At 41.7% G+C, this 259101-nt stretch overlaps 7 protein-coding genes across 10 annotated transcripts in view; 5 read left to right on the plus strand and 2 right to left on the minus strand.

Annotated features, from left to right (window-relative positions):
• ACTR1B (actin related protein 1B) overlaps positions 1-174 on the plus strand; it is a 9304-nt gene extending 9130 nt beyond the window's left edge. For both annotated transcript variants that reach the window (XM_036752078.1, XM_036752079.1), the window contains one exon: positions 1-174. This exon is cut by the window's left edge and continues 923 nt beyond it. The gene's annotated coding sequence lies outside the window, so the exon portion shown is untranslated.
• A 3251-nt stretch (positions 175-3425) lies between these two features.
• LOC118843375 (cytochrome c oxidase subunit 5B, mitochondrial) lies at positions 3426-5368 on the minus strand. The gene is made up of 4 exons (XM_036750986.1): positions 5202-5368; positions 4516-4586; positions 4050-4149; positions 3426-3620 (listed from the first exon to the last, which is right to left on the minus strand). The coding sequence occupies exons 1-4, from the start codon at positions 5302-5304 to the stop codon at positions 3508-3510; spliced, it is 387 nt and encodes a 128-aa protein (XP_036606881.1). The 5' UTR covers positions 5305-5368; the 3' UTR covers positions 3426-3507.
• A 67847-nt stretch (positions 5369-73215) lies between these two features.
• Positions 73216-199036, plus strand: FAM178B (family with sequence similarity 178 member B). The gene is made up of 17 exons (XM_036752206.1): positions 73216-73329; positions 73763-73832; positions 74302-75068; positions 75791-75852; positions 78550-78675; positions 78793-78945; positions 89999-90104; positions 101385-101469; positions 134218-134350; positions 149102-149186; positions 149505-149681; positions 150136-150233; positions 160585-160672; positions 168553-168681; positions 196854-196931; positions 197778-197930; positions 199016-199036. The coding sequence occupies exons 1-17, from the start codon at positions 73216-73218 to the stop codon at positions 199034-199036; spliced, it is 2445 nt and encodes an 814-aa protein (XP_036608101.1).
• Positions 199037-206763: 7727 nt separating this feature from the next.
• Positions 206764-218871, plus strand: SEMA4C (semaphorin 4C). Of its 2 annotated transcripts, XR_005009987.1 has the most exons (16): positions 207262-207346; positions 209740-209891; positions 211890-212038; positions 212152-212214; positions 212445-212543; positions 212630-212726; positions 212835-212951; positions 213065-213216; positions 213399-213580; positions 214690-214834; positions 214987-215209; positions 216180-216292; positions 216585-216742; positions 216834-216901; positions 217078-218250; positions 218347-218469. XR_005009987.1 is itself a non-coding variant. In XM_036752950.1 (15 exons), the coding sequence occupies exons 2-15, from the start codon at positions 209783-209785 to the stop codon at positions 217905-217907; spliced, it is 2505 nt and encodes an 834-aa protein (XP_036608845.1). In that variant the 5' UTR covers positions 206764-207346; positions 209740-209782; the 3' UTR covers positions 217908-218871. The 2 variants fall into 2 exon arrangements, 1 of the variants encoding a protein (XP_036608845.1); XM_036752950.1 differs by having other exon boundaries at positions 206764-207346; positions 217078-218871.
• Positions 218872-221582: 2711 nt separating this feature from the next.
• On the plus strand, positions 221583-229254 carry ANKRD39 (ankyrin repeat domain 39). The gene is made up of 4 exons (XM_036750212.1): positions 221583-221757; positions 223382-223485; positions 226493-226696; positions 227314-229254. Exons 1-4 carry the CDS (start codon positions 221658-221660, stop codon positions 227455-227457), a joined length of 552 nt encoding a protein of 183 aa, XP_036606107.1. The 5' UTR covers positions 221583-221657; the 3' UTR covers positions 227458-229254.
• Positions 229255-229508: 254 nt separating this feature from the next.
• Positions 229509-235300, plus strand: ANKRD23 (ankyrin repeat domain 23). Of its 2 annotated transcripts, XM_036750211.1 has the most exons (9): positions 229509-229561; positions 231374-231520; positions 231737-231865; positions 232006-232131; positions 232269-232367; positions 232497-232595; positions 232805-232903; positions 233119-233217; positions 233317-235300. In XM_036750211.1, exons 1-9 carry the CDS (start codon positions 229535-229537, stop codon positions 233410-233412), a joined length of 921 nt encoding a protein of 306 aa, XP_036606106.1. In that variant the 5' UTR covers positions 229509-229534; the 3' UTR covers positions 233413-235300. The 2 variants fall into 2 exon arrangements, with proteins under 2 accessions (XP_036606106.1, XP_036606105.1); XM_036750210.1 differs by lacking the exon at positions 229509-229561 and having other exon boundaries at positions 229587-231520.
• Positions 235301-235452: 152 nt separating this feature from the next.
• On the minus strand, positions 235453-255768 carry CNNM3 (cyclin and CBS domain divalent metal cation transport mediator 3). Its single transcript, XM_036750209.1, has 8 exons — positions 254409-255768; positions 244626-244769; positions 243330-243482; positions 242597-242766; positions 242006-242102; positions 240740-240876; positions 240096-240234; positions 235453-237206 (listed from the first exon to the last, which is right to left on the minus strand). Exons 1-8 carry the CDS (start codon positions 255766-255768, stop codon positions 237142-237144), a joined length of 2265 nt encoding a protein of 754 aa, XP_036606104.1. The 3' UTR covers positions 235453-237141.
• Between the last annotated feature and the right edge of the window lie 3333 nt (positions 255769-259101).

A 259101-nucleotide genomic window follows, 5' to 3' on the forward strand; every position in this document is an offset into this window, starting at 1 on the left:
GCTGTGCCTGGTTGGTAGGGCATTTCCTTCCTCTCCCTTATTCCCCTAAACAAGGGGACCATGGCCAGGTCCCCATCCTCCACAGCCAGCCCTGCCCCCCAGACATGTACAATAATTTAACACAGTTGCCTGTATTTTTTTTGTAAATTCATTATAGTAATAATTATGAACAAAGTGTGGTGTGTGACTCTACTTTCTTCTAATTCTGTTTTGTTGATTTTTGCAGAAAGCATCCTATCCTTTCTTCCTTCTTCCTGGGGTAGATCTGTTTTGCAAACAGTTGCTATAGGCTGAGCAGATGCCGTGCATACCACTTGTATCTTCTCAACTGTCTCCAGGGTCTTTCAGAGACAGGCCTCCAAGGTAGCGCAGTGGGGCATGGATGCTCTCTCCAAAACAGGTAGAGTATTTTAGGGTTGTCAGAGCAACATGGAAGCCCCAAGAGATGAGGCCCCAATACTGTGGCAGAATCGCCCAGCTCCGTTATTCCCTTGTTAAATATCCTCGGGGATATAGAGAATTCACAAGCCTTATCAGCCCTTAACAGAATTTATTCCTGGAAGTGACCTTGAGTTGTGTTGTGACTCTTGGAGTGATCTATCATTAATTCTAATTGCTGGGCATCTTTTATGCGTAAGGCATTTATACAAAGACAGACAGGATCTGCCTTTGAAAAGCTAACAGTGTAGTTCAGGAGACATCATCCTGAAGCTCCCAAACTAGATCGTCTCCCTGACTTCATTTCTCTTAATGGCATTACCACACCCTCATTCACCTGTGCTTCAAATCTGTCATTTTTACCTTCTTCCTTTGTTGCCCAATCAACAAACATTAAATGCCTGTGTTCCAGACACTGTGTCAGGAATTCAAACAAAAAAGAAACAGCCACTGCCCTCAGAGGTTATATAGGGGATTATATATACACATGTATTTGTATGCAAAACATTCAAAATAAACACAAGATAGTTTGAAGGGGAGGAGAGACATTAGCAACAAAGACCTCATGTAGGTGGCTGAGCTATGCTCTGAAGAAAACTAGGGGTTCCAGGGGATGGAGGTATGGGACTGCACTTCTGGAATGCTGGACAGCCACTGCAGAGGCAATGGAAATGGGAGATGATGGTTCTTGTATGATAAACTGCAGGACTAGTTTGGCTTGACCAGAATGTATTGAGGGGAGTAATGCCTAAGTCAGGAAAAGTGAGCTGGAGACAGTTCTGTTGATTCTTCTTTGAAATTACATCTTATTTCCATACTTTCTTTCCATTCCCACTCACTGCCCTGAGGTCCTAGACTATTGCAATAGTCTCCAATTTTCTCTCCTTCCAATCCACAGGGCCAGATTAATCTTTCTCAAGCACAATAATCATTCTCCTGCTTAGAAACCTTCAGTTGATCCTCTTTGCCTACTTAATACAGGCCCAACTCCTTAGCCCGATATATTACCTTTGTATATTACTTTCACATATTTTTAAAGACCCTCTATAATTAGGACCCAATTTACCTTTTCAGCTCTATCTCCACTACTCTTTCCCTATGTATTCTACACTGATCAAACTAGAAACTCCTCGCCATTTTACATTTAGCTCATATTTTTCCTGTCTAGAATTTCATTCCTTGTAATTCTCATTTCCCACCCTGCTCCTCCAAAGCCCAGCTGAACCACTAGCCTATGAAACCTACCAGGATCACCGCAACTAGCAGTGATCCTGCCTTCAATAAGTCCTGCAGACCTTTCTGCTGCTTTTGTGACCCTTAATACGTATCTTCCTAGTTATTTGTAAATTTTAAGCTTCTCGATGGTCAAAACCATATTTTATTCATCTTTATATCGTATAGCGCCTAGCACATGCTAGGGGCAGCTAGGTGGTGCAGTGGATAGAGCACTGGCCCTGGAGTCAAGAGGACCTGAGTTCAAATTTGGCCTCAGATATTTGACACTTACTAGCTTTGTGACCCTGGGCAAGTCACTTAACCTGGATTGCCTCTCAAAAATTCACTTCTTAAAGAGGCCTATTCACTGAATGGGCATTACCTCATTCAAAGTAATAACCTGAAAAGACCTTAGCCTGAAAGGGCCCTGGGTCTCCTATTGCATCCTGGGCCATCTCCAGCTATCCTGGTGAATTATCAGGCTACTGGACCCAGATGGCTCTGGAGGAGAAGGTGAGGCTGGTGACCTTGCACAGCGCTCCCTCACTCAAATCAAAGTCAACTCCAAGTTATGTCATTTCCCTGAATGAAGGGCAAACACACAGCACATGCAAGTAAGCATTCAGATTTGTTGAACAAAAAGATAACATGAGAGCTGAGACTCATGCCCATGCTCTTCTTCCTCAGTAAAAATGGAATATTACTCCAGCCCATAAATAAACAAGGTGATTAAAATGGGGTTTAGCTCTAACAGGTAACATGGTTTAAGTCTTAAAAGGGGAGTGTGTGTGTGTGTGTGAAACTCATTTCCCTTTTTCTTAAGAACAGGTATTGTTTCTCACTATTCCTAGCATCTGAGACAAAGAATGACTTCATTAATATGGTTGAGATTAGGGGTGGAATGGGAAGCTCACTGGTTCAGAAGAGTGCTTTGGAGTCTTTCTCATAATTCATTTGAAGTTCTAATCTGTAGGGTCCACGTTGAAGTGAACTGGTTAATAAGGATTTACATCAGCAGGCCTTTCAAAATAATTCATTTAGAAACCCTGATATCCACGAAATGAAGAGAGAGAAGCAATGACAGGATAGAACTAAAAGATCTGTGGGACTTAAGTAAATCGCTAATAGTTTGCTTAAAAGCAATTTCTAGAGCAAGAATTCTTGACCTTATTGTGAGACCTCTTTGACAGTCTGGTGAAATAGACCACTTCTCAGAATATTTAAGACTACTAAATAAAGCAACTGTATTAAAAAACAATCATTGAAATACTTTCTGTAAAATGAGGGAAGTGAACTAAATTATCTTTATCACTTCTAGTTCTAAGTGATATGGAAACTATTCAGGACCTTTTCCATCAGCTGTTTTCCTTCTATTTGCTATCAGCATTCACTTTGTGCCTACCTTACAGCCCCACCAAAAAGTTAAGATTGTTGAGCTCTTTATTATGCCTTTTGGGGTTTGCTAGTTGCTAGTAAGTTTTTTAAAAACAAACATTTACTTAATTTTAACATTATGTAGACAAAATAGTTTGTCTTTCCAACTACAAAAAGGGTAGCTTACAAGAGGATAAAATACTGCAAAGTATAGAAAGTGGCAAGAAATTGTGTTCTTTTTTTAATACGGCAGCTACAATATTTATTCTAGTTCTCACACGCTAACAAGATTGCCTCAGAGGGTAGTAAAATTTATGGGGTTATATAAACAAAGCCTCACCCTAGGGAAATGGAAGCATTTTCCTGAAAAACCAACAAAAATATGAAACCAGTCACAATTATGGGAGAGCCAGGGAAATGGCTAGTCTTTTATTGGAGGGAAGAAAACATATCACATCTCAAGTAAACCAGTTCAGGGGCTCAGTGGCTAAACTGGTGGGGTACCAGCTTGTAATGGGTTCCACAGTTAGGGCAACGCTGTGTCTCGCCTTTATGAAGCCAGAACCAGATGACTGCACTGTTGTCCTCTTCACCTGCAGGAAAGAAAGATGAATCCACTGGAAGGGGAAACCCTGCACCTGAAAAACTGCTAGTACCATTTCAGAATCTCCTCTTTTCCCCTTTCAGCACCTCAACTTGAGGCAAGTGGATTTAACACTCATGTCCCCTAAGGTTGGGACCACCTCAAAATTCCAAACTGCCAAGGGTTCAAAGATGCAAGAAATAAGTGAATGCCTCCTCAACACCACTAGTATATACAACCTCCTACTTTTGCCCTCCAAGCCACAGACTAAAAGCGAAGCTCCACTTTACTTTAGAAATCTTTCCCTCTGGCTTTAAGATAAAGCAGTATTAGGATGACTTTAACTCTTTCTGAATGACACATTCTCTAACAGGAAAGATGATCTCCTTTCAAGAATATTTGTACTTTATGATAATATCTAGTTTTTAGAAATACTCACAGATACAGCCCACTATTCGCTTGTCATCAATGGAAGGGACCAGGTTGGGTTCCTCCTTAGTCCCTGGAGCTGCCTTTGGGGCTAGCATATTGTATGGATCCTGCAGGAACAATAATATTCAACAGTTGAGCTGACTAACCACTTCATGTAATGGAGAAAAATGCTAGATTTGAAGACCACCTATGTTCAAATTCTGCCTCTGTCACTACCTGTGTGACCTTGAGCAAGACACTATCATCACTTCAACTCTCAACTTTCCTGATCTGCAAAATGAGATTAGACTAGCTAGCATCTGAGGTCCCTTCCACCTCCAAATAGATGATCTTCATATATTTGGTCAGATAAGCTGTCTCTTTACCAAGACTTCACAGATGAAGTTGGGGTGGAGGTGAGAGTCTGCTATGACACCAACTCAAACACTCCCAACTATGGGGAATGAGAGATTCGGGTGTAATTTGAAACTCACCAAATCATTCCTTGAAGCGATCATAATCTCTCTCTCCAAGCCAGTAGCCTGCTCCTCATCAGAAGGGATACCTATAGGAAGACGCAACGAATGAGGGAGATTGTCTATAGAGCTGCTCTGCAGCAAGACTTAACAGCTCAGACTGCAAGTGACAGTAACGGTGAGCAACTTTCCAAAAGCCACCGACACACACAACAAGCTGCACCGAGACCGCCTTAAATCTGATGCCAATATGCAAAGACACGTCTCGAGGCAGACCCGACGCTCAGCCCTGGGCCCTTTCTCCAACAGCAATCGAGAGAGGGAGCAAAGGCAGCGGCCCCTAGGGGTCCCGACCCTTGGCAAAGTCACCCGGTGTCCCCACTTTCATGCCTCCGGAAAAAAATCCAACCCAAGAAGCACTTATCAGGCACCTACTCTGCGCCAAGAACGGTTTTAGGCGCCGGGGTCAAAGGGACAAAAAGCAAACCGGTTCCGGTCCTCACAGAGATTACGCTCCTTGCCGGGGGGCGCCGGCCGACGACGCTCGCGCTGGGGCCCAGCTCGCTCTGAGGACCTGCAGGGAGGGTCCACCGCGGCCAGAGGAAGCCCCCCCACCGTCTCCCTCCAGTCCCCGCCAAGGCCGGTGCGCCCCCCCGCAGAGGTCGCTGCGGAGAGGGTCACCTGGAGCCCAATGCCTCACGTACCTCCTCCGCTCGCCATGGAGCGAACGGCCACCCGAGCGGGGCCAGAGGCCCTCAAGGCCTGGACCGCCAGTGCCCCGGCTCCCCGCAGTAACCTTGAAGCCATCGCGTCTGAGACAACTGCGACCAGTTGTAACAGCGGCGCTTCCGGAATGAGGCCTCCGGGAAGGCGTGGCTTCCGCTGTCCTCGGCCACGTGATCTGGGACAGCCTATCCCGGCTCTTTCTCCTCCCCCTCCTGCATCCGAGCACCGGATTACGCGAGAGAGGAGCCCTCCCTTGCAGCAGGCGAGGGGAGGGGCTCACGCTGCCTGAGGGGAGGGGCCCGCGCTGCCGGAGGGGAGGTGAGGAGGCCGGCGGAGGCAGAGGCGCGTGCACGTGCTGCTTTGGCTAGGGCCTATGCTCGTGCTCCTTCTGGGTCAGAGGGTAGCGGTTTGGCCTCGTGCCTCTAACCCGCCCCCCACCCCACCCCGTCCCGCGGAGCGCTGAGCTGCGCGCTAAATAAAGCACCTTAAACTAATAAAGGGATCGGACTCTTTGACTCAAGCAGCTAGGTGGTAGTGTGCTTGGAGCGCTGGCCTTAGAGTCATGAAGATGTTCAAATCCAGCCTGGGACCCTTACAGGCTATGTGATGCCCTTGAAACGCTGTACGGTAAAATGGGGGTGGTGGTGATGATGAATGGAACAAGTGAAGACCTCTCATAAAAAGGACAAATTAAATAAATAGGAATAAGTAAGACAGTAAGGCCTCTCATGAAATCCAAACTTCAGCTTTCTACTTAAGTTTTTCTGCCTGTACAAGTTAGTGACCGTAAGGCCCCCCCCCCCCCAAGAATAAAAATAGGACACGGGATGCTCACATCCTGTGTATTTACCTAAGGGGGAGAGACCCAAAAGAAAGAAGGGTAGAGGCGAATAAGTCAGCAACCATAAAATCCTCTGAGAATAAGGATAGGGCACAGAATGCTCACCTCCTGTGTATTGACCCCAGGATAAGGGACACTTGGCTTAGAAGGAGAATGGATGAAAAGCCGGAAAGCCAGGTGCAATGTAGACGTGCAAGACCAGTTAGGTATAAAAATGATGAGAGACAAAATGTAAGGGTGCTAGGGGATATCTGTCACAGATGTAAGGGTGATAGGAGGCATCCGTTGCAGAAGCAAGGGTGGTGGGAAAGGCTAGTCTGCCACAGATGTGAAGATGAGGTAACCAACAACTGGCTTCTGCCTGTCACAGATAACCAAACCATTTGTTCATTGTCACCGAGGTAGATTTATCACTTAAGATGTAAGAATGGTGCATCACCTGCTTGTCAAAAATAACCATACTGTTTGTTCTTTGCCATTGTCAGCGGGTAGATTTATCGAGTCCAGATTGTACCCTCAAAGCTTGCATCTTCAAGCTGAAAGGAAGGAGGTCAGGAGGGGGAATTGCGGTTAGGGATCTATATAAACACCCAAATTTTCTGTGTCTAGTGCACTCTGACACTGAGAGGTGCCTGAGTTGCCCTTTCCTGCGGGATCATAATAAAATTTCCTTTCTACTTTCACCTTGAGATGACTCTGCTTTAATTCTTTAATTCATAAATCTGTGCCACACAATGATAATAGAAGTAGGACCTATTCCCTGGGTGGTTGGGATATCTGCAAAGCACCTGTCAGAATGCTTGGCGTATTTGTTGTTTAGTCATGTCCCACTCTTCCATGACCTCGTAGACTGTCCTCATACTGTCCATGCAGGTTTTCTTGGCAAAAATACTGCAGTGGTTTGCCATTTCCTGCTCCAGTGGATTGAGGCAAGCAGGGGTTAAGTGATTTGCCCAGGGTCACACAGCTAGTGAGCATCTGAGGTCAAATTTTAACCCAGGTCTTCCTGACTCCCGGCTCAGCATTCCACCCACTGAGCCATGTAGCTGCTTAGACTTAGTAGGGGCTTAATAAATGCATATTTCCTTCCTCAGGGTGGACCAAGAACGTTCACTTGCTTGGGAGTCTTAAACAAGCACCCTCATTTTTTCAGAAAAGTGAAGTTTGGGTGGTCATTGACTCATCCAAAGTCATTCAGCTAAGAGGGTCAGGTTTCAAATTCATGTTCTCTGAATGCAAATCCATCCCATTACTCTTCCACAGCACCAAGGCTGTTTCAACCTTCCTCTCATTGGGGAAACAGGACTGGGAGAGCCGACCTCTAGTTCCAATTCTGCCACTGACTAGTTATGACCTTGGGCAAGTCATAGCCCCTCTCTGTGCTGTTCTGCTCTCCTAGACTGCCCCCAGAGGCCACGAATATGTTCTGTCCAAACCACCCAGGGAAGGGAAGCAGTATTTCTGGAAAGGGTCTTCTACGTAGTGACCTGGGATTATGGGAATTAGGTGAGCTGAAGTCTTTGTGGAAATCCTCAGTCCTGGTCACCACCCTTTGACGTTTCAAGCTAACAGTTCTAATTGGAACAAAGCTCCAAGGGTGGATCGCTGGAGGAAGCATGAAGCCCAGGCCACTGGGACAGGGTTTAAATTAAAACGGCTGATTTTAAACTGTAGAATTTAAATAGACTTTGAACTCATCTGTCACACTCAACCCAGGCTACTTGTATGTTATGACTAATATCCTAACCTTAGCAACTGTCAAAATTCACCTTTTAAGTAATGACTTGGCTAATGTATAAACTATATTCAGGAATTCTTATGGCTCCAGAATGGTTGCTTTTTTCTGACCTTGAAAATTACAACAGGAGGAAAGTCCCCCCAGTTGTAATTGGAGCGCCTTGGCCGATCAACACTAATAGGCTCCCTTAAGCCAAGCAAATTCCTAAACAAAACTAGGGCTAGACCTAGAAAGATGCTCTTCTGTTCTGTCTCTGTCCTTCTAGTTAAATATCCCAATTCCTAATCTTTGCCTTAAATATTCATGACTTGGGGAACTCTTTCCTCTCCCTTTTCACTTCCCACTCTTGTTACTGTCTTCCTTACCTCTTCCCTTCAAAACCCATTTACTGTCACGTCTTTCCAGGCCTTTCCTTCCATTCAAGGGCCATCTTTTTTCTTCTCCACTTTTCCTTATAACTGGTGCCAGATTCCTTACTCGAGCATACTGATAAGACTCAACATTCAGATAGATGACCTACCTGACAATAGACAGTCTTTGCCTTATAACTGCTGTTTTATGGGGTCCTTTCTCATGAAAGTGAGTCACTAAAGATCCTAACCAAAATCTGAAAACACAAAATCAGGCAAAAAAGATATAGATGGAAACTAGGAACAAATAGGTGATAAAGAACTAGAAATGTGTTTAGTACAAGGCAGAAGATCTAAGAATAATCTACATCCTAACTCTAATCCTACCTTCTCTTCCTGATCCTGTGAAAATAGTGCCTTGCAGAACTAGAATTCCTGAATGCAGTTTATACATTAGCCAAGTCATTTCTTAGAAGGTGAATTTTAACATCAGTTAAGGCTAGAATATTAGACATAACATATTTACCTTTCATTTTTGTTATATCTTAAATTATATTTTGTTATAATATAACCGTATCATATACCAAATATATTCATTATTTAGAATAGATGCCATGCATATTTAGCCAGATCTTTCACATTCTAGAATGTTACCCAGTGTAACAATAATAACAGATCACATTTGCATAGTGCTTTCCTCACAACTCGGGGAAACTATTAAAGTTATTTTACAGATGTGGAAGCTAAGGCTCTGAAAGATTATGACTTGCTCATAGTTATATTGCTAGTGAGAATGTGAAGCCGGATTGGAATCCAGGTCTCTTGACCAAGAAGTGAGCATGCATTTTACATATAGGGTGAGGGACCAGAGAGGACCTACAGGTGGAAATAATGGAGAAGCAAATTTCATGCAGGAATTTTTTTTTTTTTTAGCAAATATAGCTGTCTGAAAATGAAATGCTACTGGAAGTGTTCAGTCAAATGCTGGATGACCAACTTATTCAGGGAACTGGGATAACTCAACTGGGGGAGCAGCTGACTTTTAATTAAGGGTTCAGATCTTTTTAAAAAACTTATCCAGTTTTTAAAAAATAGCAATAGGAAACATTTGCAAAGAAAGTTTAAAAATGATTGTAGACAAAAGATTGGCACACATTTGTGTAATAGCCCTTTGAGGTTTTCAAGCAGTTGTCACAAGCATTATCATAAAGGACCACTAGATGGCAGTGTGTACACTATATTAGATTACATCCTGAGTCATGAACACCGGAGTTCAAATCCTGCCTCAGGCTCTTGCTAACTAACCTGGGGGATATTCACTTAAGCTTTCTCGGCCTCAGGTTCCACATTTGTAAAATGTAGATAGCAATGGCACCTACCTACTAGGTGGTTGTAAAGATCAAATAAGAGAATATACTTTGAAGCACTACATACATATTAATTATGATTATTAAATGTTAGCTCTTGTTGAGGAACTTAATGTAGATCAACCCCACTAGACTCTCTCCTCTCTGGGGAGTGGTTTAATATTCTATTCCTAGTGTTCATGTCTGCAAAAAGATTTTAATTTATAATTATGATCAAATGATGATACTATGCAAATTAATTTACAGGTTTAGTACTATGCTAATCAAACCACCAAGGGGATATTTTATAGAGCCAGACAAAATAATAAAATTAATTTGGAGGGGGAAAAAAGATCTAGAATCTCAAGGGAAATAATGGGGAAAGGTAGGGAAAGAAGGGGAATGCTACATCCAGACTTGAAATTACCCTACAAAGCAGTAATCATCAATATTATTTGGCATTGGTTAAAAACAGAAGTTCAGAAGAACAGATTACACAAGGAAGAATCAGGAACAACTAGATTTAATAACCTAGTATTTAATAAATCTAAGAGCATGAATTACTTGGTGAAAAATTCCCTATTTGACAAGACTTGCTGCAAAAATGGAAAAGCAATTTGGCAGAAGTTAGATTTTTTTTAGACCAACACCTTACACCATATGCCACAATAAGCTCAAAGTGGATAAAGGACTTGAATATTAAATATCATACCATTAAAAAATCAGGAGAGAACCAGATCAGATACCTTTCACAAGTATGGGCTAGGGAAAAGATTTTAAAAAATATTTTAAGTATGAATTTTTAAATTAAATTAATTTTTTTCTTCACTTAAAAATCTGTTTCCTATCCTTAGCTCCCCCTTCACTGGAAAAAAGAAAAATAAAGCCCTTGTAACAAATATGTATGTGTAGGGGCAGCTAGGTGGTGCAGTGAATAGAGTACCAGCCCTGGAGTCAGGAAGACCTGAGTTCAAATCCCACCGCAGACACTTGACAAGCTTACTAGCTGTGTGACCTTGGGAAAGTCACTTAACCCCAATTGCCCTGCCTTCCCTTCCCTCCTCAAACAAACAAAAGAACCCAAATATGCCTATGTCAAACATCAGAAATTGGCCATGTCCAAAAACTGTGTATCTCAATCTGCATCCTGAGCCCATCTATCTGGAAGTGGGTAACATGCTTCATCTTTGGTCTTCTGGAATCATGATTGGTCATTGATTGCATTGATCAGAATTTTTAAGTCTTACAAAGTTGTTTGTCTTTAGAATGTTGTTATATGAATTGTTCTCCTGATTCTGCTCACTTCACTCCGTATCAAGTCATAGAAGTCTTTCCAGGTTTTTATTAAACTGTCCTTTTTATCATTTTTTAAAAATAGCACAATAGTATTCCATCAGATTAATATGCCATAATTTGTTCAACCATTACCCAACTGATGGACACCTCTCCTTATTTTCCAAGTTGTCACCACAGAAAAAGCTGCTATAAACATTTTTGTATATATGAGTCCTTTTCCTCTTTCTTTGAGGTATAGACCTAGTAGTGATATCACTGAGTCAAAAGGTATACATCATTTAGTAACTTTGGGAGCGTAGTTCAGGAGGAAGATTTTATACCAAACAATGGATAGATATGAACTCCAAAGGAAATAGATAATTTCAATTACATGAAATTGAAAGACTTTTGTAGGAACAAAATTGCAGTTGGTTTGGAAAAAAATCTTTTGTGTCAAATATTTCTGAAAAGGGTATGATGTTCAAGATCTCTATTATTAACAGAAATATATAAGACAAAAAGCCATTCTTCCATGGATGTATGGTCAAAGAGTATAAATAAACAGTTCTCAAAGGAATTGCAAACTATTAACAACTATATGAAAATTTGTTCCAAATCATTGATAGTAAGAGAAATAAAAATCAAAACAATTCTGAGGTTTCACCTCACACCTGTCAAATTAACAAAGATGACAAAAGAAATAGTCAATGATGGAGGGGATATGAAAAGATAGGTACATAGTACATTGTTGGTGGGGCTGTGAATAGGTCTAGTATTCTGGAAAGCAATTTTGAATTATGTAAAGAAAATTACTAAAATGTCAAATGACCTAGAGATTTACCTGCTAAGTATATACCCTAAGGAGAGTAATAACAAAAGTTTCCATATGTACCAAAATATTTAGTGTAAGGCTTTCTGTAGTAGCAAAGAACTAAAAACAAAAGAGATGCCCATTCATAGGAGAATGGTGAAAGAAATATTGATATATGAATGTAAAGGAATATTATTGCTTTATAAGACATGATGACTATAAAGAATACAGAGAAGCATATGAAGACCTTATATCAACTGATTCAAGGTTAAGTGCCTGGCAAATAGAAAGCATCTAATAAATGCTTGTTGATTTGAATATGGGAAGTAAGCCTAAGTAGAAAAACAGTATACATAGAACAAGAACAAGAAAATGACGCGGTAAAATGATGATGGCTAGACTTGGCCCCAAAGAATAGATTTTAAAATTCACATTTCTTCCTACTTTGCAAAAGTGGGGAGACTGTGGTTGGTTAATATTGCATATAATGCCACGTTCGATTTCGATTCATATATTGGTTTGGCTGAGCTGACTTTTTCTTTTTTTTTTTTATTCTTTGTTATATGGCAAGTATCTCTCTGTTCTAGGCTTATTTTCCCAGGGTGAGCTAGATCTCCCCCTCAGGATTCTAGGGGTATCCTGAGTGAACTGTTTTCTCTACTAGTCCTCACTTCAAGGCCCCTACATTTAGCTACCAGTAAGTAGCACCCTAGTTCCCCTTAATCACTTTATATCTGTAGAAAGTATCCTCCTGGCTCACTATCCCAGACCCAGGCTGCTATATGTTCCCCTCCAGGTTCTAGGAGTCCTTGAGAGGCGGAAAGTGCCCCTTCTTTATGCTATTGGCTTAAGCTCCAACCAATTGGCACCCACCGTTCGATGCTAGGAATTAGGTCCCAGTTCTATTTAACCAGCTTTTGTTCAGTCATTTTTCAATTGTGTCTGATTCTTCGCAATCCCACTTGGGTTTTTTGTGGGTTTTTTTTGGCAATTACTGGAGTGGTTTGTCATTTCCTTCTCCAGCTCATTTTACAGATGAGGAAATTGAGGCAAACAGGGTTAAGCGACTTGGCCAGGGTCACTTGCCCAGGTAAGTGTCTGAGGTTGGAATTGAATGCAAGTCCTCCTGAATCCAGTCCCAGCATTCTATCCACTTCACCACCTAGCTGTCCCTTCTATTTAACCATTTAACATAAATTATCTTTCACACAGGAATATTTGAGTTGAAGATATAGCAATAACAAAAGTACAAAATTTTTCCCCAATACCTTAGGGTAGACACTCCCCAATACTACCTTGGTCTCTGGAGAGACTTAGCACAATTTATAACTTTGGTTACCAAGTTCAGGTCTAAATGTGGCATGACTACTGTATAAACCCTTATTTTAGCAGCTCCTGAGCTGGATCCCAAAAGTCACCCCTGAAGGTCATTCCTTGTTCCTTGGTGCATCAGTGCTGGGCTGGCTACAAAACCCAGCATGGACTTGTATCCCTGGAATCCTGGGCCTCGGTGACTCCCAGACTCCTGGAAGCTGAATTTTCTGAACTTCAGAAACTGACAAGTTCAGGACCTTTCCATTAATCTCCTTCACCCCCCCAAAAATAAAAATAAAATGAAGAAGCAAAGGATAGAGGCCTGTTTTCACAGGGCCACTTGTCAGGCTTGGAACCACAGCAGCTGGTTCTCAAACTGAGCATCGTGGTGCCCGAGGGCACCAATGAGGGGGACACAGCAAAGCTCACATCTGCCAGACACCCATCAGCTCAAGGCAGTTCACAGTTTCAACATGAGATTGTGCTACATTCCTTTTGTTCATGTTCTCAGATGTTTGAGATGTTTTGGTTTACTCGTTCCTTCAGCCATGTCAGTAACTTTTCTCACTTACAATATCATATCTTTGAGAAACTGGGTTTTTGCTGTTGCTATGATTAAAAAGCAAGTACTGTGGGGAAATCACTGAAGAAAAGGAAATGAGGGAGGGTGGCAATATCTATTTGATTCCAAAGTTTGAGATGTTGTACAGTACCCATCATGCCGAGCACATACATCCCATTAACTAAGTAGTTGTGGTGATGTAGGAATACATAATAAATCATATATAATATTACATAATAAAATATATAAATACATATAATTTTTTTTTCAAACTGCTACTAAGTTGTTCTTATCTTCTAGAGGTACTGGGAACAAATTTCTGAGATATTAAGGGTGATATAAACTGAAAAAGTCTGGGAACCTCTCTCTGTCTTACAGCCTTGTCTCTCACTTGACATCACAAACAAAGGAGTCACATACACTAAGAGCAGAGATCCAAGAAGGAACAGTTGAAGAGAAAGATGGCGGCTCTGTTTGACTAACACTTTTGGGTTTTTTTTTTTTTGCTTTAAATTTTTATTTGTTTTATTTTTAACTTATGGAATAAAACAAATATTTCTATTACATAGTATGATAAGAAAAAGATTGCACATGAAACTGCAAATATATTATGTACAACTTGCTATTCCTTTAAAATATATAATAAAGTTATCATATAAAAATTTTCCCATTCTTTCTTCCCCCCTACCATTAGACACAAATACTTGTATATGTATGTGTGTGTGTATACACATGTATATACACACACATGTATATATTTCCATACATAGTTCTATTTATCAGTTCTTTCTCTGGATGCAGATAGCATCTTCTTTCATATATCTTTTATAGTTAGTTTGGGTATTTACAGTAGTTATTCACTCAAAGTTGTTCTTAAAACAATATTGTTGTTACTGTATACAGCATTCTCTTGGTTCTGCTCATTTTGCTCTTCATTATTTCATGCAAGCCTATCTATATTTTTCTAAGATCATTGAGCTTGTTATTTCTTATAGCACAGTAATATTCCATCACAAACATATACCACAACTTGTTCAGCCATTCCCCAGTTGATGGACATTCCTGAAATTTCCATTTTTTTTTTGCCACCACAAAGAGAGCTGCTATAAATATTTTAGAACATATAGATTCTTTTCCTTTTTCCCTAATCATCTCTGGAAATAGACCTAGTAGTGGTATTGCTGGGTCAAAAAGTATATAGGCAGTTTAATAACTCTTTGGACATAATTCCAGATTGCTCTCCAAAATGGTTGGATCAGTTCACAATTCCACCAACAATGAATTAGTGTCCCAATTTTTCCACATTCCTTCTAACATTTGTCATTTTCCCCTTTAATAATTTTAGCCAATCTGAGAGGTATAAAATGATACCTCAAGGTTGTTTTAATTTGCATTTAATTTGGCTAATGCTTTTGGAAGGCAGCTTCTATTCTAGCTATGCAGTTGGTTGAAAAGACTTTTTCTCACCACATAATTAGCAGACTGGAATTAGTTACAGAAGGTCTACATATTTCCAAAGTGTCTCCAAGGCATTTCCATTACCCGTCATCACAACTCTCCAGGAAGCCGGCTCCCCAGGCTCTTCCACATGGAGAATTTTGTGAACGCACTCTGGGCATGCATCACATGCATCAATCAATCCCTGTTATAGTTATAAGGGCTGGCTTTTCTTGGAGGGAGAGTAAAGAGGGATATATTGAGAAACATAGGTGATGTAAAAAAAATAACTACAAAGTAAAACAGATAATGCCTGTGTAGCCAACTTAGCTGACTGGCTATTGTAGGTTCCAAAAGACCTTGCCCATGAAGACTGTCCTTTTGAAGAAGAAAAGCCTGTCACAGTTGAAACTCTGAGGCTTGTTTTGCTGCTCTTATAAGAGCTAAAGCTTAAGCCGGGGTCTAAACTAAAAGAGAGATAACACAGGCTCTTTTCCACTAATGAGAATGAAATAGCACCTCAGGTGAGGACTCCGACTGAAATCAAAAGCAGAGAAGCTCCATGATATAATAGCTTGCTTCCCGGAGTCTTGCCTATTAGCCACCATTGAATGAATGGAGTATGTACATGAGACCAACAGGGATCCAGGCCCAATTACATGCTACACCCATTTGCCCAGCAGAGACTACCCAGTCCTTGAGACCAACAGAGAGTAGGCCCAGTGGGAAAAGCACAACTCTATCACCAGAAGAACATGAATAGTCCTGTTTTGTCTAAAGCATGATTTTCTCTTCCATGGACACAGCCCCTGCTATGTATTTGCAAAATTCCTGCCTCTCCCTATACATTCCTTAGGTGAGTCCACTATTCCACTGCATTTGTGAGAAAGTATACTCCAGTTTGGGGGGGGGGGGATACCCTACTGTACTGCTGCTTTTCTTACTTTACTTTTTTCTTCTAATTAATTGTGTACTTTTGCTGACAAACAAAAGTAAATATATTACTTGTAAGCCAAAGTTTTCTGTTAGAACTTGTAGACCCAAACAATGAATCTTGGCTTTCTATGGGCCTCATACACAAGGGGGTGCCCTGGTGTTTCACAAATAACGATAGGCACTGGAGCTTTTGAACTCCAGCCTCCTACAGGTTCACTCTTGATCTGGTCAGAAAGGAAGGACAGGAAGACAGCTTTGGAGGGGTTAATAATCTTACTTTATTCTAGTCTAGTCTTCTCAGTGGGTTGCTGATAATGGGAGCACCAACTCCTATAGCATTCTCTAATCACCCTTTCTGAAGGAGCTGACAAGAAGGCGGGGGGCAACCACCCCTAAGTCTCGAAGGGGTCAATCGAGACAGCATTCCAGCTTGTGCAGTTTCCTAAATCCCCTCAAGCCTCAGTGGAGGCCAGTTGAGGCAGGTACATGCATTCCTCTATGCATTACCCAAATCCCCATGGGTTCCCCGACTCATTGATCAGTGTCCACTTGCTTTACAGGACAACAGACAAAGCAGGCATCTTGCCAACATTAAGCTCACAGGTTAACTTTAGAAATATTGTCATTCTGCATAAGCATAGTAAATATTACATTAAGTCACCCCTATATCTCACTGTGCAGTCTCAGTAGGACTGCCTATCACTATGGTTGAGATTGAGATAAATCCAGGAACCCCAAGACTGGAGTTCCCAGAAAGGGTCATTGATGGGGGGTACCCCTCAAGGACCAGAGTACTGGAGAGGGTTGAGGCCGTCTGGAATGAATTCACAGACTCAAGCATTCTTTAAGTCAAAATGGCAAAGGTTTATTACACTTTTCAGAGGGCAAGAGTTCTTAGGGAACCTGCAACCTTACAGGGGTGCAGGTAAAGTTTACATAGGTTAAAATTTAGTAAGACATGTGCCAGATATGTTAATTAGGTGATTCAGGGAGGGATTAAGAAGTGGTTAAGGAGTGGTCAGTTCTTAAAGGAACATACACTTTTTGTATCTACTGTGCAGGTATTTCACCCAGAGTTCACTGGGAAATAGCCCAAGGTGGGGCTATGTGGAGGTGTGGTTTTGGGCACTAAGTCAACTAACGGTCAGGGCTGACTGGGAAATACCTAGAATGCTCCCATCAATGTCCTGTTAGACAAGATAAATGTAAGGGAGTATACATGTCTAGGTCCAGCATGCATATGATAGGTCAGTGAGTAGTGAATATCTCTATGACCCAGTACACAGCCAGTTTAGCCAGTACACAGCTGGTTCAAACTAATAAATTCTATAGGTGCAGCTGGGCCCTGTATTAGGAAGAGAGATAAATGTTTTGTAGGGTATGCTGTCCTGTTTTACTAGAGAGAAACTGCTAGGGACAATGTTTTGAGGCTAGGGAGAGATATGATTTTGGAACTGGGGGCCTCATACACAAGGGGGTGCCCCATCACTATGATTCTAGGAATTACTATCAAAGATCCTTGGGGCTATTCTGGGAGTTATTATCTGGATATTACCATGGCCATGAATCCTGAGAAACTAAAATCTAAAAAGGATAACAAAGTCCTCCTTACATACATCTGGCTACTAAAAAGAAACATTGACATGATGTACAAATAAAACTTGAGTTATTCATTATGTATGTCCCTGAAGAGCTGTACAGATTAGATTTTTGTGTATCAAATAATGTTTTGGGTGACTGTATGTATGGAGTTTGCTAGGGGACTTTGATACTTCAATTCTTTTTCATTCTTTTGCGATGCAAACAAACATCCCCTAATGTATTTGTTTTGCAACTTTGGATTTTCAAATATGGCATTCTTTTAGACCTAGCTTTGTGAGGCCTGCTGAGGCAGCTTTCTGCTTCAGAACCTGTTAGGTTAGAAACATGGAGATTCTCCCTGAAATTTTTGACTCTTTAGACCAGTTTGGTTGTCAACAAAATGATAACTACCACAATGCGTTCAATACTGTCCGGTTTGTAATTCCCCTTTTCATAATATATATAAAGATATTTGGGATTTTTGTAACTGCAAGTGCCATCCTACCTCTGTAAATAGAAATTGCTAAATTGAGGACTTTTCTCTGTAACTTTTTAAGATTCTGAAGTTCTCCCCCAACACAAGTAGCATTTATATGTTGTAAACTCTGCAGCAAAGGCTCTTATTGTTCTTTCTATAAGAGAGCTCAAGGCCATTAAACTTGGCAATGGAAAAATCTATTTAGATTAAAACAAAACTAAAAGCCAAAACCCTCCCAAGGATACTTTGATGGTGTTCCTACTTACCTTTGAAATTTATTGCAATTTCATTATTTTGCCCATATATCTCTAAACTGCTGGGAAAATCTCTCCATGTTGCTAAAGCTGTGATAATGCTGATCTCAGCCAAATTCCAGGGACTAGAAATGAACAGATTCTTGCATCTCTAGGGCAGATGAGAAAAGTTAGATCCCAAGCTCGCCCAGATCAACTAAACAATCACTGCCCCAGAATTCCTAAGAACTAGGAAATTCAGACATCACAGAGGAGCGTCAGAAGTGGCACTTTTTCTATATGTGACAGTGGTGGGTGGCATGAGACACTCTTTCCCAGCTCCTTCCTTCTGGGGTCCAGTGTGTATGACTTTTCCTAAGTCAATTCCCTCCCCTCCCCTCCCCTTGTTCCCCTCATCCAAGGGAACCTTCTGTAGTAGGACAATTGCTAGGAAGTCATGGGAGGCTCCTGCCACAGAGAAGAGACTCTAACTCTCTACTTACCAGACCTGTCACTGGAATATTGTAGGCTCAGGTTGGACCTGTTTCCTTTTGGTCTAGATAGATGTGACCTCTTCCCTGACATGGGGGAGTTATACTGATTTGTAATCAATAAAAATCCATTTGGTTTGTCTTGAACTCCCAGCTGATGAAAAATCCTAGCAATTAGAAAGGGAATTTTCTAGACAGCTAGGTGAAGCAGTGGTTAGATTGTAGGGCCTCGAGTCTGGAAGACCTGAGTTCAAATCCAGCCTTAGGCATTTATGATCTGGATGACTCTAAGGCAAGTCATTTAACCTCTATCTACCTCTCTTTCCTTGTTTGTAAAATGAGGATAATAACGGCATCTATCTCACAGGGTTGTTGAAAGGATCAAATGAGATAATATTCATAAAGTGCTTAGCATAGTGCCTAGTACATAGTAGTTACTTAATAAATGCTTATTCCCTTTCCTCTCTGTGTCCTAAGGTGACTATAGTCTTCTGCTCTGCACATAATTAAATCTTGCACACCCTAAATGATACCTTAGAAATACTGATTTTTTTTTTTGAGAATACCCAACCAAAACCGAAAGTGAACAGACTTAAAAAAATTTTTTTTAATTAAATAAGGAATGAGACATAGGCTCAGTGGAAGAGCCAGCAAGATGTAAGAGATGAGGAGGCAGGAGATTCATTATTGTCCATTCCTGGAAGAACAGGATCAGCTATAGTCTCTTCTCTTTTTATTTCGGGCATTCTCTTTCTGAAACTTTTAGCTCAGGGAGGTGATCACAAGAAGCTATGGTACTGACTAGTGGAGTGGCTGAGAGGGGATTGATTCCTAATCCTTTTTTCCCCTCTCTGAAGTCCCTCAGAGGGCCTCCTGTCCTCCCCCATCACACTGTTCATCTCTCACTGCCCTCAAGATTTCTGCTCTGTCCCTCCTTCAGGGTGAGCAGAGGAGACTCCCTTCTAGCAGGCATTCACAGTCCAAAACGATCTTTGGATCAGAACACACCGATTATTCCTGTGCTGTCCCTGCAGGTACCCATTTCAGTTATACTCTTGCTCCTAGGGTAAAGGATGCTGCATGGATAAAAAAGTAAAATCTAGCTAGTCTCCTTTGCTGATGGCACTGTTGCCCAAGTTTTGACACTATCTTTAGGGTTGCAAACCTCCCCTAACCCATCTGGGGAACCGTTACCTCCCCACAAGCTGATCTGAGACCACAGGCCTCAACACCATACAGATAGACTGGTAGAGCCCCTCCCAAAACCACATCACTCCCATTCTGTCTCCAGCCCTCCCAGCTTTTTGTGGGCCACAAAGACCAATGTTCAGTAAACTGCTTTCTCCCAGGGTGTGGTGCTCCCTTAATTTATAACAAATCTCACATTTTGAGGACAATTGCCACCAAGTGTAGGGAACAATATGGAATAGAGAATACATAAATTTCTGTTTTCAATTATTTTCTACTGACCTTTCAAAATAATCCTAACTTATTTGATCAAAGGAGTGGCCCATTAAATCAGGTGACAAATTTGAAAAAGGTAGTTGGAGCTGAACAGCCCCAGGACCACAGCCATGTAAGGCAGCTGCGGTCAGGTCCCCTGCTCTGGTCAGACTTTTTAAAAGAGATACACAGTCCTTTGAGTGGATACATTATCAGTCTTCCTAGCCGCATATACTTCCTAGCCAGAAAAGACCTTGAAATTGAAGTTATGCTATTATGCTATGCCACAGCCTTAGGGTTTGCCTCACAGGACCGGCCTGAACCAGCCTGCAGAGGTATCCAACCTAGCTAAGTCTCTACAACAGGGGTTCATTCCAGTGCTTAGTACCTGTGTACACAGTAGGTGCTCAATAAATGCTTGTTGTTGCTGTTCTTAAACTTTTTTTTTAAAAGGGGTATCATGAACTTCTTTGACTGTCTGGTAACCTTCTCCAAATAGTCAGTTAATAAACATTATTTAAGTTCTTACTATGAGCCAGGTACTGTGTTAAGCACTGGGGATACAAAGGCGAAAGACAATTCCTGCTCTCAAGTATCTCACAGTCTATAATGCATAAAATAAAATACACAGGATTACAAAGGAAACCAGTTGTGTTGAAATAGTTTTGTATATATGTATGTATAGTATATATGTGGATAAATCTACACATATGTGTATACATATACGTATATATATACATACATGCATATATGTGTATATATAATATATAATATATATATATTTAAAGTCACAGACCCCAGGTTAATACCTCCTGCCTAGAGATTCACCTAGGCAGTGGCACATTGCCACTGACAACAGATGGAGACACTGTGGGCTTGAGTCTGGTGAGCAGTTTTTCCCCTCTGAGAACCCAACCTGCAAACTCATGAGTGTAATTGCCAAGTTGGGGAGGTATTTTCAGAAAGGGTAGTAAAAGAGTAAAACAGAAAAGGAAAGATCATAAAGATTAGGCTAAAAATGAATAAGCCAAAGATAAACTAACATTTAAAATAATAAAACCAAGAGCTACTTTTTAAGACTAAAATTGACAAACAGGCAAATGTAATTTTCAAAAATAAAGAGCGGAAAAAGTGTGGTTATCGAAATCACAGATGAGAAAAGCGGAGATCACAAGAAATGTGAAAGAGATTGAGAAAATTGTCCGCGATAATTACACATAGCTTTATACTAATATTCTTGAAAACCTAAAAGAAAAGAACGACTATCTACAAAAATATCTATTTCCTGGCAAAACAGGATATAGGGAACAAAAATAGACCAATCTCTGAAAGAGAGGACAAATGAGCCATTATTGACCTCCTGCATAAAAGGCACTATGGCCACACTAATTTACAAATGAATTCTCCCAAACCTTCAAAGAACCAGTAGTCCCTATATATTTAGATTCTCTCTATAATTATAGAGGACAAAGGCATACTGATCAATTCTTTCAATGAGCCAACTACAGTTTTGATAACCAATTACGGCAGATGAATCTGAAAAAGGAAATTCCAACTTACATATAAATATGAATTCAAAATACTTAAATATTAACAAATGCGACACAACAATATGTAACAATTTCAGATATCTGTTATAACCAAGTAGCATTTATACCTGGAATGCAAGGTTGGTTTAATATTAGGCAACTAAGGAGTAAATACAATAAATCATATCAATAAGGAAAAGAATAAAATGAAATTACATAAAAGGTACAAAATGATCTTGGGTTGAAAATATAAGAATAAGTTCTGTCAAAAATATTTAAAAATAGAGGAAGAGGATCCTGTCTCCATAGGAAAAAAGAGTCTTATAAATCTGGCGCTTACAGTATTTGCAATGAAGGAACATTAGAGCCATTCATTAAAAAACAGATGCAAAGCAGGGTTAGGTATAGTGACAAGGAATGAAAAAAAAATTAGAGGAAAAAGACGTTGGAAATAAAGACGTCTTAACTGTCTATTTGCAGATGTCCTGATTATGCAGTAGAGAATCTGAGCAACTCCATAAAAGAACTAATGGAAGGAGGTGAAGTAGGCTGGATTTGGTTTCAAATCCCAGCTCTGGGTGCTTTTGGCAGGTCATTTCACCTCTTTCTGCCTCAGTTTCAAATGACCAGCTTTAAAATCTATGATTCTGTTAAGTAACAGCAAGATACTGAGATTCAATTCCATTCAATAAGCCTTACTAAGCATCTATTACATGGCAGCCCCTATGATAGGCATTAGAGAGAGAAAGGAAGCAAGCAAGGAAGGAAGGAAGGAAGGGAAGAAACAAAGGAAAGAAGGAAGGAAGGGAAGAAACAAAAGAAAGAAGGCAGGAAGGAAGGAAGGAAGGAAAGAAAAACAATCCCTGACCTGTAGGAACTTCCTTTACCTTCTACAGAGATAGGAATCAATATATACATAGATAGTGGCTGAACAACAACAATGAAGTATAAAATAAACCCATAAAATATTTACATTTCTACATACCACACTTGAAGGAGTTTAGATTAACTCAGAATACACTATCCAAATGAGTTATCAGGAGATATACGACTTAAACTATCAATTCAAGTCTTTTCAGCCACACTGGAGCAGGAGCAGGAGAGAGTCATTAAAAAAAAAAAAATACTAGGTCTGCCTATCTCATCCAGGCTGGAAGTACAGGAGCTGCTCATGGATGATCTCACCACTTAATGCAGAAGTTGACCTGCTCCATTTTTCAGGTCTGGCCTGATTCACCCCTCCTTAGTCAACCTGGTGTCCCCCCACTCCTACCAGCTAAGTATATTAGGGTGGACATAAGATTGATTGGTTTAGCCCACTGCAGGCTCAGATCCTCTGGGTTTAAAAGATATGCTAGCTCTTTAGTACCTGGGATTCCAGGTATAAACCACCATGCCCATCTGGCACTATAGCCACTTTTTTTTAAAGTCTTCAGTATCTCCCTCGGACACTTGAGGGAATTCTGCTGAAAATATCTGAGGTTCTCCACTGCTATAATAGCCACTCTTCACCTAGTAGGATTTTTTTTAACACCTAGCTGTCTGAATCCCAATTAGCCTAGGAATGAATGAGTTATATGAAACCTAGTATCTATAATTGACTTGTAGCCTCCACCCCTTTGGGGTATTTCATGCTCTCAAGTCACTTCCTATAGCATTCATAGATTCCTTCACTTCATATGTTGTGATTAAGGGTTTTTTCTGTTGCTACATCTTTTCTGGGGGGAGGCAGTTTTTAAAATCTTATTTTTATTGAAATCTTTTGTTTTTATATCACCATCATTTCTGGATATAGTCCTCCCTTACATGGCAAGAGATCCCCTGTAATTTTAAAAGAAAGAGAAAAAGGAGTTCATCAAAATTAGCCAATAACTCAACTGGATCATACAGTTCTTACTATCACGAAATTAAATAGAAAAGGAAAATACAAATCTTTCAATTGTACACCATTTTCTCCGATCTTTGGTGCTGATGGAAAACTCTAAGAACACACATTTGTAGTCAGCAAAAGAGAAATGAGTTAAGACCTGTTCACTCCCATGTCTTAGTCTCACCTATTAAAGGGATTCAGGGGAAATGAGGTTTTGCCTTAGTTCACCATCTGTTTGAATACAGGATTGGAAGTAGTTCACAATCCCCATCATTGGGGGAGGGGGGTGGTGGAGAGGAAGGGGTGAGGGTTAATAGCTGTGCCTCTAATCAGCACTCATTTCGGTTCAGTCCCAACTGTTCCTTTGTCCTGGTCATGCTCACTGCTCACACTTTTTGCTACCCATCTCAGTGACTGGTGCTGCTGTCTCAAAGGAAAAAGGAGGGGAGAGGAAAAAAGAGGACACAGAATAGATACTGTCTTTTTAGTCTTTTGCATTGGCTTCTGCTCCTTATGGAAAAAGAGAGTAAGCAAGATCCCAGATGGATGGGGGGAGGGGAAGGCAATCTTTCTCTGTGTTAGAATCCCAGAATTTGCTCTGCCAGCTTCTCTCTTTCTGTGAAACATTTCCCCAGAGACCAAAGGAAGAAAAATTCAAAGATATAAAAGGGCCAGGCAGATGCTCCTTGACTGCCTACATATGCCCGATACAAATCAGGAAAAAGTGAGAGAAGGGTAAATGCCATTTACTATAGTGACAAAAGGTATATTTGAGCACAATAATAATAATTTTATAATACACAGCTTTTACATAGCTCTTTTTGTCAAACTGCTTTAGCCTACAAGATTTCATTTCAGTGAGACAGCAGCTTTGTGAGGTGAATGCTACAGTTATTATTGTACTTTTGTTGATGATGAGACCAAGGTTGAGTGACTTACCCATAATCACATAGTAAGTCCCAGGAAAAAACTTGTCTTCAGAAGACCCTAGAACAATGTTTCCCAAACTAGATGAAGGACTGGTAAAAAATCTAAAATTTCTGTCCATGGACTGCTCTGGGGTTGGCAGCATCCACATGTCTTTTCTTATTATCTCAGAAACTAAGGAGAAAGATGGGACAGGAAGAAGGAAGAAGAAAGAGAAAGAGTCATCTTTTTAAGTATACAAGTTTAAGAAGTAAAGACCTTCTATACCCCCAAGAAATTTTTTTTAAATAGAGGAAAAGGACCCATGTGTACAAAAATTTTTACAGCAGTTCTTTTTGTGATGGCAAAGAATTGGAAACTGAGGAAATGTTCACTGTGTGGGATGAAAGACCCTCACCAATTAAAAGTTAATAAGGAGCCATCTCAGGGTGGGAAGAGAAATAAATTTTATTCAGTTCTCAAGAATTGGGCATCCCCCGCTAGAACGAATCCAGCAAGGGAGGCGCTTTACTAGAGGCAAGACACCCATAATTATACCTAACACAAGAGAATTCCTGCCCACCTCTGACCCTTCTCACCATTGGCTGGGAGGTGGGCTTACAATCTGAGCATGAAAGCTAGACAAAGAACCGAGAAATTGAGGCACAGAAACTCCAATTCCCATTTCCTTAGTTAATGATTACAACCGAGGTGACATCTACAAATCTAAAGAAGGAGAATAGGATAACGGGAGGGGGAGACCCTCTCCATTCTTTACAGTAGAGAAAAACAGGTCATTATGACCCTGTTCTTACTGAGCAAATCTTTAAACCAGAACCAGAAGAAAGAACAAAAAGTTTCAGGGCAAAAAAAAAGAAACTTTCCCAGAGGCTGACTGCTAAATAAACAGATTCTCACAGCCTCAGAGTCTTCCTCTTCCCTATATCTTGATTTTTAAACACTACTGTATATAGATATGAATAGATATGAATATTCTACACATCCTCCCCTGTGAAGTCTTCACATTTCATTTATTTACCTCGCAAATTCACCAATTGGGGACTGGCTGAATAAATTATGATATATATATATATATATATGTATACACACACACACACATACATATGGAATACTAGCAGGCTGTAAGAAATTAGAAGGACATAATTAAAGAGAAACATAGGAAGACTTGTATGAACTGAAGTGAACAGAACCAGGAGAACAATTTGTACAATAGCAGCAATATTGTAAAGACAAACAACTTTGAAAGACTTAGGGACTCTGATCAACACAACGGACAACCACAATCTCAGAAGACTCGAGATGAAATACGTTACTCACCTCCTGATTCAGAGGTGATGGACTCAGAGTATACAATAAGAATTTTTTGGGGGTGGGGGTGGGGAAACAACATGGCAATATGGAAATTTGTTTTGCTTGACCTATGTTCTTAACGGGGCTTTTGTTTTTCTTGCTTTCTCAGTTGATGGGAGGAGTGAGAAAATGTGGATTTGAAAATAATATCAAATTAATTTTTGAAAGTTTTTCAGACATTAAAATTGGACTTAGATTGCAGATGGGTTTTTGGAAAAGGCAATTCAAAGACTCGTTTGCTTTTCACCAGCAGTATACCAATTGTTCCTTTCCTGAGAACAATGTTCTCCAACCTGTGCTTCCTGCCTAGGAAATGAGATACTTTCTGAATTAAGAAAACTTCGCTATTGTATCTGGCAGTTTGGGTGCGGCAACTTTCCATGGAAGCAGGCACGTACTCTTTGGCAACATGGGGAGGGACATATTTTGTGACTCTTTGCTTTGCAAAGCACTTTACTAGTTAACCCATTTGATCCTCACAACAACCCTGTGGTAGGACTTTTGTCTGTACTTAATTTCTGCGACACTGCTTTCTGGTTTCCCAGTTTTTGTCAAATACTGGGTCTTTACCCCAATAGGTAGGCGTTTGGGCTTACTGACAACTGTTCTAATATCAAACTCTGGTTTAAAACATCTGGATAATTTTGTTGCGTGATTTCTTGAAATATGACGCCCAGGTTTTTTGTTTGGTCATGATTTTTAGGAAGTTTGATGGCTCATATCATCTATTCTCAACTTTTTTTCACATTAGTTGTTTTTTTAATGTAATTTAAATTTTCTTCTTTTAAAAATATTTTGACTTTGTTCTAATATTTATTGTCTCATGTTGTCATTGATTTCTGTTTTCTCTGTTCTGTTTTTCAAGGAGTACACTACTTGGGTAAGGTTTTCAGTCTGATGTTCTAGCCTATTTTATTCTTTTCAATTTTTTCCCCCAGAACTTTCAATTCATTTTTTATCTCTGACATCATTCATCCATTAGATCTGAGGGCAGGAACTGTTTTTTGCCTTTTATTGTATCCTCAGCACTTAACACAATGCTAGCATATAGTAGGCACTTAATAAATTTAATGAAGTTGAATTTCTTCTAACCATTCTTGTCCTTGTGGCCAAGCCATGAAAGTTCTGTTTGTAGTTGTTGTGGAGTTATTCCCTACTTCTGGATTTACCTCTTGGGCTTCTCTTAATCCACAATATTAGTATCTTCTTCTGTTTGGGATCAGTGTTTGAACTTTTGGATTGAGATTCTATATTCTGGCCAGTCACCCACTGCATCCTGGGCCATCACCAAGACTTATATCTTGCCTCTGGACTCTGGAGGAGAGATTAAAGCTCCTCTATTATTCTCTTAAATGAGTCAGTCAGGTAGGCGTTTTTGGTCCTCTGTAGTGTAGACTCTGCTGCTGCAATCTGTGTAGTGGCTATTATTAGGCCCTACCCAGTGCCTCAATCCTTGGCTTTTGTTCCAGTCACCTGGTAGGGCAGGTAGATGGTGCAGTGGATAGAATTAGAACTTATCCCTAAGGTCCAAGGGAAAGTACTAGTGCCACAGACAAATTCTAACAAACTGGGACAATTAACTCTTTTGTTTCCCACTGTTTTCATTTAAGATGTTTTGAAGTCTTTGAAAAAGCCCATTGTGATTCAAATGGAGCTACTTGACTATTGCCTTTAAACCCCAAACACTCAGGCTTTCATTGATTGGCCAATAATAGGTCCCAGTTCAATCCTCTCTCAAAGTTTGGGTTTTGATGGCTCAGAGTCCAAGGAGGAGCTTGATGGAACCCAGATGAGGTCAGACTCCAGGAACCAAGAGAATGGGATTAAGGCTGAAGACATGGATATTGGCAGTATCAAGGGTGGGAAGGAGCTGGAATGTAAGGCTTATGGCCTTAGGGGAAGGCCAGATCTAGTTGGAAGATTCAAGGAGAGTTCAAGGGGGCTCCCAGAGACTGTATTCCAGATTCAAGGGGCTTGTCAGAGACTGCGCCCTCATCAGTTATCTCCAGGGGGCCTTCAGCTCTTTTCCACCCTTAATCTCACTCCTGGAGCCTAACCTCTAGTCACCCCTGTCCCATCAAGATCATCACTTATACTCCTCCTCAAGACGCTCCCTAAACCCCTCCTCTAGTCACCCCAGACTACTTGACCACCCCCAGATCCCTCCCACAATCTTTCTGTATATAAGTCTCATCTCGCCTCCATGAAGGCACTCAGATTCAATCTAGCTCCTTTCAGATTAATCTGGCCTGCTGTCATTAGCATCATAAATGCTCAGGCTCCCCAAGAGTCTACCCAATATGATGAATCTTTAATAAATTTTGTTTTTTTCTTTCACTTGAGTTGAATTTATTCAGCAGGACTCGGTGCGTCGGTATTTTGGGGTTTCTAGTACCACTAGTAACACAAGGTTCCCTAACCTCATCATTTTCTTTAACCTCATCGTTAACCCTGTTTTGCCTTGGTTCCTCATTTGTAAAATGAGCTGGAGAAGGAAAAGGCAAACCACTCCAGTATCTTTGCCAAAAAAAACCCAGATGAGATCACAGAGAGTTGGATACAACTGAAACTCCTCAATAACAACAAAATGTGTGATTATGGGTCTTATGTGTTTTAGTAATTTTTTTTGTAGTGGAGGAAATAAATAACTGTCCCATAATTGAAATCTACTACTTTGTACAGTGAATACTTTTTATTTTTTAAATATATTTCATTATTTTGTTATATATTTCCTAATTATATGTAAAAATTTTTTTTGATGTATGGGACAGGATTTTTAAATAATAGGAGAGACATTCTTAGGAGAAACAAAGTAAATTTATTTCACAAACCTTGCAAGATTTGGGCACACTTCTGTAATGGAGGAGGCGAGGTAAAAGGGAACCTGCCTTAATTTATACTCTTAATGAAAAAGATCCCCACTCACCTCTATCCCTTCTCACCATTGGCTGGGAGGTGGGCTTACAGTCTAGGTGCAGAAACTACACAGAGGACCAATGTTGATCCAGTCCATTCAGGTTTTTCCCTATCAGAACTCAACTGCCAGGGTGACGTCTGAAAGTCTAGGAGAAGAAATGGGGTGGGGGGGAGGAGAGACCTTCCTGGAGCAGAGAACAGATAGCTCACAGGAAGTTCATTATCTTCTAACATCTGAGAGAGAGGGGGAAGGGGTGCCCACAGGCCCTGACCTTCCAAAATCACAAAGCCAAACCCCCAAACCTCTCCTACTCCCTTAGACATACCCTGTGAAGTCTTCACAATTATCCATCCCATTCATTGACATCAAAAAAAAATTAGAGTTCTGAGTTCTCTCCGTCTCTCCCATCCCTCCCACATCCCTTGAGAAGGCAAGCAATATTTTATAAATTACACATGTGAAGTCATGTAAAACATTTTCATGTTATCCATCTTGCAAAAGAAAGCACACACATGCACACACACACAAACACAAGAAAAATAAAGAAAGTTTTAAACAATATATGCTTCACTTTGTACTCAGAATTCATCATTTCTTTCTCTGGAAGAGGATTATATTTTTCATCATAGGTCCTTTGGGATTGTCTTGGATCATTGTCTTAATCAGAGTAGCTAAGTCTTCCACAATTGATCATCTTTACCATATTCCTGTTACAATGTATAATGTTTTTCTGGTTCTGCTCACTTTACTTTTTATCAGTTCATTTAAGTCTTTCCAGGTTTTTCTGAAACCATCCTGGTCATCACAATAACATTCCATCTAATTACATACCATGACTAGTTCATCCATTTCCCACTTGATGAGCATCTCCTCAATTTCCAGTTCTTTGCCACCATTAAAAGAACTGTAATAAACATTTTTTGTATAAATAGATTCTTTTCCCTTTTCTTTGATCTCTTTGGGATACAAACCTAGGAAGGGTCAGTGAATACATTTTTTTTTTTTTAGAAAAGACTTGTTAATACTTTTTTAGGAGAGATTCTAGAAAGGAGAGACTCCTAAATTTTATTGTTGAGATTTTCCCTAGGACTCCCAGATGTGGATACAATAAGCTAGAGAATGAGAGAAAAAAGTTTGATCTGTTCTTTTTTAGAGGTCAGGCTTCTCAAGGCCAATCTGAGCTCTGCAAGAGTCTAGAGCTAGGGCCCTTTGTGGGAGAGGAAACCTCCTTGCCCCCTGGCCATAGGTGATGTTAAAATAATACAAATTTTAAAAATACCCAAAAGGAAGCTAAACTTAACTCTGATCTGGAAAAAACAAATTTCCTAGAGAAAAAGATAATGAAATGTATTCCGTCCTCCCTCATGATCCTACTAGGACAGAGTATTATACATTTTCAGAAAAGGTTTTCTATGTTGGATATTTTTGCTTAATTTATCTTTTCTTTTTCATAAAGGATGGTTAATTTCTCAGGAGGTAAGAAGGAAAGGATTGTCATGTAAAGACAAAAGATGTCAATGAAATGTGGCTTTTTTTTTAGTAAAAAGAAAACTTTCTACTCAACAGTCTTACATAAACTTTATACCGCTCCATGACCTTCTCCCTGTGTTTCACACAGTACTTTGGGTTTTCAGAACAGCTTTAATAAGCATTTTAATGTTGTGTTACCAAGCTGAATTGACTCTTCTGTTGCATAGCCCCTAGAAAAGGGGGCTTTCTGAATATACCAAAATAATTCTTGAATTCAATGAAAAGAGAAAGGTCCTCAAGGTCACACACAAAAAAGAAGTCAAGGTCACACACAAAAAAGAAGTCTCAATCCTGGTCCACATCCTGAACATTAATGCTTTCCTCACAAAGCCTTTGCCATTGTAAGTACTTAAGAAATATTTGTGGAAATTAATTGAAGACTCATGCACAAGAATTTATACAAAATTTAGTTTTAGGCAACAGATGGTTAGTCTGTATAGCCATTTATTTAAATAAAAGGGAAGCAGGCAGACGGTAATTCCATTGAGCTAGTAGCTTGCAGTGCTCAAAGTCTCAGCCATCCATCCTTATTGCCCAGGCAAAAGAAATCCATATATCTCATGCAGATGGTCCATGGCTCCACGGTACTAACTCTGCCGAGAGAAGACATCCTCTGTTATGCTGTTTAGAAGGAGGGCACTAAATAGTCAAGGAATTGTTTGAACCCCCCTCTAACCCTAACAGGGTCCAGAATGAAAAAAAAATGCCCCATTGCAAGTCTGTTAAAGCAAAGATCCTCATAAAATTTGCTTGATTTGCACCAAATATTTTAAGGACTGTATTAGTGTCAGCAAGTGTGACAATACTCTTCTGATAATAAATCATTGACTGCTTCTGTGGTCACCAGATGACTGAGACAACAGCTCACACACAATTATCTATGGATACAACTTTTTCAACATTATTGATCAGTTGTGCTGGCATTTCTTTCCTCCACAAAAAAATGTTCTCAGAGAGGGGGAAGAGGAGGGATACATAGGATAGCATGATGATGTAAGAAGCAGAAAATATCAATAAAAACTTATTTTAAAACTTATCTATGGATACATTAAATACAGAGCTAGAACTAGGGTAGAGATGCTCAGGTTTTACCTTAGGATGATATCTATTCATTCATGTATAGGTTATTTATTTTTATTTTTTAATTTTCTTATTTTTAACATTCATTTTTAAAAAAATTTGAGTTCCAAATTTTCTCACTCCTGCCAGCCCCTCCTCCACCCACTGAGAAGGCAAGAAAGCAATATGATACCCATGTGAAGTCATGCAAAACATATTTCCATATTAGCCATGTGGGAAAAAAGCAAGAAAATAAAGTGAATAAACAATATGCTTCAATTTGCGCTCAGAAACCATCAGTTCTCCCTGGAAGCAATAGTATTTTTCAGCATGAGTTCTTTAGACTTTTTTTACATCATAGTTTGATCAAAGTAGCTAAGTCTTTTATTATTGATCTTTTTTTTACAACATTGTTGTTATTGTGCACAATGTTCTCCTGGTTCTCTTCACTTCACTTTGCATTGGTTCGCATAAATCTTTCCATATTTTTCTGAACTGATCTCCCTCATCATTTTTTATTGCACAATAGTATTCCATCATAGTCACATACCATAACTTGATTGATGGGCATCCCCTCAATTTCCAAATCTTTGCCACCACACACTATATAGGTCCTTTGGGGTACCTATGTGTACAAAAATATTTATAGAGCTGCTATAAATATTTTTGTACGTATAGGTCCTTTTCCTTTGATTTCTTTGGGATACAGACCTAATAATGGGTTTGCTGGGTCAAAGAGTATGCACAGCTTTACAGCTCTTTGGGCATAGTTCCAAACTGTTCTCTATTTCCTTTTCTGTCATGGTATCCAATCTGATAGGTGTGAGGTAGGACCTCAGAGTTATTTTGATTTGCATTTATCTAATAAATAATGATTTAGAACATTTGACGATAGCTTTGATTTCTTCTGAAAATTACCTGTTCATATCTTTTGATCATTTAACAGTTGGGGAATGGCTCTTATTTTTATAAATTTGACTCAGTTCCCTATATATTTGAGAGACGAGGTCTTTAAAAGAGAAACTTGCTGTAAAGTTTTCCCCTAGTTTCCTGCTTTCCTTCTAATTTTGGCTGCAAAACCTTTTTAATTTCATGAAATCAACATTATCCGTTTTACTTCCCATGATCCTCTCTGTTTATTGGTTATAAACTCTTCACTTATCCTTGCCCTATCCTGCCAACATGAATTTTGTCTTTTGGGGGATTCAATTTCTGTCTTTCTTATGGTTATTTGGGACAGCTGGGGCCTTGCATGCAAAATGTAGCAGAGTAGCTTAGAGCTACCCAGGGTGCTATGTCCACACAGGCCACCAGGTGGCGACAGAAGCTTGCTAAGCCAGCTCACTTCCACCTGCATGCATTGAAAGTATTGTCCGTAGCTGGATTGTCTTTCAGGTCTTCATGCAATTCACAAGTTTATACACACACACACACACACACACACGCACACACATAATATACATATACATATACACACATATAACACATAATACACATATACATATACATATATATTCACAAATCTCCCTCAGTTTATGTGTCACAATCTCAATTTCTTCTTCCTTCCTCAGTGTAGCCCCTGAAAGAATTCACTCAATTCATTTTAATGTGGGCTAAAATTAGATTTAATACAGTGAACACAAAAGTAAAGGACGAGAGTATCAATGGGTCATTCGCCCTGTAAAAGAGCCTGATTTTTATTTTTTTTTTATTTTTTTATTTTATTTTATTTTTTTTTAACTTCGCATTGAATTAATTTATGCTCTAGTCAAGTCGTGGAGAAGAATTTTGACCAATGGAATGAATCATGAGAAAGAAGAAACAGAACCAAAACAAACAAACAAACAAAAAAAAAACCCCAAAACCAAAAACAAAAGAGAAGCAGAAAAGGTGAGCATGTAGTGTGCCTCAGTCTGTATTCAAACTTCGCAGTTCTTTCTCTGAATGAAGATAGCATTCTCCATCGTGAGTCCCCTGGAGTTGTCCTTGCCCCTTTAGGTTGCTGAGAGAAGCGCAGTATGTCAGGGTTGGTCCTCACGGAATCCACATATCTGTGGCTGTGCACAACGTTCTCCTGGCTCTGCTCCGCTCACTCAGCATTATGTCGTGTAGGTTTTTCCAGGTTGTTATGAAGTCTGCATCATCCCCATTTCTTATGGCACAATAGTATTCCATCACCTTCATATACCACAGCTTGTTCAGCCATTCCCCAATTGATGGGCATCCCTTTGCTTTCCAATTCTTGGCTACCACAAAGAGAGCTGCTATAAATATTTATAGTACAAGAATATTTATAGAGCCTGATTTTTAAATGCTCCCCCCGCCTTTTGTGTTGTGCTCCAGCAGTCTCACAACAGCTTAGATGTACCTAGCAGTTATTTTACCAAAGTATTCTCAGTCACAAAGTCAAAGGAGTGGGAAAGAGGAAATTGCCTCACCACACCCCAGCTTATCCTATCTTGTTGTCCTTGTAGAAACTGAATTTAATGCAACTGGTAGCTAGGTGAATTCTCGGCTTGGCTTGCTGCCCTGGTAGGCTGTTTAATACTTCAGCAGGCTGGCCTGGGGAAACCCAAGCATGGTCACCTGGTACTGTCCTCACATGGTCAGCTTCTCTCTATCTCCTCAGAAGTGCGGCTGACAAAGTCAGAAGCTGAGGGTGTGGGCATGGGCTGGTTCCATGTTCCCCCTGAGGCTGCCTATGTGGTCAGATGCCTGAATTTTCTCCTGGTATCACTTGTCCAAGGACTAAGTCAGTGAGGATGAGCAAATGCCAGAAGAATGAATGTCCAAAGTAAATACCACAAAACGTTGAGTCTTTTTTGAAAAATCCTATGAGGGAAAGCAACTGGTATGATCTCTTGACAGTTGCCCTTAAGGATTGTCTCTGTTGGAGTGTATTTAGCTCCATATTTCTGTCTCTCTTTGGTGCCAAAAATCCTGAAAAATGTAGAAGAAACAGCCAGCCGCTGATTTGGTGCAGCCTTTCACAGCAAGCTTTACAGTTGTGTTTGGAGTTGACAACATTGTGTGACGAATCTTGGGTACTAGTCTGTGATTTCAGGGATACAGCATGTACAGTGGAAAAGATGCTGGATTTGGAGTCATAGGCCTTGGGTTCAAATGCTACATCTGCCACTTACTAAGTATGACCTTGGGCAAATCATTTTGTTTTCTCTGGGCTTCAGTTTCTCTGCCTGTAAAAATGAGGGACTGGAATGACATTGTAAAGATAACTTAGTTTTTTTTTTTTAGTGTTTATGATTTATTTTAAAATTTTTAATGAATTCATTTATTTTTAGTTTTCAATATTAATTTCCTTAAGATTTTTAGTTTAAAATTTTCTTCCCCTCCCTCCCCTTACCTCCTTGCCCACCCCACCCCCTCTCCAAGATGGCATGCAATCTGATATAGGCTCTACACATACACTCATATTAAACATATTTTCACATTAGCCATGTTGTAAAGAAGAATTAGAACCAATAAAGGGAACCACAAGAAAGAAGAAATAAATCAAAACAACCATTCAGACTCCAAAGTTCTTTCTCTGCATGTGGATGGCATTTTCCATTGTGAGTCTCTTGGAGTTAAAGGCAAACAACTTTGAAACAGCATCTGGGATGTGCAGTGATAATGCTGGGCCCGGAGTCAGAAAGACCTGAGTTCAAATCTCAGACACTTATTAGTTGTGTGCCCCTGGACAAGTCATTTCACCTCTGTTTGCCTCAGTTTCCTCATCTGTAAAATGGGGATAATAATAGTATCTACTTCCCAGGGTTGTTGTGAGGATCGAATGGGTTAATACTTATAAAGCGCTTAGCACATGGTAAAACCCAGTGCCTGGCATATAGTAGGTGCTATATCCATGTTAACTATTATTCTGTGTCTATGATCCGATGATTGTCCTGTGAATTTTTTCTACTCGTTGCTTGTTTTAGGCAATTTTGTGAAACTATCTTTCACGACTTGCTGGAATATATTGCTTAGGTCCCTTTGGTTTTCTAGGGATTCTGGGATGTCAGTAATCCTGAGACTATGGTATCATTTTCTAAAATTGTTTATCTAGTTGGCCTGCATTGCCTGCAATTCTATTTTCTGTGGTAGTTAACTTTGAGCCTACTGGTGATTTTAGGTTTTCTAGAACATTGCTCACTCATATCATCATTTTCTTCATTTTTGCTTCTCTAGCTTCTTCTGAGATTAAAAAAAAATTTTTTTAGAAACTCATCTTTTCTTTGGTTTTTGTGATTTCTCTTATCAATGTTAGTTCCTGCTCTATTTCTTTAAATTTTTCATCTATCCATTTGAGCATATCTCCTTTTTTCCACCAGTGTTCCTCTGGATACTTCAGCTGTTTCATTTGTTCTATAGTATTTTTTTTCCAAATTGCATCAGCACTTTGCTTTATTTCCTGTTTCAGCTGATTTCTGTTTGCTTGTTTCTTTTTTAGCTGGTTCTTTTTAGGTGTTTTTTTTCTTTAGAGGCAAGAGCATGGATTGCTTCAAATTACTGCAAACCACTCAACTGGCCCTCTTGCCTGGGAATTGAATGCCTGCCTTTAACCATATTCCCTGGGCCTGCTAGGCGCTCGTTGCCTACCTCACCCTGGCCTTCTGAGCTCCCGCTTGCTTCCCCTTGGCCAGCTAAATAGATTTGTCTTGCCATGCTCAGCTCCTGCCCCCGAATCAGACCTAATGAGTGAATAGTTGCCCCATCCCCCTAGCTTAGGCTGCAGAGTAATCTTTTCTCTTCTCATAGCCACCAGTCCTGCCCTCCTCTTGCTGAACACTCTCCTAGCCTTTCTCAGGCCTCCTGAATTCTGCCCCTGCCTCCTCCCTGTCCCCCATTCCCGCTCCTCCGATCCTCCCCATCCCTGGCCTTGAGTGTAACTTTTGTAATCAATCACCCAAGACCTTCCCTACAGAAGTGAACATCACAGGATGTCCCAAGGCTTATCTTGATGTGAATGAATGATGGTATTGCTAGGCTGTGACTGTGGGGAAACAGTTTGTATCAAGTTTTATTTTGGTGCAAACTAGCATTCCTCAACTAGAATTCACTGTAAGGGGGAGGAAAATACTGTGTCCTACCAACGCCCTTGGGAGAGTTGTCCGGCCTGTTGGATTTGCTTGGTTTGCTACATTGTTGCTGGCTGCTGGTTGCTCCTCCGTCACATAGTGACAAAAAGATCCAGGAATTCAGGAGACTGTCAGGATTCAAACCTGGTTCCAAACCCAGCTTCCTTTCTGTTCTGTGCTGCTCTCTGGACACCTCCAGAGAGTTGGTAGATCTTGGTTCCAGCCCTGCTGACTCTCCTGAAAATATTCTAGCCAGTGCTCTTAGATAAGTAATTTCCTTCTTCCTTTTAAATGCTTAAAAAAATTCTCTCCTTGTTTTTGTTAGTTAATGATGTCTTGGAAGACATGAATTTTTGGATTTCTCCATGGGAGGAAAGGTACAGTCCTCTGCATTCTTTCCAGTAGCTTCTTCTTCTCCAAGGTAGGAAATTTTCTCCAATTACATCTTCAAATATTACACTTAGGAATTTCTTTTTTGATGGGGGAAGTAGCCCCTGGGATCCCAATTATTCTAAGGCGGTAATCTCAAACTCAAATAGAAACAGATTCCTACTGCCACATGTTGATAAAGGAGGTTTTATCATGTCTAAAGGTACTTGGAAAACATACTTTAACATGATCTATATTATGCTGTATTGTTATTAATTTTGTTAAACATTTCTCAATTGCATTTTAATCTGGTTCAGGCCATATTACAGAGTTTTGTTGATGAGGTGAGTCTGATACCTCTACTAAGACGTATCTTTTGTATGCATCTTTTAAGTTGTTACTTTATCCTGCGTTTCTGTTGTTGACTGGTTGTTGTTTTTGACATCCTGCTACACTCTAGAGCTTTATTTTATTTTCATTATCCATATTAATGATAGAGTAGTAGACAAGAGATTTGACCTCAAAACCTGGAAGACCTGAGTTCAAGTCCTCCCTCTGACACAGACTGGCTGTGTGACCCTAGATAAGTCTCTTAACCTCTCAGTGCTCCTGACACCTCTCTAAGATTGTAAGTCGCAGAGAAAGTGCCAACCTGCATTGGTAGAGAGATTTCCTCATATCAAAGAAATCACAGGTCCACAGCCCCTATCTCTCACCTACACATATTAAAACCCTATTAAAAATTCTTACATTGAATTAGGATCCAGTGAATTTCATCTGGTACATAAGTTCCTCTTGTAATCAGGGCACAAAGAACAGGACAAAGTTCTGTCCATAATAACAGCTCTTGGTACTGAAATGCTGAGTCACAAACTGTTGTGACCTTGGTTCCCAAGTAGTTGAACATGTTTGTTTGGAAAGATGACTTTGTAAAGGAATGGGCTGTGTGAGAAAAATCAAGTGGTTCTTAAATGTACTGTAATCTGCATTTAGTACTTATTATTAGTGGTCATAGGATTTAAAATTGTAAAGGACTTTGGACATCACCATAAGTATTTATTAAGTGCCTAGCAGGCATAGCCAAACAGACCTTGCCTTCAAAGAACTTGTAGTCTATTTGGGAACAGCACCCATACTCATAAGGTACCCTGTACTTCTAGATGTACATGTTCCCCCCCCCCCCCCCTTCTCTGCTGCTGGACTGTATCCAGGTTCCTTGAGAGGAGGGCCTGTTTTTCACTTTTGCCTTTGTATTCCCCACTGTCCATTGCCACTCCTGGTATTGTGATTGAGTGACAGATCACCCCAATACAAAAAATAAATACAAGGTGATGTGTGAGGGGAGCACTAGCAATAAGAGAGGGCTCAGAAAGGCTTCAGGAAGAAGGTGGGGCTTGGTCTGACTTTCGAAGGAAACAAAGGATTCATAAGTAAGTAATGAGTGCATTCTGGGCATAGGGAAGGAAATTGGAGATGAGTGTCCTGTGAAAAAATAGTGTCATGAACGAAAAGTCCAAGAAACTTAATTTCTGGGTAATTAATAATCAATTCATTAATTATGGCTAATAATTAATAAAATGAGGTCAATGGCACTCTAGGAAACCAAAGACAAACATTCTCCCCAGACTTTAAATACCCTTGGAAGAGTTCCACAAAGTCAAAAATCAATTCTGGTTGGTTAACAATTAATGACAAAGAATACTATGATGAGAAGTGGGTTTATTCTAATGAGGTGCTGAGGACTTGACTTTGATTATGGACAAATATTGGACAAAGAGATTCACTTTTACACAGATCATTCCACCTCCAGCAATCTATACAAAAGGTTCGGTACTCCACCAAACCACTTATGTTAACTTGAACAATGGGCCAGAATTCACCTAGATAAGATGGTCTTAACCCTCTAATCTGAAGTAAGCTTTCCCACCCAACACTGAACCCAATCTCATCATCAGCCCTGTGCTTTGGAGGGTGCTCAGACCTAGTCATCCACATGAGAAAATAGAAAGGGGAAAAAACACTGAATTACCCCCAAATTAATAATCGGTTTTTAATAATTATGTTTCTAAATAGTACATGTATACATGTATTATGGATATAGTATTGTTTGCCTTCTTAATGAGGGGAGGATCTGAAGGAAAAAAAAAGGAACAGTAAGAAGGCCATTCTAGCTGGATCTCAGAGGGCCAGAGTTATTAATAACTCAGAGTTATAAATTACAAGGTTGGAAAGGTAGGTTTGGGTGAGGTTATGAAGGGCTTTAAAAGTGAAATGAAGGAGTTTGTTTATATTTGGTCGGAAAGGCATTATCAGAGTGCCACCAGAGTTTATTGAGTGGGATTAGACCTGCTTTAGGAAAATTACTTTTGCACTGTGTTAGATTAAGGTAAAAACTTAAGGTCTGGAGACCAATGTTGTCTCAATAGCACAGGTGAGAAGTAATGAGGTTCTGAACAAAGGTGGAAGTCACGTGGGTAGAGAGAAGAGGACTGGGGTTATTTATGTAGAAAAGACAAGATCAGGCCTCTGAGTGGATCTTTGGGGTAAGGGAGAATGAGGAGTAGATGATAAGGCCAAGGCTTCCAGGTCATACAGGTCGTAAATGGAAAGCAAAGATTCTGACCCAGGGCCTTGGACTCCAAATTCTGTCCCTTTACCCAACACTGTTGTCCCTGAAAAAGCAAAAATGGCCATCGTCCAAACTGTGCTAAACTGCGTGGTAGAAAGGCATCCGCAGCGGCCTAGGCCAACCATGAGAATTTTAACTGACATTTATAGAGCTTCCAGTAACTGACCTCATTTGAGCCTCCACATAATTCGGTGAGGTGGGTACAGCCGTTATTATTATCCCCGTTTTAAAGGTGAGGAGACTGAGACCGGTCCAGGTAATAATGAGACTTGTCCAGGGCTGCACTGCTAGGATCTTGGATTCCCCGCCTTCCAGACTCCACGTCTAGCCTTTAATCCAGTGCCGCACAAAGCCTGAATCACTCGTCTCTTTGTCTCCCAGTTGTTGAGACTTGGGCAGGCATTGGCTTTCCGGCAAAGGCCGGAGACCTACCAGTACAGCACGCGGAGGCGTCCGCGGGGTGCTACGGCTGGTCCACGAGGGAGGGGGTGGGGCGGACAGGTATCTGAGGCCCGAGCTCTGGAAGCTAGAAGGCATCATTTTCGAGGGTGGGGGTGGGGGTGGGGGGAGAAGGGTGCGCGTGGTGCGAGGGTGAGGAACGAGCTGTGGAACCTGGGGTTGCGGTAGCGGTCTGAGAGCGGGAGGTGGGGCCGGCCAGGCCAGAGCTGTGCCCCTAAAAGTAAGAAAGGACGTGTGTCTTTTTTGTATGGTCCTCTTCCTTTTGTTGACCTAGGCTTCCCCTCTCTTCAGTGATCCCATCCTTACCCCCACTCACCCTCCCAAACTCCTCCTCACCCTTCCTATCCTGCCTCCCTTCCCATTCCTCCCCTTCAACCTCCTTCCCTCCCATATCCCCAATTCCCATCCTACTCTCTCTACCTCCACTCCCTTCACATCGTGCCCACAGTGACTCCACCCTTCCCTTCCCACCTTTCTCAGCCTCTTTCCCTCTCTTGCCCCCCACTTCCCATCCTGCCCCTTCTACCTCCTTTCCCTTCTCATCTTGCCTCCTCTGTCTCCACTCCTCTCTTCCAACCCTCCCACTCATTCTCCTTCCTTCTCTTTACACTCCTCCCCTCAGCCTCCTTCTTTTCCTTCCCACTCCTCCACCTCAGTCTTCTAGCTTCCTTCCTTCTTCCCTTCTACCTCTTTCTCTCCATTCCCATCCTTAACCCTTTGCCTTCTGCTCTCTATTCCCATCTCCCCCTATCTGCCCCTTCACTCACTTCTACCCCACTTCTACCTCTTAAAATACTTTTTCATTTTAGGAATGTTTATTAAGCTGATATTATGTATAAAATATTGTACTAGGTTCTGGGGATAAAGACTAAGAAAACTGCACCTCTAAAAACAAGGGATTTCACTAATTGGTTTCATTTCCACTTAATTTCCAATCATTTAAAGCTCAGCTCAAATGCTTTTTGACAACCTGGGATCTATGAATTTTAAAAATAAGTATTTTGGTAACTGTATTTCAAAGTAATTTCCTTTGTAATCCCGTGTATTTTATGCATTTAAAAACATTTTAAGAAGAGATCCGTAGTCTTCATCAGACGAGCAGAGTGGCCTGTGACATTAAATAAAAGACTAAGAAGTGATACTTTAGGCATTTCCCCCATTTGAATTTCATCATGACATTGTTTTGTAACGCTAATGCAAGTAGGATCACAAATCTGAACTGAATAGACTTTAGGGTTTACTTTGTCCAATTCCCTCATATCACAGATGAGAAACAGATCTAGAGAGGTATGAAGTCAAAGATATAAAGAGATATAATTCCTGGCTTCTGAGAGTTTATATTCATAGGATAATAATAATAGTAACTAACATGTATAGAGGTTTAAGGTTTACCCTCCACAAAGTACTACTTCCTGGGTTTGGAGCCCAAACTCTCATAGGTTCTACCATTTTGAAAAGACTTCCAGTATGGTCCCAGTGAATAGCCAATGTGTTTTCTATTATGGCCACCTCTTAATGAATCATCTTTGGCTGTGACAACCCATGAAACAAAGAAAAAATTTTAAATGACTTTCAGTTTTGTGCTGGCCCTCTTATGCTGCTGTGGTGAAAGGGGCAGAGCTCTCCAAGGCACATAGTTTTTAGACTGTCACAAAACTTCAGTTTAATTGTTTCTAGTTTAAGTGTGAGATTCTTGTCCAGTAACCAATAAGCGAACCTATTGCTGAAGTTACTGAATCATAGCAATCTCGATATTCTTCCTATAAGTGAAACCAGGAGGAGAAAGTTGCTGCTTTCTACCTACTGATGGCTCATTAAATAGGCTTTGGAGGACAAAGAAAGATGTTGGGGAAAGGGATTTTTTCATCTGTCCAACAGCTTCTGTTTTGTGAGACATTTGGTTATCACATATGTAAATACTAATGATAGGTACTTACAAACTGTCCACCACAAAAATAAGGGCTTCAAATCTGGTCTCAGACACTGGCTATGTGACCCTCGGCAAGTCACTTAACCCTGTTTCCCTCAAATGTAAAACTGAGCTGGAAAAGGAAAAAGCAAACCACTCCAGTATCTCTGCCAAGAAAACCGCAAATCAGGTCACAAAGGGTTGGACATAACTGAAAGCAACCGAACAACAAAAATGCCTCTATATCATGAATACTCTCTTCAAAAGAATTAGTAGTTGCTGGTCATGGAGAACAGTAAATAATACTATAAAGAATGAGAAAGACTCCATTTGGACAGATAGAAAAGGTCTTATTAACATGGGAGTTTAACCTGAGTCAGCTGTCTGTGTACAGCCATTGATTTGTCAAAGCAAAGATCAGAATTTATAATGAAAAGAAAAAATAATAATTAATAATTATTAAGTTAAATAATATTTTTTACAAATATGGCATACAATGAAAATTTTAACACTGATTTATTTAAGCAAGGTATTAAAAAATGGGAAACAGACAACAGAAATAAAATTGACACTGACTAGTTAAACTAGTTAAACTAATGTAAACTAAAGTTAAACTAATGTAAATTAATTGCCGCAACAAGGAGACCAAAAGGGCCCAGCAAGTAACTTGGAAAACATTTGACTTATTTCCCAAATGGAAAAAGAAAAGATGGCTTCCAAGGACAATACCAAGATAGAATATAAACTTCTTTTTAAAATCTTAAAAAGAAGATTGATGGACAATTATGAGCAATAAAGCAACAGGAGGCAGGACAAGGTAAAATCAGTCTAAAGAAAGCCTGGCACAATATCCAACTAAGCAAAGTCAAGGGCATTCAAAGATAAAAGTGGAAAGAGGATTAGAACTAAAAGACAAATGGAAATGATTCGCAAAAAAACATTTCAACAAACCTTTCTTAATCAAGGATAGTGGAACCACCGTACTGGGACCCTACTATCACAGTTCCCAAGATACTTTAGAGGAGGTAGAAATGTCAGTAAAGAGAATAAAGGCTCAAAAAGCAGCTGGATTGGACCAAGCATATAGAAAGAAGATCTGTGATAGAGACCGTAAAATTGTGAGGGCATTGAAGGATGTGGGCATTTAGACACAAGGTAGCTGAAGGACAGAAAGATATCAAAAACATGGAGATAATCTCAAACTTTATTAATTCTGAAAAAAAGCTGACCAAGAGATCAATAACTATCACCCTATATGCCTACTTTCTCATGTATGCAAAATCTTTGTGAAGGTCATCTATACATGAATTGAGGTTTTCTTCAATGAGTGTATTAACAGAGATTGAAAATTTTCACGAGGTCTTTATCAACTTACAATAGATCAAAAGACGTAGAGAATAAAATATCATTGGGCTTATTGTTCATTGATTATGAAAAAGCATTTGACCCATTAAAACAGAATGCCACCTTACAGAATCTTTTACAACAAAATGTCTCTCTTATATTCAGATCAAAATTAAAGATTTCTTGGAGGATATAAAAACAGAAATAATCTTGCTTAACGACCCTCTGGTGCTAACATTAGGAGAGGCATAAAAAGAGGAAAATGTATGCTTTTCAAAATTATTCACCACCATGATGGAAGAGATTGGTTGAGGAGGGATTCCCTATGGATCCTTCAGATGCCCCTTTAGTGCATGGCTTTTTGTTGACTGAATCAAGCCCCAGGACATTTTAAAGCTTCCTGGAAGAGTTCTGCGATCACTCAAAGGAATTTGGCCTATCTACAGAGAAGACCAAGTTGATGAAGAATGTCTATTGCCAAGATTTCAATATGTTTTTCAATGACTAGAACTTAGCCATCAGTACACGAGAGACAGTGCCAGATGGGCATGTTGGGCCCAGAGCTGAAAAGGAGAGCAAGTTAGATTACTTTTGGGAAATTGCAGTTCTCTTACTGACTTTAAGCTTCCCATGAAAGCAAAGCTCCCTCGTTTTTATACAAATATTTTACTGGTGCTGCTACATATGAGTAAGACCTGGAATGCCATTGATTCTGCAGAAGTGAAAATGAGAGCACACCCAAGGCAATGGAAAAAAAGAATGGTAGGTTTGAGGAGACTGCCACATATAACCAATGAAGAACTCCAAAGAAGCAGAGGAGTAAAGCATGTCATCAAGGGATTATACAACATGAAGGGAAGATTGATTGGTCACATGACAAGGGCAAGAGTTGACAGGTAGACAGAGACCTCCACTGGTATCCTTGAGACGTTGGAAGAAAGCACTTTGGGTAGATGCCAAGTGGTGAACTTTTGGGAGAATCTGAATGAGCATTTTGTAGGATGCTGCACAGATATGGCTGTGTTGCAGTCTATATTTTAGAGAAAATTCCTGAATCAAGGAGATCATAGGTCCATTTGAATACTTGAATATTTTTAAAGTTTTCAAAGTCTCCCACTTTTCAGCTGGCGCTGGCATGTTTGATTCTCAAAGGGTGACAGACTACTTCTCCCTTCAGGGTTCTAGGGATAACCCTGAGGGGGATAAGGGTATCTAAAACTATCCCTCACAGGCCCTATCTGATGTGTTCCCCAATATTATTTAACCAGGTGGTATCTCCCTAATATCACTTAACCAACTAATATCAATTAGTTTTTACAAAGGACCATAGGGCAAAAATACCTTCCCCCCCAAAAAACCCCAAACCCAGGAAGTTTTCTCTATATACCCATTTAGTTATGGGGGAGAATATATTCAAATTTGAAGTTGATGCTAGAAAACATAATCCTTCCTTCCCCCCAATCTGGGTGGTATTTACTGATTTAGTCCTTTTTTCTCTAGAAGGAACTCCTGTCATTTGGGTGTGGTATAGCTGAAGGATCAATCACTCCTTTGCTAGGCTCCTTGCTGTTGCTCAGCTGCTTTGAGGTCTCTTTACCAGAGTCCTCACTAGATTTAGCTGCTGTGGGTCAGGACTCTAGTTGCTGGATCTCTGATGGGTCTTTCATTGGGTCTTTCCACCTTGTGAGCTCCTTTCAAAGATCACAAGTTTGTAAAGTGTTCTAGTCTATTTGGATATTTATTCACCAAAGATCAGGAAAGAAAAAACAAGAGAAAAAAGAAACAAAGTACCTGAGAATACCTGGCAGCTAGGTGGGAGGTAAGGCCCAATCTGCTCCTTCCTCTGCTCTCTAGGCACACAGCAATTCCTCCTTTTCACTTGAAAATCTTCCAGGAAAGAGAGAGTGAGAGATTGCCCTTTCTAACCCTTTGTGTGCACACTCAGTTCCTGCTCAGCAGACAATTAGAAAGGTTTTTTATCACCCTGTAGTAAGCTGACAGGAAATATTAGAGGATACTGGTCCTTGCTTTGAAGTCCAGGGCCACCCGAACATGTTGTATGCTTAAAAGCATGCTCATCTAGCCTCCAAGTGAGTTGCTACTAGGCTGGGCATGTTGCATAGGCTCTAAGGCCTGGGCCATCACTGGCCAGTCCTCCTGTTACACAGTCGATAATCTATTTAGGAACTGGAATGGACCTCAGATTTAGAGATCCCCTAGTTCAATTCCCTCTTTTTATTTTTTATTCTTTTGAAATGAGGGACTGAGACCCACAGAAGTAAAATAACTTGTTTGAGATCACAGCACATGGCAAAGCCAGAATTTGATCCCAGATTATGGCATCACTTTTTTTCACTGAAATACACAGCTTCCTGTAATATTGTGTATTATTGCCCGTGATAGACATCTTGTTCTTCTGAAATGTAAGCTCTTAAAACTTCTATCTGAGCCCTTCTTAGTACTTTGCACACAGTAGTAGATAATAAATGTTATTGATGCTGTATATAGATCTTTTTACCTATACTAATGACGTTAGCAAAGTCTCATAAATGGTCTCTAGACAATAATCCTGTAAATTCTCTGTCTTCATTTTCATGGGTATCTTATTCCTCCCCCTATTCTCATCCTGACTAGTTTTATAAGTTGAATTTCCAGGATTGTAGAATATCTTCATTTATTACATGGATAGAACTCATTTTGTTTTGTTTTTCAAAGAATCACACAGAGTGGAACAAATGGAAAGGTAATGATTTGCTATGTACCTATGGCAATGAAAACAACTTATTGTCTTTGACCTTAAATCACCCCCTTCTCTATATTTATCTATTTCTATTGAGGCTCTGTTTCTGAGGATTGCAACTTCAGAGGCATCCTCAATTCCTATTTCTCTCTCATCCCCCATATCCAAACAATCAACGAATCTTGTTGATTCTGCTTCTTCAGCATCTTTTGTCATCAGACTCTGCTCTTTCCTCACACAGCCAGGGCCCTCATCTCTCCCCTACTCTATTAATATGGCTTCCTAATCGCTCTCCTCTCTTCTAGTCTCTTTCCCTCTCTAACCCACTTTCCACAGGGCAGTTAAGATAATGTTCCTAAGCCACAGGTCCATCCATGTTACAGCCTATCTCAGGAAACCCTTATGTCTTCCTATTTCCTCTAGGATGGAACACAAATGACTCTGCTTGTCATTTAAGCCTTCCAAAGTCTGGTTCCAGCCTGCCTTCCAGTACTTACTTGACACTAGTCTCCTTTATGCACTCTATGCTCAATTCACATCACTTTAATGAGCCTTTATCTAGCACTTACTGTGCTAGGTACTGGGGCAAAATAAAACAGCCCCTGCCCTCAAGGAGCTGGTATTCTAGGTGGGGATGCAGATACGTAAATACAAAGTATGCACAAAGCAGATACAAAGTTCTATCTATGGAGAGCTACAACAAATAGGATGGTAGGTAGAGCATCAGCCAAAAGTCAGGAAGACTCATCTTCCTGAATTCAAATCCGACCTCAGACATTTGCTAGCTGTGTGACCCTGGGCAAGTCACTTAATCTTGTTTGCCTCAGTTTCCTCATCTGCAAAATGAGTTGGAGAAGGAAATGGCAAACCACTGCAGTATCTTTGCCAAGAAAATTCCTAATGGAGTCACAAAGAGTCAGACATGACTGAACAAGGAAAAGAAGAAGAAGAAGAAACAGATTAGGAAGGACCTTTTGGAGGAGGAGGAGGTGGTACCTGAGCTGAGCCTTGTGATTGTCAGAGGTGAGGAGGGAAAATATTCCAGGGATAAAGAGACAGACAGCCTTTGTAAAGAGAGTTTCAAAGGTGGGAGGGGTGGGGGGTGGGGATGGAATGTCATGCTGGAGAACAGTAAGTGGGGCAGTTTGGTTTAAATTTAGAGTTCATGAAGGGGAGTAATTTGAGTGACAAGCTTTAAGTGTCAAACAGGCAAGAACGTAGCTTACCTTAGGGGCAATAGGGAACCACTGAAGCTTCTTGAGTATGGCTGTGACCTGGTCAGATCTATGCTTTAGGGGTAGCAATTTGGCAGCTGTGTGGAGGCTGGATTGCAGAGGAGTGAGACTGTGAGGGGCACTTGCTGTGACCTGAACATGGCATTTCATGACCTAAATTGTGCTTTTGCACTAACTTTACATTTTTAGAAGGCCGTTTTCTGCCTGTTGACACTGCAGTTGGCATTCCACCTCCCACTTACCCTTTCAATCAGATGTTCCCCTATGCCTGGAATCCACTCCCTCCTCACTCTTGGAATCCCGAATGTTAGCTTCTCTGGGAAGTCTTTCCCTATACCCTTATATGTCCCTGCTTTCTTCCTACATCATTTGTAGAGATATTATGTACCCCCAAAGAACGTAAACCCTTTGGTGGCAAAGATTCTGTTGTCTTTATATCGGCAGTGCCTAACACAATCATTAAATGTGCGTTATAATGGGTAATGAATTGAATTGAATGAAAGCAGCAAAATAATATGCAATTTTTTCCCCTAGAGTTGCCCCCCAAATTTCACAGAACTGGAATTTTGAAGTTGAAAGAGACCTTAGTGATTTTCTAATCCAGATGTGCTTAACTTTTTAAAGCATCACGGACCACTCTGGCAATCTAGCAAGGCTTGTGGGTCCCTTTTTGGAATAATGTTCTTAAATGAATAAAATACATAGGTCTATAAAAATAAAAGACATAGGATTACAAACCAAATATGTTGAAATGTAATTATCAAAAATATTTTTTTAAAAACCCTACAATTTCATTGACCTTAGGCTAAGAATTTCTGATTTAGTCCCATCTTCATATTCCACAGATAAGAAAACTGAAGCCCAGAATGGTTTAATGGCTTGGTTTGCCAGCAAGTCAAAGGACTAAAATCCATTTCTCCTTATTATCATTTGAGTGTTCTTTTCCCTATACCACACTACTTCTCACATTCCATATTTTTTGGTAGTCCTCATAACAATACTTTAGTGGCAGCCAGGTGGCACAGTGGATAGATTGATAAGCCTGGAGTCAAAAAGACTCACTTTCTTGAGTTCAAATCCAGCCTCAGACATTGACTAGCTTTGTGACCTTGGGCAAGTCACTTAACCCTGTTCACCTCAATTTCCTCATCTATAAAATGTGCTGGAGAAGGAAATGACAAACCACCCCAGTATCTTTGCCAAGAAACCCAAAATGGGGTCATGAAGGGTCAGACATTACTAAAAAAAAAATGACTGAACAAAAATGGAAAGACAGACTGATATGTGATTTTTACAGGATGGACAGGCCTGGATGGGTTGTGGTATGCATTGTTGTAGGGAACTCTTGAACTTATTAGCTCACAGATCTATTTGAGCATTTGAATTAGGGAAACTGAGGCACAGGAAAGTTAACTGACTTGTCTAAGTCACAGGACAAAGCAGTGATAGAGCCAGGTTTAGAACTTAAATCTTTTCTCCCAAGCCAGTATTCTTTTATTAAACTTCACTGCGTCTTGGAAAATTGTTATTTTTTTCCCCTGAGGATGGAAAAACTATTTTTAACAGGTTACTTGACAGCCAGTTGTATCTTTAACCGTAGAGGTAAAAAAAAATATGGCATGTGTTGCTGGAGGATAGTTTAATAGCATTTTGGATTGCAGTGACAAGTAGACAAAAATGTTCACTTAAAGGAAGGTTCACATATAATAATAATAATCATAACAGTAATAATCAACATCCAATGTTTTAAGATTTTCACAACATCATACGTTATTTGATATTCATAAATTGGTATTTGATATTTAGAAACATCAAATTTCTGGGACCAATAAATCCTTCATTGGGTCCCTTAGTGAAGTTTATTGGGTGTTTTATTACCATTTGAGGGTTCTTGATAGAACTTTCCTGGGTAGCCATTCATTTACTTATTAAAGGCAAGACACTGTGATGGCACTGGAGGTAAGAAGAGTAAAAAAACAAAACAAAAATCCATCCACACCCAGAAATAGTTTACCTTTCCTTAGGGAGAATCCAACACTTGAGGAGGTAAGCATAATATAAGGTAGGGTGTAATGGAGACAAAAGAGAGAGCCAGAGAAAATACTGCAGAAAAATTTCATCTTTGGGAGGTCAAGACAGTCCTATTGATTTCAAATTGATAAGAGGCCTTGCAAGGTATCCCCTTTTATCTCAAGTTTGGAAAAAAAACCAAAACAATTCACTTCCCAAGGGTTAAGACCTGGAGCATTAAGTCAGAGCCCAAAATAACTTATTGAGGCTGAGTTTCTATTGTCAACAATAGAAATGTTGATGTGACCTAGAAACATGAAGTCCTTACTTACAGGAGTAGGAAAAAAAGAAGATTGTTAGGACTAAGGTTTTTTTTTTCTTTTTTTTACCCTCCATGCTTAGAATGGTGCTTGTCACCTAGTATATGCTTAATGAATGCTGGTTGACTGACTGAATCAGGTTCTTTGCTTAACAGTTCAGTTATGAGATTTTTAGAACAAATTACTTTAAAATTCCATCTTCGTCTAGCTTTTCCCCTCAGAGTTGTAATGTGAGAAAAATTGATTAAGTAAACATTTAGTAAGTGACTTCTATGCTCATTGTACTATAATAGGTACTGGGGATTCAGAGACCAACACACAGTCTCCGTCCTCAAGGAGTTTGCAATTGAATAGAGGGACTACTGCACATATATAAATAAGTTTGATACAAAGCAGAATGGGTTAAGGGCAAAAGAGATATTCAGAAAAACTGTTCTAAGAAAATTTGAGGAGGTAGGGTAAATTAGCCTTGAAGGAAGAGAAAGAGTTCCAGGCATGGTGGATAGCCTGCAGGCATACAATGGGAGAGTCCAGGATGAGATCCAGGAACAACCCTTTGGAAACTTAAGGATTAATATCCTTTTTATCCCTTCAGTAAATCAGTTAACACATACCAAATATCTGCTGTGTGCAAGGTACTTTTGTGGATGATACAAAGAAATATGACAACTCCTGTTGTCAAAGAATTTAAGATCTAATTAGAAAGAAGAGATAAATACCCAAAGGGCTAAATGACAATATGAAGCAAAAAGATAAGAATTGTCATAAGGCAAGGGTAAAATCATCAAATTAGTGATTTTATCTCCTGTCTTAATTTACCTTCAATCTAGGGGCCACATTATTTTACTTTAAAAGACACATTTAAAATGCTCTCAGGTCATTAAACATACTCTTTTTTTATTTCACGCATGCAGCTCAGAGCAGTGTGGGGAAAGGTAGAAGGCTTCAGGGCTGCACAATAATGTAACCCCAGACCTAGAATCATCAAAGTGTCTGGGTGGAAAAGAACTTAGATCATTGCCAGCTTTCTCTTTTATTTTTTTAAATAGCATTTTATTTTTTCCAATTATATGTAAAGATAATTTTTAACATTCATTTTTTAAAAAGTTTGAGTTCCAAATTTTTCTCCCTACCCCCTCTTCTCCCTAAGCAATTTGATATAGGTTTTATATGTGTAATCATGTAAAACATATTTCCACATTAGTCATGTTGTGAACAGCTTTCTCATTTTAGAGCTTAACTATATAGAGAGGTTAAGAGATTTGCTTAAGGCCATGTAGCTGATAAGTGACAGAATCAGGACTCAAACCCAGGGGTGGTCTCCTGACTCCATGGAAGTTGCAGTACTCTCTCATTGAACTGAGTGCATTTGTAAAATAGCTCCTTTTTGAAACTTTTGCTTAGAGCTAAGAATTGTAAATTAGGATGCTGCTGGTAACATGGTCCTGTGGTGCTTATAAGGGAACATATTTCACACCCCATGTGATAGATGCCATGGGTTATTGTAACAGTTAAATTAAGGTAAATTGAGGCACAAAGTTCCAAACATGATCACTTTATTAGTAAAGCATGAATTTATCAATAAATAGGATCTCAGCTTTCTCAGCCAAGCTAAGACCCCAAGTGAGGGGCATAGCTCTCTATTGTAGTTTTGGGAAGTGCAGAACAAAGAACAGGACTTCATAGGTAGGGAACAAGTTATGATTGGTTAAAAAAGCTCAACATCATGAATGATAAAATCAATATGATTGGTTACAGGGCTGAGATGTGGGGCACAATATGATTGGTTGGAAATTGGGAATGAGTAGTTAGCAATAGCCCCCTCCTTCCCTCCTATGACTAAGAAATGTTCATTGAGTTCACTCATAAGGTTAGAGATAGTGGACCAGATTTCTTTGGATAACAAACCAGATACACTTGAAAGACAGCTTGGTGGTGTAAAGATACTAGGACCAGACTTCCTGGGGTCCCCCCTTCTCCCTCAAGGATAGCAGATTTCCTTGAGGCAAGAATAGAATAGTGATTAAACAAGAGAACTAGATTTCTAAACTTAACTCATTATAGGCCAGATGAATTTCTGAACTAACTTCAGAGATAAAGAACCATGACTTAGGCATTTATAGGACAAAATCAATTAATTGTAAATAGGATCAATAACAAATGATACAGAATCAGTCTGATAATTTCATTATCATAATTCTGGTACTAACAAGGAAACCCTCAAGTCCAGTTGAATGTGTGTAGGTCTCTAGTGTTCCTAAAATGTTTTAGACTTGTCTCTTCTCAGCAATGCAAAGTTCTAAGTCAACTCCAAAAGACTCATGATGGAAAATGCTGTCCACATCCGGAGAAAGAACTATGGAGTCTGAAAGCAGAACGAAGCATGCTATTTGCTCTCTCTTTTTTTGTTTTCTTTGTTTCTTCTTTCTCGTGCTTCATTCCATTGGTTATAATTCTTCTTTGCAACATGACTAATGTGAAAATGTTTAATGTGAATATATATGTAGAGCCTATATTAGATTGCATGCTGTCTTGGGGGGGGGAGTGGGAAGGCAGGGAAGGGGAGAAAATTTGGAATTCAAAAGCTTGTGGAACTGAATGTTGTAAACTAGAAATAAATTAATTAATTAAAAAAAGAAAAGAAGTACAGAGATACAGCCACCAGTGTTCTGAGCTGCTTGGATAATGAAGACCCTATACGTCCCCAAACCAAAAGTAATTCTGAGGCAATCCTGGGAAGCAGAGCAAAAACTTGATAAGGAGCAAAGACATTTATATTTTGTTCCTGACTCTTCCATTAACTTGCTCTGCAGGGAAGTCACTTAGCCTCACCATGTTTCTATTTCTACATCTACGAAACTGTGATAATTTATCATTTTGTATTATGAGTTCACTAGATGGAAGGCATAGGTTTCCTCAATTCCAGTCTCCCCCAAAGGGTGGGAAAAGTCTGCTGATATCTTTGGGTGGCCCAAAATTTGAGTCTGTGAAACAAAAGATAGGCTTTTTCAATATGAATCACAAAATATATATTCTTTCAATTCAATAAGCATTTATGAAGTGCCAATTATGTGTGAGGTACTGTGTACTAGACTCTGAGGATACAAAGACTAACTAGAAAATAGTTTTTGCTCCCAAAGAGCTTATATTCTACAACATTCATTCAGATAAGTAAATACAAGGTAATTTGAGGAGGGAGACCAAACCAAGTTCTAGGGCAGAGCTTCTTTTTTTTTTTTTGAGGCAATGGTGTGAAGTGACTGGCTCAGAGTTACACCGCTACTAAGTGTCTGAGGCTAGATTTGAACTCTGGTCTTTCAGGACCAGTGCTCTATCCACTATACCATCTAGCTGCCCCCAGAACTTCTTAATCTTTTTATGTCATGCATACTTTGGCATTCTAGTGAAGTCCAGAAATCCCTTCTCAGAATCATTTCTCAAAAATAATGGAAGGAAATGCTAAGTTTCACCTAAAGGTTAATCAAAATAAAGATGTTAAATTTTCCCATCTTATAAAAAAGTACTGAGTGTTGAATTCATTTAAACAGTGTGAATGCTCTTAGAAAATTATTGATAGGAATTAGTAGACTAGGAAGCTATATCCATGGCATATTTTAGGTAGTATCAAGGATTTCTTGTGCTCTAATTGTAGTTACTTTTTGATATATTTATTCATTCAACAAGATTTTTTTATTTAGCATGAATTTGTAGTGGGCCAGGTCTGCAGAATTCTGTTACTTTTCTAGATAATCCACATCCAGGGACTATGAACAGTAAGTGTTCTTTCCCCTGAACTCCTGTTATTTATTGTCTATGGAAGAGTTTAATTCCAACCCTGGGACACAGGATGGCCTGAGTTTCAGGGATATATTTAGATAAATAAGATCTGGAACATCCCACTCCTTGTCTCCAAGGGAGATTGAAATTTTCCATCTTTGGGTGGAGCAGGAGGAGGCCTGTGGCTGAGTGCTTACTCCTCCACTCTCCTTTGTCCAAAAGGGCTAGAATTATAGCAGTCTCTTCGATCTCAGTTCTTTGCAGTCTGGACATATGATGCACTTTTTAAGCATTCAGGATAAAAGTCGTGCTCTCTGGTCTTTTTGTGTAGAAAGTAGCCCCACCTCAGACTGGGAAGGTAATCATTTAATTTCTACCAGCTTAGATTTCTTTCAACAAATACTTGTTAGAAAAAAACTATCTGCTCACAGATAGTAAGCAAACATTTGTATCCAATCCAACAGTAAAAAAAAGAAATCAGGGAGATAATACAGATTCATTTAGACCAGGGATTTTTTGGTATCATGGACCTCTCATATAGACACTTTACACAAAGGATTATAAAAGAGAACAATTTTATTGATGTAATTATCAAAATATTTTTTTTTTAATTTCACAGACCCTAGACTTAAAGCCCCTGGTTTAGATGATAGAACACCCAAGAATTAGGGATTTTTTGGCTTAGGAACAAGATAAAATCTCAGCTCAAACAGGAAGGGAATGACCTTACTTGAGAAGTCTGCCATTAGCAACTTCTGAGGGTACATACACTAGGAATCAAGGGATATAATGGGGGTCTGGGCCGGAGGCTAGTTTCCCTGCATGTCTGTGGCTCCAGAAAATTCTGCCGTTTCAAGTTCATGCCTAGCCACTGGCCCAGTCTCTCTCTTCCGCTTCTCTTCTCTCTTTCACGTATGCATCAGACACCCCTCAGACAATCTGTAGTCTTTTTTATCCACACATGTGTGTCCCAGAGTTAGGCTTTCAGGGAATTGCCCAAGCCTACTTGGGCAGAGCAATCTTTCTTTTGTCTGTTCGGTCATTTCAATGATGTCTGACTCTATATGACCCCATTTGGTGTTTTCCTGGCAAAGATATTAGAGTGGCTTGCCATTTACTTCTCCAGCTCATTTTACAGCTGAGTAAATGGAGACAAATAGGATTAAGTGTCTTGCCCAGGATCTGATCACACAGTGTCTGAGGTAGGATTTGAACTCAGGTCTTCCTAACTCCAGGCCTGGTTCTCTATCCACTGCGCCACATAGGTGCTCCTAGACATAGCAGAAACAAAGGAAAAGAGTCCATCTCCTCCTGTCCTCCATTCTACTGCTGTCAATTCTTCCCCTGCCTGCTTGTTATTTCCAAAAATTCCTTTAATTGTACACTGAATTTTCATTCCACAATTAGACGTAAAAGAAGTGCAAATTCTAACACCCAGTGTGCGTTAGCACATTAGTGTGAATCAATTTGTCTAAGTGTAAATGGTATTTAGATTCTCTCCTGTCTTGATAAAGGGAAGAGGTAAGAAAGCTTGAAGAAACTGGATACTTAAGGTTGGGAGTAAAAGGAAAAGGGAGCAGAAAGGCAAAATACCTTTGGTCTTAGCTGACAGATGGTAGTGTTTTTCAGCACTTGTGTGCAGCTAGATATAAGCCTTGAGCATTGGTTCTTCCTGTCTTGTGTGACCTGGATAATGGGCAACTCAGCTGCCTTGTGACATTCCTTCTGTTGTTTTCTATACTTACTTTTTTTTTTAAAGGAGGTACGAATAACTAAAAATACTTAGATATTTTTAAGTACTTAAAATACTTTAAGTAAAAATATGTAATTTAAAAAAACTTGAGTCATACTGAATCATATACTCAGGGCTAGTGTGATGGTAGTCTTTCATTTTCCTTTTATTCAATTTTATTATGCCATTCCTCTTGGAACATTTTAGTTAACTAAAGCCTGTTTTCTGTTAATATTAACCTCACATGGCTAAAAACAAAACAGAAATCAAATCAAAACAAAAACCCAGACTCACGGAATGATAGTATTAAGGGAAGACGTTTGATATTCCTGAGATAAGAAACCAAATGAGAGGAAGAAGGGAATATAGCATCTTTAAAATCCTCCCAAAAGATTTTGATTGTGGAAGAATTTCCTTGACCATACTTTTGGTTATTTATGTAACATGTAAATCTTCCCCTCTCAATTAGCCCGTTGTGACTTCTTTAAAATGTAGCCTTGTGATTTTGCAAATGTAGTATTTTGAAAACTCAATGTTTAAATCTGTAAGTTAGTCTGTTTACCAATTTCTTTTAACCTGGTTTGTTCAATCTGAAGTGAAGGAAGTGTGAGATAAAGAATCTGTTCAACTAGGCCTATATGACCTTTATAGCCAATGAGGCCTTAAAGATGGTCGATTCAATAAACTATGTGCCAGGCACCGTGCCGAGTGTTAGGGTTACAAAACTTACAGCAGAACAGGGGAAACAACATGTAAATAAGTGTATAAAAATAAGCTATATACAGAGTAAAGAGGAAATAATTAAAAGAAGGAAAGCACTGGAATGAAGAGGGGTTAGGGAAGACTTCCTATAGAAGGTGGAATTTTAATTGGGACTTAAAGAAAGTTAGAGAGGTCCGTAGTTACTGGCACAGAATGGGAAGAACATTCCAGACATGGGAAAAGCCAGAGAAAAAGTCCAAAGCTGAGAGATGGAGTGTCTTATTGTAGAACAGCCAGGAACCCAGTGTCACTGGATTGAAGAGTATGTGTTGGGAAGTAAGGTGTAAGATTGAAAAGGCAGGAGGAGGCTAGGTTATGAAGGGCTTTGAATGCCAGACAGTGCATTTTGTATTTTTCCTGGAGATAATAGGAAACCACTGGAGTTTATTGAGTGGGGAGGGATGGGTGACACGATCAGACATGAATTTTGGAAAATCATTTTAGTAGCTGAATGGATTGGAGTGGGGAGGGACTTGTTACGTATTTAAAAAAAATATTTCTCCATCTCTCTGGTATAATTTTCTCTATAAAAGTCTTGTCATAAACTCCAATCTTGGTTCAGGGTTATTTTTCTGAATCCTGAACCTGTGCTTAAGAATAATAAAACCTAGGTTTTTGCCTCTATAATTTCTTCATTGTGATAGATTTGTTTGGCAGCAATAACCCATTACATGAACTCAGAAAGATGTTTCTCCCATGATAAATTTGGCAGACCATGGGGGCACAGGCAGCAAAGTTGAAAAGACTGGGACTTCTACTTCTGAAGCTCTCCTGTTGCACACAAGGTTGTATTTATTTTGGAGGCTTTGAAAGGGAAGACCCAGTCAAGCCATAAGGATGCTTTCCTGCTAGTATAAAAATTGCAGAATTAGGTAATTCTGTCTTCTATGTATGTTTGATATGTTTTTTATCTCTTACATTTGAATAGTTTGTCCCAAAACTGAATTATAATATGGTTTCATTTAAAGTGAGATATGTTCTCCTATTAGGATAATTGTGATGTTTGATCCTCTATGTAGGTAGATCAGACATTAATGTAAAAATACACTGAATATTTGACATTAAGGAGATATGTTTAGAAATAACTTGAATAAAAATTAAAAGTGCAAGTGCTTCAAGATTACTCTGTATTGACCTCTGAATGCGTTTAGTATAAAATGCCAAGTTGATAGATAGATCCATTCTTTCTATGTAAGATGATTCGGAAATGCATTCAACTGAATTGATGTTATTTGACAATAAGTTTTGTTTCATTTTAAAATCCATAATATTGTTTGTTATTGTTCAGCTTCAAATTTTTCTTGTATTGTGTTTCTTGGGAAATCATTGTGTAAGAAATGTTGTGAATTTGAAAAAAAAATGATACCTAGAGGGTGACATAATCATATCTTTTTGTTTTGAGAGTTTTATAAACTATTATGATTTTTTTTCAAAATCTCTCTTATTGGATGTTATTATTTGGGGCTTAGGGTCATTCCTCCTGGAATGTTTAGTTAACTGAAGCCTGTTTTCTGTTAATATTAACCTCGCTAGCCTAAAACTTGACTCATGTAATAATAATACTTGAGGAAGACTTTTTGATATTCTTTGTACAAGAAGCCAAAAGGGAGTTTGAGCTCCCCAAAGTGATTTAGTTATTTGTGCAAAGATTCACCTAGCTAGCTATTTGTGGAAAGATTCCCCTAGCTAACTATTTATGGAAGAATTTCCCTGATTCAGAGCTTTTAGTTGTGTATGTGACATGTAAATAAATCCCTTTTCCCCAAATAGCCCTTTGGGAAGTCTTTAAAATATAATCATGTAATTGTTAGGATTTTGCAAACTCAGTGTTTAAATTTGTAACTTAGTCTGCTTACTAATTTGTTCTAACTTTGTTCAGTCTTAGTGACATTGAAGGAAGCATGGGCTTGTGAATTTGTCTTAACTTTTATAGCCTAAATGAGTGTACAAGATTGCAATGTGTAAAAGAATTTATTTCTCTCTCTGATGTAATTTCCTCTACAAAACCTTGTCGGAAAGTCCAATCCTGGTTCAAGGTTAATTTTCTACCTCTGGACCTGTGCTTAAGCATCACAAAATGTAGGTTTTTATCTCTAGAATTTCTTCATTGTAGTAGATTTATTCAGCAGCAGTAACGTACCACATGAACTCAAAGAGAAGATATTTCTCCCATAACTTAGAAAACTAATTCCTCTTTTAATCTGGATGCTGTTAAATTATGAATTAAGCTGCTAGAAAATATGGTCACAATGTTTAAAAACTGTTGAATATTTAATTTGGTATATTTTGCTTTAAAATTAATAATAACAATAACTTGCTGTTTGGGAAAAGTACAATAGACCTTTTACAAATTCTCCTTATCTGTGAAGTTCTTTGAGGACTTACCGGGTTCCTTGGGGTCTTCTATTTGGGCAAGGTCATAAAATCTTATTAGCCTTGCTGATAGCATGTTTTTTTAATGTATTTTATTTTTTCCAATTAAACATAAAGACAATTTTTTTTTAAATTTTGAGTTCTAAATTTTCTCTCTCCTCTTGCCTCTTCCCTTCCTAAGATGGTAAACAGTTTGATATAGGTTACAAATGTGCAATCACATAAAACATACTTCCATATTAGTCATGTTTTGAAAAAAGACATGAAAAAGATAAAGTGAAAATGGTATGATCTGCATCCAGACCTCTTCAGTTCTTTCTCTGGATGTGGATAGCATTTTCCATCATGAGTCTTTTGTAATTGTCTTAGATTATTGCATTGTTGAGGAGAGCTAAGTCATTTATAGTCAATCATAGTGCAATATTACTGTCACTGTGTACAATGTTCTTCTGGTTCTGCTCGCTTCTCTTTCTATCAGTTGATATGTCTTTCCAGGTTTTTCTGAAATCTTCCTGCTCATAATTTCTTATTTGCTGATAGCGTATTGTGAAACTCTAAAGTACTGAAATGGTTTAATAAGAAACTAGGAAGTCTCACAGCTGAAGTGAGGGGGCTTACAAGTTTGTTTCATAAGAAATTATTTTTATCTGATAGATTATTTGGTCACTGATTATGAAAATTATAGAATTGTACCTGGAATAGTATGTAGTGAAATTATACCTTTAAGCTAACTTAGTCTCAACAGACCTCAAATTTAAAGATTTCATATTTGCCTTGAGGGTTGATGTGCACCGATATCTGTCAGCATGGTTTCAGTGGTAAGCAGTTTTCTGGGTTTTCAGTGAACTATTACGTATTCCTTGTATGTATATAATTTGCAGAATATAGTTATTTTCTTAATTTCCTGTTTTGAAGTCTCTGTCTGATAATATTAAGAGATAGAAGGGCTCAATTTACAAGTTTGATCCTCATGGACACTTTTAAAGATTCTTCCTTTACCCTATTATTGTTGTTCAGTTATATTCAATTCTTTGTCCAAAGTGGTTTGCCATTTCCTTCTCCACCTCAATTTACAGATGAGGAAATTAAAGTAAACAGGGTTAAGTGACTTGCCCAGGGTCATACAGCTAGTCAGTGTCTGACACCACATTTGAATTCAGGAAAAGGAGTCTTCCTGACTCCGGGTTTGGCTCTCTATCCACTGAACCAACTACCTGAGTCAGCCTGTAGATAGCATTATACATATTGTGTACAGGGTTCACATAAAGACAGAAGGAGCAAGAAATACATAAAAACTGAAATTCTCTGAACTTTGAGGTGAATTATGGGTTCCTAATTTGATGTTCTTCTTATAGCTCTGTTGTTTATAAGGTTAGCTCCATAAGATTTGAACCGTTTTTCACCACATGAACTAGTTACTAGAAGAACCAAATTTAAGAGGTTATGTTATGCCTTACTAAATTGTATTAATTAGCAGTTTTAGCAACATTACCTAGGGTAATGCAGTTGACTTAGAACCAGGGAAATGGAAGGAACCAGGGAAGCTGGAAAGAACATCTCTCCAGAACTGCCGTGGGAATAAGTCCCATTGCAGAATTTCCAAGGGAAAATGTTTCCCAAGATCAGATGGTGAAGGGAAGAATTTATGACCAAACAAGAGATAGAGAGCATCACAAAATGCAAAATGGATAATTTTGATTATGTCAAATTGAAAAGTTTTTGTACAAACAAAGCAAATGCAATTAAGATTAGGAAGGAAGCAGAAAATTGGGAAAGAATTTTTACAATCAGTATCTCTGATAAAGGTCTCATCTCTAAAATACACAGGGAACTGAGTCAAATTTATAGAAATACAAGTCATTCCCCAATTGATAAATGGTCAAAGGATATGAACAGGCAGTTTTCAGAGGAAGAAATGAAAGGTATCTGTAGTCATACAAAAAAATGCTCTAAATCACTATTGATTAGAGAAATGCAAATCAAAACAACACTTAGGTACCACATCTCTCCTGTCAGATTGGCCAACATGACGAAACAGGAAAATCATAAATGCTGGAGAGAATGTTGGAAAATTGGGACACTGTTACATTGTTGGTGGAGTTGTGAATTGATCCAGCCATTTTGGAGATCAATTTGGATCTATGTCCAAAGTGATATAAAGATGTTCCTACCCTTTGACCCAGTAATACCACTTCTAGGGCTGTATCCCAAAGAGATCACAGAAGTGAGAAATGGACCTGTATGTACAAAAATATTTATAGCAGCTCTTTTTGTGGTGGCAAAGAATTGGAAATCGAGGGGATGCCCATCAATTAGGGAATGGCTAAACAAGTTGTGGTATATGAATGTAATGGAATACTATTGTGCTATAAGAAATGGGGAGCAGATGTACTTCATGATAACCTAGAAAGACCTACATGATCTGATGCTGAGTGAGGGGAGCAGAACCAGGAGAACATTATACGCTATTACAGACACATGATATCTGTGATGATTAACTTTGATAGACTTGGTTCTTCTCATCAATACAAGGTTCAAAGACAGCTCCAAAAGACCCATAATGGAAACAACTATCCACATCCAGAGAAAGAACTTTGGAATCTGAATGCAGATTGAGGCAAACTATTTGTTCTCTCTCTTTTTTTCTTTTTTCTTCTTTGTTGGTTTTGTTTCTTCTTTCTCATGATTCATTCCGCTGGTTACGATTCTTCTTTACAACTTAACTATTGTGTAAATAAGTTTAATGCCATGGCATATGTAGGACCTGTATCGGATTACTTGACATCTTTGGGGGGAGAGGGGAGGAGAGGAAGGGGGAGAACATTTGGAACTCAAAAACTTGTGGAACTGAGTGTTGAAAACTAAAAATAAATTTTAAAAAAAGATCAGACGGTGACCTAGGACAAATAAGACTCAAGATTAAATATGTTAATTAATTGGATATTTGGAGTGGATTACCAGGAACAAGTTTGATCAAAGAAATCTTATGTTATTAATGTTGACAATCATTATATTATTCTTGCTTTAGTGTTTCCTGGTGCTTATGTTTGCCTGCAGAGGCAGCCATGTATGCCCAAATTCTAATGTAGACACACCAATTTATAAGTGAGAAGTAGTGCAGACCTCTCTATGATCAAAATGGGCAAAACTGTGATAGGAATCTTTCATTTTCCTGCCATTCCTCCTGGAACATTTTGGTTAACTGATGCCTATTTTTTTGTTAATATTGAGCTTACCTGTCTAAAAACCAAAACAAAACAAAAAACCAAATCTAACTCTTGGACTGATAGTATTAAGGGAAGATTCCTGACATTCTTAGGAAAATAAAGAAAATGAGAGGAAGAAGAGAACACAGCATCTTTAAAACCTCCCCAAAAGATTTTAATTGTGGAAGAATTTCCCTAATCAAGCTTTTGGTTATCTTTGTGACATATAAATCTTCTCCTCTCAATTAGCCCATTGTGACTTCTTTAAAATGTAGCCTTGTAGTCTTCTAAAAGTAGTATTTTGCAAACTCAGCGTTTAAATCTATAACTTAGTCTGTTTGCCAATTTGTTCTATTTAGTTTGTTCAACCTTAATTGAAGGAAACAGGAGATAGTGAATCTGTTTGTGTATGCTTGTGAGACCTTGATGACTTAAGTGGCCATAAAAATTGTTCTTATATATTATATAATTATTGCTTACGATCCACAGCAATACCAAAGGACTCATGATGAAAATGTTATCTACCTCCAAATGGAGAACTGATGAACTCTGAGTGTAGATCAAAGCATATTTTCCTTCACTTTCTTTCTTTTTCTTTTTCTTGTTTTTTTTTTTTTTTTTGCAATATGGCTAATGTGGAAATATGTTTTACGTGACTTCATATGTGTAATGGGAATCATATTTCTTGCTTTCTCAATGGGTGGGGGAGAGTCTGGGTGGAGGGAGGGAGTTTAGAAGTAGAAATAAGTATTTAAAAAATATTTCTCAGTCTCTCTAATTTCTGCGTTGTAGTACATTTATTTGGCAGCAGCAAGCTGAACTGAAAGAGGAGATATTTCTCCCGCAACACTGGAAAGGACCATCTAGGTCAACACATTCACTTTACAGATTAGATAAAAACTTTTAGGTCCCAAAGAGATTAAATGACTTGGCCACAGTTGCACAGGCGGGAGAACCATAACTCAAACCCAGGCTCACTGATATGTGTGTGTCCTTCTTCTCCAAACAGATAATAAACTCCTAAGACTGGAAGAATGTTTATACTCCTTTATCTCCCATTGGGCTTACCAGACAAAGTAGGGGCAGTCAGTCAGCAAGCATTTACTAAGTGCTTACTGTTCTAGGCACTGTTATGCACATACACACATGTATACATGCATATGTATTTACATTATATATATATATTGACAGTGTACATAGCATTTATTTGTTTCTATTTAATTTTTTCAGTTAATAGGCATTTATTTTCTTTCCCTTCTACCCTCTCCCTCACCAAAAAGAAAAGAAACCTTTAAAACAAACATCCATAGTCAAGCAAAACTAGTTCCTGTATTGGCTGTGATCAAAGACATGTGCCTCATTCTGTAGATGTAGTCCATTTGTTAGGAGGTGGGAATCAGTCTAATAACAATGTTATCAGGGTATTACTAATTTTCCTGGTTCTGCTTGTCTTAGTCTGCATTAGTTCATGCAACTCTTCCCAGGTTCTCTGAAACTATCCCTTTCATCATTTATTACAGCATAATAGCATTCCATCCTATATACACGCCATATGCACCATAATTCATATGCCATAACTAGGGTTCAGCGAGTAGAGCACTGGCCCTGGAGTCAGGAGGACCTGAGTTCAAATGTGACCTCAGATACTTGACACACTTACTAGCTGTGTGATCTGGGGCAAATCACTTAACCTCAATTGCCCTGCCTTCCCGCCTCCAAAAACAAATTAAAAACAAAAAAAATATATACACCCCCATAATTTGTTCAGTCATTCCCCAATTGTTGGATACCCTCTTAGTTTCCAGTTCCTTGTTACTTCAAAGGAGAGCAGCTGTACATATTTTAGTCCATATGAGACCTTTGATCTCTTTGAGGGTATTGGCCTAGTAATAGTATGACTGGGTCAGTGGGTATACATAGTTTAGCAGCTTTGGGGGCATAGTTCCAAATTGCTTTCCAGAGGGGCTGGACTAATTCACAGCAAGACTAGCACTTCATCAATGTATCTATTTTCCAACAATTCCCTCAACAACTGTCATTTTCCCTTTTTGTCAACTTTGCCAGTCTGTTTCTATGAATATTGAATAAATAATGATGATGACAGCTCTCTCTCCATATATACATATGTACAGGTGTATACATATATGCATATATATATGTACACACACACACACACACACACACACACACACATATATATATATATATATATATATATATGTAGGTTCTTTGTGGGGGAGCTCAGAGAAGAAGCCAGACTAGGGTAGGGTGGTCACATAGAGAAAGAGAGAGAGCTTAGTGAGAATGGGGTTGATATAGGTAGGTAGGGATGAGGGTAGTATTAAAATGACTGACTGGGGAGTCGAGTCTAGCCAGACAGAACTAATGGACATGGGGAATTAGGAAGGTTTGAAAATTTTAGTTCTTGCTGAGGATAAAGTGTAGATTGAGTGGTTGAGGAGGAGAAGAGGTGAGAGCTAACAGATAAAGAAGTTGTGTTTGGAAGGAAAGACTGTAGTGTCTTCCCTGCCATTAAGATTCACATCCTGGAAGGATTCTTCCACTTCTCACTCTCTTTCACTCCAAAGACCCAATTGTTGCCCAGTTCTTGTCTTGTCCATTCTGTCATCTCTACATCTCTTTATACTAGACCCTTCTCTTCATTCACATGGGTTTCGTGTCTCATCACCTCTCACCTAGATTACTGAAATAGATTATTGAAATGACTTAATCGTTTTCCCTGGATCTAGGGACCCATCCTCTGCATAGATGCCAAAGTAAAATCCCTAAAGCCGGATTTGACCATGTTACTCCCCTCCTCAGTAGATCCCTCTAGCAGTACCCTGTTCCATTTAAGATCAAATACAAACTGCTCTCTAATATTTACAATGCTTTACAATCTGGCTCCAATCTCCCTGTCCAGAATGATTATTCTATTTTGCACACTCTTTGTTCCCTACAAACTCAGTTTCTTGACTTTCTTCACACTTAACAATCCATCTTCCATTCTGATTCTTTTGTGCCCTATGCTTAGAGAGTACTCTCTTTTTACCTCTGCCTCTTGTTCTCTCTCTCTCTCTTAAAACTCAGTTTAAATGCCACGAAGCCTTTCCTGATCTTACCTAGCTAGTTGTGCCTCACCTCTTCCATAACCTTGCATTATATATATTTACATGTATTCATGTTGTCTCTCCCTATAAAATATAAGCTCCTTGAGGGCAGGGGCTGTTTAATTTTTGTCTTTGTATCCTTGATTATAGTACCTGGCATATAATAGACATTTAATAAATGCCTATTAATTAATTCAGGCAGATGAAACCCAACACTAACATTTTTTTAAAAATTAGTATTTTTTGTTTTTACACAGCCTAAATTTTTCTCTGTATTCCTCTCTCAAGAGAACCATATCATGCAATAAGAATTTCTTTTAAAGAAGAGAAAAAGAAAAAAAAAACCCTGTAAAACCAATTAGTACATCAAAAAAAAAACCTTACAATATATGCAATATTCTATACTTGTGGATGCCTTACCTCTGCAGTCAGGCATCTTCTCATATCCTTGGGGCCATGGTTGTTTTTTGCAATTTTGCAGCATTCTTCTGTGATTATTTTGTGGTGGTGGTTCTTTCCATTTATATTGATGGAGTTATGTTTATTGTTTTCTTGACTTTGTTTGATTATTTACTTTGTGTGAGTTCACATAGGTATTTCCATGCTTCTATGTATTCATCATATTCATCGTTTCTTACAGCACCTGCCCTTCTGTTCATGTGTCTGAGACTGGCAGTTTGGAAGTTCAGAGGCATAATAGGCTAAGCCCAATTGGATGTCTGCACTAAGTCCTTCATCAGCATGGTGAGTTTGGGAAAGGTGGGGGTTGGGCAGAGGTTGTCTAGGGAAGGGTGAACCAATCTAGGTTGGAAATGGAGCAGGTCAGAGCTTATATGCCCATCAGTAGTGAGATTGGGCCTGCAAATAGTCCCTACATTTCCAGCTTTGGTGAGACAGGAAAATTTGGTCATTTTCATTTTTATTTTTTAATATTCTATTACATTCTTGTAATTTGGTTAGTCATTTCACAATTGATGGGAATCTTTTTTGTTTTTGTTTTGAGTTCATTGCTACCAAAAAAAGTGTTGCTATATTTTGGTGTATGTAGGGCCTTTCTTTTTATCAATGACTGCGCTTAGAGTCTGAGTCAAAGGATATGGACATTTTAGTCACTTTATTTACATAATAGCAAATTGCTTTTCAAGATGGTTGTACTAATTTACAGCTACCCCAACAATATATTCGTGTGACTGTTTTTCTGCAACCACCCATAACATTGACTGTCATCTTCATCTTTCATCATCTTTGTCAATTTGCTAGGTAAGGTGAAACCTCAAGGTTGATTTGAATTACATTTCTTGTGATTTGGAGCCTTCTTTCATATGGTCATCAAAACTCTTCTTTTAAAAACTGTGTGTATTATTTTGCGAATGGTTTTTGGCCTTATAAATTTCTACTAGTTTTCTGTGTATCTTGGATATCAAACTCTTTGGAATAAATTTGATACAAATATTCTTTCCTTCCTTCCTTCCTTTCTTTCTTTTCCTCCTCCTCCTCTTCCTCCTCCTCTTCCTCCTTCTCCTTCTTCTTCTTCTTCTCTTTCTTCTTCTCCTCCTCCTCCTCCTTCTTCTTCTTTTTCTTCTTCTTCACTATTTGAATTTTTCCCTTCTTATCTTGAATTGATTAATTTTTTGTGCAAAAACTTGTCAATTTCATGCAATCAAAATTATCTACTTTATCTTTTGTAATATTTCCATCCCTTGTTTGGTTAAGAATATATCACCTATCCACTATATGCATATATATATGTATATATACACATACACATACATATATATATATATATATGATCTGCCTCTCTTCTAATTTGTTAACAGTATAATCTTTTATTGGATATGCATTTTGCATTTATTGTGCTATATGGTATAAGGCCAACACCAGCATTTTAAATGGAATCTTGAAAACATAGTGACACCACAAATTTTAGTAGCACATCCAGTTTGTTGATCTGCTCATTCTCTCTTTTACTGATAATCAATCAGTCAATAAACACTTATTAAGCACCAGCTATGTGCCAAGCACTGTGCTAAGTGCTAGGGATACAAAAAGAGGCAAAATTCAGTCCCTACCCTCAAGAAGCTCACGATATAAAGAGGAGACAACACATAGACAGATATCTACCAACAAGCTATGTACGAGATAATGGGAAATAATTGGCAAAAGAAAGGCACCAGAATTAAGAGGGGTAGGAAAAGCCTTCCTGTAAAAGATGGGATTTTGGCTGGTTCTTAAAGAAAGCCAGGGAAAGCCAGTAAGTGGAGTGGAGGAGGCACAGCATTCCAGGAATGGAGGACAGCTAGAGAAAATGGCCAAAGCCAAGAGATGGAGTATCTATCTTGTTCATGGAACAGTAAGAAGGCCAGTATCACTGATCAAAGAATATGTGTTGGGGAGTAAGATGTAAGAAAACTGGACAGTTAAAAAGGGGTTAGGTTATAAAGGGCTTTGAATGCCAAATAAAGGTCCTAGAGGCAATAGCGAGCCACTGGAGTTTATTGAGTAGAGGGGGGAAAGGGTGACATGGTCTGACCTTGGTTTTAGGAAAATCACTTTAGTGGATAAATAGAAGATGAATTGGTGAGAGGAGAGAATTGAAGTAGGCAGACCCACCAGCACATTATTGCAGTATTCCAGGCATAAGATGATGAAGGCCTGCATCAGTCATGGCAGCGTTAGAGGAGAAGAAGGGGACATATTCGAGTGATTTTGCAAAGTGGAAATTGACAGGCCTTGGCAACAGATTGGATATGAGGGGTGAGAGATAGTGAAGAGTCAAGGATGTATCCTAGATTGTGAACCTGAGGAACTGTGGGGATAGTATTCCTTTCTATCAATAGAGAAGATTGGGGGAGTGGGGAAGGTTTAGGGTAAAAGATGAGTTTTATTTTGAACATGTTGAGTATAAAATGTCTACTGGCATCCAGTTTGAGATATCTGAAAGGTAGTTAGAGATGTGAGATTAGAGATCAGCAGAAAAGTTGGGGCAATAGCAGAGAATCCTCAGTATAGAAATGGTAATTAAATCCATGGGAGCTTAATGAGAACAGCAAGTGAAATATAGAAGGAGAAGAGAAGAGGTCCCAGGACAGAATCCTGTGGGATACGTATGCATATAGTGCATGATTTGAATGAGGATCCATCAAAGGAGAGTGGAAAAAAAAAAAGTGGTCATATAGCATGAGGAAGACCAAGAGAGAGCGGTGACCCATAGACCCAGAGAAAAGAGGAGAGAGTAATCAACAGTGTCAAAGGCTAGTGAGGTCAAGGAGAAAGAGCACTAAGAAAAGGCCATTGGATTTGGCAACTAAGAGATCATTGGTAACTTTGGAGAGAGAAGTTTCAGTAAAATGATGTCAGAAATCAGATTTTAAGGGGTCAAAAAGAGTGATAAATCAATTTAGAGATATAAAATTTCTTCTGATTACTGCTTTGACTGGATCCCACAAATTTTGCCATGTTGTCTCATCACTCTTATTACCTTTAGTGAAATTATTGTTTCCATAATTTGTCTTTGACCCACATGTTTTTTAGGACTAAGTTATTTAGTTTCCAACTAATTTTTAAGTTTTGCTTCACATGCTCTCCATTGAATGTAATTTTATTGCATTATGGTCAGTAAAAGGTGTATCTAATATATCTGCTTTTTTTGCATTTGTTTGTAAGGTTTTTATGCCCTAATACATGGTCAATTTTTGTGATTATGTCATACACTTCTAAGAAATAAGTGTACTCCTTTCTATTCCCACTCAGTATTCTCCAGAGATTTATCATATCTAACTTTTCTAAAATTCTGTTCAGTTCTTTAACTTCTTTGTTGTTTATTTTTTGGTTTGATTTATCTAAGTCTGAGAGGGATAAATTAAGGCTCCCCCACTATCATAGTTTTACCATCTAATTCTTCTCATAATTCATTTAACTTTTCCTTTAAGAATTTAGATGCTGTGCTATTAGGTGCATATATTTTTAAATATCTTATTTAATATTTTGTTTTTTCCCAGTTACATGTAAAAACAATTTTAACATTCTCATTTTTTTCAAATTTTGAGTTCTACTCCCTCCCTCCTCTCTCTCCCCCTCTCCTTAGAAGGCAGTGTAGTCAAGGTGCATATGTGTTTTGCATTAGTATTAATTAATTGCTATTAATTCATGGTCTATGGTATCTTTTAGCAAAATGTAGTTTTCTTGCCTATCTCTTTTTTTATTAGTTAATTTATTTATTTTTAGTTTTCGACATTCACTTCCATAAGTTTTTAAATTTTCTCTCCTCCTTCTTCCCTCCACAAGATGGAATGCAATCCGATACAGGCTTTACATATACTTCCCTATTACACATATTTTCACATTAGTCATGTTGTATAGAAGAATTATAATGAATGATAGAAACCATGAGAAAGAAAAAACAAAACCCCCAAAAAAGAAAATAGACTGCGTCGCTCTGCATTCCGACTCCATAGTTCTTTCCCTGGATGTGGATGGCATTTTCCGTCATGAGTCCTTTGGAATTGTTTTAGGTCCTTTCATTTGCCTATCTCTTTTAATTAGGTCTGTTTTTGCTTTTGATTTATCTGAGATCATAATTGCTTCCCCTTGCCTTTTTATTTCAGCTGAAGCATAGTAGATTCTGCTTATTTTAATTCTGTGTGTGTCTTTCTGTTTCTGTGTGTTTCTTGTAAACAATATATTGTGGGCAGGAGATCAATGTATGCTGTAACACCAATATTGAAACAATTATCATCTGTGAATGACTTAGCTACTCTGATCAATACAATGATCCAAGACAAATTCGAAGGACTTATGATGAAAAATGCTATCCACCTCCAAAGAGAGAACTGGTGAACTCTTAGTGCAAATTGAAGTATAATTTTTTCACTTTATTTTTCTTGGTTTTTTTTTAACATAGCTAATATGGAAATATGTTTCTGCATGATTTCATGCTTATAAATAATATATTGCCTGCCTTCTAAATGAATGGGGAAGGGAAGGAGAGAATTTGGAACTCAAAATATTTTTTAAAAGAACATTAAAAATAAATAATTTTTTAAAAAGATAGAATAAAAAAACCCAACATATTGTTGGATTGTGGTTTCTAATCTTTTCTGCTATCCTATTCCATTTTATGGATGAGTTAATCCTATTCACCTTCATAATTATAATTGCTAACTGTGTATTTTCTTCCATTCTAATTTTTTTACTTACCCTTCTTTTCCCCTGCCTCTTTAAGAGTCTGTTTTACTTCTGATTAATACTTTCCTTAAACTACCCTTTCTCTTATGTGTACATGTATTCTTTCCTCTTTTAACCAGTTCAAATGAGAACGAGGTTCAAGTGCTATCTGTCCCCTCCCCTTACTATACCCTCTTTGCCCACCCCATTTATGTGAGATAATTTCTCCCATTCTTTTTCTCCCTCCTACCATCTCCCATTTCATTCTTATTCCCTACCCATTTCGTTCTTTGGCTGAGATCATCTAAACACAACAGAATCATGCCTAGGCCCTCTATCTAATTAGACTCCCTCTATGACCTCCAGTGACGATAAAAGTTTGAGGGGTTACATGTATCATCTCCCCATATAAGCAAGTAAATATTTTAATATTTTTTAGTCCTTTATAATTTCTCACTAATGTTTACCTTTTTCTGCTTCTCTTGACTCGTATGTTTATGCATCAGATTTTCTACTCATCTCTGATCTGTTCAACAGGAATGCTTAGAAATTTCCTATTTTGTTAAAAATCCATTTTTTTAAAGAATTATACTCAGCTTTGCTGGGTAGGTTATTCTTGGTTGTAAGCCTAGATCCTTTGCCTTCTGGAATATCATATTCCAAGCTCTCTACTCCTTTATTGTGGTGGCTGCTAAATATTGTATGAACCTGATTGTGACTCCTTGGTACTTGAATTCTTTTTTCTAACTACCTGTAGTATTTTTTTGTTTGATCTGGCAGCTCTAGATTTTTACTACAATATTCCTGGGAGTATTCGTTTTGAGGTTTCTTTCACAATATGACACAATTTTTAAATTTCTACTTTTTCTCCTGGTTTTGAGATATCTGAGCAGTTTTTATTTAAGATTTCTTGAAATATGATGTCTAAGTTCTTTTTTTGCTCATGGCTTTCAGATTGTCAATGATTCTTAAATTATTTCCCTTTGATCTGTTTTCCAGGTAACTTGTTTTTCTGATGAGCTATTTTACATTTTATTCTTTTTTTTTTGGTCTTTTGATTTTATTATTTCTTGATGTCTCATGGAGTCATTAACTTTTATTTGTCTAATTCTAATTTTCAAGAAGTTATTTTCTTTAGTCAGTTTTTATAATCTCTTTTTCTATTCTTTTTTTCTTATCTTTCTCTTTTCCCTAGCTCTTTTTTCCTCTTTTCTCTATGGTTTTCAATTGGTTTTTAAAATAATTTTTTGGCTCCTTCTTTAATGCTTGCTTTAACTCTTCTATGAATTCTTATTGGATTTGTTTCCCAGCTGCATTTTTCCTTCAGGCTTTGCTTATAGATGTTTTTGAGTCATTCCCTTCTTTTGTGTCTGAGTCTTGACCTTCCCTGTCATCCTAATAGCTCTTTGTTGTTGAATTCTTTTTTTGTTTGTTTGGTCATTCTCCTAGTCTACTTCTTGATTTTGGACTTAATGTTGGGCTCCATGTCTGTGGGGGAGAGAATATCTGGCCTGGGCCTCTATCCTCTTGCATCCTTCTGTGGTTTTCAAGCTCCAGTTGGGGACCCTCAAGTTTCCAGTGCTCCCAAAGTGGTGTGATCCAGGGGGAGGTCTAGTCGCTGTATAGTTTCATTTTGGAAGGAGTACTTTAGAGCTTCATAGATCTGTTCTTGTCTCCCTGCCAACCTCACATTTTTTCAGTGACTTGGATCCAGGCATAGCTGCAAGCTTATCAGATATACAGATGACACAGAGTTAAGAGGGAGAACCAGTAGAATGGATGACAGAATCAGGACCTTAAAAAGTTATCATCAGCAGACTAGAATATTATTCTGAATCTAAAATGAAACTTCATACAAGGATAAATTTAAAATCCTACATTTGAGTTCAAAAAACAATTTTCACATATTCAAATTGAGGAAGCTATGGCTAGCAGCTAATTTGGAAAAGATCTGGGAGTTTTAATGTTTTGCAAGCTCAATATGGATCAGCCGTATGATGTGGCGTACAAAATAGTCTTAGCCTTCATTGAGAGGCATAATGTCCAGACCAAGGAAGATGATGGTCCCACAGTACTCTGCCCTGATCAGTCCACACATAGAGTATGTTATTCAGGTCTGGTCTCCACGTTTTAGGAAGGACGTTGATAAGCTGGAGAGCATCCACAGGAAGGCAAATCATACCACAAGAAGATTGGTTGAAGGAACTAGAGATGTTTAGCCTGGAGAAAAGAAGGCCTTAGGGGAAGATCAGAAATATGATCACTGTGTTCAGATATTTGAAGGTCATGTGGAAAAGGGATTAGATTTGTGCTGTGGTTTAGTTGGGCCTATCAATGCTGAGTGACTTTAACCTCAAAGGTCTCCGAGTAAGAGCAGCAGCTATTTTCTTGCTGTGTGTGGAGCTAACATATAACAATCTGCATCAGAGAAAGGCAGATGCTCAGTTGTTAGCACACCGATATCCAAAGCCCACCAATGTCCTAATCAACTTGGTATACAGATTTCTCCACAGTTCTCATGACATTGAAGGATCTCTGAACACAAGCATATTGCCAGGCTTCCCAGCAGGGTTGACCCTATAATAAAAACTCCAACCAAAAAAGGCTAGAAAGGTTGTCCAAATGGCTGAACCTCTGGGTGTCTGGCTTCATTTCTTCTGTACTAAGTCACAGTGCCCTGTTCTTCTGATTTGCAAGAATATTAGCCCACCTCAAAATACAGATAAGTATTAGATAAGTATTCTAGAGCTTTATTGTCACTGTGTTTGAATTATTTGTTTTGTCATCTTTAGGAGGGAAGTATTCTACTTGAAGTGGATACTGGTCATACCGCTGGCTTTACCTAGATATCTAAGTAGAGTCTCCCTCCAATGTTTGTTATGCTTGACCGCAGAGGGTAAGACTAAGAACAATGAGTGGAAGTTTGTTTGTTTGTTTACAATAGTTCACCCTTCATTTGAGGTCTTAGATGTTGCAGAGTGAATTATTGGTCAGATATAGGTGAGACCAGATGGTCCTTTCCATCTTTGAGTTTCTGTGATGAGGAATCAGGATTTCTGGATGCCATTTGTAAGTCTGCCATAAATTTAATTTATTTAGGCAAGACATCCTTTCTTTTTATAGTGACTTGCACCTTCATTGAATGAAGAATATCTTACTCTTCTAGTACAGTACAAAAAGGACTAATCTCTTAGTTCAAAAGGATTGGGCAAATATTGTGTTCTCCATCCTTGCAGGTGGCAAAGAAGATGATGTTCTCCATCCTCTAGTGAGAGAACCCATAAAACAAAGGCATTGGCTTTTGAGTGGAAAGTGGTTTATTTGGTTTTTAACCACTAAATGAATTCTGAGGCTCTGTCTGTACTTGAATGTCAGTCTCTGGCCTCCAACCAGGGAGCTAGAGTTGACTTCTCCTTCCTCAGAACAAGCAGGCAGTTCAGGCTCCTCATTTGAGAGCATACCCCATGCCCAAATCCCTGACCAAGATGGCTGATCCATCAGAGAGGTCTGCAGGGCCTTTGGAAGCTATCCATCCCACCTCAAGAAAGAAGCTGCAGGCTACCAGTAGCTTCCAAGTAGCAAAAAGATTGGGTTCTACTCATCAAGAACTCAGTCATCATCCAAAGAAGAAGCCATCAAGCAAAGCACTGGCTGATCCTTCAGAGATGGGAGAAAAGAGGCGCTGGTATCAGATCCCACTCTCTTCCCACCGGAAGCCTGTCTCAGGACTCTTTAGTAATAGATTTCAGTCAAGCCTGATGGCATACCAGCAACTACGGGAGTTGAAGAAGATGAAGGTTGGCAAGCCATTCTCTTGTTTCTCTGTCCCTGCTACTACCCAGAAACAATTCCAAGATGGTGACTGGGCAAGGGTGAGTGAAGGGAATAACCATTTCTCATATACATATATACATACACACATATGTATATGTATACATATATAAACATACATATACATGTATGTGTGTATGCATATATGTATATGTGCATAAATATATATACTTAGGAGTTGAGAGTTAAGAAGATTCTTATATTTATTCTTTGTTCTATCATCATCTTTTTGGGTGACATGGGACACTTTACCTCTGGTGCTTTTTTTTTCCCCTGGAAGCACCAAAATTGATTTTCCCTATTAACCTGACCCTGTTTTTGCAGTGGTTGGATATTTAATTAACTTAAGTTGAAACCCTAGAGAAGAAATTCCTTGATGGGGACAAAGGAAACAGATTCCTTTTCACAGAAGAATATGGACTCATTAAGGTATTCTATTTTCCTAAATTTCACTTAACAGTAAATTTCTTTCAGGATAAAACCACTAGGGGTTCAAGGACACCTAGGTGTAGGAAGAGCAAGACGGTTACTCCTCACCATGAAGGTAATATGTCATTTCTTTATTTCTTTCATTTGTTCGATGGGATTAGTTACATTCCTTGATAGGTTACAGATGTAAAGGGAATGAATACTGTTTTAGAATGAATTTGGATCTAAGGCAACAATGTCTGTTGTGGATTTAAAGACATCTAGGACCCAGAGTTGAGGTATTCATTTCTCATCTGTATAAAGTGTTAACAGATTCACTGAGCAGTACTTAGTAATTCAAGGAGTAGAGAACCTTTTTCTCCTTTGTTTTCTTCCCATATTAATTGCTTACTCTACTAGGTAATTTCTTCTCTTTTAATTTCTTCTATGCGCAAAAGCTAGAAGTTTAATAGATATTTGCGGAGTTGAAATGTTGGATCCTTATTTGTTATAGAACAGAAAAAATGTTTTGCATATAATCATAAGTGTTCACTGTGTCCCTGGTTCCATATAAACTTTTATTATTCTTATCTCTTGTCTTAAAGCTTCCCAGTTACATCCAAGAGCTCCGTCTAGTCAATTTCCTGACCAGCAACATGGATCCTATGGTGGCTTACTGACACAGTGCCTTGTCCATCGCTCGTGGGGCCAAGACAATCCGTTTTCTGAGGGGACCCAGGATCATCACAAGAAACTGAAGATAGACACTCCTAGTGCCTTTGATGAACATTCCCAGCAGGCCTCACAAACCAGCTGGCCCAGCCCCTCGAGGAATACCAGCATCTTTCCCTTGACTGATGAGGATTCTGGTGACTTATTTCCTGAAGATTGGAGCCCTCCACCAATTGAATTCCTGTACCAAAAGCCTCCCAACCCTAGTCCCTCACCACCCCCAAACCTCCCAGAAGCCTTAGAGAATAACACTGAGGAGGATGTAGCCCTTGCTATGGAAGAGCTGGAAGCAACTTTGGGACAGGACAGAGAAATGGATCAAGTGGTAGACTCCACAGAGTTGAGTCTATCTCCAAAGACAAAAATTGAAGAGCCTGAGAACCATAAGGCTTTGTCATATTCTCAGGAAACCCCATTCCAAACCCATTCTGGCAGCCACTTTTTAGAATGCTCAGATGATCTGAGTGAGGAGGCCCTGCAGCTGGACTCCGACCCCGAGGAAGCATTGGTGACCTTGGAGGAGCTGTTCCAAAACATGGCAGGCCCTGGTCAGCAGATGGCGACATCAGCATTTGAGTGCCATGACTCAGTAAGCATAGGGGACCCCTCTTTTCAGCCTCCAGGGTTATCTGCTGGGTCAGTTTTATAGTTCCCTAGATCTCATGGCAAGGCATTGCACATTCATATGTTTACTAAAATTCCTTTCTTGGCTTTATCCTGTAATTCCTTGGTTTGGCTATGATTCAAGGCCTTCATGTAGAAACACAAACTCCTTTTCAGTTTGGAGTCTTTTACAGCTGTGTACTAGACACACGGTGCCCTCGATGGGTTTTATAGACCTCACCCCCCGCCCCCCCTGCCTGCCCCCCAGAGACTTTCTGTGATTTGACTCTTTGAAAGTTGGGTTCTAAGAGGTCCCAGTTTCTGAATTTTGGACTCCAAGATTAGTCTGTGGAGGAATAATTTTTAAGGAAACAGAGAGATGAAGCAAGAAAAGTATTTGTAACAGGAAGCCTTATTTTAGGGCATAGAATATGGGTATATATGCCTTGGCACCAAGTTAGGTTCCAAGAATCCAGACTAATCCTAATCAATTGAATATAGAACTAATCTGAAACTATATGTCAGCCAAATTAGTCTTTATGAACGAAAAACAAAAACACAAAACCCCCACAAAAGCTAATAGTCTTAGAAAAACTGGTTGTATGTTTTAGGAAAGCTGCTTGTTAGAGCTTTCATCATTCTCTTCAGTATCTGCTAGCTCTGGAAAATGTCCCTTTTCATTTAAGGGCCATTCACTTGAACTGACATCTTACATTACTTTTCTCTCTCTCTTTTCTTTCTTGCTACCTTTTTCTCCAGCTTGACTCCGGGATTCCTGATGGATATGTCAATAGTTTAGATTACTTGCTACAGGAGAAGAAGTAAGTAGTAAGAAGAATAAAAATAAATCACACACATGTATATGTGTATATATGTATACATATTCATATACATATATACATATGTGTACATATGTGTGTATAGATATGTAAATACACACACATACTTTGTGGTTTACGAAGCTCTTTGTATATGGAACAGAAACTATCATTAAACTCTCATTATTGTGAAGCATTAAACCAGAACAGTTTCCTGGGATGGGCCTTTCCTTTGAAGGGCACATTGAGAAACTCTTTTTAAAATATTGTTGATGAAATAAAGTCCCCACATACACATACCCAATGGATATATGCCTGATTACTCATCTGTGCTAATTCATGGAGTTAGATATTCCCAAAGTGAATCTGGAGGATGGAGAATGAAAAGTAAAGTGTGGGGGAAATTTTCTCACAAATGTACTGTAAGTGCTTGATAAATTCTGACTAATAACAGACATATTTAACAGGTAAATAAACCAAACAGAGAAGAAAGGAATCAAAGCAGTGCTTCTCCATCTCCATCCTCCAGGCTTTTGTGTTCTTTGGGCTAAATCCTCAAGTGTATTTTCTCCTATTTTTTTTTCCTGTTGGTTTCATTGCTTCATTACGGATTGTTACACTCCCCATCCCACCTTGCTGCTGTGATACCACATTGATCAACCTGTGAAAAGTCAAATTCAGTCTGCCTGGTGAAAGCTTCTAAGGGCATTGCTGAACAGACCTTAAAACCACCAGACCCTCTTTTTCCAGTATTCCTTATTCCCAAGTATACTATCATTATTCCCCAGAGTGAACCTCCTGTAGTATGAACCTTAAAGTGAACCTCCTATCATACAATGAAGTGATGAGCACATCTTGTTTATCCTTGCCTCTACATCTTTGCCATACTATGCTCTCTACTTTGAATACCTTCCTTCTTCCTCTCTGTCTTTTCCATCTCTAAGAAACTTTCCCTTATCAAGCCATGCCATAGGGACCTCTTCTTCCTCTGCGTTCCTATAACATGTTATCTGTACCCAGTCCTCTTATGCTTAATCATGTATTGCCTTGTACAGTTACTTAATTGTTATTTCTCTATGACTGGTTCCTCTAGTTGTATTGCAAGCTCTTTGAGGGCTGGGTTCATGTCCATATTTTTCAGTCACCCAGGCTTGCACCTTCATCCTTTACTCTTAGCTTTCTCTTATCTCCCAAATCTAGGTGATCATGCTAATTCAGGCCCATTACTTTATATTTACTCATCCTGAACTATTGTAGTAGCCTCCTAATTGGTCTTGTCTCCAGTCTCTCCTCTGTCTAGACCCTTAAATTGACATCAGTGCCAAACTGATATTCCTAAAGCACAGATCTGACCATGTCATTTCTTTTTTCAAGAATCTTCATTGGTTCCCTGTTGCCAGTAAGATAAAATTCAAACGTCTCTGTTTAGCATTTAAAGCTCCCACCTCCCAGCATGAGTTAATGTTACTGCTATTCATATTCAGTGAATAGAGAGATGGGCCTGGAGTCAGGAAGACTCCTCTTCATGAGTTCAAATCTGGCCTTGGACGTTTAGCTAACTGTGTGATCCTGGGCAAGTCACTTCACCCTGTTTGCCTCATTTTCCTCATCTGTAAAATGAGCTGGAAAAGGAAATGGCAAACCACTCCAGTATCTTTGTCAAAAAAAAAAAAAAGGCAAACCCAAATGGAATTACAAAGAGTTGGACACGACTGAACCAATTCAGCAACCACAATAACTTCCAGTTTAAATGGCCTACTTGTTCCCTGTGCATGCCTTTTCATTTCCTGTCCCAATGACTTTGTACAATCTGTCCTTCCTTCCTGAAATGCTTCTTTGGAATGCTTTCCACCTTCACCTCTTGAAATCCCCAACTCGAGTTTCAAGCCATAGTCCACCTCCTTGCCCAAATCCTTTTTTGATCCCTCCCTCCCCCCAGATTTTAGTGGTTTCCCTCCCCAAGCTCTAGGAAATTGCTTTGTATATATTTTTTATTTACTTAGTTGTATTCATGTTGTCCTCCCTCCCCACCCCAAACCTCCCCACTCCAAACCCCAATAGAATGTAAGTTCTTCCATTTTCATTTTTGTATTCCTAATACCTTGCTTAAATAAGCGCTTGTTGAATTGAGTCTTATTTTGTACTTCTTTATTTCTACCCTGTTACCTAGAGCAACGCTCAGATTCTTTGGGATTTTGTGGGTGTAGGAAGTCCCTTCACTAAAGTCTATTTCATCTGTAATTTAGTAGATGTCTTAGAGAGTTGCCTCAGGCACCAAGAGATTAAATGACTTGAACATGGTCGCAGAGCTGATGTCAGAGGAGGGCTTTGTATCTAGGTCTTCCTGACTCTAGATCCAGCACTCTATCCATCAGGCTATCCTGCCTCTCTTTTAGGTATTATATAATGCCCAATAAGAGCTCAATAAGTATTTATTGAATGAGTGAATAAATGTTGGGGACCATGATGCTTAGTTATATTTGACAGTGCTTTGGTAAACTCTAGTGAGCCCTACTCTCCCAGAAAGTCACTTTAGGGGATTAGTTTTGGGATAACTCCTGAAAGAGGAATAGTATCTACATGAAATAGGAATGTGAGGTGTGGATTCGACTGTGGCTCTTGCCTGCTTGGAACTAACAGTAGTTGCCCCAGAGCAACCTCTAACAATTATTGCATGGTTTTTGTCTGTCTGCTCTGTAGGAATAAGACCCCAGGGAGAGATGAGTGGGAGGAACCACTTGTGGGAAGTGACCCTGGAGGTGACCCTAACCTTGCTTCTCTGGAGAACCCAGAAGATGACTATGGAATGCTTACTCGTGAGCATAGGTAGGAGAGGTACATGCTATAGCAGTTGGTGAAAACTATCCTGTGAATGCTAAGGTTTTGTTTGTTTGTCTTTAATCATAGATTCTTTCTTGGTTTTTTGTTTCATTGGCTTCCTAGGCTGCTAGTGGAGAAATTCTGTGTGAAGCTGCAAATGATCCCAACCCTTCATCCAGGTGAGGTTGTGTTTTTGTCCCAGAACCACCTCTTGTCCTGCACCCTGGACAGTACCAGTCTGGTACCTCGGAACGGTCTGGAGAAACTTTTCTTCAGGTAAGTATAAGGATTGGAGTTGAAAGTAAACCTGCCTTTGAGAGCTGTGGGGTAGGGGTAGGGGTGAATTTCAGTGCTGCCTTATACAGTAACTAACTAGTGGGAAACATTATTTGGCTTTTGAGAATATGCAGGATTAGGGAATCAGGTATAGCCAAAAGTAAACAGAAGGATTTCAAAGGTCAAATAAGTACTTTCTTTTTTTTCCTTTTTTTTCATGTGTCCTTATTTTGAGCTCTCCCATCAGCACAAGTATTTATTGAATAATCTGTGTGCATAGCAGGTGATTCAAAAGAAGAGTAGGGCATAATGCTTCCCCCTCCAGCTGTTTACAATCCTGTTGGGAAGTCATGACTTACATGTGTATTACCTACTTGATTGTGTTCAGGCTGTTACCTTTTCATTCTCCTGCACTGCCTCCATCCTGAAGACACTGAAAGGTTGGACAGTGCTTTGGCTTTTGTTGCCTCAGGGGATTAACCTAGCCAGAGTTGCCTAAAGTCATTTAATAGAGAGCTTCACCTAGACATTTAAGATAGTGGCTTGCTTTTTGGACAACAAGCCAGAAGATACCAGAGGAGGACAGAGAAAGCATGGACAGTGAGCTTGTGTGTATTGTCAGTGGCCTCTGGAAGAGTATTTCTTCTAACTTCAGAAGCTCTGGGAACCATCTTGCTGCTCATTAGACTATGCATTTCTCTTAGCAATTGGCCCAGCAGTGACTATCATAAGATAAGAAGTCACCTCCCCTACTTCTCACCTTCCAGCTGCTGATGATTCCATTTTCCAATTTTGTGGCTTTGATTTCAGGACTGTTTCTTGACCAAAGTCTGTGGGCTTAACTCCCTTTCACCTAGTAGAGTCAGGAGATGTAGAAGTGGGTGAAAGAGGTAACATGGACTGCTATATCATCAGAGCCTTATTTAAATTTATACTTTGGTAGTTTCAAATTCATTTAGTAAAGAGTTTAATTGATCTATGTATGTGAATAATACTTTTTTGGTTTATAGGAAGTTGAGGGGAAGAGCTATGTATATTATAGGAATGAGGGCATGAATGAGGCATGTGATAAATTATTAATTGTTAATTAGAGTCTTTATAGGAGCAACTAGGTGGCAAAGTGGATAGAATGCCAGGCCTGGAATCAGGAAGATCTGAGTTCAAATCCAACCTCAGGGACTTGCTAGATGTATGAAAAGTCATTTAACCCTGCTTGCCTCATCTGTGAAATGAGCTGGAGGAGGAAATAGCAAACCACTTTGCCAAGAAAACCCCAAATGGGGTCGTGAAGAGTCAGACCTAACTGAAAAATGGCTTTTTAAAAAAATCTTTATATTCCTCACATGGTGGTCTTCTGGTTGTGTGGCTCAACTGCTGCCTTCTTTAAGTGTCTCAAACAGCATATTATTGAAATATTTATCCATCTAAGTAGTGCAAAATTTGAATTGGCCAACAGGTAGCGCTACACTTGAGCATCTTCAGTTTTCCTCTGGCACATAACCAAAATAGCCCCATTTTTCTTAAAAGGCTACAGGAGCAGTCAGTCTAAAATCACTTAGGTGGCTCCCACACTACCATAAGCAGTTTGAATTAACCCTTCCCTGGCAGAATCTGAGATTAATCTAGGGAATGAAATAGAATATTGCTCCGAATATTAAAGTATGAAACTGATCTCTCTCGTCTGGGTTCCGCTGCCAGATCCCTGTCCACTGCATTCGTGAATGCAGATACTTAACGTGCCATGATCACATATTCTTTCATTTCATTGAATAAAGTGAAAAGGAAGATAGCAATAGCAGTGCTTTATATTTTGCATTACATATGTTACATATTACATATATTAACTCATTGAATCCTCCTGAAAGTCCTGTATAGACATTTGTTTCCAGTCATCTCCTAGCACTCTTCTTGATTGCCCTTCAAGATGATGATGATGAGGAGGAGGAGGAGGATGGTAATAGCTAGCATTTATATAGTGGTTTGCAGAGCATCTATAAACATCTTATTTTATCCTAACAACTACACTGAAAGGTAGGTGATATTATTGCCCTTATTTTGCAGATCAGGAAACTGAGGCAGACTGATTAAATAGCTTACCCAGGGTCATATAGCTATTAAGTATCTAAGGCCAGATCTGAATTCGGGTCTTCTTGACTCCAGGTTCAGTGTTCTGTCTACTGTGCCACGTAGCTGCCAGATATTTGGGTGCAGTTGGAGAGAATCCATGCCATATATCCTCATGGCTTGTGAAAGTAGTGTGGATAGAAGGGGGGAGGTTATGCTCCCCATCTTGGAATCATGGGTTAAAAACAAAATAAAGCAAGGAAGGTGGTGAAGGGCTTCAGATACATTGACTAACAAGGAAATCAGCTTTTCCAGTTCACTGGCACAAGATGAACGGTAGTCAGCTGTCTTAGTAACTATCAGGACCTCTCTTGACTGCTAACTGCATTGACCTCTGGTTTCTTTGCTTCCTACTACTCCAGCCTTGGATGCTGTCCTCATGCTTCTATAGCTTCTGTTGGCATAGGGCTAGGTGGCCATGCCTTCACATGCGATACCTTGCCATACCCTTCTGTCTGCTGAAATGACCAGATCTGCAATAGGAAGACAAGAAATGAAAAGAGAATATTGTAGCAAACAGATAACATTTCTTGATTTTATTGGTGCCTCCTGCCCCATTGCAAATGAGAGCTCACTAGGGTCCCTTGTGAGGGAGAGAGGCATCATCAGACCTCCCTGTTAGTCTCTCTCTCTCTCTCTCTCTCTCTCTCTCTCTCCTTGAATCTTTTCACTGGGACAAGGGGAAGACAATAATTCAGAGATGAAAGGACAAGAAGGGGAACAGTTTGAGAAAGAATTTGTAGCTTATATGACCTCAGACGAAGTCTGGAAGCTAAGGAACACAGGCAAATCCTGCCTTCGCATGTGAGAAGGACTGAAAGAGAGTCTGGTCAGTAGTTTCGGGTTTGGAGTAACATCTGGTGACTCAGGCAGAGACTGCACCAAGTAGCTCTTTACTGTCTCCTTCCTTAGGAGGCACATACATGTATGTCGCCTTCTTTTTACCCACTTGCCTTTTTTTCTGTGTAGCGCCTATGTGAAAAAGGTGTTCCTGTAGAAAGGAGACATCTCTTGTTGCATATATGAGCCTTTAAAGAATAAACTACAAATCTAATTAAGGGCCCAAAGATGTTGGATGGGCAACAAGTGCTATTAGGATATTAGGAGAGCTAGAGTTTTCCAGGAAGATTTTATGGAGGAAATGGTGCTTGAGATGAGTATGATTTGCTTAAATAAAAGAGTGGGAAATACATTCTAGATGTGAAGAGCAGCACCAACAAATACGTAAGTGGCACTTAATTTGTTTTCTCCTTTTGCTTGTCTTTTACTAACATCTTATTCGTTGACTGACATTCATATAGCCCATTAAAATCTATGAAGTACTTTACATATAAAAAGGGTAAGGATTCCCACATATGAGGCAGGTCTTCTCCCCATACAGGGGCAGCTACTTTACCTTGGTGCTAGGAGAGCTAGGCTGGAATAACTACGTGGGGTGATTTATAAGAACAAGCCACCAGGTGGCAATAAATCCTGACCTAACAGTTGGATCGGCTGTGCATGGGTGACCATCCCCACCATTTTCAGTTATGAACCACGAGCTCAATGTGTGTGTGCAAAATCAGGACTGCCATTTCTTTATCTCCCAACTTTTCCTTCCCAGTGCCTTTTCCAATCTCTAATCTAAGGTATGATTAATTTCCAATAATAATTCATAATTTATCAGTTGACTCTAGCCTCTTTTCTTTGAAGATCTTAATCTCCCATGTTGTCATGATCATAGAAAGATTACTTACTTATATCTAGATTAAGTAGAATCTCCTGAAGTGAAACAGAAAAATAAGAGATAACTGGGTTAAAACTTGCAACAAAGTAATCCATGGCCACCTGCTTATATTAGGAGCGAAATTTTCCAGATCTCCCCACCCAGTTTTTTCTACACCTGGTTTTGCACAGGCATACTCAAAGAAATTTATAGAGAAGCACTTGGAGCATCACCCCCATATCAAAGTTTCAGTGGAAGGAGCAATCATCCCACCACCTTGGATCTCACTTTGTCACAGGTCACCCAGGTGAATGTGTTGCATGATACCTTCATGAGAAGGTCACCAGAGGGCCCATGGTCAGGTATCCTCTCTGTGTCTCCTCCTAGGGTTGTTCTAAAGCCCTGAGGACTTCCGCAGGAGTCCCTGTCCTCAACTCAACACACAACTGCATGCTGTCTGTGCCTTCTCTCCCATGCCTCCATTGTCTCCTATCTCTTGCTCAAAGGATGGTGATTCTCCTCTTAAATATTCCACTAATAGCATGACATTAGGACAACTTTACTTACTTTAAATACCCAGAGGCCATCCCAAACCCAAATTTCCTTGTGTTTTTTGGGTTTTTTTTTTCTGGCACCTAAAAAATCCAGGAAATTGTAAGGGGGAAGGACTTGTTAAAACAGAAGATGCTTTAGGCAGAAGTTGTGCATGCACAAAGATCATTCTAGCTTCATGATAATCCCGTGAGGTAGGTATTACACGTATCATGACTGTCATTTTATAGATATGGAGGCTATGGCTCACAAAAGTTCAGTGATTTGCCCATAATTACATAGCTAGTATTTACTGGAGGCAGGATTTGGCCATGACACCTATTCAAGTAGATGACTGGAGAATCCAAGTCTGAACACCATGAAGAGTAACATTTGGGGGGAGATAGAATAAAGATGGGAAATTCTATTTTTTCTTCAAGCCAGACCAAGAATAGAACTCTTGAGCCTTGCTGTCTCAACAATACTTCCTAATTATTACATTAATAAAGACTTCAAGATATCTAAATCTTTTCTCAACCCTGGGGTAGTCATAGGGAAGGGAACAGATGTGGAACAAAATGTACTTGGAATGGAAGAATCCGTATGGTTGGTTGGGGCTGGGTAGAATGGGCCGTTGGATGGTATATGTGATTGACAAGTATAGCAGAGTGAACAGGAAAGAGGAGGATGGGATGAAGAAGAAGGGGGAATGAAAAGAAAGACAAGAAATGATGAGAAGAGAAGTGAGAGAGGAAATGATTCAATAAGACTTGAGCACTTGCTCTACAAACCTCTGTTCTACTTGGCAGAGTTTCATTCTGTCTAGTAGAATAGAAGGTTCAGGCCCAAATTCACTGTGCATTTATTTTACTCAAATGGAGCAAGAGAACCTGCTTTGGGGGCTGGGTAATAAGAGTGGAGATTACTTGCTACATTATTTATAGAACTTCCCATTCACACACACTGTGTGCATGGCAGTAGTCATACCTCTCTGCATAAATATCTTTGTGGGGGAGTATGAGTAAGTATATTTGTTCTATCAAATATTTGTGTGCCTAAGCCACTCTATGTGAATTGCTCAGTGCTTGCATGTGTGCAGGCTTGGGAGCCTGTCATGTCAGCACCTGTGGCCACCTGGGGCATTCCTTCATGAATATTTCAGTAGGCATGAGAAAGTAGATAGTCCGTTGTATAAAAACATCATTAATGTTAAACGGTGATTGAGAGCCATATCCCTTTGAGACCAAGCAGCCCCAGTTTCTGCATAACAATAAACTTCTTTTTCTTTCCATGGCTTCCTGAAACAGGTTTGAAATAAATTCAGTTATAGAGCACGGACAGCACTGAGCTTTCCCACCTGCTACAGTTACCTCTAAAAATAATCAAACAGCCCCAAAGAGAAGGAAGGCCTGGAGGATGACCAGGCTTATTTTACAGAATAATGAAGGCATTAGTCAAAGGAGTGTTCCTTCAGGATCATTAGGTTTCTGGCTCTTTGTGGTAATACTTATTATTTTTTTGTTTACCATTTTGTTTATCTTTTTCTTAAGAGAGAGAGAGAGAGAAAACATGAGCAGATATCATACAATTATAGAAGCTGAGCTGAAAGGGTCTACTAAGTCAGATATGACAGTATATATCCAACAAGTGGCCACCCAGCTTGAAGACCCCTAGTGAGGAAGAACCCACTACCTGAAGGAAAAGCTTTGGCTTACATTTATTTCTTTTCTAAGTGTTTTATTTAAACTTACACCTGACAAACCTTACAGGTGCACAGAAACAGGTGTTCTATCAACAACTGCATTGTGTGCCTATCCAGACCTTAATATTTGAGATTCCCAAAGCACTCTGGAGTTGTTACTCCCTGGGACAACTGTCTGCTTACACAGGAGAAGGGATAGGGAGGAGAGCCAACTTTCCTCAGGCCATATCAAAAATAGATACTAAGAATTCTTCTACATCACCATGAAGTCTAGGGTTTTACTCAAATGAATGAATGAATAGAAACATTTATTAAACACTTGCTCTGTGCAAAGCTCTGTGCTGGGAACCAGGGCTACAAGTAGAAAAGACAGTCTCTACTCTCAAAGGAGTTGACATTTTAATGTGGGAGATGACACATGTGGACAGTTTCAGCTGCCAATCAGATGAATCCCATGGTCCTTAGGGTTCCTGATTGGACCATAGAGGACTCAGGTCAGTCTTCTAGCATTTTTAGTTTATAGTTTATTCTTTCTCCATTTTTCTTTCCTTCACTAGTAGATTGTGCTGGCACAAGCAGTTTTTCATCTCTTGAGTGCCTGAGATAAAAAAGCCTCTCTTGAAAGGAATGATCAGACTTTGACAGCTGTTTTAGGCACTTGGCAAACTTCAGACAGGCCTGGAGATTGCCTCTGTTATCTGCTCTTAGTTGGAGGCACTATCCTCTCTGTTCCTATTCCTTCATCTTCAGACATGCTTGGAACAGCTTCTGGGCCTCATTCGAGCTTTCTTACCGGGATGGGGGTGGGGAGGCGAGGAAGGTTCTCACAGGGAAATGATCACATCATTTCAATCCAACATAAGTGTTGCAAATTTTAGGACCATTTCATATTCTAGGATGTGATGTGAATTTTGCTAATTTTATTGTGGCTTTCTCTACATGTACTCAACACTCCTAGTTCCTCCAAGGCTGGGCTGTCCATAGTTGTTTAGGGTTCTTTCTTTCCTTTGTCATAGTCAAATGAGATTCCTGGATTCAAGTTTTCTGCCCATAACTTTGTCTATGCCTGAATCTCTCTGTTGAACTCTCCTGAATAAAGTTAAATCATTCATAGTTCAGCTGAGGTGAAAGAAATCCGAGGTGGAAACCAATTAAGTGGACTTGGCTTGGCTTGAACCTGCAATGGAGATCACTTGTATCTCCTCCACCTCTAAACAAAGAATTCCTTGAAAGCCATTTCCTCCCAGGCAGGGCAACAGTAATACCATCTTCTTTCCCTCTATTGTTTCTGGCCTCATAGATTGCAGCTCAACTCAGCAGCTCTGAACCTGAGGGGAGAGAGCTAATTCTTCTAGCAAAAATTGCCCTCTAAGGCTGTTGTAGCAGAAGAGAAATGTGGCTGGAAGTGGGCTTTCTTTCTTACAGCATCAGTTGGAAATGTGTTGATCTGAGCCAACAGGGGTTCATCTAGTCAATTCCCCCATTGAGAAGCTGGCAGGGTGCCCTTTAGTCAGAATGCCATAGTGCTGAGCTCTTTGAGCTGAACTAAATAGTCTCAGAATCACTGTGTTTATTTCCTTTCCTGACCATATGCCCTCTGGCAGGGTCATTGCCAATTTGCATAGTCCTGCAGATGTGGCTGCCTTTTGTATATCAGTATCTATACATCTGGGCCTGTGTGCACCCTTAACTATGTCTCTCTGCATCACAATGTTTTTCTATATACATATTTCTGCACAGTATCTTCATGGTTAAGTTGTGAGCAAGAATATTGGTGCATATTTAAGGAGTAACCATTCTAACAGAAGAAAAGTTTTTCTTCAGAATTTTCAAGTGATTTAAGAGAAGAGTTTTTGCAAAATTGCTTGAACATACTCAGGGAGACAGCAGCTTGGCTCGAGGGAAAACTTCACTTTGGAGCATTATGTTCTCAGCCACTTAAAATACCTTGATTTTTTTTTTAAAATGAGACAAAGGGTATTTCTATGAAGGCCTTTTTCTTTAGGATCATGATTTTAAATGCTATTTGAAACTTTCCTTGGACTCATTTGGTCATAATAAGAAGTTAGAAGCATCACAACTTTTTGCAAAATTCATGTTAAATTATCTCAAGACAAGCTATATGGTACTGATATTATATAACAGGTATGTACATGTATAGAAGATGAAACTTTAAAGGGGGCAGCTGGGTGGTGCAGTAAGTAGAGTACCGGCTCTGGAGTCGGGAGTACCTGAGTTCAAATATGGCCTCAGACACTTGACACATTTACTAGCTGTGTGATCTTGGGCAAGTGACTTAACCCCAATTGCCATGCCTTCCACCCTGCAAAAAAAAAAAAAGATGAAACTTACTCAAAACCCATATAATCTCTAGAGAAAAATAACCCATTACCAAAGATGTGAATATATTGTTATTATTTACTTGCTCCCTATGTGACCTTGAAAAAGTCACTTAACTTTTCTGACCCTCAGTTTCCTCATCTGTAGAAGAAGGGAATTGGAATAAATAAGCACTTAAGTATCTTCCAGGTCTAAAATCTATGTTCTAGCCTGGTATTTTCTGCAAAATAAGCTATTAATATGTACTGTTGCCAAAAGAGAAGGGAGTCTGGCATAGTGGATAAAATGTTAGACTTGGAATCTGGAAGACTTGATTTGAACTCCAGCTTCTGGCATTTCACAGCTGTGTGTCGATGGACGATTCACTTACCCTCTCTGACCTTCGCTATAAATGCTAGATGGTTTTCAGTCTGCCGGAGTGGAAGAGGTTCTCAAACCAATGAAATGTTAGTAATAGTGAATATTAAATGATTTTCAGCAGAGAGTCCTAAAACACTTTTGCTGACATCGTATTGCAAAGATTTACCTGTTAAACTATACAGAGTGTTCCAAAAGTCGTCATGCAATTATAAGTTTTAATAGCTTTAAAACTGTTGGGATACCCTGTACTAAATTAAATATGTTTGTGTGTGTGTATATATATGAAGAATCTGCTATCGTTGCATAGTTCTGAGGAAATAAAAAGATAAAAATATATACATATGTATATACATATATGTGTGTATGCATATATATGTGTGTGTGTGTATATATATATATATATATATATATATATATATATATATATATGTATTACAGATGAATACACTGAGGTTCAGAAGAGGTTAAATGATTTGCCCATGGTCACATAGCTAGTAAGTGCCAGAATCAGAATTTGAACCCAGATCTTACTGATTTCAGGTCCAGCACGTTAGCCACTGTATCATGTTGCCTCATAGAACATATAGTTTGATATTTTATGTTACTTATAAAGATTCATTTTATAGAAAGGTATCTGGGATAGTTTCAAGTCAGCAACTGAAAAGGACTAGAATTCATAATTCTTAATTCTGTAGCTTTCCTAACTTCTCTCTGGCTAGCCTGCATATTTGTGGAAATTACTAAACATGTAATCAAAGAGGCTTTCTTCCTGTAGTAATCATTTTATTTTTGAGAGCATGTATTAGAAGGGAGAGACATGGTGAGAGGTCAAAAGGGAGAAGAGGCTTGTGCTTATAGCTATATATGGAGACTAGAATAACATTCTGAGCTGGCTTTGAGCCAACTGCTTTGACTATTCAATATTGAATCCTGTTTTGTTATTTCTTGCTCAAAATTCTCCCTGACTCTGGGCATCTTTGTGTCAGTTTCCCCATCTTCTTAGGTATCTCCTTTGCTTTGGAAAAATACAAATGCTATATAAATACCGTGTGAAACTAGATCCAGACATGCTGCTTGTGTTCACCACATCCTCTCATTTGCTAATTCTGTCCATTAAGAGTGTCTATGGCATAAAGCCCAGGATTGAGAGTTATGTGACTTCTAGATTCTCACTTCATTTCTGACACTCAAATCTTTTTTTTCAAACCTGCCAAAACATCTCAGTTTTTCTCATCTGTAAAATGGAGAGAAGAATGTTTATTGCTCAATATTGTGTGTAAGATATAATAAAATGTTTTAATAAAAAGCTATAATATAGGGCTCTGTCATCCTGTGTTTCCCTATATCACAAGCTCTGAAAACATTCTGCCAGTATTAATTATTGATAATCTTCAAAAGAGATATGGACTGGTGTAGTGGAGTCAGGCCTCAGAGTCAAGAAGACCAGCATTCAAAGTGCATAGTTTGACACATAGTAGGTCCAGTAACACTGAGAAAAATCACTTAATCTCTCAGTGCCCTAGGCTACTCTGTAAGACCTTAAGTCAGGAAACAGTTGCATATCTGCATTGATGGAGTGAGCTTCTTCTCATCTAGAGGTCCCTATGCTAATGAAATCACAGATTAAGACAAAAACCCAGAAACCTTCATAAACTTCCATTAAAGCCCTACCTTGCTACCTTGGTGTGGCATGGAGATGAATTTGGGTTCTTGTAGATCATCCCCACAGAGTGCAAGCTCTGGCAGCTCCTTCCCAACTGGAAAGGCTTCCAGTAAAAGGACCCATGAAAGGCAGTGACTGCTTGAGAACCATTCCAGCAAAGTTTGGAGAGGTTCATCACCAATTTGGCCACAAAGTGATGCATTCTTTGACCACTGTGACTCTTTAAAAAACTATCTTCTTGTAAAGGGTTTGTGACTTCTCTTGGTAGAGCAAAGACTGTCCTTCCCCGTGAAATCACAGATCTCTGAAATCGGTAATCCTCACAAAACCTAGTGAGGGGGGGAAATGAAAGAAATGTTTCAAGTATTACTGAGAGAACAGAGGCTCCCATTGAAGAAATGATTTGCTCAGATGTGCTCTATTCAAGAGAGAGGGCTCGAGAAAAAAACATTGTTCACCCAACCATCGGCCTTATTATTTCATAACCATTGGCTTTCTCTTCCTCGCTGACTGACCCTCTTGATAGAGGCAGGTTGAGATATTTTGAATGCTGGAAGTTTGGGTGGTGGTATCAGAAGGATTGGCATCCAAGCACTGAGTCTAATTCCTTTGTCCTTTGCCTCTCCAGCTTCACGCTTGCACAACAGGTATCCTTCCTACAAAGAGGGTTCCTTGGTTATCTCTATTTGCAAACTCCCGGCTGCCCTGTCCCAGTTCTCCAGTGGCTCTTCCAGGTAAGGATGGGGTAGAGTAGGATCATACACTGGCCACTAGGTGGCAAGAGTACTCCAACTGTGCATTAGGCAAAAGACTTGTCCATTAATTCATTCTTAACCTTTGTTGCTCTTCAATTAAGACAAGTGAATTCCAACAGGCTTTTAGTTAGTGTACTAAGATGCCTTTGGTTTCCTTTTGTTTTCCTTGAAGAATAAGAATATAGAGGTTATTCTGGCAGAAGTGTAACCTCCCAGGGACCATGTCTAATCCTTTGGGAGTCACTGCTCTCTACAAATATAAACATTTAACAATTTTAAATGTTGCCTAACAACTGTTTTCATTATTTCAAAACTTGTTTTTCTCCATTACTGACACTTAGTGTTCCTATGAGTTTACATATGTTCCTCAGTTTACATGTGAATTACATCTGTAATTGGAACTGCCTCCTTAGGCAGTCTGTTCCACATTTCTATAAGCTCCTGTAGGGCTACTCATGAACACCATAACTGTTCATGTGTTATAAAAATACTCATGAGTGATAAAGTATATGCACTTGTGTTTGTATGACCATTGGACTGTACACACTGATATTCAATCACTTGAGGTCAAATTAATCTCATTCCTATTGCTGTTAGAACAACCATTTATTCAGCATCTATAGGGATTCTTAAACCTGGGGTCCATGAACTTGTTTTTAAAATATGTATTTTGATAACCATATTTCAATATAATTGATCTCCTTTCTAATCTTATGGATTTAATTTTATTAATTTAAAAATATTCTGAGAAGGGATGATTAGGTGTCTTCAGACTGCCAGAGATGTCTATGACACAAATAAGGTGAAGAGCAATTGATCCACTATCTGTTTAGGGGGAAACAAATAATTTACCCTTATGTTTGTAGCCAAGGAGTGAAAATAAGGAAACCATGAGAAGTCAGTGGGCAGAGCCCTGATCTACAGTCATGAAGGGTATCAGGTTTGGCTAATGATACAGAGTTACAGTTTGCCTTGGGCTAAGGAGGCCTTATATTCCCCCAGACCAAGTTCCTGCTGATCTAATGTTTGTTAGTTGGTTGACAGTTTAATTCTTCTTAGTTAGATCCAAGTCCCAGCTGTAAATCACGTGTACTTTTCTATATGGATTGTTCAAGGAGATCTTCAACTTTTTACCTCTAGCTGTTAGCTCCATTAGTTCCTTTATCTTCCCCCCCCCCCCCCACCTCTGTAATCTGCCACATCGATACTGTGAAAGTCAAGAAATGCTATTGTCTACCCGTGGCCTTTATGTTATAAAGTCACCTTTCCATTCACTTTAACAAACATTAAACCCCTACTACATGTAAGATTCTCTGTTAGATTCTGACAAGAGACAAAAGTGAAAAATCCCTGCCTTTGAGGGCTTTGCATTTTACTAGGGGAGAAGGAAATGATATTACAGGTACACAGAAAAGTAAACAGCAGACGATTTGAAGAGGGAGAGAACATTTGGTGGGTGGGATGCATTAATGAAAATTTAACTGGAGAAGGAAGATAAAGGATTCTGAAGAGCAGAGATAAGGAGGGAATATGTCTGGTATATGTCTTGGAAACAGCTAGCAGTCCAGTTTGGCTAGAACTTAGAGTATGTTAGAGAAGGGTCATTTGAAATAAAGTTGGGAAGTTATGTTGCTTTAGGTTAAAAGATATTTCACCTTCTAGACCCCTTATTATCATGAAGTTAGTAACAGTTAAGGTTTGCAAAGTATTGTATATATATATTATATATATGTATGTATGTGTGTGTATGTACATATGTATATATATTATCTCATTTGGTCTTCCCAACAGGCCAGTGAAGTGGGTGCTGTTATTATCCCCATTCTGCAGTTGAGGCAACTGAAGCTGAAGGCATAGGAGGCAGGAAATGGTGTTGGTATTTTGTTTTGTCCCCACTTAAGAGATTTTCTTCTTTCCTCAAATATGACAAAGTGTACAGTCAGGCTTTGGAAAGCACGCATACAAAAAAAAAATCTATCTTGCAAATCACCCACATAGGGTCCTTTTGGCATCTCCATGACAACAGCTAGGCTGTATTGGTTCCACTGTCCTAGATGTCCTACGGTTTTCTCTTAGTTGGTCACCATATAGTTCTAATGGGGTGACACTTTACAGATGCATTCAGGAAGTTCTCCACGTACCTGTGTATTGACTGACTCCTCACCTTCTTGCTCTGTATTGATAGTCACCATTGGGGCTCTGCTTGTAGACTGGCCCATAATCTGCAAAGAATGATGTTAGCGGAGAAGTACCCACACACACTCTAGTCCAGTTCTGCCTGGTAGAAGCTAAACAGTGAAAGAAGTCTGAATGGTTTGGGGAGCTTTGTGGACAGGGATTCTGGGTGATTTTCAGCTCTGTAGAGGGCAAAATGGCATCTCAGAAATATTAAATGATTCAAGCTGGGGATAACTATTTGTCTGTCTTGTTTCTAATTCTTGTTACTTCTTTCTCATTTCCTTTGCTCCTTAACACTGGCTAGTGAGCCCAAGAAAAGGTTTGAAACACTTCATTCACACAGGGTTCATATAGTAATTTGCTGATCTTGGACAAATCCTAATCTGTCTGTCTATCTATCTATCTATCTATCTATCTATCTATATGCGTGTATAGATAGATAGATAGACAGACAGACAGACAGACTGATAGATAGATTTTTTTCAAACACAAAGAAATTGGTGTAATACTTCTTAAACTCTCAGGACTGCAATAAAGGAGAGAGATAGTGTGGAGAGAATAGATTCTAGAAGCAAGACAGAGAAAAGGAAAATAATCTGGAACCCATATTCCTTTTCTAATTCAACAAATGTTTATCCAGTATATGCTATATGTAAGGCATGATGCTGTATAGCTTCCCAATTTTATGCAGTGCTCCAGTTTTTTCATTTAAACAAAAATGCTATACCCTACACAGGTGGTACCAAACTTAAAAAGAAAAGCGGTCATGAAACCTTTTATAAGGATCCCTGTAGGCAAATTGACTTAAAAAAACCAAACATATGTTAACATTATGTTCTATTATATTTTTATTTACTTTGATAAAAATGTACTAATTACATTTTAGTCTGGTTAAGGCACTCAGCCCACCATCACTCTAGTACCCTGTGTTTGACATCTCTGCCCTATACTTTTCATAAAGTGATCTATGAAGCTGATTTCTTAACTCATATTTATTTAAATAAAATTAAGAATTATATTTTTATAACTATAGATATCAATCATATAGTAAAAGAATAGAATATATCACATTTATTGATTGATAAAATCCTAAGCAATTTTCATTTCTACAAGTATAAACTAATAGCCATAATAATATTATTAATTTGATAGATGGGCTCATTTTTCTGGCAAAAAATCTTTTAAATATGGTATCATTGATGATGCTGCTATTCACAATTCTTTTCCAACCATTAATTAAAGTCAGCATTTTGTATTGAAAAAAAGTAGAAAAGTCCATTCCCATGAAAATGGTACACTAATATAAAGAATAGCAAACTTTATGTTGCTTTGTTTAATCAACTAGAGAACCATTTATCTACCTGTAGCCAAAAGGAAATATGATTTTTCAGGTTAAAATGCTTGATTCGATATACTATTGCAAGACAAATCTATTAACTCTTCTTATTCAGATTGGAACAAGATCAAACGTATCCTATTTGACCTTGGCAATTTGTTTTCCTTAACCATTCATATTTAGAAATACCTAAGTTTTCAAATAAACTGAGAATTGCTTCGGTAAGGTGATTAAATGATGAACAAGCAGTTTTTCTATTTCATTTGCATTGCAGGTATGTTTTTATTGAGAAATCTATAAAAACATTATTTGTGAATTAGTTATGCATAACTCTAAACTTTTTGTAAATACAGTAATTTTATCTTCAGAGTATGAATTGGAGAACTCTACAGTGATTAATTTACTCAAATTCTTTTAAAAAAATCTGACAAATAAACAAGTTTCAAGAGGAAAGTTTTTATTATATAAAATGAATCTGCTTTATACTTCTTATTACCATAAAGAAAAATGTCCGTGTCTTCTTTTAGCTCAAATACCTTTTGAAGTACTTGGTCATGGGGAAGCCAAAAAATTTTACAGTAATATAAATGAAATTTAAAAAGTACCCTGTGTTCTATTCCTTTATTATCTCACAGTTTTGCAAAGAGCCTTTAATTTTAGTGGACTGTTTCTCTGTAAAGTTGATTTCTCTTGTAACAGTTTAAAAACTATGTGTAACAGGCCTGGAACACGTTCAGATTTGTCCTTCCTGGCAAATAGCATGGTGGATTTTACAGAATATGTGCAGATATTCTCTCCCCTGGTTCCAGTGGACCATATGGGGTCTTTGGGACTACGTTTGGCCCTGCATTAACTCGTTCCCCAGCTGCATGATTGTAGCAGGAGGACCGGCTGCCACATCTTCTAAGAGAAGAGATAGCTTCTGGTTGGCAGGACTCCAGTACAATTCTGGAGGTGGCAAGAAGTGATTATAGTAAGCGATGAGGGAGGACCAAGCCTTTGTCCTCAAGCATTGCTTCTATGTCTCCTCTTTCTTTCTCAGCTAAAATCCTTGAAAAAACTGTCTACACCTTGCTTCCTTCATTCCCTTTTCTCTCACACTCTGCTCAACCCTTTGCTGTCTGGCTTCCAGCCTCATCACTCAACTGAAACTGCTCTCTCCAGTTACCAATGATCTCTTACATTTAATGGCCTTTTTTCAGTTCTTATCCTTCTCAATTTATCAGCTAGGTTTGATGCTTTGACCACACTTCTGTGTAATCTGTTTCCTGTTGGCTTTTGTCACAGGTTTTCTTCATACCTGACCCCTTTGCTGGCTCATCATCCAAATCACATCCTCCAAATTTGGGTTTTCCCAAAGCTTCTGCCCAATGCTCTGTCTTCTCCATCTGTACTCCCCTGTTTGATGACCTCAGCTCCCATGAGTGAGTGACATATATAACTATATGTAACATATTGAGGCACATATGTAGGGAATATGTGGGGAATATGTAAGGAGCATGAAGGACATCTTGAAACTTCTCATCCAGGGAATCCTTTTCTCCCTTTGTGGAAGGGAGTTCATCACTTCTGGGTGTCCTGTTGGTGATGGGCAAATTCCTCCCTAGCTCAGCTATACTGGGTCCTCATCAGAGACTCCTGCTGCTGCTGCTGCTGCTCCCAGCTCCAGGGAGCTCTGCTACCAACTACAGTTGCCAGGAGGACCTCTGATGGATTTGATGAACCTCTCTCAACTTTCCTGGACATCCCCTCTTAGGATACTCATTCACCTAAGATGAGGAAAGAATAGATATAAAAGGAAACTTGGGTGACGTGCTCACAGACACATTGTAGCCAGGTGGGGGAATACAACTTGCCACTCCCCTACCAGGCAGTTCAGGGCAGCCTCCCTATGTACCAAGAAAGAAACCTGAAAAAAGACTGGGGGAGGAGTTGATCACCTCTTTGTATGCAAACTAAGTTCTGGCTTACTGCCTCCTGAGTCATCAGTACTTCTAGCCTTGGCCAATCAGGAGACTCTTCATTATCCTGTAGTACCAGACCCTCAGTCACTCATGGCCAGACATGAACTCACCAAACCTCCATGTGTTGGATTGGAATCAGGCAGGAAATATTGAACATGTTCCATATAAGCTACCAAGAAAGGCAAAACAAAGCATATTCTGAGGACTGGGCTATCATTGGCCAATTTCCCCATTAAACTTAAAATGTGTTCACATAGCATGAGCAACCAAATTTTTGACTTGCTTGTAGACCTGCTTTTCATCCTGACATCAATTGAACTCCATTAGTGCAGAGTCCCTTTCTTTCAAAAAATGTATGTTATATTATTAACTTTATGTACATATATATGTATACATATGTACAAATTGTCAGTTATCATGTTTAAATATGGCACAGTCAAAAGCTTTTCAAAGTAACAAGTCTTTAACATCAGTTTCAACCATATATTTTTTACAAATGTTATCAAATGAACATCTTTAACTACATCTGTTGTTTCATTCATTTTCAATGCAAAATAGGAAGATTTAGTTTCTCAATTGATCTGAGAATTTCAGATATTTATTTTGTTGTCTCTAAGTAATACCAGTTGAAGCTCCTCTGTATTTGATTTACCAAACATCATTTCTATCATATCAGTAGCTGTAGACATCACCATTTCTTATGCTAAAATAAGAATTTTATGTTCAAAAATTCCATAAGCAAGATTATATGAGGCAAACAGTCTTTTTGACATCACAGATTTTTTTTTAATTTGGGTTTTGCTTATAAAAACATTTAATTCTCTTTGGACAAGTTTTCCTGTGTTGCTAATTTATTCTGCATAAACACTTTCAATATCAGATAATTAGATTTTATGTTATCTAATTATCTGATTAGGGAGAAAATTGGGCTTTTACTTAGTATTTCTGTATTTCTGCTCTTGAAATATTTCTGTAATTTCCATTTTAGTTTTAGCTGGGTTTTCTCTTTAAACTGATTATGTATCTGTAGCAACAATTTGGCTAGCAGCTGCTGTTGGGATATAAGACCCAACAAGACTAGCAACAAGAGCTGCTAGCACAGGTTCTTTGATCTGCTTTACTAAGGAAAGTAACTTTAAGGGGTTAACAATCTCAGTTTAATCAAACATATATATCACTTAGTTCAGGAGGAAAAGCCAGCACCCTGAACCTTAAATACAAATAAATTACAGAGACAATATAAACACACCAAATCAGAATTCATAGTTACCAAAGAACCAATGGGTCTGGGTTAGCAAAGCAGGGTGGTGGTGGGGGGCAGTTACAACAGCTTGCCCAGAGTCCCACACCACTCTGCCAGTGAGAAAGAGCCCTCAAAAGTCAAACACCAACCCTGGATCTTATATACCAGTCTCAGGGCCCTGGGGCACTTAATTGCCTAAGTGCTAAGAAGCACTCAAACAAAGAACAGTAAAAAATCCCATTTTGCTGGCCCTTACGTTTGAAAGGCAAGACTCCTCAAAGGTACTTAATTAGCTCAGCATTCCAAAGGAGAAGACAACAAAAAGTCCTGCCCTGATTACCATTACATTGTCTTAGGGCTAAGAAACCTGCCTCATTCAAACAAAGGCCAGAATCATTAAAGGCACTTAAGAGAACAGCAAAAAGTCCCACCTTAATTACTGATACAGTATCTAACCATCAAAAATATATTATTTCACCTTAAAAATTAGACAAAATTTATTTAAGACTACATTTTAATTTAGTTGGTGAAAATTTCAAATAACTCCTGCAGTTCTTTAGTTATTTCATTTTTTTAAACCTACAGTTATGGGAGGGGTAGGGGAGGGCATGGAAAGTAGCTTATCACATTACATTTACCAAAATGAATGAATCTTTTGGTACTTTCAACTTTCACACAGATATCATTTAATTGAAACACACACACCTTATATTCAAATGCAAAAGTAACAAGTAACAAATGCAAAAGATTAATCCTGTTTGACACAGTCCAACTCAAATTGGTCTTCATTTCCACATACCATATAAATAATCTTTGCTGTACTGTTATTCACTATGACTCACTATGAGTGAATTCACCTTGTTAGTTTTGCTTTTGTTGACTTGTATTTGAAGTTTGTTTTCATTGAAAAAGTAGATATAAGAGCTATTGACTAATTATTTTGTCAATTGCTCTGTGTTCCCTCCTCAGATGATCAATAGGAACATGCTCCACAGTCTGTAGAACTCTTCTATAAGGAATAAAACAATATACAAAGTAGTTCCTGCCTTCTAGGATCTTACAGTTCTAGTGATGAGGTTAAAAAAATGATGATGGAAGGGAACCATAGGTTTTTAGGGGTGCTCGAGACCCCAAAACACTGACACACCGGGTCCTGCTGAATGAATTCGACTCAAGCCTTCTCAGCCAAGGAAAAAGACAGAGTTTATTAAGGATTGGCCACAATGGGTTGTCTTCAGAAATCTTACCCTTTGCCCAGAAAACCTGAAATGGGGTTATGAAGAGTGAACCTTAGTTAATAAGGGATGGGATATAAGATATGGGAAGGGTGGACATTCCAAGGAAGAGGGAATAGCAGAAGCAAAAACCCTGAGGTAGGAAAATACATTGCTTGTTTAGGGAGTGGCAAATAGTTTAGATTCCCTAAATTTTCCATACAACAATCTAGATTAGGGCCAAATGACAAAAGGCCTTGAATGTTAGTAATTCAGATTTTCTCATGTTAGAAATGGAAAGCCATTGAAAGTCAACTCAAGTTCTGGGAATACAGATATAAGCAGAAAGAACGACTATTCCAGCCCTGTAGGACAATAATGAAGACCTAGGGAGCCAGGGCATCTTCCTTAAAATGGAGGCTCTGGGAGAAACCAGCCAATTAGTGGAAGAGGTGATGCTGGAGGTAGCTATTGTTCAGTTGTTTTCAGCTGTGTCCCACTCATCATGATTCTGTTTGAGGTTTGCTTGGCAAAGATACTGGAGTGGTTTGCCAATTCCTTCTCCAGCTCATTTTACCAATTGAGGAAACTGAAGCAAACAGGGTTAAGTGACTTGCCTAGGGTCACATAGTATCTGAGTACAGATTCGAACCCAAGGAGATGAGTCTTCCTGACTTCAGGCTCAGTATTCTATCCACTGCCCCATCTAGCTGCCCCAAAAGGGCCCTTAAAGGTCATCTAATCCAACCTCCTCAAAAGTGTAAAAACTTGAGGAAACTGAGGCCCAAAGAAGTTAATCAATTTACCCAGTGTCACACAGTTAGTGGGTTGCAGAGCTGGTGTTCAAAACCTAGGTTTCTGATTCTAAAACCAGTGCCTTTTGAGTTGGTTTTACTGCCCTGCCTTGAAGTCTCCAGCTGGAGTCTTGTGGTCAGTTTGGAGCAATACACTTTAGGAAGGATGTTGTCAAACAGTCCGGAGGAAGATGATGAAAGATGGTGAAGAGTCTAGAAACCACAGTGGGTAGAGAATAATTGAAGGATTTGGGGGGCTATTCAGCTTGTGTCTGCCTTGCTGCTGGGGATAGAAAGAGTAAGTCCCAGTCCCAGAGGCTTTCACAAACGTGAAAACAGTTATATACAAACAAGTTCTATACAGGATAAATAGGAAATGATCAATAGAGGGAAGACACTAGCATTAAGGAGTGAGAAAGGCTGTAGAAGGTGGGGTTTTGTTAGTCCTGCTAAGCCAATGGAAAGGTACCTATATCACTACTTTGAAAAACTTAATTCTAATTTTCCCTTTTTCCCGATTAGAGGACCCTGATTTTTCTCCTTCTTCCAAATAGTGATAGAAAGTAGGACTAATGCAGGGACCACACTAATTCAGGCTCTCTTGACAGAACTGTTGTAATCAGATTCTAATTTGTCTCCTTCTTTCAAACCATCTCTTCTCATCCATCCTCCAAGTGACCGCCAAAATGATTTTCCTAAAGTCACCATGTCACACATATATTCCCCACCAGGTAAATTGCAGTGGTGGCCTTCAGGCATGTTAAATCCTCCCCTATCCTTAAACAGTTTTCGCTACACTCTACTGTTCTTTAAAGTTGTGGCCCTATATTTCTCCTTTTTTCCAGCCAAATTCCTCAGAAAGCTTGTTTTTACATTACTCCCCTTACGCTTCCAGCCTCATTACTCAGTTGAAAAAGCTTTCTACACATTTAACCAGTGCTCACTTAATTACCAGATCTGGGTTTTTTTTGTTCCCCTTTCCTTATACTTCTTGACCTATCTGCTGGATTTGACACTATTGACTAAACTCTTCTTTTGCATACTACTCTTTTTTCATCTTTCATTACACTACTGTGTCCTGATTCTCCTACCTGACTAATGTCTCCTTATCCAGTTCCTGCTCCTTATGTGTTGGTGTTCACCAAGGCTCTATCTTGGGACTCCTACTATTCTCTCTTTTGGGTTTATTATCATCTATATGCTGATGACTCCCAGATCTGTAAATCTAGTCCCAGTCCCTCCCTTTAAACTTCAAGCCTTCATCACCAATCCCTAATTGTGTATATCCAGCTGGCCAGAGAGATCTCAAATTCACCATGTCCAAAAAGAAATCATTATATTCCCCAGTCCTCCAAACTGCTAGGACGTTATCCTAAAAATGCAAAGAAAGGTAAAAGAAGACAAAAATATTAATATTTAATATAACAAAAAAATTCATAGCCCCCTTATTTATTGTAGTCAAAAGGCAGCAAGCATCCTATATGTCCAGTAAAATGAAGTATAGTATATAATTGAATACTAAAATACCAACTGATAAAAATGAAGAATACAAAGAAACAAGGGCATCTCTGGACAAAGTGATGCAAAGGGATACTAGCAGACTTGAATAGCATACACTTGACTACACCAATAAATGCGAAAACAAAGCCAAAGGTGGAACTTCAGATGAACTTGAAAGGACACATACAGCAAATGCATTTTTTTGTTTGCTCATTTGTTTGGTTTTACTTGTTAAAATGTGCTATACAATAGTAAAAGTTTTTGGCAGGATCTTATTCTTTGTTTTATATATTCTTTTCATTCTTTATTGATATCTCTTAAGCTAATAAGATTTTTTGAAAAACAATAACAGAATTTGCAAGTAAAAATAGAATTTAAGTAAAATTTAAAAATAATAATAGAATTCAATAATCATCTGTAGTGTAATAATAGAATTTGATATTCATAATTTCTTGGATTTCTTGGATGCCCATGGCTTAATTGAAGATAATCTGGACAGACTTGGTTTTGTGCCAGCTTATAAAACCATTTTTGTATTTTTCTATACTCAAAGTATGACTCACAGACTCAGGTAGCTTGTGGTTTAGGGTTCTTTAACTCAGATGTGTGGCACCTGAATGGTATCCACTATGTTTATGTAGCATCAGGGAGACCTCTCAGAGACATTTTGTCTCCTGTGGCAGTGGAAGAAGAGACTGACCTGAAAATCATTCAGTTAAATCCAATAACAATTTATTAAGTGCATGCTATGTGCCTGGCACTTGGCTAAGCGCTGGGGAAACGAATGAGAAAAAGAAAGACAGTCCCCTGCCCCCAGGGAGCTTACAGTCTAATGAGGGAAGACAACACACAAAAGAAAGCTGGAAGGGGTTGTGGGGATGTATTATTACTGCTTAACCATTAACTGTAGTTTGGAGTTCTCACTACATGCAACTAACATATACTTACTTGTCTGTAGGAAGAGACAAGAGGCCTGAAGTGGAATATCACATAGGAATGTCTCTGCTAACTTATTTTTTCCTCTTACAAGCTCCTGACATGGCCGTTAGAGACTTCGTCGGGAGCCTTCCAAATCCTGTGGGATCTCAGCATGCGTGGAATCTCCCAGCAAGTTGGTTAGTATTGGATGTGTATGTGTATTTCGTATATGAAAGACCTGTCAGCCCGAGCACATTGATTAATGTTACACAACTGATTCATCAGTTCATTTTAACAAAAGGTCTGCTAGATGCCATGCATTGTACTAGGATTAAGGATACTAAGACAAAAGTGACAATGCGTGTCTTCAAGGAGCTTACTTTCTATTAGAAAAAAACAACACATACCCATTTAAGTACATACAAACCAGATTTTGTATTATTTTGGCAGCTGTGAGGAGGATGAATTGAAGATGGGAGAAATCTGGAAGGCAGCTAGCTAGGAGGCAAAATGGACAGAGTGATGGGCTTGGACACAGGAAGAGCTTGAGTTCAGATCCAGCCTCAGATACTTACCAGGCATATGATCTTGGGCAAGTCACTCTCTTTTTTGCCTCAGTTTCCTTAATTTGTGATAAAAACATCACAGACTTCCCAAGAGGATCAAACCAGACAAAGTACTTACTTAGCGCAGTGACTAGCATGTAGTAGGTGCCATAGCTATGCTAGCTATTATTACTAAGGCAGGGATACTAATTAAGAGGCTGCTTCAATATCCAGGCAAGGGGTAATGAGGCCTGATCTAAGGTGGTGGCAGGATGAGCAGAGATATACAAGAGGGGACAGATAAAAGAGAGTATGAGAGATAAATTATTTTTGACTTCAGCTTTTTTGTAGTGAAAATCTGGTTTAGTAGCCTTGCGACTCAATGTGGATGCTGATTAGTGTCTTTAGGCTAGATCCCATAGGTTTCCAATCTCTCCAAATTTGTTCCCTGAAACTTGAATATAGATTGAAATGAAACTTTAGGGCTTTGGGTGATCTCCAGGTGTGTAGAAACTTATAGATGGATTATTGTACTTGATTTCAAGTTCTTCCTCCTGTAGCAGGGGGGCAGCAGAGGACCCTTGCTCAAGTGAGTCATCCTTCTCACCCTCCACCCCTACCCCCATCCACTAGATGAAATTACAGGATGTTAGGGGCTATAAAAGAGACTATGCAATGTAAGGGCTTGCCCTTTTCAGATTTTGAATGGGTGAATTTTCAGGTTGCAAGGGTGTGTCTCCTTCTTGGACTTCGGTAGAGTCAAATTGCTTATGAAAGGCTTAGGAAACTCAGCTGACTTTGGGCTGAGACTATGAGCCTTTCCCCTTTTTTCAAGCCTACTCTTGGTCTTAAGCAGAGGGGAGAGACTGAGCAATTAAAAACCTTGGAGGCTGCCAGGCTGGCATTGGCACTGGGGAGGTGTTCTGGGCCAGATGCCCACTGATCCCAAGCACAGGATTTGTGGAGATTGATTCAACAAGGCAAATGGCAAAAACAAAACAGCCTCTTTTATTAGACCGCAACAATAAGAATATGTCTTGTAGACACTTAATAAGGATACACAGGACTCCTTCAGGCCCAAAGACGATCCACTCCTTCATACCTATGGCTGGCTTTGAGGAGGTGCTAGCCTGGAGAGCCAACTTTCTTAGTGAGGTGGTAGTCACTGAGGGTGGGCACCAGTTCTACAAGGAAGTCAGTCCATTTGGCAAAGCCAGGAACCATCAAACAAAGATGGTGTTTGAGAATTCCATTCTAGTGCTCAGTGAAGGCTGTTGCCTGATGGCGATAGAGCAAATGAATGGACCCTGAGATTTGGCCCAATCCTGCATACCCCTGGATGTGAAATGGTTCCCCTGAGCAGAAGAAATAGAGGTGGAACAGATGTAAAGGTGGTTAGTTAATGCAGTTACAATTTCAAAGCATGCTATATAGATATGGCAGTGCTATTTATTCCTGAGATCAATGGCCAAAGTGGAAATAATGGCTGTTTGGCAAAAGTCACTTGCTTGTCCTGGGCCAATCAAGTCCTAAGGGACATATAACCATTGTGATGGAGGGAAAGCTGAGAAAGCTGGAAACCTAGATGGTCCAGGGTGGTGGCTGACACTTCAACATTGGATAAAGGAGTAAGACAGTCCCATGTCCACCAGAACAGGGCAGCTCTACCCCAAATGACTGAAATAGAGATGTATTTAGTTAGGAATGGCAGTGGCATTGAAGAGGTAAAAGGTTGAGGGGTGCTCGGCACCCTGAAATATTGACGCACCGGGTCCTGCCAAAAGAATTCGACTCAAGCCTTCTCAGCCAAGGGAAAAGACAAAGTTTATTAGGGATTCACCACAATGGGCTGTCTTAAGAAATCCCCCCCTGTGACACCTGTTTCCACAAGCGGGCCAGATTCAACCTACTGAATTAGATTGAATCTGAGCCCCTTCATGGAGGCAAGATGGAGATTATATACACAAAGACTGTAGGAGGGATTGAGGGGTGGTCTGGGGTGACTAGAGGAGGGGTTTAGGGAGGGTCTTGAGGGGAAGTCCAAGGAGGGCAAGGTGAGGTAATGGGATTAAGGGTGGGAAGTAGCTGAACAACAAAGGGCAAGGCTAGGTAGAGATTTGGGCCTAATGATAATGTGAGGCTTGTGGCTTTAGGGGAAGGCCAGATCCAGTTGGAAGATTCAAGGACAGTTCAAGGGGGCTCCCAGAGACTGCATTCCAGATTCAAGGGGGTTCCCGGAGGCTGGGCCCTCATCAGCATGGGTGACATTTTCCATAGCATTTTTCTATTCAGCTAAAGGAGTATCCAAGTGTGGGTGAATGCTGATGTGACCCACTTGAATGTGCAAGGGGCGGGGGTTGGGGGGTGTGTGTTGCATCAGCAAAATTCTGCCATTAGTTTTGCCCTGATAGGAAGGTCTCCTTTGATAGTCTAGCCATTGATTTTCTAGGCTTCTAACCACTTGGCAAAACTTACAGAGAGAGACTATGTAAAGGATAAATTGCTCCTTCTCCTCCCATAGCACAGTGTTACAGGCTATCTAGGCAGCCCAAAGCTAAACCCACTGAGAGCCCAGACCCCTTACCCTTCAGGGAATCACTGTTCTTAACCACTCCTCTTATATCAGGTTCCATATCAGCCACCTTGGAGGATATGGGAGTGATCACCTTATTCAATTCTCAGTAGTCCATTGTAAGACATGATTTTCCTATCTGCCTTCCTGGCCACACTGAATTGTTGTAAGGGGATTTGACACAGCAGAGAACCCCTATCTTTGCCATATCTACTATGAGGGTAGAAATTTCAGCAATGCTCCTGGGAATGTGGTACTGATTGATGTTAAAGATTTGGGATAGTTTGTGTAAATTGAGGTGCTTCCAGTGAACTTTTCCTGCTTTTAATAGACCACGCTGATCGAATAATAGCCCACACTGGGACCACTCTCCATGAACCCTACAAATCCATCACCACTATGCATTCAGGCTAATTTATAACTGTAACAGGAGCAAGTACCATACAGGTTGTACTGCCACGTCCATCCAGAAAGTAGGCTTTTGTGTCCCATGTAATGGTTCCCCTAAAACCTCCCATCTCCAGGGTTCCATGTCTGACCCACATGGGATCCCCAGAGGTAATGGATGCTTGATTTCCTCTGTAGGAAGCAGGCTGATGAAGATCTGAGCTTGGTCCCTTACCTAATAGTCTTTGAATTCCGTAAGGTCTAGATGTAGGAGAGTTGGTAGAGGCAGAGGAGGCACCCAAGCCTTTTAATGCCTTTTTTTTCCTGTATTTCCTTATTAGGTGTTTATAGTAAACTACTTTTGTTCACAGTTCTTGCCTATCCAATCTATCATGTAATTAAAGCACATTGCCAATGAAGTTATAGTTAAGGATTCACAGACATCCATCTGACTCCCAGGGGTCATTTATCATTGGCCTTCTACTGTTCACTACCTTTTCTTTCTTCCTTTCTTTTTAGTATTTAACATTCACTTTTATAAGAGTTTGAATTCTAAATTTTTCCCCATCCCTCCTCGCCCCTCAGTTCATTCTCTTTTCAAAGGGAACATGCAGAAATCGATGCACTTGTGGAGCTTTTAGTCCTAGAGAGGCAATTGTTACGCACAGGAAAATTATTATAAAACAAATTACACACTGATGCTGAAATGAAGTGCAAATAAAGTACTCCATGAAGTCAAGGGGGAAAGTTATTACTAACTAGGAACATTTTGGAAGGCTTCTTGGAGTGGGTATTTTAGTTGATCTTTAAAAAAATGGGTAGGAATTTAACAATAAAGAGCATACTAGGTATTGGGAATAGTATGAGCAGAGTCAAGGAAGCAGTAGAAGTACATAGGTCATTGCTGGGGGGATCATAGTAATGCACTTTGGCTACAGCAGAGATTATATGGAGAGAAGTAATCTGAGAAAACGTTGATAAATTAAGGTAGAACCAAATTGTGAAGGGCTTTGAATGGCTAGAGATTCTAAAAAGGGGAGGTGAGGAGGAAATATTGCATCCCTAATACATTAAGGGATTTACATTTTGCTCAGTAGGCAATAGAACACCACTTTGAAGTGAGGAATGATATGATCAGGCACATCCAAGAAGATAAACCTAGTAGTAGTATGGAGGTTGGCTGGAAAGAGAAGGGAGGCTTTTAAGGAAGCTATTGAAATGGAGCAGACGGCCTTCAGGGCCTATGTGAGGTCTGTGGTATGGCAGCGTTAGAATCCACAGGATTTTGCAACTGAATTGATATTAAAGGAAGAGGAGAAGAGAGGGAAGAGTCACATATCCTAAAGGTTTTGAACACTAGAGACTAGGTGATTGGTGTCAATTGCTGACAGAAATAGTAGTCAGAAGGAAAATCAAGTTTTAGGGAAAAGATAAGTTTGGTTTGGACAAATGTGTTTCAGTTGTTGGTGGGAAATTTAGGCAGAGATGCCCTGTTAGTTTTAGGAGTATCCTGGAGCATGGATCAAGGTTGCAGTTGTTGACTTGGTATCTATTTGTTTAAAAGGTAATAGTTGAAGCTGTAGAAGACAATGAGATTGAAGAGGGAAAGAGTGTAGAAAAAAAAAGAGAAAGGGGCCTAGGCTCTGGCAATTAGGGCCAGGACTTTATCTAAATTTTGATATCTACCTCTAAGGCCAGCCTGTGTTCCCAGAAGAGTATTAATGGCTATTGAATTGCATAGAAGAATTTGGTGATTAGGAGTTTGGTGACCTTTAGGAAGAGCAGTTTCTGTTGAAAGATAGGGTAGGTGAATGGGTGGTGAGGTTGTGGGGGCAGCTTTTTAACTAAGTCTGGATGTGAATGGGAGAAAGCAGAATGGAACACTGGCTGGTCAGCATGGAAGGGTCAAAGGAAAGGGGGCCTGGGAGATCTGAATTGGCATTTAGGCATATGGAAAGCAGACAGTGGAAGGGGAATTTCTCTCCTGTGAGAGGCAACGGGGCATGATGAGAAGAGCTCTGGACATGGTGTCATCAAGGAATCAGAGGTAGAAGGGATGTCAGAGGCCATGAGTTCAAACCCTCCCCGCTCACCCCCTCCCCCATTTTATGGATGGATGAGGAAAACTAAGGTCTAGGGAGATTAAGTAGCTTTCCCCAAAGTTACAGAATCAGCAAGTTCAGAGGCAAGATTTGAACCCAGGTCCTTTCTGATGTTGCAGCTTTCCACCATACCATGTTGTAGGCATGACAGCATAGTAGAAAGAGCACCAGGCTTGGTGCTGTGGGCCTGGGGCTTGGATGCCCACCTTGATGATTGCTCATTGTGTAACTTTGAGCAAATCATTGCCTTTTCTTGGCCTCACTTTCCTTTTCTTTCAAATGAGAGCGTTGAACTAGATGCCCTCTGAGGTCCTTTCTCCTATTCAGTCTTGTGACTCCTTCCACTTTTTACTTCACATGGCTGTGAGGAAAACATTTGTAAAATTGAAAGCACTTTATATATTCCAGTCATGTTTGATGATGCGTGAAAGAGATGGGATGATGCAAGACTAAGGTCCTGTTTATGGGGGCAATAGGAAGTCAGCAGGGCTAGCCTTAGCAACTAGTGAGCCGTGGAGGTGCTCAGAAGAGAAGAGTTGAAGTACCTGTTGGGTGGCCTCGAGTCTGCTAAGTTATTTGCTGCAAATATGAGTGGGAGAAATGATGTTGGGGAACTGAAGGAACATTTGGAACTATCTCTGCCCAGAAAGAGGTAGGAAGTCAATGAGTGTAGGATTACTGAAAAGGACTGAGAACCTGGTGTAGATTATGTGGCATAAATCATTTCCCCCTCTTGTCTTTCCTCTTTGGGGAAGGTAACTGTGTTGGGGAAATGGCCTGACCAGTAAAATACTCCGGTTTTCTCATCATCCCTCCCCCATTAGTCTGTTCTGTTCACTTCTGAATAGCAACAATCCCTGCATTCTCTCTGTTCATAACCCTTGCCCTCATAGCCCACACTGCCCTTTTCTGTCTGGCTGCCATCTCCTTTGCAGCATGCCTGCCCTTTTAAAGAACATAGAAGTTCCTTTTCTCCTTTGCTCATTTGCATTATCTTATGACTTTCCTCCAGCAGGATTAGAAGCAGCATCTTGCCTTTCTTTGCCTTTTCCATCAGCGACACAGTTGTTACTGGCTTGGTTTTTTTCTTTCTCTTAGCAGGGGAGAAAGTGCAAGACTTTTATGTTATTAGAAGACTTTGGCTCCATAGTTTTAGAGGATTGTAAATGGCCATTTTCTGGGACTTAATTATAATAAGAACTTGCCTTTATAGAGAGTTTTAAAGTTTGCAAAGCATTTTATACACGTGAGCTCATTGGATTATTAGAAAAACCCTGTGAAGTTGGTGCTATCATTAACCCCATTTTATAGTTGAAAAAATTGAGGCTCAGAGACCTAAGTAATTCACACAGTGTCAATCAATCACTTAACAAACATTTATTAAACATTTATGTGTTTCTGTGCTAGGTGACTTTAGGAGGAGATTGTGTGTGTGTGTGAGTGTGTGTGTGTGTGTGTGAGAGAGAGAGAGAGAGACAGGGACAGAGAGAGACAGAGAGACAAAGAGTGAGGAGAGACAGAGAGAGACAGAGAAAGATTTACAGCTCAGGGCACATGGACTCATATTCACATGGTTTCTGATCTCAAATAGGGGAATTGGGCTTTTCTGTCTTCAGCTCTTTGACCTACTAATTCTAGGGACCAACTCTGGGGAAACTTCTAAAAAAAAGTTTAGGTGTGGTTCATAACTAGGGTCTCAACAAAATGTGACTAACAGGTCCCTTTTAGAAAAGTATTCAGTATATAATGTAAGTGTCAGACATAAAATAAGTCTATTTCTTTCACCAGAGAAAGTGCTTAAGATCCAGAAGACTTGTAAGTGCTCATTAACATATATGAAAAGGATAACACATTCATTACACTGTCTGTTGGGGTAAAGAAACCTTGGTGGGGCTTCTAAACAGATATTCTGCATTAACATTCACTTTAACTTGCACTGTCCAAGCAGCTCATAGGTTCATTTCTCGTGACAATGAAGAACATGACTTTCTTCAGTCCTTTAGCTGAAGACTGCTCTTGATGGGGCAGTTCTCCCAGTTCAGGAAGTATACTCCTATAGAAATCCACCCACCCCCCATTGGACAACTGGAATCCGAATCAACAAGGTTAGGATTGAGTTTCTCTGGATGACTGGTTGCTGACCTGTGTTCAGGGAAGGAAACATAGCAGAAGGAAGTCAGGGATCCCAAGCCCACCTAGACAATCAGATCGATCAAGATTGACATGTACATCTCAAGCAGAGAGAGGGGAGAGAAATCCCTTTCCCTTGGCACGAAGTCCAAAGGAGATAAAGCCTTGGAAAACAAACCAAAAAGAGAAGGGTAGAATCATTTCTGCTGGTCTTAAAGAGCAGTAAGGAGGAGAAATTCTTACACAAGAATCTGTTCCCTGTGAAGCTTAGTCATTCACCAGTTTTTACACAATCTTCCCAGTTCAAGGGATCAGTCTGCATTTGGTTTGTGATCTCAGCAAAATCCATGTCTCTCAGCCCAGAGCCAGAGTAAATGTGTAGTTCCATGGGAGGTGCTTCTTTCTAACAAAGTTCCATGCCTTAAAATTTTATCAAGATGATTGGGGACATTTAATTAATCAGAGGCTCCCTGATCAACCTCCTTTCCCTGGATTCAAAATAAATATAAGGTAGTTGTTTGGGAGGCAGAGAGAAGGAACTAGAGCTATGAAGAATCAGGAAAGGCATCATGCAGATGGCGGGACCTAAACTGATTCTCGAAGGAAGCTGGGGATTCTTTGAGGCAAAGGGAACACATTCCGTGCGTGTGGGACGACCATTTGCTGAAGCATAGAGATTAGAGATGGAATATCATATGAGGAACATATGATGTGCTAGAGGGTGCCACAGTGCACAGAGCACCAGGCCTAGAGTCCAGGGAACTCATCTTCCTGAGTTCAAATCCAAACTCAGACACTTACTAGCTGTGTGACCCTGGGCAAGTCACTTAGCCCTTTTTGCCTCAGTTTCCTTATCTATAAAAGGAGCTAGAGAAGGAAATGGCAAATCACTGCAGTATCTTTGCCAAGAAAATCCCCAAATGGAATCACAAAGAGTGGGATACAAAACGGACGTTCCTTAAGCTCTTCTCATATGCTGTGGCTGGAAGGCTCTTCCCCATTTTCTTACTTCTCTTCAGTTTATTAATGTCCTTCCCAAAACAGAGAGCCTAGAGCTGATCACAGTACTTTGAATATTGTTGGGGGGAGGGCCTAAGAAGTATAGTAGGACTTTTTTCCTCCCTAGATCTGGATTCTCTGCTTTTTTTTTTTTTTTTTGAGATAATCAGGATTAAGTGACTTGCCCAGGGTCACAGAGCTAGTTACTGTCTGAGGCTGGATTTGAATTCAAATCCCCTTGATTCTAGTGCCAGTGCTCTATCCACTGCACCTCCTAGATATCCCTTTCTCTGCTTCTCTTAAGCAACTTCAGAATGCAGCAAATCAGTTGAAAAGCATTTATTCTGCACTTTCTAGTGCTAAATATGTGTCTGAGAATAAAAAGAAAGGCAGGAAACAATCTCTGCCCTCCAGTAGCTCATAATCTAAGGAAGAAGACAACATATAAATAGCTAAGAACACACAAGATATATACAGTTATTATTATACAGAGTAGATTGAAGGTAAGATCACATCACAAATGGCTAATCTAATCCACATATGTAAATTCTTAATACCCTAATAATTCAATTAATAAGCATTTATTATTTATTATATGTCTTACACTGTGCTGAGCACTAGGATATAAAGAAAAAAATTTAAATCTGGATATCTTATCTTTAGATTTTGTTCTCGTTTGGTTTCGTTTTGCCTCTTTTGAATCAATACTCATAATTTCTGAGAAAGTAGAATGGTCCCATTTTATAGCTGAAGGGCATTAGGGAATCTGGTGCTAAAGGAATTCTTCTTCTGATACTATCAATGTTAGTAAAAGCTCCCTAGGGAATTCACCTGCCTAACTGTTCCTTCCCTATCTTAATCCCTTATTTTAGCATTTGTAATAATCTCTAGAGCAGCCAGAAAGTGAGATTTTGGTGGGAGGTGAAGAAAAGGTGCAAAAATAACTAAATTACTAGAGTAAGTATTTTTTTGCACCAAAAAAAAGATCTACATTAAAAAAAAACCCTCAAGTGACCGAAAATTGGATTCCTTAAGAAAGGGGTGGGGGTGGGGGGGTTCAGACTCCGGTGAATGATCTTGCAATTTTACTTTCTGTCCTGGCCTTTGCTCCAGTCATCTCAGCATGGTAGTGTTGAGAGTTTTTGCCATATGAGAGACTCTTCGGTAGCAGCTGCTTCTCTTTTCCCTTCTGTGAGACGAGACTTATTGTTTCTTCTTCCTAAAGGAGGCCATTGATGTAAGCAGCCGCTCTCGGATGGTTTCCGAAGGGGTTTCAGAACCGTAGATTGACCAATTCTGTTCCTTCCCTTAGGTGTTCCACTCATAGGTGAAGCACTGGACGCACGTTCGCTGCCTACTAAGCGCTTCGGGATTGATTGATTGATAGATAGATGTTAGAGGAGGGATGGTCCAAGTCTGGGAGGGGTTGGGATGGGATGTTCTGGAGTTCTGTGGATCTGCACTGGAACGATAATGGACAGCTACAGATTTGAAAATAGAATAGAAAAGATCTCTTCTGGAAGAGTTAATGTTCCCTACACAGCTAATAAACAGCTTTGTAAGGACAGGGGGGGAAGTCTGTAATTCAGTTGGAAGTGGCAGGGTGGAAGGTGAATGTGGGGAGTTCCATGGAACTCTTCATGTCAGAGGGGAAATGAAAGAGGGAAAAACCATAGGGGCAGGCTCTCTCAAGAGGCATTAAATACTCCTGCCATGAACTCACTTGGTAATGTGAGTTTAATTGGTCATTTTATCCGTGACAGACTGTTTGCTTTTGCCTCCCCCAGTGCTTTTAGGGATAATTGTAACATATCCCAGGCTTGCTGTCCTTCAACCCCGTAGTATAGTATCAGGGATTAAATGGATCACCACTATTACCCTCACCCTAATGTTCTGCAACATGGTAGAAAAGAAACCAAGAAGCTTGTTAGAGAGAGGATGTCCTGGGTCTGTTTATCCTTCGAAGGAGCGCTCTGAAGTGCCATGGTTTTTATGGACAGGTTTTTCTATTTGAAGGCACCACCAAACAGCTACATCACTTAGAGCTTTTACCAATGTTTACCAAGTTGCCAAAGGCCCTTTTACAAGAAGGACTGTAACTTCGGGAGAGAGGGGAGCAGTTTTAGTTATAATAGCTGAACAGTTCCAGTGGCGGTAGCTGCAGGGTTTGGAAATGGTGGTTTGAGCAGTGGTTATAGCTTTGGCATGGGCCATAGTTCTGCAAATGTCATGTAAGACAGTGGGCCAGCCTGCATCATACACAATTTGGGAATGTGTCTGTTGTCCAAAGTGAAGTATAGCAGCGTTCTAAACTAGCCCAAACAAACCCCATATTTGGAAACAAAATAATTTCTAGAGCAGAGTGTTTGTTTCAAAGGAACTTCTATGAATGTTTTCAGAAACACTGTCTTACCAATACCCCAGGGAAGGGAGACAGTGCCAGCTACCGATAGGAAGGCCAGCAAGGGTGTTTGTACCCCCAGATCAACCAAATTCCTTGAGTGCTTTCATATCCCTTTTTGTCTAATAGGACTGATGATATTTACTACCTCTTTGCTGATTCCAGACCTGGAAATTATGATGATACCTTTCACTGAAGGATTACATACCAGCACAGATCATAGTGTACATCGTAGGGACTTTTGTTTGGCTCATTCAGTATGTTCCATTACTTTGTGTACTCTGTCTTTTATATAGAATGGGAAGCAGCAGTGGTGTAATATCATGGCCACATTTCACCTCAAGGATCTCAAAACACTTTTAAAAAGATAATAAGGAAGCTCCCTGTTTGACGTCTTTTTTTTTGACAGATCATTAATATTTGTTTGATGGACATTTGTGAACAATGGCACAACTAGAGATCTATGCATCAATAACAATTTTCAAGAATTTCCACTGAATTGTAGAGCAGAAATGATTTCCCCTACAGAAAGTGGTTTAGAACTTGCTTCCCTGCTTGACTGAACAATACCTGTTGCCTCTGCCCCACTGTGGGGGTGGGAGAGACACTCTACAACTGGAGTTTTTATCCTTTTTTCTTTCATGAACACTTTTTATAACCTAATGAAGGCTAAAGATTTTTTAATCAGAAAATATTTTAATGCATAAAATAAAATTAATAAGATTACAGAGTAACCCAATTACATTGAAATTTAGTTATTAAATTTCTTTTAAAAAGTTCAGACTTCTAGTTGAGAATCCCTGCCCTAAAGACCTATTTTTGTTACTTGTTTGGAATTATTCTAGAAATCAATGGAACAGTGTGGTGTAGTGGATAGAGTCTTGGATTTGGAGTAGGGAGGATCTGGATTCAAATCCTACCTCTAGCTGTGAAACTCTGGACAAGTCACATAACCCCTCTAAGCCCTGCTCTAATCTGTAAAACTAAGTTACAGAAAGACAATGCATTATAGATATGGAGGGAATTGTACCATCAGTGAACTTCCAGATGCTTAACTTATTGACTATTCCAAAGATTAGTAATGAACCTTGTGACTCAACTTAAAATCCATATCTTGATGAGAACTTGGGCCCACTATTCTAAGTTATCACTGGGAGGCTTTCTAGTTTAGTCTGATATCTCCCGAGCACTTTTGATTCTTTCTAAACCTGGAAGGGACGGTTCACTCTTCCCTCCCCCAGACAAAATTCTGGCTTTACACAGAACTCATTGATTTCTCCAAAGACAGCCCCAAGAAAAGCAACAGAAATGTAAGGCAGGGTGAGGGTGGGTGTTGTCTAAAGGAATTGGATATGTTTGACACAGCAAAGAGGGGCCTAGAGAATAGTCTGCAAATCCCCTTAGGGGGAGTTTGTGAGTGGAAAGCAAGGAGTGGTTCCACTGGATTGTACAATGCAACTTTATTCTACACACTGAAGGCCCTGAAATGCTGTTTGGTGTTAAGTGACACCAGGCAGTGGTGTGAATTACAGAAGACAGGGGAGAGGAGAGGTGACCTGGGGAATGCATTACAGTGTGAAAAAAAAAACAGGTACCCTGTAACATGTAGAGAAGAAGGTATGAAAGGGGGAGGCCTGTGGAGATTGGGTAAAAGATGAGACGGCAAGGTTGACAGGGCTACAAGAGGAAAGGCTTTATTACCTGTGGCATGAAGGCAGGGGCTTGAAAATAAAGGAGAGCCAACAGGAGCAACACAGGAGCAAAGAAGGGAGAAATGATATAAGATAACCTGCAAGAGTTAAGGAGTTGATCCAAAGGCAGGAAATGATGAAAGTCTGAACACTGTTTTCTTCAAGTATGTGTTTCTGTTAGGACATGGGCCAAATTTGAACCTCCATAGCAAGAGATCTTAACCTGGGCTCCACACATCGCCAAGGGATCTGTGGATAGATTTCAGGGGGTTCATGAACTTGGATGGGAACAAAAAAAATGACCTCTTTATTTTCACTGACTCTAATTGAAACTTTGCATTTCCTTCAATTATTTAAATTCTGAGAAGGGTCTCATAGGCTTCATCAGACTGCCAAAAGGTTAAGAACATCTTTCCCTTCTAGAGACTACTAGTCATTTAGTCAGTCAACAAGCATTTATTAAGTGCCTACTATGTACCAGGCACTCTGTGCTAAGCTCTGGGGATACAAATAAAGGTTTAAAAAAACAAAAGATAGTCCCTGTGCTCAGGAAGCTTACATTCTAATGGAGAGGGAGGAAACATACCAATAACTCTACATTTTATACACACACATATATATATATATATAGTAAATGGAAGTTATTCTTAGAGGGAAAGCCCTGGGTAGAAGTTGGGGTGGGAAAAACCTCTTGCAGAAGGTGGGACTGTTGTGGTTTGGGGTGCTGGGAACCCTTAAATGCAAGGGTGGGGGGGTCTGCCTTGAAAGAATTTGACCACTCAAGCCTTGCAGTCAAAGTACTGAGATTTTATAAACCAGTTAGGCAGTCAAGATTCCTAGTAAATCTGCAGTATTGTGATGCCAGTAGGAGTTCCTAGAGAGACTTCCAATTTGATGAGGATGGGACCAATACTTTTATATAAAAAAAGACTGTGAGAAGATCTGGGTGGGATTAAGGAGCTGCAAGTAGCCTGGGGTTGGCCAAGTGCAGACAATGAAAGGAGTTAAGTGGTCAGAGAGCCACAGTGAGAGTGCAGTTAAAACGATTAGTCAGTATCTAGGTAGAAATGTGTGGGAAAGTTCAGGGACTAGGTTGCATTCAAAGACAAGGTCTTTTCCTTTTAGGGGTCCAGGGAGAATCCCATAACCCCATCAGGATGTGGTTTGAATCTTTTCTTAAATTAAATTTTAGTTTTTACAATAAACAAAAATCCACCTTCACTCCATGCTCTCTCTTTCCCCTCTTACCCACTGAGAAAACAAGAAAAACAAACTCCTTTTACAAAACCTCTTTTTATTTAGTCAAGCAAAATAAATTCCCACACTAGTCCTGTTAAAAAAAAGTCTGTCTCAAGCTACGTTCTTGAGTTGATGACCTCATCATCAGGAGTTGATAGCATATTTCATCATGAGTCCTCTTGAATCAGAATTGGTCATTGCATTGATGAGAATTCCTAAGTCTTTCAAAGTTAATCTTCACAATATTGCTGTTATATAAATTATTTTCTTAGTCCTTCTCACTTCATTCTGCATCAGTTCATACAAGTCTTTTCAGGTTTCTCTGAAACCATCCCTTCATCATTTTTTATAGCAATTGTATTCTATCATATCCATATACCATGACTTGTTCAGCCATTCCCCAATTGCACTCTCTCAATTTCCAATTCTTTATCAAGTCAAGCAAAGTCAACAAGCATTTATTAAGTGGTTATGTTATGCCAGGCACTATGCTAAATGCTGGGAATACAAATGCAATCCAAAAGAAAGACAGTCCGTGTCCTCAAGGAGCTTAGATTCTTTTTTTCTTTTTAATAGTATTTTATTTTTTCCAACTACATATAAAGACAATTTTCAACATTCATTTTTTGATAGATTTTCAGTTCCAAATTTTTCTCCCACCCTCCTCATCTTCCTCTCCAAGACAACAAGCAATCTGATATAGGTTATATATGTACAATAATGTAAAACATATTTCCACATTAGAAAGAGCTTATATTCTAATGGGGGAAGACAATATATAAAAAGAAACTAAAAAGCTGAGGAGTGGATAGGTGAAGTGGGGCCATGATAGAGAGAGTCCAGAGTCAAAGAACCTGGGGAGGAATGAAGACATGACTAACCTAGGCATCTTCTTTAAAATGGAGTCCTGGGAGAAGCCAGCCAATCAAACAAAGGGGCTTCAGGGATGGAAAGGACTTCCAGTGTGAGAGATCCAAGGGTAGAGTGAACTTCCAGGCTTAGGAGGCTTCTTTGGCATGGTAGAGAAACGCCAGAGTCAGAAATGAAACCCAGACAGGAATGAAGACTGTACCTTTGTTTTATCTTACTGAGCACAAAAAGAGCGGCTGTGGGTATTCTTGTACATGTGGGTCCTTTTCTTCCTCTCTCTCTCTCTTTTTTAAATTTCTTTGGGGTATAATCTAGTAGTGATATCACCGGGCCGAAGGATATGTATAGCTTTTTGGGCATAGTTCCAAATTGCTTTCCAGAATGGATGGAACGGTTCACAGCTCTACCCATTTTCTCCCCATTTCTACCCTCCCCCCCATTCCAAGATGGCATATATTCTGATTGCCTCATTCCCCAGTCAGCCCTCCCTTCTTTCACCCCACTCCCCTCCCCCGTCCCCTTTCCCCTTCCTCTCTTGTAGGGTAGGATAGATTTCTATGCCCCATTCCCTATATATCTTGTTTCCCAGTAATGCATTAACAAACTTGGCCAGATAGAGTTTGCTTTGCTTAAAGACTAATCCCTTTTTAGTCTACCCTCCCTGTTCTTTCTCCCTTTCCCTCCTGTCTTCCTATTGAGTAAAATGTACCCAACTCTGTGTGTGTGTGTGTGTGTGTGTGTGTGTGTGTGTGTGTGTGTGTGTGTGTATTATTCCCTCTTTTGACCACTTCAGATGAAAGTGAGGTTCAAATGTTACCCACTCCTCCTACACTTTTCTTTTGGTTTATATAGACTTTTAGTTGCTCACCCAGATTATGTGACAGAATTTTCCCTATTCTTCCTCTCCCTTTTCCTCTCCTAGTATATTCCTCTTCCCCTCACTTTTCATTCTTCTTTTAAGATCATCAAAACATAACAGAACCATTCCCAGATCTTCTGCTTAATTAAAACTCCTTCTGTGACCTGTGATGATAATAAAGTTCCGAGGAGACTTGTGTGTCATCTCCCCATATTGGAATGTAAACCTTATGATTACTTGTTCATGCTTACTTTTCTATGTCTCTCTTGATTCCCATATTTATATCTCAAAGTTTCTATGCAGCTCTGGTCTTTTCATCAGGAATGCTTGAAAATCCTTTATTTCATTAAAAACCCATTTTCCCCCTATAGGTTTACACTTAGTTTTTCTGAGTAAGCTATTCTTGATTGTAAGCCTGTATCTTTTGCCTTATGGAATATTGTAATTCCAACCTCTTTGTTCCCCTAGAGTGGCAGCTACTAAGTTAAGTATAATCCTGACTGCCTCATTGGTACTTTAGTTCTTTTTATCTGAATGTTTGCATTTTTTTCTTTGACTAGAAACTCTGGATTTTGGCTGTTATCAGCGTTGTGCTGGAGTCAGCTCAAACTGTCCTGTAAGAATAGATTGTTTAATTTTCAGTGTTGGCAATTAGATCTCAGAAATTGGCAAATGCTGCAAACTAGGACTTGATTTACTGTTTTGTTGACTGTCTAGAATTAAGAAAGGAGAAAATTGTTAATAATGCTGATTTAACCTGAAAGTCTAACAGAGGTATACCCCTTCCCCCCCCAGTCAGTTATTAAATATTTATCAGCATACTCCTAAATATGATATTCCTGGGTGTTTTCATTTGGAGGTCTCTTTAAGGAGGTGACTGATTGATTCTTTTTATTTCCACCTATCTCCTTAGTTCTAAGAGATTTGGGCAATTTTCTTTTATGATTTCTAGAAGTATGATGTTTAGGCGCTTTTTTTGGTCATGGCCTTTAGGTAATCCAATTATTCTTTTTTTGTTTTGTTTATCATTTTTATTTAATATTTTAGTTTTCAACATTGATTTCCACAAGATTTTGAGTTACAAATTTTCTCCCCATTTCTACCCTCCCCCCCATTCCAAGATGGCATATATTCTGATTGCCTCATTCCCCAGTCAGCCCTCCCTTCTTTCACCCCACTCCCCTCCCCCATCCCCTTTCCCCTTCCTTTCTTGTAGGGTAGGATAGATTTCTATGCCCCATTTCCTATATATCTTGTTTCCCAGCTGTATGCAAAAAGCAACTTTTTTTTTTAAGCATCTGCTTAAAGTTCCAGATTCTCTCCCCTCTTCCCTTCCCACCCACCCTCCCTAGGAAGGCAAGCAATTCAACATAGATCACACATGTATCATCATTATGTAAAACACTTCCACAATGCTCATGTTGTGAAAGGCTAACTATATTTCCTTCCATCCTGTCCTGTCCCACTTTATTCAGTTTTCTGCCTTGACCCTGCCCCTTTTCAAAAGTGTTTGCTTTTGATTACCTCCTCCCCCTATCTTCCCTCCCTTCTATCATCCCCCTTTTTTTTATCCCCTTCCCCTTACTTTCCTGTGGGGTAAGATACCCAATTGAGTGTGTATGTTATTTCTTCCTCAAGTTGAATCCGATGAGAGTAAAATTCACTCATTCCCCCTCACCTGCCCCCTCTTCCCTTCCAACAGAACTGCTTTTTCTTGCCACTTTTATGTGAGATAATTTACCCCATTCTATCTCTCCTTTTCTCCTTCTCTCAATATATTCCTCTCTCACCCCTTAAATTTATTTAATTTTTTTAGATATTATCCCTTCATATTCAACTCATCCTGTGCCCTCTGTCTATATTCCCTTCGACACTCCTAATACTGAGAAAGGTCTCATGAATTACATACATCATCTTTCCATGTAGGAATGTAAACATAGCAGTTCAACTTTTGTAGGTCCCTTATGAATTCTCTTTCTTGTTTACCTTTTCATGCTTCTCTTGATTCTTGTATTTGAAAGTTAAAATTTCTATTCAGCTTTGGTCTTTTCATTGAGAAAGCTTGAAAGTCCTCTATTTTATTGAAAATCCATATTTTGCCTTGGAGCATGATGCTCAGTTTTTCTGGGTAGGTGATTCTTGGTTTTAATCCTAGCTCCTTTGACTTCCAGAATATCATATTCCAAGCCCTTTGATCCCTTAATGTAGAAGCTGCTAGATCTTGTATTATTCTGATTGTGTTTCCACAACATTCAAATTGTTTCTTTCTGGCTTCTTGCAGTATTTTCTCCTTGACCTGGAAACTCTGGAATTTGGCGACAATATTCCTAGGAATTTTCTTTTTGGGATCTTTTTCAAGAGGCGATCAGTGGATTCTTTCAATTTCTATTTTACCCTCTGGCTCTAGAATATTAGGGCAGTTTTCCTTGATAATTTCTTGAAAGATGATGTCTAGGCTCTTTTTTTGATCATGGCTTTCAGGTAGTCCAATAGTTTTAAAATTATCTCTCCTTGCTCTATTCTCCAGGTAAGTGGTTTTTCCGATGAGATATTTCACACTATCGTCCATTTTTTCATTCCTTTGGTTCTGTTTTATAATATCTTGATTTCTCATCAAGTCACTAGCTTCCACTTGCTCCAATCAAATTTTTAAGGTGGTATTTTCTTCAGTGGTCTTTTGGACCTCCTTTTCCATTTGGCTAATTCTGCCTTTCAAGGCATTCTTCTCCTCATTGGCTTTTTGGAGCTCTTTTGATATTTGGGTTAGTCTATTCTTTAAGGTATTATTTTCTTCAGTTTTTTTGGGGGGGTCTCCTTTACCAAATCATTGACTTGTTTTTCATGGTTTTCTTGCATCACTCTCATTTCTCATCCCACTTTTTCCTCTACTTCTCTTACTTGCTTTTCCAAATCCTTTTTGAGCTCTTCCATGGCCTGAGACCAATTCATATTTTTCTTGGAGGCTTCTGATATAGGCTCTTTGACTTTGTTGACTTCTTCTGACTGCATGTTTAGATCTTCTTTGTTACCAAAAAAGGAATCTAGACTTTGAGTTTCAGTCTGAGTTTGTTTTCACTGCCTGTTCATGTTCCCAGCCAACTACTTGACCCTTGAGCTTTTTGTCAGGGTATGACTGCTTGTAGAGTATAGAGTACTTTGTCCCAAGCTTTAGGGTCCAAGCACTGCTGTTTTCAGAGCTACTTCTACTCCACCATCACTCCAGGCTCTGTCACTGCAGTGCTCCTCCTCCCCCAAGAACTGCCAGCCAGGACTGGGATACAGATCCAAGCAGGGCACAGCAAGAGAATCTGCCTTTGTGCCCACAAAGCGCTCCTTGCACTCCTGCTCTGATCCGCTGCTAGATTCTTCCCACTGTATGAGCCAGGGACTCGGGAAGCAGCTGACACTGTAGCTCTGGAAGCAGCCTTAGGAGCTTCCTGCTGCTGCCACCGCCACCACTGCACCACCTCTGCCACCCCCAGGGCTGGTGGCCGGACCTCTCTGAACTCGATCTTGTGGTTTCCCTCTAACCTGCTCTTTGGCATTTATGGGTTGAGAAGTCTGGTAGTTGCCACAGCTCACTGGTTCATGGCCCCAAGGCCTGTTCCAGCTGGCTGACTCTGGGTCTGGTCTGTCCTGGAGCCCAGCACCATGTGATAGACCCTTCCCGGCAACCATCCAGGCTCTCCTGGGTTGGATACTTGTTTCTCTCTGCTATTTTGTGGGTTCTGCAGCTCTAGAATTTGTTCAGAGCCATTTTTACAGGTGTTTGAAGGGATTTGGGGGAGAGCTTAAGCAAGTCCCTGCTTTCCAGCCACCATCCTGGCTCCCAATTATTCTTAAATTTCCTCTTCTCAGTTTATTTTCCAGGTCAGTTGTTTTTCCTATGAGATCCCCACCCATTTTCTTCCATTTTTCAGTCCTTTGAGTTTTAAAGATATTTCTTGTTGTCTCAGGAGTCATTAGCTTCCATTCTTATTTTCCATTCTTATTTTCAAGAAGTTTGTTGCTTGGGTAAGGTTTTGTACCTCTTTTGCCAAGTTGTTAATTTCCTTTCCAGTTCCTTCTTCCATAACTCTCATTTCTTTTTCCAATTTTTTCCCCTAGTGTTCTCATTTCAATTATGAAAATATTCTTAAATTTTTTCAACTCTTGCTTTATCTCTTGTAGAAATTCTAGTTGAAGTTGTGCTGAAGCTGCTTCTCTTTGAGGCTTTGCTTATAGATATTTCGTAAATCTTTTTTCTGGATTTGTGTCATCAACATTCCTGTCACCATAATAGCTCTTTATTGTGAGATCTCAAGGATGGTCCAGACTGGGGACCAGCAGTCTTTCAGTGCTACTAGAGTGATCTGATTGCTCTAGAGAAAGTCTGATTCTGTCCTCCCAGTTTGAGCTGTGCAAATTGTTGACCTAGGTTTGAATATGAGCAACATGTTTGTGGCCTTGTCCTGGTTGAACTTCCAGTAGATATCTATTGGACTCTCCTACTATCAGCCTATTAGAGAGCTCTGCTGGTTCAGAGTGACAGAACTGCAGACCCTCCTTTAATCTGGGATTCCTATTCTGGTTATTCTACAAAAGGCTTCAGACTGTAATGAAGGTGGAAGTGAAATCCTGTACCACTTCTGGAGTCAGAGCCGCACATCTGCCATTTGCGTCTGAATTTTCTTCTCTCTCAGTACACAGCCTAAGGTGGATGACTGTCTCACTCTGAAATATTACCTCAAGGTCTCCTTCCCATTTAGCCCTGGATTTGTGACCCAGACCCTAGGTAGTAAGCAGGAGAGCTGCTAATTGGGACCTATTCCTGCACCCTGAACAAATTCTATCCTCATTAGGCTGGATCTGGGCTGTCTTCTAGCCTTAGTATATAGCATCACCTAGCTCTAGAATACTCCTTAGGAGGCTAACCCTGGCTAGAACTCATCTCTTGTGTCTGCAGACCTCTTTTGTTTCAACCTGGATTGGAAAAAATGACTATGAGTTTTTTCTTTAATTTCCCAGGACTTAGTGACTTAGTCTGATGTTTTTTCTAGATCTCTGTAGAGGAGGGGGGTGTGTGTGTGTGTGTGTGTGTGTGTGTGTGTGTGTGTGTGTGTGTATGTATGTGTAGAGCTGTGTAAAGGAGTTGTGGGGAGGAGCATCTTTGTCTGCTGTTCCCTTCAGGTGAGTGTTGAAGTATGCTAGCAAAGCTAGCAAGGTGAGAGAGAGAATGTTCCAGGCGTGGGGACAGCCATTGAAAAAGCATGAAGCTGGGAGATAGAACGTCCTGTGAAAAGAATAGCAAACAGGACAATGTAGCTGGATCATAGAGTACGTGGAGGGGAGTAAAGTGTAAAAAGACTGAGAAGGTAGGAAGGGGTCAGATTGTAAAGGGCTTTAAAAGCTAAACAGAGGATTTTATATTTGTTCCTGGGTATAATAGGGAGACACTGGTGTTCGCTGTGGGGTGGGGGTTGACTTGGACAGATGTATAATTTTTAAAAGTCACTGGAAGTTGAGTGGAGGAAGGTTTGGAGTAGGGAAAGAGTTGAGGCAGGGTTGTCAATTAGAAGTCTATTGCAATAGTTTGGGTACAAGGTAATGAGGACTTTATACAGAGTTGAAACTGTATGAATGATGTTGTGACGCTAGAAACACCAAAGATTTGACAATAGATTGTGGGGTGAGTGAGAGGGAGGAACCTAGAATAACAACAATGTTTTCTGACTGGAAGAATGATATTGCCCTCAACAGTAAACAGAAAAGTTGGGAACAAGGAAGAGTTTGAAAGGGATTGGGAGAAGTAATGAGTTCCACACTGGACATGCAAAAGACACTGGTCAGATAGATAGGAAGAGAACCAGGAGAGGGCAGTCTCATGGAAACCTAGAGAGAGTACTGAATAGAGTAGGAGAGCATAACTGACAATGTCAAAGGCTGCATAGAAGCCACTGAGAAAAGGCCATTAGCTGCATTGTTGGTGGAGTTGTGAACTGATTCAACCATTCTGGAGAGCAATTTGGAACTATGCCCAAAGGGCTAAAAACTGTGCATACCCTTTGATCTAGCAATACCACTATTGGGTCTGTATCCCAAAGAGATCATAAAAAAAGGAAAAGGACCCATATGTACAAAAGTATTTATAGCAGTTCTTTTTGTGGTGACAAAGAATTGGAATTTGAGGGAATGCCCATCAACTGGGGAATGGCTGAACAAGATGCAGCATATGAATGTAATGGAATACTACTGTCTTATAAGAAATGATGAGCAGGCAGATTTCAGAAAAATCTGGAAAGACTTCCATGAACTGATGCTTAGTGAAGTGAGCAGAGCCAGGAGAACATTGTACACAGTAACAGCAACATTGTGCGATGATCAACTTTGGCAGACTTGGCTCTTCTCAGAAATACAATGAACCAAGACAGGGGTGGGGAACCTGTGGCCTGGAGGTCACATATGGCCCTCTCAGACCTCAAGTACTGCCCTTTGACTGAATCCAAATTTCCCAGAACAAATGCCCTTGAAGTTTGGATTCAGTCAAAGGGGCCCCACTTGAGGATCTAGCGGGCCATGGCCTTGAGGTTGTAGGTTCCCCACCCCTGATGAAAGACAATTCCAAAAGACTCATGATGAGAAATGCTATCCACACCCAGAGAAAGAACTTCGGAGGCTGAATGCAGATCGAAACATACTATTTTCTCTTTTTTTTTTTTCTTTTTCATGGTTTTTTCCATTTGTTCTGATTCTTCCTTCACAACATGACTAATGTGGACGTATGTTTAATATGATTATACGTGTATAGCCTCTATCAGATTGCATGCTGTCTTGGGGAGGGAGAGAGAGAGAGAAAAATTTGGAACTCAAAATCTTATAAAAGTGAATGTTGAAAATTATCTTTACAATGGAATCGGAAAAAATAAAATACTATTAAGTGGGGAAATGAAGAGGCCATTAGATTTGACAATTAAGAGATAATTGATAACTTAGGAGAGAGCAGTTGCAGGTAGCTTTCTCAAGGACATTTGCTTTGAGTGGGAAGAGAGGCCAAGGATGATGGATCCAGGTGGCTGGATCACTTCTCTTCCTAAAACTGATCTTTGATACCATAATTTCCTTCTCACACTGTGTTATAAGCTTGATCCTGGGGGTGGAGAGCCCTTGGTCAGAATCTACTCTAACCTCTATGGAAGCAGGACCCAACAAGACACCAGTATTGCATCTGGCCTCCCTAAGGCAGTAATACAAGGAGACACTCCCTAGCAACTCACTCCAGGAGGGAGCAGACAGCAGCCATGTGGGTTCTGGCTCCCTGTTGTGTTACCCATAAGGCACACAATTTATTGCAGGTGAAACCAGCAATGAGCTATATTCCCTATGGCCAAGATCATAAGGAGTGTGTTTGAGGAAAGGATGGAGACAGAAGGAGGAGAGGAGAGGAGAGTAGCAGGCAGGAGAGTTCCTGGGGTGGTACTCTCAGATGGGATCGTTCTCTTGCTTTGTGCTGTTTCCTTCTTCCAGCTGAGCTGTGTGGGGAGCTTCTGTGCGAGTTCAAGAGCTGTTAACTTATGTAAAATCATGGCTGTTTCTCTGGCACAGATGGAAAAACCACTTTTATATTAGATGTGACCCTTCTTTCACAGCTTGTCCCCCCAAAGCCCTGTAATGTTCAAGTAATCTTGAGAATGTTGCTTAAAGGAATAGTTTCCAGACAAAACAACTATTAGAGCAGTGGAATAGGAGAGGTTGGAGATGAACTGTTACCCAGATGTTTGAGGCCCAATATCCTTATTTTCTGGCTTGAGTGTTTTAAAAGTTAAAGTACTTCCCTAGGAGTTACCAGAAGGCTCCCTCCAGCCTTTCTCTTGTGTTTCACTTTGACCACACAACTCTGGGAAGTCAGTTGTGAAACCAAGTGGTGAAAAAGGGGGCATGACATCTCAAGGCTACCTAAGGTCAGTGACATGAGCCCTGGCACCCACTCCATATTCCATCTCTTGTCCCTGCTCTCCAGAAAACTTCCTCTGGATAAGAAGGGCTCAGGAAGACTGGAACACAAAGTTCACTTGAATGGATTTGGTACTTCAGTCATAGGCTTTCCAATGGTGTTCTCTCCCTTCTTCATTTAAATATACGGGAGTGATAGAGAGTGACCAAGCCAATGAGAACTCTAAGATCCCATTTTCCGAATTGCTCCTGATCAATTCATATAGATTGTGATGTGAAATTTAATTACCCATTAAGATGGGGAGGAAAGAGAAATATTGGGCCTTAAGCCAGAAGCTAGTAGTGTTACTACAGCAAATAATTTGAGATATTTTATGCAGCAGATGATATTATGGTGGCAGGAATGGTGGGAAGGGTAGGGCTCTGTATGACTGGCTAGAGGACTCAACAGGATCTGAGAGTACTGACAAGGTTCACCAGCCCCAACTCTGCTTTACTAAGCAGTCGGTCCCTATTGTAAATATGACATAATTATATTTTGCAAATCTTACAGCACTGTATATATGCAAGCTATTTTTTTTAAATTACTGTTCTCTTATTTTTATCTTTTTTGATGGAATTTAGATAGAAATGCTCCAAAAGAGGATGTGGGGAAAATTGGGATGCTAATGCATGGTTAGTGGAATTATGAACTGATCCAACCATTCTAGAGTACAATTTGGAACCATGCCCAAAGGGCAATCAAACTGTGCATACCCTTTGACCCAGCAATACCACTTCTAGGTCTGTATCCCAAAAAGATCATAAAAAAGGGAAAAAGGCCTACATGTACAAAAATATTTAGAGCAGATCTTTTTGTGGTGGCAAAGAGTTGGAAATTGAGGAGATGTCCATCAATTGGGGAATGGCTGAACAAATTGTGGCATATGAATGTAATGGAATACTAGTGTGCTATAAGAAATGACAAGCTGAGGGAAGTGGGGGGGGGGGAATTAAGAACTCAAAATCTTATAAAAGTGAATGTTGAAAATAAAAAATAAATTAATGTTTAAAAAAATGACAAGCTGGCAGATTTCAGAAAAACCTGGAAAGATTTACATGATGTGATGCAAAGTGAAGTGAGTAGAACCAAGAGAACATTGTACACAGTAGCAGCAACATTGTCCAACAATAGTGCAGCTATGATGACTTTGCTCTTCTCAGCAATACAGTGATCCAAGACAATTCCAAAGGACTTATGATAGAAAATGTTAAGCACATCCAGAAAAAGAACTGATGGAGTCTGAATGCAGATTGAAGCATACTATTTTCACTTTATTTTTTTGGGTGTGTTTTTTCTTTTGGTCAGTTTCTTCTTTTACAACATGACTAATATGGAAATATGTTTTACATGATTGTACATATATAACCTATATCAATTGCTTATCGTCTTAGGGAGAGGGGAGGGAAGGAGGGAAAAAATTTGGGACTCAATTTTTAAAAAATCATTGATAAAAATTGTCTTTATATGTAATTGGAAAAAATAAAATGCTATACCATTAAAAAAAGAAAACCACACACACACACACACACAAAAATGCTCCAAAACCAAGTTACTACCATGTTATTATTCTTTTCATACTTAATATTGCGTTGACTATTATACAGGTAGATAAAATTATTCCTTTTTGTGAGTGAATAAGAGTACTGAGGTACCTAGGTATTATAGAGGATGGAACAATGGACTTGGAGGCAGGAAGATGTAAGTTGAAATTCTACCTCAGTCATTTACTGGCTATGTGAACTTGGGCAAATCATTTAACCTCCCTGTGCCTCAGTTTCCTCATCTTTAAAATGAGGGGGTTTGTTGACCTCTGAGGTCCTTTTTAGCTCTTCTGATTCTGTGTAAGCTCATCTTCTGTAGATTCACTGCCAACATGTTTGGGACAGTCCTAGTAGCAGTCAGGATGACATGTACTTCATCCTGTTTCCACATGGTTTTAATTTCTTTTACTAGGTCTCTCTATTTTGAAAGCTTTTTATTCCATGTAGTTTGAAATCTCCTGTCACTCTTATGTTCCTGGCTACGCATTCTTTTGGCTCCATTAACGTTTCCTTTACGATTTGGATGCTTTGGATGCTAAAGACATTTGGAGCATATAAGCCCAATACTGGGACAGCTAGGTGAGACAGTGGTTAGAGTGCTGGGCCTGAAGTGAGGAAGATGAGCTATGTGACTGTGAGCAAGTCACTTAACCCTGTTTCCCTCAGTTTCCTAACCTATAAAAGGAGCTAGAGAAGGAAATGGCAAGCGATTCCAGTATGTATCTTTGCCAAGAAAACCCCAAATGAGCCCCAAAGGGTTGGACACAACTGAAAATGACTGAACAAACAACAGGTTTATTGTCTGTGGTTTCTTTCAGAATAATGTAGTTTCCTTTTTATTTTTTGAATGTTTGCTTTTATTTTCTGCAACTCCTGTGTTTCTTGATTCACATGATGCATAGCAAACAAATTTTTCTAGCCCCTCAGTTTTATTCTGTGTATGTCCATTTTTAAATGTATTTATTGTGTCAGATTGTGATGTTTTGTTTTCTTATCTAATCTGTCACTCTTTTATTTTACTAGACTGTTTAATCCATTCACATTTAAAGTTATGAAAGTTAGGCTTCTATTTTTCTCCATTTATCTTTAATATTGCTTTTTCAAGTTAAGATTTTTTTTCTCTAGTTTGCTGTAAACACAGTACTATGTCTCTTCAGTTTAGCTTAATAATTTTTTTAAGATGGGCCTATTCTCACCAGCTCTTTTTTCAAAGCCTCTGCATGGTGCCTTCCCCTTTGCCTTTTTGTTACCCCTTTCCCTTTGGAATTTTTATTATCAGTTCCTTTCTCTTTCCTGTTTTTATCTGATTATTTAATTTTTCCTCTTTTTTTTTCAGTCAAGTAGAATCACCTTTCTTTTCCTCCCCTTCATCTTGTCCTCTTTGTTAGTTTTTAAATTTTCATTTTCTGCACCAATTTCCAATGAGGATTTCTCTCCCTCACACTCTTCACTATCCATTTCCCCTTTCTGTCTATTCTAGACTCTCATTCTCTAGGTCATGACCCCTATACTTTTCTAGCTCCTCTCTATTCTCTGCATTCCTTGTAGAATCAAAAATTCTTAGGTTCCCATTCTGGGTTCTCCCCTCTATGCAAATTCTGCCATTGCCTGACAGAACTTGTCCCTGAGGAGTTTCAACTCCTCTCTTCCTGAGGCAGAACAAATGGTGTCTCTACACACCAAATCCCCAGAGATAACACCCAGCACAAGGTCCCCATCTCCATCCACAGAACATCTCTCTTCACCCATAGAAATATTCATCAATGGCAACCCCTCTCACTACTAAAAGAAGGCTTACCCCTTTCTTTCCCCTTTTCAATACCTTTTACCACCTTCCTACCCACTCTCCTGCAGGCTTTCCTCTTCTTGAGAGATCACTGGAGTCATGACCACTGGAGTCATCCTTTCTTCATAGTTAGCCCTTAACTTCTTCCCCGTTTCATTCCTTTCATGCACTCTCCTATTTTGTAATTTAGTCCTATTAAAAAAAAACCCAGACATTAATTCATTTGTAGATGGTGAGGTCGTAAGGTTCATCCATAGTATCTGAGGCCAACCTCTCCACTGTATTTCTACCTAAATTCTGCCCTGTGTACATTTAGAAAGAAATCTCTTAAGGGTCACTCTGCTGTCACTGTTGCTGTCCTTGGCTGCTGCATTTGTTAACCCTTCCTGAATTTCTGTTGTCTAAGGTGTTTGAGAAATAAATAATTTCTTCAGGTCTGATTTTCTTCCTAACAGTGTTTTGAATACCTCTTTATTATTGGACATCCGTCTCTTTTTATTCATGGTTAAGCTCAGATGTTCAGGCTAGATCTCTTTGGGCTACATTTTGAGCTCCATTGCTCTTTAGAACCCATTATGTTTTCTGGTAAATATAACAGGCTTCCTTTCCTTCATATTTAAAGGTCTTTCTCCTTGTTTCTCAATGTAATTTTAAAATTAAAACACTGTGTCTTGGAGTTTGCAGCCTTAGGGGTTTTGTTGTTCTTTTTCTGGAGGAAACCTATGGACTTTTAAAACTGGCCTTTTTTCCCCCTTGTGTTCAGAAGTTCTAGATAGTTTTCTTGTATTATTTCTGGCATTATGGTGTTCAGGTTTTTAAAATTTCTGTTCTTCTGGGAGACCTATAATCTTTAATCTATGCATCCTGTCCTCAAAAACAATACGTTTTGCTTATATGGAAAGCATGCTTTCTTTTATTATTGCTTCTTTTCCAGATTGTTTTTCACTTCTCTGCGTTTTCATTCTCAATCATTTGTCCTTTCTTTTGTTTCTTTTGTGAGACTTGCCATCTTGGAATCAAGTTTTGCTATTTGGTCAATGATTTCTCTTGTGCAGGCCATAAATTCGGTTTTCACAATTCTCATTTGTCTTTTAAACCAGTCAGGAATAATGTGTTATGATTCCATGCTCTGCTCATAATCCATAGAGATCTCTATCTCATCAAATGTTGAATCATTTCCCTTTGTTTTACAGTATTTATTCCTAGATGCCCGAATTTGTTTACTAGATCTGGAGGCCATATTTCTTTCTGCTCTTAACGTCTTCCATCTTGGTTTGTCTGCTTATGATCAAAGTCTTTGAGTTTTCTTCCTCCTGCGACTTTTACTAATTTCAGTCTCTTCTCTCTTATTTTCCCCTACTGTTCACTTTCTAACTCCCTCCCCTCTCATGGTGGTTTCCCTAAGGCCTGGATCTCAAAGCATCTAAGCCTCCTCCCATGCTGGGCGATTCATATTTCTCCAGGCTATGTCTCTCCCCCAAGTGACTTTGGGGATGATGGAACTGACCCCAGATGAATAGTGGACTGTTTCCTTCAAGCTTAGTGAAATATCATGTAGCCCCAACCCCTCCCTCCTACCACTTTCCTATCCCTATCTCCTGTAGGCCAATCCTACCCCCACCCCCATCACTGCCCCCCCCCCCCACACAATGTCCTAACTCGTTCCCTCTCTTTCTCAGTACTTCGGCCCAGAGTTACAGAGCACTTCCATGCCGCTGTTATCACAGCCTGGGCAAATTTCTGCCCAGGAGATCAATGTGCGGGATTACATTCTGTTGTAGGCCCATGGGTCAGGTCGGCTCATACAGCCTTGCTGCCATAAATGTGGTGAGCCCTGGGGCCAGGGGTGCTGTGGGAGCTAGAGTTAGATGATAGTTCACAGAGTTTTTTGTCATTTTTTTTAACCTTCTTTAGGTTCTTGGTTTCCTAGATCACTGAGACAACTGAACTTGCTTTATCTCTGCACCATAATGTCTATTTTGGAGAAGTTTGAGAGGTCATGAGTATCAGAAAAAAATGTCTAGTCCTCTATCTTGTTGGTCATCTGACCTCAAGTCTTATTCCCTATAGTTTGGAGATTATGATTGTTTCTCTACTTATATCCTTAAATATTAATTGACATTTATATTCTGCTTTCCTCACAATAAACCTGTATGAGATTATTATCCTTGTTTTACAAATAAAGATACAGACTCAGAGAAGTTGAATAACTTGCTTATGGTTACATAGTACTAAGTGTTAAAACTGGGATTTGATCTTAGGTCTCCTGATTCCAAATACAACATTCTTTCTGCTGTGCCAAATACCTTTCTGCAAACACAAACTGTACACACACAGAGACACACACACACACACACAGGTCTAGATATACGTATGCGCACATATAAAAGTTTGTGTTATATATCCATAGAGATCTAGAAATAGATGTATGTATATGTGTACACCCACAAGTATATGTATGTGATACCAATGTAATATGTATATATGCACGTTCTCCATGTATATATGCATCACCTTGTTCTCCCATCACATGCATGTCATTGCTCCCCCTACACTGTGACTTCATGTATTAGTAAACTTGGTGCCAAGGTTTAAGAAGGACGCTGATAAGCTAGAGAGTGTCCAAAAGAAGGCTGCTGGGTTGGTGGAGGGCCTTAAGTCCATATCATATGAGGACTGGTTGAAAGAGCTGGGCATGTTTAGCTTAGAAAGGAGAAGAGTCAGGAGGACATGATAGCAGTATCAAGTATATGAAGGGCTATCCTGCTGAGGAAAGATTAGATGTTTCGTTTGATCTCAGAAGAGGGGCCAGAATCAAGAACAGCGGATGGAAGTTGCAGTGTCAAATTTAAACTCAATGTCAAGAAAAACTTTCTAACCATTAGAGCTATCCATAAGTGGAATGAGCTGCCTGAGGAAGTGGCAGGTTCATCCTCCCTGGAGGTCCTCAAGTAGAGACTGGACAATCCCTTACTTGAGAGTGTTCTGCCCAAAGGAAGTGAAATGTTGATGCTCTAGTTTTTTGATGACCTAGTTAACTTGGGGTTTACTGGCTAGATTTCTTTCTCAAAGACCAAGCCTTAAACCCAGTTCACTCAGGATCTCATGGACTGGACAACAATGGGTCCCTGCCCAAGCGCCACTTAATGATTATTTTTGGGCCCTCCTTGCTCAGAGTGAATATAAATACTAACTGTTTCTCTTTTGGCCAGCAACCTGAGAGTCTTCCTCTCCCAGATTAATTTTTTTTTTTTTTTTGATTGAAGGACTGACTTCAACTGACTCACTTCTTAAAGAGGCCTATTCATTAAATGGGTCTTGCCTCTCTCAAAGTGAGCACTTGAAAAGACCTTGGCTTAAAAGGGCCAAGGCTCCCACTGCATCCTGGGCCATCTCTAGTTGTCCTGATTAATATCTGGCCACTGGGCCCAGATGGCTCTGGAGCAGAAAGTAAGGCTGGTGACTTTGCACAACCCTCCCTCACTTACGTCAAAGTTAAGTGCAAATACTGTCATCACCTCCCTGATGTCATGGTCCTCTTCGAGAACAAAGGACAAACTACAACTGTTACGGTGAGTATTCCTTTTATGTGTGGGTTGGGCTAGATGGCTACGGAGATCCACTCGAACTCCATAAATTTTATGATTGTACAAACACATCCCACCTCTGTGGCTGAAATCTCATGCTTGGCAAGAGTCTTTCAACTTAACATCTCTAAGGAGTGGGCAACAATGTTACAGCTCTCTCAAGCTGGTTGAGAGAGTGAAGCAAATCCATGAAAGTGTTTTCTTCTTTGCAATCCAATTAAATTTTGATGTAACTTGTCTAACCTCACATACCAATCCAAAGTAATAAACATGGCAATAGCCCCCTGATGGAAGCCCTTTGATTAGTGCTTCTCTGCTTTTCATTCCATGTTCTTTGACCCTACCGTCAGTAGATTATCAGAGCTGCTTCCTGAGTTTTAGGAGTTGTTCCTTTCTCTGAACTCACCATTCCCAAAGTAGTCATCTTTCTGCTTTGATGCCTTTAGCATAAGGGAAACTCAATGTGAGTAATCCCATTGCTTCGAGGTAGTTTGGCTTTATGGTCTTGCCTCATTGAGGAGCCAGGCTTCATTGCTTATAGATTAACTGTAGAGATGAGGAAGTGGTATTGAGGTACTGCTGAGTCTTCACTTTCTGGAAATCAGTAGAGATTGAGTTCTTCTCTGCTGTTGTTTATGACAAGAGGTATAAGTTATCCTGGGATGTTATTTGAGCATTTGGATCTGAGTTCTTGAATGATAATCCAGCAATAGCAGCCTACCCATTTCCAAGTTAAACATTTGCGTTCCTGGCATGGTTGGCCTAGTTTCATTAGTTGTGACTTCTTTTCAGTTTCTCTCCTGTTCAGGTACCTGTTGGTCAAGTTTATTTCTGGCTCTTGGGTATTTGTGTATTTTTCTAGAAAGGAAATATTTCTCTTTCTCACAGAGGAGGCTCAGCCAAGGACAGGAAATTTAGATAAGACCATTCAGTAAAAATGAGAGAATCTTGGTGTACTAATTCCATGAGTGGCACATAGAATCTTTTTAGAAGTCACATACTTTGTTATTTGCAAGGTTGGCAGGTTGAGGCGGGGCAGTCTCCTGTACATGTTGGTGCCTGCCACTTGGGAAAATGTGTAGCACATTGCATTTTATTTTTCTGCTCTTCTGTCTGTAAATTTTCTCACAAAAAAGGCTATAAATATTTTTTTCCATTTGTTCAAAGAGTAAGATATATGTTTTTACTAATTTAGTTAAATTAGTTCAGCAAAATTCACACCCACTGTCCTATCTATTCCTGCTGGGTATATACTTTGCTAGACTTTTTAGGCTCTGGACCAGGAGGTAAGGGTATGATTGGTGTACAGATGGAAGAACCAAAATCATTTTAGATGGCTATCATGGCTTGTCATCATTTGAACCGGTGTTCACATGTGACCCTGTTATATCTTGTAGCCGTTTTGAGATTTTTAGTTTCAGATCCTTGGTTTCCTTTTGTGGCCAACAGCTTAGCTTACTTCTCCTTAGTAGTCATGTCATGGAATCAGTATCCTTCCCAAATGGTGACATTGCAATATAAATACTTAGCAACTGCTACACAAAACCTTACAAATGGATTACCTTGATGTCTATCATGTAAGGGAGCTCTTAGGTTCTTTTTTTTTAAAAAAAAAAAGTTTTAGTGATGCCTTTTGTTTTTTCTACCACAATCTTTTCCTGATGTATCCCCCTATCCCACAATATACACATTAAATTCTCCTTCGTAACAAAGAAAAAGAATTACAACTGACTGACAATATCTACCTTTCTACTTAAAGGAGGGCATTATATTTCATTAGATATTTTCCAGGACTAAGATTTATCATTCTAAATAATCTTAGTCTGATTGCCTTTTAGTGTTTTCATGACCATTATTATGTATTGTGACAACATATATATCATTCTTCATGATTTCTGGTAAGTTGTCCCATGTTTCTCTGATTTCCTCTTGTTCTTCATTTTCTATAGCACAATACTGTTCTATTAAATTCATATGTGACGGTTTTTTTTTTCATCCACCAACCAAACAGTGGGCATCTACTTTGTTTCTAGTTTTTGGTTTTTGCCACAAAAAGTAATGCTGTCCCTATTTTGGTGTATATGGGCCCTTTCTTTCTGTCTTTGCTCTCCTTTGATATATGTCTAGTGAGGGATCAAGGAATCCTGAGTTCATAAAAACTTTTGCAAGTGCTAGAGATAACATTCTTTAACTTTTTTTCCCCCAAGGGTCTTCTTTTCTTTACCTAACCTGATGCCCTATAATCTTTGACTTTGACTTAACAGGTGGAGATAACACCTATGTGTGGTGCCCAAAACTACAAGATATTATCAAGGCCTTTCAGAACCTGGGAGCAAGAGGACCTAACTTATATCCCAACGCATCTCATCAGCTTAAGCCCTCTGTCCATGATAAGAGGTAAGTGTTTCCTCTTCATGAACTTCAGGAAATCTTGATCCTTGGTAGAGAGCTACTTCCTACTAGAAAGTTTTCTCAATTAGTGCCATTTATTTAGCATTTTTTGAACTCAAACCCTGGCACAGTATTATAGTAGTATCTATACTGAAATACAAAAGCTAGAGCAGACAGCACCCACCTGAGGGACTAAAAGTCTAACAAGAGGACAAACACCAGTAAATACCTATGACTATAAGGCAGAAACCTATAAAAGTAGTGCATATATTTAAATACTGCGACATACAGTAATGTGTTCGACTAAATATAGCTATGTATAGCAGTGTGTTCAAAACAACACTAAAGAAAGATAAATTTGGCAGCCATGTCCAAGATTCCTGTAACATTGCAGAAATCATGTGTGACATCTGTGGCACAGCAGTCCAAATCTGCATGTGTGGCTGGAATGCTGCCTTTTATAAGTCTACTTACAGAAGGCAGCGTGTCACAGTATTATCCAGCTAAGGGAGTGCAGTGTCTGAGTTGCCTACTGAATGACTTTGTTTTATATAAGCCACTAGCCTGGTTGTTCTGTCAGTGCCTCCATGGCTTGTGTGGAAAAGTTTTTGTTTGTCTTCTGAAAATAACAACAAAAACTGCAATTTATCCACCTGCCACTGGCTAAGTTTGCTTTTTCTGCAGTTAAGTTCATGGCTTTAGCAGTGGTACCAAGAAGTTTTGCTCTATCCCTGTTAGCCATGTCAAGAATTAATCTAGGGCATGAAGTGAGCTATCACTCAGAATATGAAAATATAAAATCTATGCTTTGTACACAGTTCATCGGCCTCAGTCCTATCTCTCTGGACTCTCTTAGGTTATGTTTCCCTACATTCACAAATTTGGTCTTACCATTATGTGTACAATGGGGATAAGCAATAGCACCTACCTCATAGTATTGTGAGGATCAGATGAGATAGTTGAAAAGTGCTTAGCACAGTGCTTGGCACATAATAAGCACTATATAAATGTTAGTTATTATTATTATCTGTTAAGATAGTTTACTATATATGGCATAAAATGAAAAGAAATAGATTAAATATACCTAAATGGAGACATAGGTCTCTAGCTAGAGCCAAACCTTCTCCCACTTTCCTTCCATTTCTTTAGGGATGGGTAGGAGTATTCTTGAACTGTCTAAACCCAAAACTTGTAGAAAAAAAATAAGGAAAGTGACTTTCTGCCTTTTTCTCAGATGCTACAAGAAATAGGGGAAAGCAGGGAAAGAGGGTGACAGTACTCAATCTCATCCTCCAACTCCCCAGGTCAATGAAATTCACTAATAGCTGTCAGTCTCTGCAGCTTTGGATCCTCTCTCCTTATGGTCCTTTTCTCCACATTGGGGTGTAGATTGTGTTTAGGGAAGACAAGTATCTCTGTTGTGAGGGCTGCCAAGCCCTTTGAAAAGGGCTTTCCAACTGCTTTCCAACGTTGGTGTCCACCTGATCCACCTAACATTCAACTGTGGCTCCAAGAAGCTGAAGCATGTGCAACAGCCACTATCTGACTAAACCACGTTGAGGATAACCAAGGTGTCTCAAACCCTGCAGCGAGATGGGGGGGTGTCTACCCTAATCATGTGAACACTTCCCTCAGCTGAATGAGTGGAAGAGAACAGTTTGTTCCAGCTGCCATGAAGGAGGCTAAAGTAGGTGCTGTGGAGCTCTTAGAGCTTGGTTAAACACTGAAGACACCAAGGTCATCCACTGCATCTTGAGCCATCACCAGTAACCTTGATTTTGTCTTGCCACTGAACTTTGATGACTCTGGAAGAGAAAGTGAGGCCAACTTTTTGCAGCTCCGCCTCATGTAAGTCCAATTTATGCATGAATCAAGATATCATCCATATCATTTTACCATTTTAACTATCTCAAAGTCCTGTGGTAACAGGCAAGTGATGAAGAAGCAGATGCAGATACATTGAGAGCTGTAGTCACAACCCTGCACACAGGTGGCTCAGGCCATAGGGTCATCTTCTCACTGAAAGCTGCATGGAATTCGGCAGCTCCCTAGATGTCTGAACAGTGTTTTTTTGTTTTTTTGTTTTTTTTTAAGGACCACACAGCTCACTTCCTGTTGTGAGGAATGGTCTAGAAAAAGTGCTCTAAAAATTGTCTGTTTTACCCAACCTTGGCCTGCTTACCATGGTAGGCAGAGATCCCACCCTGTAGTTGAAACACACAAAATAATGTACAAAAACTTTTGCAAAGATCGTTCTACTCACCCTCAGTACATGGAATGTGCACACACTTATGGACAACATGAAGTCCAGTAGACTCAAAAGACAAACAGCTCTAGTTGCAAGAGAACTCAGCAGGTATCACATCCAAATAGTAACCTGGAGTGAAACAAGGCTGGCAAATGAAAGCCAGCTTACCAAAGCTGGGATACACATTTTTCTGAGTGGCTGCAGTGAAAGGGAATGCCATTAAGTTGGCATAGGTTTTGGATTCAAAACTAATCTAGTCAACTAGCTTGTCTGGCTACCAAAAGGAGTAAACAACAGGCTCATGACAACACAATTGCTACTTGCAGGGAAGCTCCATCAGTGCTTATGCTTCCACTATGATGAACTCTGATGTGGTTAAAGAAAAATTTTATAAAGACCTGGAGATCCTCATCATCAATGTTTCAAAAGAGGACAAGTTTATAATTTGGGGTGACTTTAATGCAAGGATAAGCATAGACTACTAGATGTGGCAGAGCATCTTGGGGAAGAATGGAGTTAGAAACAGCAACAGTCACTTACTACTGAAGACTTGTGCATCTCATGACCTTTTCACCACCAATACTGTCTTCTATTTATGTAAACACAATAAAACTTCATGGATGCAGCCTCTCAACAAACATTGGCATTTAATACACTATGTCATCGTAAGGAGAAGAGGCAGAAAGGATGTAAGAGTGATGGAGGTGATGTTTGGCCCAGAGTGCTGGACTGATCATAGACTTATCCTCTCCAAGCTAAATAGTCACATTTGACAAAAGCAGAAGCTCCAAGGCAAAATGACTACCAGAAGACTTAATGTCAACAGATTAAGGTGATTCTCCAAGTGGGAAGAGTTTGTTGCTAACTTGGAGGTAAAACTGAGCCCACACAGAGTTGGCAACAGTGGAGAAGAAAAAGAATGGGAAGCTTTCAGAGCTTTGGTGTACGACACTACATTTACTTGTCTAGGCCAGAACATTGGCAAACATCAATATTAGTTTGATGAGAATGATGGGGAAATTCAGAAGTTGCTAAACAAAAAACAAGAACTCACCAGGGTTTACCAGAAGGATAATTCGTCCATCTCTAAGAAAGCAGCATTTAATTCCATCAAAAGTAAAGTGCAAGCAAAGCTTAGAGAGATGCAGGATTATTGGCTCAGTAAGAAGGCAGATGAAATACAGTTTTGTGCTGATAGTAACAATCCAAAGCACTTTTATGATGCCCTGAAGGCTATTTATGGGTCAAAGACCTACAGTGCATCTCAGCTACTCAGTGCTAATGAAGCTGCATTGATTAGTGAAAAGGACATGGTCCTGGAGAGATGGGCTGAACACTTCCATAGCATCTTCAACAGACCATCGTTAATCAATGCTGAAGCCAATGATTGTATACCTCAGGTTGAAGTCTGTCCCTCTCTAGCTGAACTTCTAACTGAAGATGAGGTCTTGAATGCCATTAGGTTTCTCTCATGTGGCAAAGCACCTGGTGCTGATTCTATTCCAGATGAGATTTACAAGTCAAGGGGGCCATTGCTCATACAAAAGCTAACTGAAATTTTTTGGGTCATGTGGCAAGAGGAGATTATCTCCTAGGAGTTCAAAGATGCCTCCATTATCCATTTCTGTAAAAGAAAAGGAAATAGATTGTCCTGTGACATTCATGGGGTGGGGGTGGGGGTCTCTCTTCTAGTCATTGCTGGCAAGATTCTTGCCAGAGTCCTTCTTAATAGATTGATCCTTCACCTGGAAGATGGTCATCTACCTGAGAGTCAATGTGGCTTCAGAAAGGGCTGAGGAATGGTTGATATGTTGTTTGTTGCTTTACAGCTCTAGGAGAAATGCCAGGAGCAGGACAGACGTCTGTACCCAACATTCATTGGTCTGACCAAGGCCTTTGATACTGTCAGTCATGAGGGCTTTTGGAAAATTATTGTATGTCAATTTCATGTTGGCATGCTTGCCCAGGTTCTGAATAATGGACAATGCTCTCATGCTTTCCTAGTCACCAATGGAGTAAAGCAAGGCTGTGTGCTTGTTCCCATGTTTTTTAGCATGGTGTTTTCACCAGTGTTGTCAGATGACTTCAAGGAGGATGAAAATGGCATCAAAGTCAACTACTACACTGATGGCAAATTATTTAACTTGAAAAGCTACCAGCCAAGACCCAAGTGGTGGGAGAATTGGTGCATGATTTTTTTTGTTTGCAGATGATTGTGCACACAGTGCAGCCTCTGACGCTGAGATGCAGCAAAGTATGCAAACAGCAAATGGAGACATTTTGGATACTCTGCATTCACTCGCCTTGGCAGTATACTTTCCAGGGATGTACACATAGGTGATGAGGTTGACTCATGCGTTGCCAGAGCTAGGTCAGTATTTGGGAGGCTCCAAAGGAAAGTGTGGGAGAAAAGAGATATTAGACTGCCTACCAAACCGAAGATCTACAGAGCCATTGTGCTGACATCATTGTTGTATGCCTGTGAAACCTGAACAGTCTACCAGCACTATGACAGGAAACTGAATCACTTTCATTTGAATTGTCTTAGCAAGATTCTGAAGATTACCTGACAGTACAAGGTACTAGACCCTGAGGTCCTACTGCAGAGAGTACAACTTCAATGGGCTGGCCACATTGTTTGAATGCCAAAGTATGTTTACCTAAAAGACTATTTTATGGAGAACTCATGCCAGGCAGGTGCTCTCATGGTGGTCAGAAGAAGTGATATAAGGACACTCTCAAGGTCTCTCTGAAGAACTTTGGAATTGATTGCATGACATGGGAGACACTGGCAAAGGACTCCCCAGTACGGTGTCCCCACATCAAAGAAGGCACTGTGCTCTGTGAGCAATGCAGAATTTCAGTAGCTGAAAGAAACATGAGATGTGCAAATTTAGAGACATCTCCACTTCATATAGATTATTTTTGCCTGATTTATGGTAGAGACTTCCAAGCTCATAATGGTCTGATCAGCCACAGTCTGACACACTGTACCTTGACTCCAACATAGTGATGTCATTTTGGTCCTCTTTGAGAATGAAACACAACAACCAATCCTCATATCAAATCAAAGCATTTCAAGTCAACAAGCACGTATTAAGTGCCTTCTATGTGCTAGGCACAATGTTAACTGCATTCGATATAAAGAAAGTCAAAAACAGTCCCCACCTTAAAGGAAGTTCACAGTCTAATGGGGGGAGACAACAGGCAAACAACTATGAACAAACAAGATATAGATAGGTAAATTGGAAATAATCTCAGAGGGAAAAATCTCTAGGATTAGAATCTCCCTCAGTACTGGGCTCTGATTATCTCACACACCAGCTATTCAAGTTTTTGTCTGCAGCAGCAACAGCAGCTACTGCTCTCTTTCTCATGGAAACTCAGTTATCTGAATCCATTAGCTGTAGCTACTCATCCCCATTTCCCCCATGGTCATCAGAAAGTCCCTCTTCAAGGTCAGTGGAAGGAAGAGAAGAAGTCAACTCCAGATCCTGCAGTGTAAGATGAATTTTCCTCCTCTATCTTATCTCATGTTTTCCTGCCAGAGTGAACCCAGAGCTGCACAGATTCAGCAGTTCCCTCTCTTTCCCAGAAAGGAGGATCAGAGCCATCACACTTCTGGTGTCGTGTCTCCAATTTTGTTTTGTCTCACTCTTTAGAAATTTTCTGGGTCCTCTGTTCTCCACAGAGATGAAAAAGTGATGCAGAAGCACTCACATGTGACCTAGTATCGTTTTTAGTGGCTAAGCCTGGGTGTCCATCCATGGACTATACAGTAAAAATTCAAAGTGTCTTCTTATTTCTTAATGGGGGGTGAGCGTAACTCCCCAAGAAGCAGTGTAGGCTTAGTTCTCTTCTGCTATCTTGCAGGAAGAGCTATAAATTGTTCTAAGATTATAGGGAGGGCAGTGTTTACAGTCTGAGAAGAGACTTCTAATCCCAGCTTTCCGCTGAAGAATTAGCTTTCATTTTAGAGATTTTGGAATTGGGACACCCAACCAGAAGGGAAAGGGGAAGAATACATCAATGGGAGCATGGAGAAGAGGCAAGTACTATAATAAGAAGAGAGCTGGATCTGGATGTGTGTGACATTGGGCAAGTCACTTCACTTTCCTAGACCTTAGTAAAATAAAGGAGTTGGTCTAAAAGATCTGTAAAGGCCTTTCCAGTTCTAAATCTAGGTAGGATCTCAGGACAATCTGATCTGATTGTCTCAGCTTTATCTATCCCACCCCCAACAAAGGTTAAGTATCAAGCATTTACTATGTGCCAGACACAGTGCTAAGCTCTTAGCGTACCAAGAAAAGCTAAAACAGACAAACAAAGAAACAAACCCTAAAACGGGTGAGGAATCTGCAGGCCTCGAGGCCACCTTTGGCCCTCTAGATCCAGCTGCAGGTTCTCCATCCCTGCCCTAAGATAAAAGCAAAACTTTGTCCTCTAGGAGTGTAATGGAATAGACAATGAGTAAATAAGGAGGGACCTAGAAGTACGAGCTATAAAGATAAAGGTGATTGGCATTGGCAGCTGAGGAGACCGAGAAAGTACGTCTTCAAAAGGTGAGATCTGAGCTGACTCTCTAAAGGAAGCTTTGGAAGCCAAGAGAGGAGGAAGCAGAGAACCCCTAGCAAAGGGGTTAGCCAGTGGAAGAGCAGAGAGACAGGAGATGGCATGACATTCATCCCTTATGCCCTCTTAATTAAGGTTGAAATTAGTCCTTAAACCCTGTTACTTAATGTTCTGTATAGCCTGAAAATAGGTGGTGAGATCTTCAATGCCTATTTCTGGTCTTCAGGATTGAAGTGAGGGATCCAGCACTTTGATATTGGCAGGTCTGTAAATTAGGACAGGTAGGGTGACAGGAGATTGTTTAAGGCAGTGGGCGGCAGGTTCTTCTATGACCGTGAGTTCAATTCATTACATACTCATTTGGAGGATCAGAATCACATCATATCTGATGAGATTGCGGTTGTATGTTTCCTGAGTTCTGTCTCATAAAACCCCATATTGTTGAAGTATCCCAGTCTGCTCTCCCACCTTGGAGCTTTGAAATACCCTTTAAAACCCCACTACAAATTTCTTGTAATTTCTGAGGAAATTTCAGCCACCTGGAGCCCCAAGGATGAAGTAATGCCACCCTGTCATTTTGTGGAGAGCACAATATAGCTTGATAGCTTGAAGTGGAAGTTGTTCCTCAAAGTGATAGAGAGCCATGATGCTGGCAGCTCCATAGTGCCTAGGGCTTTTCTTCCGGGCTGCTGGAACTTCATCCAGAGTTCTTATATAGTGTGAGTCTTCTCTCAAAATTAGCTTTGGTAAATTAGTACCCAGGATCTTCACATTTGCTATAGCAGTGATTCCCAAATTTATTTGAGTGGTAATGCCTTACTTTGTTTGGATTTTTGACACACTCTTTCCTAAAAGTGCTGTATGTAGTTTTCACACTGCAGTTAGAATTTTTTCTTTAGTTTTGAAAGTGATTAGAGAAATGGCTTAACACCCTGTGGGTCAGCGGGAGATGCAGCTAGGTTTTGTAAAACCACAGTGGGCAGTGAATACCTACCTATACACTATAGGTGGGGTTTTGCACTGATCATGATTAATTGAGGCCAAGGCCATTGGTGCCTCAGGCCTTTGTTACATATAATGGATGAATGAGCATCAACAGAAAGATAGAATTATGCTAAGAACACGAATTGGAACTCCCACTATCTGCTCCAAAGTTATATTGAGTAATTTGGTGCCAAACTAAACTTTACCACATTCTGCTGTAGCTATAAATAACCTACACTTGTGCCAGCCTGCCAAGATCCTGCCCCTTTCTCTTTCCTCTAAGTTCCAGATCTAGTGTAATAAGCTTCTTTCCACTTCCCCAACTTAGAACTTTAATCACACTGTCTGGTTTGGGTGGGGGAGAGAATCACACACAGAAAAAAACAAATGCAAGGTGGGAGATGGCATTGAGACAGGGAGCGGAGCCAGCAGCTATCAGATGGGCTGCTTTTAGCTTCTGTGATGAGTGTCAGATGATAAGTATAGAAGTGGAAGGAAGCGTTGACAGTCCAGTTTGTTTTCCTCTCTATAAAGACCACTAATTTTTTCCCCCTTCTAGGTACCTTTAAGGCTTACTAGCTTCATGCCTATTCTTCTATATTACAAATTCCCTATCTTTGGAGGGAGCAGGGGGCTAGGTCTGAGCTAGCCCTCCTAGTGTGAGATCTAGAGTGTCAGAGCTATAATCCTCCACAGGTCTCATGTTAAATTTTGGGGTAAATGGGATGGCTGTTTTAGAATATAAGCTCTAGTATTATTTCTTAACTCGTATTGTGCTTGGCTTTTTTCCATAGAGGGAAGCAGTTGGAACCCTGTTGCCTTAGAATCAAAAGCAATTGTCAGAGTTGCAGGGGACCAATCATTTTTTACTTTCTTTCTTTTTGTTTTTTTGGACTTAGAATCTTGTGTCACTTTTTAAGATTAAGTCTATTGAGGCGGGATGGAGAGAAAATGCATGATTTCAGACTTTACTTAAGACTGCAACCAGGAGTCGTTTTTCTATTGGGTTCCGTAGGAGACTTGTGGGAACTAACTTTTTAGTAGATAACTTTGCTACCAAGGTTTTGGATGTATTGGAGGCTTAACACATCATCTCTTTGGAATCAGAAAAAAAAATAGATATTTTAAGAATCATTTAGAATAATTTAGTATCTTCCCTTGGGTCTTGTGGAAAGAGAGAAATTAACAGTCCCAGTGGAACTTGGGCTCAATGAAGGTTTCCCTGTTCTGTCTCATTTAAGTGAGTTGTTGGCAGGCTATTCAGCTTAGAAATACCCAATGCTCCTAGATGGGAGATGGGAGACCTCAGTGAAAAACCTACTGAGACTAAGAATCAGCAGGGGGCACTCTTCCCCTGGTACACTGTCCTGGAAGAGGCTAGAAATCACCCTTGTTAGAGGGGACAGTCTGGCAGTGATGGGGTGGACTGATTAAAAAAGTATCTCCCTTATAGAGGTGTGAGACATCATTAGTGGATATATGAGAAACTGTGAAAAACTCTAGGCTAAAAGCTGTCTTTGGTTTCATGGACAAGTATCCTTAGAAGGCCCAGAGCAGCTCTGGACACTGAAACCAAAAGTCCCCTCCCCAAGATCCTTCCTCTTCTCCCTCTTGTTGCTACCAACCTGAATGGACCTCCAAGGAAAACTCGACATGACTCTCTAAACTGAGCACAGACACAGCATCCTTCCCTTAATTCAGCTGAGGCGAGGTCAGAGTTTTAAAAGTTTTACTAAGGAATTAAGAAATCCATTGGAACCAGAAGCATAGAATTGTCAGGTTGCAAGAGCCCCCCTGTCACCTTGATCTGTTTGAACGTCTGGGCCAGCAGCAGCCTAACACACTCTGCAGGTGGATGCACTCAATGCCTTTATCTTTATCTAGTGTTTCCTCCTAACCAATCGAGGTGGCTTTAAATGGCCTGGTTAATTGTAGGCTTCAGAGCCAGCCCTCAGAGCGGTTTTCTCCCAAGGACTTTCCTCTGCCTGGCTTTTCCTGTCACTTCTCAATGAGTTCTATCTTCAGGACTCTTTAGTTTGCTTCCTGCATTTACTCACTCTTAGCCCTTCAAAGAGGGGCACAGTTAATGCTTGCAATAACTTGGCGTTTGAATACCAGAACGCTGAAGCTGTCTGGATGACAGTATTAACGTTTTGCTACGTTACTCTGAGTGGGCAAATCCTTTTCCTCTCTCTTTGGTTTATTTTCCACTTTAAAATGAGGGAGAATAGCACTTATCCAAAAGTTAGGTATTTTTCTGTATCAGGAAAACAAAGTACTTCCTGTATGAGAATGTTCAAATCTCTTGGAGACTGATGTTTGTGGCTGGTTTGGTGTGCATAGGAGTCCTTAAGACTAGGGGTGCTATTTTGAAGAGAAAGGTCAGGGTGAAAATAGAAGGTAGAAAGAGCAGGGCATACTTTGAAGGGAATGAATAGGGATTAAGTGTGGAGTGCAAGAAGGAAGAGAAGAGAAGAGACTTAGCAGATAAACACCTGGAGGAAATAGAGAGAAGTGTAGAAACTGAGAGGACTATCTGAGACCACTAAATATGAATTTATGCCTATATGTACAGTCACAGAAGGCAGCTAGGTGTTACAGAGGATATAGCACTGGGCTTGGAATCAGGAAGACTCACTTACCTTAGTTCAAATCTGGTCTCAGACACTTACTAACTGTGTGACCCTGGGTAAGTCACTTAACCCTACTTGGTTCCATTCCTCATCTGTAAAATGAGCTGGAGAAGGAAATGGCAAACCACTCCAATATCTCTGTCAAGAAAGGCCCCAAATGGAGTCACCAAGAGTCAGACACAACTGAATGACAACAGTCATAGATGCTGTTATGTTGAACTTTGGTGAAATAAGTCTGAAAGCCATTTGTGTATAATCAGATTTTGAGAGTAAGGGCTGAATTAACCCACCAGGGTCACAGTCAATAACTTGAGTCCCTCAGTCCTTACCCTGAATTAAAGACTGAGCTGAGCACCTCCAGACTGATGCATAGCACTGCCCTGAGTCCCCATGAAAGGCTCTTCTCTACTCTGAGCATCAGGTCCTAGTACTGTTCTCATGGTGTCAGATGCCTTCCTCCATTCAGCCCTTGGAAAGGGCAGCCTGGCTGAACAGGCTAAATGGATAAATAAACGGCAATTAATACATCAAAGGAGTATTCTGTCAAGCCTGAGGAGCTGTTTCTAACTGACTGTTTTGGGGACAGTGTAATTCGATCCATGTAAGGTTTGTTTCTTCTTTTCCATTAGCTCAGCATTGATTCTTCTCTCTTGCATTGGCTTTTGCCATGTGTTGTGCAGAGCTGAAATCGACAGGCCTGGTTTTATTTAGCAGCACCTGCCTGTGGGATGAACAGTACTGCTTCCTGCCAGGATAGCTTTGTTCCGGCCTTTCCAGTGACAGCCCAAGTCTGCCTGGCTCCTGGCAAAGTGGCTCACTAATGAATTAAGCCAAAAGGAGACCCACCCCCACCTCATGCCATTGGATGTTTTAGATAGGACTTTCAGAAATAGTGTTGGTATTAATTCCTTGATATTAAATTAAAGGTCAGCTAAAACTTTTAAAATTATATTTTTCTTAGGAGAAAACTGAGGCTCAAAGAAGCTAAATATTTTATGTATTGTCACAAAGCAGGATTTGATCCCAGGTCTCTCCCAACTCTCAGTCTAGCAGTCTTTGCACTCTATTGTGCTGGAGAAGTGAATTTAGATAAAAGAAGAGCCAAACTAGCCTGTTCTCTGTCCCTTGTAATTTCCTACCTCCATGCCTTTGCTTATGCAGTTCCCCATGCCTATAATTTCCACTCTGTCTCTTCTTACCTGTTGAATCCTATAAAGCTCAACTGAAATGCTTCCTCCTAAGTGAAGCTTGTCAGAAATGATAGTTCCTTCCCTACCTCTTTTTAATGTATTTCCTAATGTACTTCTCGTGTTATATTGTAGTTATAATTATTTGTGATTATATCTTATCTGTCTGCTTACCTTGTAAGCCCCAGAAAAACAATGACCAAACCATATCTAAACTTGCTATCTTTCCTCAGTGTTTAGTACATTGCTTTGCACACCAGCCACTTAAATGTTTGTTGAATTAAAAACAGAACTAAAGTAATCTATATTGAGGGTTAGAACTAAGCATCTTTTATCTACTAACTTCCCTTGTGGCCAGCTAGATGGCTAGTGGATAGAGTACTGGGCTTGGAATCAGGAAGGCTCATCTTCCTGAGTGAAAATCTGGCCTCAGATGCTTCCTAGCTATGTGACCCTGGGCAAATCACTTAACCCTGTTTGCCTCAATTTCCCCCTCTATAACATGACCTGGAGAAGGTAATGGCAAACCACTCCAGTATCTTTGCCAAGAAAACCTCATAAAGAACATAAAGAGTTAGACAAGGGGCAGCTAGGTGGCACAGTGAGTAGAGCACCAGTTCTGGAGTCAAGAGGATTTGAATTCAAATCTGGCCTCACACACTTGACACACTAGCTGTGTGACTTTGGGCAAGTCACTTAACCCCAATTGCCCTGCCTTCCGCCCTCCAAAAAAAAAAGAGAAAGAGACAAGACTGAACAAGAACAACATTGAAAAACTCAGTTAATTTTATATGGAGAAACTCATCCTCTCTCAGGTGGGAAGAACACATGTAGAAAGTGAGGCACAGAACAAGGATGTGATTTGTTCAGGGCAAATGCCTAGTTCTGGGTTTTGATCACCAAAACACATTCCTTTCTCTCCCACTATGTTGAAAGCTTCCAGCCAGGTATGAAGTGAAATAGGATAGATGAAATTACCTTGTTCATGAAGGAGAACAATGGAAATGTCGGCTTACTAATAGCCAACTGAGTGCAGGTGGGGAATGAGGGTTGTTCAACTGTGAAATCCCTGCTCTCCATGCTTTCTCACTGGGAACTATGGAGGAGCCCCGTGGGAGCAGATGATTCTTATTCTCAGAATAGCAGCCACAGACGCCAAAGTTTCAGTCAAGTGATTCCTCAGAAGTGCAGGGAATAGAGAAGCCCATTGTCGTCAGTTAGACTATAACCCTCTGCATGCTGCTCCCAAAGAAAACCAGCATATTGAACCCTAATGAATGTTTCATTTTACAGCCTTTGGCTAAAGTGCTGGGGAGGGCCGGCCATTCCTCTTCACTCTCATCAAGGTCAGCATTTCTTTTCCTGAAGAAAAGTGTTGTCATTTAATGCCCTCCTTACATAAAGATTTAGTCATATTTGTAGCCTACCATCTTCATGCTACCCCCACAAAAACACAGAAAAGGCATATTCATCAGCCCACATTATCAACATTCCTCATTCCTCTGTGATAATACTGTGGAAAGGTCACATTTACAGCAAATGTGCATAATGACACGAGTTCAAATTCAGAAATGCATCAAGAAATATCAAAGCATTCCCATTCATGTGCTGAGATCCACACAGGCACATGCCTACAATACCATACTTGCATGTGGGCATAAGCCCGACTTTGCTAAGATGTAACACCTAGATCCAGCAGACACTAGAGTTCTCTTTCTGAGGTCCCACCCTTGCCCCTCTTCTGTTCCTAATAAATGCTAAAACCAGGAAAGGGAGGCCAAGCCCACCCCCAGGCCCTCCCCATTAGGCCACTAGTGCCAACTCCCATGGGTCCTGAAAGGCTCCTCTGAGAATTATGATCACCTCGATTTGTGATTTTATCGGTGTGGAGAACTCTTGGGATGGAGTCCCCTCCGCTGATGCAGGTCAGCAACTCCTCTGTTATAGAGTCTCAGAGAGCTTTCTGGGGCTCTGAGATATCAGGTGACGTCCTTGTGGTCACATAGCCAATTGGTGGCAGTCAGAGGCAGGATTTGAACCCAGGTCTTACTAACTCCCAGGCCAGCCCTTTATCCCTTATGCCAGGTCACCTCTCAGGAACTGTGATATTTAACATATTAGAGTTTTCAAAGTGCTTTACTTACAACAAGTTGGTGAGGCAGGTAGTATATTATTCCCATTTGACAAATGTGAAGACTGAGGCATAGAGACATTCAGCAACTTGCTCAAGATCAACTGCTAGTATCAAAGCCAGTTTATAAACTCAACTTGTCTGACTCTAAAGACCAAAACCAAACAAGTCCCTTGAAATAAACATGAAAGAGGACTTTAGTTGTACTTCTCTCCTGCACTGTGGTCAGCACACCTGAGCCATTATCATTCTCATACACGCTCTTATCCGGATTTATTACCTACAGATAGAATGCCCTCTGCCCTTTTCTTTACCAGGTGGGAGGTGGTGGGGTGGAATGGAGAGATCCTTGGATTTTCGGTCTTAGCATCTGGGTCCAAACCCCAGCTCTGGTATTTACTGTTTATGTGTTTGAACAAGTTGGTTACCCATTCATTTTCCCCTGCTGTAAAATGAGGAGGTGGTACCTAAAATTCCCTTTCAGCTCCAAATCTGTCATCTTCGGATACTAACAGGAAAAGACAATAATGTATTCAAGGTATTCAGATGGTCACAAAATGGGGGGGGATTGTTTTTTTCTATCATTGGAAGGTGACATAAGGATGGTTAGTTGTGTTATTAATAGGTGGGATTCCAGGTAGAAAACAAAAGCTAGAGGCAGCATTTTCTAATTTTAAAAAAAGGCTTTTATATGGCAGGGCAGCTGGGTTTTAGATTTTCACGTGTCTCTGAATTCATTCTATAGTTTGTTTTTTTTGGAGGGGAGAAGGCAGGGCAATTGGACTTAAGTGACTCGCCCAAGGTCGAACAACTAGTGTGTCAAGTGTCTGAGGTCGCATTTGAACTCAGGTCCTCTTGACTCCAGGGCTGGTGCTTTACTCCCTGCCCTCGTTCTATAGTTTTGGACAAGACTTTTCCCCCTCTCTATTTCTCAGGTTCCTGTTGCTTTCTCCTCATTGCATATTTCTGTTATCCATATTTGTGGTTCTTCCCTCATTTTAGGGTCTGGGAGACTGATGATGGTATGAGAGCAAAGGATTCAGCACCAAAGACTGAGCTGGAAGCTAGTCTTAGCTACATCTGTAAGGTTAGTCTGGGTAGACCCATTTTTCCATTCCTTTCATACAGTTCTACCTACCCCAGCCTGGTCCTATGAATGCTGAATGTAACAACTAATTTTTTTCTTTTCTTCTTTTTCCCCCCCAAATCGTTGAGCTAGTGCCTTGCCCCATGAAGTGACTTGGGGCTCAGGCTTCTCTCAATCCTCCTTTCTCCTGAATCATATCCAATGTTGCTAAAGGGAATCCGTAGCCAAAACTTTCTCACCATATCTCCTAAGACTGGCACTGTTCTTTCCCTTGGGCATTCCTGATACCCCCTTCCCATGTGATTTCTCTCTCTCTAGTTCCTGACGTTGTGTGTCATGTCCCGACCGGGTGCTTACACAGATGGGGAACTGCTTAGGCTGATGTACCTGATATGCCGAGCCAGTCTGGATAGACAGTTACGGCTACTACCCAGTGCTGACCTCCAGCAGCTTCTGCTCATGTTACTTGAGGATGTTAAAGACTGGTCAGAGAAGGTAGGTAATAACAGGCCTCTCCCACTGCCCTGTCTTGGAGATCCTACTCGTATCTTTCATTTTTGCCCCTGATCCTCAAAGCCCTCTGTACTCTGCTAGTACTTTTCTTATTCTAGAATTTCTTGAATCTTTTCTTGGGAGTGTTATTACATGAGGGGTTAATAGGACTTATGAATGACCAAGGAGGGTATCTCCTGCTGCCTTGTTAGGTGAGTGACCTCAGGGTTTTGAAAAGAAATCAGGGTCTCTTTCCAAAGCTTTTATCTCATTTTCCACCTCTGTAATCCTAATGCCTTCATGAGCCTGCCCCCAAGTGCTATGTTCTTGGAGTTTGTATGGTTCTTTCCAAAGAACCTGGCTTGTTACTTGGTTGGGGCTCTTGTAATGTAGAGAGAGCAGCGTCACTTCTGTGTTACACAGCAGCCCTAATGATAACCATTTCCTTTTTTGGCAGCTCCCAGAGCTGTGCTGCATGTTGAGCTGGGTATCTGATCACCATCACAACCTGCTGGCTGCAGTGCAGCTTGTCCTGGACGTTACTACCCGTGGCAGGTACATTTTTTCCATCTCCATTTCCACAGTGAGACATTTCATCTCTTCAGGGTCTATGTGAAGCTCTAAGATTGGGGCCAAGGTCTCAAGAGTGTGCTGGTGTATGTGTATCATTGGTTGTGTCAGCAATGCTGTGTGTTTGAGTACATCTAGTGAAGTGTAGTGTGTGTGGACAAGATTAAATCTAGGGTACTTCTTGGCCTATGTCTTTCTTGCTACTTCCCTCAAAGGTGGGAGAAATCCTCATGAAAGAAATTACCCTTTATTCCCCAAGTCCCCAAGAAATTAAGGGAATATATTCTAGAAACAAAGAAGAAGTTACTCAAAAGAGGATGAGCTGATGAGCCCATAAGTAAACCTAAATCGCTCAGCTTAGGTCTATTAGTGCAATTAACTTGTCATCAAGAGGTGCCAAGAATGAATAGAACAAGTCACCAGATGCAGTCACCCTGAACTGCTAGACAATGTTGTTCCTAAGGTGAAGGAAGCCTATCCCAGTCCTACAAATTTAGGTCAAAAGCAAGGGGAAGAAACATCTTTCCTGTGTTCCCTGCAAAGGAAAATACCTACTTTACATTTGAAGGAGCTGGGCTCCTAGAAGCTCTGTCCCCAAGGAGTGAAAGGAACCAGATTTCCTGTTGAAGCAAAGACAGTATCAGGCAAGTCCAGACTTTTGAGCTGCCTGCTCAGCACCTGGCTGCTAGCAGGGTCCACATTTGTACTACTGCAAAGGGTGTGGCACCAATATACATGTAGTAGCTGAAATAGTTTAATTCAGTTCAATGATTATATTAAGTACTAATACATAGTTGGTGTGTAATACAACATGTATTCAGATAAATTAAAACAAGGAAATTTGAACAGAGAGAGATTAACAAAATGGGGGGGAAGGGGAGAAAAGGTTGCAACCAGGAAGGTTCTACAGAGGAAGCAGCCCCTGAGTTGAATCTTTAAAAAAGATAAGCAATCAGATATGTGAAATTGAAGAGAGAGTACATTCAGAGATCAGAGATTTTAGAGCTTGACCTCAGCAGGGACCTGAGAAGTCACTCAGTCCAAACCTTTTATTTTACAGTTGAGGAAATTGAGGTCCAGTGTGGTTGACTTTTTTTTTTTATGGATTATATAGAAACTAAGAGCTACATCATAATTCAAATCTGGAACCCTCCGATTCTACATCCAATCATTTTTCTACTTTATCACGCTACATTCTAGATATGAGGGACTAGCATGAACAGACGAATCAAAGCAAGAGATGTAATGTTGAGTTCTGGGAATATCTAGCAGTCTAATTTGGCTGGAACGGAGAAATGTGTAAAAAGGAAGTAATAAGAAATTAAGCTGGAAAGATAGGTTAGAAGCAGATTGTAGAGGACCTTTAATATCAGGCTGAGGAATTAGTCTTATATTTTCAAGGCAGTATGCAGTCATTAGCAGGGGAGTGACAGGCTCAGACCTATGGCTTAGGAAAATTATTTTGTTATCTGTGTGGAAGATGGGGATAGGGGAGAGAGAGAGACCATTCAAGAGGCTATTTTGGTGTCCAGATAAAAGATGCTAAGGGGCTGAACTTTGGTGGGGACATGAGAGACATTTTGGAAGTAGAATTGATAGGATTTAGAAAAACCGTTTCTATGAAAAAAAGGGAAGAGTCAAGGGCGCTTCAGATGCTTTGAACCTGAGTAACCAAAAGGATGGTGGTGCCATCAACAGAAATAGAGAAATTGGGAGGAGAAGTGGCTTTAGGGAAGAAAATGATGAATACCACTGGACATGGTAAATTCTGGATACCCCAGAGACAATGTTTACTACCTGCTGCCTCTGTTCATCTCTGTCTTAGTAGAGATATGTATAACACAGGAGATACAGTGCTGGTCTTGGGGTTGAGAAGAATTGGGTTCAAATGTCCCCTCTGATATGTATCGGTTATAGGAATGGGCAAGTTATTTAACATCTTTGAGCATTAGTTTGCTTGCCTATAAAATAGAGATGATACTTTTAATACCCATTTTATAGAATTGTTGTGAGGCTCAAATGACAAAATGTATATAAAGTAGTTGATGAACTTTAAAGTCCTATGTAAGTGTTCATTATCATTTATGTTGCTCCCCTTCTGCACAAAAGCCTCTAAGAAGTCCCTCTTTGCTAGCAGAGATAAACCTGACATTCAAGGTTCCAGTCTATCTATTCAACCTCATTTCCTCTTATTCCCTGTATTTTAGCCTAACCAGACTTCTCACCATCACCCAAACATGCCATGCTATCATTATGGATTTTGAGACTTTGCATATGCATTTCCTTCATTTGCAATGTCTTTTCCTTTTCTATCCACCTATCTAGGGCAGCTAGGTGGCACAGTGTGTAGAACACTGGGCCTAGACTCCGGAAGACCTGAGTTCAAATCTAGCCTCAGACACTTACTAACTGTGTGACCCTGGGCAAGTCACTTAACCTCATTTGCCCCAGTTTCCTCATCTGTAAAATGAGCTGGAGAAGGAAATGGCAAACCACTCCAGTGTCTTTGCCAAGAAAACCCCAAATGGGGTCATGAAGAGTTGGACATGACTGAATAACATCTGCCTATCTACATCCTACCTCCAGTTGATCTTGTATGTATCTTGTTTGTACAAAGTTGTTTGCAGGTTTTCTCCCCCATTAGACAATGAGCTCCTTGAGGGCAGGGGCTGTTTTTGCCTCTCTGTGTTTATCCAGCACTTAACACAGTGCCTGGTACATAGGGGTTGCTTAATAAATGCTTGTTGACAGCCTATTTTTTAGGGCTCTGGTTCTACCTTGCTAAGACTTTTCTGACTGCTCCAAACCTTAAATTGACCTCCCCCATCTTTGAACTATTTTCTGTAACATTCTTTTGGCACTGAATTCTATACTGCCTTTCATTGTTACTGTTTCATCTATGCCTGTATGTTGTCTCCCCAGCTTAAAGCTTCTGGAGGTTAGGAGGACTATATTTTCCCCTCAGTGTCATCCTAAAATGCAATACATGCTTATACCATAAAAGAGTGTTGCTTTGCCTTTTTTAAGGGACTTTTAGATATGGGTTTCCAGCCAGCTTCGACCATATACACTGTTTGCGAGCATCTTGAACCCTCCAGGGATCTATGTCTAGTTCCACTGTCATTGGACTATATGACCTCTAGCTATGTGCTATGGGGCTATGTGACCTTTCCTCTCAGAAACAGGCAGAAAGAATAACACATTTTAGATCTGTAAAGATGATGAGAACTATTCTAGTAGCAGAAGGAAAGAGAGAGAGAGACAGAGACAAAGTGGTGGGGGCTGGCAGGTGGGGAGGGCAGGGGAGTGTGAGACCAAGAAAGAGAGAGAGAGAGACAGAGAATCAGTGAGCTGCTCTTCTTTTAGTTAGCATCTCCTTGGGTCTTCACCATGTCCTCCACAACATCTCTCACCTATGTCTCATTCTCACCACTCACACAGCCACCGCCTTAGCTTATGCCCTCGTCCCCTCTCTAGGTGATGCAGGGGATAGAGTGCTAGGCTTGGAGTCAGGATGACTTGAGTTCATATGCAGCTGTGTGATCCTGGCAAAGTCATCTAACCTTTGTTTGTTTCTGTTTCCTAGACTGTAAAATGGGGATAATAAAAGCACCTACCTCCTATTGTTGTTGGGAAAAATCAAATGAAATAATATTTGTAAAGCACTTAGTATCGTTCCTGGCACATAGTAGACACTGTGTAAATGCTTATTTCCTTCCCTTCTCCCCAACGGCCTCCTAAATGGTTTCTCTGCATCAGGTGCCTCCCCTCTCCCAACCCTCCTTCACATAGCTGCCAAATTGATTTTTACTAAAGTGCCTATCTTATCATATCGCTCCCCTTCTCAGTAAACTCTAGTGGCTCCCATTTGCCTCCAGGACCAAATATAAACTCCCCTAATATTTAAAACATTTCACAATCTGGTTCCAACCTACCTTTCTAGCCTTGTAGATAGCACTCTTTGTCTTGTCTCTCTGCCTCTGAACCGGCTGTCCCCCACCCTGGAAGGCACACCCTCCTCACTTCTGTTTACCTATCAGAATCCTTGGTTTCCTTAAAAGCTCAGCTCAAGCACTACCTTCTTTATCAGGCTTTCCTGATCCCTCTAACTATTAGTATCCTCCCCCCAAATCACCTTGAATTGTGTGTGTGTGTGTATGTAAACACATGCATCTATCTGTATATATATGTACATGTATATACACAGATACCTGAATATATGTGGTTTATGTGTTTATATGTGATTTATATGTATATATGGTTTATATATGCATATGTGTGATTTATATATGGTTTATATATGTGTATATATGTGGTTTATGTGTATATATGTATAGTTCTCTTACTTTCTGTCTCTGTTCCACTTTGTGTGTGTGTATGTGTCTGTCTCTGTCTCTGTCTCTATGTCTCTGTCTCTGTCTCTCTCATTTTCCCCAGGCTTGATTGTAAAACACTCCATGATTTATATGTATATATGGTTTGTATATGAATATGTGTGGTTTATATATGGTTTATGTGTGTATATATGTGGTTTATGTGTATGTGTATATATGTGTATATAGTTCTCTCACTTTCTGTCTCTATTCCACTTTCTGTGTGTGTGTGTGTGTGTGTGTGTGTGTGTGAGTCTGTGTCTCTGTCTGTCTCTGTGTCTCTATCTCTCTGTCTGTCTCTGTCTCTGTCTCTCTCTCATTTTCCCCAGGCTAGATTGTAAAACACTCCCGGAGGGAAGAAAGAGACTAAGTTTTCTTTTGTCCTTGTATCCTTACTGCCTAGCACAGTCACTGGCACACAGTGGGGTTCATAACATGTGCTTGTTGACTGATTGTGTTGCTGGAAGTGGGACAGCCCCATTTTATTGTCTGTTTCCGGCTTAGCTTGTGGCAGTCTCAATGGGTTTGGAGCCCACAGTGACCTCATGAACAAGACTGCTTTGTTGTTAGTGTATACTGGTCTATAACCATCTTATTCTGCTTAGGTGCTCAAGGACAAAGCAAGAATTTCCAGTCAACTTTCTGTCTACTGTAGCCATTGGCTCATTAATGAAAGTGTCCTCATCCTCCAAGCTTGAGTACTGGAAAACTCTCTTAAACTTAACATATCTAAAACTGAAATTATATTTCCAACCCTCCCTTCTTCCTGACTTCCCTATTACTGTAAAAGTGCCACCATCCTACAGTGACCCTCAACTCCTCACCCTAACTACCCCCTACCACATCCAATCAGTGGTCACGTACCAAAGACACTGAGTCTCCTAACTCTGGGTATTCTCACTGGCTATACCCCATATTGGGAATGCTCTCCCTCCTTCTCTTTGCTTCTTGCCTGTCCTGGCTTCCTACAAGGCTCAGCTAAAGGCTCATCTCCTGCAAGAAGCCTTTCCCAGTCCTCCCTACACTTCATCCCTTCCCTCTGATATTATCCTCAATTTATCTTGCGTATATCTTGTTTGTACAAAGTTGTTTGCATGTTCTCTCCCCCATTAAACTGTGAATTCCTTGAGAGCACATACTATTTTATTTTTTGGCCTTTCTTTGTATCCCCAGCACTTAGCACTGTGCTTGGCACATACTAGATATCATTTGACTGACAGTCTTAAAAGAAACTAGGGGTTCAAAAAAGCAGAGATGAGGCAAACTTATACTTTGGGCATGGAGGATGGCTCATTGAAAAGCAAAGCCATGAGATGGAATGTCTTGTGTGAAGAACAGCAAGAAAGCCAGTTCGGGTAGACTGCAGGGTTCGTGATGAGGACTGAGGTATAATGGGGCAGGAGATGAAACTGGAGCTCGGTTGTAAAAACTAAAATGCCATGGAAATATTTTATTTTAGAAGCAAAATGGACCTATTAGAAGAGGGATTCGTAACTCCAAGGGGTCCATAAATAGATTTCAGAGGGTCCATGAGCTTGAATGGGAAAAAAAATTACATCTTTATTTTCCCTACCTTCTAAATGAAAGTTTAGTACTTTTTTCAATTATGAATGTAGGCAACAATATACAGAGTCCATAGGCTTCCCCAGACTGCTACCAAAGAGGTCTATAACATACACAAAAAAGATTAAAAGCGTATTAACAAAGGAGTAACACAGTTGGATTTGTGCTTTATGAATATCGCTTTGGCAATTGTGTGGAGGATGTATTGGAAAGAGTGTGGAGAAATCTGAGGCAGCTAGACCGTTTAGAAGGCTACTGCCAATAAAATCTGTATAATTCACTAAGCCAGTAACATAAACATCTACACTTTCATCTTTGCTTTCTTTTTGTTTAGAATTTTTGTGTTTATCAGCGTCACCTGCCCCTCCAGATTATAAGCAACAAACTAATGTTGTTGTTATTGTTCAGTCATGCCTGACTCTTCGTGACCCTATTTGGAATTTTCTTGGAATGATACTGGAGTGGTTTGCCATTTCCTTCTCTCATTTTACAGATGAGGAAACTGAGGCACACAGGGTTAAGTGACTCAGGGTCACAAAGCTAGTAGGTGTCTGTGGCTGTATTTGAACACTGGTCTTCCTGACTCCAGCCCCAGTGCTCTATCCACTGAACTACCTTACTACCTCCATTGGTACACATAGTCTTCCCTAAAGGAATTGTATCTCCAGCAGCTAGCACAGTGCCTAGCACATAATGGGCAATTAATAAATGCTTGTTGGTTGGTTGGTTGCTATATATGTATACATGATGTATGTATGATGTAGGATCACACTCCTGAATTATGTTGGAGCCAGACCTACGAAAGGTCTTGGCCATAGGTGAAAGCCAGGGTTGGGGTGGGGTGGGGAATCAGTTAATGAGCAAAGGAGGATTTCATCAAGGAAGTAAAGTTTTACTCTATTTGTATTTAACTGTAAAAGGCTAAAGATTTGGCTAAGGATCTCTACTGAGATATGCATATCTTCCAAGACTCTTGAAATCCCAGTGACCCATCCAATGTTACCGGGCCTCCTACAGCTAAAGCAAGGATATGGACAATAGCTGTCGCTTTGTCTGAAGTTAGCTTCTCCTCTCATCCCCCACCCTCCCATGGGGCTCCAGGTTGTCAGTCTTCAATGTAGTGGGCTCTGGTCAGTTTCACTGGGTAGTGTCCCTCACAGGGCTCTCAAGTCAAGAGCTTGTACATGAAGGACTTGGAGGTGGTCTGCCCCAGCTGGGGATTTTGGCTGCCTTCTCCTCTGGCCAGGAACCAAACGTGTGGAAAGGGAACAGGAGCTGAATAAAAAGCTTCTCTGACTGCCAGCAGTGGGGGCGCAGGACGGTTGGAAACAGTGGGGGGCTTTACTCCCCATTCTTACTTCCTATTCCGGATTTGAGAAAGCCACTTCTCTCCTGCCTCAGTTTCCCCATCATAGCAAGAAAGTGCTAAATGAATTTGGAGATGGAGATGGATGTAGAGGAAAAGAGCCCTGTATAGCTCTGGCCTCTCAGTGACAGGGGGGAAGGCAGAGGCTGGGCTGGATCTGGTGCATGCGTTTAGAGGTCTGCTGCATCCTGTTGCCTTATATGAAAGTTGTTTGAATTGCTTCTGAATTCTCTTGCCTCCAGACTGCTCAATCCTGAGTTCCTCTGAGACCCAGCCCCCACCACTGCTGGAGGAGGCTGGGTGGAGCCTTCAGGGAAGCTTTTGAGGGAGAGAACCCACAGCTGTTTGACCAGCAAAAGCCCTGGGCAGAATTTCTTGCTCCCTGCTGTCTTCCAACAGTCACTTCCAAAGTCGTCCCCGGCACGCAGTTATCCTGGTTATCTGCTGCGGTCTGTCTTCCTAATTGGAGAGACAAGACACCAGCAAGCAAAGGATTGGATTGGAAGTTGGAATACCTACATAGATCTGTCCTCCCATTTTGCCAACTGACACATTTTGTGTTTTTCTTTGAAGAAGCCTTTTTTCTCTGTGTTGTAGTTTACCCCATCTGTTAAATAGGAAAATTATCCCTGCCCCCCTTTCTTTGTCCCAGCGGGAACATGAGAATGAAGGAGACTGTTTAAAAGGCATTAGGAGTCAATAGCATGAAAGACGGTGGGCAGTAGAATACAATGCAGGGGGGAAGTTATATTCGCTCAGATGTGGGTTTCTTTTCATCCCTTTTTTTTCCCCTTCTCCCAATCCCTTTTCTCCATTTCTGGAAGACAGCCCTGTCCTGACCCGCCCTGGGTTTGCCTCTTCTCTCTCTGCTTTATTTTGGAATGACTTCCTACCCAGCCCCCCCCTCCCCCCACCCCAGCCCCAGCCCTTCTTTGCTGGCCTGCTCTTTCTCCCTATCGTTCCCTGTTTATCCCTCCCTTCTCCCACCCTTCCCTGCCCCCACCCCTCCCTACCCACATTTGGGTTAATTAACTCAGTGCAGGCCTGGGGTTTCAGATTAATGGCTCCCAGATGCCAGCACTCTTCTGGCTCTGGGTTTGGCTGTGGAGAAGCAGTGCCCAGGGACTGAATTTACCTCCCACCACAGTTCTCAGTCCAGCTGTTCTGTGCACCCCGGAGAACAGCTGAGGCTCTTCATTGGCATGGGACAGAAATGTGAGGTCTAGTAGGGTTGGCCTTTGGAGTGAAGAAGAAATTTGTAACTTGGGCTTCTATAGATGAGACTGGGGAGCATTTTCCAGATTGTACACATAGCATATTGTTTGGCAGTGGTGCACAGGCTACTGGGTTTTCGGAATTTCTGGGTGTCTTAAAATCAGTAAGATGGACACAGTGACTCTTCCCTAGCTCTCAGAGGACTTTGGAGGGTCCTGTAGGCACTGTGTAAATATAAAGGGTAACAATAAAACATGCTTGTAAAAAAGAAAAGGTGAGGATACTAAATTAGGACAGTGTCAAAACAGTCATCTAGTCTAAGCATTTTTTTAAAGCCCTACGTTGTTAAACAACCCACTTTCTGACTCTTCCCAGCCAGAAATGAGCTGGAACTGATGTCATTAACTCATCCCCTTTTGCTGCTGTTTATCCCCTCTCCCAGGATTGTTCTGTTTGTTTGTACTGTTCCCTCCCAGCTGTACAGATGTAAAGATCCCTACCACAGCCCATTCTAAAAACACAAACAGACATCACAGAACTTTAGAGAGCATGAAGACTAAGGGATTATATAGAAGAGAATTAGGAAAGGGAGCCCCAAGTGGGATTGATGCCGGGCACCCATCAAACAGCAGCATTGGATTGGATGAGCTGCTCCTGTTTTTCACTTTGGGCCTAGAAGCTTAGTTTGGATCCTGAGCTTAGGTTTGGTCCAAACTGACTAAGTAGCTTTGGGCAGGCAACTTTCATCTTCTCTGCCTCAGTTGCCCTTTTAGTACATGGTGAGAAAGAGTTAAAGACTGAAAATCTGTAGGACTTGGTCTGGAAAGGCTCCACAGAGGTTCGGTATGTTACTATCATTACGGCTATGGCTACCCTGGCTTCCTGGACGCTGGGCCTAGGCTTTTACCGTAATAGGAAGAATATTCCATCTGGTCCTTACATTACCTGAGGCCCTCTCAATTGCAGCAGGGCCTGCAGGAGAAGTTGTAGAGCCTATAATACCCATGATGGTGAGCAGTAAGGGCCCACAAGTGAGACTGAGGCAGAAGTAACAGGCTTCCTTTTCTCTTGCTTTTGTACAGTATCTTCACTAGCATTCAGTAATGCTTTCGCCTTATACCTTACTGCACTGGATGTGGTGGAATCCCTTGATGTGAATTAAACGAATGATACCCAGGGTCAACAGATCTCCAAAGGAGAAACTGGGTACTAGTCTAAACCATTCCAGTTTGGTCCTTGAACTTCTGGCTCTGAGATACCTCACTGGCAGTGGTCATGTCATGAGAGAATGATGGATGTACCATTTCTGCAGTGAGTGCCAGATCTTACCATCTGGTACCTCATGAGAAAGCAACAAGTGTGTAGAGATGCTTAAAGAATTGTAATTATGGAGCAGCTGGAGGCAGAAAGAAGGGAGATGTTGCCTTTTTCTGCCCTCCCTTCTCTACTCTGGCAAATCAGAATTCTGTTATGGGGCACTAGGACTCTGTGACCACAGAATTAGTGTTCTGCTAGGGGTGCTGCATTGTAACTGGGAAGGAAAATGAGAGGAATAGGGTCAAAGATCAAACTCAGCTATGGGATTGGCAATAGTTTGGAGCAGCCCTAGAGGGGAGATATAGATGAAAGGATGAATAGAAGAATGTTAAATGTGCATCTTGGTTTATGTGTATTGCTGACTGCAGAAAATCCTTAGGCATTGAAATTGATGACTAAGCCTTATCTCTCATATATTGCCCTTTCTTTTTCTCCCCAGATATCCTTGCCTCCCTCTGGCCCCTAAATATAGCTAAGGCTTTCTCCTTTTCTTTTCCCACAGGCAGCTTCGAGGCCAACTCAGCCTTGTGATCATTGCCCGGCTACTGGGACAGACAGAAGTTCTTCCTCTCTGGAAGGAGGGAGCCCAGGTAAGTTTTAGGATTGAAACAATGTGGAAATTTGATGCTATATCAATATGCCCTCCTCGTGTCTAATAATCTGTGCCAGGTATAACAGTTTAAATGTAGAGAACAGAAGAAAGTGGTCAGAATGCTTTTTCAACGGATGAGGAAGGGAAGGGCTGGAAGAAAGGGGAAAATTTGGAACTCAAAATTAAAAAAAATTTTTTTAAAGAAAACTAGAAAGAAAGCAACTATATTGCTTTCTTCAATAAGTCCTGAAATCTATTTAAAAAGAAAGTCAAGCAGAAGAGTTTGAACTTAACATAATAGTCAGCCAAGGATTCTCTATCCAAAGGGAGACATGATGAATCCCTGATTTTAAGAAGACTCACTAGGCAATGATATATAAGATGGTTAGTAGTAGAGAAAAAGCATGAGTTTGGGAAACTAGATAGGGGACTGTTGTTATGGAATCTCTTTGTGGGATGATGAGGACCTGGCCTAGTGGGAGGCAATGGAAATGGAAAGGAAGGAGTTCCAAGAGATATTTCAAAGGAAGAAATGTAGGCCTTAGCAACAAATGGATAGAGGGGTTGAAGAAGAAGAAACCAAAGGAAGAAACCAGGAGAATGAGAAACTTTGAAGAATGACAAATCAAAAATAGCTTTAAAGTTTCTAACCTTAGAACTTAGAACAGGGGTGGGGAACCTGTGGCCTCAAGGCCACATGTGGCCACCCCAGATTTAGGAGAATGAGCCATACCATGAATGGAAATAGGAAGGAGCTGGTGTGAAATTGAAGAGAGACAGCATGGTATAACAGGAAGAATGATGGGCTATCAGAAGACACATGTCCTAGGAAGACCCAACCTTTCACTAGGTATATGACCTTGAGCAAGTCATTTAAATTCTACACTGTTGTTTCTTCATCAGTTAGCTAAGGGAGTTAGATCTCGAAGGTCTCCATCAATCCTAATGTTCTGTGATCAATTTTGTTTTGTATAAGTTGAGTTTAATGACAGGATCCCAAATAGAAATATTCCCTAGGCAGAAAATACAGGCCTCTCTGAATCATCGTCAGACAGATGCTACTGAACACCCACTATGTGCCAGGTAAATGCTTTGGGGTAGAGGGGAGGGCTGTAAGCAGGGATGTGCTGGTAAATTTTTAACAACAAGCTCGCCAGGGGAAAAAATGTATGTACAGCATACTTTTAAGTTTAATCTGCATCATTGCAATTTTATCCCTTACTTTCTTAAGTCTAGTCAATCAACTAAACAATAAATCAAGCACTTGATTTGCAGCATTTGCTGATTTCTGAGGTGTAAATGCTCAGACTGAAAATTTAATGATCGGCCCCACACTCATGTTATTCTTTCTTTACAGGAGCTTATCTTGTTCTGAGGAGAAATAATATGTATATATGCTATGGATTATACAAAATATACAAAGATACAAAATATATTCAAAGTAAATACAATATAATTTGGGGTTAGTGAGATTTGTGGGAGCTGATAAGAAAATGCCTTATGCAGGCAGGATGCTTGGGCTGAGCCTTCCAAGAAGCTAAGCTGGCAGATTGCACCAGAACTATCACCTCCTAAGTCCTGGACACTCTGCCTTTCCTAATGCAATTTAAGTTTGCATTATCTTTTTTTGGATGCCGCAGCCCACTGTTGACTCATTGTGGAGCTTGTAGTCCACCAAAACCACCAGATCTTATTTTTTAGCTGAACAGCTTCTAGTCATGCCTCTCCTATTTTGTATTTGGGCAGTTAATTTTTTGAATGCAAGTGTAACATAAGACATTATATTTATCCCTATTAAATTTCGTCTTATTCTGTTTGACCCAACGTCTTGACTTGTTAAGATCTTTTCAAATTCTTACGCAAAGGAGATTTGTAGGATCATGGGATCATAGATGGAGGATTGAAAGGGGCCTCATGGGGAAGCTGACACCCAGGGAGCTGGAGTGACTTGCCAAAGGTCCCATAGATATTAAGCAGCAGAACCTCTGACTCTAGAGAGAGTGGTCTTTCTACTGTGCCATTCTGTCAAGTTTCCCTCCCAGTTTTCTGTCATCTCCAAACTTGATGAACATTGCATCTATTCCTTTATCCATGTCATTGATTAAAAAAACCAAAGCAAAACTTTAAACAGTATAAGCAAAGATCCCTCAAACTGAAGAAGTTCCCAATTCCTTCCAAGGTCATGTTGAACCATTAAAGACTACTCAAATATGTGTGGATCTTCTTCCTAACTGTCTAGTTCACAGCTTTCTATCTTATCTATAAGAATAGCATGGGAGACTTGGTCAAAGGTTCTGATAAAATTTAGTGAAAGTATACCTGTAGTATTCCTTTGAACTACCAGCCTAATAACTGTCAAAAAAGGGAAATGAGCTTAGTCTGGCATGAACTGGTTTTGTTGGCTGTATGTCATCACTGCTGACTTTTCCGCATACTTGTTAACCATCTTTTAACTATCTTTTAGAATTTTGCCAGAGATCAAGGTTTAGCTCACTGACCAAGAGCTTGTCATCTCTATCCTCTTCCTTCATTTCTTCCTAAGGTTTTAGTAGACTACAAGCTGAATCAGTGGTGTTGTATGGCAACTAGAACCCTAACGCACTCTTAGTCTACATTAAGAGATTAGTTGTATCTAGGATTGGGGAAGGGCCTGCTGGCTAGACCGTGTCTAGATCATTATGTTAGTCATGGGCTCCACATTTTAGGAAGTTATTGTTAAACTGGAGAGTATCTTGAGGAGGACAGCTAGAGTGGTCAAGAACTTTAAAGTTATAATATATGAGGATTAAACTGAGGATTCCCTGGGTGAAAGAACTGCATAATATTTATCCAGGAGAAAAGACTTGAGGGTAGGGGTAGGGGAAGAGCATGATAATTGTTTTCAGTTATTTTAAGGGCTATCCCATGGAGGAGATATTCATGGGTTTTTTTGGCCCCAGAAGACAGAAATAGGAGCATTGGTTTGAAGTTGAAGAAATGATGACTTAGATTTGATATAAGAATAAACTTTCTAACAACCAGAGCGATTTAGAGATCAAATAGGCCATTTTATGTAGTTAGCCAATTTGTTTTCACTCAGTGACTCCAAGCAAAGGCTGACTGCTTGTCAGGTGTGTTGCAAATGGGATTTTTGCTCCAGTAGACGTTGAACTACTCTGAGGTTGCTTCCAGGTTTGATATGCTATGATTCTCATATAGGATCCAAGGTATGAACCAATGGGGGGAAGTCTGCAGTGTTAGCGAAGTGGTTGAATCCATATTGTTTAGCAGGAGGAGAGAATCCAGTATAAATAGGAAGTTACTAATGAACTGAATGAAGTAGAAGAGAAGTTAAGTAAGAGTAGGTTTTGTGGTATTGGGAGAAATCTAGATAAAGAGTTAATCAGATGCCCATCAATTGGGGAGTAGCTGAACAAGTTATGGTATATGAATGTGATGGAATACTTCTATGCTATAAAAAATGATGAAGGAGAGGGTTTCAGAAAAACCTAGGAAGATTTGTATGAATTGATACAAAGTGAAGTGAATAGAACTAGGGAAACAGTTTATACAATAATAGCAATATTGTGAAGATAACAAACTTTGAAAGACAGTAATCAACCACAATTTCAAAGGACTGATGATGAAACATGGTACCCACTTCCAAAGAGAGGCTGGGTGGACTCAGGGTGCAAAATAAAGCATATTTTATTTCCTCTTTCTCACTTTTTATTTATTTTTAATTTTGTTTTTGTGCATGGCTAATGTGGGAATTCATTTTGCATGACTATACATATATGTAATGAGTTTTGTTTTTCTTGAGTTCTCAGTAGGTGGCGGAGGGAATGGAAGAGAAAGAGAGGGAGAATTCAGAACTGAAAATAAAACAAAATTGAATTTTAAAAAGAATTGGAAAACTGAATTAATCTCACATATTAAGTGGCATGTCAAGGTGGCCATGCTGGTGGGTGACTGATGGGGTATGAGAACATAAATAATCATTCTATCTTGGAAAAGTCCAGCATCAGTGCCGATGCTACCTTGGGATCATTCCAACGTTGGCATCATCATGGGAGCTACAATAAACAAACTCATCTTCTTTACTTCAGAATAGAAAAAAATAACCCAGCCAAGGGAGGCCTCCTTTCTTGAGTAATTATTTGATTCCTGGTGTGAGTCGTTTGGTCTTTATGGCTGAATGTTTGGCATGATGTCTCACAACTTCAGGCAGTTTACAATCTGTATCCTAATTCTACTGGTACCTGTCACAAACAAAATAAGTCCTTATCCCAAGTTTACTGCAGGTGTGTGTGTGTGTGTGTGTGTGTGTGTGTGTGTAAGGTTATTTCTTAAGTGATTCATCCCTTTAATTCAGCTTTCTAGTGCTATACCCACAGCCCGGAAATGTAAAAAGAATAAGCAATCAGCAAGTACAATAGCAAATAACAGGGAGAAGCAGCTTGGTGAGCTGATCTGATTGAAGCTGTTTTAACTAAGCAAGAAGGAGAAAATGGGAGCAAGTGAGGCGCCTGTGAATATGTGCCACCTGCCCATCCCCCATTCCCTGGGTTCATGGAGCTTAGGGGCTGTTAAGAGAGCAAAAGAGACTTTGCACAGGGCACAGCCGAAAGGAGATAATATTGATGGCCGTGACACCAAAGGAATGTTTTATTTGTTTGGGTTGTGCATGTGTAATAGTGTAATTCTCTATCCTTTCAATCTCATTGTCTTAAAAAGCAAAATCTAATGCTTGTGCAGTTGTAAGAAATGAATGGACAGGGGTATTTTAGAAATTACTCCTTGGATTTCTAAGAGCCTGCCAAGGGACTGAGACTTCAGTGGTTTGAGGGCAGAGCCGGGTCAAGTTTATGTTCAAGCTTTCCCCGGCCAGTTAGCTCTTCCTCATTCTCCCTCCTCCTCCTCTCCCTGACTGAAGATAGATGGTTTGCTAAAGAACACAGCACCATTTCTATAAGCCTAGGGCCACAGACTCGGGGGAAAGGGGGAGGAAGAGGGAGATGATCCTGGCACCTAGCCACCATTTCATCCCTTTAGCAGCCTTGAGACTTTGGCTGTCTAAACCTGCAATCTGGTAGATAGGTGCTGAGTTGAGTGTCTGGCTAGTGAGTCATGTTGAGTCATGATGAAGCAGCCAGGTGTACTCAGGAAGAGGGGCTTCGGGGTGAGCAGGGGAGCTGGACTTGAGGAAAGGTGGTGCTCTAAATCGTGAGCAACCATATGGACATGGCGTGAACAGGTAGTTTGGGTTCAAGTTTCTGAGGTGGAGGAGACTGTGTAAATATGTGAATACCCACACCAATAGTGCCCACTCCCCTCCCTGCCCCCACAAAGAGCTGCATTTGCGGACTTGACAAACTCTCCTCTCCTATATGCCCATTTGTTCCTCCCTCTCTCCATCTCATATAACGTCTGAGAAGCAAGAGCCTCATTGTCTGCTTTTGCAGACGCTAAGAAGCTAACTTCCGAGAAATTAGTCAGCCTCTTCCAGTTTTCAGCCCAAGGAGATCAAGGGCTCCCACTAGTACTGGCTGCCCAAGTGAACTTATCACCTGTCAGTTTGTACGCTCCAGGCTGCATGCCTCTAGGCGTTTATACTGATGGTTAGACTATATACTTAGACGCTGTCTGACACCTTCTACCCAAGTACTAAGATAGACTGTGTTCTCTCATTTGTCCGTATGACTTGCCTTTTTGGAATTCAGAATTTAGAGGAAAACAGAGTAGAAAGGAGGCAGAGACCCTTTTCCCAGACCTTGTTGTTCCAGATTCTCTCTGCCTTTACTTATATAGAATCAGGACCCCCTGGGTTCGAGATAGCCTTTATGTATGTGTTCTTAGAGTCTTAGAATAACTTTAGAGGAAACTGAGACCTAAAGAGGCTGAGCAACTTGCCCAAGAACAGACAGGCTGGGTTGGGATTCAAAGCTATCCTGACTCTCAATCTAGACCACTTTCCACTATATCACCCTGTTTATTGGCTATCTCACATTTGTATAGCGTTTTAGGATTGACAACATGCTTCTCTACTAGGCAAGTATTATCATTCCCATTTAATTTATTTATTTTGGTTTTTTAAGATCATTTTACAGGCAAGGAAACTGAGTCCAGAGACTTTTGAGTGACTTGCCCAGGGTCACACAGACAAGTGTCTGAGGCCGGATGTGAGTCCAGGTCTCTTGACTCCCAAGTTCATTGCTCATTTTACCATGCCACACTTTCCTTACACCACTCCCCGTGAAGGAGGTAGCTCTAGCATTCTTACCCCTTGTTTGTATCTGAGGAAACGGACATTGGGAGAGGATGGGATTTATGTAGGGTCAGGCAGCTATTCAACTTCTGGGCTAAGACTTGAACCCAATTCTGATTCCAAGTCTTGCTGCCTGTCCCTGGTAATGTACTAGATTCCTAAAGCTTAAAGAAAGCAATTTTCAGAGCATTACAAAATGCAAAGTGGATAATTTTGATTATGTCAAATTGAAATGTTTTTGTACAAAAAAAGCCAATGCAACAAGAATTAGGAGGGAAGCAGAAAATTGGGAGAAAATCTTTGCAACTAGTATCTCTGATAAAGGCCTCATCTCTAAAATATACAGGGAGCTAAGCCAAATATATAGGAATACAAGCCATTCCCCAATTGAGAAATGGTCAAAGGATATGAACAGGCAGTTTTCAGAGGAAGAAATTAAAGCTATCTACAGGCATATGGAAAAATGCTCTGGATCGCTGCTGATTAGAGAAATGCAAATCAAAACAACTCTTAGATACCACATCTCTCCTGTCAGATTGGCTAAAATAACAAATCAGGAGAATGATAAATGCTGGAAAGGATGTGGGGAAATTGGAACATTGTTGCATTGTTGGTGGAGTTGCGAGCTGATCCAGCCATTTTGGAGGGCGGTGTGGAACTATGCCCAAAGGGCTATAGAAATGTTCATACCCTTTGACCCAGTAATACCACTTCTAGGGTTGTATCCCAAAGAAATCACGCAAGCGGGAAAAGGACCCATATGTACAAGAATATTTATAGCAGCTCTCTTTGTGGTAGCCAAGAATTGGAAAGCAAAGGGATGCCCATCAATTGGGGAATGGCTGAACAAGCTGTGGTATATGAAGGTGATGGAATACTATTGTGCCATAAGAAATGGGGATGATGCAGACTTCATAACAACCTGGAAAAACCTACACGACATAATGCTGAGTGAGCGGAGCAGAGCCAGGAGAACGTTGTGCACAGCCACAGATATGTGGATTCCGTGAGGACCAACCCTGACATACTGTGCTTCTCTCAGCAACCTAAAGGGGCAAGGACAACTCCAGGGGACTCACGATGGAGAATGCTATCTTCATTCAGAGAAAGAACTGCGAAGTTTGAATACAGACTGAGGCACACTACTACATGCTCGCCTTTTCTGCTTCTCTTTTGTTTTTGGTTTTGGGGTTTTTTTTTTTGTTTTTTTTTTTTTTTTGGTTCTGTTTCTTCTTTCTCATGATTCATTCCATTGGTCAAAATTCTTCTCCACGACTTGACTAGAGCATAAATTAATTCAATGCGAAGTTATACATGACAGTTATATGAGACTTCATGCCGTCTTGGGGAGGGAGGGGGGAGGGAGGGGAGAAAAACTGGAACTCAAAACTATGTAGAACTGTGTGTGGTAAACTAAAAATAAATAAAAAATAAATTTAAAAAAAAAAATAAAACCAAATTAACAAATGGTTTACAAAAAAAAAAAAAAAAAAAAGAAAGCAATTTTCAGTTTCTAGATAAAAAAGAACAAAGAAGCTGCTTGGTTGTGGGCTTCTGCTAGGATTCCTGAACTCCTCAGTACATATCCCTAAGCACCACATCAATAATGCGCCCTCCTCCTCTTTTTACAGCTGTCCTTGCTCTGCCATCTCCTGGGATTCATGAAACCATCTTCCTTAGGGCAACACTTGACTGCCTGCTCACCAGCCTTGCAAAACCAGAAACAACAGCTGGAAGTCAACTCGGAGCTAGATCAAGAGGTGAGCTCTTTTTATGTCCTCATCTCATCCAATGTCCAAGACCTGCGGTAAGGCTGGATGGTATGGTGTGTCTCCATTACTCTCCATCCTTTGTCCCTCACCAAAAAATTAAAAAAAAAAAAGAAACATTAAAAAAAAAACCCTGAGGCAGTTCTAGGGCAGATACCAACAGGTTACCTCCCCTATTAAGAGGAGGTGCTAATTATCTGCTCTATAGCCTGTAATTAGTACCTTTGTACACACCCCCTCACAGAGACACTGAAAGGCAATATAGTGTATACTAGGTATGGAGACTCCAATGTTGAATGTATCCCTGACACCGTACATGTGAATTACTGTGTCTTTCACAGCTTGACGTGACTTTATTTTCCATGGTGATTTTCAGGTTAGTCTTAAACCAAGGTCTAGGGAGTTGGGTGAAGCTGAGTTGCTCATATAGCTGTTGAAGCTGTGGCCAGGGGTGGAATAAAAAACTTAAGGAGACAGTGATTTTGTCATTGAAATGTAAGGGGATGTAGATACTTGCTTTACCTTATGAAGATTAAAGGAATCAAATCCCTGGGTCTCTGGATGCCATATTTTTCATTCCTAAAGAGCCAAGACACTTTCATGGGTTGGAGTAAAGCTGGATCTGGCCCTTTGGCTTCCTAACACAGAAGCTTGAAGGCCTTGGCCCTTTTATTTCTTCAAAATTTAGGTAGGCAGCCTGTTCTGAGGACCTTCTCTTAGGTTAATGTTGATTCATCCAAAGGTGCAGCCTTTGGGCATCTTTTTGCAAATCAGATAAAGGAATTAATTACTTAATGAATATAGGACCATTAAGAAGATGTGATAATTCCTTGTGTATGCTTCTCCTCTGGGAAAACTGGGAGAAGATTATCTTTCTGTTCTTCCTGATATTCAGCACATTTCTGAGGCTGCTGCTTCCCAAGAGGGTCACAGCTGCCTCCATTCCTTCTTCTGCTTTGTCAAGGACTATCTACAAACCAGACCCACTTGTTTATTATTGCTCCTGGCTTGTGCTCCAGTTTCTAAAAGAGCAGAACCAGTAACTGACTACTTAAGGACATAGGTAACTCTTTACCCCAAAATGGGTGAAGTTAGCTTTTAGTTTGTGTATAAGCAGCCTCTTTAATCCTAGATGCCATGAGCATGGATAAGCAATGCTTGTTGGGAGATAGGCCTAAACCATAACAAAATGGGAATGGTAGAAGAAGAAGGAAGGTAGGGGGAGAGAAAGGAAGGAAAAGTATATAATGAAGATGCATAAAGTACCACCACCATGTACTTCAGCAGCTGCCCATAGGTGCCATAGAGTTGCCTTGCCCATCTTAGCTCATGCCATCTCCAGCTCAGCAGGTTGTCATTTTTAGCTTTACTGCCCATCAGTGCCCTTCTGACAATAGACTATATCCGTTTAAATGGCCAAAATGTAATGAGAAATAAGAGGGATCACTGGTTATTTTGGGAACCACTTCCGTTGCATATAGAGGATGCTATGAAAGAAAGTTCCTCATGTTGGACGCCACCATTTCAGAAAATGGTCTGTTGTATTCACACCGGAATCAGAGTGGGCTTGCAAACTTGGCCTGATGCACCTAAGCACAGGGTTTGAGGTGCTGGTGTACCTAATAGGGGGATAGAGGAGATTCTAGAGGGGAGAATAAGAGGAGATTCTGAATGACTTTCCTGGTAGAAACTTACACCTTGAAGCTTGAAGCCATTTGACAGACTCTTTCTCTCTACCTTATGTTCTGTATTTCCTTTCCTTGCCTTGTAGGGCAGAATGTTGAGTAAGATAATCAAGAATCAGGTGGGAAAAAGAACGCTGCCCCAGCAAAGGCAAACAGAAACAAATAGTGTAGATGGGGTGAGTGGTATTTCGTTTTGCCTGAATATTGCGTGAACTGAAAAGTTCAAGTTTTACAATTTAAGAAACCCTCATCCCTATGTTACTCAGGCAGGGTGGGGCCTGATTAGTGGTCTATAATAGAACTCATTGGAAGCTGGCGCCCAGTCTTAATTCTACTACAATGACTCCTCATTAGGGTCGAGCATGTTTCATCTTCAAAGACCAGACTCCTCACTAGCCAGAGAGTGAGTGGCGTCATTAACCCAGTTTTACAGGTAGCCATGTTTTCTGCCACTGAAGAGCCTTTCATCCTCAAAGCTCAAAGGGTTTGGTTTCTCCCCATGGTGCAGATGGGGAAACTGAGGCCAGGATAGTCATGATGTTAACCTAAAGTGACCCTGCTTGGTAAAAAATGGCAGCTTTCCCCAACTCTTGAGGTTCTGCTCTCACATTTTGCCATAGATTTTTCCCACTTTGGCAATATTCACCCCTGAGAAAACCAACTAGTGTCCTGTCCCTAGTTCCACCTTCCATGGTACATTAAAACTTCTGCCAGAGACTTCTACTACTTCTCTCGATTTCTTTCAAACACTTCTGACCATGTCATCTCCCCACTCAAACTCCAGTGGCTTCCTGTTACCTCCAGGATCAAATATAAAAAGCTCTGTTTGGCGTTTGAAGCCTTTCACACAGCATGGAATAATGAAAAGTGAAGTGAGCAGAACCAAGAGAACATTGTATACAGTAACAGCGATATCATTCAAAGAATAATTGTGAACAACCGAGTCTGAGTACTATAAATACTCAAATCAACTATAAAGGACCCATGAAGGAAGATGCCAAATCCACCTCCAGAGAAGGAACTGATAAATAGAAGTAGGTATAGTGTGGTTTTACATATATTTATAAATCTGTGTCAAATGGCGCCTTCTCTAGTGCAAGGTGAAGAGGAAGGGAGTGAGACAGGAACTTAAAATGTAGCAAAAACATTTTAAATTAAATTTAAAAAATAACAAAGCCTTTCACATCCTGTCCCCTTTCTACTTTTCCAGACTTCTTACACTTTATTCCCCTTCAAACACTTGATGATCCAGCTCCACTGGCCGTTCATTTAATAAGATCCTCCATGTCCAGACTCTTAACTTTCCAGTGGCTGTCCTCCAGGTCTGGAATGCTCTTCTGTCTCACCTCCATCTACTGGCTTCCCTGGTCTCCTTCAAGACTCGGGTCAAATCTTGTCTTCAGTAGAAGGTCTTTCCTAGTTCCTCCTACTATGACTGCCTTCTCTCTTGAGATGACCTCCTCTCTATTCTTTATGTATCTCGCATGTACATAGTTATTTGCATATTGTCTCACCTGTTAGAAAGTGAGGGCAGGGACCATGTTTTCGCCCTTTTTTTGTATCCCCAGCACTTAGAACCTGGGACACAGTAAGTGCTTACTAAATGTTTCTTGATTCACTTATTCCTCTCTCATGGCCGTGCAGCTTTGATCAAATCATTCAGCTATCTCCTCACTGCACATCCTTTTTAATCAATCAGGAGGGAAGAGAACAGATATTTATTAACTAATATCATATTATATATTATTATTAGATATTATATGCCAGACCTTGTGCTAATCTCTTTACAAACATTATTTCATTTGATCCTTGCAACAGCTCTGTGAGATGCTCTTATTATCCCCACTTTATGGCTGAAAAATGTGAGGCAGACAGAGGCTAAGTGATTTGCCCAGGATCACATGGCTAGTGTCTGAAGCCAGATTTGAACTCAAGTTTTGGTGATTCCAGGTCCAGCGCTCTTTCCTTTTCACTAGCTACCTCAAGCCATCAGCAAGCATTTATGAAGCACTAACTATGTGCTAGTTCTTCCGCTAAGTGCTGGTGATAGGAAGAAAAGCAAAATGTAAAAACAGCACCTGCCTTCCAGGAGCTTACATACTATTTAGGAAGACAATCTTAGAATGGTGCAAGTGTAATGGGGATACTGGGGAGCACTTTATAACCTCAGAATCTACCTCTTTCACCACCTTCTTTGCCATTCACACTATAAAGAGAATCTTATATGAGGATGAAGACTCAGCTTTTCCCATTAGATGCTCTTGGCTATAGAAATGTCATACAGTTATGACAGTAACAATCATAATGTATTGTTGGTAATTATCAGCTACCAAGATTCCTGCTTTAGAAAGCCAATCACCCATTAAACAAAAGAGGCAGCCTGTTCTAGTGGACATAACCCCATCGTGGGAATTCATGAGATTGGCTTCTTGTCCCAGCTCAGTCAGAGCCAACCATCAAAGCAGTAGTAGAGCTCAGGAATACTGCCTCTCTGAGTGGTTTGTGCCAGCCCTGGGGTTGAAATTCGATGATTTAGGCTGTGAATATTAGTTCTACTACTTAACTCTGTGACATTGGGGAAGCCACTTAGTCTCCCTGAGCCTCAGTTTCCTCATTTGTAAAATGAGGGGGTTCAGTGAAATGATCTCTAAATCCCATGACCTTATAAACTTTTAAGCATTCTTTTGAATCCTTTTGAAGACGTGGGGAAAAAAGGGTTTGATGGATATACTTCACAGTGGTTTTGATATTCACTGATACATTCTAGTCACCAGCTTTTGAGTCATATTTCTGTAGGAGAAATATAATATTTGGTCAAATAAAAGAGGTCAAAGTAAAAAGATGCTTTACTGGTCATCAAGATGATGGTGATAGTTATGATATGCTTCAAAGAGACTGATCTGTTAGATTGAATGTAGAAAGGAGAAAATGTCCTAGCACAAGATGAAGATCCTCAAGATTGCTTGTAGTTGCCTCAATTTGGCCTGTAAGGCAACCAGCCTTGTGCCTCGAAATGGGGCTTCTATCCAGGCTCTGTGTCTTGGGAGTCTCTGATCTCTTGTCATTTCTTTCTCTGTTCTCTGTCAATATTGCATAGCCAGGTCCAGTTTAATAGCATGATCATCTCAAAGTTACCAACAAGAGCTGGAAAATTTATAGTGGTCCCAGTGTTCTTCCCCATCATATGAAACTGAAAGTGATGCTGACATAGGGGAAAGGGAAGAGAAATTTGGAACAGAACTGACATATTCAGGAAGGTCTTCTTAAAGACACTCGACTCCAAGTTGCCTTGGTGCCAGCCACTAGTTAGGACACACGTTGGATTTTTCTGCCTTCTGTTCAGTAGCATGTCTTCTGTTTGCCATAGTCTAGAAGAATATCCTGATGAGGCAGAAAAACAGGCTTTGTGTCTCTGGGGGTTTCTTCATCTATGCTAATTTAGTTCCACCCAGGCCTGAGCTGTGGAGTGACAGAGCTGCCTCAACACTGAGCCTCATAAGAGCATATGTGTCTGGATGCTCATGCTCCCCCAGGTTTCTCTTCTGAGTGCACATGCTCAAGCTTCTCTGGGCTTGGGTGGTGAGTGTGGGTGATAGCGGTTTGTTAACATAGGATGTGTGTTTGTTTTAATTTTATTTTATGAATGTATGTTTCTTTTGTAATGTTTCTGTGTATGTCTCTGCCCATGTTGTGTATGTCTACTGATATTTTTCTGTGTATTGCTTGTCAGGCATGGAAATCCTTTGTGTTTGTATGTGTTGTATGTTTTTGCGTGCATTGTGTTCTGTGTGATGTCTTAATAGAGCAGATGAACAAGTTTTACTGCTTTCACTGCTGCGTCAGGTAGCCAGGCAAGTAGATTTGTCTGGGGCGTGTGGGGTGAGGTTTGGCCGGGTCATGACAGGGAGAGGCCTTGTTTTTTCTCCTCTCTCATAAGTGAGCAACTAAAGATGCTGCCATATCCTGATAACAAGGCCAGCTTCTATTGTCTTTAGGAGTCCTCACTCCTCTTTTTTTCTTTCTCTATAAGCAAATTGTATTGTGCGTCACCCAGACCCATTTGATTGCCTCTCTGCTCTTGGAACCGATAAATATCAAAGAAGTAAGCAGAGGGCTCTAAGATCCCATCCCCGTTGGGGATATGACTTGAAGTCCAGTCTTATCTTAAAGACTTCTAGCGTGATGGACAACTTTAATTGTTTAGGAAGTTTTTCCTTATATTTAGCAAAAAAATCTGATTCCCTGCATCTACGCATTCTATCCTCAGTGGCCAACAGTTTAATTCTTTTTCCATGTGATAGCCTTTGACATATTTGAAGACAGCTATCATTTTCCTCCAGAGGTTTATCTTCTTCAGGCCAACTATCCCTATTTCCTTTAACTGATCCATATTTGCCAGGTCTTATCACTGTCCTGGACACCGTCATCTGGACATCCTTAAGTTTGTCAGTGTCCTTCCTAAACTTGGTGCCCAGAATTAAATGCAGTACCTGGATGGATGTGGTCTGACAAGAGCAGAGAGTGTTGGGACCGCCTCCACCTTCATTCTGGATGCTATATTGTCCTATGGACAACATGAGCTTTTTGGCTGCCTTGTCACACTGTGGACTCATCTTGATTTGCCATCCACTTAAACTCCAATATCTTTTCCACACAAACTATTGGTTAGACATGCTTCTCCAATCCTGACCTTGTACAGTTGATATGTTGATCCCATTTATCCCTAATTAATTCTGTCTTATTAATTTTTGGCCCATTGTTCTGACTCTGTCATCCAGTATATGTTACCAGCTTTGTGTTATCCATAAAGCTGATGAGCTTGTAATATATATATATATATATATATATATATGTGCTTTTATCCAAGTTGTTGATTATAATATCTGCCTTCCCTACCCCACAAAGATGTTATAGAGATCAAATTATATAATGACAGCACATCACAAAAAGCTATATAAGCACAATTATTATTAATTCTACAACATAATTTTCATCCTGACTATAGCAGGGTAAACACCTGGCTTCCAGGCTTCGTGAGAGGGAAAGGGAGAAGTCATATTCTCTGTTTCATAGAATAAAACAAGTGGAACCTCAGAGTTCCCTTTTCCCAGTCCTGTTCTGTCACCATGAAATAGCACTTCCCTTTTGACTTCACACATCTCCCCTCCTGTAAGACACACATGTATATGTTGGAGATAATGATAGCTCCATTCATTTTGTGAATCTTGACTTCTGAAAGAAGGATTCAGAGAAAACTTTTTTATTTAAACATGAGGTAGAAACTGCTAGGTTCTATCCCAGAATGTCTATATACCTTCCCTTTCTGTGCCTCACTTTCCTTCTTTTGTAAACTGAGAATGATCAAGTTTCCTTTACAGTCTGATTCACTATTTATGATCCTTGGAAGGAGGTCTCTGAGAAACCGATGTTGAAAAGAGTTTTTAATTAGATCACTGTTTGATTGGTACACCAAACATTAGCAATTACTTAACCTTACCTAGAGTTTCAGAATGAATACTCCTAAGATGTTTGAAGGCAAGTACTGCAAAGTCCAGTCCAGTTGTGCCTAATAGGCTTGAAACTATAAGAGATATCTTTGTCTTTCACATCAATTAGTGGCTCTTGTTTATTCTTCCTCTGAAATATCTCTCAAATTCCTCCCTTCCTCTCCATTCCTGCTATCACTGTTCTGGTCCAGGCTCCCATAACTGAATTAACTGCAATAGCTTCTTAACCTTCCCCTTCCCCCACTAGTTTCTTCCTCTCTTTAATCCATCTTGAATACAATTGTTTTATTTTTCATAACTCCTCTGCTTAAAAAAATGGCTTCTTGTCCATTTGATCAAAAATGAACTCCTTTGTCTGACATTCCAGACCCTCTTAACATACATCAGCTAGTCCTACGTTATCCACTCAACTTTATCTTATATTATTCCCAGATATGAGTTCTTCACTCCAGTCACCTTATCGTGTGTCTCATATACCATGCTTACTCCTACTACCCAAGGTAGTCTGTCTGGAACATATTTCCTGCTCTAACTTACAGGTCAGCGCTCAGCTCAATATCCATCTCCTCCAAACTTCTGCTGCCTACTCCAGCCCATTGTCTCCTGCTTTGAATTCCTATAGTTCTTATCATCTATATTAAATTCTCTAATACTTGGTTATATACTACCTTGTATTGTCTATGTCTCCCCAACTCCACCTTCTCCAATGCAGGGTTACTGACACGCTTCCCTGTAATTACATCCTTGAATGCTGCCCCCAGTTTCAGGGGACTTCTTGATTCTGAGATCCTAGTAACATCCTGTGACATAAAATCTCAGCATTTTCCAGACACAGGCTAGGTGGACAAAGAAGTGGACAGCCTCAGTATACAATAAGTAGAATAGGAGTCAATAAGTGGCAAAAGGAGAAAGAAGACAGATCTCTAGATTGAAGGGCAATTACAGAGTTTCCATGGCAGCTAGAGACTAAATTCAATTTAGCATGCATGTATTAAGTGACTGCTGTGTTCAGAGCATTATTCTGGGCACTAGAAAGTATAATACAGAGTTTGAATAAGACATAATCTCTGCCTTTATGTAACTTATAGCCTAGTGAGGGACATGATACATACACAAGAGTACAAGTGGAGTAACTCTTTCTACCTTTGATCTTTGCCTTTTCCATATGACCAACCCTTCTCTTTTTGTCATATAATTCTTCGACCATATCCTTCACCCAGTTATTCAGAGTTCCTCAATTGTTATATGTTGCAGCCTTTTCATACCTACCTTTCCATTGTTGTCTGCATGATGTTGCTCATCTTTGGTTTTCTATAGAAGTATCAGTATTTCAATAAGATGAATAAAATATTTGTGTTGAAAGGATGAGCCTTTGGCCCAGGATGTAGGATGAATAGGGAGCCAGGAGGAACTGGTCTGAAGTTCCCCAAGTCTTTCCACCAGCTAAGACATGACCTGGGATCTCTAGGCTGAAGCTGCTTCAGCCCCAAGCCCATCCCGATGCCCAAGAGAGGAAAATGATTGAAATTCCAGGTCCATGAAGCCTGTTCCGGTAGAGCAACTGGAATATAGTGCCAACTTGGATTCAGCAGTTGTGAAGTCTGGATGAATCAAAAAAGCTGTTGGCAATGATTGAGCAGGAAGTGAAATTTCTGTGTGACTTGTAAGCCTTCTAGGTCACCATAGAATATGTTTCTCTGGGGCTGGGGAAAACTGTGATACAAGTGGTGATTTGGATGCCTGAGAGGAGACCCTTCATGAGCAAACTGTCATCAGAAAGAAAAGCAAGATTTCTTAGAATCTTCCAATTTTGAAAGGTCTCCTCTAGCCAAATAAATGGGTAAAGAAGCAGAAGGAAACCAAGGCCAAGGCCAATGTGCCCGTTGTCATTAGCCTGGTATTCCTAGTGTTTACTGTCAGTGTGAACACTGATAAGAGGTACCATTGGGTGGGACCAGTGTTCCAAGATACTCCCGACCAGAATTGTCAGAAACTCTACAGTGAACAGGGCATGCAAGTCATTTTGGACCCCATGAACAGTGTTCATCTATTTTACTAATGGCTTTCTCAGTAGACATCCTCTCTGAGAATATAATCACTGACTTCCATCTTTGGGAGCAGCCCTGAGCCAGTCCAATAGTCTGTTAGTCATCAGAATATAACTTGAGGAGGGGTAGCTCAAGTGCCTTTCCTGTTAGTAATTCAGAAACTGCTCGATTTCCAGGGCTTTGCAAATGGGGCAGCAGAAGAATAACAGAGAAAACATAGCTTGACATAAACTGCATTTGAAAAGAGACCCTGTTCTTTACTTTAAAATCTCTTTTGCTGCTAATGCATTTGGTGTCCTTTATTTTATTACCTCCAGTGAAAGTGGGCAGTCTTGCTTTGGGAGAAGGTCAGTTTTTGAATCCCCAAACTGGAAAGCTTCAGAATTCCTTTGCAAGTTAGAGGATGCTTAGATTCCATGTGGCCCCTTCTGAATTCAAATGAATTCAAGGAAATAAACTATGCAAGAGGCTTCTCAGAAAAAGAAGAAGAAAAAGGAAAGGAAGGGAGAAGGGGGCATTTGCTGTTATGGGAAGCTTGAGGTCAGTAAAAGTATTTTGCAGTTTACCAAAGGCAATCTAGCCCTTTCTTCTCCTTTTCAACTCTGAGCCCAGCTCATTGTCCATCTGTATTATTTGTCCCAGATATAAATACTCTTGTATATACTCTGTAGGGGGTAAATTTAGATGCATGTGAAATGTGAGCAACATCCATTTGGTTTTTCCTATGTGGATGAACATGCCAAACTCTTTTGGGTAGTATCTGATGTCTTCCTAAGGCCAGCTAGGTGACACAGTAGTGTTGGGACTGGAATCAGGAAGACTCTTCTTGGTGAGTTCAAATCTAGCTTCAGACACTTACTAGCTGTGTGACTCTGGGAAAGTCACTTAACCCTGTTTATATCAGCAATTGAGCTGGAGAAAGAAATGGCAAAACCACTCCAGTATCTTTGCCAAGAAAACCCCAAATGGGGTCATAAAGAATTGGACAAGACTGAAATGAGTGAACATTGAAATGAAAGGAATGTCTTTTCTGGAGGCTCTGTAATTGTCTTGGGGTCTGACACAAACAATACTAGTGTCATCCACAAAAAAGTTTATCTATCCATAAGGAGTCCCTCTTTGACCTGTACTGTGCGCTGGAGCTCCTTTGTTACAAAGCAAATACTTTGGGTAAACATCCTTGCTATATATATGTAATCCAATTCTACTGCTTTTCTCATCTCTGTACTCTTTAGTGTTGTTTATACTTCTTCTGTAAGCACCTCAGGTACTGTGATGTTAGAGTCCAAGTGTGGTGGTTCCATTATGCTTGATAGAGAAAACAGTTTGTTGTAATAATTTTTGCAAATCTTTTCCATTTTCCATCTGTTTGTAGTCCTCTTTTTGTGTTCATCCTTCAAAGCACTTGGGATGACTTTGCCTACATGGATAGCTTGCCAAACTTTCTTTAGACTGGTTTTTATCTTCTATTGTTTCTCTTTGTTTTATGAGACAATATTGGTCATAATCACCTATCATCTTTCTTAATAAGATTTTACAAAAGAATTTATATTCCAACCTGGTTTGCCTTTGGCAGCCATCTCCCCTGGTTTAACAAGTCAAATGTTTGTTCAGGCGATTATTTTTTCCAGGTGATTTTTTTTTTGTGGTCTTGTAACAACTAATTTATGTTGCTTTAGCTTCTGGATGAAATTGTTATAGTTAATGTTGATGTCATTCCTGTTTTCTCTTTCCCATTTTTATTTTTCAATAGATTATTTAGATTATTCAGGGTTAATCTTTTCAATTGTATGCCATATCTTTTCCTCATCAATATTCTTTCTTCTTGTTCATTATGAATTCTGATTGTAGCTATAATGACTTGATGGTCTGACTTGCACAGATAGCTGAACTCAGGCATAACTCTCATGTCCATAAAAAAGCTTTTCCTGTCTACTAAAATGTAGTCAGTTCTACTTTTTCTAATTTTTTTTTGTGTTGACCATGTCTAGAATGTAGCATTTATATTTTTTTATTTGATGTTTTATTTTCCCCAATTACATATAAAAACAACTTTCAGCATTCATTTTAAAAATTGAGTTCCAAATTCTTTCCCTCCCTCCCCACACCCCTTGTTGAGAAGGCAAGCAATTTGATCTAGGTTATACATGTATAACTATGCAAAACATATTTCCATATTAGTCATGTTGTAAAAGAAAATATAGACCAAAATAAAAACCCAAGAAAAATAAAGTAAAAAAGTTTGCTTTGATCTGTATTCGGACTCCATCAGTTGTTTATTTGAGGATGGACAGCTTTTTCATGATAAGTCCTTCAGAATTGTCTTGGATCATTATATTGCTGAGAATAGCTAAGTCATTGACAGCTGATCATCTTACAATATTGCTGTTACTGTTTACAGTGTTCTCCTGGTTCTACTTACCTCACTTTGCATCAGTTCGTGTAAGTTTCTCTGGGTTTTTCTGAGAGCATCTAGCTCATCATTTCTTACATCACAGTAGTATTCCATCACAACCATATACCACAAATTGTTCAGTCACTTTCCAACAGATAGACATCCCCTCAATTTCCAATTCTTTGCCACCAGAAAAGAGCATAGTTCCAAATTGCTCTACATAATGGTTGAATCAGTTCAGAACTCTGACAATAGTGCATTAGTGTCTCACTTTTCTCATATCTCCTCCACCATTTATCATTTTGCTTTTCTGTCCTATTAGTCAATCTAATAGGTGTGAAGTAGTATCTCAATATTGTTTTAATTTTTATTTCTCCAATCAATAGTGACTTACAGCATTTTTGTTTCATATGGCTATAGATAGCTTTGATGACTTCATCTAAAAAATGATTTATATTTTTTGATCATTTGTTAATTGGGGAATGGCTCTTATTTTTATAAATTTGACTCATTTCTCCATATATTTGAGAGATGAGGACTTTATCAGAGAAACTTGTTTCAAAACTTTTTTCACAGTTATGATTGTTAACTATACTTCCCTCCATCCTGTTTTCTTCCTGTTTATTCTATTTGTTCTCTCTCCTTTCACCCTGTCCCTCCTCAAAAGCGTTTTGCTTCTGACTATTGCCTCCCCCAATCTACCCTCCCTTTTATGTGCACCATGACCACCTTTTTTTATCCCCTTCCCCTCCTACTTTCCTGTAGGGTAAGATAGATTTGTATATCCAATGGAATGTGTATCTTTTTCCCTCTTGGAGCCAATTCTGATGAGAGTAAGGTGCAAGCATTCCCTGTCACTTCCCCCATCTTTTCCTCCACTATAATAGCTCTTTCTTGCCCCTTTTATGTGAGATAATTTACCCTATTCTAAAGATATCATTCCATCATATTCAACTCACACCTATGCCTTCTGTCTATATGTACTCCTTCTAACTGCCCTAATAAAAGGAAAGGTCTTAAGAGTTACAAGTATCATTTTCCCATGTAGGAATGTAAACAGTTTAACCTTATTAAGTCCTTTATGTTTTGATTGTTTACCTTTTGTGTTTACCTTTTTATGCTTCTCTTGAGTCTTGTATTTGGAAGTCAAATTTTCTATTCAACTCTGCTCTTTTCATCAGGAATGGTTGGAAGTCCCCTATTTCATTGGATGTTCATTTTTCCCCCTGAAGGATTATATTCAGTTTTGCTGGGTAGGTGATTCTTGGTTGCAATCCTAGCTCCTTTGCCTTCTGGAATATCATATTTCGAGCCCTCTGATCTTTTAATATAGAAGCTGCCAAATCTTGTGTTATCTTGACCATAGCTCCATGGTACTTGAATTGTTTCTTTCTGGCTGCTTACAATATTTTCTCTTTAACCTGGGAGCTCTGGAATTTGAGTATAACATTCCTGGGAGTTTTCATCTTGTCTTCTCTTTCAAGAGGTAATCAGTAGATTCTTTCAATTTCTATTTCATCCTCTGGCTCTAGAATATCAGGGCAGTCTTCCTTGATAATTTCTTGAAAGATGATGTGTAGGCTCCTCTCTTAATCATAGCTTTCAAGAAGTCCAATAAAATTTTAAGTTATCTTTCCTGCATCTATTTTCTAGGTCAGTTGTTTTTCCAATAAGATATTTCACATTGTCTTCTATTTTTTTCCATTTTTTGGTTTTGTTTTATTGTTTCTTTCTGTTTCATAGACTCATTAGCTTCTACTTGCTTAATTCTAATTTTTAAGGAATTATTTTCTTCAGTGAAGTTTTGTACCTTCTTTTCCATTTGGCCAAATCTATATTTTAATGAGTTCTTTTCTTCAGTGAATTTTTGTACCTCTTTTACCATTTGGCCTATTCTGCTTTTAAGGTGTTATTTTCTTCAGTATTTTTGGTGCCTCTTTTACCAAGCTGTTGACTTTTTTCATGATTTTCTTGCATCACTCTCATTTCTCTTCTCAATTTTTCCTCTACCTCTTTTTTTGATTTTTAAAATCCTTTTTTGAGCTCTTCCATTGCCTAAGACCAATTCATATTTTTCTTGGAGGCTTTGGATGTAGGAATTTTGACTTTGCTATCTTCTGAGTGTGTTTTGAGCTTTCGTTTCACCATAGTAACTTTCTTTGGTCAGAATTTTTTTCTGTTGTTTATTCATTTTCCCAGCCTATTTCTTGACTTTTAACTCCTTGCTAAAGTGAAGCTCTGCTTCAAGGGTGGAGGGCTCACTGTCACAGGTTTCAAGGGGTTTGTGCAACTGTTTTCAGAGAGACCTCTAGGGACCTGTAAATTTTTATTTTTTCCAAGGTGGTGTGATCTAAAGAGAGGTGTGTTTACTACTCTTCTGGGCTGTGCTTTGGTCTGTGAGCAACTACAAGCACTCTTTTCTGCCCTGGAACTGTGAGAAGGGTCCCTGCTCCCCTATAGCCACAAGCTCTGATGTGCTAGTGCCCCTCCTTGCCCTGGGACTGCCATCCAGAACTGCGACTTGGATCTGAGTGTGGGCAAAGCAAAAGAATCCTGCCCTCAGTGGCAGTAAAGAGATCGCCGTAATCTCCTTCTGACCAGTTGTTCAACCCCCTTACCATCTGTGGTCTGAGATTTCCAGAAGCAGCTGCTATAGCTGCTGATTCATTTGCTCCCAAGGCCTGCTCCTGGTTTGTTGGGGCCTGGTCTGCACTGGTGCAGCCTGTACTGGACTGTTCTTCACTCTCACCCTGGTGCGACAGACCTTTCCTGCCAAACCTTTTAAAAGAAAGTATTTATGATCTAGAAATGAGGCTTCTACATAATCTATAAGTCTTGACCCCTTGCATTTCTTTTACTTCTTTTACTTTACATTCTTCACATTTATATAGCACTTTAATGTTTACAAGATGTTTACAACAGCTGTGTGAAATAGGTAATATGAATATAATTATCACTATTCTACAAACGAATTATTTAAATGATTTAAACTGAGGCTCAGAGAGATTAAGTGATTTACCCTGAGTCACACAGCCAGCAAATATTGGAGTCAGCCTGGAGCCCACATCTTCTGCCTTCATCATTCTTTACACTGCCTTCTCCATTAAAATAGTTCAGGCAAGTGCTAATGAGGACCTATACTAGGGCGGTTCCAATGGGAATAGAAAAGGAGGGACAGATGTGAGGGATATTTTGGAGGGAGAGTAATGGAAGAGATCTACATGAGCACACTAGCACATTTGCACACAGACCTCATCCACTCTTACGCACACATACACACGTACATTTTATTCTTAGACACACATAGAATCCAGTCTTCAGCTTGGCAGCTAGTGGAGCAGGGTTTTCCTGTTCAGCCTCCCTAGGGGTCAGGGTCTCCAGATTCAGCCAGAGGAGCAGGAAGAGCCAGCTAGTCCCTGTCCCCACACCCCCAACTCAGAGCAGGAAGGGAGAGAGGAAGGGTGGCCTGGGTGGGAGCTTTGTGGCAAGCATTTAATCACTGTGTTGTGTACCCTCTATCTCCATCTCCCAAGAAGACAAGCTCTGACAGCCCAGGATGGCCTTCTGAAGCAGATGAGCAAGGAGCAGAAGTAGAGCAGTATTAGATCTTGGCAGGCCAGTTCTCGTTCCAACTCCCTTTTAGTTAGAGATTTCAGCAATTTAGGTTCACAGAACCACCTCTTCAGACCTGGAAGGAATTTTAGAGATCATCTAGCCCAACTCCAACATTTTACAAATGAGAAACCAAGACTTTTAGGTGACTTTCCCAAGGTCATGCAGAGCTAGGATTTGAACCTAGGCCTGCTGACTCCAGATTCTTTGCACATGTTTCAGTTTCTTTCCTCCTTTCTGAGAGGGTAGGAAGTAAGCTTTGTGTTTAAGAAAATGAAGTCGAGTCCTAGCAGGAGAAAGTGCCTTGCTCGGTGTCAAGTCCAGAGTCCATTAATAAAACCTGGATAGAACTCAGAAGCATAGATTCCCATGGTTTTCTTTGTGTTGACCCAGCTGATGTGTTGTATTAAACCTACACATGTAAGGGGTCTGGCTTGGTTAAGGGTGTGAGCACCTACAGTCAAGGGCTCCCACCAGTGTCAGATGAGACAGCCATGTCTCATTGTCCAACTGGAGCAGTGACAGTCATGGTCCCTAGCCAGCAGAAGAAAGGCCACAGGGTGTTGCTGCCTTTAAGCGGACATTCCCAGCAGATGTTCAGGAAGCTGTGTTCCAGGCCAGATGCTGCCAGGCTGTTTCCCATCACCCTAGAGTGGCCTCATCCTTAAAATCAAAATATCTACCCTCTTCTATCTCCTTGAATAAACCACTTTGGCTTCTGGGATTGTGCTGCAGTTCGGGGCTGGTGTAACTATACCCATAGCTCCCTCAGCTTGTCCCATCCCTTTTTCAAATCTTTCCCCAGGGCATTCCCATTTACAGCTCCCCCCCTTCCTACTCTCCCCACCCCTGGGTCCTCATACATTTGGATAGGAAGGAATAGTGTGTCATCCTGCCTCATTTCCTGGTGGCCCTGGGTTACTCTCACTTTACTCCCCTCCCCCACCAGGATCTGGGATTTGTAACTGATAACAGTTCTGAATTAGTCATTTTCAAAGTCAAATCTCCTCTGATGGGACTTCTTTTTTTTTTTGGAGGGGGGAAGGCAAGGCAATTGGGGTTAAGTAACTTGCATATGGGACTTCTTAACCTTTTTTTGCGTGTATGTCATGGACTTTCCCTTTGTGCAGTGGCAGTCTGGTGAAATCTGTAGACTTCTTCTCAGAATACTGTTTTTACATGTATAAAATAAAATACATATGACTATAAAAGAAAGCAATTATACTGGAATACAGTTATATAGGTGTTCTCAGGTTTAATCCTTCCCTCTGGAAACAGTGCCTTAGAGTCTTCTATGTATTTCTTCAGCTCCTCCTGGTGCTGAAAGGTAGAGGAGAAGAAGAATCTCATTTATGAAAATAATCTTTCAGGCCTAGGACTGAATGAGTTGGGAACGTACAGTATAATTTGTTCATTAGAATGATGACAAGAAGGAATAAGGAATCAAAGACAGGAGGGAGGAAAAAAATAGAGGGAGCAATCCAGGTGATAGTGAGTGGCAGAATAAAGATGGGGATTTACCCTAAGAAAGTACCACCCCTTGTTCTTCCTTCCTGGAAGGACCTGCCGGGCCAGCTTCCTTCTCTACTTTTAGGCTCAGCCTTTGGCTTGTAGCCTTTATGCTGCCTGGCCTCTAAGATTACTCATTATTAATTACTGTTGTTGTTATTTGCCCAGTGTGTGATACTGTACATAGGTCTTGCCCTTAGGGCCTAAAGGCAGAAAAGGATACTTCTGCATGGCCCCTGGGTAGAGGATGCCCAGGCCTCTCCCTCTTCTTCCTCAAGATGGCATGTGAGCCCTTCTTCTGCCAATTCTAGGCTACAGGCTGAGTGCAAATGATCATTGAATATTACCGAAAGAAGCCTGTCTAGTTTCAGTCCAGACCTAGAGATTCTGGTTTGGAATGGCCCAAGGAAGTCTAATCTAATAGTAGGTCACAGCCAGTGTGGGAGCCCTGATTCGTCTTACAGACAATGTGCAGCTTTGGGTCCCCTCTTAAGTGTTCCAGACCTGTTGAAAATACTCAATCCCTCATAAGTATACTCCATCTCTCTGCTGGGTCCTGAAAACTGAACTCTCTTCTCCCAGATGAAGCTGAGCAGAGGCTGCGCTAGGCTTGACCTCCAGGTCTTGCAGTTCTAAGCAAAAAGCAGAAAATCGAGCCTTTATGTTGAGGAGTACTTCATGTCATAGCATTCATCCCATTATGCAGTTACTTACCTAGAGTCCCTCTGCGGGAGCATAATCAAAAACAATGGAGATCATGTTGGGTCCTGCTTGCCTCAGATAACAGGGCAGGGACAGTCTGTATCAGGAGTGTGCTGTATGGCACACATTTTAAGTTTAATCTGAATTATTAATATTTTCTCCATCACTTTCTTAAGTCTAGACAATCAACAAAGCCATAAATCAAACACTGGTTTGTAGTGTTTCCAAGGTATAACTGCTCACCCACTGAAAATTTAATAATTGGTTCTCAAGGGCCAGCATAAATTGGCTCCAGCACACCTCTGGTATGTACCCTCTGTCCTCTAGTATAAATTCATCTTGGTGGTGGTGGGGGGAGCATCTAGGTGGTTCAGTGGATAGAGCACAGGACCTCGAGAATCAGGAGGACCAGAGTTCAAATCCTGTCTAAGACACTTACTAGCTATGTGACCTTGGGCAAGTCACCTAACCCCAATTGCCTTAACAAAACAAAAACCAGTCATCTCAGCAGTTAGCATCCCACTATGTTCCTTGCCACACACCGCCCCCCCCCCCCGCCCCCACCAGGACATTCCTGGCTCCCACAGCTGGTTCCTCCAAGCTTTGTCCATCTGTTCTTTACTTTATTGCTAATAGTAACCCAGAGTCAGAGCAACCTCAGAGGGCATCTAGTCTAACTTGTACTTTAACAGCAATTCCCTACAACACATTGATTCTTCAGCCTTTTCTTGAAGACCTCCAACAGTCCATTTCCATGTAGGCAGACCTCTCTTAGCACAATACTCCTCCTCCTAATAATAGTGCCTTTAAATAGCAATTCAGGCTTCCAGATTACTTTCCTCACAACAACCCCGTGAGGCTGATAGTATGAGTATTATCATCCCCATTTTACGGAAGAGGGAGTAGGCTCAGCAAGGTTGAATAACTTGGGTCACTTAGGTGGTACCAGAACTGGGACTCCAGTCTCAGTCCTCTGAGTCCAAATTTAGTCCTTCTTCTTTCCTACTGGGAAGAAAAATCAAGCCTTACTACTCCTTAATCATTGTCTCTATTCCTTCTCTTTCCCTAGGGTGGCGGGGGCCAGCTGGTGGGAGCCCTGTGAGCTGTCCTCGGACCAGGCGCTGACTCAGCCAGTGGCTAAGGCAGCTCTGCTGGAAAAAATACAGCACTGTTGAGTAGCATCTTCCATGACAGCCTGTGAGCTAGGGTTTCCCTTGTAGCCAAGTCCCACTCTCCCACTAGTTAAGCAGCTGTCCTAGAGCTTTGTTGGAATAGATCCACCCAGCCCCAAGATGGAGAGAGCAGCAATCCCTGTGCCCTTCTGGCCACAAGCAAGATTTAACAGCCTTGTGCTAGCTAGCAGAGAGGACCTGGTAGTAAAACTGAGTTTTTGGTGTTTTTGTTTTTGTTTTTAAATAGGATTATGTTAAGATTGAATACTTGTCTTTCACAGGGTCAGGGAAAAAAAATGCTCCTGCTATGGAAACTATCATCATTTTGGTTAGATTCACTTAAAGTGATTTTCATATAAAAAATTACTTTCTCTCTTCTTTTTATTCCTGATTTGAGCGCCGTGGCAAGCTTGCCTGTCCCCTTGGCATCATCTGGAGGGAAATTTTGCAAATGGAAAAGCATCTTGGGAAGTATCTGTCCATCCACTTTTCCCATCTGGCACATGAATTACTCTCTCCCTCCTTCCCCTATCTCAACCCCTACCCGTACACCCAAGCAGAGAATACATTCTCCTAGATGGAATTGACTAGATCTCAGTGGGTTTTGTTTTGTTTTTTTTAATCTTCCACTGCGAATAAACCACTGTACTAGGGACTTTTAAATTTTTTTATGGGGGCAGCAGGGAGGGTTTGAAACTCACAAAGGAATACAAGATAAGATTCCTGACATGGGGAATGTTATAGTCTTGTCAGTATTGGGTTTAGACATGTCCTGTTCCTTTCATCCAGATTCCCGGACTCACCCAGGTGCTCAGTGAGGTTCTTCCTTTACCTTGTCTTCTCCTTGGGATTTGCAGGCTTTAGTTACATCTTCTAATCTTAGATGTTGGAACAGTTACATTTCGTGAGTGGAGCTGAGCTGCCTCAGCTCGTGATCTCATTAATTTGCAGCAAGAGAGGGAACTGAAGTAGAAGGAGATTCCTTTTCCAAAGTCTCTCCAGAGTGAAAACTGGGGACTCCACTCTTATTTCTCCCCTGTGGTACTTCTCTGACATGGAACTAGGAAGGTGCACAGAATGGTGGCATATCCAAGCAGTCTGCAGCGACATCTTATCCCTATCTTCTCCCTACATCACTTTGGGGGTCTTGTGGTTAGATAACACCAGTAGGGAAGGTATTCTATCAAGGTATGGGTGTTGTGTCCCACAGATTGGACTCCCTTTCCTGCTGCTGAGAAACACAGAGCTTCTATGTCAATCATTCAATCAGTAAACGTTTATGAAGTACCCTACAGGGGCCAGTCCTTGCCCTCAAGTAGCTTACAGTCTCATAGCGGAGACAACACGCAAACAAAGCAAGCTATATGCAGGATAAATAGGAAATAATCAACAGAGAGAAAGCTTTAGAATTAAGGGGATTGGGAAAGGCTTCCTGGAGAAGGTGGGACAGGAACAGGCTTGCTGGAGTTCACCAGACGGTCACCGCAGGCCTGCAGCAGGAAATAGGACTTGCACCTGGTTGTTTACTCCTTGTCTTAAGGGACCCTCCCTTTCCCCCCTTCCTACCTCCCCTCCCCCACCCCATGCACATACACACCCCTCCATGATGTTTCTCCTGATCCTTGGAAGCCTGCTTTTTGTACCCCAAAAGCCCTGAATATTTTCAGAGGGCGAACTAATGTTCCAAATCCCCTTAGTGGCTTGCAAGTTCTTTATCCAGACTCTATATAAATGGTAATGCTAATCCCGGGAAGCAGATTTTGTCTATCTATGCGGAGGGCTCTGTTTACTTGCTTGAATCTCAGCATATCACCAAAGTTGGGGGGGGAGGGGCATGGGGGGGGGAAGGCCTCAGTCTTGACAGTCTTGATTTTAAGTTATAAGTGAGTTTAGTTTTAAGTTCTAATCAATTCTGTTTTGCCTTAGTCCCTGGGCTCCCCCTGAACCAATAACCACATTGCTTGGAGCCAGGCAGCCTAAGGGGCCTTTCCCCAGTCAGGGCCTCTAATGACAAGGAAAAACCTTTGGAGCCTGCAAAGTAGCTCCAAGCCTCTGCAAACTCCTTCCTGGTCAGCTCGTAGATTTTTTCCAGAGAATAGCAGCACACAGGAAAGCATGAATAGGGCATTTGCTAATGATTTCCTCCCACTCCTTCCTCAAGCCGGTCTAAAAACCATGTTGGGCTTTTCCTTCCCGATATGATTATGTGAATATAACATAGGAATGAGATTGCAAATCCTTCCAAGGGCATGGTTCTTTGTGGTCATGAGCTAGTTAAACTTTCTGAGCCTTGGTTTCCTAACCTGTAAAAGGGAGATAAGAATATCTATAGTATCAACCTCATAGGCCTGTTTTGAGCATCAGATGAAGTCGTGTTTTCTTGATTAGTCGGGTCAGACCCTTTGTGACTCTATTTGGGGTTTTCTTGGCAAAGATACTGGAGTGGTTTTGACATTTCCTTCTCCAGCTCATTTGACAGATGAGGAAACTGAGGCAAACAGGGTGAAGTGACTTGCCCAGGGTCACACAGCTAGGAAGTATATGAGGTCAGATTTGAACTCAGGTCTTCCTCACTCTAGAGTCAAAGTTAATCTGCTGTGCTACTTAGTCGCCCAAGGTAACGATTAACAAATGTCTACTATTGATTATTATTACAAGTTATTACAAGTCAACCCACTCTTTAAGACCGTTTCTTTAAAGTCTTCCCATGAGCATTCTAGCTGAAAGCACTGTCTTCCTCCTCTGAATGCTCAACCTGATAAAGTAGAAAAAGCCCTTGATTTTTAATCAGAAGACCAGGGTTCAAGTCTTAGGTCCTCCGCTGGCTAAACACGTGACCTACGGCGAGTCAGTTCTCTAAACACCAGTTTTCTCCTCTGTAAATGGGAGTATTAATCCTAATGCGGTTTGCCCTGGTGTGAGAATCTAATGAGATGATAATATATGTAAAGTACTTTATGAACCTTAAAAATGCTGCAGAAGTGTCTCTGTTACGACAACATTACTGCCACTTACTCATCACTCACAAACACACACTACCAAACATGTATGTCTCTGATCATCGATTTAGAATGGGGAGGAACCCGGTCCAGCCCCTTCATTTTACGGACAAGGCCCAGAAAACTGACATGACCTGCCCAATGTCATACTAGATCAGGATTTGAATTCAGTTCTTCTGATTCTAAATCTCTCTCGCTGTGACAGCACTCTGCTTTTCTCTCTACCCAATATTTAGAATTTACTCTTCTCTTTCCCATGCTGGCTGATGGGATCGAACTCTCAAATTCCTAAAAGGAAAGGAATACTCCTTCGTGAAAATATAGGGTTAGAAATTTGTTTTCTAAGGTAAGTTTCCTGGGGGCAGGACTATATGTTTTGTCTCCCCTGGCACCTAACAGGTATAATACCTTGCCTATGGTAGCAACATAAGAACTGATAAAGAATTCACTTTCCAAGAAGAAGTATGCAAACTGATTTATGCTTCTCATTTTGGGATAGGGCTCAGGTAGTGATGGAGAGATAGAGTCATGGGGTCTACACATGATGTTTTCTGTAGTTTTATTCTATTTTGTATTATAGTTTTTGGTGAATATGTCTCATTTCCCTTACTAAATTGTTGATCTCTCTTAGAACAGAGACTGTATCTTTTTATTTTTTGAAGCAATAAAGGTTAAGTGACCTGCTGGTCATACAGGGTCACACAGCTAGTAAGTGTCTGAGGCTGGATTTGAATTCAAGGCCTCCTGAATCTAGAGGCAGCACACTACAGAGACTATCTAATGTTGCTTCTTCCCCAGTACCTAACTTATTGTTTTAAATATAGTGGGCCTTTAATAAATACTAGTCAATTACTTACTGAATAATATATGACTAGATGTTAGTGGGCCTTCCATGGTTTAACATCCAGAGGCGTGGGTACTGGGAGGCCCTTGGATAAGAGGATTGCTGTTCTTTCTGAAATGTCAGATGTTCATTTATGTTTGGTGAAACGGCTGGATACCAGTCAAGAACTAACTCAGTAGCATCAACTTTCCTGATGAACAGAGAGGATCAGAATGTGACTGCCCACCTCACCTCAGAAAGACAACTGTGGAGTTGGAAACACCCAAGATCTGCCCCCAGCCCTGGCCCTGGCCTTCTGACCTCCCAGTGGGGGACAATCCCAAAACAGGCACAGAGGTTGTTTTCTGAAGAGGGGGAGGGGCAGGATGCTTGCTGATAAATTAGAGGGAGGAACAAAAGAACAAGAGCAGAGCAGACTCCTCCATTTTATCCCTTATAGCCTTCAGCCACAGGAAATAAAGAAATATTTCAGAGCAAGGTACATTTGGAAAGCTAGGTCCTTTTTTTTTTTGAATAATGAGGCCTGGCTCCGATGATAATGTGCCAGGGCCTAGGAGCTAGACACAGACAACTGAATTCAATTCAACAGACATTTGCCAAACACCTACTGTGTGCAAGTGATTTTGCTGTGACATGCAGTCTGCAGGCAGCAGCAGTCTGCCAGTTATAGCTGGGAGATAGGGGAATCATAAAACAAAAGATTCCCCCATTCCAAGAATAAAAACTCCTGGGGCAGCATCTTCTGGAGGGGAGAGAGAGAGCTCAGTTGGACTGGCAGCAGTCTCTAGTCCTACCTGCAGTCTCTGCCCCAACCAGACCAGCCAGGACAGTGGATTTAGGCACTTCTAGGTGTTTGTGGTATACAAATAGATGAGAGGCATTAGGAAGAGACTGGTGAGAATAGGATAAGGTGGTAGTGTGCAATCAACTAGTCTGTCTTCCTTTCTCAAGCTCTTCCACGGAGTGATCAGAAGAGATCTCCAAAAAGAAGAAACAGGTGAGCTTCAAGCAGGAGAAGAGCTTGTTCTGGGTTAGACCTGGCTCAGGCCAGTCAAAATCAGACACTTGTAGGTCATACTGTAGTTAACAAAAAGAGATTTATTTAGCCATAGCAGAAGAAAGACATTCAACAAGGATAGACACTGAGGATGCCTTGAGTTGGCTCAGAGGAGTGAGTCTCCCTTGCTGGAGTTACCTATCATGATCCATCAAGCCAGGTGTCAGATGGCCCGTGGAGCTCCTCATGGCTGCTTTGGTCTCCCATGATGAAGCGACATCAGCAGTCTGAGCCTTTAACTCCCTAAGCCAAGCACATCTTGAGGAAAGTCTTAATTCCTCTAAAAAAAAAAAAAGGAAGCTTAACTTGCTTTTCATGGGGGTGGGGGATGGGAAAATGCTAGACTAATATAGTGTTTCTGTCACATAGGGTTTCTTAACTTTCTCTGTGTCATCAACCTAGTGAAGTCTATGGATCTCTTGTCAGAATGGCATTAAATGTATTAGTATTCTGAAGGAAACCAATTATGTTGAAATTCAGTTATCAAAATAAATATATTTTTAAAACCAAGTCCACAGGTTCTGCTGCAAAATAATGAGTCTGTCTTTGGAGGTTAGGGTTCTGTGCTGTTCTATAACAATGAGCTTGGGCTTTTAACCCATCTGACTAGGGCTTTATCTCTTTCAGAGACAGATTCACCCACTTCTCTAGAAAAAGTAATGTGATGAGGGTTAAATTTAATAGGGACAAATGTAAAGTCTTGCACTTGCAAAAATAAACTGCACACATATAGAATGGGGGAGATGTGAGTGTCTAGATATTCATGTGAAAAAGTTGTAATGTGGCAGCCAAAAAACCAATGTGATCTTCAGCTGTATTAATAGGAAGTTCAGTACTGAGGGTGAAGAAGGTCCTGGTCCTGTTGTAGTCTATCATACTCAAATGACATCTGGAGAACTGTTCAATTCTGGGCATTACATTTTAGCCAGGACATCTACAGCTTACAGGAAGGGGAGAAGCTCGAAACCAGGCTGTATATGAATTGGAATTCCATATGTTGATGGAACTCGGTGGCTTTGGGGGGACAAGAGAGCAGTTTTCAACTAGCTAAAATGATGTGCTGGGGAAGAGAGTTTAGGTTTGTTTTGCTTGGTGGGAGCTACGGAGAGGCAGGTTTCTGGTCAATATAAAGAAACACATTTTAACACAGTTACGGGCCGCTAGGTGGTGCAGTGGAGAGAGCACTGGTCTTGGAGTCAGGAGGACCTGAGTTCAAATCCAGCTTCAGACACTTACTAGCTGTATGACCCTGGGAAAGTCATTTAAACCTGATTGCCTCCAGAAACCCCAAAATAAAATAGAGCTATCTAAAAATGGAATGAACTGTTTTTAAGGGTATTGAGGTCTCCATCACTGGAACTTCACTAGTTGAGGATGCATGCATGGGCCAAGCATCAGCCAAGCAAGATGGCCTCTGAAGTCTCTTCAGGCTCTGCATGAATAAGGTGATTGGGTAGGTGCTAGGTAGAAAGGAGACTTTGAGAGCATACTGTATTGACAGTTCTGTTCCAGTGTGATCATCACCAAGCTATAGCTGCCATCCTGGCTCTCCTGATGGACTGAGTCAATTTCTCTCCTACCCATCAAATTTAGGATTATTTGCTTTGGTAATTTCTTATTTCTGATACCTTCGGGCAGCTGGAAGTGCTGGAGTGAAGGAAAGTGAAGGAAACAGACCTAGGGAAGAGCACACTGGTGCTTCATTTGTCTTTCATGGCCCTCTATCTCCTTCCATATACTTGAAATACATAAGAGCATGGATGTTTCTGAACTTTGGAAGTAAGTCATCCACTAGGTTGAGTTATTTTGATTTTTGAGGTTATGGGACCATTATATTTTACAGTGTTTTTAAATTTTTACTTTGGTTAAAGAGAAGGAAAGTTGGTTGCTTGATTAGGTAGGAATGTGGGCAGAACACCCTGACACCTTGTGCACAATCCTGACCGGCTGAAAGTGAGCCTGGGATTACAAAATTAACGAATGAGTTTAATCCATATTGCCCAGGTGTACAAAATCCAGAATAGTCCTGGGCCTTCAGAGCTGGAGAGCATCAAGGGGCAAGTTAAGCCTTGGGAAAACTGTGGCCGCATTGAACAACTTAGCCAATTCAAGAACCAGCTAGTCTGGGACTGGGTGTGTTGTTTTTTTTTTTAATTCATACTTCTAATGACCTTACCCAGGCATATTATTTCTGAATTTGTGGAGTCTCATTTTCCTTGTAAATTCTAGAAAGCAGATTCTCTTCATGATTGTATGGAAACAATGGAGGAAAAGAGAGAAAGAGGAGTGGATGCCAGAATGAGGCAATCAGAGAAGGTGGAAAGAAGATTAGGGACTGGATGTGGCAAGTCTCTGAACCCAGAGAACCAAGCAGGCTTAGATTTCTGTCCAGGAGGGTTAGTGCTTTGGACTGGAGTTTAAACATCAGTGGAAGTCTGAAGCCAAAGATGGTTCCCCTCTATCAGTTCCAGGGCCCATGGCTGGATCCTCTAGAGAATTATAGATTTAGAACTGGAAGGGACCTTAGATATCATTGAGGCAGGGCAGCTAGGTGAGCAGTGAGCAGAGCACGGGCCCTGGAATCAGGAGGATCTGAGTTCAAATCCGATCTCAGACACTTGCCACACTAGCTGTGTGACCTTGGGCAAGTCACTTCATCCCAATTTCCCTGCCTTCCCCCCTTAAAAAAAAAATCAGATACTGTTTAATTTAACTTCCCATTTTATGGAGGAGGACACTGAGGCCCACAGAGGTTGTGTCTTCCCCAAAGACACGTGACTACGTTGCAGGGGCAAGATTCAAACCCAAGTCCTTTGATATCAAAACCCATGCTCTTATTGATGTACCATGATGCCTGTCTTGAGAACGGCCCATAAATGAGTTGACCGTGTGATGACAACCCCCTATCCTGTGACCTAGTCCCCAGGGTTTGCAAGTAAGAATAGTAATAAAATTAGTTTGAGGAATATGTCACAGTCCTTGGATTTAGAGCTGGTTGTTTGCTGTTCAGTCGTGTCTGACTCTGTGACTCCCCTTGGGGTTGTCTTGGCAAAGGTACTAGAGCGGGTCTGCGAGTTCCTTCCTGAGCTCGTTTTACAGATGAAGAAACTGAGGCCAAGGAGGTTAAATGACTTGCCCAGAATCACACAGGCCAGATTTGAACTCAGGAAGACGAGTCTTCCTTGTTCCAGGCCTGGAGCTCTGTCCGCTGTGCCACCCAGCTGCCTTCTACCGCCTGAAGGAAACCTTAAAAGCCATTCTGCAAACTCCTCCATTTAATAAATATGGGAACTGAGGTGTCCATATACCAAAACATTGGTACTGCTCATTGACTCAGGTCTTTCAGTGGAATTTGAGCTTAGAAACATTTCCTCCGCTGCTCTTACCTTACATAGCAGCTCCTCTTTGTCCAGTAGACTATAATGCCTTGAGGGAAGGGACTGTTTTGTCTTTGCATCCCCAGTATCTAGCACATAGTAGGTGTTTCATACATGCTTATTAGTTTAGATTGTATTGACCTCACCATCTAATGCTTACAAAGGGCCTATAGAATTTGCTGGAAGCAGTTCCTGTCTGCCCTCTAGAAATTTATAGTCAGAGAAGGCAAGACAGATGAATACAATCTATTTTCTTTTATAATGGATTTTTAAACTCTGATTTTATTTTCTTGGAGTTATAGTATAGAAGTGGTTTATGGGGTATGTATAGAAGACCTAGAGAGCCATTATATTTTTACTTATAGAAGAAAAGATTTGAGTCTTTCTTTGCAGTAAGGGAAGGAAAAAATTCACTCAGTGTAGAAAAAAAAACTGGTAGAATTTGGGTCTGGGGGTGTTTTGAGTCAATCCTTCTTCAGTTTCCTTGAAGCCTGGGGTATAAGTGGGCTCCCAGTATTGCTTACCCAAGTCTTATTAGAATCTTCCCACCCTGGGAGCTGCTATTTGGAGCTCAGTAGAGACTGAACCCTGTGGTAATGTTTGGGCCTTAAAGCAAGCATCCAGAGTACAGATTAAAGCATGTGTGTGTGTGTGTGTGTGTGTGTGTCTGTCTGTCTGTCTGTCTGTCTACCTGTTTGTCTATCTGTCTGGCAACTAGGAAGTGCAGTGCATACATAGAGCACCAGGTCTAGAATCAGGAAGATCTGAGTTTAAATCCGGCCTCAGATACTTACTAGCTGTTTGACTCTGGGCAAGTCACTTAGCCCTATTTGCCTCAGTTCTTCATCTGTAAAATGGGAACATGCTGGGGAAGGAAATGGCAAACTGCTCCATTATCTTTGCCAAGAAAATCGCACAGTCAAAGTTCACAGGGTCACGAAGAGTCAGACACAACTTAACGACTGAACAACAACAGCCACGTACGTGTGTGTATGTGTGTCTATTTGGATGTGACTAATCCGGGGATTTGTTTTGCTTGACTCTATATTTGTAATGGGTTTTGTTTTGTTTTTTCCTTTCTCAATGGGTAGAGGAGGATAAGGTGGGAGGGAGAGAATTCAGAACTGAAAATAAAATAAAATTGAATTAAAAAAAGAGAGTAAAATAAAGAGAATCCTAGAAATTGAAGAAAAAGCTGTAAGAGGGAAACAAAGTCCCCATTGATCTGCCCCTCTAACTCGGTGTTTCCTCAACAGGTCTGCTATCTGTGCCATAGCCTCCTGAAGCTGGCTGGCATGGTCGTTGGCAGCCAGAGCATCACTACAGACAAGTGGGTGAGTGGGGAGGCATGAGTATGGAGGGGAGCTCCAAGAACTCTTATCTTCACCTGTTTGGTAGAGCTGGGGCAGCTTAGACCTTAGATGGGAGCTCAGTGTAAGGGAACTACAAAAAGTGTGTGACTGAGTCAAGGACGCAGCTGCCGAGAACCTGCGTCCTTTTGTTCCTTATGAGTCATTCTATGAAGTTTTCCTAACAAGAATAGAACAAAGCCTGTGGCAGTGAAGGTGAGATAATGCTGGATTCGTAGTCAAGAAGACCTGAGTTCAAATCCAGCCTCACACAATTACTTGCTGTGTGACCCTGAGCAAGTCACTTAATTCTGTTTGCCTCAGTTCCTCATCTGTAGAACAGAAATGCTAGCACCTACCACCCAGGTTTTTGTGAAGATCCAATGAGATGATACATGTAAAACATGCCATAAAGCACTATATAAATGGTAGCTATTTTTATTTCACTCTGTTCCTCTGTTTCTTCACAAGTAAAAGGACAGGGTTGGACACAGGGACCTCCAAGTTCCCTTCCAGCTCTAATTCTTGCTCCTCTGCTCTGTGACTTAACTTACCTCCACATTCCATTCCTAATCCTTTTTCTCCTCCCACTTACCCCCTGTGTTCTGGACGAATAATATTGTTGTACAGCTGTCCCTTGCCAGGCGTGCCCCATTCCTGAAGGCTTCTAAAGCTTGATTAGAAAGGACTGATGGTTCGGTCAGAGATGTTTCTCTCTCTCAGTCTATCTGACCATATTCTTACTTCCTCCATCCACTTTGGGTCTTCTGGGTCTCTCATATCCCCACTCCCCACCCCATTCCTCTCCCTCATTTTCTTCTCTCTTCCAAGGGTGAGCTGCAACAGCTGTGTGTGCAGTTGGAACGACAGGTCACCACACACATCCACGAGAGCCCCCAGGCCATGTATCGGACCAGACTCAAGGACCTGGCAGCGCAGATGTACATCCGTTGGCAGGAGCTTCTGGCCCAGTGCAGGCCTCCGGTAACAGCCCTTTGTAACTCTTAGCCCTAAGCCTGGGTGGGGAGCAGGGGAGGGGTTGGGCTGACCAGAGCCTACAACCTGCTCCACCCGAACTGCAGCTGCTGGAGCCGTGAGGGCAGTGGACAGGAAAAATGACTGGCACTCTTACCACTTTTTGTGTGGGTTATTGAATATTCCTTTCCTGATTTCTTAGAAAGGGAGACTGAGTCTTGGAGATGGAGAAAGTCTGAACAAAATGATGGCATTTTGACCCAAATGATGCCAGGAACAGAACTTGGCTGTCCAGCCTTTTCCCTAAATGCCATCTTTTTTTTTCTGGCCTGGACCTGGCATCCTCATAGTGCCAGGGGAGAGGACAACTCCTCTCAGACCCACCCCCAGTTCTTACAAAGGGTTCCTAAATCTTCTTTTTTCTCCCTTTACTATGTCCTACTGAAGATTCTCTCCTCACCAGTCAGTGTCTCCTAGGTTTCTATTCCTTGGCTTACAGGGGCAAAAACCACCGAGTTCTTCCTATAAAGGACAAGGAAATCTCTACCAGAGCCATCAGCCCTTGCTTGAGAACTGAGGGACACACCATTTCTTCATTCTTTTCTCTTTGCCTATTTCTCTTCATTTACTGTCTCCAACCTTCTCCCCCCGCCCCCACCTTTTTTTTAATCGTTGTCTGGTGCTGATAGGGCACCACCAAGGAGGCACATGGGAGCATATTAGAGAACGTGGGTAGGGTCCATCTCACCTTGTATGAAGAAGGTGGAAAGAGATCCTCCTCAGTCCTTTACTCTGCTGGACAAACTATGAAAAGCTAATCTCCCATGGAAGAGATGAGGGTATTTGCTGGGAGAAGGAAGAGAAGATGGCTTATACCTTGTCTTCCTGTAATGAACTGTCCCTGATGGGAAAGCAAGATTTGGAAGAATTAGGAGCCGTCTTCCTGTCAAAGTTACACTTAGGCATTTCCCCCACCCAGGCCCAGGGACTGCAGATCTCTGGACAAAATGGTCTAGGAAGAATCGGTGTCAGCTACTTCTTGACGCTAAAGGTGATCACATAATGTGCTTTTTTTTTTTAAACCCTCCTTACAGGACCAGTACTACAACCCCTGAAAAGAGACGTGGAGCTGGGATGGAGCTGACTCATGCTTTTTGGCACAGGCAGGAGGACTGACAGAGGAATTGACTTAGGGGAAATGAAGGAGGCAAGGGAGAAGTCAGGGGCCAGAAGAGGACCTCGATCCCAGCCTTATGGAGTGAGCATCTGCATCTGTAGCGTCAGCCGATAACTATGCTTCAATCCCTGACAATGCATCAAGGAACTCTGCCTCTCATTCCTTTGGCCCAGCTTATTATCACTCAGTCTTCTGCTGTTTGCCCACTTGTCGACCTCTTTGGGCCCCTCCCAGGCCCCTGTTCCTATCCATCCCAGTTTTTAATCCTTTCTGTTCAAGATTAGGTTCCTGTTTGCATTTTAAAGTATTATTTCAGCATCAGGTGGTTTAGAAAAGCTCTTTATTCTACAAAGTCCTCCCTTAGAATTTCAGTGGAAGGGGAAGAGGGGAGAGGTTGGTAGGCTGGAGGCATGAACCCGGAACTTGGTCAACCCCTTTCTAAGTTACTACTGCCCTGCCCGCACTTCCCCCACCCCTTGCTGTATTCTTTCTCTGCTAAATTCTCTCTCCTCAAATCAGAGTTCAAATGCATCTTTCCTCCAGGAAGCATCTTTGCCAATCTCCTACATGATCTGATGGATCAAGGGTTCTGGAATGTGTCATTTCTACTGTCAGATAGAGAAACTGAACCCAAGACTGAGAGAGATTTGCCCAGGGTCAATGACAATATTATGACAAGAATCTAGAAATCATTAGATTTGTAGGTTCATGGATTGTTAGAACTGGAAAAGATCTTAGAAAACATTTAGTCCAGCTTCATTTTATAGTTGGGGAAACTGAGGCCCAGAGAGGTTGTGTCCAAAGTTATACAGCTAGTTATTGGCATGGTGCAGTAGAGAGGTCATTGAACTTGGAGTCATGAGGAACTTGGGTTTGAATCCTACCCCTGACTTGCTCTATCTCACCTTGGTCTAATCTCTCATACAGAATGAGCCAGAAGAGCAGAGCTGGCTTGGACATTACACCTACTGAGGTGATAGGATGACTGCAATTTAAGTAGGGTGCTTTATTAAATGCTCTTGGTTTTAGGGTCTCTTTGTCCATGACATCTATGATGACTCATCCTTCCCTCAATCTAGAACACAGCTTTTGGCCTTTCCCAACTTGACTTTTCCATATTTCATAGGTCCTGGTCCCCAGTGGAGACCCTGAAGATCTTGAGTTCTGTGCAAAATTCCATCCTTCCACCATTAGAGCTGTGAAGCTGTCTGGTGGTGAGCTGTATTCCTAAGTATCCAGTGGTGCAGTGACTGAGGGGTTGAGTGGTATTTATTCTGCCCTTCTCACTCTTTTCCTGATAGTCCCGAGTACTACTTTTGGATTGCCTCTTCCATGGGGGTGTCTTCTATACCAGTTTCTGGGTTTCAGGTAGGGTTTCTGAAAGGCATAATTCCCCCAAATCAATCTGCACTGCCAAGCGCCTTCATCACTTAGCCACTGGTTACTGCCCTGTATCTCATTTTCCCTGGTGACACAGCTGCCTCCTTTGTCATCTACTAAACCAAATTTGTGGAAGGGCAAATAATAGCTGGGGAACTCATGAATCAGACACCCTTTGGCTGGCCTTAACTTCCAATAGGACTGGGCTTTCAGAGCCACTCCAAAGAGAATAAGGACCTTGCTTCAGTGCACTTAGCAAGGACTGCAGACCTGCAGTGGAGTCCAAAGCCTCCTCACCTTAGTTGTATACAACCTCCTCCCCTCCAGCACCCCAGTATGCTCGGAATCCAAGTGTCATTAATTATTAAGTGCCCTGATGCCCATGGCACTGTGCTGGGTGCTGTACACAATGACACACCATCCCTCCTCTTTGCCATGTGATAGGTGGAAGGATAGATACTATGGCAAGGATGACTGTGGTGCCCAGGTTCTTTGCTCGGAGAGGTCTGGTTTCTGTTCCTGGCTCCACCATAAACCATTCTGGCCAAGTCCCCTCAATGTCCAGCGCATCAGTTTTCCTTAAGATTTCAGATAAAAGAATTGAGAAGACTCATCACTTGAGGGAAGCAGCCTTTACCCTCCCTCAGGGCTGCCTCTGCCTTCTGACAGGTGGACTCATTGACAGTTAATCTTCAGCAGTTCAGTTTTCTCTGGAAACCTGGAAATCACCTTTGAAATTTCCCATCTTTGTTCCTGCCGCCAGGGGCAAACAGGGAGCAGGTACCCCTGGAGACTGAGCTGAGCTGGGGAATTTCCAGTTCCTGGAGCTGTTGCTACTTGACTCTCAAAAGGGAGTACACACACACACACACACATACATACATACACACACACACACACATACACACACACACACACACACACACACACACACACACACACAAAGAAGAAACAGTAATTCAGGAATCTCTTTCAGACCTTGGAATACATTCCTGGTTCTCTCCAAAGTTGGTCAAGGACATGGCCAGATCTTATGGATTTGGTGTGGTGTAGAAAACAGGTGAATTTTCTCAGGAATCAAAGATTCCATGGTTAGCTTGGCAAGCCTCATTACTTTTCCATCTAGGTCTTCCACAAGCCCAGGATTCTGTTGAAGTCTAGGGACATTTTACTAGAAACACTGGTTAAGGGAATATCCCTGGGAAGGTCAATGAATAACTTATTCCTTCTTCCCTTAGGGAAGGACCCTTGGGGTGAAGGAGTATGATTTAAGGAAAGTTAAAACAAGTTCCTTTTCTGTAAGAAGTGAAAGGGAGAAAACCCTTGGTCTGTAGCTACCTCCATCTCCAGATCCTGAAAAAAAAATAAAACTAAAAGTGTAAGTAGAGGCAGTAAGTGGCACGGTGGATAGAGCATTCGCTGGGCTTGGAATCAGGAGGAATCATCTTCAAGAGTTCAAATCTGATCTCAGATACTTACTAGCTGTGTGACCCTGGGCAAGTCACTTAACTCTGTTTGCCTCCATTTCTCATCTACAAAATGAGCTGGAGAAGGAAATGGAAAACTACTCCAGTATCCTTGCCAAGACAACCTTCAATGGGGTCGCAAAGAGTAGGACATGACTGAAATGACTCAACAACAAAGAGGTTCAATTTTGAGCTCTCCTAGTCCATTTAAAGTATGGGTAACCCAGGCTCTGGGGTCTCTTTCTTCACCTTAATTCTCCTTCTTTAGAAGAGAGCAAGGAGGCACCTTAGAATTTATCTGACCCAGAATGTTATAGGGAGTTTTAACCAAGGGATCTATGGATTTCAAGGAGGGAGGGGGCAGTGAACTTGGATGGGGAAAAAAAATTACATCTTTATTTTCACTAGCCACTAAATGAGATTTAGCATCTTAGTTATGAATATAGGCAACAATAATTAGATGTCCATAGGCTTTACCAATTGCCAAAGAGATCCATAACACATACCAAAAAAGGTTAATCCCCGACCTAGATTCCCCCAATTTGTGGATTAGGAAACTGAGTCACAGTAAGGGGAAACAACTTGCTTTAGGGCCACACAACTAATAAGTGGCAGAGCTGGTACTGTAAACTAGGGTCTCTACACCTCTAGACTGTCAATGTAGTGACACCATTTGCCATTTGGTCCCTCCCACTCTCTAGTTTTGGTTTCTACTAGGCAGTGTTGATTAGGAGACCATGAACCAGGCTGGCTCTGTGTCCTCCCCCTGGACTACAACAGGAATGAGTTAGTATGAGGATCACAGAAGCAGAGCATTACCGTAGAAGTGGAAACCTCTCCACCCCAAGGTGGAAGGTGGAGTTCTGAGACCACTAGGGAGAACTGATCTGTGTACAAGTCCATTTTTAGGGAAGCGACTACCAGACTAGATGAAAATAAGATGAGATTCAGTGGGCATAATAAATGTCACTGACACAACAAACATTAAATGTTTACGTGAGCCAGACACTGTAAAGTCTCAACACTTGGATTCAAAGAATCATCTTCAAAAGTACAAGATTGGGGAGGCATCGTTAAATAGCAGTTTTGTCTAAAAAAGATCTGGGATTTTAATGGACTGCAAACTTATTATTAGGGCAGCTAGTGGGTGCAGTGGACAGAGTGCCTAGCCAGGATTCAGGAAGACTGGAGTTCAAATCCAACCTCAGACACTGTGTGACCCTGGGCAAGTCATTTAACTATTTGCCTCAGTTTCCTCATTTGTAAAATGAGAAGGAAATGGCAAAACCACTCCAGTATGTTTGCCAAGAAAACTTCAAATGGGGTCACGAAGAGTCAGACACAACTACAAACGACTGAACAATGACAACAAAGCTTATTATGAGTCAGCGGTGTGAGCAGCAAAAAGAGGCATAGCTTTTAGTAATAAAGAAGTGATAGTCGCTTTGTGCTCTGGTCAGTAAGACCATATTTGGAATATTGATTGTATTCAGGTCTAGGAACCACAGTTTAGGAAGGATATTTTAAGAGCTAAAAAGTGTCCATAGGAGAGCAACCAGGATGGTGGAGGGCCTGGAGTCTGTGTCATATGAAGATCAGTTGAAAGAAATGGGCATGTTTAGACTGGAGGAGACATGGGGGGGGGAGGGGAGGAAAGAGCACTGGCCTTGGAGTCAGAGGATCTGAGATCATTCCTGCCTTTGACACTTTTGACTCTGGGCAAGTCACATTACCCTGGGGCCTCAGTTTCCTCCATTATAAAATGAGAGGGTTGGACTAGATTTCCTCTGAGGTCCCTAAGTCTATGATCCTCTGATACAGCCACCTTCTGGTATTTGAAAGGTTATCGTACAGAAGATGGAGTCTATTTGTCCTGTTTAGCCAGAATCAGATTCAGGAGCAATGAATGGAAGCTGAAAAAAAAAAAGGCACAGATCAGGAAAGACTTCATAGCAGAATTTGCCTAAGAGTGGGTATGCACTGGAGGCTTCCAGCACAAAAAGGTTTGATGACCACTTGTCAGATATGTCAGAGGAGGTTCTGTCACATGGGGATTGGACTAAAGGGCTATTGGGATTACTCCTAATTCTAAAAATTCCGTGGGTACATCCATTGGCACTTGAATTTAATAATAATAAATACAATAGCTAGAATAGGGTAGGGAATAAATGAAGCTCACAGACAATGCATCCTCCAACCCCTTTGAAGGAACTCAAAGAGTAACTTCTTTGTTACGATATGAACACAGGGTGTTTTTTGTTTTGGTTTTTTGGTGGGGGAAGGATTTGTGGAACCAAGAGTTATGGTGAATAGAGTTAGACTATACCAAAAACAAGATCCTGGTTCAAGATTCCTGTTCTATTCAAAAGAGACCATACAGAAGTCTACATGCATTTGAGAAAAGGATGGCAGAGGAAACCTTAGCAGCACTATTTTTCCTTTGAGGAAAAACAAAACAAAACCAACCCCCTCTCCCCCACAATATCCAGAAACAAAAACTGGAAAACAAACTGAATATCCATTGATTGGCTAAACAAATGATATCCAGTATGATTATGTTGGATTTGGAGTCAGAAAATCTGGGTTCAGATCCCAGCTTTGCTATTACTGTGTGACTCTGAGCAAGTAACTCTCTGGGCCTCAGTTTCTTCATCTGTGCAATGAGGGGGTTGGGATAGTTGACCTCTGAGGTCCCTTCCAGCTCTCAATCTAGTAATACTTTGATCCTAAGGGACCAGGAAGATGTCTAAGCCTTACTTGTTTTATACAACAGAAGGCTTTTTTTGTTGTTACTGCTTTAAATCCAGGAATCCAAGCTTCCTGCTACCTGATCTTTCTTTAAACGGGCTAAATCTTGAGCAAGTGGGTCATTGGGAATTCTCTTCCCTCGCCCACTCAATGAGGGACGTCATCGTTGAGAAGGGAGGAAATGAAGTCAATGCTTTAAGGTAGAAAAAGAAATCTTGCTTAACCTGGGAAATGGGAGTCAGAGAGAGGAGCCTTATGGGCCAGAAGTCTTTTCCCTTTAAAGAGGAGGGGTTGTTGGAGGAAGCGGGTCTGGTTCCTAGAGGTTTCTCACGTCTGACTTCACCCCCAGCCTCAGGGAACTGAAACCCCAGCAGGGTCCACTAGAAAGTGGTCCAGACATTGTGAAACCAAATCATCCTTTCAGTTTCCAGCGGGGGCTGTTGTGTACATGAAAAGGGCTCAGGGATTACTCTGTCATTTGTCTACAGAGGTAGACATGTGAAGGTGAAGTATGGGTGAGGATTAGGCCAAGGAATTGGTGGACTCAGACTGCCCAGAGTCAGGACACCTGGGTGCTCACTCTAGCCCAGGAGCTTCTCAATTACTGTTTCCTTCTTCAATCAAGAGAGCATTCTCCCACCTCTCCTCAATCGAAAAGAAAAAGATCTGCTCCATTCCCCCTTCTTACAATTAGCAAATTGTTAACAGCGTCTGAATCCATCTTAAGCTGGTAGTTTTACATACTTTTTTCCTTCATGGAAGGGAGCTGGGAAATGTGCCTTTGGCTGGCATTTTGGTAGGGGGTGGGAAGGGAGGAGAGAGCCCTCTTTTTTATTTACCAGCAAAGACATTATTGTTACTGAAACTAAACTCTGCTTTTTCCAATTATATCCACTGCTCTTCTGGTCTCCAGTCTTTAGACGCCAAGTTTTAACCCAGAACAAAAGTTGCTGTCGGAGCTGATTTATAATCTCATGAATATAGGGATTTATAACCCAAATCTGCTGACGGGCCTGAAACTAGGCTGCCCCTCCTGGGTGCACCATGCACCCAGGCTGTGGCAGTAGCAGGATGAAGCTAGGGCTAGAATCCACACCTCCTAGCTAAAACTCTTGCCCTTCCTTAGGGGGCTCAGATTAACCCAGCTCCAAGGAACCTGAGGGGGAGGGGAGAGGAAGGTGTGGGTGGGGAATGGGAGGGGCTACTAAATTGAAGGCTCTTCCTTTTTTTTCACCTTCCCACTTTGTGCTTGGACTTTGAAGAGCTGTTCTTGGACCTTGGGGAATTGACTGGTGGGAAGGAGGAAAGATGGAGACTCGTCCTCAGTAAGGCTAGGCCAGAAATTATTTTAGAGCCGATTTCTGGCTTTGAGTTTTCCTCCCCTTCCCCAAGAAACTCCCGTTGGGTTTCTTTTATCTGAATATATCTTGGCGTATCCCAAATCTTCCTGGTGGCCCTGGAGGTAAAGAATACATTTCAAAATGAGTGGGCTCAATCCGTGCCCTGGGCCATGCCATGGTGGTGCTAGAGTCCAGACCCTAAAGTTCTTGTATTTTTTAATCGCTGGGCTTAACTTGATTAGGGCAGACAGAGTCTTTGTTGCTCTCTGGTTGTGGATGTTTGAGCCTACCACAGTGTTTTCTTTCCCCCATAGAAGCCCCAATTTTTTTCAGGGGAAAGACAGCTGAAAGGCAGGATCCAGTTGGGAGGAAAAGATTAGGGAATGGATTCTGGAATAAGCAAAGTCTTTCTGATTTTGGTGGGAACCTCTCAATCCTAGAAAGATCATTTCTCCCTGTCTTCCCAGAATGAAGATAAATCTCTTTCGATTTCCATCTCTGCCAGATGCTTCTTGCCATGTGGCTTGCGAACTGTTTTGAAATTCTCAGACCCACCCAACCTGGGTTTCTGAGTCCCCTAGCAGCTTTCTGGGAGCCTCCAGCTTTGCCCTAAATCCTACGGCCTGCCAGAGCAGCAAAACATCTTTTTTTTGGGGGGGGGGCATAGTTTGGAGAGAATTGGGTGAGTCAAATCCCCTGCGGCTAATGCTAGTTCACCAGCCCCAATAAGCATTATAGCCAGTGGGGTTGATTGGGAGAAAGACGTCTGTGAAGGAGTAGAAGTAAAGGGACAGCAACCCCGGGAGAGGGCAGCATCTGACTGGGAAGGGGGTGAGGGGGATGGGGAGGCAGTTGACTTCAGGGAAAGGTGGGGGTGCTTCACAGCTGCTGGCCGTGAGAAATCTCGGGAAACTCTAGGTGCCAGGTGACCCAGTGGGCCATTGGCCCCCAGCTGGTCTGGAACCCGGCTCAGCCCCTACGCGGCGAGCTTTCCCATCCCTCCCTCCTTTCCTCCCCCCACTCTGGGTCGGGGCCTGACGTCAGGAGGGGGAGGTGGAGGGAACTGGAGCTGCCGAGAGGGAGCGGGAGAAGCAACGGCACGGGGAACCCCGCGACCCGGAGCCGCGCCGAGAAAGGGAGAGGAGCCCCGGGCCAGGGAGGGAGGGAGGGAAGGAAGGAAGGAGGGACAGAGAGAGAGTGGGAGGAAGGCAGGCTGGGAGGAGGAGAAGGAGGAGAGAACAGCCGCCAGAGCTGGAGGGACGCGAGGGCGGCGCCCGGGGATTTGAGCGGAGAGAAGCCGAGCGAGCTTAAGAGGTAAGTGGGACCTGAGCTGCGCGGGGCGGAGCGGGGGTGTTGGGGGGCTGTTCCTTGCGTTCTGCGCTGGGGTAGGCACTGGTCGCCGGGGGCTGCTTTGTGTCCTATCGGTGGAACCTCCCTCGCGGGGGAGGGGCTGCGTTTGGGGGGCCCAGGATGCTGTGGCGCCCCCATAGCTCTGGCACAAGTGCTCCTGGGGGGCTCTCCCCCGACCTCGTCCCTCTGACGCCGCGTCACCCTTGGCACAGCGCGCCTTAAGCTCGGCGCTCCTGAGTGACCTCCTAGACCAGTGGCTGAGGAGGCGGAGGAGTCTTGCTAGGGTCTTAGAGGGGCACCTTTATCCTGCTATCTTGCTAGCTAGGGTCCGATATCCAGGGGGAGGTCATGTTGGGGCTGCCTGTGAACCGAGGCAGGTAGCGTCTCTCCCCTTCAATTTTGTTGAAGACCCCTGGTCCCCCCCTCCCCGGTTGTCCCCTTTTCACCTCGGGCTTGATGCCAGCTGGCCCCTGAGAGTTGCCCCCCGTCTCGCTCCCCCCACCTCCTCCCCACTAGCGATGGAAAGTTTGGGGCGGGCTCCAGCGATGGCCGGTGCCGTGAGATCGGATTTCCCCACGGTACCCCCCCCTTCCCTCCGCCCCCAGTACTTCCCGGGGGGCTGAGCCCGCGAGTGAGTAGAGTGTATAGGAGACAGGCTCTCTCCCCCAGACTCCCGAGTCCCTGATTCTGGAGACGATCTTTTGCTTGCTACGACTCAGAGCCCAGAGAGAGTAGGTTGCTTGCTCCAGCCTCCACCCCCTGGGGAGTTGTGAGCGCCACAGGGAGGAGTGACCGAGGCGGAGGGAGGGGGGGTCCTCCTTCTGGATCTTGGAGCACCTACTTCCTTCCCCCCTCCCCGCATGGATCTGTTGCGGGTGGGAAAGGGGTGTAGAGGGGACTGGCCGCTGTTTGTGAGTTGAGAGGAGGAGCTGGGGGTGGGGGCGCCGTTGTCGACCTGGATTATGCGGGCTCCTGCTTGGGCTCGGGTCCTCCCTGGGGTAGTGGGGAGACGTAGAAGGAGTAATGGGGGGGGGTCTAGGGGGGTGGGGGGAGGAGTAAAAGTGCCCCCCATGTGCTAGGGTTTATGCCGGCAGGGGGCGTACTCTGGCCATGCCTCCGCCACGCTCCCGGCTCCGCGGCTTTGTTTGGATTCAAATCCCCGGAGCTGTGGGGAGGGGGAGTTGGGGGTGTGCCCGCTCTCTCTAAGGACCCTTTTTGGGGGAAGGGAATGCCCCACCTCCCATGTCACCCTGCTCCAGGACGTTATCTGCCCCCCTATCCCCCAGGACGTGGGAATGGAGAACTGCCCTGGGACTGGGATCCAGCTGGCCCTCCCAGAGGCGAGGGTCTCTGGGGTGAGCAGCCCACAACTTGGGGATCTTAGCCCAGCCTAGGTTCTGTGCTTGCTGAGCAATGGGTCCGCCCAACGCCTCCAAGCTCCCTTCAGGTCCTAGGTGGAACCCCCTTCCCTGTCTTTGTATGAACAGAGGGGAGTTGTTTGATCGGAGCCTGAATCCTCCCTGTTCTCCCCCCTGCTCCCTTGGCTGGTGTCTCCTGGGAGGCTGCCCGAGGGACCGACAGGATGAGGCCCTGGTCATTTCCACGCCCATCCCACCCACTTCCTGCCTCCCTTCTGGGGGGAACAAAGGGGGATTTAGTAAGCTGGGCCCTGTCACCTCTAGGCCTTCTCTCCTGTTCTGCTTCTGTGCAGCTGGCCAGGTTGAAGGGCCAGAGCTATTGTTTCTGCCCTGTGGGAAGGCAGGGTCAGAGGTGGGGTAGGTCAAGATGACAAGCTTCTCAAATAAGACCCCTTGGAAAACTGGGTGACCCCTCCTCTCCAGTGGAAACTGGGCAATTCTGAGCGGACAGGACTGAGATAGGATGGAAAGCTGGGAGCTTTGGTAGAGGCTGGTCCTGCTTCCAGAGCTGATAAAAACCAAACCATTCAGTAGTGGAGAGCGGGTGGGAGGAGGGGCCACTTTTCCCCCTTTTTATTTTTTAAACAACTTCCTGTAGAGGGGAGGGGGGAGGGGCAGGAGGAGAGGTTAAAGCCAGGGAACTGTTCCTTGGAGTCTAGGAAGTGTTCCCCCCATCAGCTGACTCAGCCACCCACCCCCCTCATAGATAAAGAGCAGGAAGACCTTTTGCGGGGAGGGAGGAGAAGGGAAAAAGAAGACTGGGGTCACCCCTTTTCAATAAAAAGGACAGCTGGACAAGAGGTACTGTGGCCTTAGGTAGATACCCCCTCTCGGGTGGTTGGTTAGTGCTTGCTTTGTGTGGTCTTCTAAATTGACCACTCCCTGCAATTTCTGATTTGCCATCTCCGGCCCTGCTCCTGACCCTTTCTCTTTCCTTAGGTAGGGCATCGGGTGCAGAGCCGAGGGCCAGGGGGCTGGCACCATGGGCCCATGCTTGGGCGTCTGGCTGGTGGCATTGGCACTGCTGGGCCTGGGCTATGGGGACAATGCCTGGTGGAACCCTGTGCCTAGGAAGACTGTGTCCTATGGGGGTGAGTGCCTCAAGCTATGGGGGATAATGAATAAGTGGGGAGTGGGAGGAATAAGCAAGAAATGCTTTTCACTCCAGTCTGACTCCTTGCCTTGTTGTCTGATCCCCACTGACTCTTGGTGTTGCAGACTTTCTAGGAAATCTTTGTGGGTAGCCCAACAGGAGCAAAGCAGAACTCTTGGGGTCTCTTGCTGACATTTTCTGTGCCCTTGAAAGCTTCAGCCCTGTCCTGGTCTTGGCTGTTTCTGTTATGTTGAGTTTTATATCGCAAAATCACTTCCCTGCATTCTGTGCTTCTAGACTACCCACGATGATAAGGTTTAGAGCTTGAAGAAGACCTGTCCAACTCCATTAATTCACTGATGAGGAAACTGAGGCTTCTAAGAGGTGGTGACTTTCAAAGCCACAGAGGTAGTAAGTCACAAACTCTGGCCTTGAGCTTTTGGCAGCCTTCTTTCCATTGTACTAGCTGCTGGTAACACTGGAAGACTAAGAAAAGAACCTGGAACCTAGTCAGTGTACAGGGAAGGCTGTAGAATGTGCAACCATCCTGCATCCAGTTGCTACTCCACAGCCTCCCTTCCCCCGCCCGGTACTCTAGGGAGCCTGCTTACCTCTTCAACTTCTTTTTGATCAGAGCCCTTACTCCTTTCTGTAGTAGCACACCAGACAGCGTAAGACTGACAGGGCCCCTGTGGTGGTTTCCTTCCCTATTTCCCCCAACCTGTGGCAGCCGGGTGATGTCAGGTGTTTGTGTCACCTGTGGGCCCTGGGGATCCCAGGATGAGATCATCTCTCACAGGCCCCATGTTGGATGCTAATGAAGCCCTCCCATGCCAGCCTGTGTCCGGCTACGTCATTGGCTCTAGAGGCCAAGGGGATGGGGAGAGAAGGACCCTGAGGACAGACTGGTGGCTATTTTGAGGGCCCATGTCATGTGAATGCGTGAACATTGTAGACCAGCTTTGCCTGTTGTACTTTCCAGGTGACTAGGGGCTAAATAGGCTTTGGCACTTAACCCTTGGCCTAGGCCCCTGTACCATTTTTATGTTTCATGCTTCCCAAACTTTATAGCAGCACCCTGATCTTCCTTCTGTTAATGCCTCTTCTCTCTGTCTCCTGCCACTGATTTCCTTTCCACATGTTCTCCCATATAGGGATAGGGACTGGGATCTATGTATGGAGAATACCCAGGTGAGCAAACAATGTAGATGTTCCCCTTTTTTGCAACTTATAATCTTAGGAAGAGGTTAATGTTAAGATGTGAGTGCTGGGATGTTAAGTGACTTGCTTAGGACCACTTGGAATATGTGTCCTTGAGACTTGACTTAACCCATGTGACCCAAGGCTACCTTGTTAGCATTATGATTTCAGCTACTGTGGGTTCACACCCATTGTATCTCAGGAAGACAATAGCTCAGTGATGGGATTACATCTCTTCTGACCCTGTGACTCCCACTTTGCCAGCTTTGCACCCCATTCTTGGGTGAGGAGGGCATAAGGAAGGCCTTATAGATGTCATGTCCAAGGCCAGATCCTGGCTGGACTCTAGCATCAGATGGGTGTTCAAAGGAGGAAGCGGGAGTGGAAGAAAGGAAGTTGGGAGGGGGAAGGTCTCCCCCCACCGGAGGTGCCGCTGACCCTGAGAGCCGTCTGTCTGATGGCTTCCTTTGGCTAGAGGCTGTGGCCGGGATATCCTTCCTTCCTCTTTACTAGTTGTGATTTACTCCCTCCCAAGCCTGGGAAAGGGTGAGAGACCTAGGTGGAGCTTCTGGGGGTCGAGGGCTGCTCCTAACAATGCCTCCCCCTGCTTGAGACTGGTAAAGTGCCATGGGCTGCTTTGACTGTAAGGTGGGAGCTAATAATAGTGGGAAAGGTAGGCAGATTCTTAATTTTGGTTTTTGCAGGGGAAGCTAGTAGATGCCGGGTACAGGGGAGAGCAAAGCCTGTCTTCTGCCCGCTCCCTTCCTCCCCACTGACCGCCTTCATTGTCACACAGAGTTGGCAGCTGTGGCGAGGAGATTCTCTCAAGCGGGCATCCAGGACTTTCTAACGCTGACCCTGGCTGAGAGCAATGGGGTCCTTTACGCGGGGGCCCGAGAAGCCCTTTTTGCCCTCAGCTTGGAGACCCTGGAGCTGCAATCAGCGGTGAGAGGCAGGAGAAGTGAGAGCAACTCTAGGTGGAGGGGACCGGGGGTCAGGATGGGGATGAGGCACCTTGAGCTGGTGCTAATTGACACCCTACCCCTCTTTGTCCCTAGATCACGTGGGAGGCTACAGTGGAGAAGAAGGCTGAATGTATCCAGAAGGGGAAGAGCAACCAGGTGGGAGATTCTTATGGCCTTGGTGGGCATGAAGGATGGAGAACAATGGAGGGGGAAGTTGGAGATCTTAGGTCCCTTTTCTGAATAGCTGATCTCACTTTATTTTTAAGAACTTAAGGTTTCTTCCTTCCCCCCCATGCTTCCCATGCTCTTAGTGTTTCTTTCTTTAGCTACACTTTGCACCATGTCATGAGCCCTTTGCCCTTTACAGAATGTCTCTCTCTTCTTAGACGGAGTGTTTCAACTTCATCCGCTTCCTGCAGCCATACAACTCTTCACATTTGTATACCTGTGGTACCTATGCCTTCCAGCCAAAGTGCACCTACATTGTGAGTACTGTCCTCCTGAGAGCCTGTATTCCTTCTCCAGACCTGAGACTACTGCCTCTCAATCTTGGTCTTCTTTTCCATCCTAGGATGTACTCACCTTCTCTCTGGAGCATGGGGAGCTTGAAGATGGGAAGGGCAAATGTCCCTATGACCCAACCAAAGGCCACACTGGCCTCATTGTGGGTGAGTGGCTATACCTTGATGGATATTGGGATCCTAAGGAACTAGCCCTTACCTTGTGAGTAAATGCTCATTTGGAATACTTAACTGGGCTATCCTTTGTCTCCATAGATGGTGAGCTGTATTCAGCAACACTCAACAACTTTCTGGGTACAGAACCAGTAATTCTGCGCAACCTGGGGCCTCACTACTCCATGAAGAATGAATACCTTTACTCTTGGCTCAATGGTGAGCCCTGTGATGGTAGCATGGCTGGTGGGGGTCAGGGATGACCTTGGCTCTGGGCAATCTCAGTGGCCAGCTGTTTCCCTGTACTAACTCTTCTCTCCCTTTGCCAACAGAACCCCATTTTGTTGGCTCTGCCTATGTGCCAGAAAGTGTGGGGAGCCCCATGGGTGATGATGATAAAATCTACTTCTTCTTCAGTGAGCGGGCCGTGGAGTACAACTGCTATGCCGAGCAGGTGGTGGCCCGGGTAGCTCGAGTCTGTAAGGTATACGGCAATGAGATGGAATACCAGTGTAGGGGGTGAGGACAGAGGTTTGGAGAGAAAGCCGCAAAGGCCTGGCCTTCATCTGGGTGCTCAGGCCCTTCTAGGAATGGAGGAGAACAGGGCTTCCATGGGGAAGAGGTTGCTGAGGATGCCTCACTAGATTCCTTCCTTCTCTGGCATAGGGAGATATGGGAGGTGCACGGACACTGCAGAGGAAATGGACCACCTTCTTGAAGGCCCGGCTGGTATGTGCTGCTCCTGATCGGCAGCTGTACTTCAATCAGCTTCAGGCCCTGCACACCCTGCCCCTGCGAGAAGACAACTGGCTCAACACAACCTTCTTTGGGGTCTTTCGGGCCCGATGGTAAGTCAGAGGAAGGGATGTCCAAAGCTGGAAAAGAGCAGCAGGTTGTGGAACACTCAAATATACAGGCAGTCAGCTGTCCTCTAACCAGGTGCCAGGGCAGTAATAACTCACATTTCTGTAGCGATTTAAAAATCAATAAAGGGGAGAGAAGGCTGAGTATCAGATAGTGTTGCTATGTAAGCACTTCAGGGATCTGGGCCCTGGGATTATTTCAGGAGCAAGCTGAGTACTAGGTAGCAGCAATAGTGTAAAATGGTGAAAAGAACACTGGCTTTGCAATCAAAAGACATGGGTTTAGACCCTGGCTCTGCTACCACCTTTATGACCATTTAATCTCTGTGGGCCTCAGTTTTCTTGACTGTAAAATGAAAGGTTGTATTAGATGATCTTTAAGGGTCCCTTCTAATTTTAAATTCCTGTGGTCCTAAGGAGTATGTTGGGCTTCTAATTCTAGAATGTGTTCCAAATTCTGATCTCTGGAATTTTGTTGGTTCTAAACTTAATGTAGGTTTAGTAGCAGTAAGAATTGCTTTGGTCCAGATCAGTGATTTCATTGGTGTAGGGCAGCTGCTGGTGAATGAGAAGTGCTTAGTTTTACATAGCTATCTGCTCAGGGTGACAGAGCTAGTTGTGTGTCAGAGGTTGTCCATGAAGCCAGGTCTGACTCTGAGGACAGCCCTCTGCTGACTACAACAGAATGCCTCTCAATAATGACCATATTTTACATTTACATAGCAATGTAAGGCTTTATCATTCAATTAGCAAAAATGCATTATCATGCCAAGCACTGTGGCTACAAAGACAGAAGTGAAACAATCAACAAACAAAATGAAAAAGTATATACAGAGTACATAGAAAACATACAAGGTAGTTCAGGGATCAGGAAAGGTTTGTAAATGCTCTCCTTGCAACAGTCCTGTAAGGTGCATAGCACGGTTATTAACATCTCTATTTTCTAGGCTCAGGGAGGTTGCATCACATGGGTAATAAGTATCAGAGGCAGGACATATCCACATAGGGCTTCTGCTTCTAAGATCAGTATTCTTTCTGCTCAACCCCTCTCAAGAGCCAAATTTAACATCTTCGTCTCCCTCCTTGCTCCTCAGGGGCGATGTGGACCTGTCAGCTGTGTGCCAGTACCAGCTAGAAGACATTCAGCGAGTGTTTGAGGGGCCCTACAAAGAGTATCAGCAACAAGCACAGAAGTGGGGTCCTTACACTGACCCAGTCCCTAGTCCTCGGCCTGGCTCAGTGAGTCTTAGAGGTCCTGGAGCCCATGGTGGGAGGAAAGCAGATGGCAGGGGACCCTTGTACTTGCTGCCTACGGTTGGTCCTTGGGCTGGGAAGCCTGCTGGTGGCTACCAGCCCTAGCCTTGGGATGACTGTCTTTTCCCCCTCCCCAGTGCATCACCAATTGGCACCGACATCATGGCTATACCAGTTCTCTGGAGTTGCCTGATAACACCCTCAACTTCGCCAAGAAACATCCACTGATGGAGGGACAGGTGGGACCTCGATGGGGTCGACCCCTGCTGGTGAAGAAGGATACCAATTTCACCCACCTGGTGGCTGATCAAGTGAAGGGGCTTGATGATGTGACCTATGATGTGTTGTTCATTGGGACAGGTATGGTTTCAAAGAGGTGTGGGACTAGAGATATCAGAGGTGTCCTCTATGAAGGGGATGCCATATGAACCCTTGTTTTTAAAAATTTTTATTGCTGCTCTTCTTAAATCACTGTCTCTTTCCCAAACTACTGTAACATCTTCTACCCTATCCCCCAATCCCCCTTTCTAATAAGCCAAAGCAAAACAAATCAAAACTCTGGTTGTTTCTGAAAATGTATGTCTCATTCTGTACCTATATAACCACTGTTCTGTTGAGAGGTAGAAGGCATGCTTCACCATTAGCTCTCTGAAGTCATGACTGGACACTGCTCTGATCAGAGATCTAGAGTCCTTTAACGCTTTTCTATTTTACATCATTGTGGGTATCGTGCAAATTCTGGTTCTGCTCACTGCATCAGTTCATTTAGTTCATCCCAAGTTTCCTGGAATTCTTCACATTTATCATTCCTTATGGTATAATAATAGTTTCATTGTACTAACATATCACATTTAGTTCAGCTATTCCCCAGCTAATGGATACCTACCTTCCTCTTAGTTCTTTGCTAATACAAAAAGTTCTCCTACAAGTATATCATACATATGGATCCTTCCCTTTTGTCTTTGACCTCCTTGGACATGTGTTTAGTGGTGGTATCAGGGGTCAAAAGGTAAGTACAGTGGAGTAACTTTTAAAGTAGAATTTCCAATTGTTTTCCAGACACTGGATCAATTTAAAACTCTACTAATAGTTCATTAATGTGCCTGGCTTCCCACAGTCCCTTCAACATTTGCCATTTTCATTTTTGATGAGTATAAGGTACACCTTCAGGGTTGTTTTAATTGGTATTTATCATTGGTGACTTGGAGCATTCTTTTATATAGTCGTTGATGGCTTGTATTTCTTTCTTTGAGAGGCTTTTGACCTGTTATTTGACCCCTCATTTACTGGAGATTGTTACCCCCTTTTTTCTCTGCTTTGTTCCCATCAGAGGATGGCTGGCTCTACAAGGCTGTGAACTTGGGTGCTTGGGTCCATGTGATTGAGGAGCTACAGGTGTTTGATAAGGAACCAGTGGAGAGCCTTGTCCTGTCCTATGATAAGGTAGCACAAACTCTCCATGTCCTGTTTATTGGCCAATTCTCTCTTCCTATGTTTTCATTTCCCATTTCAGTCTCTTTCTCCTTTCCCAAACCTTATCTTTTGAAATTCTCTTCTCTCTCTAAGTCACCCCCTGGGCCTACGAAACTTCCTTTCCTCCACCCTTTTAGTTTTGCTGTCTCCCAAGGTTCTGACTTGTTTCCTCCCTCTGTATTTTATTTTATTTAGTCCTGGTAGCATTTCTGCAGGGAGTGGGCTCCCGATGACCCTGCTTTTTCCCTGACTTCCCCCACAGAAGCTGCTCTTTGCTGGTTCACGATCACAGCTGGCTCAACTTCCCCTCGCTGACTGCAGCAAGTACAGATCCTGTGCTGACTGCATCCTCTCCCGAGATCCCTACTGTGCATGGAGCACCAACACCAGTCGATGTGTGCCCCTCCATGGTCACCTTAAGTGAGTTGCACTCCATGTCCCAAGAGAGTAAGATGTGGAGAGCTGGGGTGTGGGTGCTCTTCCTAACTCTAGCTTCCCTCTCCCTTGCTAGATCTCCATTAATCCAGGATGTAGTGAACTCAAATACAGGCCTTTGCAACCTTCGACCCAGTAAGAAAGGTGAGTTGCCTTTTTGTTCAAAGGCAGGTAGGGTGGCATCTACCAGGACTATACTGGGTGCCAGAGATTGTTCTCATCCTATAGAAGATTGCTGAATTGGGTTGAGTGGGCAATGGCCATGTTCCCTCTGTCCCCAAAGTTTCTTAAACTAAGTCCTCCCATTCTTTCTCCTACAGTTAAAATCACTCCCAAGAACATCACTGTGGTGTCGGGTACAGATTTAGTGCTCCCATGTCGCCTCTCCTCCAACCTAGCACATGCTCGTTGGACTTTTGGGGGCCGAGAACTGCCAGCTGAACAACCCGGGTCACTGCTCTATGATGTCCGACTGCAGGCCCTGGTGGTGTTGGCAGCCCAGCCCCGCCATGCCGGTGCCTATCATTGTTTCTCTGAGGAGCAGGGAGCACGGCTGGCTGCCGAGGGCTACCTGGTGGCAGTAGTAGCTGGTCCGTCAGTGACACTGGAAACCCGAGCCCCCTTGGAGAATCTGGGGTTGGTATGGCTTGCAGTAGTGGCCCTAGGGGCCTTGTGCTTGGTACTGTTGCTTCTTGTATTATCACTTCGACGTAGATTGCGTGAAGAGTTAGAGAAAGGGGCTAAAGCAGCTGAGAGAACCCTGGTATACCCACTGGAGTTGCCCAAGGAGCCCACCAGCCCCGCCTTCCGGCCTGGGACTGACACTGATGAGAAACTCTGGGACCCAGTTGGTTATTACTACTCAGATGGCTCACTAAAGATTGTACCTGGCCATGCCCGCTGCCAGCCTGGTGGAGGACCCCCTTCTCCGCCTCCTGGAATCCCAGGCCAGCCCCTGCCTTCTCCGACCCGACTTCATTTGGGGGGTGGACGCAGCTCAAATGCCAATGGTTATGTGCGGCTGCAGCTAGGTGGAGATGATCGGGCAGGACCTGTGCATCCTTTGCCTGAGTTGGCAGATGAATTGAGGCGAAAACTGCAGCAGCGCCAGCCATTGCCTGACTCAAACCCCGAAGAGTCATCTGTATGAGAGGAGCCCCCCCATGATGGGGGGGGGTGTGCAGCTCCGACTTTTGCACAGGCACCAGCTACCTCAGGGACATGGCTGCAGACACCTGCTTTGCCTGGGATAGACCCTAGCTAGGGAATTGCCCTATCTAGGTTGGCTCCTACCCAGCTACCTGCTCTGCCATGGGGATCTGCCCTGCTCACCGTGGGCTCTGCCATGTGGGTTTGCTCTGTTTTGGGCTTCTGCCTTCTGGTCACCAACCCCACAAATGGCCTCTTCTTCCTTACATAGGGAGGAGGCCAAGGATCCTGCAGACAGACCTTTGGCCCCAGCAGCCAAAATCTTTTCAAGACAGAAATTCCAGGTGTGTGTGTGTGTTTGTGCGTGCGCCTGTGTGTATGTATGTGCACATGTGTGTGTGTATGTTTGTGTGTAATGTGACTTTCCTGTTTCTGTCTAGTCTTCCCTGGCCTGGGGTCCTCCTAGGGGCTTCTTCCTGAACCTATGAAGGGGAAGAGGCCTGGGGTTGTACCACTCTGCCTTCTTTGCCCCCACCTGCCCAGAGGCCTGTGACGATGGTATATAACTCCTTCTCAAGGGAAGGGGGAATAGTGGGGCAGAGATGTACATATGGGGGTGGGGGAGGGAGGTAGGGCTGTACCCCCTTTTGAAAGTAAATGCTCAGGGGTAGGCCTGGGCCTATTCTTAGGGCTGTGAATGTTTTAAGAGTCAGGGGAGGGAGGTGGGGCCCTTTTGTTGGGGGGAGTGGGGAGGGGTTCCTACTTGGCCTTCTGGGGTTCAGTGGTATTTTATACTTGTGGGGAGGAGGGTGGGGAAGGAGAGAGATTGTGGCTTATCAGCACACCCTCTCTCAGCAGGAGGAGTAGGGGTCCTGACAGTGTAATTTATTGTGTCTCTGCATATTTATTTGTTGTAAATATTTGAATATTTTTATATTGCAAAATAAAAGAGAAAATAAGCCTAAGCCCAGTTGCTGGCGTGGTCATCATAGATCTGTTTTGACCTTTCTAGAGTCTGAAGGAAGGGGGACGTGATGATGGCTAAGCACTGAAAGGGGAAAGCTTGGTGGGAAAGGAGCTGGGAGCTCTAAGGAACTAAGCAGGGGGTGGATGATGGGGGGGAGCCTGTCCTTGTTCCAGAATTCTAGGGTGGCGAATTGGACTGTCGGCCCTCTGCCCTGCCGTGCTCTTTGTGGGGAGTGGGGGCAGCTCTGGCTCCAGTTGTTTCCCACAGTGGTGGCCAGGAAGCTGGGAACCAGGCAGCCACAGCCTCTTGGGAGCCAGCTTTGGCTCTGGGCCAATGGGAGAGGTCAGGGTAATGGGAGGTGGGGGTGGGGACGAAGGGAAAGAGTGAGACTTCCCAGAAACTGTTAAGGATTAGGGGGAGAGAGGGAGCCAAAGGAGGGTAACTTCCTAGAAACAGAGTAAGGCTGTGCGTGTGTTTGTGTACATTGGTGTGTGAAAGGTTGGGGCTCAAAAGCAATTTAGGGGAAGGAGGGAAGATGGGACTATCTCTTAACCATTTCGGCACCAGAGTGAGTGATGTCTGGTCCCTAGCCTAGTCTGACTCCACAAACTTTAGCTTGAATGATGACCCCTCTACAAGTATAGTCATATTCTCTGTCCTACTTCTCCCCGACCAAAAAATCCTTACCAACTGCTTCAGTTTATATGAACGCTTGGAATTCACCCTTCCCCTTCCCCAGTACAAATTCAAGAATTCAGGGGAAAAAAAAATCTCTGTTAAATGGAACAGAGGGGGTGGGTTACTATGTTACTATGTTCATTTAACAAATAGTATGAATTTAATTTATTGAGTGCCTACCATGTATAAGGTATTATAAGAGTGATTACAGGGGAGAAGTATATATACTTAGAGTGTGCCATTCCCTACCTTTTAATGTAGTTGTGGAGATCATATGCACACACCTAACTGCTGAGCAGTTTAAAGTAGATCTGAGAAGAAGCGAGGAATGAAGGCTGGATGGAGAAGGTCAAGTCTAGTAGAAAAGGAGGGATTCTGATAGGTGAAATGTTATTAAAAGTGGGCAAGAGGAAAGGAAGACATGTTCCTAAGGGAACAGCTCGGGCAAAGGTGCCCAAAGATAGGAAAGGCAAATTTTATGTTTGGAAATGACTAGAGGGTTCTGTAGGGTAGCAGGAGATGAGGCCATGAAAGCTGGTTAGAGAGCAGCCTGTGGTAAGTCTTTGATGTTGTAAGAGGATCCTGGGGTTCCCTAAACCTTAGTCATTAGCTAGCACAAAGGGATACCATTTTTTGAGACTGGGCAGAATTTTGGCTCACACCTTGGACAATTATCTCACTTAGCTTCCCCTTTGCAATGAGCCCTGTGGGCTTTGGGGAAAAGGGGACTATAATTCCACTGGAAGGCAATAGTGATAGATGTAGTGGGATAAACACCAGACCTAGAGTAAAGAGATCTCATTCATTTCACAGATAAGGCAACTAAGGAAGGTCCCAAGGACTTAAAAGTGAACAAATTTGGTGGATCACAGTTTTAGAGCTGGAAAGGACCTTAGCAGTCATTTAATTTGAGCCCCAATACAAGGTCCCACAGGTGGCAAACCTCAAAGGCAAGATGCCAGCGCTCTTTCCACTCTGTCCTAGGATGCCTCGGTAAAATGATCAGGTGTAAAGTGATCAACCTCCCACACCTGTAAAACGAGACAACGTATGCAAAGTGCTGTGCAAACCTTAAAGGATACATATACAGACGCAATCTACTATTAACTATAAAATGGAGTAACACTGGCATTGCCTTCCTCATAGACGAGGTCCCCCGTAATGCTAACGCAGATTATCTCCAGCCTACCCTGTATATACCTGGTATGTGTTGGGCTTTTTGCATTTTTACCCCACTAGATTGCAAGCTCCTAGGGCTTTATCTTTCTCTGTAGCCCCCGTGCTTGGCATAGCGCTCACACGTAGGAGGCGCGTAATAAGTGCTTGTTGACTGGACTGTACACATGTAGTCTCCCATCACAAGTACGCAGGGGCAGGGTTCGTTCGCAGAGCTGGAACGGGCCTGTGCGATTATCATTGCAAGGACAATAGGGGTCCCGTGGTGGTTCCGGGCCCGTAGAGGTTAGGGTGGGCCGACTAAGCCTCTCCTATTTGGCCCGAGGCCCTGTCCGAAAAGCGCATCCCAGCGGCAGGAGCAGGCTCCCAGGCGCAGGCGCAGTCCTGACCCGAGCCTCCCCGCCCCTCCCTGACTGGTCCCGTTCTCGTTCGGTCGGGCCACGCCCCTTCCCGCCACTGACGATCCTAGCGCGCCCTCCGCTGGACACAGCACCTCGCGCCCCACCGTCCCGCCCCTTCTTCTCCTTCGCGACTTTGATTGGCTCAGGGGGTTAAACCTTCGCCTTCCGATTGGTCGTCCGGGCCCGGCATCGGACAGTAAGATGGCAGCTGACTGCCCTGCACACCTTGTAGAAAGCGTGGGGTCCAACAGGGAAAGAAGTGTCGTTACCTCAGTCCTGAGCAGGCCGGTGCTCCGGCCACCTACGCCAGTCCCGGTCAGGCTACTGCCGGTAAGCTACCTTGGTGGACTTGCGATCAGCAGCGTGAGCTGCGGGGGACAAGGGGCGGCAGGACGCGATGACGCAGTTGTGGCGTACGCGTCGCGACGCAGCGTGACGGGACGCAGACTGATGCGAGGCCCTCCCATTCCGTCTTTTCTCCCCCGGGACTGCTTGGTAGCTCTCTCGGGGTAAAAGGCCTCTTGAGGACATGGCGGCGCCCCGGACCTGCGGGGACGCGGCCTGTTGTTCTCACCAGAGCGCCGTGCCGAGCGTGCAGCAGACCCTGGAGGAGATGGACTTCGAGAGAGGTGGGCGGGGCAGGAACGAGGGCGGCCCCGCTCGAGTCTGTAGTGGGAGGCCGCGGGCTCTCGGGCAGGCCCCGGATGTTTGGAAATGAGAGGCAGCTCCGGTCCTTCTTCATCCTCACGCCGCCAATGCATCCTCTGCCGTTTGCCGTCTGTGGGACCAGCCCTAGATCTGGTATCCTACCAACTCTAGAAAAGTATTTTTAATTTAAAAAAATGTATTTTCAGTACCAGCAGAGGAGGAAGCATAGGTGTTAGAAGAGGAGGGACCTGAGGCCTCATCGACCCCTCCCCCCCCCCCCTCGCGGTTCAGAGCCGGGGATCTGAGCTTTAAGCTGTGCCTGGCCCATGGGCAGGCCTCTGCTAAATGTGTATTGGAGTAAATCCGTTCAGTTCAATTCATCAAGCACTTTGATGTACCGGGCACTCTGCCCCACTCTGGGGATACAAAGACAGAAACAGGTTGTCTCTGCTTTCTAGGAACTGGGGTGGGGGCAATAATAGCTGGAGGGATTAAAAATTTACATATATATATATATATATATACACATACACACACATCCTGACACGTGTCCTGTGTGTATGTGTATACATACATATGTGTAGATAAGTACATGTACACGTGTGTGTGTGTGTGTATAGCTTGGTTCACTAACTCCATATATGTGTGTGTGTATATGTATGTATGTATATATGTATAGCTTTAGCAATTTTTACCGCTCTATTTGAGGTGAGAGGGTTGGAAGGGGGAGAGGAAGGCATTGTCCCTTCCATGTCGGCTCAGGACAGGAAAGATAGCCTAGTGTGGTGGAGAGAAGACTCACATCACAGCCAAGGAGATTCAAGTCCTCTTTCTACCACTTACTCTGAGGCCTTGAACAAGTCACTTTTCTGGACCTCAGTTTCCTCCTTTCTGAAATGAGGTGGTTAGGTTGGGGGGGCACCACATGTTTAGGTCCCTTCTAGTTTTAACCTGCTATGATAACCTATGAATGCTCTGTAACCATGCCCTGATTCTGCCTTTGGGTCTCATCTGAAGGGATGGTAGAAGTGTTATTCAGTTCTGGATGACTCTTCACGACCCCTTGTTCCATAGATTGTCCATGGGGTTTTCTTGGCAAAGATACTGGAGCGGTTTGCAATTTCCTTCTCCAGTGGGTCGGTCAGAACTCTCCACTGTGACCTGTTCTGTCTTTAGTAACCCTGCACATTATAGCTCATAATTTCATTGAGCTATGCAAGCCCCTCTACCATAACAAGGTATTGATCTAGAAAGGGTGGTAAAAGTACACCTGGGTTTTTCCCTTACTAGACTATAAGTTTCATAAGGGCCTTGTCATATCTAAACTCCCATACATAACATGTGTTGTTAGACTTTTGTCTTATTGCTTTATATTAAATTTGATTATTCAGATATTAAAGAGTGGAATTAAAATCACTGAGCAAAGAACTAGAGTTGCTTCGCCCAGGTTCCCCTTCCTTGCTGCCAGCCTCCCCCCCAAGATATGATAAACAAAATCCAGGCCTTAGGCATTAAATCTGGAACTTGAAGGTCAAAAGGTAACTGGCCTTGGAGAGTGGCAAGAATGAAATCCATATGCCTCATGCTCTGAATCTCTTTTCACAGGGATCTGGTCAGCAGCACTGAATGGAGACCTAGGACGGGTGAAACATTTCATTCAGAAGGAAACAGACCCCAGTCAACCTGATCCTTCTGGATACACTGCCCTGGTAAATTTGGCATCTGAAAGAGTTTGAAGAGAAATAATCCCTTTGGGTTCTAGATCTGGACAAGGCAAGAGCAAAGGCTTAAGTTGAGGGAAGAAAGGCAACTCTAGGGAAGGGACATTAAATCAGAACAAAAGGACTCACAGAATGGAAGAGAGTTGTTTAAAAATAATTCAAGGAGACAGGGTCAAGATAGTGGAGTGAGAGGAAGCAATTGAGCCTAGCTTGCCGCTGTCCTTTCTCTAGAGTGATCTAGAAAACATACCAATCCACATTCTGATTGAGAAAGCCAAGAAGAAGTTACGGTGAGTCATTTTTCAGCCCAGGGCAGTTTTGGAGAGGTGTGCAGACACTGGGAATGGGGGCTGGCCAGGAGCATTCTGAGATCCAGGGACAGAAAGGAGTGAGATAGAGCACCAGGGCAGAAAGAGATCCTAGGAGATCTCAGAATTAGTCCTAGGTGCAGAAATGGGTGCCATCTGGCAGCTGTGTCACTCATTACCTAGCTTCTGGTCACAGATGCAGGACAGAGAAGATCTGTGAAGAGCATGGGCTGTACTTGTGTACTGAATAAGGAACAAGGTCTGGAAACCTAGCTGTATGCCTCTGATCCCAAGAGCATAGAAGGAATTCAGGTGTAGCCTTTAGCTCAGCATCTCAACCTGCACTGGAATAACTAGGGCAGGAGTCCCAGATGAAAGGGGAGTTGGCAATTTAGTTGCTCCATACCTGCAGGATCTCACAGTGTGCTAATGGTGACAGAGTCTGGTAATAGTCTGCTGAAACTCTTAACCATACACGAGCCAACAGACTCAAACATGGGTCAGGAAATTTAAGAGCTCAGACTATGACAGCAGTAAACGGATCTGTCCCTAGATTATACCACTTTGGGAGCAGTAAAAACTTGCCGGTCCCCAGAGTGAGCTGTGAAAGCTGCAGAAGGATTTAAAAGCATAGAAGTGCAGGTCAGACATCCCTAGGAGTGTAGAGCCCAGCACTGTCATAAAGCCTGAAGTCAAGAAGTAGGCTGCAAAAATGAGTAAATAAAAAAAAGAACCTTCCATCATAAAGAGCTACTATTGCAACAGGATGTACGGCACAAAAAAGAAAAAGAATTACTTGAAAATATCTGCAAGCAAAGCTTCCAAGAAAAATGTAGCTTACACACAAGTCCAACAAGAATTCCTAGAAGAATTAAAGTTAAAACAAAAAAGAGCTAAAGATTATTTTTTTAAAAAAACAAATGAGGGAGCAGCTAGGTGGCGCAGTCAGTAGAGCACCGGCCCTGGAGTCAGGAGGACCTGAGTTCAAATCCGGCCTCAAACACTTGACACATGTACTAGCTGTGTGACCTTGGGCAAGTCACTTAACCCCAACTGCCCTGCCAAAAAGCAAAAAAAAACCAAAAAAACAAAAAAAAACAAAACCAAATGAGCTATGGAAGAAAGATATGTAAAGAGACCCAACAGTTTGGAAAAATAGGTTAAAAAAACATTAGCAAAGAATATAATTCCTTGAAAATTAGAATTGGCCAAATGGAAGCTAATGACACCATGCTACATCAAGATATAAAACAAAGTCAAAAGTCCGTAAAAATAGAAGAAAATGTGAACTATCTCATTGGAAAAACAAATAACCTGGAAAACAGATCAAGGAGAGTTAATTTAAGAATCATTAGACTCCGGAAGCCTAAACATCATACTTTAAGAAATCATGAAATCAAACTACCCAAATATCTTAGAACCAGAGGGCAAAGTGGAAACTGAAAAGAATCCATTGGTCATCTCTTGAAACTCTCAAATGAAAATTCTCAGGAATATTATAGTCAAAATCCAGAGCTCCTGGGTTAAGGAGAAAATATTACAAGTAGCCAAAAAGAAACAATTCGAGTACTGAGGAGCCACATTCAGGATCACACAGAATTTAGCAGCAACCACATTGAAGGAACAGAGAACTTGGAATACTTGGGGACGCTGGAACAATTGGTGGGGCGGGGGGGGGGGAGGGGCAGTGGTGGTAGCTGTGTTAGTAGTTTGAAATGATGCAAGTTAAAAAAAAAACAACCCAGAACCTTAAAGGGTTAAAGAAATTAGATTTCTAGCGTGGGTCGCTGAGTAATTTTTTTTTTTTAAACAGGGGTGGTAGGCCAAACTAAGTTTGGAAACCTCTGTAAGGGCAAAGGATCTAAGCTTATAACCAAGAATAACTTACTCAGCAAAACTGAGTATGATTCTACAAGGGGAATGGATCTTTAACAAAGTAGAGGTCTTCAAAGCATTCTTGATGAAAAGATTAGAGCTGAGTAAAAAATCTGACATGCAAACACAGGAGTCAAGAGAAGCACACCCCCAGAGTGATCAGAGAAGGAGGAAAAGGATTCATGTACATAAATATAGCAACCTTGTTTGTGATAACAAAGAATTGTTAACTGAAGGGATGCCCATCAGTTGGAGAGTGGCTGAACAAGTATGAGAATGTTATGAAATACTGTTGTGCTGTAAAAAATCATGGTGGGCAGTTTCAGAAAAACCTAGGAAGACTTATATGAACTGATGCAAAGAAAAGTGAGCAGAATCAGGGGAACAGTTTATGCAATAACAACATTATAAAGCCAGTCATCTCTGAAAGACTTAGTAACTGTGATCAACACAGTGGCCAACCACAGTTCTAAAAGACTCATGATGAAATATGCATTCCTCCTCTAGATAGAGAAGTGATGGACTTAAGAGTGCAGGTTGAAGGATATTTTTCTTTTCTTTCCTTTTTATTTTTGAACATGTATGATTCAGGAATTTGTTTTGCATGACTACATACATTTGTAATGAGTTTTGGTTTTCTTTTCATTTGGTAGGGGTGGGGGAAGGAGAGAATTTAGAACTGAATAAAAACAAGATAATTCAAATATTTGGCCTTTTACTCCTTTCTTCCTATCTTTCTCTTCTTTCAGAGTTGGCTCTTAGGTATAAGGGTAAATCCCAGTTCTGATTTCCATTGACTTGATTCCCTACAGCACTATGCCAGTCGAAATGGGCACTATGCTGTGTGCCAGTTCCTCTTGGAGAGTGGAGCCAAGTGTGATGCTCAGACACATGGGGGTGCAACAGCTTTGCACCGAGCCAGCTATTGTGGGCATACTGAAGTGGTTCGACTACTGCTGTCCCATGGAGCTAATCCAAGTGTGGCAGATGATGATGGAATGACCAGCCTACACAAGGTATATATCAATTTTCAAACATCCTTGCTAATTAATTGGAACAAGGGAAGGAGGGATCTATGTCATGAATAGTTAAATCAGGTAGGGATGATAACCAGTAGCTAAGAATTGGCTTTTTTCAACAGTTCTCCCTTTGGGATAGTAACAAAGTAGTAAGGAAGAAATGGCTTTAGAACCAAGACAGGTAATCTATAAAGCAGTCAGAATTTGCCTTGCAGCTAGGTGCCTTGCAGCTAGGTGCAGCTACAGTGAGTAGAGCACTGGCCCTAGAGTCAAGAGGACCTGAGTTTAAATGTGACCTCAGACACTTGACACACTTAGGTGTGTGACCTTGGGCAAGTCACAACCCCAATTGCCCTGCCTTCCCACCCTCAAAAACAAACAAAAAAAGAATTTGCCTTTTATCCCTAGCTCTTTGATAGGAGAATCAAACTGAAAGTCACTTTATTTCCAGAACATTAAAATAGTGACTATCTTTTAGGAGATAAGGCGGTTCTTTTGGGGTTTCAGGGCACAGCAATGGAGAAACCTCAGGGAAGAAATGTCAGAGCTGACCTAGTATGTCTTAGGAGAACTTTGATTCACTTTCTTTTTCTCATGGTTGCTTTCCTTCACAGGCTGCTGAGAGAGGTCACTTGGATCTATGTTGCCTCCTACTGCAGCATAGCCCAGCTTTGAAAGCTGTTCGAGACCGAAAGGCCCGGTTAGCATGTGACTTACTGCCTTGCAACAGTGACCTTCGAGACCTGCTTGCTAGCTGAATAATCAGATTCTTGTCTCAGCAAGGGTTCTGGAACCTATATCCTCAATCACCTTCCTCTACCCCTGCATTCTACAGAGTGGGAAACTGAAACTCAGGGCTCGTGGGACTGAACAAAAGAGATAGGACCTTCCTGAGGGAGGTCACCTCCTCTCAGGCCAGGAAGGGAAGTTGGTGCAGGCGCTGAAGCCTGACAGGTGATCATATGCTAAATTAGTACAGTAGAATTGCCTGTCCAAGCTATTTTCCCAGTTCAGAGTCAGTACCAGTGACCAAGGGGGAAACAGCTTCTTCTGCTCCATACCCCAAAATGTTTTTTCTTAGAATAATATATTCTCCCCTCATACCCTGATAACCCAGTGAGTTAATCTTGTTATGGGGCAAATAATGAAAAAGATTTATTTTTACTTTAGTAATTTGCTGGCAATCATAAACAACTCTTCAGTGCCCTTAAAACTAAAGGCAAGAGATCATCTAAAATCTGTTGAAACTAGCAGGCAGCAAAGTGTTAGTAGATTAAAGAAAATCCCAGGGCATGGGCAGCTTGGACATTCTCATTAAAACACTTACAAGGAAAATAGCTCCATTGGTGTTGCTCATTTTGGACTACTTGACTCAGGTGAGAATTCAAGAAGCAGCTTGGTATGATGGAGAGTGCTAGATTTGGACTCAGAATCTGGGTTTAAATCTGAGCCCCTTTGCTACTTTGTCATCTGTAGATGAGCTAGTTAGACAAGATGATGTCAAAGGTCTCTTCCAGCTCTAAGTCCAGCTTTTAACTCCTTGCTCAGTGAGTGTAGCACTTCTGAACTTGATCTGAGTCCAGGAGAGTATTTGTGCCACTGCTGAATATTTAGGAACTCTAGTTTTCTTCCCCCTCCCCTCCCACCCCAGCTTTGCTGTCCCTCTGTTGGTCTGGTTATGGAATCACCTTTAGCATCTGTTTTTCCATTGAAGGTCAAAATTTTAACCAACCAGATAGAGTTGGACTACTAAGAGAAATAGTCACAGCTTATTTTAGGGGAATTGGGGAAGAAAATTGTGGAATTGGATTTTATGGTGGGAAAGACATAACAGGATAGTTTGCTTGGCTTTGCTCTGGACTTCAAAAAGGACTCTTTACAAACTACAGTTTCACTTATTCCAATTATGAGAAAAAGGTTTTTGTTCATGGAGAGGCAATACAAAGACCTACTTTCAATTGGTTGGGGAGCTCTGATTCTTGCTACCTATTCCTAGGAACATAGGCTTAACATTTTTAATAAAGGAAAACAAAGTGCTTATAACCTACTGCTTTAGAGATTGACAGGGTCCTGTGTATGTAGAGTTTGTGTCCTTTTTCTGGAATGAGTACTGTTGGTGACAGGTTAAACTTGGCTTGCGTACATTTAGCTTAGGAAATTAAAATTTCATGATTCATGGGAGAAGAAAAGTAGGGAGATGCTGGAAAGCTATAGAACCATTGGGCAGTAGGGAATAGAGAGCCTTGGCCGGTTATCAGATGAAGTTAGTCTTACTTCTTAAGGTGACACTTCTGGGTTTCCAGGCCTTTGCTGAACACCCTATCTATAGATATCAAAAGCATAGAATCCTGCCCCTCTTTCTTGGCAAACATAGTATTATTTCCTCACCCCTTTTGGCATTTATGCAGCTGTAGAATAACATGGGGACCATTTAGACCTTTTGGCTACCCCACTGTTTAAATCCGGGCTTGCTAGATAATCTGGCTGTACTTACACTCACACACTTGGGCTAGACTCCCCTGGTCACCTCTACTAAGATTGATTTGCCAGTTTTTAAAGACACCAAATAGAAGGCGTCAGGGAGTAATTGGGGATATGACTGACTCAGCTCATAACAACACCATATCCTGCCCTCAGCTGGGCCCTATTTTCAAGGCTGGTATTTTGGTTAGAGTTACAGAACCACTGAACTATCTCTGACCCTGTGGGCCTTGGCTTCATCCCTGGCTCCAAACCAGGCCCTTCCTGTGCTATCTGTGGTAGCAAGTGCTGATATAAAAAGCAAACTGCTGCTCAGCTAGCCGTAGTTGGGGAGTGAAGAACAGGGGGGGGACCATGGATTTCATCAGCATTCAGCAGTTGGTAAGCTGGGGGCTAGAAGCTCTCAAATTTTTCTTACATCTTAAAGTGGTAGTTTCATGTAGAATTTACTGTTTGCACTTTTGTCACAGAGCAGTTTTGTTGTTGAACTAGAGTCTAGGTAGCAGGAAGAGAAAAATATTTCAGGATACTAATACTAAGTAAGCTGGCAACTACTTTGTACTTTCCCATTTTTCCTGATATGCTTCTTATCACAGAGATATTCATATGTGTTGTCCAACAGCAGGCCTGCATAACCTGCGGCAGCTGCTTACTGCCCACTGACCTGTAGGCCAAAGGATTTCCTCCACATATAAAAGATGTTTTCCATTGCATTTTTTGCAGGCCACTGAAATCTTTGGCATTAGCGCCAAGCCACAGGTTGTACAGGCCTGCCCTACAGGTAGTCCTCTTGACAGTCTAGAAGTAGCTGTATTTAATTCCAGAGAAGCCTATTCCTTTGTTGGTGAGGGAGTGAGGACTTTAGGAGCCGTATGTTGCTCAAGCCTATCCCCTTCCCCAAACCACTTCTTGTTATCATAGTTCCAGTCTTTGGAAAATAGAATGTGTTGTTTGTGGGGACAGGGTTGGCAGAGTATCACATGTACAGACCCCTTTGGGTTTTTTGGAGGGGGGGGGTTCTGCCCTGGACCATTCGGATTGGGAGGAGGGCTGGAGTTGCCCTGGCCCTTCTGACAAACTTGAGTCAAGCCAGATCTGTACCCTGTCTAGAGCAAGATTCCCAATTATTGTAGGAGTGGTACTCTACCCTAGGTTGTAGGGAAGTGTTCTAGAGTAGGAAGGGACAAATTAAGCTCTGGAGAAATGAAATGAGTTGTCCACTTACTACATGTATATCCGCAGAGATAGAACCATGAATCCGTTCTCCGGTCAGTCCAGTCCCACCCTTATCCTGGGCCTACTGTGGGCTGGGAACAGTGCAAAGATCCTGTCTTCATTCTTGGGCCACAGTGAACTTTCCTGGGAGCACAGGGCAATGGAAATGGGAGGGGGCTGGGGGTGGGGCCAGCAGTATTATCAGTCAGCACCAGTCAAGTTACAAATGAGAGAGTGTATAGTTAAGAGTGACTAAAAGGTCAGTACAACTTCAGCAGAAATTAGATCCACATAGAAGCTTCCAAGGCAGGGGTTCTTGAGACCCATGAATTTGTTTTTCAATATAGTTTGCTATGCAATCTTCTGTATTTTACTTTATGCATTTTAAAGCATTCTGAAGGGGTTCATAAGCTTTACCAGACTGCCAGGAGCAAGGTGATAGGCACATGACCTGCAATTAAAAACCTCTGCCCTAAAAACATTGCATTTTACCCCACCCTGAGGCTCATCTTTATCTCTCTTCCTTCCCACTGTTCCTAGCCCCTCAGCAAGAAGTAAACAGGAATGAGATTGTCTCCTGGAATAGTCTAGGAATCTGGACTTCTGCCCCTGGGGCAGTCTGCCCTGATAGCAAGCTGGGGATTGGGTGATAATGGGCTATCATCTGTTCAGCATGTGGGAAGTTTTCTTTTTCTCCCCTTCTATGACCCTACCCAACTGCAGGGACAAATGTGGTATAAATAGAGCTAAGATTATAACCCCCTGCTGGGACAGGTGCAAGTGCAGATGGCTGTCAGCCACTCCCCAAATCCTCAGGAAGCACTGCAGTTGGCAAGACTTTGTCCCTTCGCTGAGCTTAAGCCACAGATCCAGGAGAATCTTGGCTCCCTTGTCCACCAGGTTCAAACACAGGTACTGAGCAATTGTTTTCAGAGTGCTTTTAGAAACTTCCTGACACCCTCTTCTTTCTTCTTACAGATTAGTGGTGAGAGAGCTGAGGACAAAGTTCTAGGAATCCAACATGGAGTCCTTGATCCTGGAGGCTGGAGAGGTGACCCTGGACTGGGTCCCCAAGAGACTGTGGCCTTGGAGAGGCAAAAGTTAGCAGAAGAAAAAAGGAAGAAAGTGAGTGTGTGTGTGTGTGTGTGAGAGAGAGAGAGAGAATGTTAGTTTGATGGCTGGAGAGCTGCTAAGGTAATGTTGGTGTACAATGGAGGGTATAATGAAAAAGTTATACCAGATGACCTCAAGAGGTTTTCGGGATCAGTTTTGATAGCTGTTTCTCCATTGCCAGTAGAAACTACCATCCTCATCTCACGTGTTTTTTTTTTTTTATTTCAGCTGGAGACTTTCAATAATGCCAGGATTAGGCTTGACAGTCTAGCTGACTTGGAGAATTTGGTGCAACGGCGGAAAGAAAAGCGCCTGAAACGGAGGGTCCCCCCCAAGGCACCTGAGCCCCCAGTTCAGGTGAGTGGGGAAAACCAAAGAATGTGGGGGGGAGGGTGGGGGAAGCAGCAAATGGGGCCCTAGGAACATTTCAGTCTGGGCTACACTAGAAGTGTTAAGTCTGTTTTGAACAATCCATGATTTTATCCTGTCTACTCCAGCTACAGCCTCCCACCGAACTGCAGCCTGTGGACCTGGAGACATTTCTGAAGGCAGCTGCTGAAAACAAAGAGCTCCTGATTGACAAATACCTGGCAGATGGTGGTGACCCTGATGCCCATGACAGGGTAGGGCAGAGAGAAATAAGATAACTGTTTTTGACATATATTTCAAACCTAATTATCAGAAGAGTCCCAATTTCCTTAGTTCTAATCCTCTTAGAAGGGTAGCCATTTATATCTCTACTTCCTCTCTCCGTACCCAGTTCCACCGAACAGCCTTACACTGGGCTAGTCTGAAGGGTCACAGCCAGATTGTGAATAAACTACTGGAGGCGGGTGCCACAGTTGATGCTCGAGACATGGTAAGTCGGGAGGAAGAGCTAGGAGACAGGGCTAGATTGGGGATCCCTTTTCTTTCAGTGAGGATGAGCTGGGAAAGGTTGGCCTTAAGGATGTACCTTCTGAAAACCTTAAGACTTTTTCTTTAACAGCTGGATCGGACACCTTTGTTCTGGGCCTGCCGTAGAGGGCACCTAGACATCCTTAAACAGCTGCTCAACCAGGGGGCTAAAGTCAATGCCCAGGACAAGGTAAAAGTTCTGGCAGGGAATATAAAAATGTTACTAACTCAGGAGTGTCAATACTGGAGGACTGATGCTGCTGTAAATTCTGCAATAAGTCTTCTTTGCATGGGGAAGAGGGGAAATTTTTCATATTGCATTTAATATGCCAAGGTGTTTGGGTGAGGTAAACTGTTTGGAATTAATAAATTCCTAACATGTGACTTGCCCCCATCTAGATTTGGAGTACACCCTTGCATGTGGCTGTTCGAACAGGACACTGTGACTGCCTTGAACACCTTATTGCTTGTGGGGCCCAAATTGATACACAGGATAAGGTAGGAAAACTGTCTTAGTAATAGAGGGTGACCTGAGGACATGACTAAAAGACTTCTCCAAGGAGCTAGCTGCTCATTGGCAACATCTGTTGTCTTCATGGAGTTCTAGAGTTAGAAGCTATTTCTTCTCATTACTCATATTTGGGAGACATAGAAATGTAAAAAGGGTATGGAACAAAGGGAGAGTCCAACTCTTTAACATGCTGTTCCCACAGGAGGGAGATACAGCCTTACATGAGGCAGTACGGCATGGTCGTTACAAGGCCATGAAGATGTTGCTGCTCTATGGGGCCAAGCTGGGTGTTCGTAATGCTGTGAGTATGAGAGGGTTGGCCAAGGGAATTTTCACTCTGATGTGGGGACTGGCTTTCAGGGGAGAATGAAATGTATTTTTGACTATCCTTTACTCCCAGGAGGCAATGACACCAGTACAGCTAGCGCGAGACTGGCAGAGAGGAATCCAAGAAACACTACGGGCCTATGTTGGGCATCCCCGAACTCGCTGCTGATGACAACAGACTTTGTAGAGGCTACCACCATTCCATCCCCTTCCTTTTTGTCCCTTCTTGTCTACAGGTTATGGGATAGCTCAGGTGGTCAGGCCACAAGTTGAGATTTTCCCACGTCCCTTGTCCCACTGGGTTATTCTACTTTACTATGCAAGGTTAATTCCTTGGCCTTTTGTCTCTTTCCCCCTCTCCTCCCTTCAATTCCTAGTGATCTATATAGTAGGGAATATTGATCCAGATTATTTTCCTTGCCCTTGAATTCAACTTTTCACCCACCCTGGTAGCTACCTCAATGTTGAGGGGAAAAAATCCTGTTAGAGAAAGCAAGGTCAGGATTTGGGATGGATGTTATGTTAAGCACACATGTAACTCTAAGGGGTGTTCTATTTGGTTTGAGCTGGTCAGAAACAAGCTGTTCAGGTCAGTAAAGAGATTATAAATTTGTAAAGAAGGTAGAAGAGAAGAAACTCTTAAAGTTTAAGTCTTGTGGGTGGTAGCAGTAAAGTTTAAGATACTCATGAAAGTGAAGTTAGGATTAATGAATACTGGAGAGATGGGAATTGTCTGGTGGTCTATCAACCATGGTCCCACAAAAGCTATTCAGAAGCATCAGAACCAGAGAACTGTGCTCCTCAGCTTGTGGCTGACCTAAACTGTATTACAGCTTATCTAGGGACTCATGCCCTGAGGGGGTATGGTATAGCTTTTCTTAAGAAATCTTGAGTTGGTTGTTGTGACTTTTGCAGAGCTTTAGTAAGTTCTGGGATTATTCCATCTGTAAAACAGTGCACCCAGACTCTAGGTCAATAACCAATCTGGTTGCTCCAGATTCCCCTGAGACTGACAGATTAGGGCTAGGGCCTCCCTCCCCCGGAGGAGTCATCTCTTTCTGCTTCTGGGCTTTGGTCAGAACTGTTATGATTTGGTTCATTTTCTGTTCTTGCCAGGGTATGGTGTATGGTCTCTTGCTCTGTGGTTATTTGTGGCCCACCCAAGATACTTGGGGTGGTGGCCCATACTCACATTGAGGCTGGGGTAGATTCCCATGGTTGTGGTGCCACCTCTCTTTCCTTCTCGTCATAGAAGGAAACATGCCTCCTGTCCTACGTATAGGAAGGCTTGGATTCTCAGGCTCCCTTGTTGCTGAGGCATAGGAGAAAAGGCTGGCTGCAGATAGTGGAACTGAGTATATGATACATTCTGGATACTTTCTCCCTGTATTTTTTTATACACTGAAAATGGTTAACTGAGACCTTTTCTTTTTTTATTACCTTTCTTAGTGGATACTGGTAGATGGAATCTTAAGGCAAGTTTCTACTATCCTTACCACTAAGGTTTCTGCTTTTCTACTGTTTTGCTGGTCCAGTACTGCTGGTCAGGCTGAGATCTTAGCATCACCAGAGACTTCATCTTCAAAATCCTTGCTTTAGCCCCACTGACAGAAGGGAAGATGGAAGCCCAAAGAAGGGCAGGACCCCTCCCTTAGCCTGTTAAGTGCTATGCCAGTTCTCTGGGCCAGGCCTAGGTTGAAGGCCTGGATTACATATCCTTAACATGGTAAGTGCCACTGTGGCTGCTAATATTCTGTCTTAGGCTCTTGCTTCTTGAAGGCTAGGGTGTCCTCCATGTAGGATGAGAGCAACAGACAAAACCCACCCCTGTGGGTTGAGGCCATAAAACCTTCCACACACCAGCAGCCTGGCTTTGCCTTCTAGGCTATGTAGCCTACAGGGCTGGTGCCAGAAGGAATAAATTTTGTCACATGATTATGGCAGTGACTACTCCAAAGTTAGAAAATGGAAAAAAATGCAATAAGAGCAAATGAAACATTTTTGTATGGATCCTTTTTTTGGTTGTTGTTTTTCATTAAAACTGATTCTCTTTTGTAGCCTGGTTATATTCTATGGTGTATGGTATATTCTATGTGAAAAAGGGCAAGGAAAGAAAAAGGTGGAGAAAAATGTTACAGCAATCTATTTTTCACTTTTGGTGCCTAGACTTTGAACAACTATAAGAAAAGTGACATCTTCAAATCGTAACTAGCTTGTTGCAAATTTCAACCCATGTATTACTTCGTAAAATTGCCAACCTAAGCTTAGAATTTCACCACTTACCAGTAGCACTTAGTGGGGGAGGGAGAGAGTGATATCACTCATGGTGCAGGGTGCCCCTGCTCCAGGTTTGAGACTGAACTCAACAGGTGACTGTTAAAGACTCTTCTCTCTTAGAAAAGATTAAATGCTAAATCATTTTTCTCCTTTTACTAGCTTCAGCTGAGTTAATTACCCACGCAGCCCTACCTTTTTGGTAGCTCATTCCGGATGAAAAGACTACCCACGAAAAAGGCAAATCAGTTAAAGGACCTCAGATTCCCCTGACAGTATAGAAAGGGACCAACTTCTTCTAAACTAGGTCTCTAACTTTTGGCTTTTAGGCAGTGATTTCTGTTCTCAAGTCTTCCATTATTCATGTAATGGCAAACAGTTAGCTTAAGGGACACTCCAGTGTGAAGAAAAGGAATAACCAACCCTCTCTTCTCCCAAACCCTACACCTAAAATCAGGAATTCAGAATCTACCTTTCTTGAGAAGGGGAGCCTACAGTTCAGAAAGTTCTCTTTTCTATATGCCAGCTTTCCAAGGATATCAGTCACATTAGTTAGTTACACTGTATATAGGACCATTAGGAGTAAATGAAGGTGTAAAACTGGGTACAACAGAGCCAGCAGGTTGTTATAAACAATGATCCGGGATCACAGTAAGGTTAGATTCAAATAGTAGCACACACCTTCCTTCACTCCATGTGTGACCTCAAAAAAATAACCAGGATACTATTAGTAGCAACTAGCCTTGGGGTTAGAGGAAGGGAGAAACCTGGGCCATTCACCTGGGTAGCATGAGTAGCATGAAGGACCACCTCTAATAATTTAAAACAGCAAGGCCCAGTCAGGAAGGGAAGTACAGCTTGGGGTGGACAGAGGCAGGAGTGACCTGAACCCTTAGTTCAGAGAGAGCTGGGGGTGGGAACAGGTTGCTCTTTTTATTTGGACAAACAACAGCCTCCACAGGAGGAGTTTTGGGGAACAGACAGGCTGTGCACCTGCCACTATAGTACTTAGGGTTTGGCACATGAAAGACATAAAAGGGGAAGATAAAAGTGTGGCACTGTGAAGAAGGGAACTGCCTTGCAGGCCAGAGCTTCCTGCCACAGACAAAGCCTCTGGATCAGAGCCTTGGGCAGAGACCGCAGTGTTCTTGGCTCACTCTCAAAGTGCTGCCAACAGCAGGTACTTGGCAAATTAAAACAAGGTGAATGCAGGTCACAGCCACATATTAAAAGAGTATAATTTCTGCATTCGTATAGTAAGTAATACTCCACTATCACAGCCTTAAGGCTATGAAGTATCCCCATTGAGGGGGGAGGTAAAAGAGGGGCAAAGGGCACCTTGGGATTCCGAGATGATGGGCTTTTAATTCCCAGTTGACTCCTGTACCAGGAGCAGGGTCTGGAGAATGATGCTACAGCTGATTCCCATCCCCATAAAAGAGGCAGGTTTCTTATCTGCAGCAGGCTCCTAACACTGGCATTAGGCCCAGAGCCCATGTCTCTAAAAGCCACCTAAAACGTGGCCAGAAAGGGAGGGGACAGGTTGGCATGAAGCTACTCCTGGGCTCACTCAAGCTCCCCACTTGCTTGTCCATCCCCAGTTCTGGGGCTGCATGGCAAGAAGTTAAACTCTCGTGTTCCTCCCAAGACTCTCTTCTGTAGGGGAGTTCGGTCTGCTGTTGGCTGTCCCTGAAAGAGACGTGAAGAAGAAAAGTCACAGTCTATCCCCTGAAGATGAACAAGCTGAGGCAGCAACAAATAGAGCCAACTGCTTGGGTAGCATAGGGCAGAAAGAGGTCACCTCAAGGTACCTTGGAGATTTCAATCTAGTGAAGGGCTGGGATTAGGAAACAGAAAGCAATCCACAGGGTCAGGCATCAGTATCTAGGTATATGGAAATAGTGAGTGTGGTTCTTTCCAAGGTCAAGTTGAAACTGGAGAAGGCTAGGAAGGTATATCTGGAGAAAAAAGAACCTAGCCCTTGACAAAGAAGCAGTCTTGGCTAAAAAGGATTGGTTTTCCACAGCTCAGTGGGGATTTGGCAGGCACTTTGCCTCTCAAGAGAATGAAAAGCAGTTCTAGGGACAGAAAAGTTCAAACACCACTCCTTCCCAGAAGTGGGGGCAGATCTGCACATCAGCTTTTGCAGGAGGGGACATCTTGGGAACAGAGGCAGGCTGCCCTCCTACCAGCCTTTGTCACTGGACAGAAGTGCCGGTAGGTCTCCAAACATCAAAGGCCTGCTAAAGCCAAAGAAAGGGGGGAAAAATGGAAGGGAAGATATTTACCTTGGGTGTTTTCTAAAAAACAAAAACTCTCACTAGTCCACAGTCATCTATCAACTGCAGTTTCCAACTGTGCCAAAGAGGGAAATGTTTACTGGGAAGGCTGGAGAGAAAGGGGGGATGGGGAAGAGGAGAGAAAGGAGAGAGGAAGATACAAAATATTTAGCTAAAATGGCAGGTCAGTCAGCATATACCGTCGAGGACTAGACCAGGAGATAACCACATTTACTCACATAACTCCCACACAATTTATGGCAAATGTTTAAAAATGAGACAGATTTTGGAGGTAAATTGTTTTCTGCCATCTTGAAGTACACCAGGAAACCTGGAGCATAAAATTTCCTTCTGAGATGAGCCTCTGAATTCATTTGATAGTTAACGTGGATTAGCTATTTTCACCTTCAAAAAGAATTTGACAAGATTCCATATTGATGGCTTTTAAAAATAAAGATATTAGATAATCTTTAGAGTTTAAAAATGGCCACTGATATTCTGGCTTTGATAGGAAACGCGTGGATCAAAGGTACATTAATCTGAATGAATGAGCATTAACAGCAGAGTCCCACTGAAAATGATTCCAAGACTAGTATTATTTACTTCTTATATAAATGATCTAGAAGAGGTCATACATAGTAAAATTTCTAAGTTTCCAGATGACACAAAATTCTGTGTAGTGAAATACCAAGCTAACAGGGAAAAACTAAAGAAAGGACTCACAAATCTACATTAATGATCAAAAAAGGGGCTGCTGAGCTTCACTGTGGCATTTGTTGGTAATCAGGAAGAACTATTAAACAAAAAAAAAAACTTCAGTTAGGGCAGTCAGTTAAAAGTGAGGGAAAGGAATCAAGGTGATCACAAGTTGTCCTCAAATTAGAACTGTCCCAAAGGTGATACTTTAGCCAGAAAGGCCACAAAGTCCTAGGTAACATTTAAAACAAAAGTGAAATATTTTTCCTAAACTTGTCTGCACTTGAAAAAATATGTTACGTATGGTTCTGGTTGTACCTCTCCAAGATGTATCAGAATCAAAGGAGAGCTTAAATATAAGGAAAATGAAGAGATTTTTCCTAGGTGGATTGGGACTCCAGTCTGGAAACAAAAAAACATTGAGAAAGTATATAATTCAAGTTTTTTAAGTTCTTGAAGGGTATGTTCAATGTGAATTCAGATTTGCTGAAATTCTAATCTAGTACAATTAGGGACACTCTTGAAACTCAAAGGATGAAGTTTTAAGAAAGAAAAAAAAAGGACTATGTTATATAATGCGGCCCCCAAGGGATGCCAGAGACACAAAGTATAAAATAAATGTAATAAAGCTTTGGGTTCAACTCACAGATAATACATTATGAGTAAAAAGAAACTAGTACATTTTGATAACATGGCTAATCTATAGGATTGACATCTCTCACAAAATGTCTCTTCTTGTCAAAAGACTGAACACCACAACAATTGGTCAAGACATCTCTGATGTTTAAAGTATACTTTTACTTTCAGTAAAACCAGAATGATTGATGAGAAGGGTACAAAAGAAGCTACAGGCCTCATAATTGTGTGGGAGAATATGAGTAAAGACAGTACCTGTCAGCATTTGAAGCAGTACCTACTTTCCCTCTACACCATCCCCAAGGGGCCCCCAGGAGAATCTATGGGGGTCCCCAAGTTATGTTTTTGGTACCTACTTCAAAGTTCACAAAAAAAATACGATTATTCAGTTTCTCTGATTATTCTTCCAAGAAACCGAGATTTCTGGAATGCTTAATTTTTCATGCCTTTTATCACACTCTCTCATATCATATTATCCGTACCTTTCCTTTTATAAAAGCTTGTGTTCTGTTCTCCCTTGTTACCAAGAGATAAGAATATTAGATACCACCAAATTGCTCTTATTAGTTCCTTTCCTAGTAGTAATGATTTGTGTTATTTTAACCTATTCACATCCTCACCTACTCTCACTTATGACTAGGTATTTATAGAGTGATTAAACACACAACCCAGTGGCCTAAGTTTTACAGCTAAATCCTAACCAAGTGAACCAACACAAATAGAAACTAAAAAGCTGCCACTGACTTCACGTATACCTACTGGTTGAAGCAAATGGAAATTCATCTAAAAAATAAACAGCATAGCTAATTAAAGGCCAACTGATGAGAAAGGGGGAAAGTAGAAAGGAGGAAGGAGGGGAAGGTACAGCCAGTTAACTGGCTCCACAGATACCCAAACAGGAAGGAAGTAACTAAATTTGACCAAAGGCCAGGGACTTGACTACCAGTGCCTGCTGCAGGATGGTTACCTGCCGCTGCAGCAATCTTGTCATTGAGTAGTTTGGTCTGGCTGTTGGGGACAATTCGGAGGTCTAGGTTCTCAGGAGACTGTGGGGAATTCTGGGCACGTGATGCCATGAGTGCATTGAGGTACTGCAGTCGAGTTACCTAGGGAAAAGAAAGGGACACTTAGCTTCAAAAGTGTACTATTGGTTTTAGAGTTCTGCCTTACTTAACTCATCATTTGTCCTGTTTAAATACAAGATATATACTGGAGAGGAAGTAGAAGAGGACCTAGATAGGGGGAAAACACCCTAGAAAAACTCTCCATTAAGACTGTCTGGAGGAATCTTGGAACTATTCAAAGAAATGTTATTTTAGGGCCCTCAGGGGCTGCAGCGGGGACGAGGAAGACATGATGAGGAAGAGGAGAAAGAACAGAAGTAGAGATAGGGTAAAATCAACAAGCTAACACTTCAAAACAAATGAAGCTAGAATGCTTTTGTGAGCAACCAAGAACCACCATTCTGGAACCTAAGGCTCACTGTCCAAAACGTAGATGAAATTAGAATTTTACCTAGGTCCCATAGAGAAACATGACCAGGTTGGCCTAGTCTCATTAGGAACACAAAACTCGTTAAAACCAGCACTGATGAGTTACATGGACCTTCACCTTAATGAACTGCAGGTCAGAGAGGGCCCTCACGGTGTAGTCAGGACAATACGTAGAAGAGTAGTGGGTACTCTCTGCTGGCTCGGACTGCAGGTCACGTCGGCTGGGCCGAATTGAAGACACTGGGGACTGATGAACTATCAAAAGGCAACAATCAGTAGTGTATGATCAGTAAACTGTGTCCATCTTAGAAAGGGTAATTGTGAAGTTTTAAGAAAGCACTCCATTAAAAAGCACACTAGAGAAAAGGCTGACAAGAACTTCAAAGAGATGAATAAGGAATAGAGCTTTCCCCATGGAGGTGTGTCAGGGATGAGGTGGGCAGACAGGAAAGGAATCTGGCCTTCTCAATGCACTAGGCTATATCATCATCATCATCATCATCATCATCATCATCATCATCATCATCCATTCTTTCATGTGAACTTCACAATAGTTCTGGGAGGTAGATACTATAAATGTTATTATCCTCATTCTACAGAGGAAGAAACTCAGGCCCTAAGAAGTTAAGACACTTACCTGTGGCCACATAGCCAGTAAGGACTATAGGTGACACGCTACCTAGCATAATTCTTATAGGCACTTCGAGCTACTATCTACATTCCAAAATTTCTTCTGTTTTGGATTATCACAATGGTAGGAGTGCCTCACTCCCTAAAACTATTTCTTTCTGCCTCTGTAAAATTAGCCTATTCAATTTGCAAAGAGTGGGGAGAAAAGAGATGATACCAGCACATCAGTGTGCTTAGGTCACTGAGGACCCATAAACCACATGACCCTATGAAATGAAATATTTCTTCTCCCTCTCCCCATACACCTCAGGTATCAGAGCAAACATCAATCAACAAGAATTCATAAAGCACCTACTATGTGTCAGGCACGATAAGTGCTGGGGATACAAAAAAAAGGTAAAAATGGTTCCTGCCTGTCCTCAAAAGGCTTATAAATCTAATAGTGGAGACAATACGTAAATAAATAGATATACACATAGTAAAGGAAAGAACAGAGGGGAAAGGATTAGCAGCTGGGGAAGTATGAAAGACTTCCTAGTGAAGGTGGCATTTTAATTCAGTGGGTCATAACTGGATAACACATAGACATTTCACCAGGCCAGAATGTTAACTCATTTCTGCCATCTCACTAGAAAGTAGATGACAACGAAGGCTGAATGTAAAGCTCCCAAGGCCTCCACACTGTTGACTGGAACCATGGCACAACATGATGGGAGCCCCAGCCTGTGGGTCACTAATGTCTTCGTATTCTTACCTGAAGATGGCACTGACAGGGCAGACACACCATAGTAAGTGAAAGCTCCATTTTCAAACTTGAGGCCCTCCTTCCCAATCTCCACCTCAACCCTGCCCTGAAGGGAAAAAGAAAACATGGATGTCTTAGGGCTTGTCTGCCCTTTTTTTTAGAAGGGGATCACCGAATTATTGATTTCAGTTAGATATGAAGAAACCAGATTAAAATCTAAACAAGCATCTTTGGGGATAGAAGGTGAAGAAGAAAATAAACATTTATTAAGTATCTACAATGTGCCAGGCACTTCACAATTATTATCTCATCTGATCCTCATAACATTCCTGTAAGGTACGTGCGATCATTAACCCCATTTCACAACTGAGGAAACTGAGGCAGAGGTGAAGTGAAGCCCAAGGATCAGACAGCTAGTAAGTATATGAGGTCAGATTTGAACTTGGGCCTTCCTGACTCCAGCCCCAGCACTCTAGCCACTGCACCACCTAGCTGCCTCTGAGTATCCTATTCCCCAACTCCTGTCCTTTCTCTTGTTTTATTGTGGAAAGGAATCCAGGTCCAGGGCCTGATATGAGGAGGCAGAAGCTGTTGAGTTACCTGCAGGATGAGAATGAAGTAGTTAACTGGCTGATTACGCTGGTACAGGTAATGGTCTGCAGCCAGTCGATTGCATTCATCAAACTTCACTTCCTGGTTGACACTGGGATGCTTCAGCAGGTGTAGCAGGACCTTCTCTGAGATTCGTAGTGGGCTAAATAAGTCCACCTCTGCCCCATGGTGGGAAAAAGTGACAAGTGTCCATGAGGGGCATAGCCACTCAAGCTTCTACTCCCAACTGCCCCCAGGCCTACCTGAGGCACCCCCATACCAGACCAACAAGCTGGAAGCACTATTTGATTTGAGAAAACTGGCTCAAAGCCCATAGAATCTGCGATGCTGGAAGTGGGCCACCTGACTACAACTCTGCTAGCCTTGCTGGCCACAAGCCTCAGGCCCTCCCATCAGCTGGCCTGCCCCTGCTCTGAGCTGATACAAAGAAAAGCTCCGTTGCAGGTAAGAGGAAAAGGGAAACATGTCTTTACCTCTAGGCTTCCTAGGCCTTGGTGGTTTTTTTGCTCAGAACACAAGGATTTCCCTGTGAATTGTGAATGGGGTTGTAGTGGGAGAGTCCCAGTACCTCTCCTCTAAAGTCTTTATGCCTCAGAAACAGAAGCTAAGAGGTTCCATATCAGGTCAGTTACCCCAAAAGGCAGTGCCTCTTCAAGCCCTTGATCAGGGGAGAGCCCAGGGATGGTGAGTAAGAAGGAGGCGAAGGTCCTCTTCCCCTCACCTCGGGAGAGAAAACGCTGGGTGGCCAGGAGCAGCTGGGGGGAGATCTTCACTTTGTGCTCATTGTCAGACCCTTTGAACAAGGAGAACTCCTCCTTCTTTCTCTCTATGGGGGTGCTCAGAGAAGTAGGTTTCTTCTTCACCTTGTTTTCTCCTGAAACAGGATTAAAGAGCATAGTTAGATACTAGCAACTAGTTTTGCCAATATATTCAAGTTACTCCATTATCGTGTTGCCTTCCTACCAAAAGCTATGGTTCAGAGAAGTTTGGCAGCATCAAGATACAAAGAAGGCAGTTGCTTCACTCAGCACTACAGAACAGTTGCCCTTTGGGCTGGATACAGTTGCCATCCTAATTACCTGATAATTCTGGTATTAAGTGAGAAGAAGAAACAGGCACAAAGAATATGCCAAAAGGCAGACCTCCCTATTTGGAACTGATCCAGAGTAATAACTTATATACAAAGCAACCTGGGGAATCATTATGGGAATCTTGGGCCATTATCATTGTACTTGTGATGGGAGTACTTAACTATCAACAGGTGTAAACATTAACATTTAAAACAATGACATCATTTGTTCTGGACCATGTTAGACTGAGACTCCAAGCATGAGAAGGGACATGGAGCAAAATGTTATTTCAAGACAATCATCATCAGTGAGTGGTTCAAGCCCTAAGGTCAGATTTGAAGTTCCAACTCTGTCGGGTAAATACTAGCCCTTACCCCCAATAAACAGTTTTATAGGATATGATAAAGAGCTCTAAAGATCGGACTGCTCAGGCAGGATAGTAATAGATATACCATAAGCACCTTCCGAGTCCTATTTTGGAATTAGGCCAAATTCAAAGGAGCAAAGAACACTGGCTCTCTGCAGAGACAAATCTAGAATTGGGCTAGAAAAGAACTGATTTGTAATGGTAAGAGCCCAAAATGGGGAAAACCAAAGACTCAGAAAAAATTATCTCTACCTACCATCTTGATGATTACTAGAGGGGGGAAAAACTAACCCCAAGATTACTATGGGATCCAGAACAGAAAATGATTTTGCAGTCAATGATGGGAAGAATAATGGTTTTGACATGAGGACACCAGGTACAGTGTCATCTTGGGAACTTGAAAATACTGGTCATAATCACAGGGAGATTGAAGAACCTATTTATGAAGATATTTGAAAATATCTTGGCCAACAACAAGAGAAATTTATTTAAGTTCACTTGTGTCTAGGATACTTGAATACCCCTATAACTTGAGAGAAATTGGAGGAGAAAAACAAAACTCAGAAAAGAGTTAACTCACCATAGTCATCAGATTCATCCAGGATCTCTGACTTAATTATCTCCTCAATGACATCTTCCAGTGTGACAAGACCCATAACCTCATAGAAAGGGTCGCCCTCGCCTTCATTGTTCACCTTCTGTACAATGGCCAGATGCGACTTCCCTGTGGAACAATACGCTGTCGTCACGGTGGCAAAAAGAAAGAAGCCTAGACGTGCTGATCATACAAAGTCCTGGACCACAAGTATGGGATCTAACAGTCATAAAAGACTCTCAGGAGTGAAAGGATAGCATGGAAGCATACAACTGGGTTTGAATCCTGACTCAAGACACTCACTAACTATGTGACCCTGGGCAAGTCATTTTAATTCTGGGGCCTTGGTTCCCTCATATTTAAATAAAGGGATTCAACTTGATTACCTAGAGATCATTTAGGATGTTTCTGGCTCTTAAATATATGAACTTTCTCAGGCTCTATTTTCTAAATTATCAGCGATCAAAGGAATGTATCTCTGAACAGGATATCTATCAAGCCATTTCATTTTTCCCCCCCTTACATGTAAAAAACAATTTTTAACATTTCATTTTTTAAAAATGCTGAGTTCTAAATTCTCTCCCTCCCTCACCTCCTCCTTATCTGAGATGGCAAGCAATTTGATATAAGTTATACATGTGTAATTGTGCAAAACATTTCCATAGAAGTAATTTTGTAAAAACAACAAAAAAAATAGGCTCCCCCGCAAAAAGCACCACCACCACACACAAAAATAAAGTAAAAATACTATGTTTCAATCTGTACTGAGAATCCACCAGTTCTTTCTCTACTGGTAGATTGCATTTTTCATCATGAGTCCTTTGGAATTGTCTTGGACCATTGTATTGCACTGCACAATGTTAGTATTACCATGTACAGTATTCTCCTGGTTCTGCTCACTTCCCTCTGCATCAGTTCATGTAAGTCTTTCCGGGTTTATAAACGTATTTTAATATCCAGAGAAGGAAAGGCTTGGACAAAGACAAGTCCAGGCCTCTGAAATTCTCTCCAGCTCTAAGACCCAATGATCCCTAAGAGAAAGAACTGTTGCCAAGGAGCATTGGTTATACTTCTGTCACTTTGAAACTTAGCTGCTTATTCCAAGTTTAATAAGTGCCTGCTAGTGGCAGAGACACAGAATGAACTTTGTAGCTCTCACAACATTTTTCTTGACCCTATGGCATTTGTGTTGGGGAAGGCCCAAGTAAGTATCTAGCACTGTGTCTTGTATCAATTTTAAAAATTTATCAAAATAACAAGATGACAAGAGAAACTGACATAGCTTAAATTGACAGATTTAGACAGATTTAACTGATTTGTTCCCAATCTGTTTGAGACTGTTATGAAAACCCAAAATTATTCTCCACTGGCTTTAGTAGGCTGCAATCTGAAAAGATGGGACTAGACAGGATGTTAGACAGACAACAGAAGCCTAAAGTATAGTTTGCAAAGAACACCGAAGGCTGAAAAATGCCACAAAAGCAATGTTTCACAGACACGAATGTGTCGATGTGGGTTGGAATAATTCAACTTATAATTCTTCCACAAATTAGTATTTACTGTTAAACTGAAACAATTACATGCACTGCATAAACACTTATTAATAAGTACCAGCTATATGCCAGGCACTCTTCTGAGTACTAGGATCACAAAAATAAAAATTAAACAATTCCTGCCAACAAAGAGGTTAACATTCTCACTGAAGAAATAATATGTATGGTGTGTATCTATAGATAAATACAAAATATATACATAGTAAAAACAAAGTAGTTTCAGAGGGATACTAGAAGACTGCAATGAGTTGTGATAGAAATCAGGGAAGGACTCATGTTTGAGCTAAGCCTTGAAGGAATTCAAGACTTCTAAGAAGCAGAGGTGCATTCCAGATATGGGATGGGGGTGCGGGGAGTGGGGAAGGAATAAAATAATGACTAGATAACCTCTAAAGTTCATACCAATTGGAATATGATCCCTGAGGGTGGTGAATGGTCATATATTTTGTAATCTCCCCTAGACATTGCACTGTATTTTGTTGCAACAGCTCTTCTGTGGCATTTCTCAGCCTTCAGAACAAAATAATTAGATGCAGACTAGATGCAAAGGCGTACAAGATAGGAGATGGAATGCTCTGTGTGAGGAACAGCAAGTAGGCTACTTTGGACCACAGAGTGAGTGAAGCGAAGTATATAATGAGGAAGTTCGCAAAAGTGAGTCAGAGCCAGATTTCAAATGGCTTTAAATGAAAAACTAAAGAATTTGTATTTGATCTTAGAGACAAGAGGAAGCAGAGCCACTGAAGATTTTTAAGCAGTGGAATGATACGATCAGACTGGTACTTTAGGAATATTATTTGGCAGCTATGTTGAAGATATATGAGAAAAGGGAAAAATTTGAGGCACACAGACTAATTAGGAGGCTACTGCAACAGGCGATGAGGGTGCCTGTGTGAGGCAGTAGAAAACATGCTGACCGCATTGCTGTCACAGTACCTGAGTTCGAATCTAAATTCAACCATTTACTAAACTTGAATAAACTTGGCAAGTTACTTAACCTAGGCCTCAATTTCCTCATCCGTAACAGAAGGTTGAACTAGATGGCTTCTGAGCCCTTTTCCAAATATATACGATCTTAGGGCCCAACAAATCAGGATGAGTGGAAAGAACTCCACTCCATGAATGGAGATAAAGAGTCAACGAGATTTGACAGCAGATTGTTTTCAGGGAGAGCGGGTGAGTGAGTGGAGTCCAGTGAGAACCTAGACAACTGGAAGAACGGCAATGCCCTTTAAAGAAAAAGGAAAGGCAGGAGAAGGGGTGGGTCTGTCAAGGAAAAATATTAAGCTCTATTTTAAATGTACTGCTTTTGACAGAATAGAATCATCTTAGAAAAATTCTATCTTCTCCACCAAAATTTTCCAACCAATAACACTGGAAAAGAGTAACGGGATTGTTATTTGTATTTTCTTTGAAAAGCAAATCACCGCCCTCTAATTTTTTTCTGGTGTACATGCAGTTTCCTTAGCAAGGCGTGTACTTGTATTGAGTTGCTGCCTGGTAGAGGAGGGCAGAATGGCAGAAGGTAGAGCTTGGCCACAGTAGGATTCTCTCCCTCCTGTTACCCTTGTTAATCTTTCCATCTATGGAAATGTGTTCTGCATGACTACACACGTGTAATCTATATTAAATTACTTGCCATCTCAGGGAGCAGGGAAGGAGAGAATTTGGAACTCAAAATTAAAAAAAAATGTTAAAAAATTTTATGTGTAATTGGAAAAAAATTATTAACAAAAAAAAAGATGGTTCACAATGCTGGATTATATTGCCTTAGAGAACTTTTCCTGCATGTTATGGACTTGCCCAGCCACATTGTTCTCTTTATACCTTACCAAATATGTAGAATTATTTAAGAAATAAAAGTGACATTTTTGCAGGATGTTCTGATACTCTTATGGAGAAGTGAGATGGGAGATGCCAAGGAGCCCATTGGTTATACTTCTGTCACTTTGAAACTTAGCCCCTTATTCCAAGTTTAAAAAGTGCCTGCTAGTGGCAGAGACGCAGAATGAACTTTGTAGCTCTCACAACATTTTTCTTGACCCTATGACATTTGTGTTGAGGAAGGCCCAAGTATTTGTAGAAGTTCTACTCCCAAGTCAGAGCTTCAAAATGGCCCTACTACATAAAGCAAAATCTATTTAGGAAGATGGAGAACTCTAGTCCATGATTTTGAGCTACATCCTCACTGAATTTTGGGAACAGTCAATGGGCCAAAGCTCAGGGATGAAGGGAGGGTTGCACAGAATGTTACCAAAGGAAAAAGGGCCCACCCCAGGCCAGTCACCTCAGCATATCAACCAGCTGCAAGATGCCAAAGTAGAAACTTCTACACAGGGCCTTCATGCAAAGTTATTCATCTGTTTTTACAAAGTTCCAGTCAGCCACCTACCCCACATGACCATGAGTAAACTATGAAGCATAAAGAGCTTTTTAAAACAAAAAAAACCTGTATTAATAAAAATAAATGACAAATTATTAAAATATTGTACCTGAGAAACCTAATGTTCAAGGTGGTCATAACCCAAGATATGAGAAATAGGAACATTATGAAAAGGAACTTGACTTGAATGGGCAAAAAGTCTATCTTGAATGAAGTCTGAGTCTTTCTCTGCACAGATGGCACTATAACTAATGAAAACTTTATAGTCTGTCAGGCAGATCAACTCAATGCATTCATACAGAATATTGTATTTGTGAACATTGGCATAAATGCCAATGCAAAATTTTTAATATGTATTACTATTTTAAAAAATTATGTTGCTACTTTCAACCCTAATGTTAAAAACAACCAGAAAACTTCATCGTATGTAGTTTTGTTATAAAAAAGATTTTCAGGATCGAGAGCAGGGGAAAGGTCCAGACAGATATTAGTGGTTCTCTAAATAAGGTTTAGTTTCTAAGATGCTCTTAAGAACCCCGCAACTGTACTTCCTGGGGGGGAAAAAGATTTAACTTATTAACATTCTTAACAACTATCAAGGCAGACCTGACTGGTTTCAACTGTCGGGCAAATTTCTGACTTAAGATTGTAAGCAACTAACCCAGGGGTGGGGAACCTGTGGCCTCAAGGCCACATGTGGCCCTCTAGGTCCTCAAGTGTGGTCCTTTGACTGAATCCAAACTACAGAACAAACCCCCTTAATAAAAGGATTTGTTCTGTAAAACCTGGATTCAGTCGAAAGGCTGCACCCAAGGACCTAGAAGGCCACATGTGGCCCCTAGGCCCAAGATTCCCCACTCCTGATCTAACCATTTAAGCAACAGCAAGTGAGAACACCGAAAATCAGGCAAAAATCCAAGTTCTCAAATAGAAATTTGGGGCAGGTTGCTCAGCTCTAATCTCTCCTTGATCTGGTTGCCCTTGAACAATTTCATCTGCATGGCAACAAGCCAAGGGCTGCTGTCTTGAAGAAAGCAGGGCTTCTTTGTAGGAGAGCTCCACAAAGTGTTCATTCTTTCTGGTGATCTTCATACAAAGTAAAATTGTGCTATGTCTGCAATCTAAAGACTGTGAGGATGATCAGGAAGGGTTTTCTGTCCGGGAAAGGGGCTTTCCCTCAACAAGAAGAAAGAAATAGGCAATGCTCTATGAAGGAATGCGCATATGATCCCTGGCCTCAGAGGAAGTTGCTCTCAGGGCATTTTTGTGCATATTCCTTTTAGGAATTTCTCCCAACTTACAAGATGGTTGACAGCTATAGAACAGGTTATTTTTTAGAACCTCATGTGAATGCTGCAAGAGTAATATAATATGCTCACTGATCAAGAACATTCTAAAAACGGGTTTAAGATCAAATGAAACAAAAGGGAAGGAGGGAGAAAGCGGGATGGAAGTGAAAATGAAGACTGACATCTATCCAGAGGCTTATATTGGCTAAGAGTAGGACGGAAGGGGTGGCAGAGAGAAGCAGGATACCAATTGGGAGACACAGATCAGCTTCTCTAAGATGGCCTTTCAGCATGAGGCTGCTGTGCTGGCAGCAAGAGAGCAATCAATCAGCCACATGTAAATCAACAAGAAAAATAGAGAGAGAAGCTCTTCTGCTAGTAAGGGACTTGAGAATCTTATGTACACACAGACAGACACAGACAGGCCCCTCTCTACACGGAAGGGAAGCATACTTTTAGAACTTTTAAGTCTCTCCATTTTGCAGCTGCAATTATAGAATCTCACCTCCCAGGTTCCTAAATAAGCTGCTGCTCCAGAAGCTCAGGAGGGCAGCTTGGCTGGTACCTTGCAGAGAGCTGCCCCACTGAGTTCCTGATTCCTCACATTCCTCAAGACCAGACTTTGAGAAACTTTCTTAGTTGGAAAAATATCTGCTGCCTGGCAGACTATCTCCTAAGCAGTTGGCCTACCCTTAGAAAGAGGCTAAAGGGATGGCAGGCACTTTTATAAGAGGGCTTATAGGACCCTATGCATAGGTTATATGCATGTGAAAACTGAAAAGAGGAAGGTACCTTTGCACCATCAAAACCACACTTTGGAGATAACAAATACTGACAATCAAATAACTGTCGTGATAGCTTTTTTTAACTTGATCTGTGATTTCTCCAGTAGAGGGACTTTCCGGGAAGGAATTCCCTTTACCAGTACAGATTGGCAAGTGCTCTGCAACTTATAGGCTGGGACACTGAGAGTTTAAGTGCATATATATTGGTGTATTTAGTCTTTAAAAAAGATCTTTTAAAGTTTTAAGGATCTATAACTTCATCGATGTGGGTACTGCCTCTAAGATCACAAAACCAGTCTGTGTCAGAGGTGGGATTTGACCTCAGGTCTCCTCAATTCTGGGGTCAGTTCTTTATCTGCTACACCCCGCTACCTCTTTTCTGCTATACTACATCACTAAAAAAAAAAAAGCCAAACAAATCAGAAATGAAAAAAACCAAAAACAAAAACTCCACATCTTTCAAAGCTTTAAGGGTCTCTAACTGAATTCAACAGTGTATTTCTTCTACCAGAGATGATCATACTGTATCCAAAGATTCACCATGTTGCAGCCATTCTGGGGACTGGCACAGACAAAATAGAGTCCACCACAGGACAGACATTCAAAAGCCTTAGCAACGTGGTGGGACCCTTCTGTGACTTACATTTCATTGGAATAGCCTTTGAGAACTCATGGTCATCTCCTCACCAAAATTAGGCATAAGAGTAGGATTTCAGCTGAGGCAAAAAAAAAAAAATGTAGCAGAGATTTAAGAAGGGGCACCACAACAAAGGATGAAAGTCCTTAAAAAATGCTTGATTATAAAAAATGATCCCAACTCTGAACCTGCAGGAAATGCCAGATAGGCATAATAAAATCCCCCAACCTCTTTATCTTCCTTTTCACCTCTTCCTCAATTCTACTGTAACTCCCTATTGAAAACCATAAAGTTCTCCAGCCCCCTTAAAGATATTACAATTTTGAGGGTGGGGCTGGCTCCCCTAGAGCTGTTCTATCATTATCCTGTATATTTTAGCTCCTAGACTCCAGTGCACTACAGCAAACAACTAGTCACTGCTCGATTTCACAAACTAAGCTCACTGGGTTACAGCAGGCAGACCGAGGCTTAACTAACTAGAGGTGTAGACAGGAATAACCTATGGCCATGCATTAAAATGAGTTGGTCTCTCCCTCCAAACCCCCAAGACAGAATAACCTTTGAATGAGACAGGAAACATAAGAGAAGAAAAATTCTTCACACTATTAGTGCTAAATCAGGTTTCTAAAAAGCTGTACAGGTAATCTGAGGGGAAGGAATGTATCCCAGGGATAAAACATTAGAGAGAGCCAGAGGGATGGAGAATTCTCATCATCTTGCTTATGAGCAAAAGAACACTTCTGCCATTATACTGGTGGAAATGCACTTACCAGGATGGCAGACACCTCACGCTCCACCCCAACCACTGTATTCTGTATGAAGTTCAAAGGCTCCCCAAAGCCTGTTGTTCAGCAGCACAACTATAGTCTGCCAGGCAAGAAGGCATCGGGAGTTTTTCAAAACAAATCAATGGTTCTCAGCAGTTTGATCAGAATCCCTCAACAAAATATCTCCTATAGAAATTGGAGAACACCAGCCTCACTACCAGCATAAGAACTATAAACTTTTCTGTTTTAAAGTGACATATCAAGCTACTTGATGAGTAAGAGCAATGTGATTATTAGACATACCTGCCTCAATACAGAAAATCATAATTTTATTACGTATGTCAGGATAAGAACATCTTTCTTATTCTCATAGCCTGAAGTCTTTGCTCACTCCCAGTTTATCTAGTATCTAGTTTATTATCTAGTTTATCTAGATATTACATCAGTCCTTAAAGCATAAGCCTATCCAGTGGCCTGAGGCTTAATTCCCATCCTAGATCTCAAGAGTACCAGTCACCTTTTCTAGGTTAGAATTAACACCCCAAAATCAGCCAGAAGTCCTAATGAATCTATTAACAGATCTCAGGATTATAGATCTAGAGTTGGAAGAAGTTTGGCCATAAAGGCCAAATAACCTTACCCCCTCATTTCACAGATGAAAAAAGTGGGCCCAAAGAGGTTGAATGACTTGCCCAAGGAATTCAGGTAGTGTCAGGTGGGATTTGAACCCAGGTCCTCAGCCTCCAGAGCCAGGGCTCTTTCCCTATGTACTACGCTGTCTTACCCTTTTAACTCCAAAGTAACTTACTGATAAAACTCTACAATGTATGTAGGCAAGAGAAACCTAAAGAATCATGCATCCTGTATTTCCCAGGAATTCTGACAAGTTTATTCTCAACTCTCAAAGAAACGCACAGGCAAATGGGGGCAGTAATCTGGAAGGAAGGGAAGGTGCTGCACCAGGGCAACAGTCACCACACTTAAAGAAAGACAAAAACTATAGTGACATCAGTAAAGTTGCTCGAAATAAAGAAAAAAAGTTCTTTATTCTTTAGAAAACTTTAAGTAACCTTGCTCTATCCTCTGTAAACAAGACAGCACAGGCAGCAGAAGCAGCCAAGTGGCACAGAGCACAGGGGGCTGGACTTTCAGTAAGAAGACCTGACTTCAGAGACTTAGCTGCCTGACCTAGTTGTGCGATCCAGGGCAAGTCACTTAACTTTGTGCCACAGTTTTCTCTCCAGTAAAAAAGGATAATAACAGCACCAATTCCCCAGAGTGATAAAGAGAAAATATATCTAAATGCTTTGCAAACATAAATCTTTGCTATTGTAATTATTATATGCCTTCAACAGTATCCAAAGTTCCCCCAGAATCTGAAAGAGCCAATTTAAAGATAAACAGATAAAAGAGCTCCCTCACCACAAGGGTGGATAGAATTTTAAATTCAAACTCTGGAGCTTTGTTCTACTCCCAGCCACAGTTAAGAAATCCTCAGAAACTCTGCAAAGGATCCCGGAAAGAACAAGCCCCCTCCTTTCCCCCCAAACTAACAGAGAAAGAAGGGAGAAAGGAGGAGAATAATGGGAATCATACATACAACACAAAGAATCAAGCGGCCAAGAATTTAACAAAGTGAATTGAAATTAAGATGGGTATCCAGGAAAAGGCATTGGATTTGGAATCAGAAGGCCCAAATTCAAATCCCAGTTCTGCCACTTATTTACTGTCCCTTTGGGTAAATCTCTTCATCTCTTCTGGGTCTCGGATTCCTTATCTCTAAAATAGAGAGAATGGAATACCTTGATCTCTAAAGCTCCCACATCTATGACCATCCAGGTCTCTAAGACCATTAGATCCCTTGTTTTTGTTGATCCAGGTCTTCGATGAATTCTTTTGACGCAAAGATCGGGCTCTAAAACCTATGATCCTGTGCTCAGGAGACCCAGAAATGGCGACTTGCCCAAGGATCTTGCCCCCTGTTCTGAGCTTCGGGCCAGATCTCTTGTTTCGGCACATCCCTGTTCCCTGACCCCTGCCTTCGGCTGGACTGTCTTACTGAATTTCTTCTCAAATGGAACGAGGTTATGGGACAGCTACAGGGCAGGAGGAGGAAAGCTAGCTTTGGAGATAGAGGACTTGGGTTCAAACTGAGGGAAGTCGAACTAGATGACCTCTTCCGTCCCTACTAGCTCCGGAATCCAACGAATACACAACGAATACGCATTCAGACCAGGGCGCATCCTCCCTAAATCGGCCCGGCCCCACTGCACTCTTCGCAGAATCCCATTCAAATCCCGGTCCAATTCCCTACAGGAGGAAGCCGCAGTTCCAGGAATGGCAGCATCAGTTACCTCGTTTGAATTCCTCCAGGACAGCATCCAGCTTAGTGTCATTGAAGACAAAGTGGAGTGGGTGATTGTAGAATCGGATGATGGTGCTGAGCGGGGTGCAGTCCTCCGGGTCCACGAAGGCTAAGTCCTTGAGGTAGAGCATGTCCACGATGTTGGAGCGTTCTTCCTCGTACACTGGGATGCGGGTGTAGCCGCTCTGCATGATGGTGGACATGACGCTGAAGTCCAGCACGGCCGAAGAGTCCAGCATGAAACAGTCCTTCAACGGCGTGAGCACGTCCTCCACCGTTTTGCACCGCAGAGCCCCCTTGCTGAACTCCTCCCTCACGAACTCGTTGTAGGGGTCAGCGCCCCGGGCCAGATCCACTACGCGCTCCCGCAGCCGCCCGCCTTCCGGGCGCAGGGCCAGCTCCAGGAGCTTGCCCACGGGCAAGGCCACGGGGAAAGTGAGCAGGACGGCCAGGCGGGTGAGCCCCAGGGCGCGCGGGGCCAGGCTCAGACCCCAGCGGCCGCTGACGGCTGCGGGCGCCACCTCGCCCACCAGGTAGACGAGGCCCGCGCTGCCCAGCACGGCAGGCACAGCTCTTTGGCCCACAGCGCGATAGAGAAGCACGGCGAGCGCGGCCTGGGCCAGACTGGCCACCAGCAGCAGCGCGCACAGGGCGAAGCTACCCCAGCGCCGCAGGGGCTCCAGGCGCTGCGCTGCCGCCCGCTCCGCCTCCGAGCCGCTCTCGCGCAGCACCTGCACCTCGGCCGGCTCCAGGGCCAGGGCGCTGAGCTGCAGCCCCCGGGCCAGTGCCGCCAGGCCCAGCAGCGCGGCCGCCAGCAGGCCCAGCGCCCAGGGCAGCAAGGGCGCCTCCTCAACGGCGAGCGAGTCCCCCTCGGCCGCGGGCGTCCAGCTCCCGTGGGGCCCCCCGCGGCTGCACAAGCGGTAGCGCGCGCCTCCCGCGGGCCCGCCGGGCTCCACGCGCACCGCGAGCAACGCCGAGTGAGGCCGCACGGCCTCGGGGTTCACGCTCAGGGGCGCGCCCGCGCCCCCGCCCCCGTGCGCGCCCCCCGCCTCCGACTCCGCTCCCCCCTCCGGGCAGCCCGCGCCCGCGGGAGCGAAGGCCACCCAGGGCCACGAGCGGTTGGCGAAGCCGGAGCCGAAGAGCCGCAAGCGGAAGGCGGCCCCGGGCGCGGCCCGGACCACCCGGCCCCGGGCCCACACTGGACCCTCCGCCCCGTCTCCGTCCTCTTCCAAGCAGAAGCCCAGCACCCGCGGGCCGGACGCGTCCCCCCCAGCGGCGCAGCCCAAGCACAGCGCGGCGAGCACCCAGCGTAGGCCGCCAGTCGCCGCTGCTGCCGCCGCCGCCGCCATCACCAGCCACCCCCCTCTAGGTCGCCCGCGCAACCTACTCCACGGTCCCCGCCTCCCTCCGGCCAGTCAACGCGCCCATCCGCGCCCCGCTGGCCAATAGGAAACGGAGGAGGGCGGAGCGTCAGGAGTAGTACTAGGCTGCGCCGCGTTGTAAACAAGATGGGGGCGAGGGACATGGAGGGGGGCGGGGCACGTTGTGGAGTTTGGTTTTAAAGAGGTGACAGGCTCTGTCTGACCTCTAGGGAACTGGGGGCGGAGGGGGGAGAGGGGAGGGGGTGAGGTGGGCTAGGTAAAAGGTACTAGTTTAGTCTGCTATTTTAACTTAATTTTTTCAAATTTTAGGCTCGTTATTTCAAGTTTTTTGTTAAATGCAGAAGCACAGCCTTACATCTCCAGACTCCATGCCTTTGCACAGGCTCGCCGTCCATCCCTTTTGCCTGAAATTCTCTCATTGCTGCTTAAGGCCCTTTCGAAGCTTAATTCAAGTGCCACTTCCTATTGGAGACCTTTCCTGATTCTCCCAATTACTAGTTGTCCTGCTCTTCGTGACCCCATTTAGGGTTTTCTTGGCAAAAATACTGGAGTGGTTTGCAATTTCCTTCTCCCACTCATTTTACAGATTTGAACTCAGGTCTTCCCGGCTCCAAGCCAGGCGCTCCATCCACTGCACCATCCAGCTGCCCATATTCCCATTGGGGACTTTCCCTGATTCCCCCAGTTATGAGTGCTCACCCCTTCCCCACCAAACAAACAAACCCCAATCCTACCTTATATTTGGTATATATTTATATTATCAGTGTGTCTTGTTTCCCTCCAATAGAATGGCAAGCCCCTTGAGGGACTGTTTTTGTTATGTCATTATTATCCACTGATACTTGATAAAAGTTTGTTGAATTAAACATCTAATGAGAAGAGTATTTTTTTAAAAGGTCTATTGACTTACAAAAGGCTAAGCCACAGCGGCCCTAGAACTGGGAAAGCCCCATAGAACAGATTTTTGTTCTGTAGATTATACCAAGCAAGTTGAGCAGCTATTGGGTGCCTGAAACCCAACACCTCCAGAACTCCTCACTTCAAAGAACTTTAATCACCTCTAAAGGCACAGAGGTGTAAAATGTTTGTAAGCACACTGATTGAGAAGAAAAGTACTACTGGGTTCTATTCAGCTCTACCACTGACAAGCGCAGCGATCAAAAGGGTATATAGATTTAGAGCTGGAAAGGATCTCAGGGGTCATTGAGTCCAACCCAATCATTTTATAGACGAGGAAACTAAGACTTACGTTGTTGCCCAGTGTTATAGTTAATAAGTATGTGAGGCAGGATTCAAACTCTTCTTCCTCACTCCCAATTAAATTTCAAATCAAATCTGTATTAACTATTTCTTATGTGCAAGGCACTGATGATGCAAAAAATTATTTTTTTTTTAAATGGCTCAGTGCTTGTCCTTATCCTCTTTGGTCTTTGGTTTCCTTGTTGAAAAATCAAGACAAAAATCAAGGCCAGGTTCACTAGCTCAAGGGTCCGTTTGATTTTCAGGGTCCTAGATCATTTCTACTACCTTGGACACTGCAGTCCCAAATGCAAATTGTATACTTTTATTTTTTCTATGTTACTTGGTAATTGTTAGTTAGGAATCATAGAATATAAGGCAGAACCCTGGATTTGGACCCAGGAAAACTGGGTTGGAATTCCCAGCACTGCTACTTACTACCTGTATGACTTTAGGCAAGTCACTTAGCCTCTCAAACTCAGTTTCTTCGTTTGTGAAACTACCTCCCTCCCAGGATTGCTATGAAGAGTAGGTTTTCTAAGAGTAAAATGCCATATAAATGTGAACGATAATGATGAAACTGCGCTGGTAATGCTGCTGAAATGGTCAATGGATTTAGGGGGCCCCTAGCTCAGGGTGTGTGTTCTGGGCAGGACAACCATCTAGATTAGAAATGTTTTTAAAAATATGACCAAGCTGGAGAAGATAGCAAAACTCTGCTGGCCAAAAAGAACTTCAACTACCACAACTGACTGACCATTGAGAGTGGACATAGATTCTTGGTTTTTACTCACTGCTACGTATGTCTGTAACAGGGTACATACCACAGGACATTCTCAGAGTAACCCTTCTTGATCCTGGTCAAACAAATGAGATCTCTGGGGTCAGTGCTTAAGGGACTCCTGGAAAATCCCGAAGGGACCTTTGTTCCTTCTTCCCATCTCATGACAGCAAGGAGATAGGATGCTGAATCAGTTCAAAAAAGAAACTGCATCTGGGCAGCTCTCCTTGCCTTGATTCTCCTGTAGGGCAAGTAGTGAGCTCACTCACTCTCTTAACTCCCTGTAAGGGGTTGTGTGGTGATGGGATATTTGCTTTTCCTGCTGCTCCCACATGGAGAATGGATTCCATTAGGAAAGCTTGCATCTGGATCTGTGCCTGTTTATGTTTCCTTTTCTGAACAGTTAATTATCAACCTTAAGGTGGAGGTGTAAGGCCTTGGAGTCAACTTTGAGTCCAAGAGATCCAAAGACAGTAGGTTTATTGAGTGAAACTGCCTGGGTGCAAGGGCAGTTTCATCACAGATGCCAAGACCACCATTGGCTCCATTTTGCCAGACAGTTATACTGACAGTCGTTTGGACAGTCAAGAGCTCTGATGAAATGTAAAATGTCTAATGCAAAATCAGACCTGCAAACTACTTTCTGTTGTGATGAGGTTTAACTATCAGCCTCCCAGAAGACTGTTAATAGCGGTTATTGTAAAATGCTGCTAAATTGCTGTCAATGTGAGCTGTCTTTTGTGTTTTGTCTTGTGTGTAGGCATACCTGCATCTTTGGTTCATAATACACAATTAATACCTTTCTACTGTCCCTTTTTGGAGAAATGTAAGAGATGAGCCAAAACCTAAGCTAAATCGTCCTGGGTTACTAGGCTTAAGATTTGAGCTGAAGAGTTTGAGAAAAGGGAGCATAGCCTCACTCTCATTAGAGGCTGGGCTCCCAGGACTGAACTCAATCCAGATCACAAACATAGGTCCATAATATATGGACCTCGTAATGAAGAAGGCAGTGGGCAAAAGACACTGTGGGCCCAGAAGCAGTTCCTTTCTTCTTAGGAGAGGAGCTATAAAAGAATATTAGGTACTTAATAAATATTAATAATTTTAATTAACAATAATAATAAATACTTATACATTGATTTGTTAAGATTATCTAATATTATTAGGAATTAACAAACTTGGGAAACATTTAAAATATATCATTACCCTAAGATTTTAAAGAATCCTGTAGTTTTTAAGCACTGGAAATGCACCTGGTCCATCGTTAACTTCTTCCCCTT

The sequence above is a fragment of the Trichosurus vulpecula genome, chromosome 3 (genome assembly GCF_011100635.1).
Source record: "Trichosurus vulpecula isolate mTriVul1 chromosome 3, mTriVul1.pri, whole genome shotgun sequence".
Taxonomy (NCBI): Eukaryota; Metazoa; Chordata; class Mammalia; order Diprotodontia; family Phalangeridae; genus Trichosurus; species Trichosurus vulpecula.

Coding starts and splice junctions, on each gene's coding strand:
- LOC118843375 (XM_036750986.1), bottom strand. CDS start 5,304: ATGGCTTCAAGGTTACTGCGGGGAGCCGGGGCACTGGCGGTCCAGGCC. Junction 4,150..4,515: donor TCGCTTCAAGGAATGATTTG/GTGAGTTTCAAA, acceptor TTGTTCCTGCAG/GATCCATACAATATGCTAGC. Junction 3,621..4,049: donor GCGAATAGTGGGCTGTATCT/GTGAGTATTTCT, acceptor TCTTTCCTGCAG/GTGAAGAGGACAACAGTGCA.
- FAM178B (XM_036752206.1), top strand. CDS start 73,216: ATGGCATACCAGCAACTACGGGAGTTGAAGAAGATGAAGGTTGGCAAG. Junction 75,069..75,790: donor CAGGGTTATCTGCTGGGTCA/GTTTTATAGTTC, acceptor CTTTTTCTCCAG/CTTGACTCCGGGATTCCTGA. Junction 134,351..149,101: donor CCCTCTGTCCATGATAAGAG/GTAAGTGTTTCC, acceptor CCCTCATTTTAG/GGTCTGGGAGACTGATGATG.
- SEMA4C (XM_036752950.1), top strand. CDS start 209,783: ATGGGCCCATGCTTGGGCGTCTGGCTGGTGGCATTGGCACTGCTGGGC. Junction 214,835..214,986: donor CTAGTCCTCGGCCTGGCTCA/GTGAGTCTTAGA, acceptor CCCCCTCCCCAG/TGCATCACCAATTGGCACCG. Junction 216,743..216,833: donor CCCCTCCATGGTCACCTTAA/GTGAGTTGCACT, acceptor CTCCCTTGCTAG/ATCTCCATTAATCCAGGATG.
- ANKRD39 (XM_036750212.1), top strand. CDS start 221,658: ATGGCGGCGCCCCGGACCTGCGGGGACGCGGCCTGTTGTTCTCACCAG. Junction 223,486..226,492: donor CTTCTGGATACACTGCCCTG/GTAAATTTGGCA, acceptor GATTCCCTACAG/CACTATGCCAGTCGAAATGG. Junction 226,697..227,313: donor GAATGACCAGCCTACACAAG/GTATATATCAAT, acceptor TTTCCTTCACAG/GCTGCTGAGAGAGGTCACTT.
- ANKRD23 (XM_036750210.1), top strand. CDS start 231,182: ATGGCTGTCAGCCACTCCCCAAATCCTCAGGAAGCACTGCAGTTGGCA. Junction 231,866..232,005: donor CACCTGAGCCCCCAGTTCAG/GTGAGTGGGGAA, acceptor TGTCTACTCCAG/CTACAGCCTCCCACCGAACT. Junction 232,368..232,496: donor CAGTTGATGCTCGAGACATG/GTAAGTCGGGAG, acceptor TTTCTTTAACAG/CTGGATCGGACACCTTTGTT.
- CNNM3 (XM_036750209.1), bottom strand. CDS start 255,768: ATGGCGGCGGCGGCGGCAGCAGCGGCGACTGGCGGCCTACGCTGGGTG. Junction 242,767..243,329: donor CCAGCGTTTTCTCTCCCGAG/GTGAGGGGAAGA, acceptor ACCATGGGGCAG/AGGTGGACTTATTTAGCCCA. Junction 240,235..240,739: donor CTGACCTGCAGTTCATTAAG/GTGAAGGTCCAT, acceptor TCTTTTCCCTAG/GTAACTCGACTGCAGTACCT.